At 40.2% G+C, this 288,358-nt stretch overlaps 3 protein-coding genes and 3 long non-coding RNA genes across 11 annotated transcripts; 4 read left to right on the plus strand and 2 right to left on the minus strand.

Moving 5' to 3' along the window:
* Positions 1 to 1,759: 1,759 nt before the first annotated feature.
* nherf1 (NHERF family PDZ scaffold protein 1) lies at positions 1,760 to 71,511 on the plus strand. Its single transcript, XM_062970590.1, has 6 exons — positions 1,760 to 2,474; positions 48,198 to 48,359; positions 52,515 to 52,668; positions 57,301 to 57,341; positions 61,233 to 61,331; positions 70,029 to 71,511. The coding sequence occupies exons 1-6, from the start codon at positions 1,944 to 1,946 to the stop codon at positions 70,194 to 70,196; spliced, it is 1,155 nt and encodes a 384-aa protein (XP_062826660.1). The 5' UTR covers positions 1,760 to 1,943; the 3' UTR covers positions 70,197 to 71,511.
* Positions 15,746 to 30,890, minus strand: LOC134296241 (uncharacterized). 3 transcript variants are annotated; one of them, XR_010002862.1, is made up of 4 exons: positions 30,776 to 30,890; positions 30,059 to 30,264; positions 23,170 to 23,207; positions 15,746 to 16,241 (listed from the first exon to the last, which is right to left on the minus strand). It is a non-coding gene; the product is annotated as an uncharacterized LOC134296241 (long non-coding RNA). The 3 variants fall into 3 exon arrangements; XR_010002863.1 differs by lacking the exon at positions 30,776 to 30,890 and having other exon boundaries at positions 30,059 to 30,750; XR_010002861.1 differs by lacking the exons at positions 30,059 to 30,264; positions 30,776 to 30,890 and adding an exon at positions 27,920 to 29,622.
* Positions 61,340 to 69,857, plus strand: LOC134296240 (uncharacterized). The gene is made up of 2 exons (XR_010002860.1): positions 61,340 to 62,703; positions 69,129 to 69,857. It is a non-coding gene; the product is annotated as an uncharacterized LOC134296240 (long non-coding RNA).
* A 56,497-nt stretch (positions 71,512 to 128,008) lies between the features above and the next one.
* nat9 (N-acetyltransferase 9 (putative)) lies at positions 128,009 to 136,178 on the minus strand. 2 transcript variants are annotated; one of them, XM_003217221.4, is made up of 7 exons: positions 136,042 to 136,178; positions 133,174 to 133,260; positions 131,378 to 131,487; positions 130,582 to 130,722; positions 129,433 to 129,492; positions 128,741 to 128,835; positions 128,009 to 128,638 (listed from the first exon to the last, which is right to left on the minus strand). In XM_003217221.4, the coding sequence occupies exons 1-7, from the start codon at positions 136,053 to 136,055 to the stop codon at positions 128,492 to 128,494; spliced, it is 654 nt and encodes a 217-aa protein (XP_003217269.1). In that variant the 5' UTR covers positions 136,056 to 136,178; the 3' UTR covers positions 128,009 to 128,491. The 2 variants fall into 2 exon arrangements, with proteins under 2 accessions (XP_003217269.1, XP_008102688.1); XM_008104481.3 differs by lacking the exon at positions 136,042 to 136,178 and adding an exon at positions 135,574 to 135,926.
* An 11-nt stretch (positions 136,179 to 136,189) lies between these two features.
* On the plus strand, positions 136,190 to 241,346 carry tmem104 (transmembrane protein 104). 3 transcript variants are annotated; one of them, XM_003217220.4, is made up of 10 exons: positions 136,190 to 136,321; positions 136,779 to 136,886; positions 141,268 to 141,389; positions 144,849 to 144,930; positions 145,490 to 145,592; positions 146,133 to 146,213; positions 154,501 to 154,600; positions 155,391 to 155,499; positions 203,065 to 203,158; positions 236,233 to 241,346. In XM_003217220.4, the coding sequence occupies exons 2-10, from the start codon at positions 136,842 to 136,844 to the stop codon at positions 236,991 to 236,993; spliced, it is 1,497 nt and encodes a 498-aa protein (XP_003217268.1). In that variant the 5' UTR covers positions 136,190 to 136,321; positions 136,779 to 136,841; the 3' UTR covers positions 236,994 to 241,346. The 3 variants fall into 3 exon arrangements, with proteins under 3 accessions (XP_003217268.1, XP_008102690.1, XP_008102689.1); XM_008104483.3 differs by having other exon boundaries at positions 155,394 to 155,499; XM_008104482.3 differs by lacking the exon at positions 136,190 to 136,321 and adding an exon at positions 136,332 to 136,497.
* On the plus strand, positions 203,167 to 225,406 carry LOC134296242 (uncharacterized). Its single transcript, XR_010002864.1, has 3 exons — positions 203,167 to 216,581; positions 221,807 to 221,856; positions 223,884 to 225,406. It is a non-coding gene; the product is annotated as an uncharacterized LOC134296242 (long non-coding RNA).
* Positions 241,347 to 288,358: the final 47,012 nt, after the last annotated feature.

Raw genomic sequence — 288,358 nt, forward strand, 5'->3', positions numbered from 1 at the left:
GTAAATTAGCCTAAAGCAGGGGTCCTTAAACTTTTTAAGCTGAGGGTGATTCACTTTCCCTCAGACTGTTGATAATAGATTGCCAGACTAGTTTGGAAGAAAAAAATGAACAAATTCCTATGCACACTACACATCTTATTTGTAGAACAACTTTAACCAGTGTTGCAATAGCAAGTAAGGGCCTGCTTTTGGCAGATGACAGAGTCAAGTTAATTAGGATTGCTGTTGTTGTGGGCCTTCAAATTGTTTCAGATTTAGGGTGACTCTCTCAGTAGACAGTTTAGGGTGAGGGCCAGGTAAATGGCCTTGGAGGGCGGCATCCAACCTGCAGGTCTTAGTTTGGGGACCACTGGCCTAGAGCTTCAGGCTTGGAAACATATTGATACACTACATGTAAACTGGACTTCTGAAAACTGTTTTTCTGGTTAGGAATATCTTTTATTTTTTTTAAATTTGAATGAAACCTCACACAGATATGTAACACTATGCAACAAAATTTGAAAAAAAATTCTCTTCCTGATTTGTGTTGTTTCCTGTTTAATTGTGTGGTACTTACTTTGAAAGGAGTTGCTATATTTCAGAAATGTGGTTTTTGTGGCTGCCACAAACTATGTTGAATTGACTGATACTCAATGAGCTATTCATTGAAAAACTAGAGCAAAATGTGCTGCAGGATGCCTCTCAGAAACAAAGCTTTTGCAGTTTAATAAACCTTTCCTGTGTTTTTAATGATAGAACCAATTAGGAAATGACATTTACAACCCAGGAACAAAAATCATATTAGTTGTTTTGGTGTCACCCGGTTAAATTGGAAACCCCTTAATGATACCATTGCAAATTGGGTCTATTCCCTTATGCCCAACTTGGAAGGAGGCATCGATTCTCACAGAAAGAAGTTTTAGCAATGTGTTTTTGAAGGCTTTCATGGCCGGAATCACTGGGTTGCTGTGAGTTTTCCAGCGCTATAGCCATGTTCCAGAAGCATTCTTTCCGGGATTTTCACCTGCATCTATGGCAGGCATCCTTAGACTCTGTGAGATCTGTTGGAAACTAGGCATCTGTGGAATGTTCAGGGTGGGAGAAACTCTTGTCTGTCAGTGGCAGGTGTGAATGTTTAATTGGCCACCTTGATTAGCATAGATTAGCTACTTGCTGGCCAGGGGAGGTGTTAGTTGGCCCTGATTGTTTCCTGTTTGGAATTCCTGTTTTGTTTTGTTTTTAATGTTCTGTATTCACTGTCCTGGCTGCAGTAAGCAGCCAGACCTTGAAGCTGCAAGTCTATTCAATGCTAATCAAGGTGGCCAATTGCAACATTCACACTTGCCTCAAACAGACAAGAGTTCTTTCTTCCACCATGAAAATTCCACAGATATATAAACCCCACTTGCCTAGTTTCCAACATACCTCAGGATGCCTGCCATCAATGCAGGCGAAACGTTGGGAAAGAATGCTTCTCGAACATGGGCATACAGCCCGGAAAACTCACAGCAACCCAATGACTCCGGCCATGAAAGTCTTCGACAACACAAGTTTTAGCAACTTGGGTGGGAACGAATGGAACTTTCCTTCCTCCTTTACCAAACAACCAATCAGGAAGGAGGGGCGGGCTTCTCTGTGTCCGCTATTTACATATTCCCTCCTCCCTTTCAGGGTCTTTGCCTCGAAGAGGGCGGGTCCGGAGGGCCTGACTCCTCCCTCTTGCGGAGCTCATTGGTCCAGCCAAGGGGCTTGACTCCGCCCCTTGAACAAAAATCTCCCCGCGACGCTCGGGAGTGCTCAGAGTGCGAGGGACGAGCCGCGATTGGTGGAGAGGCGGCAACTTTTTGCGCTTCTTTTACTTTCCGAGCGTGGTCCCGCCCCTCGCCGAGGAGCACCTGCTGCTTCTCTTTGCGAAGTCGCCTCGCAAGAAGGAAGGGCAGGCAGGCAGGCAGGCAGGCAGGAAGATGGACAACGGGGGAGGGAGCGAGCTCTTGCCCCGGCTCTGCTGCCCGGAGAAGGGAGCCAACGGCTACGGCTTCCACTTGCACGGGGAGAAGGGCAAAGTGGGCCAGTTCATCCGGCTGGTGGAGCCCGACTCGCCGGCCGAGAAGTCCGGCCTCCGCGCCGGCGACCGCCTGGTGGAGGTGAACGGCGAGAACGTGGAGCAGGAGAGCCACCAGCAAGTGGTCAACCGCATCCGGGGCTCGCCGGGCTCCGTGCGGCTCCTGGTGGTCGACGCCGCCACCGACGAGCGCCTCCAGAAACTGGGCCTCCGACCCCGCGAGGAGCTGCTCCGGGGGATGCCCGCCGAAGACGGGGAGCCCGAGGAGGGCCAGGGCGGGCCGAGAGGCACCGAAGCACCCCAGAAGGAGAAGGAGGAGGAGAAGGAGGAAGGCGAGAAGCAGCAAGAGGAGGAGGAGAAAGAAAAGGAGGAGGAGGAGGATCCGGGGAAAGCGGTAGAGGACGGCGAGGAAAGCAACCACGTCCCCCCGCGGGTGAATATCGGGGTCACTCCGGAGGAAGAGGGGGGAGAGCCAGGGCCGGGGGTGGGCGGGTTCATGGCAAGGGGTCCGGCCGGAGCAGCCTTTCCGCTCCATGCCCTGCCAGGATGCGGCCACGCCGGAGGAGGAATGCCGCCACTGCCCGCCCTCAAGGCATTGACCGGGGTCCTGGGGTTTGGAGTCCGGCAGGGAAGGCCTTGGGGAAACTAGAGAGAGCTGCATCTGCACCAGGCACGGGCAAACCTCGACCCTCCCTCCACGGGTTTTGGACTTCACCTCCCACCATTCCGCCTGTTAGGGATTGTGGAAGTTTGTTTATTTACTTAGGACCTCATCACACTAGAGCTTGGATCCACTTTAAGTCCACTTTAGGGAGGGCGCTTTAAACAGCTCAGCCAGACAGGTCCTGGGGCCTCACCAAACTGCAAACCCCTGAATTCTACAGGAGGCAGAAACCGGATTTAAAGTGGATTCATGCTCTAGTGTGATGAGGCACTTTACTATATTTCTACCCTGCTCTTCTCACCCCAAAGGGGACTCACCTCATCTTGTGGATTCGAACCGGCAACTTTCAGGTCAGCAACCCAACCTTCAGGTCAGCAGTTCAGCTGGCACAAAGGTTTAACCCACTTCAGTGCCACATTGCAAATACACAGTGGATAAATATAATAAATCAAAGCACATTTAACCTAAAATTCAAGACAAAAATCACACAAAGCATAATAACATCCAGAAATAAGATACAAATAAATATTAAGCTTGAAAAACATTTAGAACTAATGACAATTATTGTGGAGACAAGTCATTTAAATAGTACATTACACAAAGCTTAGTCATCAGTGATAAACATGAGCCAGCGAGAAATTTAAAAGAGGTCTCCACTAAATAAATAGATAAATACAAAGTCTCCAATAATGCCCAGGAGGAACAGAGTGGAAAGTTCCGAGTTGGTAGAGAAGTCAGCAGCCCCGAGCCAAGCCCCGTCTCAGTACTAGGCTGATGGTCAAAAGGGGGCTGAAGAATTGAAGTCCAAAACACCTGGAGGGCTGAAATTTGCTGTTGCCTGATCTACACTGTAAGGCTAATGCATTTGTGACACCCCTTTCATTTCCCTGGCTCAATGCTATGGCATCCTAGGAGCTGTAGTTTGCGGAGGCACCAGCACTTTTCAGCAGAGAAGTCCTTGGGAAAATTATATATAGGTGCATCTACTCCTTCAAATGAATGTGCATTGACACCCCATTTGACTGCCATGGCTCCAATCTATGGGATCCTGGGAGTTGTAGTTTTACAAAGTCTTTAGCCCTCTCTGCCCAAGAGTGCTGGTGTCTCAACAAACTGCAACGCTCATGATCCCCATAGTCTTCTTGACAGTGTGGCGGAGGAGCCAAGGTGGTGGCAATGTGCCATGCAGGGTGGCTGGTCCACGCGCCTTGCTCTCCTGGTTTTCCTGTGGATCAGGAGCCTTGAAGCGGGAGCGCAGAGCCCTTCTGATCTCGCTTGCCAGCCTCCTTTGCAAGGGATCCCGTGGTTTTCTCCCTCTGTTGCTTCAGTCCTCTGATTGTTTTCTTTGGGTGCTGGTGAATAATCCCTCTCGGCCTCCTCTCTCTTCTGGCTCTCTTTCTCTTTCATTATGAAATGTGACCTCCTTCTTGAAAGCCTGGGCCACTTCCGCTGACTGTGAGCTGAATGCAAGCCCAGCTGGCAGCACTGCCTTGTCACAAATTGCAAAAGGAAGTCTGAGTGGCTAAGAGAACACTTAGGGCACATCTATACAGTGGAACGAATGCAGTTTGACACCCCTTTAACTGCCCTGGCTCATTGCTGTGGAATCCTGGGAGCTGCATTTTTACGAAGTCTTCTGCCTTTTCTGCCAAAGAGGGCTGGCGCCTCACCAAACTTCATATCCCAGGATTCCATGGCAGCTAAAATGGTCACAAAATAGTATTTCTGCAGGGCAGGCATTATTCTACGAGACAAACGCACCTTTTAGGAAGAGTTCTCAAGCCTGTTGCTTGGTGCCCTGCTCTGAGTCAACAAGATTGCCATCTGTAGACAGATCAGTGCTTTCTTTAGGAAACAGGACAAGGCTTTAGGTGGATGTAAGGTTTCCCCTTTTCCTAGTATTAAAATCACTTGAGTGGAAAGAAAATCTCATAAATTGTGTACTTCACATTTTGCTCAGATCTATTTTCTGGGATATGCCTTAATTGGGACACAGGTTTGTAGCTCCTCTTTAGCCGTGCTGTGTAGCGGGTTACACTAGGATACTCCAGTCCTAGTGTAGTTATTAACATAATTTAAACTATATAAATAAATTAAATCCAGAGCTTTTCAATAGACCAACTTTGGATGAGGTTTTTGTATTATGCTTTCTTTAAAATCCCCCTTCCTTGTGTTCCACAGTGCAGTTTTGCACTTCCTTGTTGAGAAGTAAATCCCACTGAGCTTGGAGGTGCGTAAATGGGCATAGGATTATGGGCTTAATCTCATGATTTCCCCCTGCGGTTACATCCGCTACCCATTCAAAAGACTTTTAAAAGAACAGAACGGGGCTAAGAAATTGTAGTGGTGCCATGTACTGTAAATCAGAACCATGGTTCCCCACTAAATAGAAAGGCAGAAGAAGTAGTGAAGTGCATGAAACGTAGAGCTTGGTTACATGGTTCCAAACATTAAAAAAAGCAATTCAGATGTGTTATTGTGAACAACATTTGGAACCAGTTTTGGTGAGTGGCATGGGTATTTTAAAATAGTATCTAGCTTTGTACAGGTAGGAACGGTTCTTAACTGGATACGCTTAAGTTACACAGCTCTCAGAATTGGATACTTGCCCTACTGAAAGACTGGCAACCCTGGTCATGCCCATTGCCATATCATCCTTCTTCAGCCAAGGTTCTGGCCACTCCCATTCCTGATACAAATGCCTCCTGGCTTTCAGCAGTGTTAACTGGACAACCTATGTCTTGGTTAGGATAGTTTGCAACCTAGTGTGTAAAGATGGTACAGCAGGCTTCAAAGGGTTACATTGAAATTAGTTAATGTTAATATGTTGCTTGTAAAGCAAATAACCCTTAAATTCACATCTCTAGGGCATATTTTGTCAAGTGTTAGAGACTTGGTGTCAGGAGACACCTTCATCCATTTAGTACACTGTGATTCCTGAGATTTATAGTTGAGTCAGTGGCATTAGAGCTGCTCTCTGGCTGTGAATTTTAAGCATTTCTTCCTAAACTGCAAAGTGTAGGATTCCATAGGATATTACCATGGCAGTTAAAATGAAATCATAGCAGACTACTTTTGGAGTAGAGGCACTTCCTTGTTTGTTTGGAGTTGAAATAGTTTGGCACTACTTCTGAACACAATCACTCTGTTCAAAAATACTCGCAGAGCTGAGAATCTAGACTGGTAATTGATCTATCTTGTCCTGGACTTGGGATGTTTAAAACATCTCAATTGGCATCAATCTGCTTTATATGTCAGGCAGTCCTGGGGCAATTTTCATTTAGTCAAGTAATAGGAGTGTGACTAACTTCACAGGGGTTGAATTAATAGTGTACTTCTGCCATGTATTAGCCTTGAAATCCATCCATCTTAAGGTAAAGGTTTCCCCTGACGTTAAGTCCAGTCGTGATCGACTCTGGGGGTTGGTGCTCATCTCCATTTCTAAGCCGAAGAGCCGGTGTTGTCCATAGACATCTCCAGGTCATGTGGCCGGCATGACTGCATGGAGCGCTGTTACCTTCCTGTCGGAGTGGTACCTATTAATCTACTCACATTTGCATGTTTTCGAACTGCTAGGTTGGCAGGAGCTGGGGCTAACAGCGGGCGCTCAAGCTGCTCCCGGGATTTGAACTTGGGACCTTTTCAGCAGCTCAGCGCTTTAACACACTGTGTCACCAGGGGACCACTATCTTAGTAATGCTTTAAAGAGAGGACATTAATATTTTCTTGAATCTCTGCAAATTGGGTTTGTCCTCTGGGACAGAAACGTGTGGTGCCTGGCTATGTGTTGGGCAGAATGAGATGGCAAATTATATGAACAGGGAGTGGCAGGACAATGTGGGAGGTTGGCTGTGTGTGCCAAGTGACTTGCTTGTCATCCTCTATCTTAGATTGTTGCTTCCTGGTGTAGTGAAGGAGTCTCTCCTGTCACTGTGGTGAAGTAAAATTCAGTTGTCTGTCAAGCCATCTTGCCTGCTGCTTCAGGCAGAAAAACATCATGAGCATATCCATATTCACGAGCGGCCTGTGCTTGTGCAGACCTCTTTATATGATCTTTTAAAATAAAAAGACTTGCTAGTGTCCCCAAAGTACTATATTTTATTCAATCTGTATCATTTACTTTTCAGATATTTCTTTTGATTTGCATATGTACTTGTCTCATTAAGTAGCATGGGTAGCTGAGAAAGTGACACCTTTGCGTTCTAATGGTTTAGTGTACTCAAACTTTGTTTCATGCACAAAATCACTATACTTGTGTATAAAATTACCGTCGTGCTATGTATATAAGGGATATATGAAATATAAATGTTAGGCTTCTAGGATATCTTTTAAAGCACATGTATGCAAGTACATAACCCCCCAGTGGCGCAGTGGGTTAACCACTGAACTACTGAATTTGCTGACGGAATGGTTGGCGGTTCAAATTTGAGGAGCGGGGTGAGTTCCCGCTTTCAGCCCCAGCTTCTGCCAACCTAGCAGTCAGACACGACTAGACTTAATGTCAGGGGAAAACCTTTACCTTTATGCATGTACAGGTATTCCAAGATCAGAAATCCAAAGGACTTTTGCTCCCAAACATTTCAGATGTGAGACAGTCTATCTGTGTGCATACAAAATGCAAAACATAGAGTCCTTCTGTTAACATCCCATGAAAGGGCTGGGGAAAGAATCCTATCTTAATGGTGTTTGTTGCCATTTTTGAACAAGGACGCTTTGACAACGCACCTATAATCCATTACCTAAGATATATGTGTGTATGGGTGGATGAGTGTTTTAGTGTGTGTGTGGGGGGGGGGCACTTCCTGATTCTGGAGCTGGAGACATTGTGCTGTGCCTTTGAGATGTTAATCTGCTATCCTGCTTTGTTGTTAATGCTGTCATTGAGATCTCTAGGTGGTAACTGCCACCTGCTGCTAAACTTCTGAAGCAAAGAATTTGCTCAAAACATTTGTGCTAATTAATCAGTAGTGATAAGGAGAAAAGAAAACCCAGTCTGCTGATTATCTCACATTTCATGGACGACAGCCTTCTGGCACGAGATGGAAGAGAGATGGAAGATCTGTTTTGGTTCACGCTTTGTGTGTGCCTTTGTGGGGAGGGTGTGTTTGACTCTTAGTGGTATATGTGAGCTCCCCTCCCCATGATCAGGTACATTGGACCACCAAAAAATCACATGCTGTATCTGACCAGTCTCAGTCCATCACAAGTGTATTTAAATGATCAAATGCACATACACAAAATGAAGAGTGCTGTTATAGTTGACCCCTCCTATGATTATTTATTTGCTTTATTTTTAGCCTGTTTTTCTCCCGATATAGGGACTCAAGACGGTTAACAGCAAACATTAATAACAAGAATGTATGTAATCCAACCTATACACTTTACTTGGAAATTAGCTACGCAGAATACATGGGCTTCTAAATACATTAGAGCCCCGGTTATCCAAGATAAATGGGCGGGCCCGATCTCGGATAACCGACTGGCTAGGATAAAGTGAGCCCTCGCCAAGGGACATCTCCCCAGATCTCCCTCAGCCAGGCCCTTGCTGGAGGAAACAGTTTCCTTCAGCAATAGCCTGGCTGAGGGAGATCCGGGGAGGCGTCCCTCGGCGATGGCCCGCCCCTTGGGAAGCAGCGCTCATGGGCCATCGCCGAAGGACGCATCCCCGGATCTCTCTTGGGGAGGGCTCATCCCTTGGGACGTCTCTTGCCATTGCTTCTGTCTAGGGAGGAGTGATGGCGAAGGGCTTGCCTGGGCTGAAGTCTCGCCCAGGGACATCCCTGGGCAAGACCTCACCCCTTGGAAAGTGCCTTGCCATCGCTCCTAGGCAGCAGCTATCACCGGGTGCTTCCTCCTCCCTCTTCCTCTCCTCTCGAACTCGAGAGAAGGAGAGGGAGAGGGAGGGGCGCCTCTGGCGGTGCCTCGGATAACCTAGAGCCTCGGTTAACTGGAGCTCGGTTAACCGGAGATCTACTGAATGCATTTTGCTTTTAAGAGATTTCATATTTAAGGATGATCTTCTGATGAAGAATGGGAGGTACAATTTGCCCTGCCCCCGAGTATTCCCCAGTCCTCATTCTCTGTATTTTCAGCTTGGTAGATAGGAGCCGCGGATCTGAAGGTTGCCGGTTCGAATCCGCAAGATTGAGTGAGCTTCCATCTATCAGCTCTAGCTTGGGGGGAACATGAGAGAAGCCTCCTAATAACAACAACAATAATAACAACTTGTATCCTTCCCATCTCCCCGAAGGGACTCAGGGAAGCTCACATGGGGACCAAGCCCAGTAATACACAATAAAATACCATAACATAGATACATTTAAAACATGTAAACATATAATCATAAAGCATATAAAATACAATAAAAACATACTCAGAACCAATACCAATAGCCTGGGGCAGTGGGTGTATTCAAAATTAAGGTAAGGCAATAAAAAAATATATATGTGCAGTATCTTACAATTCTAATGAAATGGGCCAAAAAGGTGCTGTAGCTGGGTATAGGTGGAGGTAAAGGACCCCATCAAATTCATGCCAATTAGTCAAACACACATCCGATGTCCCCTGGGCAACATCTCTGTAGACGGCCAATTCCCTCACACCAGCAGCGACTTGCTAGTCACTCCTGACATGATAAAAAAGCTTGGTAGATAGAAGTGTTGTGGAATTTCCTTTTGAGGAGTATTTTGTGTACTGTCCTGTCTTCCAACATAATTTTCGTAGTTTTTGCTTTTAGAGAAGTGGATGAAGAATATGATAGGAGATCTTATAGGCACCTTTGCATTCATTCAATAACTTTTTTTTACACTTATGCATACATATATCGATTTGTTTTGCAACATTCATGTATTTTTATCATTGCTCTCATGGTAGGCAGATGGATTGGTGGTGGTTCTTATTTTAATGCAGTTCATTCTGTCTTTTCATTGTTTTGGTTAAAAATGCATTTGCAAGCAGATAGCATTAATACTAACCTCATTTTTGAGTGGCCTCCACAACTCCAGAACAGTTCTGGCATACCTGTATGTGTGTGTTTGCGAGTACCTGGATCAAAAGAATTCTTGCCAGTGAAACAAGCATGTACATTTTTCAGGGTTTCATGCCGATTCCCTGTTATGATAACCTTGCTTAGCTGTTCTTGTTTTTTGTTGTTTTTTTTTTCAGAGGGTGAAGAACATTGTGAATGAAAACACACTTAGCTTAATTGACAAATTCACAACAGTCCTAATAGGGCTTCTTTTCCATTAAGAATACATCCGTCTTAGGCAAGGTCTGCAATAGTAACCATTGTCAGGTGAGACTCTTATTGCTGACCTTCTTCTTAATACTATTAATAGTATTAATTACATTTACATACCATCCTTGCAGCAAGCCTATAAGAGTATGCTAAGCTGAGAGATGGGGATTGTCCCAGAGTCACCCAGTCAGCTTCATGGTTGAGTTGGGATCTTTTCTCAGAACATGCAGATACACCAACTGCCTTTGCCTCCTGCTTAGAAAACTCATGCCTTCTGGTCTAATCACTAGTTGGTTGCTTTAACTGTTCTGATATATGGTAACTAGGGGATCTTTAGTCAACCTTTTATCTTTTGTGATGATTTGAACTCTGTGTTCGCTTTCAAGGATGAACTGTCTTGCATGTTTACTGGGGAATAAGCCAAAAATAATTTAGTGGGGTGTACCTTTGTGTGGTCAAATGGTTTGAGCATTGGACTCCAACATTGGAGATTAAGGTTTGAATTCCCGTTCAGCCATGGAAGCCCATTGAATGATTTTAAGCAAGCACCCTCTGGGTTTCAGAGAAAGGCAAGATTTGTCCTCTGAACAAATCTGGCTGGGAACACCTTAGAGATGCCATAAATTGGAAATTACTTGAAATCACACAACTACTATTACCTTTTGCTAAGCATCTCTAGCATAATGGTGTAAGCAGAGCTGGGAATTTTGTAGCCTCCAGATATTGTTGATCAGTAACTCTCAATACTTCAGGGTTATACTTGCTGGAGCTGCTAGGACTTGTACACCAACAACTTTTGATTCTTAACCCTGGTGTAAATTATTAAAGAAACCTTGACATTTCTTAGTGTGTTCATAGGCTCAGATAAGCATGACCTGCGGATACCACAATTCCACAGGTCAGCTGTGGATAGAGTGCAAGTTGTGTTTTACTCTCTCTCCCAAGAATCCCAAGGTGGAAACATTTGTCTTTCCTATGAATGAGCTGCTAAATCATTTGGATAATTTGCACTGCTCAGGTTCAACAGTATTGGACTCTGACCTTATTAGTATCACCCCCTCCTTCCTTTTAGATAGTAAAAGCTATTATGCCATTGACTTTAGAATGCAGTGAGCTAGCACCTTAGGAGAAAGTGGCATGCTGGACTTCTGCCCCCAGATCCTGCACTGCTGGCGTCACCCAACTGTACTTTATGCTTGATGCAGCAGAATCCATTTCCTTCAGAGATAGTGTGCACTTGTATTGCCCTAGCCAATCCATCTTTGGAGCAGCTTCTGTAGACATCCCTAGGCTAGTAGAACTACCATGACCTACCATATGATCAAGTGTGGGGGGTGAGGGGGTGGGGCTCTCTATAAGTTATTGGTATGCCACTGTTTCTGCTTTTAATAGTGAGACCACCTAGAAGAGTCGCATTTACCATGGATGAATGAACCAAGTATAGAAGTATGAGCTATGTCATCCTATAGACTTCTGGACAAAGCACTGAATTTTTTGAGTGGCCTGTAAGTAGGAGTCAAGGGAATTCAGTATTGATGCTTTGTTCTAATACAGTGGTTCTCAACCTGTGGGTTCCCAGGTGTTTTGGCTTACAACTCCCAGAAATCCCAGGCAGTTTACTAGCTGTTAGGATTTCTGGGAGTTGAAGGCCAAAACATCTAGGGACCCACAGGTTAAGAACCACTGTTCTAATAACATGGCCCGGTGGTGTGAGTGCCGCCTGGGTACAAGAAGGAGGTGTTCCCTGGGACAATGAACTTTGTGTCCTTGCAGAGCCATCACTTTGCCCCTCCTCTGCTTGTGACTAAACTGTTATGTTAACTATTCCCCTTGTTGGACTTTAGTCCTAGAACACTGATGGCTTCTTCTCTTTAGTCGCTCAGTTGGGAGTGGCAGGCACAGGTTTTGCTGAAAATTTTCAGTTGTGAGGAAGGCTGGTCTTGGGGTTTTGGCTGGCAGGGTGAGAGAGAGGGCACTCGGCTTAAAGCCACCCTGATACGGTATGGGATAGTGTTTAACATTAGGACTCTAGAGATCAAGAGTCACCCCCACTATACCATAAAGCCCACTGGGTGACTTTGACAAAGTTCCTTCTTAGCTACCTCTCAATGTTTTGTTTGGGTCAGAGAAAACATTCCCAATCTGGTGCCATCCATGTATATTGGCCTACAATTTCCACCATGGTTTTGGTGGATGATGGGATTTTTTACTCAAGATATTTGGACAGCAGGTTGGCATATACTTTTGGGGAAAATGGCTTCCCAATGTAATATATAACCTATAAAAGTTAGATTGCTCTTAATATTGCTCCTAAAATCCCCCCCTGTTGTTCAACTGCAGTTTCCAGAAGTCCAAGGAGCATAGCCAAAGGGAACAAAAGTTGAAAACTGCTGTTCAACGACACCTTGAGGCCACATGATTGCCATGCCTGGTTTAAGCCGTTTCCCTGTGAGTTGAAACAATGGGTTGTATTCTCTTCGGAAATACAGAGCTCTTCGTTTTATTTGAAAACATAAATTCTGTTTTAGCTGGTTTTTTCTGTCTGGAGCTTGCTTAATTGGTGTTTCTACAGTGTGTTGCGGCAACAGCAGTGAGTAGCTCACTGAGGGCTGGAATGTTAGCAAATTCATTGTAGTCTCCTCAGTACAAACAGAACTTTTTTGTACAGGATAAACCTTTTAGAGCAGGGCTACTCTTAATATATCACAAGGACAGCTTATTAAGGGGGTGCATGGAAACACAGCTGGTAGCCTCCTATCCTTTGATTGCAATGCACATTATATTTTACTGTAATTTTGATTGTAGCATGTGGAGTTTTGCAAATATAAAATAATTCAAGGATGCTTGGTTATGGAGAAAAAGATAACATATAGATAGGAAGACGTAGGTCCAGTTCTGGGCTCAGACCTTGTAACCCTCCCATACCAATTGTAGGTTAAAATACTCTAATCTTGATTACCAGTTTGTTAGGAGGTAGTGTTGCCAGGTTTTCAAAACAATAAGATGTCACACAGATGTCAGGTCAAAACTGGCTGGGTTTTATGAGGCAAAAACCCCTCCGGTAAGATCTCTAGACGCCCATGAGACCTCAGATCTCACAAGGACCCCAAAACTCACACATTGACAGCCTAACCATTGTGAGATAACAGTTTTACTTTGCTGGCCACGCAACCATTGAAGAGAAAAGGGAAGCATGGTTTTAAGCAAACCAGTGAGTTGAATGGCTGCATACTAAATGGTTGAGAGTTAATCTAGTGGGAATATGGCTGGCTTCCACTTTCAAATGCAGAAAAGAGGACATTGTGTATTATTCAGCTTTGGGGATGGACTCAAAATTGGGGTATCTCATATAAAATAGAACAAATAGGAATCGTAGTAGGCGGCTGGGTACTAATTGGTGTTCTCCTGCCTATCTTTATCATGACCTCCAATTTCTATGTTGATTGTGTGTTCATCTTACGGGATTTAAGGGGAAGATCAGATTCCTGCTATTGTCTCCATCCTTGATCAAAGGGAAGAAGTTATTTAGACTTGTAATAACTTGTATAGCACTGGGTTTTTTTCCAGGTAGGGAGGCTGTAAAGCTGGTATTTCCACTTGAATAGTCATAGATGGAATTGATGTGTGCCTTGGCTACTTGGTGGGAAAATGGTCAAATTTGTAAGAATTGCATTTGATCTTATCCCTGAATCATTCTGTCCCTGGCCTTGCCCTATGCCCGTGACTCCACCCACTTCTGGAATGTCCTCCTGGACAATGCCTAAATTAGAATTTGGCTTCTGTGCCAAAAGAGGTTTGAATATCTGGAATTTACCCAATTAGTCTACAGTTCTAAACACATCCTGCATTTAGCTTATAATATTCAGCAGATGCCACTGGAAATGTGTTCCCTCCAGTCAGGGACAGTATACTCAGGATAGTGGTTGAACTGCAGTCAGAGTGACTATGTGACAATATGAGAATGGAAAATGTTGCCAGCTGCTATTCGATTAACTTCTGTTGTGTACATTTGTGTTTTATTGCACATGATCCCCTGGTGGCAAGCCCTTGGTCTTCCTGTAAGGAGTATTAGGGGAGATTATCTTAATACAAGGCAAGTGAAGTCCTTATCAGTAAGTACAGGTTATGAAATCCTTGTCCTTTGCTACAGTTTTGGTTAATGGTGAGTGGAGGAGTAGAACCACCCAGCTGTAATGTGGCAGTGGTGTAAATATCCTCCTTTGGAAGAAATGTGTGGAAAATACTCTGAATGAAGGCCCAAGTCTGTGTGACAATGGTTCTATATGGAAAAATTGAATGGCTGAATTTGCACAAAAATATGTTGCCAGATCAGTTGATGATTCTACTGTTAATAATTCCCGTAACAGTTGCTGAAGACTGACTTAGTTTTTTCCTCCTCATAGCTAGCTTGGGAGGGATATCTCCTTTGTTTTTCTTGTTGAAGAGTAAGAGAGGAAGGGTTTATTTTCTATGTTATGTATGTTGGTTTCATGAATCAAAGTCCCAGTGACAGATGTGCTTCACTTCTCGTATTACAGAGATCATAGATCAGATACATGTTTTTGCTTGTTCTAGAATCCTGTGGAGCAGAATCTTTTCTGCAAGAGTCAAGAGCAGGCCCAGAAGAAAAGAAAGACTTGAGGGAGCTGGCTAAGGCTGCAAACTCCTTATGTTTACTTACTTGAGACTAAGCTCCAATGAGCTCATTGAGACAGCTCTGGCTTGTAGTGCACAAAACTGAACTAGTCCCTGTCCACTCTTGTTTTAGATCAGGGTTAGGAATTGCGTAGTTCTCCAGTTGTTGTTGAACTACAGCTCCCATCTGCCGTAGACATAATAACCAGTGGTGAGGAATGCTGAAAACTACATCCCCACAACATCTGGAAGACTGCTCATTTCCCATACCTACCCTATAGTGTAAGGGCTACATCAGGGATAGAAAGCTTTTTGTTCTCCAGATCTGTAGCCTGCAATTCTTTACCATTAGCCATGCTAATGGGAACTGTAGGCCAAAACACCTGGAAGACCAATGTTTTAAAACTGCAGCCTGCATTGCTGGAAGCTTGGTTGTGGATCCGACCCTTACAGGAACCGAAGTTAATTAAAATGATGAAAGAATGGCTTAACATGGCAGATGTGCCTGTTTTTGATCCGGGCAATCACACTCTATTGAGGTGTCCTTATGGCCTCAGACTCTTCCATATAGCCCCTCTTTATGGGAAAAATAGCAGTTGTCACTCCTAGAAGTCTCCGTAAGAGGTGAATCTATTTGCAGCTCCTATTGCTTAACATGAAAAAATATATTCAGTTTTCAAAACTCGAAGTGCTCTGTCCCTCTATTTGACTGTTGATACAGCCCACAAAGGTTCTTGGAGCAGGAAAGTGACTCTCACCCACAAAAGTTGTCCACCCTCAGGTTTACAGCCTTTCAGAGCATGTGCTGGCAATAGGACTGCCAGAGTGAAAACTCCAGCAGGCTCTTTAACAGGTATGTAGAAGAAAGAATTTCGGCAGGTAGCACTTGTCACAGATCCTGGTCGCAGGCTACATCTCTAGGCAATCCCATCTTCTATACTAGGAAGTTTGCCAGATTGAACACTGGAAGATATGGGTGTCCTCTCCAGAGTTCAATTTGTCAACACTTTCTGGAAATCTTTTCTCACTTAGGATTATGTCTTAGCCAAAATATTCATTATAGTCTTCTATTCATGAAGGCCTTTTTAAAAAAAGAAGTAAGTTGTAACCTCAGTTCCGGATCTGAGATTATCATGAAGCATTATGTCAAGGACAGAACGCCACAAGGTTCAAGATAACAGAGTTTATTTAATTACAGAACTCAAAAATGCCCGTAAAACACAAGGGCCAGGCAATTTTAGCCTTTAGGAGCAAAAAAGGGACAAGGAAAAAACGTACAAAAGATAAACCGGATTAAACCGAAGTTTAATCCGGGTAAAAACAAACTGCTTGCTTCAGCCTGAGGGTAAACAAAACAAAAGCCGAGGAACAAAAGATACAAAAGAATGCAACTAATTGGCAGCAGATTCCTCTCTGCTGCCAACACTGTGCTTAGAGGAACTTGCGTCGCTCCCACACACACACAGCAGACAGGATTTCCAACACGAACAGATCAGCCAAGGATTGTAGCAGAAGAGTAGACCCAGTTCCTTTCCGTGGTTCAAAGCCAGAAGTAGACGTTTGTAGTTTCCAAGTCCAGAAGGGGGAAGACAAGCCGTGGTCAGTTCAATCCGAGTTTTCAAAGCAGGAGATGGCGTCCGTCAAGAAGACGACGGAAGGTCAAGCTAATAAGAGTAAGCACAGGTTTGCACAAACAAATGCCCACACAATTCCTCCCGCCGTCTGACCCTGAATTCCAAAACAACTTACGTCTCAGCACAGGAAAACACACCAGTCTTCAGGAAAGCGTCCCACACAGATCCCAAGCGTTCGTCCAGATTACCTTGCCCAACGCAATTTGCAATTGCTCCCAAGCCCCATTTTATGCCAGTTACAAATCCTCATCACTGTCAGCTGTCCTCCTTAACCCGGGCGTTTCCTCATCACTTTCCTCATCAGAGCTGGAACACCTCTGACTACGCCCCACAGCATCTCCAGCTGTGGATCCCGTCCCATCCCTCCAGCTAAGCCATGGGTCTAATCCTGAAGGTCCCCATTCATCTTCTATCCCATCATGACCAGTGGCACCCAATTCCTCCCTTACCCGAGTCCAATCCATCTCATCCTCCTCCGAGGTAACCAGCCCCTCTTCCATTCTCTCCGTAAACCCCTCAAAAGACTCTTCGTCAGACGGTGCTGCAAAAATGTCTCGCAGTCTTTTTCTTTCTCGCTCCTCGAGAGTATCTGACTCTCGAGGAGTCTTACGCCCACGTCTGTCAGTAACAGAGCCATGAGGCTCAATCATAACACATTAAATACACAGATTGTAGTATCACAGGGCATTGTTTCTTCAACCACAGAGATGGTTAAGGGTGTGTTTCCTTTCAGCTTGAATTGGAAATGCTAACAAGACCTGGTGCCCAGAAGCAACCTAGAAGTCACAATTGTCATTTTCTGTCCCCCCACAAGCTGCAAGGACAGCTCTTTTTCAGGTCTGCAAGGTGAGAGGGAAATCTTCATCTTGAATCATTTTCGAAGGAGATTTTCCTTCAGGGCCTATTTGAATTGAAAGAAATGCCACAACTCAAACTATAGCTCAGAGGTGAGAGTATGTGGTTCATTAGATGTTCTTGGACTATAGTTCCTATCAGCCCTATGTAGCATAGGCAGTGATGATGGATCATGGGAGCTGTTTAAAAAAAAACATCAGGAGTGCTACACACTTCTCCTACCTTCCATTGCTTCCAGCTCTGTTTATGTGACTTTGACACTGCAGTTTTCATGTAAGCCGTTGTGTTTGAGTGCCTTTGCTGAAGATGAACTTATGATCTCCATTTGGGAAGGTGTAGCCATTGGCATTGTTACACTTCAGTATTTCATTTGCTTGAGCCCAGAGCCATCCTGAAGTAATTTTCGGGAGTAGACAACCAGAAATTGCCCCCCCCCCCGAATTTTGATGCCCCCTACCCACCAAACAAATTGCTAAAAAATACATGCTGCGGCGGTGGCAGCAGCCCCCTGGAGAGCGCCACCCATCCACGTGGCCAATTGGAAGGTCTGCGCATGCTCACAGGCTCATTGACCATTTTGGGCGATGGGCCTGTGCACGTGCCCAGGCCTCCCAATCGACCGCGTGGACGGGTGGCGCTCTCCAGGGGGCTGCCAACTGCGTCCCCGGGAACAATGCGCCACAGGCGAACACCTCTGTTTGAGCCATTGGGCTGTGGGAGATGGTTAAGTTATGGGAGATACATGGGAAGTATTGACTGGCTGCCTGACTTTGTCTTTATAATTACACTGGAATAATTGCCATTTCTTAGTCATTTCTTCTCATTTGATTTAGCTCTCCTCCCCTCCCCCCCTTTCCAGCAGGATCATCCCTAAATTGGGATATGATTTCTCTGTTTCTGAATTGGAACTTCAAGTTGTAAAGTTCTGGATTGTTACCTAAAATGTGGATGCTAAAAAAGCTAGACTTCACAATATTCATTTTGAGACTGAGTTTTGTAAGTTTTTGATGCACTTCTTATTTTTCACTTTCTACTTCAGTTGCAATGGAGTTTAGGAGGGTGGGGAATTCAACCTTTACTTCACTCCTTCATGTGTTACATCGTAGCTCAGAAATTGCCCTTGCAATTTGGAAAACTTTCTGCAGCTGCAGATGATCAAACAAGATGTGCAGGATGCCCTGCACATCTTGTCTTCCTTTTGATCTGCCCCTTCATTTGCAGCACGTAGGGTCTATTTTTTTCAAGAAAGAATCTGATATTGGGAGAATAATTCATCATGCAAATTCATTTTGAAAAGAGCAGAGTTCATACTGTGTTGGTGACAAGTATTGATGAGTGCAGGGGAGATCTTTGAAGCTCCTCTCAGTGAGAACCCTTAGAAGTATGCAATACTGTCCCAGGACATTTACATTGGACATTAACAGAACATTAACAGAACAGATACAATGGACAAGATGGTGTCTTGCTTCTTGCTGCATTTTGTGCACCTGAGCCATACAGTGAGGTGAAACTACTACAAACAGATCTGCTGATCAATGCTGTTGTCAGGTGCTTATCTGGGGAGCAGGACTTTCTTCCCAGGCTTAAAGTTCACTTTGAGTTAATGATGAGTGTTCAGGTCCTGTTCACCAGCTGGGACATTTGCATGTTTCAGAGTCCTATTTACTTTATCGGGTTGTGCTGGCTTTTATTTGCTTAACAAGCTTGAAGCATTTATCTGCCAGTGTCGGGGTTTGGTAGTTTGGTCAATGGGGTGACTGGGGGCCTGGAGCCAGAAAATGATGAAGAGTTTTATACAGCTTTGGTGTGTTGTGGATGTCATTTTTTTTTCTTGTTCTCCAAAGACAGACATGCTGTTAACTAATTACTGTTTCCCAAGCTTCTAACAACAAGGAGTTATTTAAAATAGGGGAGATTCCAAAATCTTTTGGGGTGTAAGAACTGTCTATGCATCTTCAATTGTGTTAATTCATAATCTTTGCAATCATGCAGCAAATACATTGTGAGTGTGACTGCACATTTCAAAGATATAGGGTAATCGTAGAGGCTAAGAGGCCCCTGGTGGCACAGTGCATTAAAGAGCTGAGCTGCTGAACTTGCGGACCAAAAGGTGCCAGGTTCAAATCCCAGGAGCGGAATGAGCACCTGCTGTTAGCCCCAACTTCAGCCAACCTAGCAGTTTGAAAACATACCAGTGTGAGTAGATCAATAGGTACCGCTCCGGCAGGGAGGTAACGGCGCTCCATGCAATCATGCCGGCCACATGACCTTGGAGGTGTCTACGGACAATGCCGGCTCTTTGGCTTAGAAATGGAGATGAGCACCAACCCTCAGAGTCAGTCACGACTGGACTTAGTGTCAGGGGAAAACCTTTACCTTAAGGAGGAAGGAGGTACTACTGGGGTAGAGAATCATGCTCAAATAAGAGAGGTATCTGTGTGTACCTTTTAATTGTGTTTTTCTTAAAAGCAGTTGTGGCACACTGTCATTTTTTGTGTCATATTAGTGTGCCTGAACTTGATGTTTAGAGGCCATTTTTATATCTTTTTGTACTTGTGAAATGGCAGCTGAACTACATTTTCTTTATGGGGTGAAGTGGGCATGTGGAATTAACTTCTTGCAGTGCATTGAAAAGTACCTTTAAAAAGGAACTATATTTCCACTGTTGGTTATGCTTAGAGATTCTGTTTGCATTTTTGGTTCTTATCCCTCTGCTGAATCTTTTAGAATTGTTAAATCCTTCCTGCTGATGGAGGATAAACTTTTGTGTTCTGTTTAGCCAGGCCTAAATACACCCAATCCTGTCTGATCTTGTAAACTAGGCAAGGTTAGCCCTAGTTTATATAGTACTTAGATGGGAGACTGACAATGAATGCCAGGTTCTGTAAGCTATGTTTCAGAGGAGGAAACTGGCAAAACAAACTCTGTGTTCCTTGTTTAAGTAGACCCTATGAATTTCATGGGGGGTCACCATAAGTTGACAGGCAACCTGAAGGCACAGACACACAGTCATCTCATACTTAAATATGAGGGTTTACTAGAAGAAAACATAGGAGTGAAAAAGGATGGCATTGAGAAAAATGTTTTTAGATGTTCAGGAGAATGCATTTGTAGTAAACCAAAGACTGTTTATATCTCTGTTAAAATGTTGGCTAACTGAGTATCACTGGATGCCAGGTTAAATACACTGGAAGGCACTTTGTTGGTTTCGCTTACTGTTTTCTTCTGCATTGTGTTGAAATATTCAAAACTCAGGCTGGAGTGTGAGTAAAGGTATGATTGTAACCATTTAATAGATTTGTGAGCAATGTTCCAACAATGTTTATGAAATACATCTTATAAAAGAGCTTACTGTTGGATTTCTCAACTGAGCAGCTAATCTTAGAGGTTTCTGAGCATCCCAACTGAAGACCTGATGCAGGGAGAGGGGGTTGTAGGATCTATGACTGTTACATATGTGACTTGACAAGCTCTTTTACAGATGGACCAAGATTCTGGAAATGCGGTGGTCATAGAGTAAGTGAAACACTTCTTTTGGCCTTCGAGCCAAATTCAATTTTAGGTACCCTATATATGTGTGCATAAGTCTAGAAGGTTTAGTCCAAAAATCAACTCCAAAAACTTGGGTCAACTTATTCATGGATTTATGTGAGTACTATTCCTTAATTTTTTAAAAAGGAGTCACCCTTCTCTGATTATAGAATGGTGAAAGGCAAGAGCTTGTGCTGACCTGAGAGTACCTAAAAGGAGCTCCAACCCCCCTGCTGTCTCTGCCCCAATGCTGTTTGTGGCCTTTTTGATTGCCTGGGTGGGGAAATGGCAACGGTGATCACTCTCCTGAGATAGCATTTGTGCTTTCACCTCTCCAAGGAATGACCATCAACTTATCCATGGGTCATATCAAAATCCATAATTTTGGTCCCAAAACCTACCCTTGACTTATACAAGAAGTCAAATTATATATAAGTATATATGATAAAAACACAGAAGCCACATTCCAGTCGTAGACAAGATGATAACAAAATGGTGAGACCAAAATGTCAGCAGGTGTTTGAATAAAAACTCCTATTGTCGGCAATTGAGCCATATGAGATTCATTTCAGTTTTTAAAAATGGGGAAAATCCCCCACAAAAGCTGAGAAAGTAAAGTCTCAGGAATTCTCTACTCCGAGTATAATCTTGTGTTTGCATTTCTTATCATTAAACAGTGGTCAGGTATTTTATGGCTGTTTTCTCTTCCCAAAATAGCTGTAGCTTTTACTTTTGCAGCCTCTTTCTGTATTGTTGAGAGTGAGTGTGATCATATTGTGTTTAAATCTCTCCTTTCCTTGGATATAAATGAAAGTTTGACAGTTGCAATGTACCTATCATATGGTATTACGTGCATATATCTTCATGACAAAGGATATACAGCACAGTACAACCCAAATACTGCAGAAGCATTATTTGCAGTTTTACCTACCAGCTTCTATCTAGGAATTTTCTAGGTCCAGCAGAGTAACTCTGAGATAACATCCGATAGAAGCACTTAATTTCAATAGGGTTCACTATTGTCTGGTTTCTTGTTTCCATGGTAAGTTCAAGTATCCCTTGTGGATACAGGAATCATACTGTATTGCTAAAAAAATCCATATCGATCCTTGACCATGATTTGTGTACAGTGGCATAAAATGTAAAATCCTTGTCTTTCCCTTTATATATCACTTAGCATCCATTAATGCTAAATTGTCACGCAATATAAAGCACTGAGCTCCTGAACTTGCAGACCAAAAGGTCACAGGTTCAAATCCAGGAGTGGAGTGAGTGCCCGGAGTTAGCTCCAGCTTCTGCAAACCTAGCAGTTCAAAAACATGCCAATGTGAGTAGATCAATAGGTACCGCTCTGGCAGGAAGGTAACGGCGCTCCATGCAGTCATGCCGGCCACATGACCTTGGAGGTGTCTACAGCTTAGAAATGGAGATGAGCACCAACCCCCAGAGTCAGACATGATTGGACTTAATGTCAGGGGAAACCTTTACCTTTATCTCAGAGAATTTTGGTAGTTTCTCTTTAAACCCTTTATTCCTCGCAATTGATTGCATGTCCTTTTGTGGTTCCAAGACCCCAGTCCAATCGCCAAAGCAGATAAACTTTGTGTGATCATATTCTAATTTCTCCTTATTTGCCTGCCTGGGGTACAGATATACCTATTAACACAGTCTTTTCTTCCATTTTCTGTATTTCTGTGCCCAGATATTGTCCATTTTTATCATTAAATAGTTCCTTTGATTTCATTGCATTCTTTACATATATTTCCATACCTACTTTTTTCTTTCTCAATGTTGTTGCATATTCAACTCCTAATGTCTTATTTTTTAAAACCTTCTATTTCGTCTTTTGTATGAGTTTCCTAAAAACATGCAATATCTAAATTCAACTTTCTTACCACGTTAAAGATTTGATTTCTTGTGATTTTTCCTTTTTCCTCTTTTCCCCTTTTCCTTTCACTTGTTTATTTACTCTTTCCTCTTTTGTTCTATTTATTCAAGAATGCTGCTCCTCCTCTTACAATTATTTCTTTTTCCTTTTCTTCTAGTTCTTTGATCTCTTTTTCCTCTAAGTATTTTCTCTCTTTTGTGTCTTTTTTCCTCTGTTGATTTTTTTTCTTCTGTCTATTTTCCTTGTTTCTTTATTTTTGGCGGGGGGTATCCTCCTTTATTTTGTGTTTTTAATTCTCGTGTCTGTCTTCTCATCTTTTTTCTCATCTTTTAATAATAATAAAACTTTATTTTTACCCCACTCTATCTTCCCAAGAGGACTCAGGACGACTTACAGTAAAAAAACACAGAGGCAAACATTCAGTGCTGAAAACATGGAACAACATTTAGCAAATCAAAAACGAATCCAAAAGATTAATATGACAAAATAAATAAACCTTCATATTTGTCTTCTTCCACCTGTCATCCTTCTATCTCATTCAACTCAAATGAGTTCATATTTTTGTATGAAACCTTTGAGCTTTTACATTGAAGAAATATTAAACCTTCTTTGTTTGAAAGTAAATATAATAATAATAATAATAATAATAATAATAATAATAATAATAATAGTTTTATTTCTTACCCACATCTCCTGACGGCTCAAGGTGGGTTACAGCATTACTAAAACATAAACAAATACATAATCATTTTAAAACACACTGTAAAATGCATATATTAAAACATATTTCCATAGATTACATATTAAAATATGCAAAACAAAAATTAGGCATACAGTGGATTTTAAAATTCATCATTAAAACTGTCTGGGTAGACCTGCCAGAAGAGATAGATCTTCACTTGTTTCTTAAATTCTGACTGCTGATCCAACTGTTGGAGCACTACTGGCAGGTCATTCCGTAGTCATGAAAAAGTAATTTGAGTGGTGGTTGGCAGTCGAGTTTTGACTAATTGGAGTAACTGCCCCTCAGAGGACCTAAGTATGTGGGGCGAGTTGTACAGGAGATAGAATATTCCTTCTATCTTCCCACTTCTATAAGGAATTTTCATCCTTTCTAGATTTTTTGTTAGGGTTTGTTACTCTCTTCTTTTTTAAAAAAACTTCCTTAGGTAGGTCTTTGAAAATATATATCCATGTTCCTTAATTATTAATTTGTCTTTAAAGCTTAACTGAATTAGTTCTTCTTTCATTCTATATCTTCTTATGTACACAATCACATCTCTGAGCTCTCTGTATTTCCTTGCCACTGTTGAATTCACATGAAAGGCTTTGTCTATTTCTCTAAAGCTAAACCAGGGCACTATCTCTTAGCTAGCTTCTATTCTTAAATGAGTTCCCGGATGCCTTGGTGTCTCTTACTGTCCTTGTTTGCTCTCTATCTCAACAGTAAGTGAAATCTTCTGAACTAGTGGTACTGTGTATTAGCCTTTGACCTAGAAACATCTGAGAGTCTTAACCTAGAGAAGCTGAAAAGAGAACAAGAACTGCAATCCTTGCTTTTCTAAAAATGTCTTTAGTGAAAGGAGGTCAGCCTGATAACTCAAAAATTTGGGTTGCTCTGGGGGTATACACAGCAAATACTTGGAAAAGCATCCTTGAGCCTCAGACCTTCTGGTTTTGCTAGATTCCTGCTGGCCCATCCAGCATTGCCTATTTTGAGAGAAATAATGAGATTTATAGTCCAACACATGTGGAAGAGGTAAGCCTAAAAGAAATAGAAGGGGTTTTTTCTCCCCCCTCTGTCATCTGAATAGAGTAGCAACATCTCCATAGAAGAGGAGGTTCTTCCGAACATAAATCATGAAAGTGGACCTCCAGATGTTGTTGAACTTCAGCTTCCAACATTTGGCTCCCATTCTAGGGATGTTGTAGTATAAAAGTGATGCCCAAAGATTTTAGGGATGTTACCCATGGCTGTCTATATTAGTCTGTAGTGTTGGTCTTTGTTATATGCTGTGAAGTCAGCTTTGACTTACAGCAACCCTATGAACAAGAGACCTCCAAGAACCCTGTCATGGACAGCTCTGTCCAGGCCTTGTAAACTCACATAGTTTCCTTGATGGAGTCAACCTCCTGAAATCTTCTTTTCCTACTTCAAGTTGACAATTTATTATCATCTTTCCAATAAGTCTCATAATCTGCTCAAAGCAGAACAGCCTCAGTTTGGTCACTTAGTAAGACTTGGGTTTATTTGCTCTTGGATGCATTTATTTGTTCTTGGGGGGAGTTTATGGTATCCATATAACTTTTCTAGAAGCACATTTCAAATGAATTATTTTTTTCCCATCAGCTTTATTCACCACCCAGTTTTCCCACCTGTACATAGCTGTCTAAAATGCCATGGTGGAGGATCTTATGTAGTCCCTTCCAGGACTTAATTTCTTGACTACAGTGTCCACCTTGATTGATAAATATGGCAAAATGTAGATAGTATGTATTTCACCATTTCAATATCAACATCATAACATCAAAATTACAGAAATCTTCTGTGATCATTTTTTTTGTCAATTTTCAGTTGCACTTCTGATCCCCTCCCCTTTTTTTTTTTCATTGTTGCCAGTATTAACAGTATGGTGCTATCTGCATATCTGGAATTATTGAAGTTTTTGCCATGGGTTTTCACTTTAATCATATTTACTTCATCCAAATTTAATTTTACATTCTATACAATGTCTTTGTCTATAAATTAAATAGACAAGGTGCTAAAATGCACCTTTGCAGATTGGAAACTATACTAGGGCACTTTTTTACCTGAGGGAATCTGTCTAGTTTTCCAGAGTGAGTCTCTGGTGACATCTACCAGAAGTTAAGCACAGAATTTCCCTGAAGGAGCTAGACCTGTATAGAGAGAGCACATTGATAAAATCTGTGAATAATCTTATTCACAAAAGTTAAACCTGCAAATTTGGAGGGCCAACTATTTTGTGTTCTAATAGAAGCCTCTTGTGCACAGTGTAGGCCGAACAAAAGTTGTGGTACAGTCATTTCTTTTATTGTCATACCCAGTTTTCCATGATCTATGAAGTTGAAAACTTTCCATACTCATTTGCAGCCTGTTCTTCTACTGAATTTTATTTGTATGCTCTATTATCTAATGTATGTTTGCAATATGACAGTGTTTTTTTCCTTTTCTGAATCTTGCTTGGTCATCTGATATTTGTTCGACCATATGTGGTGACAGCGTTTGCTGTAAAATTTTAAGTATCCGTTTGTTTTCATGGGATGACAATGAAATCAGTGTTATGGTTGGAAGCAAGTGATGCTACCTCTATCCCTGAAAACATTCAAAACCTTCACTGGAACACAATGACCTGCAGCAGTTTTTAACAAGGTTCAGAACTTTGCACTTTACATCCATTGATGGTGTATATTGCAGTGAATTAAGCTGATGATTCAAACCATGTCCTTCATGTAAAATCACATTTTTCCTAAAATAGCATGTATACCAACTGGTTGCGATAACATTTAGAATGTACTCTATCAACTACTAGAACAAAAGACAAAGAACTGAAGAACACAAGCATTTTGCTTGGGAAACAGAACTGAATGAAATTCACAGTCTTTCCACATACAGATGTACTATGGCAATTCCAGCTTTCTTCACATCAGCAATATATTTGGGAAGGAAGTCACTGTTAATTAACTGGAAGTTAGAAATCATTCCCAGACTAAGAAATCATTCCCAGACTAAGAAATCATTCCCAGACTAGTGCAGATCATTTTGAAATCTACAAGCAGGTAGGATCAGCCATCTGCCTATATGAAGTTGTTTTGTGGATGGTGAAAGCAGAATTTGCTGGTTTTCAGCATTAAATGTTTCCTTTCACCATTATAACAAATAGATTTGAGCTTCAGCATTTGTGGGTATTAATCCACCTCTTCAGAGGCTTGGAGTAGAGTGTTTGAGATCTGTTGGTGGAAACTGAAATTAACGGATTTTTAGTTCCTTGTCTTGTTTACTCACAAATGACACACAACTCTACTACTCCTTTCCACTCCGAGGAAGCTTCCCGGATCCTAGACCAGTGCCTGGCAGATGTGATGGACTGGATGAGGGACAACAAGCTGAGGCTTAATCCAGACAAGACACAGGTCCTCCTAGTCAGTAGCAAGGCTGATCAGGGTATAGGGTGGCAACCTGTGCTCGACGTGGTTACACTCCCTCTGAGGACAACAGTTCTGCAATCCTCTTGGTTTCAATGCTGACACTTGAAGCTCAGGGGTCGGCTGTGGCTGGGAGGGTTAAAACTTGTTAAAACTTGTGCACCAGCTGTGACCGTACCTTGAAAAGCCTGGTGGTCCACACCTTATATTTTATTTACTTAATATATTTATGCCCCACCCTTCTCACCACAAAGGGGACTCAGAGTGCCTTAGTTAAATCTAGAATGGACTACCGCAATGCACGCTACGTGGGCTACCTTTGAAGCCGGCTCGGAAACTGCATTTAGTGCAAAGGTTGGTAGCCAGATTACTAACTGGGACTAGCTATAGGGAGCATACCATGCCCCTATTAAAGCAGCTCCACTAGCTGTCAACAAGTTTCCGGGCCCAATTCAAAGTGCAGGTTATTACTTACAAAGCCCTATACCAGAGGTCTTCAAACTTTTAAAACCGGGGGCCAGTTCACTGTCCCTCAGATCATTGGAAGGCCGGACTATAGTTAAAAAAAAACTATGAACAAATTCCTATGCACACTGCACATATCTTATGAGCCTGCTTTTGGCTAATGAGATGCTCAATGTCCGGTTCCATATTTGTTCCCCCAGACAGGAAACAGCCAGGTCTTGAAGCTGCAAGGCTTTTCAATACTAATCAAAGTGATTAATTGCAACATTCTCACTAGCCTCTAACAGAGAAGAGTTATTTCTCCCACCCTGGACCTTCCACACAGGCCTGTAGTGAGGGGGGGGGGAGCTTTAGGGGTTCAACCCCCCCCCCTCATGAATTTTAACTGGTTAACCAAATCCCCATGCTAAGTCTATGAGACGTAAAACATTAAGAGTCCCTCCAGGCACTATCTCAAGCAGATATTGACAGGTCTGAACCCGGGGGGGGGGGGGGGGTGAGGGGTTCAACACCCCCCCCCCCCTGAAATTTTCAAAACCCCTCCGGAAATTTTTTTCTGGCTACGGCCCTGCTTCCACAGATATATAAACCTCTCTTGCCTAGTTTCCAACAGACCTCACAGCCTCTGAGGATGCCTGCCATAGATGTGGATGAAATGTCAGGAGAGAATGCTTCTGGAACATAGCCATACAGCCCAGAAAACTCACAGCAACCCAGTGATTCCAGCCATGAAAGCCTTCAAAAACAATGTTTGTCTTGATGACTGAAGCAGCGGGCAGGGGAGGGACTTTAGGACCCCACTCACCCTTTTCCTGTCCTTTCGTCCTCTTCTACCAAAGCAGTGGGTGGGGGAGGGACTTTAGGAGTCCCTACGGGTGAGAAGAGTGGGGTAAAAGTGATGTAAATAAATAAATAAAAATAAATAGGTGCCCACGCACCATTTTCCTGTTTTTCCTCTCCTTCCTTCTCTTCCAAAGCGGCGACAGAGACAGCATGCGGCTGTAGACTGAGTGTCATCGTCTTCCTCTCCTTCCTCCTCATCCAAAGCAGTGGTGACAGCACTGCTTTGGAAGAAAAGAAAGGAAGGTGAGGAAGAGGATGACGCTCAGCCTGCAGCCATGCTGCCGCCGCTGCCACCACTTTGGAAGAGAAGGAAGGAGAGGAAGAGAAGGATGACAGGCAGGCTCCTAAAGTCCCTCCCCCGCCTGCCTGCTGCCAACAGCCTGCAGAAGCAGCAGCAGCCTTCCTCCTCTTGGCTGTCCCTCCCCCTGCCCAGAACGAGTAACCCTGATGGGGGGGGGGGGTGGATAAATGGCTTTGAGGGGCTGCCTGTGGCCCACGGGCCGTAGTTTGGGGACCCCTGCCCTGTACGCTTTGGGTCCAACCTATCTTTGAGACGACATCTCCTTCAGTGAACTGGCACAGGCACGAAGATCTGCCGGGAGGCCCTCCTCTGGGTGCCACCCCCGTTTCAAGCGTGGTTGATGGGGACGAGAGAGAGTGGTGGCTCCCTGGCTTTGGAATGCCCTCCCTAGAGAGATAAGGCAGCCCCCCACTCTCCAAGCTTTCTGGACATATCTGAAAACATGGCTTTTAAAGCAAGCTTTTGACCATGTCTAATACCTTAACCATTAAATTCGAAGACATAGCGATTGTTGTCACTTTGCATTTTATGGGACTGACATTGTATTCAGTTATTTATATCAGCAGCTTGTTGCATTTTACTGAAGAAGTTTTATCAGTAGGGTTTTTATAGCTTGTTTTATATAAACTTTGGGTGTAAAATTTTTATTGTTCTGTTTTATATGTTCATGTACTTACTGTATTCTATGTGTTTTCACACTATTGAGTGCTTTTGTGAGCACCCCGAGTCCCTTCGGGGAGATGGTAATGGGATACAAATAAAGTTTGTTATTATTACTTATTACACATACATACTAAGCAAAGTTCCTGTTGAGGATAAGACTTGTAGGCTGTAACTGTGTTTATATAAAATCCATTTTCCAGAATATATTAAAAGCAGAATTGGTAAATACTATTCAAAGGATTGTTTCTCCATCAAATGATGAAGTTTCTCCATCAGATGAGAAGAAGTAGGTTTGATGTAGACACTGGCAATAGATAGAAGAAACATGACCTTTAATCCTTGGCTTCTAATCAGATATGTATTCCTAGGTTTTTTCAATCTATTTACCCCAAACTACAGTCATCAGTTCTTCATGTTTGGTGGAAGGTGGGGGAGAAGATTAGAGGATCATAAATTTCTTGAGAGACGTGTTGGATGTAATACTTTTTTATATACCAAATTCTAGTTTTATTTTTATGCTTTTTTTTAAAAGTAGCATTGATTATTGCAACTGCCTATCGCATTGCAGACAAAAATTCTAATTTTAATTAGAAGTGCATTAAAAGCAATTGGTCTGTATCTGCCTTAATTGCCATGACAGTGTCCTATAGATGTCCTGTGATTGACATTGGAGATAATAGGGTTGTTGTATGTTTTCCGGGCTGTAAGGCCATGTTCTAGATGTATTCTCTCCTGACGTTTCGTCCACATCTATGGCAGGCATCCTCAGAGATTGCACAACCTCTGAGGATGCCTGCCATAGATGTGGGCGAAATGTCAGGAGAGAATACTTCTGGAACATGTCCATACAGCCCGGAAAACATACAACAACCCTGTGATCCCGGCCATGAAAGCCTTCGACAACACATTGGAGATAATGGCCTTTAGAATTTTCTGAATCCAGGATTCTACTAGTTGCTGCCATGGCATCTAAATTGGAATAATAGGGCTATAAATGTGTCATACAAAAGAGCCCCACAACTCCCTAATAGAGACTCTTGTTTTGCATGTACTTCATTTTTTTTAGCAATTTCAGAAAGAGTGCTGGGCACAACATGGCCTAGTTTCAGTATCACTGAAAAGATTTAATATACCTACCTGGACATACATACTTTTAAGCTGGGCTCTATATTTTTCCTGCCAAAGCCCAGGTGGTAACTTGGCATTCGAAAAGTTGCTCAGCAGGCTCAGTCTGTTCTGTTTCAACCGCTTGCCTTCAAAGCCCTTTGAGTGCTTCCCAGGTCCTGCTTGCTGAGTATGGTGTGGGTTTCACACCTTTGACGAATAGATCATAAAACCACCTGCTAAAAATCACAAGACAAGGAGCAAGTTTGGAAAGGGCATAAATAGAGCAAGCTGTTCCAGAGCCAGAGAGAACTTGCCTTTCTTCTCTTTTGTTTTTTCCCCTCCCTGAAAGAACAGATAACTTATTTCCCTAACAATGTTTAACTAGATTTCAGGTGACTCAGCAAAGTGGAGGGCTCAGCTGTTGTTCCATGAGAATGCTGGTGTTAGCGGGTTGTTAGGGCTGAATTTGACACCAATTCTAGCTACTCCTTTTTCATGCAAATAGCTTGAGAGATGTGAGAGCTTTTAGCTTTCGAAGGTTACTGGCTCTCTGGTTTCCTGTGCTTTCCGCAATAGCTCGCTCTGAGATTCTGTATGTTACTTTCTGGGCACTCAAACCACTCGGGAGGAATCCTGACTTGAAGCTTACTCACCTATCATTGTAGTCCCGTTCTACTGACCTTGTCACCTCTGCCAATCAGCCAACTTCCTGAGCCCCTTAATCTTTCCTCCTAGTATTTAAATTACCTCTTTGTCTGGTTTGCAGTTGATGAGTTTCCATTGTGGGCGGAATAGCTGGGGGCGGTTGGAAATGAGAATGTGCTTACTACTGGCTTCCGTTTGCCCTGGCCTTTGAAAACCAGAAACTGAGAGACAGGAGAGAGAGAGAGAGAGAGAGAGAGAGAGAGAGAGAGAGAGGAAGAGAGAGAACACAAGAGTGAATTGAGGAAAGTGATATTTGGAACTTTTAAGAACCCCTAACCTGCCCCACCTGGACACTGGAAAACAATGCCATGCAGACAGATTTGAATTGATATGCTAGAGTGGTGAATGAGGTGCTGGTGGTTGATACCATAATGTTGTTGTTAACTTCCATCAAATCAATTTCCACTTATAGTGGCTCTATGAAAGGAAAAAACTCAGATCACTGGTTTCCTTGATTGAGTTTATCTACTTGTAATGAGGTCTTTTCTTACTGCCTTCTGCTTTATCAAGCATTTGTGACTTTTCTAGTGAGTCATGCCCTCTCATGGTATTTGTCAAAGTACAACAATTTCAATTCAGTCATCTTGGCTTCTAGAGAGACTTCTGGCTTGATTTCCTCTAGGACCCATTTCTTGGTCGCCTCTCTTTCTCTCTCTCTCTCTCTCTCTCTCTCTCTCTCTCTCTCTCTCTCTGGCACTTTGTTCTCTCAGCAGAACTCTGACACCAGAGGATGTTTCTCACAAGCAGAGTTGAGTCCAATAGCTGGGTCCTGTCATTTGTATCTTGTCCAGAGATTGTAACATATGAGGTGCCGGGTTTTGCAGCCAGTTTTTCTTGTTCTAGTTATATCACTATGCTTGAAGTTTGTTGCCAAGACATAAATATTCCTGTATGAAAATAAAGTGAAAAAAATCTGGATGCATTTGTGTACAGTTACCGAAATGGCATGCTTTATGTTTGCATTGTTGTTTCCCCCCCAAATAATTATACCACGATGTATGTTGTAGCTTAAGGAAAAGCAGTTTATGCTGCTGATTCTTTTTGTAAAAAAAATAAATCCCTAAACTCTTTTCATAATCCTGACTTGGTGGGGTTGCAACTGGACACCTGACGTGTTTGGAAATGTTCAGAGTCCCAGCATGGGTTGTGCATGAAGCGTATCCCTTAGTTCCCTATTGTGCTGTGTGTAATGGATCCTTGGCAATACAAAGTGAAAGCAATACCACTACATAAGCATTCACTAGAGCCTGCTTACATGATAAGGAGACCCAGGGTCACAGTAAAGGCTGTTGAACTAACTGAGAATTACCTCTGGTCAACAGCTTCACTGACTTATTTGCAGAAAGGCCAGCTTTTTCAGACATTAGAAGTGATGTGGGATGACAGGCTATCTGTAACAATAATTGGGTGAGGTTCCAGAACTCCTCTCCCCTCCCCCCCCAAAGAAAGATGAATAATGATCAACAGGTCATTTTTTTAAAAAATAATTGTGTTAGGGTGTTAAACTTTCATGGAAGCTTTAACCATCCACAAATTTTGGTCTGCAAATCCCACCATTCTGTAGTCAAAACATTGGAAGTGGCAAGTGTTCCCCGGTCTTTAGCTTCCGGTGGTGTAAGTGAGCCAACCCATGTCACCTGCAAGTATTTCCTGGGCCTCAATGCTTTATTGAAGGGCACAGGGTTACCCATCTCCACATGCCAAGCTACTATTTTAAATCCTTCATACGGACCTAGAGCAACCCTTACCAGAAAGTAAATTAAAATGCATCTTAAAAATGTATTCAACTCTTTATGACTCACTAGAAAAACTCTAATGTTTGGAAAAGCAGAAGGCAGCAAGAAAAGACCTCATCACAGGTAGACAGATACAATCAAGGAAACCACAACTATGAATTTGCTAGAGTTGTTGAGAACAGAGTGATTTAAGTTTTTTCATAGAGTCACTGTAAGTGGAAATTTGAGTTGATGGCAGTTAACAACAATATGGTATCAACCACCACCACTTCATTCCCCACCTCTGCATCTCAATTCAAATCTGTATGCATGTGTTTCATTAAATAAATCTCTTTGTCTCTGCTACCAGTGAATGTTTGTGCATAGGATTGGATTTATGTTCTGAATCCTAGTGTTCTCTGTTTTTATCCTAGTTTTATAAATATAAAAACAAGGAGCGTCAGGTTACTTCCTGGACAGATGTTGCCTCCCTTTAGTTTTTCTGGTGGGACTTACTTAATTCGTCTTCACATCATTAAAAAAAAAGTTTTATCTCAATATAGTGTCTAAACCAGTCTTTCTCAAACTCTGCTCCTCCAAGTGTTTTGGACTTCAGCTCCCAGAAATCCCAGCCAGTTTACCAGCTGTTAGGATTTATGGGAGCTGGAGTCTAAAACATCTAGAAGAGCAGAGTTTGATGAAATACTGGCTAAGATTAAGGGAAGTAATGGTGCCTTTCTACTCTGCTTTGGTCAGACTTGACCTGGAATACTACATCCAACTCTGGGCACCACAGTTCAAGAGGGATATTGACAAGCTGGAATATGTCTAGAGGACAAAGATTTTAGAAAGCATGCCCTATGAGGAGTGTCTTAAAGGGCTAGTTATGTTTAGCCTGCAGAAGGTTGAGAGGAGACATGATAGTCATGTTTGAAAGGATGTCATATCAAGGATTAGCCGCAAACCTGATATCTGCTGCCCTGGAAACTAGGACTTGGAGCAATGGGTTGAAATTACAGGAAATGAGATTCCACCTGAATATAAGGAAGAACTTCCTGACTGTAAGAGCTATTCAGCAGTGAACTCTGACTCGGAGCATGTCGGAAGTTCCTTCCTTGGAAGCTTTTAAACAGAGGCTGGATGGCCATCTGCTGGGGGCTCCTTGTGCTTTTCCTGTATGTTTCTTCCAACCATGATTCTATGATACTGTCTGATTTTTCCCCTGAACTCAAGCCCTGCTGTCAGTGTGTGACCACAGAACATGTTAACCATTCTATTTTTATGACAAACTCTGGCCCCCTCTGGTTTGAAGTTTATAAAGACTGGCAAGTGTGTCAGTATGAATAAACAGCCAGACTTAGAGCAGGTTAGTTCTTAGACTTGTGTATTTGATCAGAAAGTATGTTTTACATTGTCTAATTGAGGATGTTCCATACAAATAACTAGACCTTGGTTTTGCTTACATGTGCTGCAGTACAGGCTCCAATAACCACACTCTCAGGGGAAGATAATTGGATTAGTGTGCAGTTAGCTCTGTACATCTTCTAGTTCAAATTAAGGCCTGAGAATTCAAGCTGCATCTTTGGGATTTCTGAGGCTGAAGAAACTACACAATATTAGGTCCCTCCTCCCATGGACTCAAATCTATTTGCCTCTCTTGTTTCCCGCTTAAGGAAACAGGTAGAGCTGGTTGCGCTCCCAGATAGGTGGTAGATGAGAATGCACCTTTGAGTACTGAAACGGGAGCAAAGCTCTGTTTAATATCATCTGTCCCTCCCACCAGACCTAGTCAAGCTAGAATTACAGCCTTTGGGTCTGAGCCTGGCAATTCTAATTGTAGGCATTCATTCTCTTATTGTTCCTGCCTCCATAGCGTAAATGTCAAAGATAAAAAGAATAGCACAACACATGTACATGCCAACAGTTAGGGACCGATATACTTCAGTTATTGCTAACTTTTGGTGAGCTTGAAAGTGGTTTCAGTTGTGGGTCCCAAATTATTTCAAATTTCAGCCCCAGAATTCAAAACCAACATGGCCTAGGATCAGGGATCAGGAGAGCTAAAATACATTAGTATCTGAAGACCCAAGGATGGAAACAAGTGGAAGGTGGAGAAAAACAAGTGTCATCTTAGCATAAGAATCCATGAGCTTTTTTCACTTGATGATGGAGGTGTGAGAAAATATGCAGCAGTCACTTGATGTATGAATACATTATAATATATTAAAATTAAATATATTATACTATATTTAAATAAATATATAAATATAATAAAATATTTATAGACCGCCCTCTCTCCCCGAGGGAACTCAGGGCAGCTTACACATACAGAAAAGGGTAAACATTCAATTCCCAGCGCAAATAGAAACATTTCCAAAATAATAAATAATAATAAATAGTGAGCATGGAGTTATGGCAAAAGAGACATTAACGGCAAAATAAAGAACAGAGAACAAATAGTCGAATAAGCATGATTATACTAATAACATAATTAACAGTTAAGACATAAACCTTAAGAAATTGATTAAAATATATTAAAATGGATATCATGGTGGTTCTTTCTCATGTACCATAGCAGCAGTGGAATACAAATAAATTAGCCAGCGTTCCAATAGAATTAAAGTGTCCTAGTCCTTCTCTTTTTAATCCCTCATTTTTGGGGTTGGGAAGTGGTAGGACCTATTTCAAAGCTCCAAGCAGACATCTTCAATCTGTCTTGAATTTCTGGTAAAGTTTAAGGGGAAGTTAGTTACAGAGGCAGCTGGAGTTCTTTAACATGGAGCCCTTTCCCCACTCTTACAAGTTATGGTAGTGACTGAAATAGACAAGAGAGCCTAAGTTGAACCAGAACACTTAGAATATGTTTGTAAACAATTGTGGGTGAGGTAGGGAAAACAGTTTTTGTGTTGTGTTGTAAAGGCCATTTTCCTTATTGTTTGACTTAGGCATGCTTGTTCTCTGTCTTGTGACAGAAAAGCTTGGAAAATGGAATATAGTATCCAGGCAGAATAAAATAGACTATGGATGAGAATTGCACTGTTGGATTGGAATTCCCAAGAGCCCAAGTCAGCATAGCTTATAAGTATTGGGAGATGCAGATCAACAACATGTAGACTTATTCCAACTGAAAAGACCTCAGAATGGATGTTTGAAGAGAGCTTTCATTGCAGCTCTCAAGACTTTCGCCTTACTGGGACTTGTAATCTAACAAATCCAATGACTACTTTTTCAGAGCTGCAATTTATTCATTTTTGCAAGCTGCAGTTTATTCATTTAACTCAGTATATCTTACTGAGTAGGGCCTGCCCTGTCAGCAAGCTTCTACTGAAGAGTACAATCTTGTTTAGTTTAATTTAGTGAGATAGCCATGTTGACCATACAAAGAAGTGCATCGTAATCTGTCTGCCAACTCTCTCTTTTTAATAAAACGGTGATTCTGGAATGGTAAACTAAATACAAACAGGACCAACAAATGTTACTGTCTATGACCTATTGTCATTCATCTTCAAAAGTTAATCTAGTGCTCTCAGGTACATTGGCCTACACTTCCTATCATCCTATTCTGACTGGGGACAATGGGACCAGTAGTCCAATGCCTGGAAAGTGCTGGTATAGGAATCACTGCATTCATGTGGTTTCTCCATCCTTTCTTATGTGAAATACATGTTGTCAGGCTTTTATCACTTTGTTGCAGTGTTTGGATGCTGGCTTGGTGGATGATTTTTGTGATAAATCAGAAGAAACTGAAAATTGATTGAAGTGTTGGCCATTATATGAAGAGGAGGATTGATGATGTGTTTTCCATGAGAGTGGAAAACTGACATTTCAGTTCACATGGACTCATTGTGTGATCTCAATCAGTTCATCTTAGTTTCCGGCATGATTTCCTTAAAAAAGAAGATACACTGTGACCCATTAGTTGAGATTGAAGTGGCTATAGTGAAGTACTTTACATAGTAGAGAAGGCATTTGTTTCACATGCAGAAAGACCCATATCCAAACCCCAAAACCTCTGCCTAAAATCCATATTGGAAAGCCAATATGAATCAGACTAGAGCAGTGACTTTTAACCAATGGCCCTTCAGTCTTTGGACTTCAGCATGGTCAATGGTAATTTTTGTCTGGTGGTGAAATCCAAATCAACTGGGGGGACAGAGGCTAAGAACCATGGGATTATGCAACTCAGAGCTAGGAAGAGTTTTTGGTCTGACTAGGAGCAAGGCAGTTTCCTGTGTTGTTTTGGTGCGTTCCTCTGTGGCTGCGTGCTGGCTTACCATCTGCTAAAGCTGTGCTGAGAGAAAAAGGGAATCTCATTGCTTGCGGGACCTCCTGTTTTCCCTCCTCTCCTTTATATTCATGAAACCAACAGAGGTGCTTTAGAAGTGCAGTTCAAGAACGAGTTTGCATTAAATACTTGCTAGTGTAAACTTGGCACCAGCTCGACTTGTACATTCCTTGGCACAAGGGAGGAGAGGAGCGCTGAGCGATTTCCTCCCCCACACCAAATCCTTAATTAGTTCCTTTCATAAGGCTTGATATGCTACCTCCCATGCCATGGAGGACTATTGTGAGGACTAAGTTAATAAGGGATCTGGCTATTCAGTGATTGCAACAGAATTGAGTGTCTTTTATTTATTAATGACTATACACAGGCCAGCCCTTTGTAGAGAGTTCATTCTATTACATTTTGAAGGCTATTTTAAAATTATTCATTTTAAAAATCTATACATTTATTCATTTTAAAAATCTATATCCTATCTCCCCAACATATGATGAGTTCAAGGAAATAAGCTTGACCCACTTTTCCAATTTTTATCATTACAATTTTGTGAGGTCTGTTTGATTGAGGAATTAAACCTGACCTGTGGTTGCTCAGTTGGAGTTGAACATGTATAAGTTACTCAGGAGTATATGCAGGAATGGGTTTTTGTACCCACAGCTTCGGGGCTTCATATGGACAAGTAGCTGGTGTCTGTGGACAGCATGTTGGACTGGAGCAGTGGTTTTCAACCTGGGGTCCCCAGATGTTTTTGGCCTTCAACTCCCAGAAATCCAAACATCTGGTAAACTGGCTGGGATTTCTGGGAGTTGTAGGCCAAAAACATCTGGGGAGCCCAGGTTGAGAACCACTGGACTAGAGGGAGCCATTTGGTCTGATTCATTCAAGGTTCTTCTCATGTTAAGTCTCCTCAAATTCAGATCAACGTAAGGATAGCGAAGATCCTGGAGGATAGGAAGAGAATTTGAAAAGGAGCTTGATAAATTTATTTGTTTGTTTGTTTGTTTACAACATTTTTCTCCCGCCTTTCTTACCCAAGGGGATTCAAGGCGACTTACATAAATTGGCAAAATTCAGTGCCCAAAAACAGTGCACTAAAAGAACAGCTTATACAAATGAAAATAACAATACAGAATAAAAACATAATATAATAGTAAATTTAAAAACATGTGTAGGTTTGAGTCCATTCATCCGAGATCCTCATGCATAAATCTTAATCCAGACCATGTCAGTCATTTTACTTATTCATTAAATGTTTGTGTGCATAACCATGTCTTTAGGGTTTTCCTAAAGCCCAGAAGAGTTGGGGCCTGTCGAATATTACTGGGGAGGGTGTTCCACAGCCGAGGAGCCACCACCGAGAAGGCCCTGTCCCTCGTTCCCACCAACCTCGCTTATGAGGCAGGTGGGACCGAGAGCAGGGCCTCTCCAGACGATCTTAGGGTTCTAGATGGCTCATAGGATGAGATACGTTTGGACAGGTAAGTTGGGCCAGAACCGTTTAAAAAAATGGGTGGGGATTGACATAATTAAATTTGACCGAGACAAATGCAAAATTTGGCCACAAAACCCTAATGTTAAATGTGTAGGATAGTGGATAAATGATTTGATAGGACTTGTTGATCATAAATCAAAAGGCAAATATTATTTTAGCCTGTCCCTATATTTAAAATATATAGTTTACAAGGTGTCCCACTATATTCTACACTGGCCAAGGCTCATCAGGAGTTATTCATTCAGTTCTAGGTGCCTCGTTTTAAGAATATAGAGAAGTTGGAGCAGGTTCTGGAGAAAACAAAGCGGATATGTTCAGCTTAGTGAAGAGTGACACATTTGCACTTCAGATACCTTAAGTCCTGTCAGAGAAAGGAGGTAACAGCCCTGTTCTCTGCTGTCTCAAGAGATAGGACCAGGTCTAATGGTTTGAAATTATAGGAGATTATGGTAGGTTTTGATTCCATGTTAGAAAGGACTTCTTGAGGACTTCTTGACAGCAAGAGTCACTTGACAGAGGAGTTAATTGATCAGAGAGGTGGTGGGGTAGTCTTTTCTGGACATCTTCAAGAAGAGGTTGAACCTGTAAGGGACACTTTAGCTGGTGATCCTGCATTGAGTTGGGTGTTGAACTCAATGGCCTTTTAGGCCCTCCTCTAATTCCATAATTCTGTGACTCCAATTCTTGACTAATTTATTGTTGCATGATACCGTTAGATTTCATATCTGGATGATTTTAGTTGCTTGATTTCAGGTGATTAGAATCAAAGATAAGAAGGGCGGAAAGAATGGAGCTGATTCTATCTGTAGTTCTTGTGTGTACATATATCCTTAAATACATGCATTACACATTAATTGGGGGAAGTATTATTGTGGACTACAGTGCTCCCTCACTAATTCGCAGTTCGGGTTCCTCGGATTCGCTGTTTCGTGGATTTTCCCATCCGGCCCGTCCTCCCCTCACAGGCACAAAAGGATTCAGTGTGAGGCACGTGACCTGGCCCGCGCTTCCTCCTCAGCCGCCTGCAGGCAGCACCAGTAGGCCCTGCTTGCACCTCATCGCCTCAGGAACAACAAGAAATACAGTGCAGTACATTAAAAGAGGGAGGGAGGGAGGGGGGCTATATTTATTTAAATAAAGTGCCGTTACTTCGCAGTTTTTCACTGTTCGTGGGCAGGCCTAGAACCTAACCCACGAAAAGTGAGGGCACACTGTACTTTGTTTTAAACACCCATACTAGATAATGACAATCTCCCTGCTTTTATCCGTCCATAACAATTGTAAGATCACCATCTGGAGATGAAAACTATCCTTCAGCTACTTCATTTCTGGATAGGATGGGGCTTTGTTTCGCGGATATAATGGGGCCTGTTTTATTGTTCATTGATTTACTACTCTGCATGCTTGTGCTAGCTGAAGATCTCTGAGTAAGCATCACAAAGGAAATTACCTGCCAATTTTATGAAAACTTCTGTTCATCTTCCTGATAGCCATGCGAAAAACTGCACTTGGTTACATAATTGTAAACACTTGGTTGTGAAAGCATAGAATAAGTGTGGCGCAAAACACATTACCCTTCAAAATACATTAAAATAAACAAATGAATTACAATCCTGAAAACAAATACATAATTTCTTTCTTCTGAAATCTCCTTTCCAGACCTTTCATAAAAAATATTCTGTAAAATGTTTTTCCTATTGGTTAGTTTTCTTTAATCTCTGAAATTGTGCAACAGTTTAGACAAAGATGAGGTAGCAGGAGGAAAGAAAACATGAATATGGTAGCCTGTTGTACTTGTGTGTGTTTGTGTTTTCAAGGTTTTTTTTTAAGCAAGTAATATTGGGAGGTGATTTTCCTAGATCCTTCCTCCAAAACATAACCTACATCACCTGGTTTTCAGTGGCAGTCTCCCATCCTAATACTAATCTGTGTTGATCCTGATTCACTTTCAAGATCAAACGGGATCTGATATTCCCTCTTTTATGCATCTAGAAAATAAATGAGAGCCCTCTCCAGTTTTAAGCTTGGTAACTATTGAATTAAAATGTGCTCCCCGGGCTCAAATAAAACTGACCATTTTAGATGTGGCTGTTTTCAGCAGAAAAAGCACTTTAGTTAGTTGAGCTGTTCATGACCTTTTGAGGCACACACTTAAACTAGGGTCCATGCCTGGGCCAAAAATATACTCCAAATCAATTGCTATATCCATTGAATCAGTGGATGAAAATGAGAGTGATAAGAAAACATCCCTTAGCTGTTTTTCTGTAAATGAATGCAGCCAATTTTCATTTGGCAGTGCAAAGGAAGCTAACATTTAGAGTAATGACTTTGTGTTGCTATAAGCTTGATGCTTTTGCCCATTTCTAGTTTTGTGTCAAAAATCTAAAAGGAAATTCAGCCAGGCAGTTATTTCTGGAAAACCTCTTAATTCTGACCTGTCATCAAAATAAGTTCTCGCTAGGCATTTATGTGTCTAACAGCATGATTTTATGGCCAGCTTATGCCAGAAGTTGATTATAACATTTCACTGGATGACCTAGACATGCCTGGAGAAGTGTTCCCAATTAATTTTCCCATCAATATCTCTTCTGTTAATCTGTCTTCAAGTGTGCATTTAGGGCTTGTCCTCTTGATAATTTGTTCTTCCATTGGAGTCCCCTGAATGTCTGTCTTCATGTATTCTTTGGATGTATTTTCTGTAATGTTTATTTCTATTGCAAGCATAGTTTACATGTAAGCTCGAGGAGGCTCCTCCTTATTGACAGAAGAATGAATAGGATCTTCCTTGCCATGGTTAGCCTTGCTTTCCTGAAACCACCCTTTGTAATCAAGAGTTCTTCCAAGTGATCATACTGACTGCCTTGTGCAGTGAGCCCATCAGGGCAACTTGCAAGGTGCGGGGGCGGGCCCACCAACAATTGCATGACAGTTATAACTCATTCTGTCTTCTCTTCTGGGATAAGCTCTTCTGACAAATGGAATGGTGCAAACTGCAGTGTTAGGTCACATTCAAAACTCCAGCATACATTAATTCAGGGGTAAGCGGTGTGTGAATGGAATATGTGGAGGCAAAGGGTGTTCCCACTAGGTTTGCCAGAGTGGAAATTGGAATATGGCTCCTATACTTTTATTGGTGATGTAGGAGACTGTTTCAGTAGTTGCTGCTTGTTATCTGAGTTCATGCACAGATATCTGCACAGATTTAGTTTTCAGTCTGACAACCCCATTCTCATCCATTTTTGGTTTCAGTCCTGCCCACGCTTGTTCCATTTAATCCTGGATGTGGCTCTCAAAGGAATATGGCCACTAACAGGAAAATTCTCTCCACCCCTGCATTGCAGTGTGTACTTTGTACTGTATAGCAATCTGTACTGTGTAGTGGAGGTTTACCTTTGTTAATAAAGCAGATGTATTTCCTTCTATAATGAAAACTTTGGGAGCAGTGGTAGAAATAACATGGAAAGAATAAAGATAGGTTCCTACACTACAAAAAAGAGCAGCTTAATAAGTTTCAGCAAACTTGTTATCTAAAACAATATGCACATGTGAACTATAACAACCATATCAAGTAAGCCTTATACAAATAAACAAAATCACTTTTAACCTTCTCTAGAGACTGCTTGACAGCTTTTTCCAAAATGCATCCAAGGACATTCTCTTCTTTTTGTTTTGACTTTTCTGCATTTCATTCATGGTCAGTAAGAGATTCTGGAGGGAGCTGATGTTTATGTTCTCTGTTGCAAGCAGATATCCAAAGGTACAGCAAGATTGGTTTCTCCAACCTGCCTTCACTATGTTCCCAGTGCCAATGCTGCTAAAAAAACCTTCCTATTTGACAGAGTTGAGGGAAAGGGATTGGGTGGCTTTGGAAAAAGAAGCAGGGGGGAGGGTTGTCAGAGGGTTTGTTAACTTGTTTATAATTAAAGCAATATCTCCTTGTGTACAGGTATATAAGCTATACACGAAGAGGTATCATTTTAGCAAGGCCCATGTTTCAAAGTAGTTACTCGTTCTCCCTTTTTATTTTTAAAGATAGTTTTTCTTTGTGTGACTGAGGAAAAGATGTTGCCAACAGCAAGACCGTCCACTTATATTTTGGAGCAGATGTTTAATTTAAAGTCTCCACATATGCTTGATAGCACATTTTATACACATGTGTTTCCCAACATCAAAAAAAGATGCCCCAAAATTCCCACCCACCCATTCCTATATTATTTAACAGAGGATTTTCACATCTTTGAGTCTGATGAGAAACATTGGCATCTGGTTTTATAAAATACAATGTGAAAGCTATTGAGCATTGATAGTTGTGTTTTAAGGGGAATAGTTTCTGCTTCCTCCAAAGTGTTTGGACTTTTCCTTTTATTCTTTTATTGGGAGATCATTGCTGTGAGGCATCTGTAAAGAGTTTCACAATTAGAGCGAAATATTTCTGGATAAAAAACTATAGTTCCTACCTTTGAAACAGTTGCTTTTGGGAGTATGACTCTTATAATCACCCAGGTTGGTGGTGAGATCACATGAACTATACTCCAAAAGCAACTCTTCCAACCTCGGTCTTTAGCAATAGGGTCTCCATAATGAGGTAAACAATTGACAACAACCTTCTTTCGAGAAGTAATCTGGGAGGCACCATATGAGTTTCAGAAATTGGTGTAGTTTAACCGCATAACATTAATGAAGATGATGCATCAGGATAGATTTGGACATAGTTTCAAAGTGATGGATCCTGTTTCGAAGCAGCATACTTCACAATGGCAAAATGCTCTAATTATACACAAAGTCACAAACAGTCTTAAGGGTTATCAAGTTACCATGTTTTACTAACCATTTTGACCCAGAAATCTTAAGAAATAACTCTTGAAATAGAGAATATCTCATTATGTCGTGGAGTTGGGCCTCCTTGTGTGCTGGGAGAGGCATCTAGTGGTAATCCTTTGAAATACTGTGCCCTCCCTTCTAAGGGCCCTTCCAAACAGGCCCTATATCCCAGGATCTGACCTCAGGTTTTCTGTTTATCCCAGATTATCTGGCAATGTGGATTCATATAATCCAGTTTAAAGCAAAAACCTGTGATCAGATTCTGGGATATAGGTCCTATCTGGAAGGGCCCTAAGTAGTAAAATCTTCATTAATTGAAGGTTTGTGATTGTAGAGATTTAGCAATTTCAAATAGGGTTCATCTTTTGAAACAGCCTGGAACTTTGCTCCCCTAAGTCATGTATAATCACAGGTTTGACTGCAGTATCTGCAGAGGACAGCAGCATTGCCAGGTGCATCTTCTTCCTCTTGGTGAGCAATCTTTCAAGGTGGTAATAGGTATTAATGACCCATTTTACTACCCAATAGTCTGTGAATTATAACACTATCATTTCACTTTAACTGCCTGGGAGATCCTAGAGTTTGAAATTTGATCTGAGACATTGAAAGAGCTTGGCTACGAATTCTGAATACCAATATAAGATTTCATAGGACAGGACCATGGTAACTATTTGAAATGGAATAATAGTACTTTAATTGTAGAGTGTGATTCCCAGTGTCAAAATCCTCTCAAAGCAGCTTAAAATATGCAGAAATCTTTAATTGGTATAACAAAATAATACAATTATAAGTATATAAAACACAGTTTCATACAATTTGCACATTCCTCTTGTTCCTTATTGTTCTGGATTACTCTGTTACTATCTTTAATCTAGTCTGGTTTTGTTTATCATGTGAAGAGCAAAGACATACACTCAGTGTCCCAATTCTAATTCCTCTTCTATAGGTTTTGAGATTTCAACAAGCTCTCAATGGAATCATGCACTAATTTTTCAGCTTGCATAGAACCATGGCATTCATTAATTGAATGCAAACTCCAGAGAGGAAGTGCTGCCGTTGAACTGACATACTTTGACCTCACTGACTTCATTCTTTACATAATCTGGGAGGCACCACAGGGATCGCAGAAACTGGTGCATTTCATCCTTGTTGTGTTAGTGAGTGAGATGGCTCACATTAGATTTGGACACAGTCCTGTACATCAAAGAGCAATGGTGCAATTATGGAAAGTTTCCTTTCTAATTAAACTTATGTACTCTGTTATTGGGTTGGCCATAGTATCTGGAGAGGATAACGCCTGTTAGTGTGCCAGGATTTCTCTATCTGAGAATCTTTTAGTACATTTGATGTCCACTAATGCCTGTCTTCTCATCCACCAGTTCTATTTCCTAGAAGAAATGCAAGGCAAGGTTGTATTTGAAAGTCAGAGAGGGATGATGGGATTTGCAATGTAGCAACAGCTGGTGGGCCACAAATTGCATATATCTGCAACAGAGGAGGAAATGAAAGATAAGGATGTTTATAATCTGTGCCAATTTTATCAAAACTTTAAATGCTGAAAGTGGATGTTAATCTTTGAAGGTCTTGTGGTTAACAAGTGGCGTGGAATGGCATACTTTTGGAGATATTAATACCAAAGAGAAGTATTGGAAATGGTAACTTTTTGTGCTTGCTTGCACTGACAGGTGTGTGGGAGATAGCATCTGTGAAATGTGAAACTCTGCTAACTCACTTTTTGTGTAAATTTTGCATAGATTATACAAAAGTTGTGCATGATGTCGACTGAGCAGAAGCATTCTATATTCAATGAATACCCAGTATATTTGATGCCAAGTTGAATTGGGTCACCTGGGCCATTTATTATATTTATAGAATCATAGAATTGTAGAGTTGGAAGAGACCTCACAGGCCATCCAGTCTAACCCCCTGCCAAGAAGCAGGAAAATCTCATTCAAAGCACCCCTGACAGATGGCCATCCAGCCTCTGCTTAAAAGCCTCCAAAGAAGGAGCCACCACCACAGAGAGTTCCACTGCCGAACAGCTCTCACTGTGAGGAAGTTCTTCCTGATGTTCAGGTGGAATCTCCTTTCCTGTAGTTTGAAGGCATTGTTCCGCGTCCTAGTCTCCAGAGCCACAGAAAACAAGCTTGCTCCCTCCTCCCTATGACTTCCCCTCACATATTTGTACATGGCTATCATGTCTCCTCTCAGTCTTCTCTTCTGCAGGCTAAACATACCCAGCTCTTTAAGCCGCTCCTCATAGGGTTTGTTCTCCAGACCCTTGATCATTTTAGTTGCCCTCCTCTGGAAGCTTTCCAGCTTGTCAACATCTCCAACTGTGGTGCCCAGAATTGGACACAGTATTCCAGGTGTGGTCTGACCAAGGCAGAATAGAGGGGTAGCATGACTTCCCTGGATCTAGATGCTATTTATGCAGGCCAGAATCCCGTTGGCTTTTTTCGCCGCCGCATCACATTGTAGGCTCATGTTTAACTTGTTGTCCACAAGGACTCCAAGATCTTTTTCACACTTACTGCTGTCGAGCCAGGCATCCCCCATTCTGTAGCTTTACATTTCATTTTTTTCTGCCGAAGTATCTTGCATTTGTCCCTGTTGAACTTCATTTTGTTAGTTTCGGACCATCTCTCTAGTTTGTCAAGATCGTTTTGAATTCTGCTCCTGTCTTCTGGAGTGTTAGCTATTCCTCCCAGTTTGGTGTCATCTGCAAACTTGATGATCGTGCCTTCTAACCCTTCGTCTAAGTTGTTAATAAAGATGTTAAACAGAACCGGGCCCAGGACGGAACCCTGCGGCACTCCACTTGTGGCTTCTTTCCAAGATGAAGACGACGCATTGGTGAGCACCCTTTGGGTTCGTTCGCTTAACCAATTACAGATCTACCTAACTGTAGTTTTGCCTAGCCCACATTTGACTAACTTGTTTGCCAGAAGGTCGTGAGGGACCTTGTTGAAGGCCTTACTGAAATCCAGGTACACTACATCCACGGCATTCCCTGCATCTACCCAGCTTGTAACTTTATCCAAAAAAAAGAGATCAGATTAGTCTGGCATGATTTGTTTTTGGTAAATCCTTGTTGTCTATTAGCAATGACCGCATTTGTTTCTAAATGTTTGCAGACCATTTCCTTAGTTATCTTTTCCAGAATTTTGCCTGGTATCGACGTGAGGCTAACCGGACGGTAATTGTTTGAGTCGTTCTTTTTTCCCTTCTTGAAGATTGGGACCACATTCGCCCTCCTCCAATCTGCTGGGACTTCTCCCGTTCTCCAAGAACTTTCAAAAATGATTGCTAGTGGTTCCGAAATAACCTCCGCTAGTTCCTTCAATACTGTTAGGTGTAGTTGATCTGGCCCTCGAGACTTAAATTCATTTAGAGCAGCCAGGTATTCCTGGATGACTTCTTTCCCGATTTGGGGTGGATTTCCCCCAATCCTTCATCCACTCCCATGTTGCTGAGGTTGAGGGTGGCTTTCTTTTTGTGAGAAGACTGAGGCAAAGAAGGCATTGAATAGTTCTGCCTTTTCCCTATCCCCTGTCAGAATTTCCCCATCTTTTCCTCGCAGAGGCCCTATCGCCTCCTTGTTCTTCCTTTTCCTACCGACGTAAGCAAAGAAGCCCTTTTTGTTGTTTTTAATGTCTCTGGCAAGCCTGAGCTCGTTTTGCGCTTTAGCCTTGCGAACTTTTTCCCTACAGGAGTTGGCTATTTGTTTGAATTCTTCTTTGGCGATTTCTCCCCTTTTCCACTTCTTGTGCATGTCTTTTTTGAATCTTAGACCAGTTAGAAGTTCTTTGGACATCCATTCTGGATTCTTTTCACTTGTCTTGTTTTTATAATTTATAATTTCTGAAGGGGCATGGATATCTTGAAGTGACTTACAAAAAGAAACAAAAAGTTCATGATGAGTTGGAACCAATGTTACAATTGGCAAATAACATCATTTAAAATGAATATGCAGATTTGTACAATTCCTTGTTCTGTAGAGTTCTGAACTGTTTTCCCCAATTAATCTGACTTTCCTAACTGTAAGCAGGGCAAAGACACCAGTTCCTCTACATAGATGCCAGTGAAATATTTCTGTGGAGGTTAGAGGTTTTAATAAGCAACAGCTCACACTCACCCGAGCTTGCCTGGACAGCCACAAGGGCTAGAATTTTTTAAAAGCTGAAATTCAAAGCTGATTTTTGTAATATTCTTAGATGAGGGATACCACTGCTCATGCGGAGTCATCGTGTATGTGAACTGCAAGGAAACCAGAAAAGGAAGTGCTACTTTTGGGAGCAAGCTAGAAGCATTCAACTCTGCCTAGGTGGTGGTGGTGGGGTATTTTGTTCTCTTTTCTCTGAGAATACACATGTGGTAGCAATAAGAGCTGCAGCATAAACTAGCAAGATGTTGCCCTATTGTACGACAGCAGTTTGCATCTTCCCTTCTATAGTAATCTTGGTGTTTTCTGCAGACTTGGATAGACAAGAGCTGCACCATTAGAACTTTCTCTGCTGCTAACTTTGTAACCAGTAATTTCCTATCCCAAATTGATATGTCTGTATCTCAGTTTGAGGAACAGTGCAAAATGCAGGAGGATTATTCAAAAATGTTGCAAAGTTTTGGAAGGGAGTCCAAATTTGGGGATTTGTAGATACTAAAGCTTCTGTATCTAACATGAGAGACATATAAGGTGTCAGTGTGGTGGTGTGGAAAAATTTTCAATTACACATTGGGAAATCCAATTGCTACAGAAATTCACTGTGGGTGCCCTTGGGCTGGTTACTCTCTCTCAGATTGACTCATTTCACAGTTCAGCTATGCACTGGGTAAGAATAAGGAAGAGGAGAGCTCTTTGTGGTATTTTGAGCTCAAGGAAGAAAGATGGGGTGTAAGTTTAACTAATGAATGATATTTTTGTGGCTATGTCCAAGACATAGGGACCTATTGCAGGAATGCACATGTAATGCTTTGCAGACCAGACCTGCACCAAGGAGTCTTTCCTTGAGGAGCAGCATTTATACTTAAGCAGGTGCTGTCTCACTCATCTTGTTTCTACAACTCAAAAAGAAATTGGTGCAGAAGATTGAAGAGATGATGACAGGACTATAAATCAGCTTTGTAACATTTCTTGTACTTCCTCTTCTTCAGAAAGAGTTACGGCCTCGTCTCTGCCAAATGAAGAAAGGCCCCAATGGATATGGGTTCAACCTCCACAGTGACAAAACCAAGCCAGGCCAATACATCCGGGCTGTGGATCCTGACTCACCTGCTGAAGCCACAGGACTGTTGCCTCAAGATCGCATTATTGAGGTATGAGCCGTGGGAATGGAGAGGCTGCATTAAGGGGCTGACAGTGTGTCTTAGTCAAAATATTATAGAAATGGGGCCATTACCCAAAAGTATAGATCTAGAGTGGTGTAGTGGTTTGAGTATTAGGCTGTGAGTCTGGAGCAGTGATTCTTAACCTGATGTTTTTGGCCTTCAACTCTCAGAAATCTTAACAGCTGGTAAACTGGCTTGCATTTTTGGGAGTTGTAGGCCAAAAACTTCTGGGGACCCCCGGTTGAGAACCACAGGTCAGGAGTCTAGGGTTCAAATCCCAGCTCAGCCATGGAAAACCACTGGGTGATATTGGGCAGGTCTCACTCTCTGAGCCTCAGAGGAAGCAGAGGCAAACACCCATTGGACCAAACCTGCCATGAAGGCCCCATGATAGGGTTACTTTTCAGTCACCATAAGTAGGAGGCAACATGAAGGCACACAAGAAGAACAGCAAATCAAAAGGTTTGTCCAGATCGAAATGTTTGGGGGTGGATTCTCACTTTTTTCTATAATGTTCCAGTCTATAAGCCTACCCTCTCTGGGTGAACCTGGATCAGTCACACTCTCTCTGTGGATTTCCTCATAAGACTGTGGAAATAAAGTGGTAGAAGAGGTTGACAACAGGAAAGAAGATAAGATATGTGTGTTCCTTGCTGAACATAAGCCTAGGGGCAAAGGCTCCTTCAGTCGCTCCCAGAATCTTGGCCCACCAACTAATAACTGAAGTGCTGTTCATGTAGATCAGTGGTTCTCAACCTGTGGGTCTCCAGGTGTTTTGGCCTATAAATCCCAGAAATCCCAGCCAGTTTACCAGCTGTTAGGATTTCTCTGAGTTGAAGGCCAAAATATCTGGGGACCCACAGGTTGAGAACCACTGATCTATACAGTGGTGAATTATGATCAAATAATGCATGATAAAGCCCTTTTAAGGGTAAGAAGAAAAGCATTGAGTCATGAGCCTTTTGACTGATAGCACCCTACTTGTAAAAAGTCTACTTGTTTCCTATTTACTGGTCCAACTCAGTTTCACTTAAGATACATTTTTTAAATTCTCCCAAGGATTTAAAGAACTGTTTTATTGCTTTTTAGATATCTGTATTCCTTTTTGTTTTTTTGCTAGTTTTATTTTAATTTCATATTTTCTTTTAAAAATTCTTTCCTATTGGTTTTATCTTTATCTTTTACAAGAGGTTGATAGTCTTTGGTTGTCCTGCATATTTTACTGCCTTGTTCATAGATTGCTCCAAGAACCTAGATTAATGGGCAGTATAGAGTTGGAAAAAGTAATGAAGTGAAAAGCTGTAAGTAAAATATGTTTTTCCTAGGCTTTGAGATTCCAGTACAGACCAAACCCTGTTATTGGCTCAGTTCACTAAAAGTCTTGAGAACTGCTGAACTGGGGGAAGACAAATGTATTAGTTGCCCTGGCACCAATTACAGCCAGATCTTTTATGCTGGAGCCATTCAGGGATTAGCAGAGAAGCCAGCAAAACCTCATTAAAATCAGATTTTCCTGAAGTGATTAGCACAGGATTGCACAAGCCAAGCTGCCAGGTGTGTGTGGCTGGAGATGCACATAGGCTGGATTTATAGGCCTGTGTTGGACACGTGATACTTGTGTACAAACTGACAGTGTGATTACCTTGGCTAGCTTGGACGCATGTGTAGGCCAAAGAGACCAGAAGTCATGTTTATAATGTTATGGTAATCATGCCTGTCTATTCTTCTTACTAACCCTTTCCTTGGGCGAAACTAGCAAGCAATAGCTTTACATGCCATGTGAGATGGCAGCCAGTATTTCACCAATGGGTGTTTACTTGGGGTGGAAAGATTCTCCCCATTTGCCCTCTTGTCTGCTTCTGCCCTGGTTTACAACTCAGTGGCAGTTAATGCAGGATCAGGTGGGGATATCCCTTCAATTGCTTACTGTGGGTGGGGGGGTCCTCGTTCTATAAGAATGCTTTACTGCATGGATATTTTAGCTGTGCAGCTTCTACAGTCACCTTTTTGGAGAAGACCTTTTAAAAAGTGGATGATAGAAGGCTAACTCATCTGCTGCCAACAGAAGGACCCAGGCTTATTATCTTGTGTCTCAGCCATATTTCTTTCTCTCTCTTCCCTCACACATTTGCCAGAAGGTTTTACTGTCAGAAGTGAAAAACTACATAGGATTTTCAATGTATGCAGAAATGCATAAGTGACTACCAGATTGTAGAGACTCCCATGTCTACAAAGGCATTTGAAACTGGCTTATTGTGAAGCCAACAGCTAATCTAACCAGGACTACCCCTGGGAAAGTGGTTTTCCAAAATCTTTTAAGTCAGCCCTTCCTGAGCTGCTGGCCAAATACTCAGGATGTGAGATGCCCAGGATTGACTATATGTTCACTTTGATCCAATAGGCCACAATCCTTTCCCTTATTGAGTAGCTTCTTCAGTCTCCTAATCACCTTGGACTAAACATCTCCTATTGCTTTAATGCTGATCAGGTATATGGAAGATAGATCAGGTAATTTGATGGAGAGCAGTGTTAGTATATCATTAAGCTCTACTATATAAGTCTGTTTGAGGTTCTGAAAACTGAAAGTCCACCAGGTGAAGCTAAAGCAAAATAGGAATCATATTGGACCATAATTCACATTGCCACCCACTATTAGCGGCAGAACTAGAGCTTTATGGGAGTTGCAGTTCAGCAAGTTTTGAAGGGCCACACATGACCCACGCTGGTTTTAAAAATATGCTCGTCTCATACCTAATGTATATCTCCTCTGCCTTCTCTTTGAATCAAAGTCTAATTTGTTGGCGCACTATGAGGGTGCATGCTTAGGCTGTTGGTAATATGAAAAATGCAATGAGACCATCAGTAAGATACCAAGTTAAAACTGAGATCAAGTTCTACTATTCATTATGCCAGGAGTAGAGAACCAGGTAACACAGCCTTGTTAGACTGAATCATCCCTTGCGTCAAGTGGTCAAGAATTTTGAAGGTTTTGTTCAACTTTTAGAGAACCACAGGTCTTGTCGCCCTGCATTAGGATCTGTTTTGGGACAGGTTTGCCTTCTTTCTGTTGTTGCACTCCAACCACATTCTCTCCCAAGCTGTCTGTTGCCTTGTGCCAGGAGATGAGCCCCAAAGATTGGCAACCAGGATGTGGCTTCATGCTCCTCATTAAAATTGTTTTGAGCTGGCTTTTCTGAGAAGCACGGAAACCTCAGACCTGGTGAATAGGAAAGATAATATAATCTCAAACCATTTCTGTGGCCACATTCCTTTTTCCTCGAAACTCTAGGTGGTGGAAGACTGGGATAATTGTTGCACATCAATGCAATCCATGGATCTGAAGTTTTAGCTGTGCCAAGAATTTCAAGTTTTGATCAGGATGACTCATTTAGGTTCTTGGAAAATTTCACAACATTGCAATGGCATCATCACTTCAGACAAATGTCTATAGTGATGGTTCTGAGAGACCCTGAAATTCCTTGGAAAGCTATTGGGAAATTTTCAGTGGGTAAACTCGTAATGGCAGATGGGTTTCCCTGAAAGGCAACTTCTCATCAGCAGTGCCCTTCCTTCATAGGAAGTACCTCAATGCTCAGTGTGCACTAAAACTACTTGCTTTCAGGTTCTTCAGCAACACTATTTTTGCAAAAAGGTTTCCGTGGGGTGCTATTTTGAAATGAATGACCTCAGTCTCGATAGGCAGAACTTAGAAATGGATCTCCTGATATTACTCCCAGTTGTTTGGCAATGATCAGCAAAGATTTCTAACTTTTAGCTGTTTAATAACACAAATAATGGAATATCTGCTCATCCCTTCAATCATACAAGAAAATAAACAGAAGTGCCTTTTTGCACAGAAGGACTATGAGCAGTGTATAATTCTTTAAGGAAGAGACAGGGTTTGGTAAGGACACTGCAGTGATCTCTACAGGATGAATGTGACCCAGGGACAAGAAGTTCCCCCAACACACACACACACACACACCACCACCACCGTTTGGGAGAGCGTATTATCTAGCAGAAGCTATCACTGCTGAATATTATGTGGGTCATCTTAGGAAATCTGTCCAAGGCAATAGCCTTGTTTGGTACCTATATCTGCTCCTTGGTCTGTACTTAAAACACTTTACTTCTTCCTGGCAGGTGAATGGGGTATGCATGGAAGGAAAGCAGCATGCAGATGTGGTTTCAGCCATAAGATCTGGTGGTGATGAAACCAAATTGTTGGTGGTGGATGTCTTGACAGATGAATTTTTCAAGAAGTGCAAAGTTATCCCTTCTGAAGCACATCTGAAAGGTGAGGTGGCATCTGTTTCTGACAGGGATTGTCCAGCATCCAAAGTTTTGTTTTCCATTCGTATTATTAAGTTTTGCCTCATTTTTGTGATAAATGCTGCCCTGTTCCACCTTCCCCTCCTCAGGAGGGATGTACTTTATTCCTGGAAATGCAAGAAGGAAACAGATAATCTACACAGCCTGTTCCACTTTATAACTGGGTGTTGGGACGAAATTGTGGCAAGAAGGTTCTCTTAGTATGTTGCTTCCCTAAGATAAGACAGTTTAGCATCTCCTAAATCCTAGTGGGAGAAATGAATCTTGATTTGGGTGGCTGCTTGTGTAGAAAATTAATGCCCCACCCTCACATTTAAATGAATTTTCTAGTGTGTATTACAGGTGTTCCTATAAACAATTAAGTATGACCTACTTTAAAAGGCAATTGCAACCATGCTGAAATAAGATCGATGTGGTTTCGGAGTGCACTATATTAAAAGAGATATGTAAATGAAAAGGAAGTTTCTGCCACTGGGGGAAAAAGGCAGGGCTGTCACCAAGGATATTTTCTCGGTTTCATAAATGGGATGGGCACTGTCTGTTTGGTCTACAGCTGTTTGAGGACTTGAACACTTGTGGAAAGCCTCAGACCTCACATTGAAATGAATAAACCTCTTAATTGTTTGGAAGGAAGGAAAAGGAAACTTCCCCCAGTTTTGAATTCTGGGATCCTTTTAAGTGGAGATGCTGGTGGTTAAACCTGGGCTCCCTTGTGCTGCATGAGCTCTGTGCCAGCCCCCTTGTAGGTGGTTCCTAACAGGCAAGTACTTACTCTAGAGTTACCATGTGACCTCCTTTTCCTGGACATGTTCTCTTTTTCAGAGCAAAAATTTCTTTTGGGTATATTTTTCAAATGTCTGCCCCTGCTTCTCCACATGCTCACCAATGCCACTTCCACATCATTGGTTCCATTGAGAGCTCTACTAGGAGAAGGGATGGGGGCTGGTTTAATTGGGTGCTCAGAGGAACATTTTGGACAGTGGTCAGGATCTATATGGAATTGCTGTCTAAAACAGCTGGAAGACCCCCAAATGCCTATCCCAGCTGTATTGTTATAAATAATGAGAACACGTCCTAATGTTCCCCATACTATTTTGATATCATTTGATTTTGGTTCCAGGATGTGTGGATGTGCTTTCACAGCTTCCTAAGACAGATACAGCATGTTTTTGCATATTCAGATATGATACGATATGGCATCTGCTGTATCTGTTCTTTCCACGTGCATGAATCTTGTAAATAACAATATGTAAATACCTACTGTTCTGTTTGTGTTAACATACTTGCTGTCAATGGCCCAGGAAAGCCCACTATACAGTTAGAAGATTTTTCTCTTCTGAAGCTGGGAGCCCTCTGATTCTGAGCCTGTGAGGTTCTGCAGAAAGCCCATACTCTTCACACTGTTTCAGTTTTCCACCTCTTGTATAGGTTTTTCTACTAAAGTGAAAGGATGAAACTCCTTTCCAAGCTACCTTCACATTTCCCGTCAAAATAGTCTGTGGGGGTGATGTAGTTAACTCTTTAGTGTGTATATTTGTTCAGTAACTGGCTGCTCTGGATGAAATAAAGATGCTGTAGTCTTGAAAAAGACCTTCACAGATTTGCAAGGTAGAGAGATGGGTTTTTTAAAGTGAGCATTCTCTCCGGTGTATAAATGGGTTTATTCTGCTTTTCGCACTCTTCAAACTTCAGTTCTCTGCATGGCCAGCAACTACAAAAGAAAAGTGTCCCATAGAAATCCTGTTTTGCATAAATAGTATATTCAGAGCTGTGTTAATCAACTGAGAAAATCCACAGAATCATTGTTTAAAGTTGTAATTTTGGGATTTCTGAAAGTGAAGTGAATTAAGTAGGTAAAAAAGAGTGAACAAGTTATTGCTTGCAAACCCACAGTGTATAGAGCAAGCTTGTAGACCACATAGTTGCCAAATTGTGTTTGAAGGTATGGAAAAAAGACAGAAGTTGAAATAGAGAAGAGTAGTGGAGGTGGTTGTTGTATATTATTATTATTATTATTATTATTATTATTATTATTATTATTATTATTATTTACCTGCCTCTCTATATGGAATCAGGTAAGGAGCAACAATTTAAATGACAGCAGATAACATCAGTTAAAAACATATAGCACTAGTTAAAAACATGTAACGTCATTGAAAAAAGGACCTTATAGAAAAACCTGTGGGATCTAGTGTAAAACACTTTCCCTGTATATAAGAAAGTTTTTCTACCCGGAAAACAGTTTTCCCAAAGAAATACATGTTTTTTGCACAAATTAATTTCTACACAGTGTTTCAAGACCATCAAATATAGGCAGAATACTATGAAGAAAGTTTCTTTTCTCCTGTACTAGGAAAAAAATACCATAATTATTCATCCTCACATGCAGATGCAAAATGAATGGGAATGTACACCCCTTGTCCAAGAAAGTTTGTGCTGTTGTAAATATGTTAGCCTTTAAAGGGCCCCCCAGGACTCCGTTGCTGATGGTATTAGCTTACGTTTGTTAATTTTTCTTGTGGGATGCTAAATATGGACTTTAAGGCCAGTCCTGCTCAGATATGATTTGTTAGACAGGGAACCAGGATAAATCACTAGGGATCTGAATAAACAGAGAAACATCCAGGATAGTCTAAAGTTCTGTCTCATGCAAAGCATAAGAGGGGCACGCTTTCTCTCTCCTTTTGTATAACAAAAATACATGGTCAGTGAGTGCCTCAGTTGCCTTTTCCTTTAGCTCTCCTGTATCTTTTATGACTTTTGCAACTATATCTCAACAAATAGTATGTGCCAAACCACACTTAAACAGAGGGCTGGCTCCTTCTTTTGAGTACTAGTAATGCAATATACAAAGAGGATTGTAGCAGGATGATCCAACCTGCTGCTTGGTTGTGTTTGCATTTCCTAATGCAGATCAGTGCTTTGCACTGAAACAAACAATGCCACAACAATGTCCATATTGAAGATATGACAGGTATTTTTAGAACAGAAGATTCATAGTCATATATGATAAATTCACCTCAATCCAATGCTTAAGCCTATTGGATTTAAACATGTCTTACAAGGCATTGGCTTTAGGTTGTATATGTACACTGTGCCCATAAGAGGGCCTAGAAGCTGATGAGGGCCTCATCACTGCATAATTTTTTTAAAGGGCCTAAAATTTGAATGGGATATCATTTTTGTCTGGGGAGAATGTGTGATCTCCTTGGGTGGGAAAATGTAAATCTTTGTGAAAACTATCAAAAAAAATAGCAAACCAGTCAACGCATAAATGGGATTAAAGCAAATGAAGGACAGCAGATTAAATATTAATAAAAATATTAACACTACCTGGAGTAGGTGGCGAGAAGGGACATTTCCCATAACTTTCATTAATTGTTAACGCACAAAGGCCTGTTGGTACGCAGGGTTGAGGGACAGAATTAAACAGGGTAGAAGGAAGGTAGGTTTTGCAGAAGCATTTCATTGCAAGGTTTGCAGCTGATTTAGAGATTACATGCAACAGTCCTAAGATTTATATATCACTGTGTGCATGCATATGTATACAAGGTGGGCTGGGGGAGCAGGGGCTAGGTTTCTCACACAGAAGTCCATGAACCAAACACAAATTACCTTGTCTGCCTTTTGGCTTTAGAAGTGTGTTTATTTTATGGATTCAGGGCCTGCAATACCTTTTGCTGTTTTATAACAGCATTGCCAGTTATGTCACTCAGTTTGATAGCTGTTGGTTGGCAACAACCTCCAGCTTTCTGGTCTTGGACAGCAGTCTTCTCTGGCTCATACTGACTCAGTGAACCCTAGACCTTTGGACTTGCAAATAATCGTCTTAAACTTTGGCTTGGCTACAGCTTTTGCCATCTAGCACGACCTTTTGCCAAGGCCAGGCAAGAAAAAAGTAAAGATTCTCTCTACAACTGCACTCCCGAAAAAGGACTGAACAGTGGTGTCACTTTCCTTTTAATATCAAATCTTTGCCACTCCTTTGCCCACCTGCAGCCGTAGTAGGTACCTTCCCCCTTTTCTCACATGATGCTGCCTCATAGAACTGCATCAGGAGTGGGAATGGTTTAGTGGCCAGAGTATTGTTAAAATAAGTAAAATCATGACTCAAATCTCCTAAATATGCACAATTCCATTCTCAATATTTTTCTCATTTTTAAATACCAGTCTACTACTCAGGGTTGTTGTGAGGCTATAATAGGGAAATGGGTGAAACAGTGTGGGCTACCCCAAGCTCATTGAAGAAGTGGTGGAATTTTAAAAAATGTTGTTAATAACTATATGGGCAGGAACAACCTTCCCATCTGATCTCTGCCATCTTAGGTGGTGGAAGGACAGCCCAAGGCTGGAGCTGCCTATATAATTTTAATATTCACACCCACTCATCCAGTAAACCAAATGGGACAGTGGCACAGAGAAAGCATTTCCATTTGTTGATGGATCCTTATTAAGTTGGGGCAAGAGTGGAACCCTGTTTCAAGCTGCTGGTATTTATACAAGGGATATGCTAACTAGCAGAAAGGTTGTCGAGAAATCCATTTAGATGAAATCCTTCCACTAACTGCATGCTTTTTGTTCTGGTTTTTCTCCTCAGGTCCCTTGCCAGAGCCAGTTGCCAATGGTGATGTGGAAAAGGTAAAACTGCTGCCAAATACACATTTATGGGCCTCTTACATTGTGAGAGGGCCACTTTCTCTCTCTATCCTGCCTTTGTGTAGGAAATCCACGAAGCAGTGCATGCAGATTCCTGGGTGACTCTTATGTACTCTCAGTGTTAGTTTGCTAGAGGGTTGTAATTGGCTTCTCAAACACATGTACCCAGTAAAGTTTGTGAGCCTCCCCATAGTAATGTTAAGAGCAGCCTGCCATAGCATTAGTGGGCAGCATTTGCATGGGTGCATACACAGGCACGCAACCTCCAAGCCAGCAAGAGAGATCCAGTGCCTTGCCCCCTTCCTGCTCATTGATTATTGTTATGATTAGTATTTGCTTCAGAGCAGAGCTGACCTCTTGGCTGAGCGGGGAGGATAAAACCCTTGAAGGCATGTCACTCACTTCAGGGCCTGCCTCTTGTCAACAGGAACAGAGTGGCCCATTCTTCACCCTGTGGGTGGAATCTTGCAGCCAGCCCTGCTTTCCCAAAAGGCCATGTTACTTCCAGTCTGCTTTGAAAAAACAAAACCTAATTAAACACAGAGCAGAAAAGAAGCCTCATTAGAACCTCAAAAGGAGGGCAGGGGGCCATGAATTTTAAAACACATTAGGGGGACAGAGGGAAGATGTTTCAGAGTAAAGCTGAACTAAATAGATACATGCATACCATAACATTTCTTTTTCTGCTCGAAAACGAAGTGGCTATTTCACATGAAGTGATAAACCTGACTTCCATTAGAAGTACCGGTAAAGCAGATTTACTTTCAAATTGTATACACATTTCTCTCAAAACAGAGATAAAAACCTGTTTAAATACATTAAAGCAACATCAATAAAATATTCTCAAATGTAAACTGTCTGGGATTCCAGTACTTGAGGCATTATTTCCTTCCTGCCCATTACCAGTGACCCTTATGCCTTTCTTTTTAAACTGTCATGTAAAGTTTTATCAGTATGCTAATTTGAGCATATCACCTTGCATAAGTTGGGCTGGTTAGGTTGTAATATTAAACATTCTTGTTTTTCTTCTTGGCACAACAATGTAAATTATTATTTGACCCTTTGTTTTTGGTTAACCACTACATCATACAATCCTGGGCAACTTCTAATAATTATTTGTAGCTACAGTTTATTGATGAGACTGATTTATTTTCATTAAACATAATTAGATTAGTACTAGGTAAATTAAATCGAGGTCAATCCAAAATTGAAATTGAGATTTTGGGGAGGAGAGGACCACGTAAACTCAAGGGACAATAAGGTCATTGTTGTATCAGTAAGCAATGTCTTAGCATTGCATTTGAAAACAGCCATTGAGTTAGGAATGTAAAGTAGCAGTTTTCCCTATAGGCTGTTTGGGGAGAATATTCATGGGGCTTTGCACAGTATGCAAGGGTGGGCTAATGATGGCTTCCTTAAGGCAATTCCCGGCCCTGCTTATTTGGTTTTGAGCTTCTATGTCTTTATAACATATATTTTATCTAGTAAGTTAACTATGCTTTCTACAAAAAATTTCTGGTGCAACTATGACACTATTTTCTTGTCATTTTACCTTTGAATTGCTGAAGCAAAGAAGTCCTGCTTTTCTATTGGTGCATTAAATGTCAATGAAACACTGCTAGTCAGTGGTCCCTGTTACATATCAGATGTGGAAGCATTCAACATCTTCAGATTTGAGTGGCTATAGATTCCCTACAGGCCATCACAGTGAGGGTGCCTGTCAGTTATTCAGCAAAAGGCATTCATCCTTTCTCAGTGTCAGAGTAGATTTCAGATGTCACTCCAACTTAAACTAGGTATTGAATTTTAATTGTATTTGAAACAGCTCTCCTGGCTTCCTGCTAAAAAGAAAAAGGATCAGAAAGGTGCAGTTGGTTGTGTCTAAATAGTTACTTAGTTCATTGATTCCTCATAGAACTACTTTTTGTGGAAAAAATTCACGGGTTTATGTGAGGTATGCGGTCCTTTTTGAAGAGAATTGTCACACACAAAACTAAAAGTGCAAAGCAAATATCTTAGAAAGATACTTGCTTTCACCTTAATTTTTCATGGTTTCTATTCAGTCTATAAATGTATGGTTCTTAAATGGCCAGGGTGTAGAAAATTTATTCTAGTCTTCTAATACTGCATGAATTTTGTCACAATATGAGAATAAGTATTTTTAAAAATTGCTCTTAAAAGCAGGAGCAAAGGTCAGTTAGCCATACCAGTCCCTCTGTCTGTGCTCGCCCTCCTTAGCTAAGTATGCAAATAGAGAGAAAAATGAAATCACCCATTTCCTCCCCTTCCTGCCAGGCCAGGAAGCTTGGAGCTGGCTGTTTACCATTTCTTTGGCCAGATCTTTGAATAAGTTTCTCCACAACCTCACAGTAAAAGAGGGAAATATCAGGCGGTGGCAGTCCAAGCCAAAAGCCAGGATAAACCTGGATGTAACTCCCCTAATCAGAAGAGTGTTCATATATATGGTCAGGGACCATCCCAACTATTCTTTTGAAAACTAAAATAGTTGGCCATATTCCAGCCAGGACTTGAAGCATAATTTGTTTCTCAAAGGCAACAGAAAATAGGAGTGTTTTCTTTGATGTAGTGTTTTTCTCTACTTCTTTTTGTTAGAGGGGAAGTGCAACTAGTACAATCTTTCTCAGGGATGTAGAGATTTAGTGGAGACCCAGATCATTGTTTATCAGCCAGAGGTCATCCAGCAGATGAAGCAGCTTAGAAGCAGGTTTTCCCAAGCCTCTGTCTGTCTGTTCTCTTAGGAAGAAGCAGACAAGTAGTCAGTTGATATGGTCTTTCCTCATATTTAGTGAGTATGTAAGAAGGAGGAAAAGTCATCTGATTCTTCCATTCAGATTTCCTTCATCTCAGTGGTTTACTATGAGTTCTTCCCTGGCTGCCTTTTGTGGCTGCTCCTCATAGTTGTGGCATTCTGGAGAATGCTGCCAGGCAGCCTGCCACTCTGGCATCTTTCCCAAATACCAGAACTGCATGAATTGCTGTCCTTAAAAAAAGCAAGTCATGTTGATGGATAATGGAGGGCAGGGAGATTCAACTGTGTCTCCATCCACTCACTCTACATTGTTTGTAGGTCTTCAGACATGTACCCTGCCCTTTCTCTGGGCCTTCCTGCTCCCTGAAGGTGTAAAGGGGTGGCTTCTGGAGCTTTTACAGGGTGGAAATACTTAAAATCTAATGAGAAGGCTAGATCATCGTTCCTCCTCCCATTGTTTAAAAAGAAGCATTGCACAGTGGCCAGCTATTTGCTTCTGTTTACTTAATATTAATGGATAATGTGGTTGTGATCTATTTGGGTACTCAGTACATATCAGAATGAAAGTATAACTGCGCTTGGACATCTGCTTTTTCCCCCAGTACTGTGTCTCTGGGATCCACAATGGATCTTTAAATAACATTATCCCATTGCCATTTTGGAAGGGATGTCTGAAACACAACCCAGTTGCCTTAGTTGAACATTAAAAGCAGGGTAGGGAAGAGAGATGGGAACACTCCCTTTGACAAATAATTAAACATTCTCCTACCTGAAAGTCTTCCTCAGTCTGAGTATCTGCACCTTTTGTGATCTTCAAAATGGTTGTTACCATTCCCTAGCCTTTTTCAAAACTTTCATATGTTTGGCTTCATATCCAAGGATCAATACTAGTTAGGGTTCAGCGTAACTCCAAGCCTGAGAGACTAAGCTGTGAAACAGCACTAAGAGGAGGAATGTTTTTCATAGAAAAATGTGAATTAGCTAGAATATAGAAACTGAATTTTGGAGTGGAAAAAATTGTTCTGTTGCCTTTAATTTCAAGTATGCTGCTAAGTACTTTTCTTCCCCATTCCTCTGATTTTTTTCCCTTTCTCTGCTTTTAGGAGAACAATAAAGATGATCAGCCAGAACCTGTTCCTGAAAGTCCTTCCAGCCCCGTGCCTGTGTCTGCTTCTCCAACTCTGAGTGAACCTCACAATGAGGTATAAAGACTGCCTTGAAGTGGGCACAGCAGGGAGCCAGCAAAGATGGGTGGGAGGGGTCCAACATGTGGCATGCATAAAACAGTACTGGGCAGCAGATGTTTTAAACTGCAATCCACCATTAGGTGTGCTATCTTGAGCTGCTAGTGTCTGTACAGAAAAGCATCCAAAGGACCACTAAGTATTGGAACACTATAAATCCTCTCCAAGCATCTGAAGAAATCAGTTCATTCTGCAAAAGCTTATGCTACAGTATCTTTTCTCAAAGATGCTACAAGATCCCTTTGCGTGCTGGTATTCCAGACTAACATGGCTATAGCCTCACTGGGTTCAAAACTGTCTTAGAAGTAGACTGAATTTTAACATAAACTAGTAGGTTCAAATTTGGCTAGCACAAAGACCAAGTGATTATTAGTCAAATTCTCTTGCTGGGCTGTGGGAAAGGCTCAAGGCAAAACTTCATGTTACATTATTCATGTTTTTTTAAAAGTGTACTTAATGCTGCTGCTCTTTCACCAGGAAGAAAAATAACAATTCATGGTTATTTTGCTGTGCTGTATCCTTTTCTTCATCTCCCTACCTGTTTCCAACCCAGATTTTGCAGGCAGTCTGTAAAGGCACAAGTATTCCAGGAGGAAGCAATTATACAAAATAAAGGGCATTGTTTATGTAACTTATTAACACTAGTCATGTGTTCTTGACATAATTTGGATGGTCTTATTGGGGCTTCACACCAAGTGTATTCAGGCCTGGTGACAAGTGTTCCAGCTGGCATCTTTGGTGGAACTGCCCTATGAGTCTCCACTTAGTAGATGGAAACAGAAGGGGAGTGTGGTGGAGGCTCCTTCTTTGGAGGCTTTTAAGCAGAGGCTGGATGGCCATCTGTTGGGGGTGCTTTGAACGAGATTTTCCTGCTTCTGGACTGGATGGCCCATGCGGTCTCTTCCTATTCTATGATTCTATGAATTTGGTATGACCTCAAATATACACTCTGCACATCTGTACAGGGTTTCCTGGGTTGCATTCCATGATACAGACAATAGTCAAGTGGCCAGTGAGTTTAGTTTTCGATGTGCATTTCTTATTTCTTTTTCACAGTGATGTGAAAGCCTTAGAAATTTGGAGTCGGGTCAAGAGTGGGTTTTTCTGGATTATGGATCCTTTGTTACCAGAAAATGTTCTTGAAAAGATTGGAGTATCCCACAAAATCAATATGCAGGAGGATCTTGTAGCACCTTAGAGACTAAGTGAATGAACAAAAGCATAAGCTTTCATAGATGGATCTTGCTTCCTCAGATGTATCTCAGACTATCCCAGACTAAAATTTTTGTCTTTGACAAAAAAAAAAATTGTGGTGCTCTTTGGCAGTCTGGTGCTGTGATGACCCATGGGCCTTGTAGTCCTGCTCAGGACATTGTAATTCCTGATGAAGATGAAAACTTGGGTTTTTTACCTTCCCAGTCTGAACTGGATTCCTCTCAGCCAGATCTTTCCCAGGCAGATCTGGGAACCTTGCACCTGCAAGAAAGTTGTCTCCCAGAAGTATGTCAAACAAGCCCAGAGCCTACTTCTCCCGTGTTCTTGCGCCGGGAGTTTTGTAAACAACAGAGAAGTTTGGAATCAGCTTCGCGCAGGAGTGCGAGGATTGCAGCTAAGAATGTAGCCAATTAAGACTGCTTCTCGTGAGAATCTTTAAGGAGTTTAACATCTGGTCTCAGAGTTTAGCTTTCGTTTCTGATTCCCAGAGAACTGCTTCGGTGGGAAAGTTAGACTCTATATAGGTGTTTTACCCGCGTAGTAACTTCGCGGAGTCAATTCGTCAGCCTACGGAGCGAGTTGTGTCTGGACAGCGCGCTCCGATTCAAGCCTCGCTCCTGCACAAGCCTTGCCTTGCTATCCAGCCTTCGCCTTGCTTCCCAGCCTTTGTTTATCTACGGACTTTGCCTTGTTTCCCAGGACCAATCCTTGCCTTGTTCCACGGATTTTACCAAGTTATTCCACGGACCTTGTTCTTGTTCCTAGTTACCTTGTTCCACGTTTTAAGCCTTGTTTCAAGTATCAAGTTATTTCCTAGCCTTGCTCAAGTTTATGGACTAAAGGACCTTGTCATCTCCCCTCACTTTGCCTGGCAAAGTGAGTGTTTCGGTTATTGGATTACAACTTTGGACCATAATATTTCTTATTGGACATTGCTTTTTTGGACTAATTTTGACCTTTCCTGAAAGGTCCGCTTCTGAACTAACTTTTACATTTGTTTTTATTAACCTTATATATTTCCTTAATAAAGATATTAGTTAGAATCTGGCCTCTGCGTATGGTTATTGGTGCTCTGTAGCCGGGGTCGTGACAGTTTGACTCCGCCACCCTAAGCACCAATTAACCTCGGCCAGAATGTCTACCGGAACCGTGCCCGGTGGGCAGCCACTGAGCTACACCATCAGCAAGGACGAAGTGGATCGCATCCGCGACAGACTCAACGCCCAGGATGGAGAAATAAAGGGCTTGCGGGAGCGCGGAATCCGCCTCCCGGCCATGGCGTTGCCTACCAAGTTTACTGGAGAAGCTTCTAAGGTTCATGTTTTCCGTCGCCAATGTCAAGCTTATCTAGAGGCCCGTGATGCCGAGTTTCCCCAAGAAGACATCAAAGTGGCGTGGGTTTACAGTCTTCTAGACGGGCCAGCGGCCAATTGGGCGACGGCACTGTTCGACCAAGCCTCTCCACACCTAAGATCAGCGCAACACTTCTTGGACCACCTCAAGGAGACTTGGGGAATCGAGGACAATTTGGAGGCAGCCGGTCACAAACTCCGTCGCCTTTTCCAAGGAGACAGACCTATGTCTCAGTATATAGCCGAGTTCCGAGTGCTGGCCCACAACACCGGCTGGAACGATGTAGCCCTCAGAGGACAATTCCGGGAGGGTCTCAACATTGAAATGCTGGAAGAAATCTCCAAGGTGGATCCTCCCCAGACCCTCGAGGCACTCATTGATCAATGTTTACGGGCTGAAGTCATGATTGCCAACAGGAAACAGTGGGTTCGAGGCCAGGGCAGTAGAGCCGGGGCAAAACCCCCCGCTCCCGCCAGCGTTCAGCCACGTCCAGTGTGGAGACCCCCACCGCCAACCCCATACCCCAGAGGAGGCGAGGAGGTGCCGATGCAGTTGGGCAATGTGCGTCCCAGACTAGATGCCGCCGAGAAGGCCCGTCGTCAACGCTTAAACCTCTGTTGGTACTGCGGGAACGGGGGCCACTTCGCCAGAGAGTGCCCAGCCAAAGGGAAGCCTGCCGCCCGTCTTGCGGCGGCGTCCTCCACGGAGACGAAGGCGTCTGAGCCGACTGGCACACAGCCGGCGGGGGAAGCCAACGACCGGGTGTAGAGAGGCTCGCCAACCCGGTCAAAAAATCCATTCAAGAGCCGCCAACCGGGGTCCTGTTCCTTCTCGTGGTCACATTATGGTCAGCAAAAAGGGGACCCGTCATGATCCACGCCATGATAGACTCTGGAGCTACCAACAATTTCATTGATAGAGAGTATGCCGACTCTCTGGGATTACAATATCATGATTTCAAGAATGCCCGTGTGGTGCAAGCCATAGACGGCCGCCCCCTCAAGACGGGCCCCGTAAGTCAGTGGTCGGAACCCACCAGGATGTGGATAAGGGAACATATGGAAGAGATTTCCTTCTTTGTTACCGAGGTTCCCCATTTCCCTGTGATTTTGGGAATTCCATGGCTGACTCTCCACGACCCTAACATCTCCTGGTCCAACAGAGAACTGCAGTTTGCTTCACCGTACTGCCAAAACCATTGCCTCGTAGCCAAGGTCTGCCATGCCACAGACACCGAGCCCATCATCACCTTGCCAAAGAAGTACTCCGAGTATTGGGATGTATTCAATGAGAAAGAAGCCGAAAAATTACCCCCACATAGACCTTATGACTGTGCCATTGACTTGGTGGAGGGGGCCCCGATCCCGCGAGGGCATCTCTACTCCCTGACTGAACCAGAGCAAGAAGCTCTCAGGGAATTCATAGAGACAAACCTTCGCAAGGGATTCATCAGACCCTCTCAATCCCCAGCCGCCTCCCCAGTGATGTTTGTGAAGAAGAAGTCAGGGGAACTACGCTTGGTGGTGGACTACAGAGCATTGAACAATATCACCAAGCGGAACAGCTATCCCCTGCCCTTAATCTCGGATCTACTGGATCGGCTTCGAGGAGCCAAGGTTTACACCAAGCTGGATCTTCGGGGGGCTTACAACTTAGTTCGCATCAGGGAAGGGGACGAGTGGAAGACCGCCTTCCAGACCAAATTCGGATTATTCGAGTCCCGAGTTATGAATTTCGGTTTATGCGGAGCTCCCGCAACGTTCCAGCATTTTGTCAATGACATTTTTCAGGACTATCTAGACAGGTTCTTGATAATCTACCTGGACGATTTTTTGGTGTTTTCTAGATCACAATCAGAACATGAGAACCACGTCAAAATGGTGTTACAACGATTGCGGGATCATGGACTTTATGCCAAGCTGGAAAAATGCGCCTTTGATCTACAAGAGGTAGATTTCCTTGGTTACCGCATCTCGCCTCTAGGGCTTTCCATGGATCCAGCCAAGGTTTCAGCAGTATTGGAATGGCGGGCGCCAACTAACAAGAAAGAGGTGCAGCGTTTCTTGGGGTTCGCGAACTATTACCGCAAGTTCATTCCAGATTTTGCCCGCTGGTCCGACCCCATCACTAGCTGCATCCGTGGAAAGCAGCCTTTCCGCTGGACTGATCAAGCAGAGAAAGGGTTCCAGCAACTAAAGAAACTATTCACCTCCCAGCCAATTCTACAGCACCCAAATCCTGGAACCCCTTTTGTTGTGCAAGCGGACGCCTCTGATGTGGCAATTGGGGCTGTACTCTTACAACCGGTGGGAGATCACCTCCATCCCTGTGCCTTTTACTCTCGTCAACTAACCACACCAGAGAGGAATTACACCATTTGGGAAAAAGAACTACTGGCCATAAAGGCAGCCTTTGAAACTTGGAGACATTGGCTAGAAGGGGCCAAATTTCCCATTGAAGTCCACACTGATCATCGTAATCTAGAACATCTAAGAACTGCCCGCAAACTAAATCAGAGGCAGCAACGTTGGGCTTTATTCTTCGAACGTTTCGACTTCCAGATTCATTATGTGACCCCAGCCCAGACCAAGCAAGCAGACGCCCTGTCACGTAAACCGGAATACGCTGCAGGACGCAAGGAGACCTTTGAATCCCAACTATTACAACCCGGGAACTTTGCCACGCTCACAGTGGGGAACACCAAATCCATTCCCATTGGTTCAACTTCCTCTACTCCAGGACCCCTCTGTGCTCAAGAAATCAGGGCTAGTCAGCAAGCAGATGCCTGGGCGCAGGACCAACTTCGCCAAGGTCTGCATTTTCCCTTTTCGCTTAAGGATGGGCTGCTTTGCTATAGAAATCATGTTTATATCCCACCCGGACCGGGCAGGGAAAAAGCGCTTCGTCTGTGTCATGATTGCAAACCAGCAGGACACTTCGGACTATTTAAAACCATGCATCTGATCCTAAGGGATTTTTGGTGGCCCAAGATCCGCAAGGATGTGGAAAAATATGTCAACACCTGCCCAGTATGCCAGCGCTCCAAGATAAGAAGGGAGAAGCCCTCAGGGCTTTTACACCCCCTTCCTACCCCATCTCGCCCATGGGAAATAATTTCTGCGGATTTCATCACTGACCTACCACCTTCCTGTGGATTCACCACGATCTTAGTGGTGGTGGACCTTTTCACCAAGTTAGCCCATTTCATTCCCTGCGAAGGCCTCCCCACGGCCAAAGAGACTGCGGATCTATTCCTTCAACATGTTTTCAGACTACATGGATTGCCCAAGAGTTTAGTCACAGACCGTGGATCTCAATTCACCTCTCGTTTTTGGAAGGCGCTACAAAAACTATTGGGCATAGACTCTCGCTTATCTTCAGCTCATCATCCCCAAACAGATGGGCAAACGGAGCGCACCAATGCCACTTTGGAGCAGTATCTTCGCTGTTATGTAAACTACCAACAGGACAATTGGGCTTCTCTGTTACCACTGTCTGAGTTTGCCTACAACAATGGAGTTCAAGCTTCTACAAAAGAAACGCCGTTCTTTGCAAACTACGGCTTCCATCCACGTTTCTTTCCCCCTGTCATTGAAACTTCAGAAGTTCCCGCAGCAGAGGATTGGCTGCAGGAACTCACAGCGGTGCAACAACTTTTGCTCCAGCAACTGGACCAAGCCAAGGAGGACTATAAACACCACGCTGACAAACACCGCCAGCCGGGCCCCGAAATCAAGGTAGGAGATCGGGTTTTTCTGTCCACTCGCTTTCTGCCCTCCCACCGCCCTTGCCGGAAGTTAGATGCCCGTTTCATTGGCCCCTATCCAGTGGTGGCGCAATTAAACCCCGTGACTTTCAAACTCCAACTTCCGCGTTCAATGCGCATTCACCCAGTGTTTCACCGTTCCCTGCTCCTTCCGGCGGATGGTGTGCGTCCTGATACAGACCAACCGGCCCCCCCTCCTGTTTTGATGAATGGGGAGGAGGAGTTCGAGGTTGAGGACATTTTGGATTCTCGCTTTCACCGCCGCCGCCTACAATATCTCATTGACTGGGTGGGTTTTGGCCCTGAGGAACGCTCTTGGGAAGACGCCTCCACAGTCCATGCTCCTGAGCTAACCCGTCGCTTTCATCAGACCTATCCCGCCAAGCCGCGACCTCGCGCCTCGGGGAGAGGGCCCCAGTTTGGGAGGGGCCTTGAGGAGGGGGATAGTGTGATGACCCATGGGCCTTGTAGTCCTGCTCAGGACATTGTAATTCCTGATGAAGATGAAAACTTGGGTTTTTTACCTTCCCAGTCTGAACTGGATTCCTCTCAGCCAGATCTTTCCCAGGCAGATCTGGGAACCTTGCACCTGCAAGAAAGTTGTCTCCCAGAAGTATGTCAAACAAGCCCAGAGCCTACTTCTCCCGTGTTCTTGCGCCGGGAGTTTTGTAAACAACAGAGAAGTTTGGAATCAGCTTCGCGCAGGAGTGCGAGGATTGCAGCTAAGAATGTAGCCAATTAAGACTGCTTCTCGTGAGAATCTTTAAGGAGTTTAACATCTGGTCTCAGAGTTTAGCTTTCGTTTCTGATTCCCAGAGAACTGCTTCGGTGGGAAAGTTAGACTCTATATAGGTGTTTTACCCGCGTAGTAACTTCGCGGAGTCAATTCGTCAGCCTACGGAGCGAGTTGTGTCTGGACAGCGCGCTCCGATTCAAGCCTCGCTCCTGCACAAGCCTTGCCTTGCTATCCAGCCTTCGCCTTGCTTCCCAGCCTTTGTTTATCTACGGACTTTGCCTTGTTTCCCAGGACCAATCCTTGCCTTGTTCCACGGATTTTACCAAGTTATTCCACGGACCTTGTTCTTGTTCCTAGTTACCTTGTTCCACGTTTTAAGCCTTGTTTCAAGTATCAAGTTATTTCCTAGCCTTGCTCAAGTTTATGGACTAAAGGACCTTGTCATCTCCCCTCACTTTGCCTGGCAAAGTGAGTGTTTCGGTTATTGGATTACAACTTTGGACCATAATATTTCTTATTGGACATTGCTTTTTTGGACTAATTTTGACCTTTCCTGAAAGGTCCGCTTCTGAACTAACTTTTACATTTGTTTTTATTAACCTTATATATTTCCTTAATAAAGATATTAGTTAGAATCTGGCCTCTGCGTATGGTTATTGGTGCTCTGTAGCCGGGGTCGTGACAGGTGCAGAATAAGTATGATACGGATGTGTGATTCTGTTTGGCAGCTGTATTTATTTGCCTCTTGTCTTTCCGTGCTTTCTCTCACTTGTGATTTTAAGATTATTACAATTTTCCTATTTTTTTTAGCAACATGGGAGAGAAAATTTGAAATGGGGGATAGAGAGTAATTTGGACTAGCAGAACAAATAAGGGATGGCCTCTATTTCATAATGTATCAATTTCATGTAGTGTCATTGTTGTTGCTGTGGTGGTTGTTATTCCATTTATACTTCATCTGTCTTCATTAGCATTCATAATTACTAATACTTACGTGTAAAACCACTGCCAACATTACAAATTGCAAGTACTGAAAACTAAATAATAAATTACATCTATCTCGTAATGTAGATAAAAACTATTCAAAAGGATAGCAATTACAAAATTAAAATTTAGGCTGTGATCCAATTTACCTGTGGTATCTTGCTAAGCTCTGATGGCATAGTTCCAAATAGGATCACCTATGCAGTGTGATGGGCATGCCAATCTCTACAATTGACTCATACGTGGGTGAAGCCTGTTGTATTGAACTGCTTCTTTAAAGTGGTGGTTATCACTTGCTTAGGGAGGTGTTGGATATGTTTGTTTGAGCATTTGTTTTCGCCACATTCATCTACAATCAAACAACGTAAATTTTGCACAGTCACTAGGCACAGGTCTCAATCATTCCCCTAAAGTGTTATATTTATTTATTTTTAAAAAAGGAAAAGAAAGAAAGCCCAGGCATTGCATGGGAAAGTAGCCTGTGTCTTAGCCTTGTGTTATGTAGGAAGGTATGTGAGCAAGCGGGACTTAAACAGGATAGCAGGGCTCCATATTGGCTGTGTGCTTTACATTGTCTGTTCTCTCCCTCCCACCCTTGCAGCTCAACTCTCAAGAGAAAGAAGAGAAAAGCAGTCCCATTGCTGATCCTGTTCTTGACCTGGACATCCCACTGGCAGTAGCAAAGGAGCGTGCCCACCAGAAACGCACCAGTAAAAGGGCACCGCAGATGGACTGGAGCAAGAAAAATGAACTCTTCAGCAACCTCTGAGGCACCCCCACCGTCAAGCAGGGAAAAGATGCAAGGGCAATAGCAGAAAAATCTGGCCAGATCTTCCTTGCCTTGCTTTTGTGTCTGCATTTTCCCTGCGGAGGTGCTTCTCACTTTCCCCTCTGGGGGATGGGGAGGCAAGATCTTTCTTGTGTCCTGTGAAAGAAAAGAAATGACCTGATGACTACTTCTGCACAGTTCTGGAGAAGTGATGATATTTTAACAGAGAACAACGAGACATTCTTTCCACACCATCTGCTAGTAGCTTAATAGGTTTTCTATGAGTTTGTGTTAAGGGTGAGGGGATTGGTTGATCTTCCAAGTCTGAAAATAGTGTGGTCATCTTGTCTTACAAGTCCCATGATGTTGGTGGTTGCTGCTGCTGCCCCAGTGAGTGTATCTCTTTTCCACCTCCTCCTTGTCCCTCCAAATTAAGTCATGTTTAGTGAAATCACACATCCAAGGGCATTGACTCTTAGAGTACCTGAACCCAGACACCATCAATTTGTGTGGGCTCTCAGCTGCCTCAACCGCAGAGAGGTTCTACTGGATGTTGACTGGGCTGTTGTGAAGTAACTCATTCAAAGCGTGTAACCTTAGGTTAAAAGGAAGTTCTCCAGAATTCTAATTTGACTACCAAATATCCTTTTGTGAACAAATGCCCTGCCTTTACTTCTCCATAGAGAGTCATTTCCCTCTAACTGGATATCTCTTTTCCTTACACTCCACTCCCCTGCCCCACCTTTTAAAGGTTTGTTTCCCTAGCTTACAAGTGATAGTGAAGTGTTCATGGGGAACAGTTGGACTCCTAGATTTTCTTGCACTGCCTTCTGTGTGCTTCGAGGCCTTTGGAGGATCTGAAGAAATTGTTCAGGTGCAAAGTCTGTGATATATGTTTGTTTGAGCCAGAAACAAGGTGGAGGGGGATTCAGACCTTACGACAGCAGCTGAAAGCAACCAAGAATAATATATGTTCAATTTACTTGTGGAGATGAATGGAGCCGATCAGGGTTTTCAGTAATAATGCTTAATTAACAGTTTATCTCTAAACTGTTCATCTTCAGAATTTCCCTGCCCATTATAGCTCTTCTCCTATGTCTGTGTATGTCATGGAAATAATCCCTTCTCCAAGAACCTTTTTTCCCTCCCTTGTTTAAATGTTTGTAATGTCGATTTCAAGAAAAGAAAATCTCTATACTGGAAGGAAAAAAAAGCTACCTTGCTTTTGTGTGTTGATTTGAAATTATTCACTTCTTGTACCAACCAATGTTTGTACAAAAACTCAGCTCAACATGTGACCAAGCAATCATTCCTAGTTGTATGGACAACAGTTCTTTATTATAGTCCAAGGATGCAGCAAGCTCATATTCACAACATAAAACAAAACATCAGATACATTAAGAGCACAAGAAACTATTGGTGAAATCATACAAGCAGAGGTTATTTCAGAAATTTTCCCCACTGCAGGTTAACTGTTCTCTAATCCTTACTGCCTCAGTCAAAAACCTCACAACAGCCAAAATTCACTCTCTGAATCCTATTTTCTAAGATGAATTTGACATAACATTGCGACAATGTTCCTCATCGATTCACCATTAATGGATGAATCACATGTCATCAATCCTGCTTATACTAGAATTCACAAAAGTATGTGCTTCAGAATTCAACTTCCTGGTGACACCAGGAGATCTACCTAGGAGTATTGCAAAGTGGAAAGCATTAAATCTGTCTTTTGTATAAAGTCTACAACAATTAATAACTGTTACATTATTTATACACACTGCTAGATAAAAAAGACATTACATATTCTTTACTAAGTGAGCTCAGTAAGCAGGATGAGTATGAATGAGCCCAAGGGTCACATACAGCAATATGCCACAGTCATTATTTTACTGGTTTGGGAGCAGAGTCATAGCCAAGAGGTAAAACGTGATGACAGAGCAATTTCCCAAAAATTAATTTTTAGATAATTTTGTCAACAATTTAAAAGCATCCTTAGTAGATAGTTTAGCCCAAGTCTAGAACTTGAATGGATAATTTAACCAGCAGCATAGAGTAGAATGGGACTTTTCCTGTCTCCCAAGACTGGGCAAATGAACATTGAGGTCCACTGAGGCATCAGAAAGGTTGCACAAAGTTGACACAATAATACAGTTCTTTCTGATTCCTCTGGACACAACTTTCTTCTGAAAGCTATCTCTGGATGTCACATCTGTTTGTATCCTTCTATTACTATATAGCATTAATGGGGGTGGAATAGTATTTTATTAATCAAATCATTATCAATTTCTCCCATAACTTCATTCTGGAGACCTGACTTTAGCCTATAAAAGCAACGAACAGCTTCCTTTGCAGAGAAATAGATGTTTTTAGCAAGGTGAAACAGGACCAAACGGGGATAAAAGATTGAGTAATGGAACTCACTGCCTCTGAATGTGGTGGAGGTTCTTCTTTGGAGGCTTTTGAACAAGGCTGGATGACTGTCTGTCAAGGGTACTTTGTACATTTCCTGCGTGGCAGGGGGTTTGGCTGCCTGTGCAGTCTCTTCCAACTCTTAAGATGCTAGGATTCCTCTCTGAATGCAGCTGTGTCTCAGTAAGAATGTGACTAGAATTCAAAAAGGAATCCTATTACACAGGAAATGAGTATATCACTTTCCCATTCTTGATAGCCAAACAATAGGTCTGTAATTCCCAGCATCAGTGGCTCTCCCTTTCTTACAGACTGGCACCACAGTTGCTTGTTCCAATTGGTAGAGATGTTGCTAGAATTATTAACCTTGGTAAAGAGAACAGCCAGTAGTGGTGGTTGGTTTTGATAAGTTCAAGGATTAGATTAGTATTTGGAGACTTTCCACTTCTAAGCTGTAGAACTCACAAATTTTCCCCCCAAATAATCCGGTTTTAAGCAGAAACAACCAAAAGTATAGCTTCATATCAATGACTGATTCAAAACAGTATCTGTAAAGATTAAAGTTATCCTCCCAGACCGGAGCTGTAATAACACACGTTGGGCTTGAGATACAATTCATAGTATAAAGCATATACAGTCCTATTGACTCATAAACAGTGATCGTATGGATTTAAATTCATGGTCACTGTTGCTGAATTCCTCACTTAATGATACAAAAGATGTCTGGCAGCTTAAATTAGGTCCATACTGTCATTGTTAATGAGCCAATAAAATCTTACATTTGTTTTTCAGTTGAAATAATTAAAAGGAAGGTGGTATGTCTAAATGTTCTATATGCCATATAGAAGCATATTACTGTCCCCCCCGTCCCCCCCCCCCCCAATGCCACTCCTTTCCAAACCAGATGATACCTGTGAGATCTGTAGGGTCTCCATCAAGGTGATAGGGATTTAGCTACATATGGTACATCTTTGTTAATAAGATGGATCAGATTTTCATATGCCTCAATGATAGTACAAGTTTTTTGGATGTTGTTAGAAAAACTGCTGAACTATTTAGATGGTATATTTTGCGGCTCATTAGATGATTTTGGGTTAACCCTATCTACCTGGAACAAGTATGGTAAGAGCTAAAGACTGCTGGTCACTATTTGGATACCGTATATACTCAAAGATAAGCCGAGTTTTTCAGCCCTTATTTATGAGCTGAAAAAGCCTCCCCCGGCTTATATTTGGGTCAAGGTCAAGCCAGCAGCGGAGCCTGGAGGCCACAGTATGTTTTCTTTTCCAAAACCTCCCTTCTTCGCTTCTCCTCTCAGGCTGGTTATCTTATTTTTTTGAGAGAGAGAGACGGAGACAAGTGAATGTTTCAAAAGCGAAAGGAGAATGTGAAACCCTTGCAAGCCAGATTGCATGGGTAGAAGGGGAAGGAAAAAATATATTCTTGCAAATTTGCACGATTCATTACTATTATTATTATTATTATTATTATTATTATTATTATTATTACTACTACTACTACTACTACTATTGTAAGAACATTTGAGTCCAAAGGGAGGGAAGGAGGGAAAAGAGCAACAGAAGGCGTATATTTCTTTTTACTCTTAAGGAAACAAAAATGAGGTGGGGTTTTTTGGGAGGCGGAGAGAAGTTTTAAAAAGCCCTTTCTGGCTACTTTTAGAGTTTGAAAAAGGGAGAAAGAAAAGAGGTGGGAAAGGGCAGGAGAAAAGAGGACAAAGTTGTTTTTAGGGGGGCTTTGCTTGCATTTCTTCCTTGGGTAAATGCATGCCCCAAAGCTTCTAAATATTTATATAGATGTTCCCCCTACAAATACATTAATATATGAATTTTCCCCTCATATGTTTACAGGTCTTTGCAAATCCTATGTAAATATAGATAGAGATTTCCATGTACCTGTATATCTGTTCCTATATGTATACATTAATTTTATATATGAATTTTACCCTCACATGTTTGCAAGTGCAGAGAGAAAATGCGCATGCGCGCGCACGCACACACACAGATGTCTAGATAGATATAAACATTGATAAATAGGGCTTACAAATATTGCAGGAGGAAAATGCACATAGACAGAAGATTTGCAAAGGTTTCAGGGGAAAATACACATGTGAAATTAGTATATATAATGATAGATCTATATCTAGCTCTGCATTGTTTATGTAGGCATTATATGTTTGCCTGTTACTATGTTGGAAGCTGGCCTGAGTCCCCAGAGGGAGATAGATAGGGCAGGGTACAAATGAAGCTGTTGATGATGATGATTATTATAAAGTTATAGTTGCTTTTCCACTTATAGAGTTAGTTTACTGTTTTTCTTTGAAATACAGTAAATATTCAAAATATTTAACCCACGGATGCCTCAATTAATGTAATTTTATTGGTATCTAATTTTATTTTTGAAATTTACCAGTAGCTGCTGCATTTCTCACCCTCGGCTTATACTCGAGTCAATACGTTTTCCCGGTTTTTTGTGGTAAAATTGGGTGCCTCGGCTTATATTCGGGTCGGCTTATACTCGAGTATATATGGTATGTATGCAAAAAAGAGTAAGTGGAAAGCATTTAGAAGATTAAACAATAGTCCACAGAAGGCACCAGAATAGAAATATACAAAGCCCAGAGGAAAGTCAAGTTCTCAAAATGCTTCTGTTGTGTCTTCTCAGTTTTTGCCTAACTATTTTATCAGTCTGCCCCAGGCAAAGCAATTATGAACTTTTCCAAAACATGCTAGACATTTTAATTAATAAACACTGGCACCTTGGGAATGTTGTTTTCTCTTGGCTTTGTGTGTTGAGAGAGCAGAATTGCCCCTTCTCTGTGATAGTTTTCACCTACAATTGAAACCTTGGAAATCTCGGAATCTAAACTCTCAGAAAACTACTTGTGGTGAGATGCAGTTCTTGTCCTTACTCCCATTTTTTTCTCTGTGTGTGTCTACGCTTGGAGTAGGGGAGAGGCTAGAGATGGGAATGTACAGAACATTTTTGTGTGGCTAGAAGAGAAAATTTCCATCCAGGACATCAGAGGTTGTCTTGTGTTTTGTGGATGAAAGTGGCCAAGGGAAAGCCCCTGTTCATTGTATTGCATTCCTGGGAAAGGAACTGAACATATAAAACAGGTTATTAGAAAAGATGGAGCATCTCATGCAGAATGGCTTGAATTATGGGAGGGAATCCCGTAGCCTTTCAGGGGCTGTGGAACCTCGACTTACCTAGAAAGCCTCCAGTTCCTAACCCCTAACCAGAAGAAGAAGAAATTACAGAGTCAAAATTGTGTGTGCACATGCAAACACATGCACACCTTCAAGTCACTTGTTTACTTAAGGTGACCCAATGAATTTCATAGAGTGTTTTTAGGAAAGGTATTCTCAGTAATGGTTTTGCAAATTCCTTTCTATGAACCTTATGTTCATTGGATGTCTCCTGCCGAAGTACTAGCAAGACCTGACCCAGTTCACCTTCCAAGATCAGATGTGATATGGAGTCATGAGTATTTAACCCCTCTGCAATTACAAAAACATCTATACATAATTATAATGAATATTAGGTAAAGGTTTTCCCCTGACATTAAGTCTAGTCGTGTCTGACTTTGGGGTTTGGTGCTCATCTCCATTTCTAAGCTGAAGAGCCGGCGTTGTCCATAGACACCTCCTAGGTCATGTGGCCAGCATGACTGCATGGAGTGCCGTTACCTTTCCACTGGAGCTGTACCTATTAATCGCACATTTGCATGTTTTTGAACAGCTAGGTTGGCAGAAGCTGGGGCTAATAGGAGCTCACCCCGCTCTCAGATTTAAACTGCTGACCTTTTGGTCAGCAAGTTCAGCAGCTCAGGGGCTCCATAATGAATATTATAATATTATAATGAATATTACGGTTGCCTGTATTTATACAAGTTTTATAATGTGTTGTTAAGATGTTGCTGTTACTATACTAACATTGACAATGCTAATATTAAGTCATGCTATCTTGCTAGCTTTCCTTAATTAACATTAACCATTTCTAAATCTTTTTTACATTTCCCCTCTCATTTTTAATCCAAATTTCAGTGTATAAAGGAAACAGTAGCCCACATGAAGTCTCATTCACCATTCTTTGAATGCAGGTTCAGGGGAAAATAAGTTATCGTCTATCTTCCATACCCCCAATCGTCACATTCTTTCAGGACTGAAAAATGAGAATTTCCTGTTCATGTGTGTGCTTTCCCTCTGATAAAGATCCCTAATCTTCTAGGTCTTTTGGTCCTATAGAAAGCCTCACTCAGAGTCTTCTCATGGACTGGAACCTCTCCTCTTCAACCCTGCAGGAAACTAGCCACACTCGGTATTCCTGTGTTCAAGGAAACAGAATGTCTTGGCAGGGCTTCTCACACACTCTCACATAGGTCTGCATCAATGCTATTACTCCACTTTCTACCACATGTTTGGTCAATGGTACTGGAGGATTGGCTGAGAATTTTAAATTTGCTACTGTTGAGTGCCATTAAGTCATTTTAGTTTAATGGCAAGTCTAATGTAAACCTATGAGTGGGTTCCCTGGGTCTTACAGAGTGCAACGTGCCCAAAGTCACTCAGTGGATTTCTATGGGCAAGTGGGGAATCAAAGCCTGGTCTCCAGAGTTGTAGTCCAACATTCAAACGACTACATCATGATACTACCAATCCAAGAACTGAACCATGGTTCTTAAAGTAGAATAATAGTGCCATATGACACCAAAGAACAAACAGTATTCCAGATAATGAAAGTGGTTTCTCATGAAGCTAGTTATAAATCCAGCCCTCTTATCTTTTGCTTCCCTGGGAAGGAAGATGACACACACACACACATATGTCAGGAAACTGACTTCCCCATAGTGAATTGGTTGTATTTCTCTATCCCTCAGCTGGAGGTGATGGCTGACATTTACTACATTCATTTATTTCTTTTTATAGTAATGCCATAATTTATTTGTCATTGTTCTGTGCTTCCTTTCAATTAAAAATTCCCAGGGGTCATAGAACATAATAAAGCACTGGTACACAATAAAATGGTTGACGGCAGTAAAAGATGGCACTAAAAACAATTGCACCAGAAATACAAACTGCCTTAGACAGTGAATGCCAGGGGAGGGGATACCTATACAAGAATTACATTAATTTAGGTGGCAAGTAAGACTCTCAGGGTGGGATAGGGAGTTTTTTGCAAGAGAGTAGCAGAACCAAAAGGTCACTCTCCTTGTCATTTGCAGAGGGTCTATCTGGAAGAAGACCTCTGTGTATGACTAGTGTGTTCATTTGGGGGAAAGGGGTGGTCTCCATAAGCTCCCCTTGTCCCAAGCTTTGCAGGGCTTTGGAGGTATGGGCCAGCACTCCCAATGTTACCCTAAAATGGACTGGAACCCCACAGATCTTTTGAGGTATATTTCCAGTATCCTGTTCCAATTACTAGCCTTATTTGGGTTCTGATTATTATTTCCAGGCCATTTTCAAAATCAGTCCTGTAAAAAAAATATTGCTGTAGTCTTGTCTGGAGGTTGCCAAGACATGGACAACTGCAGTTAAACTAAAGCTGTTTTGTTCCCTGTTGACCATGGCAGTGGAAATTTACGTTGATACTTCTACACTCTCCAGAACCATCCCATGGGGTTATATCCCTGCCCAATGACGAGGCTGGCCCAGGGATGTGTCAGAATTATATACAGCAGGATGATTTCTTTAATGTAGGGGATGGGTCTATGCCACTAAAAGGGGAAATTCTTGAGGCAAGTCTCTTTACTGTACTGGAAATACATGCAACATTATATGCACTATAGAGAGCAAACTATAAATAACCAGGTTATAATATACTGGTGTTTTTTTATCATGTCAGAAGTGACTTGAGAACATACTGCAAGTTGCTTCTGGTGTGAGAGAATTGGCTGTCTACAGGGATATTGCCCGGGTGTGTTACTATCCTGCTGGGAGGCTTCTCTCATGTCCCGGCAAGATAGAGCTGACGAGAGCTCACCCCATCTCATGAGTTCGAACCAGCAACCTTGGGTTGGGTCAGCAACCCAACCTTTAGGTCAGCAGTTCAGCCGGCCCAAAGGTGTAACCCATTGTGCCACCACAGCTCCATATATGTTAGATTATGACTCTAGAGACCATGAAAACCCAATGGGTGAGTTTGGCTGAGTGACAAACTCTCTGCCCTAGAAAACCCTCTGACAGGGTTGCCACAAGTTAGAAACAGCTTTAAGGCAGATACAGGCATGTAGCTCGGGGGGGGGGGGGGGGGTGGTTAAGGAGATTAAGCCCCCCCCCCCCAAAAAAAATCTCAGGGTGATCCGCGAGAAGGCCTTACATTTATTATTTAAACTGTTATGTTTATTCATATCATTATCTGATCACCATGCTCAATATATCCCATATGCATGGGGGTATTGGGATTACGATACAAAAGGTTTGCTAGGGTAGACTCTCTCCCGCTCAGACTCAGCCCCCACCCCCACCCCCCCACCCCGAACCAAAATCCCAGCCCCTCCCGAAACAAAATCCTGGCTACGGGCCTGGGCAGATAGTAACAAAAAAAGGGCTAATCCTTTCTTGCTAGTCAATGAAGGATGGAAAATGTTAAACAAGAATGGCTGAACCAAGGGAGTTGTACTGCCTCTTGTGATTTTGGAGGGTGAAGTTCCTTTGAGGATGAATGGCCCAGACATTTGGAGATCCTAATGACAGAATGATTCGCTTGTACCTCAGCAGGGGATGGGTGCGCTCTCGGGGCAGCCCTTCCATGGGTTAATCATGCCTTGGATGATTAGTACTGTAATCCTCATGTATAGGAAGACAGGAGGGGAGGCAGTTCTGCTCAATAATCCCTCCATGGCTGGAAAGACTCCTAACTGAACTTTTTATCCAATGCCTACCTACTTATTTTGTCTTTTATATCCATTTTTTATTTCCTTCTATTCTAGGGAACCTATATGAGTATCTCATCCATGCTCTGACCAGGCCATGACGCACTTTAGTTTTAACAAAATGACTGCATCTCCTGTCCTCAAACTGTTCTCTAGAATCTAGTGATCATTTTATTAACCTAATTAGGAGTATGAAGTCTGTCAGACATTTGCTTGCTTGTCCATTCTCCTTCAACACAAGAGGAGTGTACAATTTACAAAAGTGTTGGTACTGACGTATAAGGGAGAAATACCTGTTCTGGGAAACCCTTCTGAGACGGCATCATAGATAGGATGTGGTGCTGCAAAGAGGTTGATGTTGTTGTGTGCCTTTAATTTTTTCTGGATTATGGCAACTCTAAAGTGAACCTATCACAAGGTTCCTGGAGGCGAGAGTAGATAGCGTACCCAAGAACAAATAATTGAACCCTGGTCTCCAGAGTTGTAGTCCAATGTTTAAACCACACTCTCTCCCATTTTATTTTGAGTATGCATCTGATTGATGTATAAAATGTAATGATTCAGAGTGTGAAGGTGGGAGTAGGGAGGAGCCAAGTTCTGCTCTCCACAGAGTCATGAAACTCATTTAGGGATCTTGGGTCTGTCTCTTTCCTTCCTATCTTTTTCTTAGCCTGGCCTACATCAGGAATGCAATTACATATGCCACCTTGAACTAATTGGAGGAAAAGAAGGATATAGTAAATAATTATGATGTTTTATTACCAAGAAAGTCTGTTGTGGATAATTGCCATGTATCTGGTAACTCTGTGTGGTCTTAGCCACGATCTGTAGCCAAAGTGGTGTGGCGGTTTAAATGCTGGATTATAGTAGCAATAAAAGCTCACTGAATGATTGTTGACAAGCCACATTTTCTAAGCCTCAGATGTAGGCAGTAGCAAGCCCTCTCTGAAAAAAATACCTTGCCATAAGCAGAGCTGACACAAAGGCACTCAATACAAAGTCATGAGATTGAATCATGTAGTTTGAATTGGGATTGGAATGGCATACAAAGGATGCAGCCATTTGCTCTCCACCCTAGCATATTTGCTATTTTAATTTGCATGAAGTCCCTCAGCTTAATTTCATCAAGAGGAGTAATGAGGTTTGAATATTTTAATTTCTCAAAGCCCCAAAAGTGGGCTTTTATCAACAGAAGCTTATGCCAAAAATTATCTCGTAAGACACTGTTCTTGTCCTTGTGGCAGATTGAGGTGGCTGTCTCTCTAGGCTGTCTCTGTAGAAGTATTGTTGGACTGCAAGGTTCTGGGTCAGAGGTGTCACTCTTAGAAGAAGAACTCCCCCCCCCAAAAAAAAAACAGCAAAGGCTTTAAGCGTACTCTTACTTTCTGAGTAATAATTTCACAGAAATCAGTGGGGCTTATCACAAGAGTAACTAAACAGTAACTACATGTATAGAAACTTGCATCAGTTTTAAAATAATACATGCAATGAACATGTTTCTGATAAGGTTGGACATGCTATTGCTTATACAACCTGTTAAATTCAGAGGCGTGGTTGCTGATTTTAATCTGTTAAACTCTTCAGGCAATGAATAGGTTTACAGTTCAAAGTGGCAGTTTTCTTGATGCACCTATATAGCTGTTTTGATCAATGGTGTTTACAGTCTTATGTTACAGCTCTGGCTACACCATCAGATTTGACTGTCTTGATGTCTAGGTGGTGAGATGAGAAGTTAAACTGATAAACAGCAAGAAATATTTTGATCATTTGGTTCTCTCAGGTGATTGATACAGTGTGAGGGTATAAATGTGAGGAGAAAATAATAATAATAATAATAATAATAATCATCATCATCATCATCATCATCATCATCATCATCATCATCGCATTGATGAAAAACAACAGGAAAACTCAGCCCTATAATCATCATCATCATCATCATCATCATCATCATCATCATCCCAGGGGACAGTCGCATTGACAAAAAAACAACAAGAAAAACTCAGCTGCTATCAGGACCTCAAGACTGAACTTCAAAGACTCTGGCAGAAACCAATGCAGGTGGTCCCGGTGGTGATTGGCACATTGGGTGCCATGCCAAAAGATCTCAGCCAGCATTTGGAAACAATAGACATTGACAAAATTACAATCTGCCAACTGCAAAAGGCCACCCTTCTGGGATCGGCACACATCATCCGAAAATACATCACACAGTCCTAGACACTTGGGAAGTGTTTGACTTGTGATTTTGTGATACGAAATCCAGCATATCTATCTTGTTTGCTGTGTCATAAAATAAAATAATAATAATAGTAATAATAATAATAAATCTTTATTTGTATCCCGTTTTCTCCGTAAATAGGACCCAAAGCAGCTCGCAACATTATATAAAAAACAATACAAGACAACATATATATGTAAAACAATAACCTATAAAAACAAGTTTACAATAATCAATAAATAAACATATTAAAACATTCATCAAATACAGTTATTGCAGGAAACTCAACAAGACAGATGATAGATTGTTAAATAGGAGTTTAAATAAATGTGTTAGGAGCTTTATTGCAACTTCTTCAAGAATATTGTTGAATCTTAAATTGTACCTTTAAATATTATAAGGACTGCCCTTTGGAGCTGCTAGAGCAGCTTAAATTACAGACATAAGCATTATCACAGGCTAATCTGTAAGACATGCAAATCTTAGCCGGCTGCTTTTTTCCTGTTAAGCTAGTGTTAAAGGCACAGAAACAAGCCAAGCTGCTAGGCTCTGCAAGTGTTTTAAGTGCTGGTCAATAATTAATGTCAGCATGCTCTTACGGGCGCATCAACATGGACTTTATGTACCTGAATCAGATATCTTGCTAAAACTGAGCATATCACGGCCTATTCCAGGGGTCCCCAAACTTTTAAAACAGGGGGCCAGTTCACAGTCCCTCAGGCCATTGGAGGGCCGGATTATAGTTTTTTAAAAAATACATATGAACAAATTCCTATGCACACTGCACATATCTTATTTTGAAGTAAAAAACAAACAAAAAGGGAACAAATACAGCCTCAATGTTAATAATAATAATAATCATTATCATCATAAAAATAATAAAGAGGGTTGAAAAAACCCCTTGGGCCATCTACTCCAACCCCCTTCTGCTTTTGTGCACACTATAATCAAAGCACCTCTGACAGATAGCCATCCAATAATAATAATAATAATAATAATAATAATAATAATAATAATAATAATAATAATAATATCACCATAATAAACATGGTTGGAAGAGACTCCTTCGGCTATCTTGCCCAACCCCCTTCTGCCTTTGTGCACCAAAACATAAAGCACCCCTGACCAACAACAACAACATTAACAACAACAACAAACAACAACATTGTAATAATCACGGTTGGAAGAGATTGCTAGCTTTCAAGAAAAAAGATTCCACAACAGGGCTGCAGAGTATTCTTTCAGTCATTCACACTGGAATGACTGAGGAGGGAGAGAGGCACATGCGGACTCCCTGCCTGTGTCCTCCGCGACAGCGAGAAAGGTGTGTGCGTAGCGAGGAAAAGGCCTGCGCCTTTCTCTCCTCCCTCGGCTGGTACGCACCTTTCCTGCTGCCTTCCTCGGTGGCACTGGCGGGAAAGCTGCCTGTGGGGCGAGGGAGGAAAGGCACAGGCCTTTTCCTCGCCCCATGTGCATCTTCCTTGGTGGCAGCGGCGGCGGTGAGAAAGGTGCGTGCAGGGTTCACATGGTGCAAGGAAGGTGCGCATGGTGCAAGGAAAAGGCCTGCGCATTTCCTCCCTCGCCCTGTGGGCAGTTTTCCTACTCCCACCACTGAGGAAGGCAGCGGGAAAGCTGTCTGCGGGGCGAGGGAGGAGAGAAAGGCCCAGGCCTTTTCCTCGCACCATGCGCACTTTCTTCGGTGGCAGCAGTGGAAAAGCTGCGTGTGGGGCGAGGAAAAGGCCTGTGCCTTTCCTCCCTCACCCTGTGGGCAGGTTTCCCACCGCCACCATCGAGGAAGGCAGCGGGAAAGCTGCCTTTGAGGCGAGGGAGAGAAAGGCACAGGCCTTTTCCTCGCCCCACACGCACCTTTCCCGCTGCCACCGCCACCAAGGAAGATGCACATGGGACAAGGAAAAGGCCTGTGCCTTTCCTCCCTCGCCCCACAGGCAGCTTTCCCGCCGCCACTACCGAGGAAGGCAGCGGGAAGGGTGCATGCCGGGCGAGGGAGGAAATGCGCAGGCCTTTTCCTCGCACCATGCGCACCTTCCTCGGTGGCAGCAGTGGAAAAGCTGCGTGTGGGGCGAGGAAAAGGCCTGCGCCTTTCTCTCCTCCCTCGCCTGGCGCGCACCTTTCGCACCACCTTCCTTGGTGGCGGTAGTGGGAAAGCTGCCCACGGGGCGAGGGAAGAAAGGCGCACGCCTTTTTCTCACCCCATGTGCGCCTTCCTCGGCGGTGGCGGTGGAAAAGGTGCGTGCGGGGCAAGGGAGGAGAGAAGCGTGCACGCGCGGGCCGGATAAATGGCTCCGACGGGCCGGATGTGGCCCGCGGGCCGTAGTTTGGGGACCCCTGGCCTATTCTGTCCCACAGAGACCATGTTGGAAGACTGTGTATGCTACCACTAGACCGATTTTTTAAAAAAGCATTACTCCTGTGGCATTATCTGTGCAGCCTTCTGAGTATTTTTGGACTCCTTAAGCTATTGGCTGTTCCATCATAAGTCTCAGAAAATTGCAGTCCAACAATATCTGGCTATATGCTTATACCAAACCCGTGCTCTATGATCCTTATGTACCCAAAACACACAAAAAAGTTTAGTTTCCAGATCTGCGGGTCCGCTTTTTCCATTTTCAGAGCAAGAGAGTGCTTTCTCAGAGCAGAAGCATTTTATTGAAAATCATACACATCATCATTGTCACGGCTCGAGCTGGGGGACAACACAACCAAAACACATATACCAAATTACACAGTACAAAGATTAAAACATGATACAAAAAGAATACAATTTAAAATTCACAGTTCAAACTTGACAAGGTAGTAAAATATTGTCCTATGTATTTTTGGGGGGTGGGTGTCCACAGGCTGCTGTAGTCTGTTTTGTATTCAAAGCACAGCTTGGAAAACTATCTTGGGCTGAAATGTGACCATCCCCAACCTCATGTTCTTAAAAGCAACACTTGTGGTCATGTTAAAAGCAGAGATATTCTTGTTCTGTTCATAGCAAAGCTTGAAAAAGTTATTTTTAATTTGATAAATATTTTCTTATTTGTTAGATCTGATGTTCCTTATTTATGTTATATCCTCTGCATTTTTGTGAGGCCAAAAATAATGGGAAAGATTGGAGATGTAGACTGCGCTCTTACATGTGGGTTTACTGGAGGGAATATGTGGTCAGTTATGGCAATCTCACAATGCTGTGTGTGGTGTTAAGGGGGATACTGTAGACCAGGAAAATGCCTTGCAAAACATTTTTTTGTTTGGTGTAAACAATCACTATATTTCTATAAAATTAATGGGCTGTAATTTGGAATATAAATCAAATGTACTGGGTTGCCTAGGTTCAGCCCACATCCAAAGGGAACAGAGCTAGAGAGAAGACACTCCTATAGCTCCTCTCATTATTGCTTAGGTTCTCTTTGCATACACGTGCCCAGGCTCTTAACATTATGGACTCTTTTTTTTGCTCTTAGTCAAGCAAAATGTTTTGCTAACTTGATACCCCAAATAAGGAGAACACATTGATTGGCTACTCACTGATAACCAACCTACTATCTTGAGGGAAATGAGATTCAGGATAGAGGTATGAAGAAGGAGGACTTGAGATGTAAGGCCAGCAGGAGTATGGGGAGAGAAGAGTGGCTTTGAGTCCCCTTCAGGAGAGATAAAGCGGGGTATAAATTATTATTATTATTATTATTATTATTATTATTAATAATAATAATAATAATAGTAATATATAATTTATTATTATTATATAATTTATTATTATTTTATTATGACACAGCAAACGAGATAGATATGCTGGATTTCGTATCACAAAATCATAAGTCAAACACTTCCCAAGTGTCTAGGACTGTGTGATGTATTTTCGGATGATGCATGCAAATCCCAGTAGGGTGGCCTTTTACAGTTGGCAGATCGTAATTTTGTCAATGTCTATTGTTTCCAAATGCTGGCTGAGATCTTTTGGCATGGCACCCAATGTGCCCATCACCACCGGGACCACCTGCACTGGTTTCTGCCAGAGTCTTTTATTATTATTATTATTATTATTATTATTATTATTATTATTATTATTATTATTTCACCCAGTCTTTCCAAAGAGGATTGACCCTCCATTTCAAAATACTACTGTGCTAATAAAATATAGTTTGCAGAAGTCACTTATCTTATAAGCATCTTGTTCTTGGCAGGGGATGACTGACTATACTTCACTAGAATTTACAAGAGGTCAATAGGAGACACATTTTGTTCCAATGCTGCCACCTCGTGGTTTATTCTTGACCACAATGCAGCATTTTACAGACCAGAGAAATCTCAGCTTTAGCCATGCAGCTGAAGAGAAGCACTCAATCAAGTCCTTTCTATGATGACTTCTCAACCAGAAGGTGTGAGCAAGAACCACAAAAATCTAGCGAGAAAAAATGAGTTAGACTTGACTGATTTTTTGGGGGGGGCACAATGATTATGGCATAGCGGGAAAATGGAGTCTGGAAAATGTAGAGATGGTTTTCATAGCCATCACTGATATTTTGTAACTTATCTTTTACCAAAAGAGAACAAACATGAACATGAATTGAACATTAATATTGAGCAGGTTGCCAAAGAAGAAGAATACAGGATAAGAATTCCTTACTTCTGGACCAGAAGTAAGACCAGACATGGAAATTACTGAATGGGTCTTATTAGACTCATAGAGTTGGAAGACATCACAAGGGCCATCCAGTTCAAACCCCTCCTATCTTGTTCAACATAGGACAAAATGATGTATGCTTAATCTACTTGTCACTGAGTTTGGAATGGCCAGGCACTTACTCAATCGAAGAAAATGCATCAATTCAGTAATTATTTAATTCAGGCTTTGTGAACCAGCAATTATTGGATGTGTTGGATCATCACTCCCAACATTACCAACCAGGATGATAAACGGTCTGAGGAATACTGCTGACTGAACTATTGATTACTGTTGTTATTTCTTAGCTGCTTTAATGTGTTGGCAGCAGATATATCACTTATCTGGCAAAATACCCTGAAATCAACAGATCCTGTCTAATCTCAGAAGCAAAGCAAGGTCAGGCTTGATTAGCAGGTGGAAAAATTAGCAGGAGCCTCACAAAATAGCAAGCTGTAAGCTGTTACCAGAAGAAAGCAATAGCAAACATCTGGCAAGAAAACTCCAGAAGAATCATCATAGTCAGAGATTTCTTGAAGGCTTTTGTTGCTGTGTCCATTCAGGTTTTCTGACTTTTGTCTACCTTAAGATGAGCCAATCACAGGGTTTTCTGGATCTGCGAGTGTGTGACTTGACTGAAGTTACCCAGTTGGTTTCCAATGTTTCCATGGCGAAGGGGAAAATTAAACTCTGGTCTCCAGGGCCATGGTCCAAATCACTACACCATGCTGACACACTTAACTTTTTACCTTCTCCTAGTGCAAGAAGACACGGAAAAATAACTTTGAACTAAGTAAGCTATTAACACAAAACAACAAATTTAAAAATCAAATCATAAAAATTATTACCAAAACAGCTTAAAAGCAATAGAAACATTAAAAAAATCAGAGGAAAGTCCCCCAATGTTTATGAGAAACAATATTCTAAGTTCAACGTGTGTGTGTGTGTGTGTGTGTGTGTGTGTGTTATGGAAATTGCAAGTATGAGATACAATGAAAATCACTCATTACTTTACCTATGGATGGAAGCATGCCAATGTTGAGTACACTTATTTTGAAATTAAGTCCCATTGAAATCAGGGAGGCTTTATTTCAATATGCAGAAGACCAGATTGCTCAAAAGTCATTAAAAATGAATTCCCATTTGCAAAATTGGTGCAAATATGTTTATGTGTGTAGCACATAAACTAGACATTAGTCAAGAGTCCCACACCACAATTTTTTGCATGCGTAATCAAAAGTAAATCCTACAGAATTCAATGGTTCTTCCTCCCAGCAAGGAAATGGGCATGGGGATGGCAGGCAGAGGCTCACAGACATCACTGACATAATTTTCACCCAGGTCTTCATTCTATATTTCTAGGTTCCTTCTCTTCACTTTGCTTCTCTTTTGGAAAAAAAGTTGAAAGGTTGAGTCCAATTTGTCTGTTTGGTGTTCAAGGTGAAGGGCGCCTCTCTTGTCATTCTTCCTGGCCAGCAGTGGACAAAGCACAGAGGACTTTCTTAAAGCCAAGTGTTACTGTGCCCGTGTATGGGATATGTGGACAATAAGTAGCCAGCACTTGGCCTTAAAAGATTTCTTGTTGGGACACTACACTCAGCTCCAGCTCAAACAGAAAAGAATCAGTTCCTGGATGAATTATCAAATATGCTGAGGAATTACTAGGAATGCCAAAGCATCTCACAGGCTGGCTCTGCTAAGCAGAAGCCAAATCTAGGAAGAGGATGCCAGACAAGATGTTAATTCTTACAGGAAAGCTTTCTTTTCCCTTTCAACTTGGGTCTGCAAAGGCAAGGAACAGGTACAAATTACCATACCCAGTGGTCTGACATGGAAGACATTCACCAACACTGATGTAATGTGACTGAGAATGACAATAGGCAAAGAAAACATACAGCAATGAGGAAAACAAGGTTTTCTATCTGCAAAAGGGAGCTATCCACCTTTCCACATAGAAAATGTACCAAAAAAGAGAAATATAAATCAGTAATTTAGATGTGATGCACTCTGGTGTGGGGTCTGTTCATCTAAGCCCTTATGAGGATAGTATTTTAGATCATTAGATGGTGTGGGGCTGTGGTAGCGCAGCAGGTTCAACCACTAGCTGCAGGAATCTGCTGACTGGAGGGTTAGCAATTCGAAGTCATGAGTCGGGGTGAACTCCCACTAATCAGTCCTAGCTTCTGCTAACCTAACAGTTCAAAAACATGCAATGCATGTAGATCAATAGGTACCGCTTTGGCAGGAAGGTAAAAGGGAGCCCTATGCAAACATGCCAGCAACATGATTGGAAATGTCTACGGACAACTCCTCGAGATGGAAAAATGGAACAAGAGCACCTCCCTATGGCCGAAGTTGAGCATCTGCTCCAGACGCCAGAGATGAAAAGTGGAAGGCCTTTACCTTTGTCTGTGTATTGTATGCCGTTGTTGTTCACTGTGCATGTTGTTGACTGAATGTTTGCCTTATAGGTATATACTGTAATCTGCTCTGAGTCCCTCCAGGGAAATAAAGTGGAATATAAGTAAAGTGTATTGTTATTATCATTATCTCCCCCTTTATTCAAAGTAAGGGCAAATACAAAGAGAGGGAGAGATTGCATTGTCTTTAGTTTTTCACAGGGACAGAACAACATAAATATCTTGAGGGAAGTCAAACTCTTAATTTATTTGGCATGTTTATGGTTTGCGGTTTGCAGTCATACTCCTTTTTGGCTGTTCTTCTTCATTTGACCTGATTATTTCGTATTCCAGTTTAGCAAGGAATCCCATGAAATGACTTGCTTATAGCAACATGGCTTGTGCTCCCCATCTTTTGCAAAAAAGGCAGAGATTGGGACTTTTGAAATAAGTTAATGTTAAACAGAAATTGGTTGCTTTGCTAGACAACCATAAATGGTTCTAATACATAGTTCTAATTTGGCCTCAGTTCTTTTCCTTTGCCATTAACTCATGGCAACAGCAGCCAAGTAATGCCACGCAATTTTTCCCCTTTCCTTTCATCTTTCTCATCTGAATCAAATTGCCAACAAAGTGTGCTTCCACTCTCACAACCATAAATAGGTCTCATTTGGAGCTCTAAGACATTTGTCCTAGAAATCCTTACACTGTTCACTCAACAAAACAGTCTTATAGATCCACTGTTGGGGGGGGGGTGCTTTCCCTTTATCAAAAAAAGAAGAAGAAAGGAGGGGTGGTGTTTCTCAGTTTGCTGCAAGGCCTCCATCTCCCACAGGAAGCAGGTGACAACCATGCAAAGGAGGGAGTTGGTGCTGCCCAGTACCATCACATGGGAGGAAATATTGCAGGAATGCCTGATTCAAATTCACCAGACACTGGGAACAGACCCAACAATGCTTATTTCTTGACTGCAATATAGTGAGCCTCACCCCACCTCGTGATTCATTACAAAACACTCAGGGAAACACTCAAAGGTCATCAACCAGTTACCACCATTCTGTACAACATTTTTTAAGGGTTTGATCAAAGAACAAAGTGTTATGTAGACATAAAACACTAATAGATTTATTATTGCGTGAGGTTCTTGTGGATTACAGCAATCTGCTTCAACAGGTGTTTTTTGGTAGTGTCTGAAGCTCAGATAGCCTCATTCAGCCAAACAGTCATAAAAGGGCACTGGAATTGAAGTCAAGAGAAGACCCTCATTTCATCCCAGTGTACTGACTGTCAGCATTTTCTAAGGTGTTGTATGTTTAACAATTAGGATTTAATGTGTTGTCGAATTAGGATTTACCCCACAATTAATCCAAAATGGATATTTGAGTCAAAGTTTGAGATTTCAGTAATGCTAAGATTGCAGGGAAAAGGTGCCTACATTGTTTCAGTGGGTTCTAATTCCCCTTTTCCTCACATTCATAACACATTCCTGTTTTCAATGTGACACAGGAGCAGATATTCCCACACCTACTGCTATCATCTTTATGTTTGCAACGCATTTGGGGCTTATACAGTCAACAGGGAAAGATAGCGGCACCAACAAAAGTAGGAAGATTCTGATGGATTTTTGGAGAATTGCACATGAAAGCTACTTCATACTTGTTTATAATAATTACATATTTCATCCTGATGCAATCTACTGAATATCTTGAAATAGTATTCCTACTTTGAGATAGTTAACAGAGATTCTAAACATAGACTTGTAGAAGGTTACCTGATGAATCCACAAATGAACTAGGATATAGATCTGAAATTTCAAATACTTCATTATTTATTTATTTATTTATTATCATGCAATTTTCCAGAAGCTGTTGTATTGCAATTTCTAACATTCTTTGTTATTGGCTATGCTGGCAATGCCTTATAGGAACTGCAATCCAATACCATCTGGAAGGCTGCATGATTCTGACTCCCATTCTAGCTAAAGAATGCACTTACTTGCTAGGCCAGGATTCACTTTCCTTTATGAAACCACATGTCTCAGTCAAATATGCCAAATATTCTGTGAGCTGCAGCCTAGAAATCCTTTTCTTAGGAGGCATAAGGCAATTTTGCTATGGTTTTTGGTCCATATTTGCTGCAGGAACAGATTATTTTCCAACAAGTTGAAAAGGTCTAGGGAGCAAAATAAAATCATAGAGTTGGAAGAGACCTCATGGGCCATCCAGTCCAACCCCCTGCCAAAAAGCAGGAAATCGCATTCAAAGCACCCCCGACAGATGGCCATCGAGCCTCTGCTTAAAAGCCTCCAAAGAAGGAGCCTCCACCACAGTCTGGGGAGAGAGTTCCACTGCTGAACAGCCCTCACAGTGAGGAAGTTCTTCCTAATGTTCAGGTGGAATCTCCTTTCCTGTAGCTTGAAGCCATTGTTCCATGTCCTAGTCTGCAGGGCAGCAGAAAACAAGCTTGCTCCCTCCTCCCTATGACTTCCCTTCACGTATTTGTACATGGCTATCATGTCTCCTCTCTACCTTCTTTTCTGCAGGCTAAACATGCCTAGTTCTTTAAGCCGCTCCTCATAGGGCTAGTTCTTCAGACCCTTGATCATTTTAGTTGCCCTTCTCTGGACACTTTCCAGCTTGTCAACATCTCCCTTCAATTGCAGTGCCCAGAATTGGACACAGTATTCCAGGTGTGGTCTGACCAAGGCAGAGTAGAGGGGGAGCATGACTTCCCTGGATCTATATGTTATACCCCTATTTATGCAGGCCAAAATCCTGTTGGCTTTTTTAGCAGCCGCATCACATTGTTGGCTCATATTTAACTTGTTGCCCACGAGGACTCCAAAATCTTTTTCACATGTACTGCTCTCGAGCCAGGCCTTGTCCCCCATTCTGTATCTTTGATTTCCATTTTTTCTGCCGAAGTGAAGTATCTAGCATTTGTTGCTGTTGAACTTCATTTTGTTAGTTTTGGCCCATCTCTCTAATCTGCTAAGATTGTTTTGAATTCTGCTCCTGTCTTCTGGAGTGTTAGCTATCCCTCCCAGTTTGGTGTCATCTGCAAACTTGATGATCGTGCCTTCTAACCCTTTGTCTAAGTCGTTGATAAAGATGTTTAACAGAATGGGGGCAGAGACGGAACCCTGACTAAATATGGCTAAATTGTCACCCTAGTCTGCTAAAATAGCCGGGCTGCCAGTGTGTGTGTGTGTGTGTGTGCGGGGGGGGGGGGGGGGGGGGTTAGGCAAAGAAGTAACTGCACTTTTCCCACCCTAAAATTAAACAGTCCAATCGGAGCGTGAGATTCAGAAAATTATCCAGAACCATGAGTCGTTTGAACATAAATGACAGTAACAGCATAATCTCATGCCGTTTTCTTTGAAGTACATCCCATGGTACCCTGTGTGATTTCTCTCCATTTAAGCATTATAGCCTCTGTTTGAAAACGTTCTGAAGCTCTGGTGAGACATTACGTTGTGGAAATTAGATTTTGATCAGGGGGGACATACAAGTCAAATGTGACTCCCTGCAGGGCTGAACTTGGGACCAAATAGCTTGGATCCAATTTCACAGAATTACCAGGAGTTCCCTCTCCCAAAACAACAGAGCTGGTTTACCATGGCTTGAAGTTAGTGAAAGAATACATATGATTTTTAAAAAGAGGACTTGCATTAGGTTCAGGGCAAAACACAGGCCATAAGACAGTTAATTCTAAAATAGCTAAGTCTGCTACTAATTCTTTCTTTTGAAACGTTTCCCATGAACATTAATAAAGGAACACTTGGCTTCTTTCAACAGGAGTTAAATATTTTGCTTCTTAGTATGTGCAAAGGAATGTAGCCAGCTAATCCCTGGTAGGTCTCTTGGTCTGTTCCTACACACACATATTGTGTAACTGGCAACTCAGTATGTATATTCTACTATAGCACCTGCCTCAAGGGTTTAATGGTTCAACCTTTAGGGTGAGGAAATAGAGTACAGCAGTTCGTGTAAAGATCTCAGAAGCTGATTAAACGTGCAACATCTATCATTTAATTTTTTTGTTGCAGTTTTGCAATCGCTCTGTCACAATCATGTAGTTTAACAGAACAGAGGAGCAGCTTAAGATTTAACTTACTTCCATTTGTAATCTACCTGTGCTTTTTGACTGGTTCCATCCGAGCTTTGAGAGCTGTCAGCAAATTAAGATACCTTTCTCAAAGATTCAGACAACTGGCTTAACTGCATTTTCTTCACCAGAGTAGGTAGGCTGGGCCCGAACCATTTTGGACTTTATAGGCTAAAGCCATTACCTAGCCACAGCCTAAGTCGAGGCAAAACTCCTTGTCAAACTCCCTCCCCAGGGAGATTAGGCTAGCACCCTCCCTGACCACTTTCCGAAAAGAAGTAAAGACCTGGATGTTCCGGACTTCCGGGTGAGCGCAATGGCGACAGACACGACTCATCGGAGCTCCCGATGAGCCTCTTGTAGCTGCGTCTAGATTGAGCCCAGTGCTCGCCCCCTCACCGTGGATCGATACGGGAGGGGAGGCAAAGTCCAGAAGTCACCCGATGGCCCCAAAAACTGTCCGTCCCTCAAGGACGGAGGGTTGAGTGGGTCCGGGAGCTCGGACATAGCAAGACCCGGCACGAGAAAGCGTGGACCCATCCACTGCACAAGCTGTTTGCCGTGCTCATCACAAAGAAAGAAAGTTGAAGATATCAAGCTCCGGAGCTGGGGGCCCGGACCTGGGAAATGTGAGTTTCCAAAGGAATCTATTTTGGCTCTTCATCTCCCAATCTCTGAGAATGACAATAGGTAATTTAAAGAATTAGAAGAAGCAAGGAGATTTTTTCACCTGCTTCTTAAGCCACACAGGAATAGTACACAAAATATTTGTAATTGTAATTGGCAACCGGGGGTGCTTTTTATAGCCCATCATACAACTTATCACAGAAATTTAATTGGATAGCTTAAACACGGAGCCCATATAGTCTTGCGGAGAAGATAGGATAATGAAAGGAATGGGGTTTTGAAAAAAAAAAAAGGGGGAGTAGAAGGAGTAGGGGGTTAATGAGAAGGTGGAGTATACATTTAAACATTTAAACATAACCTCCCTTTATAGTGAAGCAAAGGAGCCTAGAACCGGTGAAGGTTTGAAGGCTTGAAAGTACACTTGCCATTAGGAGTGAACGCGTGGTGAGCAGAAGAATACAGTTGTCCTTGAAAGTTGGTTTGTTGTGTCTAGGACGAGCTCCTGATAAGAAGGCAAAAACCCGCGAGAACTGGGGAGTTGTCCGCAGTTTGAAGGGGTATCGCTATAAAAACCCGGAAGGAAGCCGGGGGGAGCGTAAAGAGCGACACACACCAACGAGCTCATGAGCTCATGAGCCCACGAGGCTAGAGAAAGAGCGCCACCTAGCGTCAAACAGCGCAATAAGAATATATCCCAGGTTTTGGCAGCAACTTACAGAAGAGTGGGAGGAAGACGGGAGTAACCCCCTGGCTACAAGAAACCTGCCAAGGAAAGAAACTTAAGAATAAAGACCGGAAAAGAAGTAAGAAATTAAGAAATAGAAGTTCCCAAATCCATTGTTGAGTGAACAGTAAGAAAGGACAGATTAGAAATAGCTCCTCGGGGTTAAAGATCCCTTTAAGATTGCTCAAAGACTGCTTTTATCTATCTATTTACTTATACTTGGGTTTTCTCCCCGGGGGATCCAAAGTAATCTTGCACAAGACTGCAAAGGGACAAAGCAAAATATCTAGGCCAGCTACCCTAAAATAAACCTTGAGAGAAATTAAATATACTAAAGATAAGTGGAACAAATTGGAATTGTTCCACCAACCAAACTAGCTGTATTAAGTATATCAATTGTATAGGTAATCTAGGGAATACACTCAAAACATAGATATTTTTGTCTTTTGGGTTTTTTTTGTATTTCTTTTGTTTGTTTTGTTTTTCTTTCCTTCCACTTTCCCTTTGTGGTATAAAGACATAATAAGCCAGAAATAGGGGTATAGTGTGGGAATATAATAAAGTCTATTATATAAATAGTGACAGTCTATGAACTAACTGTATCTCTGTCTGCGGATAACCTATAAAAAAGGTGTTTTATCTGAAAATTAAGCAATCAACATAATGGCAACACCAAAAGGAAGAATGGATAAGGACTGGAGAGACCCAAAAGCCACACCAAGGAGAAACTCTATCCCTGCGATGGAAGAAATAAGCCTGCGGGATCTTCTTAAAGAGATCCAGAATATTTCCGGGAAGCAAGATACGATCCAAAAAGAGGTACAAGCTATCGCTATAAAACAGGATATTCAACACAAACAATTGCAGGAGGAAATAACTGAATTTAAAAGAGAATTAAGAGAAGAGGTGGGATTCCTGAAAGGAGAAATCCAAAAAAATTCTAATGACATCCAAGAGTTGAGAACGGAGAATGCAAAGGCGGAGAAAATAAATAGCAAACTACAAAGGAAGGTGGAATCTATAGAAGCAAAAAATACAAAGTTAGAGAAAATGCAAGAAAGGTTGGAAGCAAACGAATCAGAATATCAATTAAGATTTCGTAATATCCAGGAAGAACCGAAAGAAAATATTAAACAGATTATCATACAGCTGACTGCAAAAATCATGAAATGCTCCGAGAAAGAGGCAGATACACAAATTGTTAAAGTATTTCGAATTCATACTAACTTTGCAAAAAAGAATAAAGTATCCAGAGATGTGATAGTACATTTTGTTAAAAGAAGCTACAGAAATGACGTCCTACAAAACAACAGAACAAAAACTCTAACTTATAAAGACAAGAAAGTAGTAATCCTTAAGGAGTTTCCACAAGCAATTCTGAACAGACGCTGGAAATACTTTTTCTGACGGATGAGCTAAAAAGACTGCAAATAAGGTTTCGATGGGAGAAGTATGAAGGCATTATGCTGACATACATGGAGGAGAAGACCTGGATTACAACAGAAGAAAAGGCAGACGAGTTTTACAGAAGATTAAAGAGAGACCTAGCTCAGAAACAAACATTGCCATCAACAGAGAAGGAGAAAAATCCTAAGAGTTCAAAAAAAAGAAGATATGATTCGCCTAAAGAAGGATTAGATCTTGCGATCCGGTCTCTTAAGGTAGATGACCAGGAGGAACCAGCGGACAATGAGGAGGAAGAAGAGGAAGAAACCCTAAATGAGTGATTTTAAACAATTAATAAAAATCTTTTCAAACAATATTAATGGACTGAATGTCCCTAATAAAAGAAAGAGAGTGTACAACTACTTGAGAAATAATAAATTTAACATCATTGCTTTGCAAGAAGTACATATAGCCCAAAGACATGCCAAATATCTAATAAATAAAAGGTTAGGTAAAGAATACTTCTCCCTTGATAAAAAAAAGAAAAAGGGGGTAGTCTTATATATCGATGACAAACTCGACTCTAAATTTGAATTTAAAGACCAGGAAGGAAGAATAATTGCGATAAAGATCAATATAGGAGGAGAAATAATTCTAATTTGTAACATCTATGTTCCGAATGGACCTAAAAGGAAATTTGTGAAATTTCTTAGACAATGTATTGACCAGAGCAATTTTGACCATATGATCTTAATGGGGGATTTTAATGGTATATTAGATAAAAATTTAGATAAATCAAATTTTTAAAAAAAGAAGGCAAGCAACTTACTCCCACAAAATTTTTTATCATTAAAAAAGGAATATGACCTACAGGATGTGTGGCGAACGAGAAATCCAAAACAAAAAGACTTCACTCATTATTCAAATAGGTATAAATCCTGGTCAAGGATCGACATGATCTGGGCATCTACAATATTGACCACAAAAACTAGTGAACTAAAGATCATGTCCAGGGATTTGTCAGATCATAGCCCATTAATTATGGAAATTAATTATAGAAAAACCATTCAAAAATGGAGATTAAACGATAATTTGATCAAAAAAGAACAGGATATTGGTAAACTTAAAGAAATGACTAAGGATTACTTTAAACTCAATGACTTACCAGAAACCACACCAGGAATTATTTGGGACGCATATAAAGCAGTCACCAGAGGCTTCTTTATTAAACAAAAAGCAATAATAAATAAAATTAAAAATCAAAAATTAAAAGAACTACAAATAGAAATAGATGGAAAAGAAAAAGAATTAAAAGCTAACCCAGAAAACAAGAAAATAATAAAACAACTAGAGATACTAAAAAACCAAAAGAGAAATTGGGAATTAGAAAAAATAGCCAACCAGCTAAAATGGACTAAACAGTATAGATATGAAAATGCCAATAAGCCAGGGAAATGGTTGTCAAGATTAATAAGGAAAAAAAGGGACGCACAACAAATAGCAAAAATTAGAACACAAGAGAGGGAAATTTATACAGATAATGAGATAAAAGAGGAATTTAAGAAATTCTACAAAAATCTCTATGAAAAAGATCAAATTAGTCAAGTGGAAATAGTGGAATACCTGTGTCAGCAAAAACTACAGAAGATCACAGATGAACAATGACTGAACTTAAATAAGGAGATAGAAATTGAAGAAATAAAAAAGGCAATAAAAGACCTAGATGCAAACAAAGCTCCAGGTCCTGATGGATTCATATCAGGTTTTTATAAAATTGAACAGGAAGAGGTATTACAGTTCTTAAAAAAAATAATGAATCTGGCTTTAACCGAGAGGATTATACCGGAATCCTGGAAAGAAGCAGAAATTATAATGATACATAAGGAGGGCAAAGACCCAAGTGATGTGAGAAATTATCGCCCAATTTCATTATTAAATACAGACTATAAAATTTTCACAAAGATTTTAGCTAACAGATTAACGGAATTCTTACAAATGTGGATTGGCGAAGACCAAGCTGGGTTCTTACCAAATCGAGGCACAAAAGAGAATGTTAGAATTATAGTGGACGCAATCGAATATTATGATCAGAATTGCCAAATAGAGGTGGGATTTCTCTCGCTGGACGCGGAGAAAGCCTTTGATAAACTTAATTGGGACTTCGTAAAATTATTGTTAAAAGAATTAGACTTTGGTACCCAATTTATAAATGGAATTCAAGCAATCTACGACCAACAAAAAGCAAAATTAAGGATTAATGGCCAAATAACAGAGGAATTTGAAATAAAAAAGGGCACGAGACAAGGTTGCCCCTTATTTTCATTTTAGCTTTAGAAATCTTACTAAGGTCAATTAGGAAGGACAAAAACTTGAAAGGCATTAAATTGGACAAGCAGGAGATTAAAATCCGAGCCTTTGCGGACGACATAATATGTATTGTAGAAAATCCCAAAAGTAAAATTAAAGATTGGCTATATAAAATCGAAGAATTTGGAAAACTAGCCGGAGTTCGAATTAATAAAGACAAAACGGTGATCCTAACAAAGAATATCTCACTAGAAGACCAAGTAACCCTAAAAAAGATCTCAGGGTTAGAAATAGTAAAAAAAATTAAATATCTAGGCATTTGGGTGGGAAAAAAAAATAACCAATTGTTGGAGCTAAATTACGGGGCCAAGTGGAAGGAAATAAAGAAAGATTTAGAAAATTGGGAAAGCCTAAATATGTCCTTATTGGGGAGAATAGCGACTGTTAAAATGAGCATCCTTCCCAAATTACTTTATTTATTTCGGAATATACCCATTATTAGGAATATGAAGATAATTAAAGGCTGGAACAAAGACATAAGTAAATTTATATGGAATAATAAAAAACCCAGAATTAAATTGGCAACAATGATCACTCCAAAATTAAAAGGTGGATTCGGCCTCCCAGATTTTAAATTATACCACAATGCATGTGCATTAGACTGGATTCGGGACTGGATAAAATTGGAGAAAGTCAAAATACTAACCCTAGAAGGGTTTGACCTGAGGAGAGGTTGGCATGGCTATTTGTGGTGTGACAAATTCAAAATTGAAAAAAACTTCGGAAACCATTTCATTAGATCATCCCTAATTAAAGTATGGTTAAAATATAAAAGATATTTTTATGAAAAAACCCCACTCTGGTTTTCACCATTAGAAGCGCATCAGAGAAGGCTTTTAGGTTGGAACAAATGGTCCACATATAGGGAGATTCTAAAGAAACCCTACACAATGGAAGGGACCTCTCAAATCAAGGAATTAAAGGAAATTCAAAAAGAATACAAGAATGTATCTTGGTTCCAGTATTTACAGATTAAAGAAAGCTATAAGAAGGATAAAGAAGTGGGTTTTAGTATAAATAATGGTTTTTGGGACAATCTACTTCAAAAAAAATAGGAAAATTATAACAATATTATATAATAAATTACTGGATTGGACAACAGAACAAGAAGTGGTTAAAGAGTCCATGCTAAAATGGTCAAGGGATGTAGGCAGACCGATTTTAATGTGTGAATGGGAAGAAATTTGGGGGAAAAAAATTAAATACTGTCTAGCAACTGACCTTAAGGAAAATTGGTTAAAAACAATCCATAGGTGGTACTTAACACCGAAAAAAATGGGCCTAATGTTTAAAAATGCAGACAACAAGTGTTGGAGATGTAGGGAACAGGTAGGTTCATACCACCATATGTGGTGGAGTTGCAAGAACATTAGAAAGTTTTGGAAAGTAATTAATATTGAATGTGGGAAAATCTTAAAAAATAAATTGGAATGCAAACCGGACATTTATCTATTAGGTTTATATCCCAAACAGGATAATGAAGGGAAAGGAAAAAAGGAGAACAGAGAGAACATGGAAAAAATCTTTACTTTCCTAATTACCGCAGCAAGATTAGTAATAGCAAGACAGTGGAAAGGAATAACCATCCCAACTAAAGAAATGTGGCTAGAAAAAGTAGTAGAGATAAAGAATATGGACAAATTGACTTTTATGATCAAAAAGAACACCGGACGCGCCATGAAAGAAACGGACTGGTCGAGCTTTGAAATGTATTTGCAAGAAGAACTAAGAAGATGAATTAAACAAATGGAAATAATAGGAAGATGGAAGAGTGGAAGTCTACACCCCCCCCCATCCCCTCCCCAGTTAGGTACTTTTTCCTCTCTCTTCCCCCTTTCCCCATTCCCCCCCCCCCCCTGTGTTCCCCAGATCCTCCCTTTGTATTTACTACTTTATAGTTGTAGATACAGCTAGAACCCCCCCTCCCCCTGATATCTAGAGAAAGTAGATACCTCCCCCACCTTATCCAAATTTTACCATACCCATCTATCCCACCACACTTACCTCGTTCTTTCCCTTAGATTCGAATTGTAACAAAACTCAATAAAAATTATATTTAAAAAAAAAAAAGACCTGGATGTTCCGTCCTGCCTTTGAATAAACAGTCTTTTAGATAGCCAGCCCCAAATGGGATCAATAATCTATCCTTGCTCTTTATTACTGCCCTTATTTGCTGGCATGTGATCATGCACTTTAGTTATCAACCTATCCTGTATTGCTGCACTTAGTCCACCCACTTATGAAGATAACAGAAACTATGTCTAGTTGCTGGTTGATGTTATTATTTATTGTTACAATATGGTTGTTTTATTCTGTTTTACACTGTGAATTGCATTTTTAAAATAAATTTTATTTATAATTTTTCAAAGAGTTACAATAAAAGTGGTAGAACAATGTAAATGAATAGAAAAGTAGGAATAAAAGAATAAGAGTAAAGACAATGCAGTACACACAAAGAAAAACGAGAAGAAGAAAAAAGAAAGAAAGAAAGAAAAGAAAGAATAATTGTCGAGTTGATTTTCATCCTTATCCATGTTATTACTTATAGAGGATAAGACTTTTCCCCTATATTAGTTATTATTTGTATATATATCTGCTTCCCTAAATTAATCAAGGATTTCCGAGATCACTTAATTGTTCAAATTCTCTTTATAATATTGTAATTTTCTTCTCTTTCCTGATGTAATCCAGGAAGGGTTTCCAGTCTGTATTTTTCTTTGGTACGCCTTGCTGTTTACTTATTAAATATGTAAGCCCATCTATATTTTTTATTTCCATTACTTTGATTAACCACTGGTCTACATCCAGTATCACCTCCTGCCTCCAGTTTTTTGCATAAACAATCTTTGCTGCAGTTGTCATATAGTCGAATAGCAATTCATCATTCTCTTTAAGTTTCAAGTCCGTAATACCTAAAAGGAAGTGTTCTGGTTTGATTTGACACTTAATGTTTAGAATTTTTTAATGCTCTCGTGAATATTTTTCCAAAACTTTTTCGCCTTATCACAGGTCCACCACATGTGGAAGAAGGATCCTTTCTGATTCTTACATTTCCAACATGTGGTCTGTATATGCTTATAATAATATCCTAATTTTTGGGGGGTTGTGTACCACCTGTGGAACATTTTAACCCAGTTCTCCCTCAAATCATACGAATACATCTGTCTCATTTTATGGTTCCAAGTATTTTCCTATTTGGTCCATTCGTATTGTTCTCCCTATGTTAGATGCCCACTTAGTCATGCAATCTTTAGCATATTCTTTTTCCATTGACCATTCCGAACTTATTTTGCCATACCAAAGGTATGCGTGTCAGCCTACTCATAGATCATGACCCTCAAGAGTTAAGATCTTTTCTCTTTTAAGTGTGGACCAGTCCTTCACCCATAGGAGAGCACATGCTTCATAATAGGATTTTAGATCCGGCATTCCCAGGCCTCCTCTTTTTGTCTCATAGATTAAATTTGTGTATTTTATTCTAGCTCTCTTTCCCTGCTAGACAAATTTTGTCAAGTCTTTTTCCCATTTTTTGATTGAATTCATATTCCTGATTATAGGTAAGTTTTGAAAAAGATATAACATTTTTGGGAGTATATTCATTTTAATCACAGAAATTCTTCTCAACAATGATAAATTTAGACTTTTCCAATTTTCCAATCATCTTTTTATCTCAATCCATTTTGCTTCATAATTATTTTTTAATAATTAGCAATTTTTCGATGTGATAGTGATTCCTAAATAACTGATTTTGTTTGTAGACCAAACATATCCTTTAGTCTTTCTTGATCTTTATTACCAATATTTTTGGTCAACACCATCGTTTTATTTTTATTTATTTTGAAACTCACCACCGATTCATATTCTTATATTTTTCCTATCCATTTTTGTATATCTTCGATTGGGTTCTCGATAAAGTCATCTGCAAATGCCCTTGTCTTATAATGCAAGTTTCTTATTCTTGTTCCTCTGAGATTGGGGTCCTCTCTTATTGCATTTAAAAGGATTTCCATTGCAAAAATGAATATAAGTGGGGACAAAGGGCATCTATATTGGGTGCCTTTCCTTATTTTTATTTCTTTTGTCTCTTGACCATTAATTAAAATTTTTGCTCTTTGTTCTTCGTATATAGCATTGATCGCATTTGAAAATTGGTACCCCATGTCTAATTCTTTCATTAATATTTTTTTAAAGTCCCAATTAATGTTGTCAAATGCCTTCTCAGTGTCAACCGTGAGTAAGGCCATTTCTTTTTGGTTGTTTGCCTTGTAGTACTCTATTATGTCACAGTTCTCACATTATCTCTTAGTTGTCTATTCGGGAGGAACCTCATTTGATCCTCTTTGATCCAATCTGTTAGGAAGTTTTTCATTCTATCTGCTAGTATATTGGTGAATATTTTATAATCAACATTTAAAAGTGAAATAGGTCTATAATTTTTGACATTTGTCGGGTCTATTTTCTCTTTGTGAATGATTGTTATGTTGGCTTCTTTCCATGTTTCTGGTACCTTCTCTTGGTTTAGTATACTATTCATTGATTTCTTAAGATACTGTATTAATTCTCCTTCAAATGTTTTATAATAAGCCTCAGTGAACCCATCCGGGCCTGGTGCTTTATTTGAGTCCATTTTCTTAATTGCTTTCTTAATTTCTTCTTCATTTATTGGTTTATTTAATTCCCCTCTTTGTTCCTCTGAATTTTTTTTGCAGATTTTTCTTACATATTGTACAATACCTTCCTTTTTATATATGGTCATTCTTATATAAGTTCTTATAAAAATTTCAATTGTTTCCCTATTTCTTTGTCTGTCTAATAATTTTTCCATTTGCATCGATTCTGGTTATATGTTGTCTCTGTTTTTTCCTCCCAATTTTCCTTGCTAGCCATTTTCCTGGCTTATTTGCATTTTGGAAGTAGTCTTGTTTAACATATTTTAGTCTCTTAGCTAATTGTTCTAGTTCTAGATTGGTTTTTTTGGAGTCTCAAGAACTCTAATTCCTTTTTAAATTTCTGGTTTTGGGGGGATTTTTTTTTTAAAAAAAATCCTTATATTTCTGTAATAAGATCTTGTATATTTTTAAGTTTCTGATTTCTTAATTTATTTCTTCATGCATTTTGTCTTTTAAATTGACTCCTCATAATGGCCTTATTGGCATCCCAAATTGTTTGTATATTTATTTCCAGAGTGTCGTTGATTTGAAAATACTCTTTTAGTAAATCCTCATTTTTCGTAATGTCTTATTCTGATTTTAAGAGTGTGTAATTTAATCTCCATTTCCTTAGTCTCTTTGATTCATTTATTGTGAATTGAATTGGGCAGTGATCTGAGTTTTGTCTAATAAGTATATAAATTTTAGATATTTTTGTAGTAAGACAATTTGAGGCCCAAATCATGTCTATTCTAGACCATTCTTGGTGTCTGTTTGAATAGAAAGTAAAATCATTGTCTTTAGGATGGTGGGATCTCCACACATCTTTAAGATTAAATTCTTTTTGCAAATTTGTAAAACATTTAGGGAGGTTTCCTGCCTTTTTCTTCTTATTTTTTCTCGCTTCCATAGTTTTATCTACTTCTGAATTCATTACTCCATTGAAGTCACCGAGAATGATTAGATTGTCAAATTCCTGTTCCCAAATTAGTTCCTTCAGTTTTTTCACAAATTCAGTTTGAGGGCCGTTCGGGGCATAGATGTTACAAATCAAAATCTTTGTGTTTTCTATATAAACAAAAATTCCTAGTATCCTCCCTTCGTTATCTTTGAATGCAATTTCAAGCTGGTATCTTTTCCTTCACATATATAACCACTCTCCTCTTCTTTTTCAATTGAAGAGGAATAAAATTCTTTAACCAAATGTTTTTGTGTTAAATGTGCTACGTGTTTTTGTGAAATGTGCATTTCTTGTAAAGCCACAATGTCATATCATCCTTTTTTGATGCTATTAAAGACCTTATTTCTCTTATTCAGTGAATTAAGTCCATTAATATTGTTTGAAAAAACATCTAATTGGTCTCTCCATCTTGAAATTTTACTGTACTTCCTCCTCCTCTACTCCTTCCTCATCGACATCATCCAAGTTTGGGGATTCCCTGCCGTCTAGGGGGTCCTCCATTTTTGGGGATTCTTCTCTAAGTGTCTTCTTGTCTTTCTTGCCCTTTTTACCTTTTGGAGCTATGCCTTCTGTGTCTCTTTTCAGTCTTTTATAAAAAATCTTTGGCTTTTTCTTCAGAAGTAAACCAAAATCTCTCATCTTTGTAGGCTACCATTATGCCTTCTGTACGTTCCCAACGAAATCTAATTTGTAGTAGTTTCAATTCTTCCATTAGAAACATACATTTTCTTCTTTTGATCAAGGTTGATGGTGGGAATTCTTTCAGAATAGCTATTTTCTTGTCTTTGTAATAGATGGATTGTCTGCTATTTTGTCTCAGGATGTCAACTCTGGTTCTCTTCTTTATAAAGTGGACAATTACATCTCTTGATACTTTATTTCATCTTGAGTAATTGGTGGGTATTCTGTAGGTTCTGTCTATCTCTGAGTCCATGTCTTCGTAGGCGGTCTGCATGAGTCTGGCTGTTAGTTGGACAATTATTTCTCTTATATTTTCTTTACTGTCTTCTTCTATATTTCTAAATCTGAGTTGGTATTTGTAATGAAGTATGGTTTTTTAAGTTATAAAAGTCATGTTTAACTATGTTTAAAATGGTAAATATTAGAGTCACCAGTGCATGGGGGATGGTAGCCAGCTCAGCATTCTGAGGCAGGTTGCCATAGTAACGAGGGCGGAGCCAACCGCCACTTGGAGGAAAAGGAGGGAATGTTTTAAAAACAGTTGAGTCTATGGTCAGAGAACCATAGGGAAAGTTAGTTTTTAGAGTCAGTGCCCTTATGAGGTACCGGGAGACTGATTCTGGTTGAGGGATCAGGGTGGCTCAAATGTTTGATTTTTGAGTCAAAGATTTTTTGAGTCAAACAATATAACTGGTGGCAACGGATATAAAATATATATAATAATTAATTAATAAAAACAACCTCCATCTCCACATCTCCCCAATTGGTGTCAGAGGTGGGATTAAAAAGTTTCCCCCCCTGCCTGAAAGGAACCTCAGTCGTTCATAGCTCTTTACAGTTTGGTGGCAGCGGTGGGATTAAAAGGTTTTCCCCCTTGCCTGAAAGAACCTCAGCTGGTCATAGATCTTTACAGTATTCTAAAAAAAATTTTTGTTCCATCAATTCTTGATTCATTTCTAATTTTTGATTCTTTAACTCCACATTTTCCATCTTAGTTTGAATTTTGGTTTGTATTTTCTCTTGTTTTTGTTTATCTTGTTTGATTTCTTGGATTTCCTGTTGTAAATTATTAATATTTTTTTTCATATCCCCCAATTCTTCAGTAATCTCATTCTTCATAGTTAACATCTGGTCCTGAAACATCTTTTGGTATGCATCTTGTTTTTCTGCCATTTTTTGAATTTCCTTCATAACATCCTTCATTTCCTTCATAATATCTTTAAGGCTAATATCATCTGAAAGTGAGAATCTTCTTTGCATCCCTTTGTGATCTTTAATTTCTTTATCCATCTTGAATCTAAATGTAGACATTATATTCCAATTTGCGCAATCCAATCTTATTGTTAGGTTTTCTCCCTATGATATGGTCTTTTTAACTTCTCTTGTTGCTTTTTTTGTCTGCCTTTTATCTTATTTTTGTTCTTGTTCTCTCATCGTCTGTCTAAACTCCCTTCTTATCCTTCAGGTTCTCCCCGTCCTGATCCTGGTCTTCTCGCCACCCGCCATAGTCCTAGTTCTCTTTCCGTCTTCCTCGATCAGGTTCTCTGGTTCTCCTGGTTCACTCTCCCTGCAGTCATCACTTTAATTCTTCAACTTGTCACGTTCCACCTCCTGGTTTTCTTTTTTGCCCGCCTCGTTCTGATCCTGGTCCTCCCGTCGCTTTCTCGTCCTATTTGTAACTCTCGTCCTCCTGATCTTCCCCCTGCCATGATCCTCTCTTTATTTCTTCTCTTTTCTGGCTACCTTTCCTGTTTTCTATATCTCCGTTTCTCTAGCTTCAAATTTATGTCGCTATATCGTCACGTCCTTCTCTTGTGTCGTCTCTTCCTGATTATAGCTCTACTTTCGCCATGCTCCATGTTCACTTCTCTTTGTTTTTTTTTTGTTTTTTTGCTTCTATAGTCCTTCCGTCACTTCCCTTTGCAGGTGCCTTCTCTATCCCACTCTTTCCGGCTTTTCTATGGTTTCAGTGGTACTCCGGAGGGAGGAGGTTTCTTCCAGCACTTGCTTCAGTGGGCGTTACTTCCTCTCGCCTGAGTAGATACCGCATGGCTGTATTTTGTTTGGAAGATCTCCCAAAGTAGACACAACAATATATCTCCCAAGGTCAGTCTTCCTTTAATGAGTCTGTTCAAATTTCTTTCCTTGTTTCCTTTGTTTCAAATCACCAATTTTTAAAATATATCAAAGCATGAAATACACACCCTCCTGTTTCCTTTCCATGATCTATTTTCCTCTTTCCTTTATAATTTGTATATAATACACAAAGTCCCGGATTTTTCAATTTTAAAAAAAAATTCTAGGGTAAGTCCACTTAATGCTCTAGGATAATGGATTTTCTTATCATACCTTTCTTCAAACCTCAGCTTCAGTTCTTTCTTGATGTTAAAATTTGGGTGAGTTTTGACAGTATTCCCAGATGCTTTGCAGTCTGGTTCACCTCGCCGCGACCCACACACCCTACGGGCCACCAGTCTGGGCCTTTTGTCCCCCACCCTTGAGGGGTAAAGGTCTTAAGACCTTCGGTTGGAAGCCCTATGAGTTTGGCAGTCTCCCTGGCCTTGATCCGTCAGGGAGAGGGAGCTCCGCACTCTCCCCAGTTGCTTTTGCTCAGCTGGCTCCTCGAGAGTCTCAAGGACATCTCGCCAAACTGGAAGTCACTGTGAATTGCATTTTTATGTAACTTTCATTTTAATTGTGATGTTGGGCTTTGCCCCATATGAGCCATCCCGGGTCCCCTTGGGGAGATGGTAGTGGGATATAAAAAATAAAGTTGTTATTATTATTATTATTATTATTATTGACACAAAGGCATAGTATGATGCAGAAAATGAGATATATATGCTGGATTTCATATCACAAAATCACAAGTCGAACACTTCCCAAGTGTTTAGGACTGTGATGTATTTTTGGATGATGCGTGCAGATCCCAATAAGGTGGCCTTTTGCAGTTGACAGATTGTAATTTTGTTAACGTTTATTGTTTCCAAATGCTTGCTGAGATCTTTTGGCACTGGGACCACCTATACTGGTTTATGCCAGAGCCTTTGCAATTCGATTTTGAAGTCCTGATAATAGCTGAGTTTTTCCTGTTGTTTTTCGTCAATTCAACTGTCACCTGCTATGGCGAAATCAATAATCCAAACTTTTTTCTTTTCCACAACCGTGATGTCTGGCAGTTGTGTTCTAAAACTTTGTCAGTCTGGATTCGAAAGTCCCACAGTATTTTTGCGTGTTCATTTTCCACTACCTTTGAAGGTTTGCGAACCCACCAGTTCTTTACTGCTGGGAGGTAGTACTTGTGGCATAAATTCCAATGAATCATTTGGGCCACATAATAATAATAATAATAATAATAATAATAATAATAATAATAATAATAATATAAATGATGAGGGTATAAGAATGCTGGTGCTTTTAACAATAATGAGATATGAGCAGCTGTGACTGACAACAACCTCCTAGCAGGTGTCATGGCTGATGTAATCTGATGGAAAGCAGCCAAAAGCCAACATCCAGTTTTACACAGTTTGTGTACATTATTTCCAAGTGGACCAGGATTGTCCAGGATTGTCTAAACAAGCATCTTTGTTTTGGATGGATAACATAAACAATGAATTGTCAGCACCTTTGTTTTGATTAGCCTAGATGAGATAGAGAGAGAATAAAATTTACCAAGGTATTGCTAGCACATTAGACTACTTTGCAGTCTGCACCAGTGAAGAATGCTATTCAGGACAGCAGTACTGTTCTTGATACTTGATACTTTCCAGACATTCTGGAGACAGACTGTGCTGATAAGAGAACAATAGGACAAGTAAGAAAAACACATAGGCTTATGCTAGAATAGATATAGATGTGACTCATGAATATTGTATTAGATTTCTTTTAAGACACTTTGAAATATAATAGATGCTCAAAGATATCAATTCCTTTGATGCGTGTGTGTTTATAGATGTATGTTTAGAGATGTGTAGTGTCTCAACAGATGAGATTGTTTTCCTTAACTGAAAGATTGTTATGGATATGATAGAAGGGACAGAATTCTGTACATGTGAAAACTAACAGCTATTATGGAAAAGAGAGAAATGATGCTGCTGATGCTGATGATAATGTAGGATATATAACTACTAAGAAGTATGTCAAGAGATTACTCCTGACATTTATCCTGTTCCTTGCAAAGCAACAAAATGAATAATACTAATACTACTACTACTGCTACTACTACTACTAATAATAATAAAACTATTACCTGCCTCTCTTTGCAGCTCAAGGTAGAGTATAACATTGTTCACTGTGGTTTTTATTTTTTATGTCTTTCTCACCCGAGTTTTAACTTAATGTTCATGTGGTCTGCCCTTGTTTTCATTGTCTCCTTGTTTTATTTTGTAATGGATATTATTTACTGTATTGCTTATTGTGCTGTGCGGTGCTGTTTTTTTATATGCTGTTTACATTGTATTGTTTTGGGCATGGCCCCATGTAAGCCGCCCCGAGTCCCCGTTGGGGAGATGGTGGCGGGATATAAATAAAGTATTATTATTATTATTATTATTATTATTATTATTATTATTATTATTAAAACAAAGAGATAAAAGACTAGTTAAATATAAGGTGCACATAGTTAAAATGTAGGTTAAAATTAACTGATAAATGCAGGTAAAATTCACAAGCTAGACTTGCCGGAAGAGATGGGTTTTCAGTTGCATCTTAAATTCTGACAGCTGATTTAGCTGTCTGAGTTCTTTCAGCAAGTCATTCCACAGTCTTGGGATGGCCAATAAAAATGTCCTCTGGGTGACAGTTGCCAGTCATGTTCTGGCTAGCTAGAGTAAGCATCTGCCAGAGTGTCTGGGGCAGATTGTACAGGAGAAGGAGATCCTGTAGGTAGTCAGGACCCAAACCATGTAGAGATATAAAGGCTATAATCAACACTTTTTACTTGGCCTGGAAATTAATTGGCAACCAGTGGAATGACTATAGTATAGGTGTGATGTGCTCACATCTATATGTTCCAATAAGTAATCTGGCTGCCATGTCTTGAACTGGAGATTTGAACTTGGAACAGAGGTAGTCCAATGGGAAACACATTGCAGAAGTTCAACATTGAGGTTACCAGCACATCTTTAGGTCCTCTGATTCTAAGAAGGGATGCAGCTGGCATATTAGTCAAAACTGCTAGTAAACACTTCTGACCATCGCATTCACCTGGATTGACATTTGGAGAGACAGATCCAGGAGCACTCCCAAATTATGGACACAGTCTTCGGGGGAATATAACCCCACCCAGAACTGGTTGACACACTTCCATCCCCAGATTAAGATCCTGTTTTGTCTGGAATCAGTATCAATTAGTTTTCCTCATCCAGCCCATTATCTCCTCCAAGCATTCATTCAGCGGAGACACACTATCCTTTCGCTGAGGCTGTTTTTGAAGGCATGGAGAAATATATTTGGGTGCCATCAGCATAGTGATAACACCCCACCCCATGTCTATGGATGATCTTTCCCAGAGGTTTCATGTAAATCTTTAAAAATATTGAGGATAGAATGATAACTTGTGGGATGCCATATAACAGCTCCTTTTTTGAGGATCAGCTATCCCCAAGCACCACCATCTGGAAAAGTGCCTGAGAGGTATGACAGGAACCACAGCAGCACAGTGCCTCCGATTCCCAAATTGTTCCAGAGGGATACCCTGGTTGATGGTACTGAAGGCCGCTGAGAGGTCTAGTAGCACCAACAGGGACATACTCCTCCTGTTGGTGTTAAGACAGAGATCATCCACTAAGGCGGCCATAGCATTCTCAACACTGTATCCTGCTCTGAAGCTGGTTTGAAATGGGTCAAGGAAGCGTGTGCCATCCAAGATTCCCTGGAGATGTAAGGTGACTTAAAGCCTAATGGAAAAAGCAGTGCACAGTCTTTCATGAGCAGTTTCTTTGTGACACATAATTTCAGATTTCTGGATGTGCCACAAAAATTGCTAGGCTTTCTTAACCTATTTGCTATTAATCTGTTGACATTTAAGTCTATGATGGAGGCAGTGTTTAGCACTTTACATGGCTGTTAAAACATTCAGTGCAGATTCACTGACTCACTAGCTTCCACTTGGGGCCATTTTTGTAGTCACCCGAAAAATAAGAACTGAAACTACAGGGAGAAGGTCTCTTAATCCTCTTTTTTATCCACTTAGTATGGAATATTTACTTTTAAATAGTTCTTCTCTGTATTCTTCTCTGTTTGAAAGGAATGATAGAAACAGAAAGCTAAGCACCAAAGAAACACCAACAAAGTTTACTGAAAAGTGTCTGGGAAGCCTGGAAATCACCCAGACCAGATCCTTCCAGTAATATTTGCCAGGGCTGAAAAGCTGGGTGGTGGTGGGTAGAAAGTGATTTGTATAGTACTTGGAACGATTTATGGAGTTTGTTGGCAGATCAAAGATTGTTTGGGGTTGATGCATTATTCCAGCTGCCTGCATAAAGGTCTCCTGTCTGTTGCTATGATAGTCCACTAATACACTGGACACTCAACTATTTTATAGCAGCAGTCTTTAATAATGCAGGATTGTAAATTTGACTTTTGTTAACTTTGTGAATTGTTATGGATGGGGGGGGGGGAGTGAAATTCAGGCTAAGTTGTTGCCAGGTCTGCTTTTTAACATTCCAAGCAGTGGGTTCCTAAGAGGCTTAGTGTGTTTTTGATTTGTTTTAATACTTCAAGGACAGGCAAAGCTGACTTGTTTTCCTTCGTGTATTAATGGTGACTTTACCCCACATATTGTCAGATACTGGTTTTCAAATGGAACATGCCCAAATGATGCCATCCATGAGTCCATTGAACTAAATACATGTCAGTCTCTTTTGCACTGTGGCAAGAGTCCTAGAAAAAAGCAGAATTGCATTCCAAAAAACCTCAGTCCATTGCACAACTATCTCCCTGCTCTCTGAGGAAGGACACCTTTATACCGGTATTCAACAGGGACAAATGCAAGATACTCCACTTAGAAAAAATTAAATGCAAAGATACAGAATGGGAGATGCCTGGTTCGACAGCAGTACGTGTGAAAAGATCCTCATGGACAACAAGTTAAATATGAGCTAACAATGCGATGCGGCAGCTAAAAAAGCCAACAGGATTTTGGCCTGCATCAATAGGGGTATAGTGTCTCGATCTAGGGAAGTCATACTACTCCTCTATTCTGCCTTGGTCAGACCATACCTGGAATACTGTGTCCAGTTCTAGGCACTGCAATTGAAGGGAGATGTTGACAAGCTGGAAAGTGTCCAGAGGAGGGTGACTAAAATGATCAATGGTCTGGAGAACAAGCCCTATGAGGAGCGGCTTAAAGAGCTGGGCATGTCTAGCCTGCAGAAGAGAAGGCTGAGAGGAGACATGATGACCATGTATAAATATGTGAGGGGAAGTCATAGGGAGGAGGGAGCAAGTTTGTTTTCTGCTGCCCTGCAGACGAGGACATGGAACAAATTACAGGAAATGAGATTCCACCTGAGCATCAGGAAGAACTTCCTCACTGTGAGGGCTGTTTGGCAGTGGAACTCTCTCCCACAGAGTGTTGTGGTGGCTTCTTCTTTGGAGGCTTTAAAGCAGAGGCTGGATGGCCATCTGTCGAGGGCACTTTGAATGCGATTTTCCTGTTTCTTGGCATGGAGTTGGACTGAATGGCCCATGAGGTCTCTTCCAACTCTATGATTCTATAATTATATTCAATCAAATTTTTACCCTTCGTGACAAAGAACAGTTTAATCAGGAATATTTTTTAAGCTTTAACATTTTATTTCTTTTACATTTCTTTATTTTACCTGCTGTCATTCAGAGCCTCCCTGCAAAATCATGGGAACGATCACTGTCTGTATGTCTCCAGCCCTTGTTGCTCTTTTGCCTTTGAAAACATCCATCAAGGCATCTTGCTGTTCTACAGCATTTTGACTCATCTTACATTACTACTCACTTCCAGCAGTGAAAACACTGTGTCCAGAAAATATCTTTGAGTAGTATAGAACCTTTCATTTGGCATGGTGATTTCCACTGTTATTTCCATTTTTGTTCTGTTCTTTGGGCTGTTCCACAGATCATGTTTTTTACCAGATGCATAGAAAATTGTTCACTGCAGAAGTGTCAACATATTACAGTCTTGGCCCAGTGTTTTTTGTCATGTATTGCAAGAGTCTTTTTTCCTAACTAGGTACACTTGAGACATATTGGACAACAGCCATCTCAAGCCAGCATTGCCTCCCTCTACAGCAATCAGTTATATGATATTAGGTTTCATACTTTTACCCAAAAGGCAATATATCTGAAAGCTATTACTGACTTTTATAAATCTATGATTGTTGGCAGCTTGTTCCCTACTTGCCTGCCCAGTGAAGAACTGGTCCTGCTTCAAGCTGTTGTGAGAGGGGCGATGAAAGAGATTACAATTTGCTAGAATTTTCTAGATAGTAGACCCCCTAATGTGTGTTCTGACTATTCAATAACCCTTTATAACTACTGACTGGAAAATATCAGTTGAATCTATCTTGTCTATGGGGCATGGAGCAATTGTTGAGTAGCTATCTGTGTAAATGACAAAAGCACCTCAATTAAGTCATTGATAGCAATGCCTTCCATAAATTTAGGGGAATCTCTTTATGGCCTCCAGGCCCAGTACCATTGGGATTTGGGCAATTGTGAAGATTTTGTGATTTCAACCAGCTTCGTGTGCTTGGAAGCTGGATTATATTTGGTAAAAAGTGACTGTAGGTGGCATGATAAGCCAATAAAATGTCTCAGTGACCACTATTTTTTGGGAATGTGTTCTTCCTATTTCTTTGTGACTGAGGTTAGCTGGGATACAACTGCCACATTTAAATGGGAATTTGGTTACATCTCAGCTCATCAAATTGTCTATATTTTTGAAAGAGGTGATTCCCCTCCCCATTTTTTTTCTGGTCATGCATGGTAAAATAGACAAAAGTCTATGTAAGGGTGACCCTCTGGAAGGGCCAAATTGGGTTTGGTCTGACTGGACAGACTTAATTCTCACTGCTTTAGTGGCTTGGGGACAATGAGAGAAAAAGTTTAGCTGAATCTAGTTCCTTGCAAAGCAGCAAGGTACCAGACTAGCTCTGGATTTAAGTAAGCATGTAAACGAGTCCTATGATTCCCAGAACCACTAGACAACATGGCCATTGGGTTATTTTCTGGGAACCGCAGTGTAGAAGACTAATACTTCCAAATTCTAGAGATGACACAGTAACACTGCTCATTTGGCAGTCTGATGGTTTGTCTTTAAGCATGATTAAAGCACCATTAAGAAGAGATGGCGAGAACAACTTTAAGACTCCTAGCATCACAAGAAGAAACTCAAAATGTCTAATGTCACCTCAAAATGTCTAATGTTGTTCCAATGGAGGATGTTAATTACTGCTGGTATAAATCTCTATGCTGGTACTGTGAAGCATGAGGAGAAAAAGTCATTCTTTGATTAGAAGAAATACATGTTGCTTACCTCTAACTGGAGTTCTTCAATTAAATTCATACAAATGAGGTTTGCATCTGAGCCTCTCATATAGCATGCCAAAAGTGAGCTATAAGGAGGAGGTTACTCTAAGGAAAAACTGTGAAGAAAACCAGAAAATGTAAGATCAGAAAGCAAAAAGCTAGTCTTCCCTATATTGTCTTGGTCATAAATAACTCTTGCTGTTTAGATATTGAACAATCTGAGAAACATATTTGGAACATAGATATTTGAAAACATTGGGAAAAGTACAGATTTGTTAGATTATGGTTGTTGTGGTTGCATGCCACCAAGTCATTTCTGACTTACGATGACCCTAAGGTGACTCTATCACAGGGTTTTCTTGGCAGAATAATAATAATCATAATCATAATCATAATAACACTTTATTTCTAGATCACCCTCTCTCCCCATAGGGACTCAGGGCAGTTAACAGATACATGTAAAACAGGCACAAAACTTATCACAAAACTTATCACAAAAATTAAAAATTAAACACAATAAGTACAAATACTTAAATAAAACATGCTTACACTAATATAACTGCACAAAACATATATCCTAAAGCAAAAACTACTAGAATTTAAAAAGTGCCTAACATCCATTGTAATATCAGTAGAAGCCATAGTAGCCATAAAGTGCTAACCATAGCAGCCATAAAGTGCTAATTTATTCAGAGGGTGCATTGGACCTTAATTCAAGGGAAAACTTCTACAAGATTGTGCACTGCTGGCATCTAAAATGCTTCCAATTCTCTTGAAGCTATGTTGGCACAGTAGAAACGTAAGTGGAAATTGTTGTTGTTGTTGTTGTTGTTGTTGTTGTTGTTAGGTACACAAAAAGATTAGTACACAGCAAACAAGATCACTATGCTAGCTGTTGTATTGGATCACACGATCCCAAGTGTCTAGAACTATTTGATGTATCAGCGAATAATGCGTGCAGATCTGAGTAGAGTGGCCTTTTGCAGCTGACATATGGTAATTTTGTCAGCGCCAATTGTTTTTAAGTGTTGGCCAAGATCTTTAGGCACTGCAACCAGTGTGCCGATCACCACTGGGACTGCCTTTACTTTCTTGTGCCAGAGTCTTTGCAGTTTGACCTTTAAATCCTCGTGTTGCGTAAGTTTTTCCAGTTGCTTCTCGTCAATTCTGCTGTCATCTGGGATTACAACATTGATGATCCATACTTTGTTTTTTAACATGATTGTGAGTTCAGATGTACTGTGCTCCAAAACTCTGTCAGTCTGAATTCTGTAGTTTCATGTGTTCATTTTCTGTAGCTTTTTCATGGTTGTGATCCCACCAGTTCTTTGTCACAGGCAGATGGTATTTGTGGCACATGTTCCAAAGGATCATCTGAGCAACGGTATTATGCCTCTGCTTAATACCTTCTTCTTCTTCTTCTTCTTCTTCTTATTATTATTATTATTATTATTGTTATTATTATTATTATTATTATTATTATTATTATTATTATTATTATTATATACCCCGCTTTATCTTTCCCAAGGAGGACTCAAAAGTGGCTTGACATAAAAGCATTAGCATACAATTTAAAATATACAAATATACAAACAGCATACGTTTGCATATGTTGCTGGTACTACAGTAAAACAATATTCGACCATTATTGAAACTATCATTAAGAGAATTATAGGCCTTGATTTGCAAGTGAATTCACTCACTATATTGTGAGACAGTATTTTAAATCAGATATGAAAAAGTGACAAGCAAGACCTGCTGAAATTTCCTCTTCTACACAACTATGATGGGGACAGGAATCCATATTTATTTCACCTGGAATCGTAATTGATATTGTACATATTCATTGCCACATGGATGCCATTAATTAAAGTATGTTGACTGGCATTCAATTAATGGGGGGACTACTAGGGAAGGGTATGACATTACGTATAATTACATATAATTACCGCTCTTAAACAAATGGCTAATCAAATTCTATTCAAACTTTTCAGTAGAGTTTTCAGTACAGTTGATGCTTCTTAATAACTAGAGGATGATTTACAAAACCATCTGTATACAAAACACATGTCCTCTGCTTCAGCCCTCTTTGTTGGTTTTTATATTTCTGTCTGAAAAGCTAAGGATTGGCTCTGCTAACGCTTCCAGGTCTTTGAGCTGTTATTGTATAGGCAATTGATTTTAAAAAGCACAGTCATTCTGGGGCAATGTTAAATGTATTACATGATGTCAGTCTTCACTCAAAGTTTGAGCATTGGACTAGTTCATTAGATGACCCTAGGTGAGGCACGCATTTTCAGCCCAAAAAGTCCTATGTCATCTTAGACTCACAGTAACTCAGAAACAGAGACACACAACAAGTCTTCAAACCTTTCAAACACAAGATGCACACATTGCTCAGATACAGCCCAAAAAACCCACAGCAACCCAGTGATTCCAGCCATGAAAGCCTTCAACAACACATTGCTCAGATATATAGGTAGGATGAAGTGTAAGACCCACTTTCCCCACTTTTATTATATATTTATATGATGGTAGTACTGCTGCAACTCACCATAGAGCAGACCAGGATTCTAATGTGCCCTGTCCCATGAATGGAAACAATTGAGTTACATTAGTGTCAAACTTTTGTCTGCCCACTAGGTGTCAGAACAGATTTAGATTTCTAACTGTGTAGACACAGACCCAGGCTTAGGCCAATAAACACCATTGTTAGTTTGATATTTCTCACTGTGGGCTTTAGTGCCTTGTCATTTCTGTTCATACAGGTTTGCTGGTATTTATAGCTCAATGGTGCTATTGGACAATAGGAAAAAACAGGATTTCTCTGTTTAATTAAGTCATAATAATAAACTGGCAATTTCCAGGACTTTTGCCTCTTTGTGTACAGCTATGATCTCTCTCATCATGTTAAATAAAATGTCATTTCCTGAATGGACATATCTGATTGGACCAAATCATTTTGGTTGATATTCTCTCTCTCCTGCATCCCCAAACCCCATTCCTTCTGGTCAGAACTTCATATACTGTTCCCAGTGGTTGTGCTCACTGTCAATTATCAATGATTCTGCCATGGCAATAGGATACACCTTCAGTGTGCTGTTTTCAAACAGGCCAACTTGATGACAAATGGCAAAGGACTGAACATCACTCCTGTAGCCAAGTAAACCCTCCTTGGACAGATGAGGCAGTCAGCCATCCTTAGAGTCACTTAAGAATTATAGCACAAGAAGGCACCATGCTGCCAGATAGTCTGATTTCCAAGGGCAAACAAGGTGTCCTCAAAAAAAGTCATAAGTAGACTTGGTATAAAAGATTGCCCATCTTGCTGGATTTTGCCGTCATTTGTCATTGTGAAATGCAAAGGGAAAGAATGTACATTCACACTGAAACAGATATTGTATGTGTGTGTGGCACAGCTGTAATGGGTACTATTTTTCTGACACACTTGAAGGCATGTTAACTTAAAGTGGCTTTTATTTTTAACAATAGCTAGACACAGACACCTGGAAGCTAAGAACAACCAATAAGCATCCATCACCTAAGAGTTCTAGAATACAGCTGGTGGGCATTTAGTTTAGTGTTTGAAAACAACCACAACAAATGGCTATTCAGCTCATGATTGAAGACCTCTGAAATGAAGATGGGGCACTCTTCTTACAGCTGTCACAGTGCTTGTTAATTCCATGCATGGTAAAAGCACATGAAAACAACAGTTTACCATTAGGACTTTACATTTACTTTTCACAAGGTAGTAAGATTTCCCCAAAATTAATCTAATCACCATTGCTAATTACTTTGATCTTCAAGACCTCAAAATTCTGAGACATTCACATCTATTGAGTGGAAAGACTGAAGAGTCTTGAAAGCGAACAAGTCTCAACAGATTTAGGAAGGGCACTTTGATGGGAAAGTGTGTTTTCATGAAAATATCCACAAACATTAGTTTTACACCACCCACCCACCCACCCCCACCCCCACCCCCCACACACACATACCTTAAAAAACAAGGGATTGGTCCAAATTAGTTAAAATCACACCAACCTCATCATATTGAGGCCAAGAAACCAGGGGATAGTGGGGGACAGCAAGTGAAACAGTGGAGCAGTGTAACACTGTGTTTTCTTACAGTTGTGGGTTGTGGGGTTCCTTTTCACAATGTTTCCCTGCTGTCCCCAGTTTCCTCCTGCTTCCTTTTCAGCTTCATCTTTGAGGAGTCAAATGTTTTCTGGGCTCCATTTCTCTGCACTGCTGGTACACTGCCCAATGGAGCTCTGCCGGAAGTAGCTCTGCGTCATCTGATGGGCTCTGAGGGACCCCGTTCTGGCAGCACCTAGAAGAGCAGAGAAGAGGCTTCTCAAACTTAATGTGATGAGGTCCTTACTTGCTCAGTGAGTGCAACTAAAATGGGGTATAATTGCTTCTCTCAAACATCTTTTTGTGGCAATGAAAAAAACCCCCAGAAAGCACAATGTATTAAAGCTAAATGTGCATAGTAACATTAATAATACAGAAATTTGAACTTCTTTAGGAAGATTATTGTTCAACCACAATTTTTCAGCAGATATTGTGGATAGCTTGGAAAATAAGGTTGAGGAGAAGCTGGTGGAAGGCTCAGCGGTTGAGCTGGAGCCCAGCAGTATGCAGCAGCACTCCCCCCCGCCCAGTCAAGCTTTTGAGCAGGACTCATGGAAGGAGCTACTACTTCCCAGTGAAGAGTTAACTATTCCAGCTTTCATGGACCTGTAAAAAGAGTGGTCTCAGCTACTCAGATAAGGAGCCTCCAGTGGCCTAGGGGATAAAAGCCTTGTGACTTGAAGGTTGAGTTGCTGACCTGAAGGCTGCCAGGTTCAAATCTCAGCCGGCGAGAGAGCAGATGAGCTCCCTCTATCAGCTCCAGCTCCATGCGGGGACATGAGAGAAGCCTCCCACAAGGATGGTAAAACATCAAAACATCCGGGCATCCCCTGGGCAACATCCTTGCAGATGGCCAATTCTCTCACTCCAGAAGCAACTCCGGTTGCTCCTGACACACACACAAAAAAAGCTACTCAGATCCTCAAGATTAGCTGAGAAGAGAATCACCAACAGGTAATACCTGTGAATTTAGAATTTTAGGAACCAAAGACTGGTATCTGGTTGCTGGCTGCAATGCCAGCTACAACCCTGGACTCTTGATATCTTGTGTTTTTTGAACCCTGGACTTTGGACTTCAGCTTACAGATTCTGATTCAACTTTGTACTCTGGACACTCTGGTAATTGACTTACGACCCTGGAACAGGCATTTGGCCTCTCTGTGTTATCCTGCTAACACTTGTATCTCTGTTGGACTATCAGCTTGACCTTAGATTGTTGATTAACACTCTGCTAGTATTTGGAGTCAAGGCTTCTGACAGCAGATCATAAATGTGCCAACAGTGTTTTTAAAATACCATATAATATTAAAAACATTCTTAATAACCAAAATAGTCTAAACCATCTGATTAATTATTTGTATTAGATTCAGCATGGGTATGAATTTTAGTTCCAACATGTGTCTTTAAAGATGTTCTTGCTTTTTAGTATTGAATGACTAGAAACAAAATAGTTTGGTGTATGAAGTCTAGCAGGTCCCTCAGTACAACGGGTTCTTGAATCTTGCCAGATTTTTTACTTCAGTTCCCAGAAGCTCCAGTCAGCATGACCAATGATAAAGGATTCTGAGAACTGAAACCCAAAATGTCTTGATTTCCAAAAACGAATTGTATTTGTCTTGCCTTAACATTCTCTGTTGCCTGATCTAGTTATCTGCTCTTTGAATAGGAGTTATGGCATGCTGTTCCACCTGTAATCATAATTTTTGCCATGGGTAACTTCATCTACTTTACAAGGGTGAACTAGATGTGATTCAAAGTAACAGAGGCTTTTATAACAAAAAGCAAGCAAACATTGCAGGAAAAAAAATAATTGAATAAGTGCCACATCTGATTTGGTCTTCATGCTTTCAGCCTGCTGCTTGCATTAGGTCTGCTGAAGGGGCCCAGCCATGATCCAAGGGTAGCATACCTGCCTTTCAGGCAGAAGGTCCCAGGTTCAATCCTCCTTATCTTCAGGTAGGACTGGAAAACAATTCTGCCTAAGACAGTGGAGAGCAGCTCTCAGGTCCTGTTGACAACACTGAACCAGATGGAGCAGTAGTAGAATCTTCATATGTGGATGACAGCATCATTCCTGGCTACCATAACTTTTCTGCAGTTACTTCTGTTTATCCGCTCCACTAGCTAAAAGATTGGGAAGGTTAGAAAACAAGGATTTATAACAACATTTTGCACAAAATGAGGGCATGTAGTGTGATACTTTACAGAGCCGGAAGTCTTAGAAAAATTTTTAAAAACACATTAGCATATATATTACCTAATTTCCAGAGGCAGGCATTCTTTCAAAAATTCATCTTTGTGAGAGTATGTGTTCATCTTGGTTCTGCGCCCCCCCCCCCCCCAGCAAGTGATCAATACACTCTTTCTCAGTTTCCTTGTACATGCCTAACTAAACGGTGGTGAGCAAATTTTCCTAAATTGTTTCTGTCAAGCTCTTCACTTTGAACTCAGTTTTAAGCAATTGAAGTAGACTCAAGAGAAAGAGTAAAAGCAGAAGAGGAGAGAGAAACTATGATGTTTCAAAGCAGCTGAAAAAATGGGACAACAGAGAATTCATTGGGATTGTTTCTGCCAAATTGGGACAGTTGAGGTAGGGCTACCAGATCTGAGGGCCTATGCCTGGGTCTCCATTTTTTTGTGTGACATCTCAGGTAGAAGATGAGAATGCAAATTATTCAAGCGAGGGGAGGTCTCACTTCTGGATAAGAGGTGTGTGCAAAATCCCAGAGTAATTAGTTGACCAGAAGCTTCATGGATTCGTAGATTAGTTGTTGATGCAGCTACCTACAACTTTTCTTTTCCAGTCATGGGACTCATGCACCACTCTGCAGCCATTATCTGGTGAATAAGATAGATAAAATCTTTCTTATCCCAAAGTAGGTAGGATGAATAACCCCCTTCCCTCTTTGAACTGGAAACAAACATTTCAGCTAAGACTCCTGTCTTCATTTCCAAATAGCCAGACAATAACTGTTCTGTGCTCATATCAGAGAGAGGACATTCTGTCCATAATTTCCATTTATTGTTCATGGAAGGGGAGGCCAGCAACCTCCTATGACATCTTTCCAAGGAATGCATTTTTAAAATACAGTTTGTGGAATTTGTGTGCTGTTCCTCTTTGAAGGAGCTGAGTATGCTATTTAAATAATTTTTATTCAAGCTTTTTCAAATCAACAATGACATAGACATGGACATATAATAAAATAAAATGCAAAATTGAGAGCAAGTTTGAAAATGTGGAAAAGAAAGAAAAGAGAGAGAAGAGAGAAAGAAAAGGGGGAAAGAAAAAAAGAGAGAAAAGAGAAACCAAAAGAAATAACACTAAAATCGACTTCCATCTATTGCATGAGCTGAGTATGCTATAGGTACTATATTACTCTTAATTTTGTCTTTACAAACTGGGAGGTAGATTGTATGAGAAAGAATGACTGGGAACGAGAAAGAATCTATGGCCAAGGTTTCCCAGTGAGAAAGAATGACTGGCCAGGGTTTTCCAGTGAACTTCATTACTGACCAAAGATTTGAGCATGGGCCATCTTTGTCTGCTTTATTAACCGTTAAGCTTGGGCCTCCAATCCATTGCTAAAATAATCTGCAGGTATCCTATATTGATTTAAAGCTTTCTTAAGAATCTCACAGAAGCCTTGTGTGCAATTAATTACGTTAAGTGCTTCTACTTGGAAGATCTTGGGAAAAAATACAAACACAAGCCAGTCACCATGTAATATGAAAGGGTACCCTCCTTGTGTATAATCATATTCCTCTTCAAACATGATGTAAAACTTTATCTTTAAATATATTGCATTTCACCACTGTCATTGATATTTCATCTAAAGCTAAAATGATACAATATTATACATAGTTACCTGTAATATGCTTCACTGAGTATAGTGGTTTTTATTTGTTAGTCAACATGTAGGGAATTGCACTGTTCATATTCAATTCTGCAAGATGAAGAGATGGAGGCCATTCACTTGGCTATTTCTCCCTCTGAAGATATATTTTCTTCCCTTTAATGGAGCCTTTTCACTACCAAAGCTGCCATTCACACCTCAGGAAAAAGTGGTAGAGTTGCTTCTGATTTCTATTGTTGCTACTTTGTGTTTTGCTTACATCTGTTTGGCAAAAGTGCAGCTGATTAGCAAAAGCACCAGCAGGCTTTTTCCAGTTTCTATATAATGGCAGTGCTGCTTCATACAGAAGGTATCTTTTTGTCCTATCGCCATGCCGAAGTGAAGAAAAAGCAGCAGAAGAGAATTTTACACAAGGTTATCTGATATCCTTGAGGTTGCTGTGCCTAAAATGATCTCCCTTTGTTTAAACCTCTTCCCATTATCTGCACACAGCAGACTAGTAACTTTTTTTACTAAGCTTATCTTGCCACTCAGTCTGAACCTTTCGCCATCCAAGTAAAAGGATTAATCATGTGGAGCACTCGTTTGTTTAATGAAGTCTTGCTTTCTCAGTAAAAAAAGGTTTCTCATCCATGTGGCTCCAACAAACAAATGTAGGATTTTAAAAATTCAACCCAACAACAAATATCTAGCAAGCCAAAGTCTTGCTAGAATAGGAAGTTCTTTTGTTTTGATGGGAATGTTTTTGGTATCACATAGGTTCCCAATAACTAAAAATAAAAAAAAATAAAAAAAATACAGAAGTTGGCTGGTGGTTCCTAGAATATTTCCTAACTGCACAAAACTTTGAATGTTGCTCATACAATATGGGTAGATCTACAATATGGAATTAAAGTACTTTCATACTACTTTAGCTACCCTATACTCGATAATGTTCATTCTTTTTTTTTTGCAGCATTCTTAAAAGTGATATGGGTTACAAATTTTAAAAGTGATATGGGTTACAAATTTTAAAAAGTGATATGGGTTACAAATTCTGCTATCATGATAGCAGAAATCTTTTATCTACTCCACCTATATCTTTATTTAATTTGCTTTGTTTTGTGGTTCGTCACTAGAAGATAAACATGGAATTAATATTCACATCTGATTGCTGAGGCACATGGCTCTGAAGAAATACCAGTGTGGGAAGGAAAATAAATAAATTCTAGGGAATACACATCCCCTCCACATCTAGTATGACTTTAAATGGACAACTATCTTACTCACACACATGAATTATCCTAACATTAGGCTGGGATAAAGGGATATAGTTCGATATTCATTTTACTGGTTGAACTCTATTTTGATATTTCACTCATTGCATTGGGAACTATAATCAACTTCAGCATCATAAGTAAATGTGAGGAAGTCATTATTATTTTTATTATTATGTTTATTTATAGCCCGCTTTATCTCTCCTGGAGGAGACTCAAAGTACAATTAAAAATCATCATGGGACAGCCTGGCACATGTTATGGATTTAGAAAAAAAATGCTACTATATTGAACTGATCCCAGAACAAAACAATGCCTAGGAATCTGGTACAAAGTGTTGTGCACTTAGCAACCATCCTTGTTGTGAATGAGCCTTCTGGGGTCAACGATACTACTGATAGTAGCAGGAAGAGAAGAAAGACTCCTCGGGAGCAAGACTCATTTGAGGAGTTACAGAGAAAGAGGCTTAGAGAGATATTTGAGGAATCAACAGATGAGGATTCATTTGAGGGTTTTGAAGGGGAGGATGGACTTGAAATGGACGTTGGGGATGTGGTACGGGCAGAAGAGGATGACATGGAATGGACACGCGCTCCAGAGAGTTGTGATAGGGAGACTGGGCTCACTGGTAATGGGGATGCTGAGGAAACATGGGGTCCTTCAGGATCAGACCCAAGGTGGTCTAGTTGGAGGAGTGGGGATAGTTCCACAGCTGCGGGTAGGTCTGGGCGTCGGCGGGACGGTTCCAGCTCAGATGAGGAATGGGAGCAACCTGTGGGAAGGACGGTGCCCAGCTCGAGTTCTGAAGACGAGTTGTAAATAAATTGAGGGCATTTGGCCATTGGGCCCTTGTGTGTGGTAAGGTGGTTGTTGGGCGCCATTGGGTTTCGTGTTCGTGTTCCTGAAGACTGGCTTGAGACTGTGCAACTACTCTTTGCTCCCAACTCCGGTTTGACTCCTGGTTCTGCAACTACCGTGTTTCCCCGAAAATAAGACAGTGTCTTATATTAATTTTTGCTCCCAAAGATGCACTAGGCCTTATTTTTAGGGGATGTCTTATTTTTCCATGAAGACGAATTCACATTTATTGTTGAACAAAAAATGAACATTTATTATATACTTTGCAGTAGTTGTCATCACAAACCAGCATAACCAGACAAACTGTGATTCCTATCAAGAATTTCTTATTACTACCATTATTTCCATGTATATGGTACGTACATTTATTGATCCTGCATGCTCTGGTGTTCTGTTTGGCGGGCATGCTTCCAAACAAAAACTTTGCTAGGTCTTACTTTCAGGGGAGGCCTTATATTTAGCAATTCAGCAAAACCTCTGCTAGGTCTTATTTTCTGGGGATGTCTTATTTTAGGGGAAACAGGGTACGCTCCATTACTGACCACTGGCTTGGTTTCTGATCCTGCAGTAACTCTTTGCTCTTCGTTACTTTGTTTCCGGCACCGGTTTATTTGCACTGCCTCCGGCGGCAAAGTTTGGCCCGGTTTGGGACATTGTTTGTTTTGAGCCTTAAAACTCTATTTGTAGCCCAGTTGGGATTCTGTTTATGTTGGACTCTTGGGAATTTGGCCCGTAGTTTGTTTTGCCTTCTTCAAGTTATCCGGCAATTTTGAGCTGAATCTAAGCAGTTTTGTTTTAATCCGGATTATATCTCTTTGGTTTTTTGGAGTTTTTTCAGTTCAAATGTCTTTTTCACACTGAAGTTTAAGTGTTGCAAGCTCCTGTGTTTGTTTTATGAGCTTTTTTGAATTGTTTATACAATAAACTGTATTTCCATCCATTGGCTGGCGTCTGACCTTGACAATCCTTTTAGGAATTTAGAGTGTGATTTAGAAATCCAGCACATTCTACAAGAAATATGTTTCATTCTACATTTTACCACAGTATTTTGCTTATGGGTTTTTAAATTGGACTTCGATTTCTGTGAATATGCCTCTGTAAAAAATGCTTATATAAAATTTAGTTGTGGAAATGGTGTTCCTTGTTCCTGTCTCTATACAATAAGAGCCCACAGCTCCCTGAAAATAATGCACATAACAATAGTGACCTTTTTGAATGGGGAGAGCAATGCTGTAGGTGGTGAGGGTGGTGGGGGGATTCCTGAATATTAGTCAGGAAAATCTTGCATGAGTGCAGCCCTTCAGTCAAAAGGCAAAACCTTGATCTTTTGTCTTATTAACACATATCATTTCCAGTCATTGTCTTGCATCAATTATCCTTGCTTGTCATTTTTGCCCTAGTAAAAAAAAGCTAAAATAGGACATTCCAAAAGATACCTCACTATTTGGATGCCAAATCTTGCTGCGTATATAATAGCTGTCTTTTAAAATGCAGCAAGTGTTACGGGAAGCAGTTATTGAGACACGAGTCTGCTGCTGTATGTATAACCAGTTCAAATTATGTTACAAAAGCTTTCTGTTTTAACAAACCATGCTGTAGTAAGTTGACATAATCAAATAAACTTGATAGATTTGTGACATTGAGAAAGTGATACTTTATCAGCCTCAGAGAAAGCCAAAGCCCTCTGAAGGCATATGTTTTGATATAATTGGCACCTGGAAGGAGACTAGATTATGCTCTTTATTGTTCTGTAACTTTGTTTTCTGACTCATGGAAACCCTAAGGAGGGTCTATTGTGGGGCTTTCTGAAGCTAAGATTTAGATGAAAATGTACCCTTGACAGCTTTAACCCCTAGCTGTGAACATATTTTTCACTTGATCATGAGTTTGATGCTTATGAAATTAGGCAAGATTGTTTGCCTCTCTTATTTCATTCACCATGTGACCTTTGTGAATGAAACAATCATAATTTTAAGTGCACAGTATAGTATTGTTTTGTGCCTTGTACACACATATATAAAATTATTCTGGATCTAGATAGTATTAGGGTAGAAAATTGTGCATTCATCAAAGTGTTCTCAAGTAAAAATTTCTTTCACTTTCATAGCTCCCAATGGTATCAATTCACGCATTTACATGAAAGGAAACTAGGAATGGACAGAAGTGGGAGGGGTAGTAACCAATTCATGGTGATTTAAGTTACAAGTTGAGTAATATCTTTTAGCTACCTTATTCTGGGTTCTTTATCTCATTAATACCAGAGTAGGAAAGAATGTGGAGTCGGCTTTTATACAGGATGGTTTCTTGGAAGAAAATTAACCACTCAATCACACTTTGGCTGGCAGCTTTGACTACAGTCTAAAAATGTAGACCTTGATGTTGTCGGATTTTAACTCTGCTCCTGAGTAATTATGTTCAAGACCAGAGCTTTCAAGTAAGCAAGGCTGATTAAGTGCTTATCCTTCTTTTTAACATGCTCTTCCAATCTTAAACAATACTGTCTGAACATTTTTGACCACAATACATTAACCTTCCATTATTTAAACAGGATTGTTTTTAAAAGTATGTTATTTGGGCTTATTTTAAAGGTTACCATTTGAATCTAGCAAAAGCTTGATTTTGGAAAGCCTCATGTTTGACCTGTTAACAACCATGAGGATATATAAACTGTCATTATCTTGTGTATTAAACGATGCTGTAATGTCCTTATAATTGTCACTGAAGCTGCAACTGAGGGATAATTTTGGTGACATTCTTTTCCATGTGCTGCTTAATTAATGTGCATAGGGAGACCCATCTGTTCCATTGAAGGTTGGATGTATTACAGCCTTGTTATTGCCTCTTATTTCCATAATGAACAATCAAGGAACAAACAAGCTGAGGAGACAGATAAAGGCTGCTCAGAATTCAACAGTGGAGTCAGCAGGGAACCAGTGAGTGGGTGGGTAGCTGAGACTGTGGTGCATAGGCAGCTTGAGAGAAATATGAAATGGAAAATATAATCAAAGAAATCAAGTTTCTTAGGTACTTCTAATATGAAAACTTCTGAGGCACAAACATTTTTAATCTGATTACAGCCAGGACAGCCAACATTATACTGTATTCCAAACTCACAACCAAGCTATATGGGATAAGACTGTTGTATTCACACTAAGAAGCTAAGATTGCTTTGATTTCAGCATTCCAGACCATTAGTGACTGAAAACTTTAGTTTTCACAAGTTACTTCGGCCACATAATGAGAAGATAGGAAAGCTTGAAGATGATCATGATGCTGGGGAAAATGGAAGGAAAAAGAAGAGGGGCTGACCAAGGGCAAGATGGATGGTATCCTTGAAGTGACTGGTTTGATCTTGAAGAAGTTGGGGTTGGCGACTGCCAACAGGGAACTCTGGCGTGGGCTGGTCCATGAGGTCACGAAGAGTCGGAAGTGACTTAATGAATAAACAACAAGCTTTATATTCCCTGTAGTGTTTGTTTTGCTGTCTGTGCCCCTATTCAGAAGATTTCACTTCACTTTCTGTTCCTGTGATTAGTGGCTTTTGAAGAAAATTGGCTTGTTATGGAATCAATGATTGGTGGTGTACATTTGAGACACATTTACCCCATTATAACTCTTTCAGAAGTGAATTTCCCTTCCTAGGGGTAGATTTCTCTCACTTCCTGTTGTATCACTCCAGTTCTTAACTATGAATCGTATGTAAATCCTATATTTGTAACTCAGGAACTGCTTGTACTACATTAATCTTCCACCTTTTCCCCCTCATCTCTGCTCAGTGTGAATGTTTATTCAGCTGTATAAATAGGCATGAGAGGTGGCATCATGCTCTTAAAAATGTAGTGGCTACTACATTCATGATAAAGAACACTGAAATAAAGAAGTGCTGTATGAGGTAGCCAAAATGGTTCTTTAGAAAACACTGTATGTAAAACGTTCTCAGATGTTGAATGAATTGTGTGGCAACTTGTAAAGCTTTCTGACTGGCCTATTTAACTCCTCAAGAGCTTACCCAATACTTATGTCGGGATGTCAAAGGTAAGAGCTGCTACAATATCCTCTTTAACCTGCTTCTAGTAGCACAACTGTGAACTAATGCTAGAAATTATTATTTCCTGTTGATGCCAAGTTTTTATTTCTTTTGAAGCAAGGTTTTATAAAACAATTTATTGTGGATGTTTTTAACATAGAGCGTTATCAGTTTATAATGTCAATTTTCTGTGGCTTCATCTGATGGATGTTCAAAATGTTTTTCTTAATTCATCTGACTCTTCATGCACTGAAGGCAGGGTAGGCTTCTGTCCAACATTATAGATATGCAACTCTGCAATAGTCTTGCATTTATGCTTGCCATTTTCTATTGATAAAATCAATATTAAACTGAGATGATGTAGTTCAGAGAAGTTATCTGATTCCATATTTTTACAGGATGCAAGAAGCATGCTGAGCAGCAGCAGGACAGTTTTAATTTCTGTCCACTATCTCATTCTTAACTCTTTCACAAGAACTATGGATGACCCCATGAGTCTGAGTTTGAATGAAAACTGCCCCATCCTTCAATGGTATGGATAAAGAAAGTTCAGTCTTCTCAGCTGTCAGAAATCGGATTCTGCAATTGCATGAGACTGTATTTTTTTTCATCCACATAGCTGGTTTGTTCAAGCAGCCACTGTCTCTCTTGTTCATCCACAATCATTCTCAGTGTCACTTCTTGAAAGATATTATTTACTCCCACCTGGAGAGTGCAGAAGATAACCAAAATCAATGTCATTTTCAGGAATAAAAGCATAATCAAATAAAGAGCTATTTATCATATGAAAGATATTTGTTACCACACCTCTTTAAAATTAATCTTTTTGAACATGCCAATACTGGCTTTATTTTCCAATCCAATTTTAGCCTCAAAGATGGTGAGTCCAAGATGTATCATTCCTACAGGACGAGAAAAGAGAAATAAGTGGTTCCTCATCTCTATAAATGTCACTTTTATTTGGGAATGGTTCATAGCTCTTCACCAGGCAGTACAGGCAATGTTGAGCTAAAAAGAACAATGTCTTATGTTTTTACTGTTTGGGGCAATTGACACCCCACTATTCCTAGTAAATACAAACGGGTCGATCTGTGAATAAGGTACCGTTCAATAAGGATTGAAAGAAGGCCCAAAAGCCTCACCCAGGCCTCATCTACACTGTCATATAAGCAGTTTAAAAACTGAATTATATGATTAGTGTAGACTCATACAATGCGGTTAAACTGCATTATAGGATTCTACACTGACCATATAATGCAGTTTCAAACTGCATTATATGGCAGTGTAGATGGAGCACCAGATGGGTGGTTCTTCTGTTCTCTGAATAATAAGCATTCTGCAACCTCACTAAACATTGTTGAGATTTTGAAAACATAGGCTATTCTGAACCTCCCACTCTACCAGTTTCGATTGTTCATATTCCTTAGTTTCTTTTTTCCAGACACATACAGCATCTTCATCAAGCCCCAACTTCACCCTGCTACATTTGCTGCTCTTACCATAAGACATCATGATTAGCGTAGCTTCTTTGCCAAACCCTCTGCCACGGCAGCTTGGCTCTGAAAGAGAATACATCCTGTCAAGTCTATTATATTTGTTCATCTAGATCAGTATTTCTCAAACTGTGTTCCTCCAGGTATTCTGGACTTCAGCTCCCAGAAATCCCAGCCAGCTTAACAGCTGTTAGGAATTGTGAGAGCTGAAGTCCAAAAGATCTGGAGGAGCAGTTGGAGAAACTCTGACCTAGATTATAACTCTCCCACCTTCGATTCAACCTTCTTGGTTCTATTTGCTTTTGCAGTCTAGGATAATGGGAAACACTTTCCTCTTTACCATAAGTAAACATTTTTTTTACAGTAGGACAAGATAGTCAAACACAGCAGATTTTAAAAACCAGGTAGTCAATAATTGGAGTCTAAAGACAAAAAGGCACCAAATCCTGTCTGGTTTTGGAAGCTAAGCAGGATCAGCGCTGGTTAGTACTTGGATGGGGGATTGCAAATGAATATCAGGTGCTATAGGCTGTATGTCAGAGGAAGAACCTGGAAAGCCTTGTTTAGGAGAACCATATGAAAGATTCATGGGGTAACCATAAGTCAATGGGCAACTTGAAGAGACATACATATACAGAGTAGTCAAAAAAGGAATCAGGCAGGATTTCAGAAGTGTTGGACTGCAACTGCCAGAATGTATCACAACTTGCAATGCTGAATATATAAAATAAGGAGTTGCATTTGGAGGGCTACATGATTCCCACTCTGAGAAATCATAGAGGGTGGACAAATTTATCAAGAGTTACACTTCACTTTTGAAATTTCAGGAGTCGCAAAATACAGCCACCACAATTGTTAGACCAGTGGTTCTCAACCTGGGGTCCCCAGATGTTTTTGGCCTTCAACTCCCAGAAATCCTAACAGCTGGCAAACTGGCTGGGATTTCTGGGAGTTGTAAGCCAAAACCATCTGGGACCCCAGGTTGAGAATCACTGTGTTAGACCAATGTGCCAAGAAGTAGCCAGGCTGGAATTGTAGGTCCAGAAACAATATACAAATTATGTCGGATCGTATACAACAGACAGATGTATAATTTGAACAATAAACTACAAAGGACATAATAGAAGATAAATGAGACAGTAATCAATAGGGTACCTGCAATCATGATTTCAATTTCTCCCACTTTCCGATTTTCAGGATCTGTGAGGAACAAATTTACATCTCCAACCATGCATTCCTCTTCTGTGGCTTTCTGCCTAGACCACTTATCAGTATCAAGTACTATAAATGTGCATTCTGGAGAAATGGGAATAAAACCATTTAAATCATTTGTAATTCATTGGAAGAAGAAACCAGGTTGAACAAGCATAGTTCCCACCTTTCCCTACCACTCCCCTTCTGAGTTCTCCTTCCATTACTGGAAATTTGGAGAGAAAGTTTTCACATGTTGCTGAATATGATAGATAATGCCCTTCTTATCTTCTTCCCCAAATCCAATGGAAAACAGAGGAAAAAAAGGAAAAGTTTGAAACTCATCTAATAGGGTTATTACTTTGACACCATATCAGATAAACATGTATTTATTAAACTTGCACTCACCAGTCCAGCTATGAAGGAGCTGAGATGTAGAGTTAACTTCATTACTAAAATGAAAACTCCACGAGCATAAAACCCCCCACTCCCTCCTCTTCTTTGCTATTTAAGCATGCTTTCCCCTGCTAGATTACTTTTGGTACTGGAGACATGCTTTGAGAACATATTTTAAAGCACGAGGATATCAGGTATGAAAAAAGACCTGTCTTCTTACTTAATACTACGATAGCCTCTCAACCTGTGTGGTGGTTTCATAAATGCACATGGCTGTTTTATGTCAGTTGAACTGCAAATAAAATATAAACATATAGGCTCACTACCCTATTCTCAAATCCCTTCAAATATTTAAAAGCCTCACTGTCGGTATCTTCCCGCCAACTGCGCTGCATCTCATATTCCTGTTGAAGGCTCAGTGGTTCAGATGCAGTTAGACGTTGTAGCTCTTCAGACTTCATCCACTCATGGTATCTGATGAGAAAATCCAGAAAGAGGCAACATATAATTCTTTTTCAAAACATCACACATATGTGGTCCTAACTCATTTCAGATGTCTAGGAAAACTGATACAGTCATGCTTATATCATAGGATTTATACTGTTAACAGTATGCCTGATATGTGATCATGACCACAGTACAGAATAGTACTATGCAAATAGTGTGAAATGGCCTTAGCTGAATTCTGGTCAGTTCAGTCCGCATTCCACTGGTACACTATTATTTAGCAGTCACTTTGATGAGAATTTTTTTTAAAAAGCCTGCACCTAGGGACAATGTGACAACGACATCGACATCATCATCCTTTATCTCCCACCTTTCTCCCCATGGGGACTCAAGGCGACTAAAAGAACAATACAAAAGTTGCAGTTTTGTATTGCTCTGGAAGGTAAAGTTGTAATAAAGAAGGCTGATCATTATTCAGAGATAAACTGTAGCCCTTCTCCATGTGAAGGGTGCACAAAGTGAGGCTCGCATACTCCAAGGTTGTTTGTGAAGTTCCAGCTCAGGGGCTGTTTAACTTTTTAAGCACAGGGTTGGTTCACGGTTCCTCAGAGTGTTGGGGCAGCAGACTATAGTTTGAAAAAAGCATGAACTAATTCCTATGCACACTGCACATTGATTTTAGTTGTAGCACAAAATACCTGTAAGAACTATACAAAATGAAGGACAATTTTAAGCAACATAAACAGCATTTCAATGGGAAGTGTGGATCTGCTTTTGGATGATGAGATAGCCAAATTAATTGGGATTGTTATTGTGTGCCTTCAAGTAGTTTCATACTTAGGGTGACTCTAAGTCTAAAGTTTAGGGTGGGGGCTAGATAAATGGCTTTGCTGCATTTGGCCTGTGGGCCTTAGTCTGGGGACCCCTGCCAAAGATTATTTTTTTTTCAAAAAGTCAATTTTTTACCCACAGCTTGGGCAGGGTGTGGTGGGGGTTACCATGTTTTTGTCCTCTTGGCCATTTTGGACCTGGGGAGGTCTTTTAAAAACATACGGTCACTTCTGATCACTTTTTGTTGTTAAAATTATTATCATTTATATAGTGCCATTCCTGTACATGGTGCTTTACAGTAAAAGAACAACAAAACCATTCACCTGCTTCTGACATGAAGGAAAACGCTTTGTGAGCCTAGAATGATTTTTAGGAAAATTAAAAATTGAGTGGCATGTGTTGGTGGAAGTATAGCCTTCTAAGGTGTCTTAGGAGCCTAATGTGCCTCCTTTGCTTGCTGTCCCCCCTCCATTTTTCTAACCCCCATTTTACATTAATGTCTATGTTGCAGTGACAAATATGTAACCAACTTGCTGATGGCCACTCAACAAGTGCTAGAAATGCAAAGGACTGCGTTTTTTATTCCCCAAGCGTTTTCTCAAATAAAAGAGGCATCCAAGAGTTCTTTTACTAGATGTTTCCTTTTTGCATGTGATCTAAATAAAAACCTAAAATAACTGTTAATTTTTCCTCAGATGATGAATGACTTTGTCCATGTGTACAGTTTTCATACCTGGATTTAGATCTGCATGTTAACACAGCATTTTGGTTGAAAGGGAAATTGACAAACTTCTAATCTTCACTAGATAATGAAAATAAAGAGCTCTCAAACTAATGTCCTTTCTTCAAAAATGGGGGTAAAGAGATTTATCTATTTCTTACCTTGGGACATGAGCAGAGGTGTATGGTACCAGGGTCACCCTTTTTCCTTGTAATACAGTATTCTGGTTAATCCTCATAGTCCAAAACCTGAAACAGGATAGATTAGTAAGTGATGGAATCTGATTAATATAATTAATCAGCACTAAAACACTTTATAAGATTTATAAGATTTCCCCCCTTTACTTCATTTCTGTTAAAAAAAAGAGTAAAGGTTTCCCCTGACGTTAAGTCCAGTCATGTCTGACTCGGGGTTGGTGCTCATCTCCATTTCTAAGCTGAAGAGCCGGCGTTGTCCATAGACATGACTGCATGGAGCACCGTTATCTTCCCGCCGGAGCGGTACCTATTGATCTACTCACATTTGCATGTTTTCGAACTGCTAGGTTGCCAGGAGCTAGAGCTAACAGCGGGTGCTCAAGCCGCTCCCAGGATTTGAACCTGGGACCTTTCGGTCTGCAAGTTCAGCAGCTCAGCTTCCAAATAAATAGCTCCTAGAGCCAATCAAGTCTGAAATCTCCCTGGAAGCCAAAGTGAGTAAACTGAGCCTGATATACTCACTAAAAAGGCAACAAAGGTAATAGGAAACTAGGAAGGCCATGTCAGTCTCAGGTCCCATCTACTCTTGATTACGTAACACAGTTTAAAACTGGTGCTGGGGGGAAAGTGCTTTCACTGTCCATATTATTACATGGGAAATATCTGAACCCTCATGTTTGAAGCCCTCATGGTGCTTGCACAAACCACAGAACACTGAGGCACATTAAAGGATTTCTTGCATGCACTTTTGTGGATGCAACAACTTCCTGTTGTTTCTGCTGCCTCTGTGGATAACACTGATACACGAGAAGATAAAATAAAGTAAGATAAGAAGGATGTTATTTTTTTAAAAAAATTTTTTTACTGAACTTTTCAAAACAGTTTTTACATAAAATAGAGGAGTTGGGGATAAGATTAGCGTTGTTAATAGGGGGAGATATGGGAAAAGGGAAGAAGAAAGAAAAGAAGGGGGAAGAAAGGAAACAAAACAGAGAAAAACAAAAAGAAGGGGGAAGGAGAGGACAGAAAAGGGGGGGGGGAGTTTTGTGTCTTCCATTCTTCTTCATTGCAGTTCCATATCATTTGTATCCTTAATCATTAACTATTTAGAAATAGTAGTCCATTGTCTTTTTCCCTTTTCTTCAAAATGCTTGTATACTCGTTCTTATTCTATCTTCTTTAATTCAAGCCTTTGTATATTCTTCAAAAAGTTTCCACTTGTAATTTTTCCCATAAAGAAAGTTAGTCTATCAATGTCCTTTATTTCTGTCATTTTTTCTATCCAATATGCCATAGATGGCATCTCCTCTAATTTCCAGTTTTTTTGCGTAGACCATCCTCACCGCCGTTGTTAGTTAGGTAAATAAAATGTCTTCGTTTGGGTCAAAATCAGCTTCTAAATCTGTCATTCCTAGGATAAAAGGATGTTGTTCTGTTAAAACCCAGGTTGTCCTGCCCTTCTATAATAAGCAGATAACCTCACAGATGCGAGACACTGTGGCATAATGGGTTAAACCCTTGTGCTGACTGAACTGCTGACCTGAAGACTGCCAGTTCAAATCCGCAAGATGGGGTGAGCTCCCATCTGTTAGCTCTAGCTTGCGGGGACATGAAAGAAACCTCCCAGCAAACACATCCAGGCATCCCCTGGGCAGCGTCTCTGTGGGCGGTCAATTCTCTCACACCAGAAGCAACTTGCAGTATGTTCTCAAGTCACCTCTGACACGATTTAAAAAAAAACTTCAGAGACACCTGATCTCCTGTCATTTGAAGTCAACATATCCTCAGCGATTTCACAAGTCATTTTCCTGCTAAAGTGCTTGCAGGTAGTGTAAGTTTAAGGGTGCATCTACACTGGTTAATAAATGCAGTTTGACACCACTTCAATGCTATGGAATATTGGGAGTTGTAGTTTTATAAGTCCTTTAGCCTTCCCTGCCAGTGAGCGCTGGTGCCTCACCAAATGACAAACCCAGGATCCCATATCATTGAGCCATGGCAGTTCAAGTGGTGTCAACCTGTGTACATTTTAGAGTATAGATTCACCCAAAGAGAGAAAGAACAAGGTTCAGCCCAAGTGTCGCGGGATTATGATGATGATGACAATGAGTGTACGACTAGGACATTTATTTATACCTGGCTTTCCCTTTGTGAAAGATTGAGATTTAAATTGCAATGCAATCAGAAACATTGAAAAAGCAAACTGAATATTTCCAAGAAACATTCAAATAGCAGCCAGACTGTGAAGCTGCAAGGCCATTTAATGCTAATCAAGGGGGGCAACTGCATCGTTCACACTTGGCTCAAGCAGACCTCTTTCTCCCACCCTGGCCATTGTTCCACAGATATATAAACCCCACTCACCTAGTTTCCAACAAACCTCACAACCTCTGAGGGTGCTTGCCATAGATGTGGGTGAAACGTCAGGAGAGAATGCTTCTGGAATATGGCCATACATCCCAGAGGAACCCATCATATTATATATTAATATATTAACTCAGATAATAAATACCCAACCGATTTCACATCCCCATCTTTAGGAGAGCTCCTTTTAGGCCAGTGGTTCTCAACCTGTGGATCCCTAGGTGTTTTGGCCTACAACTCCCAGCAATCCCAGCCAGTTTACCAGCTGTTAGGATTTCTAGTTGAGGTAAAAACATCTGGGGATCCACAAATTGAAAACCACTACTTTAGGCCTAGCATCCCTAGAGGAAGGTTGGCAGAAACTGCTGAGGCAAAGTACCCTTTCTGCTCCCTTTACGAGTCTTAGTCCCTAAAGGAAGCAACATCCACTCTGAAGACAACCCACCGTTCACAGGATACTGTATTTACCTAGATCTGAACATGCGCAATCACACCTTTACCCCAGCGCTACGGCAGCCGCGGAGCCCCAAACCGACCTCTCTGTCTTCCTGCCCATCATGTGATCTCAGAGCAGGCCCAATCGGCGTCTAGGCACCTCAAGCCTCACCACACCCGCCTGCGGTTTTCGGCCGGCGTAGACGTGCCCTTTCCTCTTCCGCGCATGCGCTTTGGTACCACCCTGCCCGAAATGTGTGAGGCCGGCTCACGGCTCACTGTGAGACCGGGCGGCGTCGGTCTACTCTTGAGGGTAAAAGGCGGCGCGAAGGGAGAAGTGCGGGAAGGCCCCGAGGAGGCCCAGGGTTTAGTGGAGCGAGGGAAAGAATGGGCAAGGAAGGTGGAGGGGGTTGAGGCGACGCGGCTGCTTTGGCGGCATTTAAGGTTTCTCATGGAACGCTTCCTGCCCAGCCGTGGGGGGAACCAAGGGTACATCTACATCAGGCCCGGCCAAACTTGGGCTCTCCCTCCAGGTGTTTCGGACTTCAACTCCCACCATTCCCAACAGCCTCAGGCCCTTTCCTTTCCCCCTCAGCCGCTTGAGGGGTTGAAATGCAAGCATTTGCTGGGATATGTTTATCTGTTAATTTTGAACGGAAGGCAAACAAATTTTACACAGCTGGACTTTCCCCAGTGCATGATGATGATCAATATCTAATATCTTGCATTAAAAGCTGCTGTTCTAAAAACAGTTCTCATATTTCTTTCAGGTTAGTGGTGGCAGGATCCAAAGGGAGTGATTTCTCTATGCCAGTTATTCCATCTCATTGAACATGGCTGGAGGAATCACTGATACAGGGGAGTTGTACTCTCCTTATGTGAGTATTAAGTATTTCTATTTTTGTGCTGCAGTTTTGTATTTGGCCAGATGTTTAAAAATTGTCCTCCTGTGTAACACATGTTTTGCTTGTTCCTGCTTGCCAAGATGAACATTTTATTGCTGAATGACTGGCTTGAACACTTCTGTGTTAAAATGTGTCAAGGGAGAAGTGTATTTGTTTGCTCTGTTCACCCACACATGCTCTAAAAATCTAAAGCCTTCTCAAGTTAATGCTTCTTGTTTCACTGAAAAAACAAACTCCTCTAACTTTTATATAATTTGCCATATTAACTTTGTGGGATAGTATATATATACAGTAGAGTCTCACTTATCCAAGCTAAACGGACCGGCAGAAGCTTGGATAAGCGAATATCTTGGATAATAAGGAGGGATTAAGGAAAAGCCTATTAAACATCAAATTAGGTTATGATTTTACAAATTAAGCACCAAAACATCATGTTATACAACAAATTTGACAGAAAAAGTTGTTCAATACGCAGTAATGTTATGTTGTAATTATTGTATTTACGAATTTAGCACCAAAATATCATATATTGAAAACATTGACTACAAAAATGGCTTGGATTATCCAGAGGCTTGGATAAGCGAGGCTTGGATAAGTGAGACTCTACTGTATATATATGCACACACACATACACACATACATTAGCCATAATATATAGAATTAAATATATGCCTTTATGTCACTAAAACAATGTCATTGGACAACGTGGCTTATGAGGGCAATAACATGACACACAATTATATGTGTAAGGAAAAAAGTTCAGAGATAAGAAGCAAAAGTAGGTAAGTAACTTGTGGGAGTAGGGTTACTAAATAGAAGTTAGGTTATATCTGGTAGTTGCCTCCTGAGACACAGAGAAGGGATTTTCATTTATTCCCCCCCCCCCCCCTTTGTCCCTTGTACTCTGCTCTAGAGGAGGCCACAGACCAAAGGGAGAATTTTGGAAGAACGAGGCTTCTGTGAATGAAAATATAGTGTTAAATATAACCTAAAATCTTAAAAGCATTTTTTGAACTGATTTGACTATGGCTTATGGGCAGCACCAGTGAAGCAGAGAGAATCTGACCATTTAAGCTTTCTAGATTAGAGACTTCCTGGGAATCGTATGTATATACTTCTGAACTATTCAGTAGAAGAGCAGAGTTTAAATGCAATGGAAAAGTCTACATTCTGTACATGTAATATTAGGAGGGTGGGTTTTTTGTTTTGTTTTGTGGTACTCCTTGGGAACAGGGTTTCCAGCTTGCGTATTTATGGAAGCATACATTTATGCTTCATACTGTAAAAATAAACTTTTGTTTGTTTCATAGGGTTTATACCACAGAAGTAAATGACAGTCATTATTTCTCACAATACAGGTTAACTAGCGCTTGTTTGAAATGCTTGGGACTGAAATGTTTTGATTTTTAAAAAAATGTTGGAATATTTGCATATACATAATGCGATCTTTTGGAGATGGGACCCACATCTAAACTGAGACTTTTTGAACTTTTCCCTCTCACAATTTTGCACAGTAAACAAAGTTTGTGTACACTGAACGACCATAAAGCAAATATGTTACCATCTCAGCCACCTATGTGGACCATATTTGATCATTTTGTGTTTCTGGTTACGGGATATTCAGCCTGTATCACAACATTACACCATAGTTTTACAGATTATATATTTCAAAATCGCACATGTGAGTTTGCAGGATATGTATTGTTAATTCATGGAGCAAGGATGTCAACCTTTCTTCTGTCATGTCTACTGTCATTTATTTGGAATTAATCTGTTGAGACTACATACTGGAAGTCTACAGAATTGGAATAAGTGGTAAATAGGGTCAGAGTGTCCCTCTGTTGCAGTCACCACAGAATGAAATACTATGAAGAAAGAGACTGAGAGATTTAATTTTTATCCATATTGGCCAAATATTGAAATTGAACATTTGCATAGAGCTTTTGAAGCTAGGAAGATGACAGTATATAGTTATAGTCACAGTTTAAGCATTCTTGAAATTGAGTATTTTCTTTAAAGTTCAAATGTAAAGGCACGGTTACTTGTAACCTATATTAGGTATTACCTAGCATCAGTTTGTTGTAGAATTCATTGAATAACTTTGCTCTAATAAATTTATTGTCCAAGAAGACAATGTTTTGTGCTGAACAGAATGTCTGCAAATGAATAAGTGTATAAAGAGAGAGTTTTCAATTATTTTAACAAGCTGGAATATTAGTTTTGGCAGATGCTAACATCTACAAGAATAGGTAAAATAATGTTACTTTAGTAACCTTTGTCTCCAGCTGTGATTTTCAGAGACCGTACTCTTTATATGCATGGCAGAAGCTAGATATATACTACTGTGAAAATGCTTCCAATGTGGAAGCTCGTAATTCTTGACATAAATTCAGTGTTAAAGCAGTCAGAACTGGCATTTAATATTCCGAATAAAATGAATATATAATAATAATAATAACTTAATTTTTGTACCCTGCCTCTATCTCCCTGAAGGAACTCGAGGCGGTTAACATGGGGCCAAGTCCAGGCAATTACAATAAAACAAAAAATATGTATACAAGACACGCGTCATAATCAAGTAAAATGCTTACAGAATAGCATACTAAAACAATAAAATAGTAACAATAAAATAATAAAACATTGTATAAAATAATAATTTTAAAAATAAAAACAGTACAAGAATTAAACGAGGGCGAACTGGGCCAAAGTGTGAGGAGTGGAAATTATAAAAACCCTGTGGGTTAGGGAGATAGCTAAAGTGCTGCATTTAGTGAGGAACTCGTGGTGAGGTGAACAATGAGGTTATTCTTGGCTGAGGAACAAAATAAAATGCATCAGAAAAACAGATTGACACTGAGACGGGGCCTGACATGGGGATTAATTATTAATTCTTCAAAAGCACCCAGGAAAAGCCAAGTTTTTAAACTTTTCCTGAAGGCTGACAGATTGGATGCTGCCTAATCTCCCTGGGGAATGAGTTTCAGAGCCAAAGGGCCACCATGGAGAAGGCCCTCTCTCTCGTCCCCACAAGCCACGCTTGTGACTGAGGCAGGAGCGAGAGGAGGGCCTTCCCCAAAGATCAAAGAGATCGAGCCGGTTCATAGGAGGAAATGCGATCACGAAGGTAAATGGGTCCTGAACTGTTCAGGGCTTTGTAGATGATCACTTGCACCTTGAATTGGGACTGGAAAATGGAGTTCCTTAAACAGACAGCCAATGGAGTTCCTTAAACAGAGGGGTTGACAGCTCCCTGTAATTCGCTCCAGACAGTATATGGCAAAAGAATGTAAATTTAAATCATTCTCCTACATGGGTTTCAGGCTTTTCCCAACCCTTGACACATAAGTCAATTGAAAATAAAGAAAGAAATAATGATGGAGCACTGCTCTCAAGAAAGTCTTCACAAGTAAAGTCCAAATAAAGTCCCAAGTAAAGTCTACAGGGGTTCCCGGGTATTTTTGTACCCTGTTTCGGGGAAAAAAATCCCCTTCTTCAGGAGTGGTATAATCAGCAACAATGAACTTAGTGCCTAATTGCTTACAAGAAATGACTCTGCTTGTGGTGTATCATTATTTTCTTCATTCTGTATACCGCAACATGACCAACTGTCTGTTTACTTCGTTTGGAAGATATTTTCATTGATTATGTATCCCTGAACCCCATATACATTGGAACCTATATCAAACTTAGATAACTTTTGTGTTAGAGCTGTTGCTCCTTTTCATTTTGTCTGGTACTACCAAATTGAGCTTTGTACGGGGAACTTTAATAATACTATATGCTGTCTGGACATTATATTTTCTTATATTTATAGACCATCTTGTGTTTGTGTAGAAGTATATGTGGAAACATAGGTTGCCTACCCTGATGGAGTCTGTGACTTTGTCCTAATGTAATGTGAGTTAATAGATATTTCTTTACCGATCTTCTGAAACTTCACAGTACCTCAGTTTAGATTGTTGATGTGAAGTTGTCGCCTTTTGCCCTTTTTGGATTGGCCACCTCATTCTGTCATGGGATTAAGCATCATGCTCTGAAGACTGGAGCGGCATTTTTCATTCTGACCCTCAGTAAGCTATACACCACTCCCTTTTTGTCAGAATTGGAAGTGATGTTGGAACTGGAAGTTATTTCTAATGGATTTTAGGGCAAGTTCTTCTTGCTGTTTGCCCTCAATAGTGCTAAATGTTTAATTTTACTAGTCCTGCTCCCCCATACTTCTCAGTTTTTTTAAACCCTACTCAGTAGATAGGATGGGGTCAATTGGACCCAGGAACTGAAAGGGCTGTGCAGTTTCCACACTGATCAAACACTTTAAATCCCTAGGTTTTTAATACAATGTTTGTAATTGCAGGTGGGCCTGGTTTACATGTTCAATCTAATAGTTGGGACAGGAGCTTTAACAATGCCAAAGGCCTTTGCTGCAGCTGGTTGGCTTGTCAGCCTCATCCTAATAATGTTCCTAGCATTTATGAGGTAAGATTGTGCTCTATATCTCTTCTATTAAAAAACAGCTAAGAACTTGCATTAGTCACAAGTAAAGCTAGTGTCAAAGTAATTCCGTTCTTGCAGGAACTTTCTTAATGTGATTTCATTAAGTAAGATGTTATAAGACATTTGCAGGTATTCTAGATGATATTCTTGTCTAATTCATTTATTGCATGAGAGATGGAGATAGATTAAATTGCACATATATTCCTACCCATTTGGCACACCATTCCTGAACACATAGCTGTAATGCACAAATAATGTGTTCACATGTGTGTCTACAATCTCATCACACACAGAGATTCCACTATAGGTAGGTCTATTGCCTATAGTCAGTATCCCAGACAAGTTATTAATATGGTTCTGTTCTTATTGCTGGTTATGTGTACACCATGTCTGTATGTTTATTTAATATATATCCTGTTCCTCTTTACAAAGAACATAGGGCAACTCACAAACAGATTCTTTGTAAGTTGCCTGATATTTAGCAGTACCAAAAACCAGGAATGGAAAGCATGCTCTTTGTGTAGGGTAGTATTCCAGATAAACATAGCATCCAATTGGGCCTAATGTCTGCCTAATGCAGAGATGGGGGAAATTGGCAGTCCAGAGTTTGTTGCAGTGCACCTTCTGTCAGACCAACCAACATAAGCAGGGATAGAGGACTAGAGATGCAGTATAGCAGGATTTCCTGGTTTGAAGGATAGCTGAAGTCAGTAGTTGACATGCCAATTTTAAATCACATGTATAACATGTTCTCCTCCATCAGTGTGTTGGCAAACTCCAGAAGTAAATAATTAAAGTGTGATTTCTCTGATAATAATGCAGATATGTATAGTTCTGATTCCCAATATGCTACCCTCAAAGTTAAAAGGAGAGACACAACCTTAGAGACTAATTTCTTCCCTGGGTTGTCTGTACCTTGCGGACATCTTGGATTGTGAAGGGGCTGGTTTACATCTCACATAGACTCACACATAAAATTTACAGGGCGGGTTGGATTCAAATGCAAATTCTTTTGAATAGTTTTCAGAAATAAAGGAAGCAAGAGTTTCTCCTTGTTACTGAGAACCTTTTTTTAAATAGCCCAAGAATGTAGGTGCAAGATGGAAAAGAAAAACACCAAGTGGAGAACTAAGTTAGCTTTTTCCTAATATTTAGTGTACCGCCTAAACCTTTGATGAAGTGTTAGCAACTGGAAATTAATACACTAAGTACTGTATTTCATTGTGTAATAGTGGCACCCCCCCCCTTTTGGGGGTCTTAGTTTTGGTCTTTAAAAATTCTTTGCATAATAGCCGTACCACTTGCCAGCACGCCTGCCCCGTGGAGCATCCTCCGTAGCTCTAAGGGGCAGATGTGCGGGTGGGTGAAGGAGCTAGAGCTAGGAGGCTTCACTTGGCCAGCCGAGAGAGGCCTCATAACTGCCAGGCGTGCAAATAGAGCTAGTAGGTCTCCTTTACCTGCGCAGCTCCATAGGCACCCCTTTTTTTCCCCATAACATAATAGTCACACCCCCTTTTTTGAAGGGGGAAGAAAGGGGAAAAGTATGACTATTATGCGATGAAATATAGTATAGTTATGGTAGTTCCACGGGAAAAGTATAGCTTTCAGTGATTGAGAGCAACATTTTCTGCTCATGCCTTTTCTTCCTGAGTTGAGAGTACTTAATCTTATAAATTAATTAGCATCTCCGGAAAGGACAGCATTACAGAAGTTTTGGTTCTTTTGGATGAAGGACATAACTCCTTACATTATCTGTGTCTAAATTTTTTTCTTTTGAGGTCTTATAAAAGACATTATTTCAGAAATGTGAAGTCTACATGTAACATTTCCTACCTGGTACTTTTATTTCTCTTCTTGTTCACTTCCTGATGCAGCAGGGATATTTTTTTTGTTTTTGTTTTTGTTTTTTTGCACTTCTGGCTTCCTAATAGCCTCCAGAGAATGATTGGCGCAGTAAAATAATGTGGAGAAAATCATTACCCAGGCTTCTGGAAGAACCTACTATGCTCTAATCCTAGCAAGACTAATTTCTTATTCAGACTTGATAAATGAGTTCAGCTTGATTTTCATTTTTGCTTGCAATGAGAGAAGGATCTTAAAAGGGCCATTTAACTGAGGTAGTGACAATTCAGTTTTAAGATCTACAAAGCAAACTGTAACGGTGAATGGGAATTACAGATGGATCACTGCTTTTAACCATTGCCCTGTTTTCAAACTTTTAAGAAAGTAATTGTGCCCAAGTGATTTGATTGTTAACACAGATGTAGCCCTTTCAATGTTGTGCATCAGTCATATCTCCCATCCAAGGATATAAATCAGGATTAGAGAATCTGATGCCCTCTCAATGTCATTGGACTGCAACTCCCATTATGACATGCTGCCAGAGCTTAATAGGAATTGGAGTTCAACTTCTGGAGGGCCACATGTTACACTGTATCATGACAAATTATAATCTCCCCATGATTGTGTATTATTATTATTATTATTGTTACTACTACTACTATGTAATTTCTGTGTTAGTAGATAACTATTACTACTACATGATGATTGTATTTATTTGTACCCTGCTTTTCTTTCTTTCTTTCTTGACACCGAAAGCAACTAAGATAACAAGATCAATGGTATAGTGAGGTATCTATGAAACATGCTTTATCTTAGGATTTCTGTTCAAATTAGGTTTAATTTTGTAGTTCTTTGAAGATTTGGGGGATAACATCTACTGAGATATCATGCAGTAGATATTCCATTCCAGCCAATAGAGGTGGCACAATTGTAATCTTATGATGTGGTTTTCTTCAGTTAATGTTTTCAGGAGACATTCTTGATGAGTTGTATTAATTTTTCTCCTTTTATTAATGATGCTGTTTGGGAGTTTTGCTCCAACTAACTCTGTTCAACTTTGCTATTAAGAGAGCAACTAGATATGATGGAGAGCAGGCAAATGTATGGCTCATGTGTCCCATGAATGACAGTGTCTGTAAGATTTGCATAAATAGGACCGTGCGAATGAGGAGAACTGAGCCTTCTTCACTTGCCCATCTTTCTGTATTCCATTGCTTCAGGTATTTTCCCCCATAGCCCATTTCATTTCCAGTATTGAAGTCATGAGGTTTCTATAGGCAGTCTGAAGGCATGCATACACACAAGCATAGGGGAGCTAAACTGGGAGGCAAAAATGAATTTTGAGGAAATACATCCTATGGGCTTGGGACCTCTATGGGTCTTTAGAGTGCCACTCCTGTATTTATCCATGAACAGGAAAGATAAGTGAAAAATGAAGTGGGCATATCCCAATGTGTCTAATGTAGTTTTTATCCTTAATACTTCTTATATTTTTCCCTTCAAAATATAATGATTTGTGGACTGAGTGGGTTGGGATGGCATATTGCAAATCATTTTTATTGTGCTTGTATAATTGGTATCTTAAATTTTTCTTGCTAGTTATATGACTACAACATTTGTAATTGAGGCCATGGCTTCAGCAAATGCTCATCTTCGCTGGAAAAGAATGGAAAAGCACAAGGTTTGTGTAGCATGTTCTAATTTGTTTTCTTATCTTGGTCTATTGCTAAGTTCCCGCTGTTTTATTCTGTTTTTCATTTTACATGTTTGGCTTTAAGAAATGGCAATAAATTCTTCACTGTCTCGGAAAACCTGTTTCATCACAAATTTACTCTTTTTTGCTATTGACATGGGAGCTGAGCCATATAATTAAAGATACAAAAACTACATAAGTATATTAGCTTGTAGAAGGAGAGATTTGGGACAAATCCAATTGTTAATCCCAACTACAGATGATTCAAAGAAATTATGGCACTTACATGCACCCCTATATTGAGAACAAGGTGGGATAAAAATAAAGTAAATACATGAAATAATAAAAACTTGAATGACTCATAACTTAGTAAAGGTTTCATTAGGTTTTTTTGTGCTGAAACTAGTACTATCAATAAGAAGTAGACCCTAGTCCCTTTTTCTAGCAAGTAACATCTGCTTTTTAGTGATTGACATCCTATTTCTTGTCTAATTTCTTCAATAATCCTAGATTTTGTATTGTTCACACTCATTTCTTGCTCTTTTAGGAAGATGACGAGGAAGAAGACTCTTCATCTGGAGTTTCTGATAGTGACATTCTTCTCCCAGATGGCTATGAACGGACAGAGACACGGCCTATCCTATCTATTCGTAAGTAACTAATTGATTCTTATTTCATTCTACTGTGTGAGAAATAGTGTGCAGTTTCCTAAAAGCTGGTATTTGATAAGGAGGGAAAACTTTAAAAGTTACTGCATGTTTTTCTTGCATCAGGCATAACAGATATACATGTCCACCCTGCAAGTATCGTTATTCTTAGAGGACTATAATTACAACTGTTTTTGTAACTCGAGGAAACACCAAACCACTGACATGCCCTATCTTCTTCATGGCCTCCTGTGGGGTCACAATTGTACAGCAATGCTCTATAGGGAACCTATGGGTTGTTGAGACTACATCATAAGTTATGATAATTATATTCCTGTTAATTAATGTACAAAACCTAATTGCACACATGCTCTTATTTGTTTTCCTTCATTGTACATGCATATATTAATATTGTCTGCTCTATTGTAATGAATTTATGCCACCTTCTCATACGCCTGGAAAAGGGGAAGGGAGAATGGGTCACAGCTTCACGACTCTCCCTTTGAGATAAGAGCTAAGAGTGTCTTTTCTTTTAATCTATAGAAAGACGAGAAGCACCTAATATTTTTGAAATCTCTGAAAGAGCAGAGATGGGTCAGATGGCTTCCCTATTCTTCAATAAAGGTAACTACCTCTAAGCCACAAGACATGGCTCCTGTTGGATATGTTGGTTTCCAATTGACTATGTGGTGTTAGTTTTCCTTCAGCCCAATCAGTTACATTTCCTTAACAGTGTTTAATGCTCTTCCTCAGAGCAACGACAGTTTCAAATGAATACATCATTTGTATGCAGCCTATTGTGCTACAGTATCAGTTTTAGAAACTAGAATATTACTGAAATGTTTCAAAGCGAAAAGTTGGCTTAAATCTAGCTGACCTGCTTCTGTGATAGGAAAGTATATACATTTTTTATCTGAAGGTCCTATATCTATTATCTTCTAATTTTGCCCAGAAAAAGAAAATTTAGAGTTAAAAGGAGTAATATCTAAGTTGCAGATCATGAACTTTGACTCTGGTTTCACATTAGACATAGGCGATACAATCAGCCCTCCACATTTGTGAGTTTGAGTTTTGTGGATTTGATTATTCACAGATTAAAATGTTCTCTTTAGGAATCTCTAGTTTTTTCAGTGTGGCTCTATGGTCAGCTTCAGATCAAAGGTGACCATAGAGTTGTGCAAGAGAACTAGAGATTTGTTCTGTGGGTAAAAAAGTGGGTTTTATGTGCTTTTTTTCCATTTCACAGAAGTCCTGTCTCCCTAACCCCAGTTAATGTGGAAGACTAACTATATATCTTTCACTAGTATTTATAAATGTAATGAAGAGTTTATACAATACATGTGATGATGTCAGGGTAGAATTCAAATGTAGATAGTGGATTTTTGATGAGGCTTGATTTATCTTAAAAGGACCATTTTAGAATTTAAAACCGACAGTAGACAGACTGTTGACAGCCAACTGACTGAGTGAATCTTCTGTAGTTAAATATCTTATTATTTTAAACAGTAGAAATTTTAATCATAAAATCATAGAATAGTAGAATTGGAAGAGATCTCATGGGCCATCCAGTCCAACCCCCTACCAAGAAGCAGGAAATCGCATTCAAAGCACCCCAACAGATGGCCATCCAGCTTCTGCTTAAAAGCCTCCAAAGAAGGAGCCTCCACCACAGTCCACTGCTGAATAGCTCTCACAGTGAGGAAGTTCTTCCTGATGTTCAGGTGGAAATTCCTTTCCTGTATTTTGAAGCCATTGTTCCGCGTCCTAGTCTGCAGGGCAGCAGAAAACAAGCTTGCTCCCTCCTCCCTATGACTTCCCTTCACATATTTGTACATGGCTATCATGTCTCCTCTCAGCCTTCTCTTCTGCAGGCTAAACATGCCCAGTTTTTTAAGCCGCTCCTCATAGGGTTGTTCTCCAGACCCTTGATCATTTTAGTCGCCCTCCTCTGGATGCTTTCCAGCTTGTCAACATCTCCCTTCAATTGCGGTGCCCAGAATGGGACACAGTATTCCAGGTGTGGTCTGACCAAGACAGAATAGAGGGGTAGCATGACTTCCCTGGATCTAGATGCTGTACCCCTATTTATGCCGGCCAGAATCCCGTTGGCCTTTTTAGCAGCTGCATCATTTTTTGGACTGATATATCCTTAATAAATAGTCTCTTTATAAGCTTCAGCACATAGGATGTGTTACATCCAGTTTTCTGAAGAAATAGCTTTGTTAGTCAGTTTCAGTATAAAAAGGAAACAAAGGAAAAGTCTTTTGGAGCATCTGAGGCTGACATTTATATTTTAGAAGGACCTCACTTCTTCCTCAGATGCATCCATTTGTAGTGGTGATGAAAATTAACTTCACCCAGTAGAGGGTGCTCAAATCATATATGTGAGTTCTGAACAAAAGCTGTTTCTTAAGAAACAAAACACAAAGCAAGATGCTAAATATTTTGTGATCTAGATAGGTACATCTCTATGTATGTTTTCCACCCTTTCCACTTACAAAGCAGTTTCACAGACTTGTGCCTGTCATAATGAAAACATGAGCACAAGTCAGTGAGAGGGAGAAGACTGAATCATAATTATAAGCTACGATGAAAGAAATGTTCCCTCAAAGCCAGGATTGTCCCTGACTCTGATTTCTACTGCTGAATTTGTAAAATGACACCTTGTCACTTCACAATTTTGAAAGGTTATGTTAGTTTCAGATGCACATTGTCAAACATGACATTTAATGAGAAGAGTATCAGAACATTTTTGAGAGAAGTGATTCAGTCTTACAAAGTTGTTAAATATTTATTTATTATTTATTAGGAAGTTTCTATATTGCCTTTCTCCGAGGACCCAAGGCGATTTACAACAACATCTGAACATGCAATATACATTTTAAACCATTAAAATAATCACTTATGTTTCCATTGAACATAACAGGTGTAGAACCATATAAAATTCCCAGGAAGATAAAATAATATTACTGTATACAGTTCCTAGGCACATGTAAGAGTTATGTAAATAAATCAGATTTGTCTGATCTATTATTGAGTTGTAATATGGATCTGAAAAAACTGGCTATGAATCTATCATATTTTTGATGTTTTTTCCTCCCCTTTGTCTCTCTGACATTTGATTTCTTGTCAAACTATCTAAATGATCAGCATAAACAAATTTGTATCATACAATCCAATATAAATGTGAGAATTTGGAATCCTTTTTGTGGATAAAGATATATTTGCCCTACCTTTAAGAGTTCATAGAAAAACTTGTCTATTGACTGCACATATCAGCAGACTACTTTAGTATAAGCACCGTATTATGCAGTGCTAGACTAGAGGTATTATTTGCACAGAGTCCTTTTCACCATATTCACTAGCAATATTTAGATCATTCTCTAGCTTACCAGGGATGTTCCTATTTGTTTTGTCTTGGTGGATGTTGTATGAGTACCAGAAATCAGACATCATAGTGTGTTCAGTTCTCTTATCTCATCTCTCACTGTAGAAAGCACCAGCCCTTGTGCATTTGAACTGTTTCAAAATTTCTGTTTGCTCAGTAAAGTGAAATTGGACCTTTCTTTTCTGCATATTGTGGCTTTATTTGAGCTTGAAACAAGGGTGTGAATCCTCAGTGTGTTAATATTCCATTTCAAAATAATACCTTTGTTGTTATGTTATGTTTGTTGTTATGGTGGAAAGATTTATGCCATGCTGTCAAAGAACCAGACTTTTAAAGTTTCGTGGGTTGTGGCTCTGTTGAATGGAAATGGATAGTGGCTCTGTTATTTATCCTTTTTAGAGTTATTGGCTTGTTAAAAGCAAAATCCTTGTTTTCTTAGCATTCTTTCCTCACTCCCTTGACTATCTTAACAATCTAACATTCTCTGGGTCTCGTTTTAGAAGTTAAGCTGTGGATAAATCTTTTACCTCTGACTTGACTGTTTTCTGTAGGGAATAGATTTGCAGCCATAACACTTTAGGCAGACAAGCTGGCAGGGGAGTATCAGGGAGTGCTCTGCATATCTCCAGTGAAGGGAAGCAGAGCTGGGTGCTGTTCCGTATGAAGGATCCAGGAGTCATTTATTGTAGTAATGGATTCCAGGCACATGCATCACGTACCATCCTTGTAGGAAGTCATTGATCTTCCTGTTTTGTGTCCAGTAATGAAAGTATTGATTGATGAAGGTCGGTGGCAGTTTATAAAACAGAGCTGAGGCTAATGTCCCTCTGTCGGTAGGAAAGGCGGGCATCGGCGGGGGTTGGAATCTCACCTGAAACCCTTTGTTTATTTTAAAGTTCAACCTTAGACTCCTGTTAGTCCTGAGCAAGTAGCAGGAAGAGCTGGAGATGTTGTAAGGAGTAATAGAAAAACTGGCTGGAAAGCTAAGGTTTCAAGTTAAGAGGGCTTAAAATAGCATGCTCTTCTTGGACTTTCTGTCTTTAATAAATACCTTGAGTTGCTATGATTAAGGCATTGACACTCGGTTTGGATCCTAGGAAATGAAAGAGGTTCATGTGAATAACAGCACATCCAACCTCATTATTTTCTGCTCAAGGACCTGGCTTATTGCCAACTTGACTGTAAATGCTTTTTTGGAAGCAAGTATTTCAAACACATATACTCCAGGCTGAAGTTAAGTGACCTAACTGTGCGGATCCTTTGCTCTAATGGCGAAATAGTAACAATAAATGATAGTGATTTTTCTACAGCCTTCTCAAATACCTCATCCTTTATTTTATCAATTTAAAGGACATAATTTGGACACTAATTAATGCCATTTTTGGGAAGTGGTGCTCTTGAGTAGCTGAGACTGTAGAAAAGCATTTGTGAAGAGTTTTTTTTTCTTTGCAAGTTGTAGTGAATACTTGCATTCTTTATAGTTATTTTCTTTGCTCTGGTCACAGACATATTGAGAACTGGTCTGCATTGTTCTTTTTGGTTCTTATTTTATACGTAGAATGTTAACACATGTCTTAGAAGAGCTGTGACACTGTAATACAGGCAGATTAGGGGCCATGAGATGCACTGCATAGGTAGTTTATATATTTCACCACAATCAAACATGTTTCAAACATCACAAATTAATTCAGAATCTACAAATGGCAAGCAAATAAATAAGTAAACAAATAAATCACAAAATGATGTTTTTCCATGAGTTGTAAAATCTAAATGACTATATAGACCAATTCTCAATATGCTATGAAACACAATTATGCGGGAGGGGGTATACTTCTGCTCTGCTTGCTAAGCTTAAAATGTTTTGCAGCACAATATGTTACCATAGTAGCTGAAGTCTGTTGAGAAGTAGAGTTGCTAGTGTCTAATTGGAAGACAAATGATAAAATGCTAGCTTGGTTATAAGATTGGTAATATTTTTGTGGAGCTTCATTATATTTTACTTTCACAGCACAATCAAATTTTCTCCTTTATATGAAACAGTTTATGTTTATTTCTATCTCTTTCTTTCCATTTAAAATGAAATCTTTTTGGTTTCATTTCTTTAGAGTCAGGCATCTCTTTATCTCTATTGATTTCTGCTCATGAGAGCAGAGTTTGTTTGCCTTCTAGTAATCCATTCTGTCAGTAAAATTGTGGATTCTCTTCCTCTGCCTTCTGCCACTTCATGTCTTCTGGAAAAAAGGCATGTTTTTTCTTATCATATCATGTTTCCCCGAATATAGGCCATCCCCTGAAAATAAGACCTAGTAGAGGTTTGGGGGAATTACCCCCTCTCCCCCACCAGTCTCCAGATCCAGCTTGCCAGCTTTGAACTGGATTATCTGGCAGTGTAGACTCATACCATCCAGGCCAAAGCAGATCATCTGGAGTCAGAAACCTGGATTCTGTGACAGTTTAGACCAGACCTGGGCCAACTTAAGCCCTCCAGGTGTTTTGGACTCCAACTCTCACAATTTCTAACAGCCAGTAGCCTGTTAGGAATTGTGGGAATTGAAGTCCAAAACACCTGGAGGGCCGAAATTGGCCCAGGCCTGGTTTAGACTCATCATCCAGCAGCTAATCTAGATCCAGAAACCTGGATTCTATGACAGTTTAGACTGATATCATATCATCCACTTCAAAGCAGATAATCTGGATTCAGAAACCTGGTTTCTATGACAGTTTAGACCAGGGGTCCCCAAACTAAGGCCCGGGGCCACATGCAGCCCATCGAAGCCATTTATCCGGCTCCAATGGCAGCGGCTCCCTCCTCCTCCGCCAAGGAAAGTGCATGTGGCATGAAGGAGGAGGGAAATGAGCATGCCTTTGCCACCTCCTCCCTCTCCTGGTGCGAGCCTTCCAAAGCTTGGCTTCTTTATAATGGTATTTTAATTATTATTTAATTAATTATTAATTATTAAGGGGTACTTTGCTAGTGCTTTTGGTGCACAAAGGCAGAAGGGGGTTGGACTAAATGGCCCAAGAGATCTCTTCCAACCCTCTTTATTATTATTATTATTATTATTATTATTATTATTATTATTATTGACAGAAGGACACAGTATAACACAGCAAACAAGATCTATATGCTGGATTTCATATCACAAACTCAGAAGTCAAACACTTCCCAAGCATTTAGGACTGTGATATATATATCACACACACACAGTAGAGTCTCACTTATCCAAGCTAAAGCTTGGATAAGCGAATATCTTGGATAATAAGGAGGGATTAAGGAAAAGCCTATTAAACATCAAATTAGGTTATGATTTTACAAATTAAGCACCAAAACATCATGTTATACAACAAATTTGACAGAAAAAGCAGTTCAATACGCAGTAATGCTATGTTGTAATTACTGTATTTACGAATTTAGCACCAAAATATCACGATATATGGAAAACATTAACTACAAAAATGACTTGGATAATCCAGAAACTTGGATAAGCGAGGCTTGGATAAGTGAGACTCTACTGTAGTTACAAGAAATTCTTCATAGGATTCACAGTTTCTCTGGTTATGCTGGTTTGTGATGACAACTCTGTACAGTATATAATAAATGTTCATTTTTGTTCAACAATAAATGTGAGTTCTTCTTCATAAAAAAAATAAGACATCCCCTGAAAATAAGACTTAGCACATCTTTGGGAGCAAAAATTAATATAAGACAATGTCTTATTTTTGGGGAAACAGGGTATGTAAATATGCAAATCTTATGGGACTGGAATTCCACCCAGTTTTGAAATGGAGTTACTGCTAAGTGATTTCATCTCCAGTAGATTGTGGGTTTGAAAACCTGGAATGCTAAGCAGCCAGAGGGCCGAAAGAAGCACAAATGGATATGAAGGCAAGAACAGAAGTCTTTAATTCTCAATATCCAGAAAGGATATCAGTAGAGCTAGCATTCAAAGTACTGATGTACCCCAACTGTGAACACATGGGTTATTTATAGTAGTACAGAACAGTTTGAAATTGCTATTCTGGTTTCCCATTGGTCTTAGAGGGTGCTGGCTAGGAACCACAGCTTCATTGGAGGAAGCATGAATCTGCTTCTGCCTCTGAACCAGCCAGAGGTGAGTGAGGCAGGAAATTTAATCGATTGTCATTGCTCATTTTGATGTTTGTATCTGTTGTGAGTCATAGAAACTGGGTGAATCTGGCTGGAATGCTATTTGATAAGTGTTTGATAGGTTCTGTGAATGCGATTTCCTGCTTCTTAGCAGGGGGTTGGACTGGATGGCCCATGTGGTCTCTTCCAACTCTACTATTCTATGATTCTATGATTCTGATGGGGCAATGCCATCTAGACAAAGGAGGTGCTGGCCAGTTGACAAAAGGCACAGTTAAATACAATGGAGGATTCCCAGAGGGTGGCTGGATAGGTGTTATAGATGAAGCAAGTTCCTAGGAAGAGGACAAACGAGGGCATTGGGCATCCTCTGTGACTACTGGTTTGCTTCATTATTAGGTGATTGTGATGATTTGGGGCTTTGTTCCATGGATTCCAAGATGTGGTGAAGCACATTACAATGAGATTCATGAAAGGTTACTTTGCAGGCAAAGAGAAAAAAAATCCAATGTGCTGGCTGTATTATCCATAGATAATAATTTTTAATATAAATTTTTATTTACATACATTAATAGCTTACAGTATAAACAGAACACACAGATAATAATTAATATATTGTATATAATTCATTTTATTGGGTGGGGGTTGATTTCTTGATACTACTACTAAAGGATCTATATACTTAATACAGATGCAGATCATAGCAGTCTACAGAACAGAAACTGGGTGATTTCGTAGCTTATGCTTGTTCATTGTTGTGCTATATTGTCAATGCATAATCATCCCTTCACATTCACTGGAGTTGCAGGATCCCCACGAAAATGAAAAACCACCAATAAAAAATGCTCCAGAAATCTTTAGGTCATCCAGCACAATTCCATGGCCAACTTCTGCCAGAGGTTGCACTGGAGGGCCCAGAAATTCCTAGAGAGAGAAAAAACCCTGCAAAATGTGGAAGGCCAACCATATTACTTGGCAATGCAGCCATATAACTAAATTGCCTTAGTACATTTGTGAAGCCAGATTACTCAGACCCAGAGGACCCACTGTTTACCCATAGAGCATCCTGATTTCTATATCTCATAAATTAAGACAGATCAGATGTATCTTTATAATGCAGGCTGAGTCTGCTTACCATGGTTTTTTGTTTACAGTTGTAGACTTGAGAAGATTTCATTGATCACAATAACTGAGCTATATAGGATAGCATGTAAGACTTTAAGATTCTTCATAAGTTACTATAATTTTGCCATATGTGGATAAACCTCTTCTGTGCAAGCTTTTTGGCCTTTTTGTTAAACTTCCAATTCTACCAGTTTTAATAAAGTAGGCTGTCATTTTTTGGTATAAAGTGCAAAAAGTTTCAGGAATATACTGATCTAGCCTAATGCATCTAATGTTTCCTTTCTTTGCAGTGGGAGTCAATTTGTTTTATTTCTGTATAATCATTTACCTCTATGGTGATCTGGCAATATATGCGGCTGCTGTTCCAGTTTCACTTATGCAGGTGACCTGGTGAGTGTACTTTTGATGACAACATTTTGTGAAACATCTTGCTGGAATGTTGGATAATGACTTCATTATTTCACATTCATAGCTCTCACTGAAGCCTGGTTCCTAGCCTGTATGTAAATAGTTTCCACTGTATTTTTCAAATGTATTTCCCAAAGCTAGTGTTCCAATCTAATTTAGCTTTGCTTAGTACAGTGTTAAATCAGTCTAAAGACTGATTTCAGCTTTGCCTCTTTGTAGCACAGCAATATTTACCCTGTTAATCATTTAGAGTACTTTATTAAAAGATATCCCTGATTAGCTAGTGAAAAAAGTGCTTATGCCACCTTGGAGAAGACACCACTGCTTTTTTGCACTGATATGTCTTCCTGTTCTAAGAGGGTAGTTTGATGCAACATATATGTACATCATCAAAAAACAAAGTAGGCTTTTGTTCAGAAATATTGTGTCTTCTAAAACAAACTAATACAGATTTAACCAATTGAAGCAATTTGATTAAATGACTAATATTGCTCCCATAAATTTAGCTTAGATGAATGATTATTTCCCCTCTAATGTTGCTGTTGAATATGTCTTTTAAATAGTTCCAGAAAAGTACAATTTTAGATTATATTATCATTTTTTTAAAAAAACAAACAAACCCTGCTATTTTCTAATACCCAAAACCATTTCTTTCTCACCAAGCCTTTTTTCTGAACCCAAAATGAGAATTTAGAAGTTTGAATGAAAAATCTTCTCATATTGTCAGAGGTATATTAATTGTAGTCTGGTATGTTTTTCTCCCCTTTTTCAGCAGCAGTAACGTCAATCATTCATGCAGTGTTGAAGATAGTACGAAGTACAATGATACAGACAAGTGCTGGGGACGAATTAGAAGGATTGATGCTTACAGAATTTATCTGGTGAGTATCTTCAACCAAGACAATTAAATTGATATTAATGCCTCCTTCTTTTAAAAAGACTACAATGAATAGAAAACTGTAACTTGGTAGTCAATTCAGCTAAAAGTAAATTATTGATATCAGTTATGGTATCACAGAATGTAAACTGCTCAGAGTGGGTTCACACTGCAGTTGTAGGCATCATGTGAACAGCTTTCAGTTGGCTGCTGTTGTACATTTCGCTTGTTTTATTGTTTTATGTTATAATAAGCAGTTCTTCAAAGCCAAAATGTTTGTATTGCCAGGGAAGTGATATAGGTCTTATAAAGGCTTTATTATATCTCATGAATGTATCTTCTTATATTGTAAAAATATGTGCATGGAAAAGGGTGGTTGGATGCTGTGTACAAGAATACATTACCATTTAAGAAGGACAACCTTTTTCTGTAGTTGGCTTTCTAACAAATGCCCTTTTATCAAGACAACATTGTCTCCATTGGTCACATTCTCTCTAATGCGTATAGATGGAAGACTACTATGTGAGGATTTTTCTCTTGACTCTGTTACTTATATGTGTGTGCTAATTTTTGGAATTCTTAAGATTTTTTTCTGTTATGGGAGTGTTGTAGTTGTGTCCTGACAGGGAGAGATATCATAAAATGCTTCTGTCTAGAATTTGCTACTTGGTAACATTTGTTACTTAATAGCACCCAAATATATACAGATTGATTCCAAGTAAGAAACAGGGGAAACAAATAATACTCAACTTTGTGAATTGTTAAATAAATATTGTTGCTGAGGGCTGATACAAGCACAAGCAGTAGTGGACTAGCTAGGGTGTCAGCTTGCCCAATGGCAAGTGGGCCCCTTACACATTAGAAAATATGTTTAAAGTAGTAATGACCTTTTAGTAGCTTGAAAATATAATAAAGGTTCTGTATTATTACTATGTGAAACTATAACTTGCATTGTATTACCATTTTAATGATTTTAATTATATCTTTTTCCACTCACCTGTTTTAAATTTGTATTTATTTCTTTAAAAATTGAGTGGTTGCCCTCCCACCCTATGGTCTGATTCATTCTGTATGGCCTATAATGTTAGAGATGAACATGGTCATACAATGGTACACTGGTGAACTCATGCCAGAATAGATACGTATGGAGGTGATTAGAGAAGATGTTGTGATCCGTGCAAAAGCTGAGGAACAGATTGTGACTAACTGAGTGACATAGTTGTAGGTGGACCCCCTTTTCAATAAAAATATTGACAACCAATATTTTTTTACACTGTCTATTACTGAGCCATGGGTAAATGATAAGGAGAAAATTACCTGGTGCATTGTACTCTGTTTTTACCTGAGGGCACACTTGTGTGTGTTTGTGTTAGTTCATTTCCCTGAGCAGCACATCCTTTCCCCCTTTCTAGCAATAATAATAATGCTGAAGCAGGAGCTGGGTCTTAGGAATATTAGCAAATGTCACAACCTGGTTAATTATTTAAAAGAAATATTATTGCTTTATTAAACTGCATCTAGGTCTGCTTCTTCAAAATTTCCTGCATGATTGAAGATTTTCTAACAGAATTTCCATAACTCTGAGCCACCAGAAGAAACATGACAGAAAAGGCATTCAGGCATTAATTACTGCCTGCACCCTCTAGATATTGTACCAATAATTCATGAAAATTATTATAAGGGGAGGAGACTGAAATAGGAGTAGATTTTTGCTCCGTGTAAGACAAGTTATGTGGTTTTATTTGCTTTGTCTTTGCTTTGTTTTGATGGGTATTTCATAGTTTTTCTGTCTTTTGCCTTTCTAAGCCAGTTTCACCATTATTACAGAGTCATGAGTAACTCTTATCTTCTAAATAGCTTCTATTGCATTGTTAAATGAACATGGAAGAGTTGATAAAATTGCACAGATCAGTAACAACACCTTACCCATCATTGTCTGCCATTACTTTGCCGCATAGCTTTGAGTTCTCAGAATTGCTAACCTCTAGCCAACCACTTTGATGTGTGATCAGATTGGGGGCAAAATATGGGCTTGCACTTTCCCTGGCTGCTTCATTTTTCACAGCAAATTGGAGTGAACCATAAAATCAAAGCAGTCCTGTGTTTCTTTGAAAGTTAGATTCCTTTTACCCCAAATACAACACTAAAGAAATGAAAATTCCCCCTTTTTTTACTGAGCGTTATACCAGGACCTTTTCTGTTAATTTTTCTCTCTCCTCACTCTCTGTTACTTGTTTCGTGTGTCATACCTAACATTTAGATTTTAAAAAGAGCAGGAACTCCCTTGCTCTTTAATTTTCTAAGCCACTTGAGATATCTTTTTGTCTAAAGGATGAGATATAAATGCTTTAAAGAAATTAGTAAACCTTTATCCAGAACCTATGGTAAGGAAAGGTCCCAGGTTCAAACCCCGGGAGCAGCCGCTGTTAGCTCCAGCTTCTGCCAACCTAACAGTTCGAAAACATGCTAATGTGAGTAGATCACAGGATCTCTGGTAGGAAGGTAACGGTGCTCCATGCAGTCATGCTGGCCACATGACCTTGGAGGTGTCTACGGACAACGCCGGCTCTTCGGCTTAGAAATGGAGATGAGCACCAACCTCCAGAGTCAGACATGACTGGACTTAATGTCAGGGGAAACCTTTACCTTATGGTAAGGAAAAATAGATGCTGCAAAGGGCAGGGAAGATGAGACTTTATTAGCGAAATGATTTGATAAAGAAGACTGAAGCGAGAAGTGGTGCAATGAATTGGATGATTAAAAGGGATTGATTCAATATGGGAGGTGAGATCCAGAGGGTCTATTGGTGGATCACTGTCCAGAGGTGGAAACAGGAGAGGACAGTTCTCTGCAACATAACCCCCTCCCTCAGGTGTGCTCTCATTCTTGCTGTAGAGGGCTAGAAAAACACATGCAGCAGGATTTTGAGCAGTATTGGAGGACAGCAGGAAAAGGGGGGAAAGACTCACTGTGCTAGTGTACATGTTATTGGGTTTAAGCCACTAATTTGAAAAACTGTTAGCTGAGTCATTCATTGTTGGTTTGTAGTAGTAGCAGCAGCAACACTTTTTTATTATAAGAAATTTATATTGAAGCTCGCAGAGATGTTGTCTGCAATCACAGAATTCCTTTTCGATAGTGTGAATGGACTGGATTTTTTTTGTTTCTAAAATATCAGCCAGGTTTCTAGGAAGGTCTGGCTGCAGTTGTTCGGAAATTATAAAGTGCCTTCACACCTTCCCTCCCTCCCCCCTCCTCCTCCTTTTCTGCCTTCCTTCCTTCCTTCCTTCCTTCCTGCCTGCCTGCCTGCCTGCCTGCCTGCCTGCCTGCTTTCCTTCTTTCCTTCCTTCCTTGATGAATTTGGTAGCCTCGGAATCAAGCATATTGAGTACTTTGACCAGAAATGGAGAGGATATGCTGAGGGACTTTGAGTTTAAAGCAGATCCTATAATTCATCTGTCATTTTATGTATGGATAGATTTGTTTTGAAAAGAACCATTCTGACTAGTTATTATGTATTCTGCACTATTGGGTTTTCCTTCAGAACATGGTGGTCTTATGATCTTATTGCTGTACTTGTTGCTTTTAATTTATGTTGTTTACCAATGTTTTGCTATTTTAATGTTAATGTTGATTTTCATGTGCACGGTTTTTGTTATTTGATGCTTTAGGTTTTTTATTGTATTGGTCTGGGCTTTTGCCCCATGTAAGCCGCCCCAAGTCCCTATGGGGAGATGGAGGCGGGGTATAAGAATAAAGATGATGATGATGATGATTATTATTATTAGTGCACATGAGCAATAGCCTCTCTAAGATGCTTATTTTATTTTATAATAGAAAAATAGTTTGGGATACTTCAGTGAAACGATGTCTCAGTGATGCCTCTTTTTGACTACCTGCCTATTCTTCAGATTTTTCCAGAACACTATAAACAGTTGCCACTACCCATTTTGAACAATGATTTCATAGTGCATACGCATTTCTCATCAGTTGGGCTTCTATAGCCAGGAAAACCAAAGCTCATAAGATGTTTGTCTCTCTGGAGATAGTTACAGTTCTGCTTTAAAGCTGACAGTAACCACAACTGCTGAATGAATTGGACACTTTTTCTCTTACAAGAGCTTTATTCTCTCCCTTACAAAAACTCTATTTTTCTTCATTCCTGTTCCTGCCCTTTTCATTGTAGTAATACATTTCAAGTGCTGCAGCTTTTGAGCTGGAAAAGAAAAGAGTGACTGGAAGAGCACATTGATGTATGCCTACTTCAGGAAACACACAAAGGATGGGATAGAACAAAATTGTTAAATCTAAATAGATGGGAACTACAATATGAATCCCAGGGGTCAAATAAGTCTAGAGGAGTGGCAATATTAATAAAGGATATACATAGATTTGAGTTAGAGAAAAAAATCGTAGATAAGGAAGGAAGATTCGTGATGATAAGGGGAAAGTTAAACAATAATGAAACCACTATAGTAAGTATTTATGCCCCTAATAAAAATCAGCTAGGATTTATACAAAAGTATTGTGCTAAAATTGAAAAACAAGCAAAAGGAGATATAATAATAGGGGGAGATCTTAACATGGAACTATATAAACAAACAAAAAAACAGGGTGGAACCCAGGTAAGCCTGAATGCAAAATCAATTTCAAAAAGTGGAACCTCATAGAAGTGCATAATAGATTGGGAGTGGAGGCAAATACCCCAACCTTTTATTCCCATAGGCATACAAAATTCACTGCAATAGACTACTTCATAGTTGGAATTAATAATTAAAGACAAATAAAGGAGATTAAAGTGGGGAACGACTGGCCAGGAGATCATGCCCCCCTCCTGTTAAAATTAGGAAACCCAGTAAGGAAGCCACCGAGGAAATGGATATTCAACCCCAAGGTAACATTCAATGAAAAGGATAAACAGGTCATTAAACAACAGATTCAAGAATTTTTTCGATTTAATAGACAACCACAAATAAAAGAAGAGACTTTATGGGATGCTTTTAAAGCAACCATAAGGGGCACTTGCATCTCATTGGAAATAGGGATCAATAGGAAAGAAAAGCATACATTTGACAAATTAAGATTAGAGACTGAGGACGCATTCCTACGATTCCAAAAAAATCCAACAGTAGATAATAAGACAAACTGGAAAGAAAAAAAAAGCAATTGGAGAATTTAGATAAAATAGAGACCACAAAAAATACTTATGGGTTAAAAATGACTATCAAATCAATTCAATTAATAATTCGAAGAGATTGGCCAGAGTCCTAAAATCAAAACAAGCTAGAAACAGAATACTTAAGTTGAAAGATGATAGAGGACATTTGAGATCTACAGAGGAGGAAATCAGGGAGATTATGGCTCATTACTATGAAAAACTTTACGAAGGTAAAGAGTCAATCAAACAAGTAGGCCTCTTGGAAAAAATAATAAATTCACAGGCAAAATCTAATCTAAATAGTACAATAACTAAAACAGAAATTGAACAAACAATAGAAAGTCTAAAAATAAATTCATCACCTGGGCCAGATGGCTTTACAACAAACTTCTATAAAATATTTAAAGACGATATTACCCCCAACCTTTTTACACTGTTTAATGAAATAATGGAGACTGCGGACTACAAAATATTTACTAAAATATTAGCAAAAAGACTGAGAGATATAATACCGGATATAATTAATGAAGATCAATACGGATTTGTAAAAAACAGGAAATTAGCGGACCCTATAAGGAATATTTTGAACATTTTGAACCATGCCACAGGAAAAAAATCTAAAGTACTTATATTAAAATTGGACTTTTGCAAAGCATTCGACTCAATAGATCACAAATATTTGAACAGACTCTGCGAGGAATGTAATATGGGGGGGAAAGTGTGCAAGGTAATAAAAGAACTATATAGTGAAAACAAAGCAACTATCTCAGTAAATGGGACACAAACCAGACAAATAAATATTAATAGAGGAACTAAACAAGGATGCCCCCTTTCCCCGGCCCTATTTTCATTAGCCATTGAACCTTTAGCAAACCTAGTAAGGAATAACCCGGTCATTAAAGGCTATAAGGTGGGCAAGGAAGACATTAAGATTAATTTATATGCTGATTACGTTATGATAATTTTAGGGGAGGTGGAGGAATCACTACAATCATTAGTCAAAACAGTTAAAAACTTTGGAAAAACTTCGGGCCTCACAATAAATTTAGGCAAATCAGAGATATTACATAAAAATTTAACATGGGAAGAGCTCAAGAAGGTTCAAAACATTATGGGAGTAAAATTGGGGAAAAAGAAGATGAAATACCTAGGAGTGGATATGCCAAAAAACATCAACAATATCATACAAATGAACTATAATCACCTATGGAAAAATATAAGCAAACAAATTATTACATGGGGAAAGAAATTCCAAGACATATCTACAAGGCTAAAAATCTATAAGATGAAGATCTTGCCCAAATTTTTATTCTTGTTCCAAACCCTCCCGGTGAATATTCCTACCAATTTGTTGAAGAAGTGGGATAACTCTATCAAACAATGGGTAGTGGGAGGAAACAAAAATAGAATTGCCAACTTTTTATACTATAGTAAACAAGAAATGGGTGGTTGGGGAGCTCCCTCGTTGGGAATATACTACGAGGCAAGCCAGTTAGCGAGGCTATTAGAATTCGAATTGGAAGGGTCAAAAAAATGGGTGCAAATAGAAAAGGAAGCAAATAATTGGCAAAGGGGAACATTATTGGGAGAGAGAATTGATAGAAAAGACTTAAAGAATTTAAAAGCGGGCCCTTGTTTTTCAATGTTGTTAATCTGGAAAAAATGGCAAAATAAATTACAAATAAATAAAATTGACCCTTTCCCACTAGAAACATTGGAAAATAAGGACAAGACATTCACAAATCTAATTAGGGCACTGAAGGAAAACGGTTTCAAAAGGATTGGGACATCATGAATCCCAAAGGAGAAATACTAAAGTGGAATAAAATAAAAGATAAATGTGGTCAAGGGAACTGGATAGCATGGTTAGGTCTGTCCAGTAAAGCCCAGGCCATGAAAAGAAGAGAAGTTGTTGAAACCCCACTGGATAGAATAATTAAAAGGAAAATAGAAATAGATAAAGGAATAACTGGGCTATTGTATGATGTACTAATCACATTAACTTACAATACAAAGATAACCATTATAGATAATTGGAAACAGGAAAAAAACTTCACGGAGAAATTAATTGGGACTTGGATTGACAATATTCCTAAAATTAAGCATATAAGGATTAAAGAAACACAAAGGAAAATAATATCTAAATGGTATAGAACCCCACTCCAAGTAGCACATATAACGGGAAATACTTCAAATAAGTGTTGGCATAACTGTGGGGAAATAGGTACATTTTCCCACATGTGGTGGGACTGTAGAAAAACTCAGAACTTCTATAGAAAAATAAGAAAAATAATGGAAGAAATAATAGGGAAAGAATTAATATGGCACAAAGCTAGATACATGTCTCTCACAGTAAAGGTAAGGGAAGATAATAACTGGACAGAGATTCTAAAATATATGACAGCCGCAATACAAGCCACGATAGCCCGAGGATGGAGGGATGATACAAAATGGGATGTAGAAACCTGGTGGAGTTATATATCAGAATATATAATTAACGATTTCATCATTCAAAATAAAAATATATATACAAATAGCCTAAAAGATCAAGACTGGTTAAGGAAATGGACTGTTCTAATCGACAAAATAGATGGAGACGAAAGATACCGCACCTTGAACCAGGCGTTCCACACGATTAAACTGATGTATTGACAATTTTGAATGGCTGTTCCAGGGGGGTGGGGGGTATGGGGGGAGGGTGGGGGTGGAGGGTGAAACATTTCTAAGAACTGTTTAAAATGTCATTTAAGAAATAGTTACGTTTGGAACAATGTATACTGAAATAAGTTATGTATGGCAAAAATAGTTAATTGTTATGATGTATCAAAAAGAAATTTTAAAAAAAAGTAAAACCAAAGCTCATAAGATGTTTGTCTCTCTGGAGATAGTTACAGTTCTGCTTTAAAGCTGACAGTAACCACAACTGCTGAATGAACTGGACACTTTTTCTCTTACAAGAGCTTTATTCTCTCCCTCACAAAAACTCTATTTTTCTTCATTCCTGTTCCTGCCCTTTCCATTGTAGTAATACATTTCAAGTGCTGCAGCTTTTGAGCTGGAAAAGAAAAGAGTGACTGACATAAAATCCCATTTCATGCTATGTGCCAAAAGTCCTGGAAATAGTATCTGTTTCTATACTTCAAGAATGGAAACGGAATGCCATGTACGTAATGAGAATATTTAGACAGATTAAGTTGTTCTCTGATGAGTTGCCTGCCTGCATTTTTAATGTTGCTTCTTAGACTCCAGCACACCTAAATGTGTCTGTACTGTCTGCGCACGATGTGCACGGCCTACATTAACCTTCGTCCTGCACAAATTTCAGTGTTATCTCTCTTGTAAATTACCTCTGGAAGTACAGCCTTGCAAAAATAAACAGGGAATAGAAAACGTTGAGATGCTTGAATTGATCACATTCCCCCACCCAAGACATATAATTTTAGGCTCTATTCTGCTTCCATTATTTTGAAAGAAAGAAATGGATTGTGAATTTGAATTGTTCAGTTAGGGCATATTATGGTATGATCTTTGAAATTCAGCTGGGGGATCAATTGGTGCGAATTGCTATTTTGCATTGTCTAGTGACTTTAGCAAGACAATTTTTTACAGTTAAAATAGTGTTGCCATGTTTTCTGATCACTAAGTCTTGTTCTTGAAAGCCAAAGTGATCTAACTCTCGGCTATCACATAACAAGAGAAACTGTAGATGTAGATGACATGTAGATAGCTCGCTTGCTCCCCCCTTCCGTTGATTTGCTTTCTCCATAGCATAAGTTATGATCTGATTCATGGTTAGAAGCTGTTTTGTTAATGTGGTCTTGAGAGAAAACACAAACTGTTTTTTGCCGGTTTTAATGCAATGAGAAGGCAATAGACTGCCTAATGCAAAGGGAGTAGCTAGCTGAATTGGATCAAAAGAAAGTTAGTGGGAATAAGGCTTTCAAGTCAAACTATGATTTGGTACTATGTTTGAACTGTCCTATTACTCGTGGTCTTAAATTTTATTTCTAGTTCTAAAGTTATATTGCCGTTGATTACAGATCAAGTTCTTCTGTTTTTGTGAGAGGACAAATTAGACTGAACGTTGCCCAGCTAGATGGTCTGATTCTGGATACAATATGATTACTGCAAATGTAACTTCAGTTCTGCACCAGAGTGGCTTTAATTTCTCTCTGTTATTCAGCTAGCTGAATAAGACTCAAGTTGAATTGGGTATACAGTAAATTGTGGAGGTTCTCAAGGTAAGGGGAGAGAATAGTGATTTAGAAGAAAGCATTCCATGCAGAAGATACTGTCTCCAGGTTGGCTTGTGCTGTTTGAGACATCGAGGTACATCTGTTTTGTCAGGTTTTGAGCTGAGGATTTTTAGCTAATAGGACAGGGACTGGAATCCATGTATACAGGTTCACAGATGCTGCAATTTTACAGGGAGCCCAGCGGGTGCAAGCTGAGCAAAGATGGGAGCACAGATGGTTTAATAGAGATTATCCCCGTTGGAAGCATGCTAACACAGTGAATAAAATGAGGGCTCATGAGCACTTACCGATTCTTTTTCGAAAGGGACAATGTCACCCCAGCTTTACACTGTATTGAGCAAGTAGAACCCTGTCTGTTTGAGGCAATCCTAGTTTTATTTATATAATCAGAAAGCAACAAATGTTGAAATGCATTATCCATTAGGGGTGCCTTTTTATTTTCTCTGGATTGTATTTCCTACCTGAGACTTGGGATGAGTTAAATGTATCCATATATTGCAGTCATTATCTTCACATTGGACAATTCACACTATAGAATGATAATGCCATGACTCCACTTCAGTTGCCATGGCTGCCTCCTATGGAAACTTTGAAATACTCTGATGCCTCTAACCAAACTACAAATCTCAGAATTCCATTGGAGGCAGGCATAACAGTTAAAGTAAAATCATGATATTATAATAATGTTGTTGTGTGAATGAGCCTCATGTCCAGCAAGCATTGTATGAGAATATTCCTTTTTAGCCTAATGGTCCTTGTCTATTTACTGACTCTCTTTCTCTCATTGGCAATATCTGTGAATTTTATGGACTGCCTATCTCACATCAAGTGCCATATACCAATTCAGTAGATGTTTGACTTTGAAAAGGAAAGCTGCCAGTACTCATGCCACTTCTAAGGCTGGGGGTCTTATAACAACTATTAAAGATTTTTTCACATTTTTTCACTGGTGGACATTACCTACGGTAATTGTTAGTACTGTTAAGAGGCCCTTTCTGAATTTATTTTGTTCCCTCATTTGGTTAGTGGTCAAAAGAGGTCGTTGTGGAGAGGTTTAAGCCTGTAAATTGCAAAATTTTAAAATCTGTATTTTGGGATGGAAGACCTTGTTCCCCCTTTTTCAAGTACCATACCTCAATCCCATTAACCACAGACCGGGGTTAGGACAGAAAAGATGGTATATCTTCATGTACGAATGTTAGATGGATGGCCACTGGTCAAGAGTGGTTTGTGTGTTCTTGCATGGTAGGATGAGATTGGACTGGATGGCCCTTGTGGTTTCTTCCAACTCTATGAATCTGTCTTCATACGGAGCAGAAGTTCCCAAACTTATTTGGCTTTCCTCCCCACTTTCAGGAAAAAAAACAACAACTCAGTACCCCCCTTCTTTAAGCAAACAAACATACGGATGCAGTGACACATTTGCATTATTTTATGTATATATTTTCCTACATCTTACAATATGGTAAAGATGTGGTTGTAAATAAGACACCTTGAAGCATGAAAGTATAAAATGATTCATTAATCATGGGTTTCCACTTTTCTGTAATTCCTTCACCTCTAAGACTTGCACATATGGAGGATCAACTGTATTTAGAAATGGCGGGGAGGAGGCTTATTTATTTCAAGTTATAGCAATGATTTCCCTAGTAGTTGGGGATATCTAAGTTCCGTTGCTTCTATTTGTATGAGTGGACCCTTTGAGAAAATATAAGTATTTGGAAAAGTTGGGGGGGTATTTATCTCAAGTTGTAGCGAGATCTCTCTAATAGTTGAGAGAGTCTGAATTCTGTTCTATTTGTTTAGGTTCTCCCTGTGTTTGCTTACATCTTTGGAGACTCCTTTTTTGTTTTGTTATTTGCTTTATGAAAGTGTAAGCCTCCAAAGGCAATCTGTCTTCTTTGCATGTTAACACTAATTGGCATGGCTATTATCACTATTTAACCCAAATGGCCCTTGTACAGGGGGCAAAGCTGACTGAATGAAGCTTTTCCAGAGAGTGTGGTTTTATAGCAGTTATTCCATCTGGCTCTGAGTGAAGCCTACTTTAACAAATCTACTTTGATCTGAAGAGAGGAAAGACTGACATAAATTCAAAGAGGCCTTCCTTCATGATATGCCAGAACTAAAATGCCACCTTCTCCAGCAAAGAAAATGCTACAAAACAGGCAAATTTGATCAGTGGTCTGATAGATATTATAAATATGTAGTAAATGTGCCAAGAAAGTTACAACTGGTTGAAGCTTCCAAACAATGATTCTGTATTTTTTAGCCCTGTAAATACTGTCTAAATATTACTGGAATTACTTGGTTGGCATGTAGTGGAAATGGTGCAATTCATTTTTTATTGTATCATACAAAACAGGTTTCAGATTTGAGCTATTGATATTTGTGCTGCCCTTTGCTGTAGCAACAAATGTAGTCCTTGTTCCTTTGACTGTTATCTTTCAGTGGAGAAATAATTTTCTAAACTAAGTATTGTTAACGAGCAATTTAGAGCAGCATTGGATAGTGAAATCCAAGCTGTGGGTTAAGCCTGGTGAGAAAAAGAAGCCAATAATTACCAGAATATAACTCACCAAGTCGAAGCAAAAGCCACCAAGGAATTTTATTTAATTTCAGCTGAAAATGATGTCAGCCTGCGATAGTTCGCCAAAAATAGACCGAGATACATAACATAGCAAAGCATGCACTTTTATAAAGTTTTCAGGTTCAAAATTCCCACCACCCCTGGCTGTGATTGGCAGGAGTTTGACATGCCTCGGCCAATGAGAGAGCGCCGCCTGCCTGTGACATCTCTCCCTGGCTGGCCAATGGGGGAGATGGAAGTGCAGCAGCAGGAAAAACAAAGGCAAACATGTGTTGATGACAGGATTGAGTGACCTTATGCCAGGTCCTTTGTCAAGCAGTCTGGCAAGAGCCCCAGGGCCCTGCAAACCGGACCTGGCTATTGATACCTTAATTGAAATAATAAGTCCCTTGGATGGGAATCTTGACACCTGGATGCCAGTCCTATTGTCAAAAGAGCAGAAGCATCGGGGATCTTGATGGGATTAAAATGATTCAGAGTCCAAGGAAGGAAGATGGCTTTGTTTTGATAGCTGCGGCTTACTCTTATCTCCCCGCGGAGGAGGTAAGCCATTTAGGTGAATGATTGAAATGTCCAAAGGTTTCTTCATTCTCAAATGGCCTGGCATCACCTCTGAGGTTTGAGAAGAAGTCCATTGTTTTATTTTCCAGAGGGTGCTCATGAATCCATACTGGTAGTACATAGCCTGAGGCATCCTGGTGATGCTCAGATCAGGATGGTGCGCTGGTCAAAAGTTCACATCAGGGTCACAGTGCTTCTTTTGTAAGGGGCAAGATATCAGAAAGTAGAATAATAAAAATAATAAAAATAAAATAAAATTGATAGGAGACACATGTGGGATTCACAATGGGGGAGAAACATGAGATCCAGCATCCCCATGTGTTGGGAGACAGACACAGGTAGTCCCATGAGCCATTCAAAGGGCTTCGATCTCCTGTGTGTTTCCAATGGGTGGGGGGAAGAGATGAATCCCAGAGGTTCTCCAGCAGCCCAGCAGGCAAAAGGGCTTTTTGGGGTTCCCCTAGAACTGGGAGACGGTGCAAGGAATACAAAGGGGTTCATGCAGGAGGGGGGAAATGAATGGCAAGGTAAAGATTATATAAAACATAATGTTTGCTTGGCTGACCTTTAAATGTTAACCTGTAAATGTTTCTCAGCTCAAAAGGGAGTTCCTTTTGTTTGTGAGTTGTTGACTGAGATGGGAAACCATGAGAAGAGTCGTTAATTTTCTAACCCAGGTGTGGCTCAGATGGAAAAAGTCAAATAACTTTTGTGGCATGGTTTTCAGTAATAAATTTGTTACCTCCTTCTATAAATATATGAAATATAGGATATAAAGCCTTGATTAAATGTACACACTATCTAACATTGGAAAGGTCTTTGTTGCTGTTAGTGCCTTTGCAAATTGATCAAGACTTAACCCTTACTATCTAGCCTGATGTCCTTGTCCTCAGCAAAACTATAAGTTACTTTTATTTGGGGGAGGGTCACCTTTGACTTCAGTAGGTCTGCTAATATTATCAGGAACTTGGCTTACCATCGTCAGGATGTGGTCATTTGTGTTCTCCTGCTTTGCTTCACAGACTATGCTTATCATATGTGAACATCCCTAGATATTTATTATAGCAAATCTTGTACTTCAGAGATTTGAGAATCAGCACATGGGAAGTAAAGGTTAATACAGATAAGGTAGGGATCATTGTGTGGGCTGCATATATCAGCCCAAATATCATGTTAGGATCCTGCTTTTCCCTAAGTTATAGAAGATGTTTTGAGGGAGCAAGATTAGGCTGTACTGTATAAGTAGTCTTCTGGTTATATAGAAGCAGGAATTTTAGATGCTATTGTAGAGTTGTCTTTCAAGCAACACCTGTCAAAATTCTTTCTTCCATTTATTAAAGTGTAGAAACTTTTCTTTTGAATCTGGCTTCCCTAAGTGAAATTACGTATGGAAACGATTGTGCCTTACTGTGGCATAAGTTGGTTCAGCAAAAGCTTGCAGAAACTGACACATGCATAACATATTTCAAAAGACTATACAGGTTTTTTTAATCATGGACACATTTCTAAATGTAAATTATTCTCTTCCCTTTTTAAAATAGAAGCCACAGAAGTGAAACTCCATAAGCAAGTGAAAGGAAAAAAATGATACTACATATTGCCTTGAAAAGGAAGAATACCTATTTGGACCCAAATCCAAGGCAATATTAAGTAGAAGTCATCCTTTGACTGATTTAAAAAAATGATCCAATCATGATCCAGTAACTTGAATATGCCCATTTTATTAGAGCAAAATCTTGTCGCAACCAATTTTGATATTATAGTAATTAAAAAAACAATGTAATACATGTAGAATTGGCAGAGAAATTGAGATATGTAAGCCATATACCCTGTAGAGCTGAAGTGGAAGACTTGTTGAATTTTTTTATTAATCTAAGAGTTAAGCAATGAGCTAAAACTCCATGAGGAATTTCAGTATCTTTGTCTTCACCATAATTTTGCCAGTATGGTTTTTGTGATTGTCTATTCTTTCAGCTTTGAGAAAATTATACATCAGTCAGTCTGCTCCAGATGCTAGGGTCTCTGTCCGTTTAATCACATCGTTTCAGTTTTTTAAAATGTGGTTTAGTTACTTTTCATGTGAAATCTAGCAGGCATTGCTAATACAACTTGGATTTCATCATCTACCTTTCAAGAATGTTTTCCTTTAATTTAACAAATGCATTCTACCGGTTGTCTGTTCTTCAGATACCCATGAGAGACAAAACATGCTATTTTACTTGACTTTTTTTCTTCACCCAAATCATCTCCCATCCAAAGTCAGAGTTCTAAACAAATAAATGACCTATTCTCAATTAACTTCACATGGTCAAAATAATGCCATATTATTTCCCCCTTCTCTGTCCCTGTGTTGCAAGCTAAATATAATCCTTTAGTGCCAGCTCCTGGGATTGATTTTGCTTGCTTCCTTCTTGATTATTGTGTTGAGTTGGAACAACAAAAACATCAGAAGGGAATTAGCGTGCGGGGCCATATTTTAGTGCTATAGCTCCATGATGGAGACTGATTCTGTTCTACACGGTGAAGGGAGACTACAAGAAAAGGGACACCGCTGGCTTTAAAGGATTAGTTTGTTTCTCTTTACAGAGATCGATAAAACAGGGGACTAGAATAAGTTATTTGCACAGTGCTGTCTTTGCACTTTAGGATTTTTAAAAATTGAAGCCTGGATGATACTGTCACTCATTCTGATTCTGTCTGCTATTAAGGGGGATTCTTATCATTTCCCTTTCCCAATACTCCATCTGCAAGACCTTAGCAGTGGGCAAATAGTTGTACTTGCATGGCTGTGCCAGGTTATACAGTGTGGGGGGGGGGGGGGAGTATTTACACTATCACATTGTCTGATTTTTCACGAATTTATTTGCAAATTATGGTGGAAAATAAATATTTGGTCACCTACAAACAAGTAGGATTTCTGGGTCTCACAGACCTGTAACTTCTTGAAGAGGCTCCTCTGTCCTCCACTCATTACCTGTAGTAATGGCACCTATTTGAACTTGTTCTCAGTATAAAATACACCTGTCCACAACCTCAAGCAGTCACACTCCAAACTTCACTATGGTGAAGACCAAAGAGCTGTCGAAGGACACCAGAAACAATACTGTAGCCCTGCACCAGACTGGGAAGACTGAATCTGCAATAGGCAAGCAGCTTGGTGTGAAGAAATCAACTGTGGGAGCAATAATTAGAAAATGGAAGGGATACAAGACCACTGAAAATCTCCCTCGATCTGGGGCTCCATGCAAGATCTCACCCTGTGGGGTCAAAATGACCACAAGAACGGTGAGCAAAAATCCCAGAACCACATGGGGGAACCTAGTGAATGATCTGCAGAGAGCTGGGACCAACATAACAAAGGCTACCGTCAGTAACACACTACACCGCCGGGGACTCAGATTCTGCAGGGCCAGGTGTGTCCCCCTGCTTAAGCCAGTACATGTCCGGGGCCGACTGAAATTTGCTAGAGAGCATTTGGATGATCCAGAAGAGTATTGGGCGAATCAGGGCTGTTATATGTCTTCCGGGCTGTATGGCCATGTTCCAGAAGTATTCTCTCCTTTCGCCCACATCTATGGCAGGCATCCTCAGAGGATAAACTAAGCAGGGAAGGTTTACATATATACAGATTACTTGTTCAGAAGCTACAAACCCGGGGGGGGGGGGGGTTCATTCCAGTTATTATAAGCCAGAATGTATACTGATAGTTTAGCCAAGGTAAACCACACTGTGGCAGTCTTTCAACAGGCTCAGAGATTTAATGTCCTTAGAATTTGATAGCTTCAGAGTGTTAGGACTTGTCAAAAGTAGTAATGGTTTCAAGAGCAACAAGGCTTAAGCAGTAGGTGCTTTAGATGAATTTTGCAGTCTTGATTAAAGTGTGTGGATTCATGACTGACATCAGGGTCCTAGCTCTCATGGCAATACTAAAAAGTAAACAAGGAAACAAAACATGTCTCCTGAACCTTCAGACCAGTAAGCACTTTTTGTCCTTTAGAGAGGCAAAAGAAGACAATCTTGAATGCAACCTTGTCCTTCAGAGTTGACAAGCTACATTCACTGCCATTTCTACTTCCCAAAAGCTGTCAAGTTACAAGAGCCCTCATCTGGTTATCCATTCAGGTTACTTCCTGTTTGCTCTTAATTTCTGAACTGTATAACTTCTATTTCCTTCTTTTTTGTGCTCTATTTTCATAATTCTAAATAAAACATAGCAAACTATCTTCTGTTTTTTTCTTGTCATCATGGTAAATTTACCCATGTTTAAATACATCGAACCTGAGATCACCTTAATGCTATTTTTCAGGTTCTTCCCTCAAGTGAGAAATGCCAGATGATTCTCTGGAGAGAACTTTTGCAGTGGTGGGACTTTATTGTGGATGATTCCCCTCGGTGCAGAAGTGGGCGAGACCACATCAATAGTGCTTTCAGTCTTGCATTTCATAATGAAATCAAGGCTTTGACCAAATTGGCACCCCTGTCAGTTGGAAGTCCCACCTCCACCTGCCCTCAAGTACATTTAGGAATGCTTCGATACTGTCGATCCCCAGGGATGGGTCATCATATACTTCTGTTGTATAGTGGAATCTCAACTTAAGAACGGCCCAACTTAATAACATTTTGAGTTAAGAGCCATTGCTTGGTCTGGGTTTCACTTTAACATACGAGTAGCATTTTTAGTTAAGAGTTAGTGCCAGAGGGAGTGCTAGCACGAGAGTACAAGGCTTTAGAGCTTCAAGGGAGCAGCCTCCATGCCTTATGCCTCCGTGCCTCATGTTCTTGGCCATTTTGGGAGATTGCTGTCTGCTGTCTGCTATCTGAATTTTAATGTTTTACATTGTAATATGTATATGTGTGATTGTAACCCTATGGTTTTGTCATTTTAGATTTATGTATTGTCTATATGCGACACTTTGCTGTATTTTGTTAGCAGCCCCGAGTCCCTTTGGGGTGATGGTGGCGGGGTAGAAATAAAATTTATTTTTTTTATTATTATTTGCTCTTGTCTGCTTTCAGAGATTGCGGTCCACTTAGCTCTAGTTTGATTTGGGGAACTTTGGAGTAGTTGATTTTCTGTGGTTTTATTCCTGGTATGTTTGGCTTCGTTAAGAGAGAGAAGGAGAAAGAGCAAGAGAGGGAAGGAGGCTGGAATGTGTACAGTATGAAGAAAATGATGCTTCTGCCCGTTCACTTTGTGCTTTGTGCTTCTGTACTACAACTTTGTACTTCTACCATTGTGCCATTACTTTATGTCTCAGAAAAGTTGATATTTCTTTTTTATTGTTCCATGTGAATGTGCCGGTTTTGCCTTGCTGTTACACTGGCCAACACATATTTTGTTGCCTCAAATGTGCATCCTTGCCACAACTTTCTGCCTCTACCATTGTAAAGTTAATCTTTCTTTTTTATTGTTCCATGTGAATGTACATTTGTACATTATTTGTTATTTATAAAGTACATTTTCTTATTTAAAAGCACATAATAAAATGGGGCTAGAGGCTGGAATGGATTATTAGCATTTCAGTGGGAAATTTGCTTTGAGATTAAAGTGATTTGAGTTAAGAGCTCAGTCAAAGAACTAATTAAACCCTTAACTCAAGGCATCACTGTAAAGTAATAAACCCCCTTGCAGAGACAGGAGGCTTATACATAGGTATACTGTTTTTGCTTTTAGTGTATACATTGGGGGGGGGGGGGGCAGAATACAGTAGAGTCTCACTTATCCAACATAAACTGGCCAGCAGAACGTTGGATAAGTGAATATGTTGGATAATAAGGAGGGATTAAGGAAAAGCGTATTAAACCTCAAATTAGGTTATGATTTTACAAATGAAGCACCAAAACATCATGTTATACAACAAATCTGACAGAAAAAGTAGTTCAATACACAGTAATGCTATGTAGTAATTACTGTATTTACGAATTTAGCACCAAAATATCATGATATATTGAAAACACTGACTACAAAAATGTGTTGGATAATCCAGAACGTTGGATAAGTGAGACTCTACTGTAGTTACATTTTGAGGTGGGTTTATTTGAAATCAATGAATCTAAATATTGTACTTTATAGGGAGTTGAAATTAATTGAACTATAACCATGGGTTCCATTGTTCTCAGATCTTTCAGAAAGCTAATACAGTAGAGTCTCACTTATCCAACATAAACGGGCCGGCAGAATGTTGGATAAGTGAATATGTTGGATAATAAGGAGGCATTAAGGAAAAGCCTATTAAACATCAAATTAGGTTATGATTTTACAAATTAATCACCAAAACATCATGTTATACAACAAATTTGACAGAAAAAATAGTTCAATACACAGTAATGCTATGTAGTAATTACTGTATTTACAAATTTAACACCAAAATATCATGATGTTTTGAAAACATTGACTACAAAAATGCGTTGGATAATCCAGAACGTTGGATAAGCGAGTGTTGGATAAGTGAGACTCTACTGTACCTTTAAATGCCATTAATGCTTAGCAGTAGCCTAATCCTTCTATCAAGCTTCTTAGAATGAGGCCGATATGTCATCTCCCCTTTCAGCTCTTTACAACATCCAATAGTATTGGAATTAATTCCTTAGTATATTTTTTAACAAAAACAGCAGAATCTTGTAATATCTGAAAGGCTAATAGACTTACACTATAAGCTTTAGTTGAGACTAGTATACTTCCATCAAATCCATGAGACAATATCTCAACCTGGCAGATGTATGTTGACAAAGTTGTGGAAGGGGGACAATGTAATCAAGTGAGTCCACAGACAGGCTTGAATATAATTAGTCTCTTCTGCTGACCCTATTTTCCACAGAATAGATAGCAGTTCTTTCTCCTTTTCCTCCTTGCATTCCTGTGTGCACCATCAAATTTCTCCACAGAGAATTCAGAGACCTTCTAGGACTGCACAGAAGAGGATAAAATCCTGTTGCACAAGAAGAGATCAGGTTGTGCCATCTTGGATTTATCCCATAATATGTAAAGCTCATTTTTGATCTCTGTAAATATGTTATGAAAGTTCACAATCCCAAATGGTGGGATTCATTTTCATTGGTAGCTGCATTCATGTCTATTTCAGGATATTACTAAAACTTTGTCACACCTGAGTTTAAAATTCTAGACAGTAGAGTGTTTGGGAGATTTTCTGTGTATGACTAGGCATGAAAGGACATGAATATTGTGTTAGTCATGATTCCACAAACATGTGCTGACTATAGTTTTGTCTCATGTGCTATGTGTTTGGTGTGCCCCCCTGAATTAAGCACTGTTAAAGTCAGGGATCCCCAAACTTTTTAAACAGCGGGCCGTTGGAGGGCTGGACTATAGTTTTTTTTTTTAAAAAAAAAACTATGAACAAATTCCCATGCACACTGCACATGCCTTATTTTGAAATAAAAACAAAACAAAACGGGAACAAATACAGCCTCAATGTTAGTAGTAGTAGTAATAATACAAATAATAAAGAGGGTTGGAAGAGACCCCTTGGGCCATTTAGTCCAACCCCCTTCTGACTTTGTGCACCAAAAACACAAACAAAGCACCCCTGACAGATGGCCACCCAGCCTCAATGTTGTTAACAACAACAACAACAACAACAACAACAACAACAAGCCAGTCAAGGTAGTCCCAGTGGTGATTGGCCTGCACTTAAACACAATCGGCGCTGACAAAATCCCCACCTGCCAGCTGCAGAAGGCCACCTTACTGGGATCTGCACATATTATTTGCCGATACATCACACAGTCCTAGACACTTGGGAGGTGTCCGGCATGTGATCCAGTACAACAGCCAGCAGAGTGTCTGCTGTGGAGTCATCTTGTCGTGTTTCAAATAATAATAATAATAATAATAATAATAATAATAATAATAATAATAATAAACAAGAAAACTCATGACCATTCATCATTCACTGCACCCTCATATTGATGTTGACCAGCTATATCTGCCTAGAAGATCAGGTGGCGGAGGACTCTTACAAGTAAAACAAGCAGTCAGAGAAGAAGAACATGCCCTGACAGAATATGTAAAGCAAAGTGAAAAACCTGCTTTGATTGAAGTCAAAAATCAAACTCCTCAAAGCACAGTAGACAAAAAACCAGTACAAGAAAACTGCACTACAAACTAGAGCTGACAGCTGGCACAACAAAACATTGCATGGAAAGTTCCTTGACAAAATTGAAGGAAAAGCTGATAAGGAGAAAACCTGGCTATGGCTCACGAATGGGACACTGAAGAAGGAGACAGAAGGCCTGATCCTTGCAGCCCAGGAGCAAGCCATCAGGACAAATGCAATTAAGGCCAAGATCGAAAAATCAGCTGATGATCCAAAATGCAGACTGTGCAAGGAAACCGATGAAACCATTGATCATATCCTCAGCTGCTGTAAGAAAATTGCACAGACAGACTACAAACAGAGGCACAACTATGTGGCCCAAATGATTCATTGGAACTTACGCCTCAAGTACCACCTGCCAGCAGCAAAGAACTGGTGGGATCACAAACCTGCAAAAGTATTGGAAAATGAGCAAGCAAAGATACTGTGGGACTTCCGAATCCAGACTGACAAAGTTCTGGAACACAACACACCAGACATCACAGTTGTGGAAAAGAACAAGGTTTGGATCATTGATGTTGCCATCCCAGGTGACAGTCGCATTGACGAAAAACAACAGGAAAAACTCAGCCGCTATCAGGACCTCAAGATTGAACTGCAAAGACTCTGGCAGAAACCAGTGCAGGTGGTCCCGGTGGTGATGGGCACACTGGGTGCCGTGCCGAAAGATCTCAGCCGGCATTTGGAAACAATAGGCATTGACAAAATTACGATCTGCCAACTGCAAAAAGCCACCCTGCTGGGATCTGCACGCATCATCCGAAAATACATCACACAGTCCTAGACACTTGGGAAGTGTTCGACTTGTGATTTTGTGAAACGAAACCCAGCATATCTATCTTGTTTGCTGTGTCATACAACGTCGTTGTGTCAATAATAATAATAATAATAATAATAATAATAATAATACATCACACAGTCCTAAACACTTGGGAAATGTTTGACTTGTGACTTTGTGATACGAAATCCAGCATATATATCTCATTTGCTGTGTTATACTGTGTCTTTGTGTCAATAATAATAATAATAATAATAATAATAATAATAATAATAATAATAATAATAATAATAATAGGGTTGGAAGAGACCCCTTGGGCCATTTAGTCCAACCCCCTTCTGCCTTTGTGCATCAAAAGCACTAGCAAAGCACCCATTAATTAAATAATAATTTAAAATACCATTATAAAAAAGCAAAACTTTGGAAGGCACGCAGCAGGCGAGGGCGGAGGTGGGAAAGGCACGCGCTTTCAACGGTGGAGGGAGCCGCCGCCGTGGGGGCCGGATAAATGGCTTCGATGGGTCGCATGTCACCCCCGGGCCTTAGTTTGGGGACCCCTGGTTAAAGTGATTGAAACTATTAAGGCATCACTCATGTAATGCGTGCTGTGTAACCACAATCATCTTGGTTATTGATAGTTATAACTTTGTATGAAGAGTCAGTTAGGAACCAGCTTGTATCCAATAATTTTGGTGATTATAATTTACATCTTGCTATTTCCTCAAGACATCAACCACTTTTGTTAGTTGTCACATACAGGAAGTCCCGAAGTTATGAACAAGATAGGTTCTGTAGGTTTTTTCTTAAGTTGAATTTGTTTGGATGTCAAAACTGGCACAATTTCAAAGTGTAACATACACACACACACACACACACATACTAGCTTGGGTACCCGGTGATACCTGCATTATTTGAAAAAGCACTGTTTGTTTTGGGGTGTTACGCAATATCATTTAGTTAATTAGTAACACTATTCATTAGAAAAATGCCAGTTTTTAATTTCATTTTCTATGAATGCTCCCATTAGAAAATACATAATGATATGGGTGAATTACAGTTCTGAGAATCGAATGATCAGTCCTGCCCAAACCAGACCTGTATGCACAGCTGGCCATGTTGGCTCTGTGTGCCAAGTGTGGTCCAGATCCGACATTGGCTAGGTGCAGTGCTCTCTGGATGAGGGTGAACTACAACTCCCAAAATTAAGATTACTTCCCACAAACCCCTGCAGTATGTTCAGTTGGTCATGGGGCTTCTATGTGCCAAGTTTGGTCCAAGTCCATTGTCGGTGGGGGTCACAGTTTCTCTGGGTGCGGGTGAACTACAACTCCCAGATTCCGGGGGCAGTCACCCCCAGACACTACCTGTATTCACAGTTGGGCATGTTGGGTCTGTGTGCCAAGTTTGGTCCAGACTCATTATTGAGGGGGTTCAGAGTGCTCTGAATGCAGGGTGAACTAGAACTCCCACACAGGTGGTTTAGTCCTCCCCCAAACCTTTCCAGTATGTTCACTTGGTCACCAGGGTTATGTGTGCCATGTTTGGTCCAGATCTATCTTTGGTGGGGTTCAGAGTATTGGATATGGTAATTCTAAAAGGTGTAAAGGGCTCAGGCCAACTGTTCAGAGAAGTTTAGCCTTCCTTTTCAGCATAACACTGGCAGAGTAAAACACAACAGATGGCTGAGGTATAGGATAACTTGCTTTTAAAAGATACAGGCATAGTTTAAAAGCTTACTTAATGATTGATCACAGCATCCCCTTTTAAAACATGCAAAGGAATATACATTCAGTATGCCAGAGAAACAAAAGACTCCACATCAACTGGTTGATGTATAGTAATTAAAACAGTTTACTCACGAAAACTTATGTAAAAGGAATCACACAGGTGAAGGGGCAAGGATGTAAAAGATGTAAAAAATACTCCTCTTAATGCAAAGTCAAAAGCAGGAGGCCCCTTTTCTGTGGAGAGGGCGAGGAAAAACACCACAAAAGTTGGATCTTCAAACTGCAAAAGAACTATTTATTGCATGGCCATAGCAATGTGACAAATACATGCATACATGCAATCAAAGGATTTGTCCGAATTTCCAAAATGGTTACAAGGGTTTTATCACCTCCACAGAAATTAGCAAGCATATCCTTATTGGCTTACAAAGATCATTTACCCCATTTGTCTAATGTTGTCTACGTCACAAGCATCTTAACCATCATGCAATCCCATTGGTTTTCTATGCTGTAACAACATATAATTCTTTAGACAATGGTGCTTTCATGTTACTGACCCTGACTTGTTGCAAGTATACACTCGAAATCGTATTGGAACCGGTTCTGACTTGATGTATTGTTATTTATTTTAAAGTAACTTCTTTTCTCTGGAACAACGCTTTTCCCAAACATCAGCATTTTCTCTCAAGCACAGACCTTTTCTCAAACACAGGCCTCTTGCAACATATGGGACTTATAGTCATTACAAGTATCTTTGAAAATTCTTTTTAAACCCACGTCCCTCTCACAGGTACAGCTTAACTTCATTGAAGATTATCAAAAAGGTATAATCCAAAGATAGATAGAAAAAGTAAATTTAGCTTGAAACATAGGCCTAACAACTGTTCAAGCAGCTCCACTGCTACTGGTAAGTTTCTGGGCCCAATTCAAAGTACAGGTTATTACCTATAAAGCCTTAAACAGTTCAGGACCTACCTATCTCCGCGATTACCTCCTCCCCTAAGATCTTCCGGGGAGGCCCTTCTCTCGCTCCCACCTCTGTCCCAAGCACAACAGAGTTTCTCGGTGGTGGTCCCCTGGCTCTGGAATTCTCTCCCCAGGGAGATTAGGTTGGCTCCTTCATTGTCCATCTTCTGCCGGGAATTGAAAACGTGGATGTTCCAGTGCGTGTTTATTGTTATATTGTTTTAAATTACTGTTTTAATTACTGTTGTATGTAATGCTATGTTGTTGTTTTTGGGCTAGTCCCAGTGTAAACTGCCCCGAGTCCCTTCGGGGAGATGGAGGGGGATACAAGAATAAAGTTGTTATTATTATTATTATTATAACAAAAGATCAGGGCACGTGACATGCAGGTTATATCACTGAAATTCTTGACTTCTGGAACTACAATATAACCACAAGAAGAATTGCAACAACAACTGGGGAACAAGGGGAGATCCCCTCTTTTTATAACCTTTAATTTCAAAGAGAAATGGTCTACATGATTGGCAACTTTACCACTAGCCTACGTGACTGGCTACACAACCAATTTTCTAGAGGATGCTCCAAGACCCTTTCAGTGTTAATTGGTAGTGTCATAAAACTGACAGGAAAGAGAGGTAAAGACAGAAAACATGGAAACAAGACACTTTGAATGCAAATGCATAGATTCTTAGTTTCCCAACAGAGAGTGCTCTGGGTGCAGGGTGAACTAGAACTCCCACACAGGTGGGTCGGTCCCCCCACAAACACTTCCAGTATGTTCTGTTGGTTGCCAGGGTTGTGTATTCGAAGTTTGGTCCAGATCAGTCATTGGTGGGGTTCAGAGTGCTCTGAGTTCAGGGTGAACTACAACTTCCACGTGGGTGGGTCAGTTCCCCAAACCCGTCCAGTATGTTCTGCTGGTCATGAGGGTTTTGTGTCACAAATTTGGTCCAGGTCCATCATTCATGGAGGTACATTGTAAACAGACACACCTGCCACATACACACACACATGCACATTTTCACTTTTATTGTGTGTTTGTGTGTGTGTGTGTACACACCGTATGTATGTATGTATATATGTACGTACGTATTTATATCTCCATGATAACTCTTTCAGGGGTAAATTTCCCTTTCAAGGGGTAGATTTCTCTCACTTCCTGTTGTCTCGCCTTCGTTCTTAAGTATGAGTTGTTTGTAAATTGGATGTTTAACTCGGGGACTGCCTGTATAAGCATCTTACTAGCTATTACAATTTTTGAGTTTCTACCAAGTGATTTTTCCAATGGCATTCAAGTTTTCTGCCCAGATGCCTGGAATCTTTTCTTTGTTTCTTATTGTAAATTGTAATTGGTGGGGGTGGGCAGTCCAGTGTTTTTGTTGATGACTAGAATTCCAATGGGAGAGAAAAGGGCACCCAGTGTCACATTGTAAAAACCAGATCAATTACAAGCAAAGTTCAGAAAAAGAAAACTCTAGCTTCTTTAATGCTTTTAACAGTTGTTGATTAGATGTATGTAGCAGCAGTACAAATATGCCTGTTGTCCTATTATGAGGACATGAATGTTGTGGATGCTACAGTTTTTTTGCAGGTGATTAGTGCTTTTGCTAATGCGATCAGTAGTGGTCCATATTCTGAATTTTGAAGCAGAAAACAGAATAATTGTATTTCAGATAATTTTCAAATGACTGAGGGAAGTTATGTTTTGAAAGATACCTAAACCTGTAGGCTTTGGATTAACCTGCTGCTCTTGTCAGTAACATGATAGACTTTGTGATGTCACATACTTATTCATCTATACAAGATGGTGAGCCCCTCATTAGATATAAGTTTTATGAAGTATTTGTTTAGGTTGTTGTTAAAGAGTTTGGGTTGTGTACATTGTTATGTTCTTCAGATGCATTTCTCTAGGGAGGGTTCTTACTGCCCCATTAATTGAGTGTATGAAGTAATAGTATTTTTTTAATGTCAGATATGTTCTATGTTAAATTGTGAAATGTTATGCCACTCTCCTATGGGGAAAGGACTATTTAATACTGCTTTTGTAAAAATGCATACAAGGTGTAACCCTTTAAAAGGTTTGTGTCAAGACTTCTAATATTATTGAGTTGTATTGTGTCAAGACTTCTAATATTATTGAGTTGTATTGTCTTTGCCTTTCTAGCAGATTGACCCAGCCTGGCATTTGAGTGTGGAAATTTAAATGTTAGCTAAAAGATGGTGAGGTGCTACTAATATTTGAATTCCTAATATTTCTATATATGAGAGGCATAAAAATGCTTTAAAACTTTAAGGCCCTTACAGAAGAGTAAATCATGCTGTTTTTCAGTCCCATACCAGCTTACAGGAATATAGTGCTGAGAAACAAGCTGTGTCTTCTTTCTCCTGTGCCACCAAATTTCTAATTTTCTTCAGACCAGAAGCATAGTTTTGAGTAAAAGCCAGGAAATCAGTGTCTTCTCATTATATGCTGGGGTAGTCTAGTTTAATTTCCATTGTATTTTGAAGAGAAACTGGTTTATATTAATTCAGAGCTCTTTGATGGTTTCTTAACAGCCTTGTGTTCGTCTTTTTAGAGAAATGAAGGCGTAAATGGATATTAGAAAAATCTCCTCATAGATTACAACTGTTTTGCTTGATCTTGGTTTAAAATACCCTTCTTGCTATCAAAATGCAATGTAATTGATAAAACTCCTGGTTAAAAAGCTGATATTATTTTTGTCTTGTTGGGCTTTATATGAACGAACATGTTTTCTGAAATAGTTGTTGATGTACTAAATTACAGTAGAGTTTCGGTTATTCGACATAAATGGCCAAACGTCGAATAACCGAAACTGACGGAAAATAGGGAGGCCCTATTATCCCTCCCGGCAAGCCGATTTAGGGAAGCGCCCCATGCACGCTGGTGCCTAGGCAGCAATGCGCACGGGGCGCCTCCCAAGGGGCGAGTGTTCACTGGAGAGACGGGGCTCGTCCCTGCGGCTAGCACTCTGCTTAAGGAAGCGCCCCGTGCACGTTGCTACCTAGCAACGTGCACAGGGGGCCTCCCAAGGTGCAAGTGCTCGCCGAAGAGACAGGGCTCGTCCCTGCGGTAAGCACTCTGCTTAAGGAAGTGCCCTGTGCGCGCTACTGCCTAGCAACGCGCACGGGGCGCCTCCCAAGGGGCAAGTGTTCGTCGGAGGGACAGAGCTCATCCCTGCGGTGAGCACTCTGCTTAAGCAAGCACCCTGTGCGCGCTGCTGCCTAGCAATGTGCACGGGGCGCCTCTCAAGGGGCGAGTGTTCACCGGAGAGACGGGGCTCGTCCCTGCGGCAAGCACCCGGCTTAGGGAAGCGCCCCGTGCATGCTCCTACCTAGCAACGTGCACAGGGCGCTTCCCAAGGGGCGAGTGTTTGCCGGAGAGACGGGGCTCATCCCTGCGGTGAGCACTCAGCTTAGGGAGATGCCCTGTGCATGCTGCTGCCTAGCAATGCACACGGGGTGTCTCCAAAGGGCCTGGCACTTCGGATAATATGGACGATCGGATAACCGGAAGTCGGTTAACCAGAACTCTACTGTATAGGCTTGTATGTTTGTATAGAATCACTATCTGTTCCTGTTTGTTTCATTTCATTTCAGTTCCCCACTTTCATTTCTGAGTACCTCTCCCAAAAACAAGCTCCTTTCTGAATGAGCTTTTCCACCCAGGATCCAAAAAACCCGAAGATTTTTGGTCCATTGGCGGCAAAGTGACAGGGCCTGTAGGCTGTGCCAGAGCCCATATCCGAGCGCGCTGCACACCTGGCACTTGGTGCCCAGCACTCGGTGCTCCCTTTTTCGGGAGAGGTGTTCGAAAACTAAAACGGGGCCTTACAAATGAAACAAACAAGAATGGATAGTGATTCTATACAAATGCACAAGATGATGATTTACTACATCAACAACTGTTTCAGAAAATGTGTTCATATAAAGCCAACCAGGGCCTACATCCGAGCACACTGAGCACCTGGCTGCAGGGCCTACGAGTGCTGAGTAAGAGACACTCGCCATACTGAAAATCAGCTGACCAAATGGCTACCATTCCCACTTTATTTTTGTTTCACTGATATTTCTGTTCTGGGGGGGAGGGGTGTACTGTTTCATGCATTCCAAATGAACAAAATGATAGAAAAATACAAAATAAACACATGAGACGGTAACCAGGCCCATAACATAAATCACCAGGGTAAAATTATGTGCTGGATATTTGTCTGTTAGCTCTGCTTTGAAGTAATTTGCTGACGTTTTTAAGAGGCAAGGTGATGTCTTAGATATTTTTAAAATAGATGTTTGTGGTGCAAACTGCCAAACTTCTAAAGTAACTAAAAAACTATAAAGTTAGATGATAAGGATAGGGGTCGCGGTGGCATGATGGGTTAAGGTGCCGACTGAACTGTTGACCTGAAGTTTGATGGTTCGAATCCATGGGACTGGGTGAGCTCTCATCTGTCAGTTCTAGCTTCCCATGAGGGGACATGAGAGAAGCCTCCCATGCGTAAAAACAGATTGCGAGGAATAGCCAACTTGGGCCAGCTGATGTAGCTTCAGTCAAAGTCTTATCAGATCAGGGGTTCTTGGGAAAGGAACTGAGTTCTTACCCTCAAATTTTTAACTGTGAAATTGACTTCCTTTGAACTAGAGGCGTGATTTTCTTTTGCAACACTGTCAGCACAGATGGAAAACCAAACTCAGAACCTTTCCTTTTTAGGGACATTTACTCATCAAGGAGGGAGAGGAAATTTTGGGAAGGCTGATTTAGCACTAAACATTTGGAAGTCTTCAATTCAGTTGTTAAAGTCTTCTGAGATCTCTCTGTTTAGCAACAATACATACATCGTTCAGTGTTCATGAGTAAAATGCTGGGTTATCTAGATTAATGTTCTTCAAACTTTTCAAACTTGGGCTTATTTTTAAGTGCAACATGGGTCTTGTTTTAAATTCTAATAATACCTATTCATTTCACGTCTTCCGTATTTGTACAAAAGATGCTTGTCATACAAAGATGAGAGTACCAATTCATGCTGCAGTTGCCTCTCCTTTGTAGTTTCTAAAAATACAAGAAGCATGTGCTGGCAGTCCCCAAGTTACGAACAAGATAGGTTCTGTAGGTTTGTTATTAAGTTGAATTTGTATGTAAGTCGGAACAGATACATTAAGTGTTAACTCCAGCCTATCCATCCATCCATCCATCCATCCATCCATCCATCCATCATCCATCAATCAGCTTTGGAAAGCACAGAGAAGGGTTAACACCCTGTGGTGTTTGTTTTGCTGTCTGTATCCCTGTTCAGAAGTTTTCACCTCACTTTCTATCCCTGTGATAATTGGATTTTGAAATGTTTGGCTTGTTGTGGAAACAAGAATTTGTGATAACGCTTCCACTTCCACCACTTCCCCATGATAACTCTTTTAGGAATGAATTTCTCTTCCTAGGAGTAGATTTCTCTCACTTCCTGTTGTCTCACCCCCGTTCTTAACTATGAGTCATTTGTAAGTTAGAGGCTGTAACTCAGGGACTGACTGTACTTGTTTATTTCTGGTTATACATATCCTGGTTTGGGAATTGAAAGCCATGACATAGATCAGTACCTCCTAACCTGCCATCCATCCATGGGCTTTAACAGAGCTATGAACAGATTGCAGAAATAAGTGTTTTTTCTTCAGTTTCTTATTCTTATTTTTTAAATTGTGAATTTTATGCAAGTAAAATCGTATCTTTAGTTCCAGACTTATCTGTGCATAAGAAATCAGCTTTCTGTGCATTGAAAAAACCTTCCTACAGATTTTTGTGTGTACGTTTATGCTTTTTAAGGGAGTAATTCATCAAGTTCTCAAATGAATCACTGATATAGTTGAACTACTTTGATCAGTATTTCCCTTGCTGTCCTAACACAAAAGTTTTGTATGCTTTCTAATTCTTTTATTATAGACTGAAGAATTGTGCTTTTAAAAAATGAAAAAAAATGTGTTTCTGAGTTGGAATTATTATTATTGCAAAAACTAACCATTTTCACTTTATGAAATGGTTTGATTAGTTGCTGCTCAATTATTATTAAATCTGATGAATTATGACAGTTTTACTTTGAAATTGTAGTGTCAGTGTGGGTTTTGTTTTAGGTTTTTTATTGTTGTTTGCTGTTAAATGGTGGACATAAATCCATTATGCCCATTAAAGGCAGTTGGCTGTATGATTCCCTTATGAATAAAATGTTCTCACATTTCTCAGATAAAGTGCACTCTAACTCCTTTCTCCGAACTAGTATTTTATATGAAGCTTACTAGTAGAGGCTGGGAAGCTAAAGCTGGGTATTTTTCGTGTGTTTTTGACTGTATGAACACTCCATTCCTTCAGCCTTTGGCTCAATTTGAAAATCTTATTAAGACAGAAGATATTTTTTCTTCATAAAGAGAACTGAGACAAATCCATAATTCAGGCACAGTAGTTTGTGTCTGTTCCCTCTGGTAATGAGTTGAGTGACAGATTCTTGAAGGAGAGACAATGTGTGAAGATATCCTCCAAAGCTATTCAGAAGGAGATGATAGTGACAATTACTTGAGAATTTATAACCACACAAAAGCCAGATTGGAAAACCATCTGAACATGGTTTACTTTAAAAACCTTTCTGACACTTCGCCCCATAGCAAGAGATCTGGCAGAAATCAGGCAACTTTTTGTCTTGAGTTCGCTGACAGAAAAGTGTCTCTAGGCTAGGGTTGTCAGAAAGGCCTTTGCACCTTTAGGCTGTAATTGATCTGAGGCAATTACAGGTTTCGAATCCTGTCACCTTGTCACTTGGGGATTCTCTGTCCTTTGCCTAGCTGGACCACAGAGCTGTTTTTGCCAGTTGGTTCTAGTACATTCTAATTTGAAAGAACACCTGTTCCTTAATTAGTCACATCCCTCATCTGTCTCTTTCTTTCAGCTCTTTTTGATGTATGAGCTAATCATCTTTTTTTAAAGGGACTCTGTATCAAAACACTAACTTTGTTCTTAAGAAAGGAGAACAAAGAAGTGAATTTTAATTTCGTAGTTAGAAGATGGCCGCTGTACTCTTGGTATTGATCCAAGCATTCTGTATAGCTATCCCAATCATGTGTCCTGTTCTTAGGAACATTCACAGTGATGCTGCTACCTCTTCTTTGCAGTTTAGGGCTGAGGCTACATAGAAAGCTTTCATAGATAATGAAAGGTGAAGTAATGAGGCATTTTACAATCTTGTAACCCCACCACATGTCAATATATTGTGGCTCCAAGCTTACCTCTCACTTAGGCAAGTGTGGGAGATGCCTTATCAGGCAGATATTTACTGTAATGTGTGGAGAAACATCTTCCTCCTCTAGAAAATCTGATGGAACTGTGCCATAATGGGTTTTGTCTAGATGAGGAGGGGAAGCCAAGACTCACTAAGATTTAAGTGAACCAAAACCAATGCAACAAACTTCAATTGGCTGTAGCCGCAGGGACGTGCTCCATGGAGAGGAATGTTTTCATATCTACTCTGCTTGGTGGAGATTCAGTATGATGGAATACACAAAGTGACCATTATTTTCTCCAGAAGAATGGACGATAGAGGGTTTTATTTACCTATTTTGGATGGGCTAAAGTTCAGCAAAAGAATTTGTTTTGACTCCTGGACTGGACCATACAGGAAGGATGTGTTTTTCTAAGGAGGGAGTCTCCGGACTCATGGGGCAGCCATTGGAGTCATACAGGGCAAGAGGAGATGTGGAAGGGGGAGACAGTCTCGGTACCAACAAAATAGGGAGAGAAATAGTGCTTATTGCCCTCAAATTGTCTCCTATATCTAATCGCCTGGATAACCAGGGTGAGAGCCCCTCTAGGCTGAAAGTGCTGCTGTTTTATGCCAGGTCAGTAAATAGAAAAACAACTGCTGTCCAGGAGGTGATTCTGGATGAGCATGCTGACCTGGTTTGTATCTCAGAGACCTGGCTGAATGAGACTGGGGGGAATTAATCTCGCTCAGCTCTGCCTACCAGGACTAACTTGTGTGCCAACTGCGCCCATTCCTTGAGAAGCCAGATCTGGTCATGGTGGTAATAATAATATAATTTATTTTTAACCTATTCTTTCTCCCCGAAGGGACTCAGGGCAGCTTCCAATCATAAAACATAAAATTGGCAAACATTCAATGTCATGAAAACATTAATACATGTATACATATAATTAAAACAAAATAAAAGACATTGGCTTATAAAATGGTGGTACATGCCTTAGTTACATCCCATCTCAGTTTCTATGACACACTCTACATGGGACTGCCTTTGAAGAATGCTCAGAAACTTCAGCTGGTCCAAAGAGCCGCAACCAGGTTGCTAACTGGGCGACCCCCCTGTTTCAGCAGCTCCACTGGCTGCCAGTCTGCTTCTGGGCACAATTCAAAGTGCTGGTTATGCCCTTTAAAGCCCTAGATTGTTCAGGTCCAGGCTGTTTGGCCAACCACATTCCCTTGTACGAACCTGCCCAGACCCTGAGATCTTCAGAAGAGGCCCTTCTCTCAGTCCCATCTACATCTCAAGCACGGTTAGTGGGAATGAAAGACTAGGCCTTCTCGGTAACAACCCCTCGACTCTGGAACACACTGCCCTGGGAAGCCAGAATAGCCCCCTCTCTGCTGTCCTTCTGGCAGCAAGCTAAGACCATTTTATTCAAATAGGCTTTTTAAAAAAGAAGATTTTAAAGATCATGTCAGGGTTGCTGGGATTTTATGTGTTTTTATGGATTTAATCTGAATTGTTTTTAATATTAATGATCTTTAATACTGTTTTTATATTTATATATTTTAAATTGCATTGTAATGCTTTTAATGTTAGCTGCTTTGAGTCTCCTTATGGAGAGAAAAAGCAGGGTATATATAAACATAATAATGATGATGATAATAATAATAATAATAATGATTATGATTATGATTATGATTATGTTGACTGGCTATATCTGCCTAGAAGATCAGGAGGCAGAGGACTCTTACAAGTAAAACAAGCAGTCAAAGAAGAAGAACATGCCCTGGCAGAATATGTAAAGCAAAGTGAAGAACCTGCTTTGATTGAAGTCAAAAATCAGAAACTCCTCAAAGCACAGCAGACAAAAAACCAGTACAAGAAAACCACACTACAAACTAGAGCTGACAGCTGGCACAACAAAACATTGTATGGAAAGTTCCTTGACAAAATTGAAGGAAAAGCTGATAAGGAGAAGACCTGGCTATGGCTCTTGAATGGGACACTGAAGAAGGAAACAGAAGGCCTGATCCTTGCAGCCCAGGAGCAAGCCATCAGAACAAATGCAATTAAGGCCAAGATGGAAAAATCAGCTGATGTTTCAAAATGCAGACTGTGCAAGGAAACCGACGAAACCATTGATCATCTTCTCAGCTGCTGTAAGAAAATCGCACAGACAGACTACAAACAGAGGCACAATTATGTGGCCCAAATGATTCATTGGAACTTATGCCTCCAGTACCACCTCCCAGCAGCAAAGAACTGGTGGGATCACAAACCTGCAAAGGTAGTGAAAAATGAGCACGCAAAGATACTGTGGGACTTTCGAATCCAGACTGACAAAGTTCTGGAACACAACACACCAGACAACACAGTTATGGAAAAGAACAAGGTTTGGATCATTGATGTTGCCATCTCAGGTGACAGTCGCATTGATGAAAAACAACAGGAAAAACTCAGCTGCTATAAGGACCTCAAGATTGAACTGCAAAGACTCTGGCAGAAACCAGTGCAGGTGGTCCTGGTGGTGATGGGCACACTGGGTGCCGTGCCAAAAGATCTCAGCCGACATTTGGAAACAATAGACATTGACAAAATTACTATCTGCTAACTGCAAAAGGCCACCCTGCTGAGATCTGCGCGCATCATCCGAAAATACATCACACAGTCCTAGACACTTGGGAAGTGTTCGACTTGTGATTTTGTGATATGAAATCCAGCATATCTATCTTGTTTGCTGTGTCATAATAAAATAATAATAATAATAATAATAATAATAATAATAATAATAATAATAATATAAGTCGATTTTCTTTGGGTCTGCCTTGGTTGTAGGAGCCCAATCTCTTCTGTTACTATCACTGCTGCACTGTAGGCATACTGGTTTGTTTGTTCAATTGATGTTATTTGGACAGTGGAGAGTACTGTATTCACATCTTTCATGAGAGGCGCCAGGTGTCTCTTGGGCACTGTTTTTAGAGTTGGGAGCCACTTTCTTATGGCATTTGCTGCAGCATGAGCCATGATCTTATCCTTGAGCTCTTGTTGTCTTGCTGTCAAGGTTCCTGGTGGTTCAGCAGATGTTTCAAGTGCTGGTTCTTCAAATTCTTGCAAAAGCTCCACCCTTTCTTCTGGTTCAATCTGTTCCACCATTCCAAGTGTTGCTGGAGTCTCTGCTGCTGTCTGTGCTGTGGTCTGATGGTAATTTACTTTGCAAATTTTCTGGATTTCTTCAAGTTCAACTTCACTGAACACTTTGTTTCTGATTATGAATCTTCGTTGGTCAGCCAGTCGGGGTTCTGTTATCTGTGAGTCAGGGTACTCTTGTTTCCACAGTTGATGCATCCTTTTTTGGTAGCCACGCCTTTGAGGTTCAGATTTGTAGTAGCATTTCATAATTGTGCGGTTTTCTGGCATTGTATATTTCTGCCGCTTCTGTGACTGTTCATTTGGGTTTTGATGATTCCGTAGCCCACTTGTCGATGGATGTCCAGAATCAGCAGCATCCACCGCGGTCCTTTTTATCCTGGGCGACGACCGAGCCAGTATAGACTTCGTTTGGGTTTGATTCTCCATAATGCTAATGGGTTAGGTGCTCTTGGTTCTGCTCCTCAGCTGAGGCCTCTCTGGCTTGGTTGGACCTGCCGGTAGTTACACTACCGCCAGCACAGCCCTCAGTCATCATTGGAGCAGTTAAGCCCCCCCACCACGTCAAGGTGGCACCTGCGGGGGGTGAATGGCTAACAACTGGAAGAACATACCTGATACAAAAGGATCCAGCAAAAAGAGCAGCACCAGGAAACTACAGGCCAATAACATGTCTTCCCACTATGTTTAAACTACTGACTGGCATCATAGCTGACAGAATTCAAGACTATCTTGAAGAAAAAAACATCTTGCCAGATGAACAGAAAGGCAACAAACGGAAAAGCAGGGGCACAAAAGACCAGTTATTGATTGACAAAATGATTCTGGAGAACTGTAAGAGCCGAAAAGCTAATCTTCACATGACGTGGATTGACTACAAAAAGGCCTTTGACTCACTCCCACACAGCTGGATCATCAAGTGCCTGGACGCCATCAGGATTAGTAAAAACGTTGGCACCTTCATTGAAAACATGATGGAGCACTGGAAAACTGAACTGTTTGTTGGAAATGAAAGCTATGGACTTGTCAACATCAGAAGAGGAATTTTCCAGCGAGATTCATTGTCCCTTCTGCTTTTCATTATTGCCATGATCCCTCTGTCAACAATCTTACAAAAAACAAATCTCGGCTATCAAACATCTAAGAATTCTCACAAAATTTCGCATCTGATGTACATCAATGTAGCAGTGGGCAGTTACACTGAAACCAGGGGCCAATTTATCGCCCTTACCACCACCACCCCATAACTGCTTCCCAGCATACCAAAATACTTGATTTCTCTCTGTAGAGACATCTTGTAGCACTTTAGAGGTGGAGAGAACAAAGTTGGTGGCATACACTTTCATAAACTCAGGCTATTTTTTCAGTTGCATGGAGTGATTGCATCTCCATACATCTGAAAACGTTGCTGAGGCTACAGCTATATGGACACTTTTCCTTGGGGCCTATTTGGAATGTGGCACTCCAAAGCGGCCCTTGGATAATCCATACAGCCAGCCCCCAGGCCAGGGTTGTCAGGTGTCAAAGCTGAAAATAAGGGACACAATAGCTGCTCCTTCCTCTTGCAAGGACAGGTACCTAGACTCCCCCCCCCCCCCCCGGGCGTGGACCTTCCCCGATTTTGTCCATCGTCTTGTATTTCTGCATTGCTTTACTGCTGCTGTCCCACAACCCTCTCCTGCCCCTTCGTTATCTCCTCTCCTCGTCCTGAGGATCAAGTCTCTGGAGAGAACAAGAAGCTCTTTCATTTTTTAAGAGTGCGGCTTTCAGGGAACTGGTAGGGGAGTATCAGGGTTGCAAAGTGTGGTCCATATGCTACAATTTCGTCACAATGGTAGCTATAGAATAATAAAAAAATACTGATTTGTTTAGCTGATTATTCTGATAGAAGTAACCAATGATTATTCTAGCTTATTAATAGTTATTTAGTTGCTCTTTGATAAAATACAGTAGAGTCTCACTTATCCAAGCCTCACTTATCCAAGCTTCTGGATTATCCAAGCCATTTTTGTAGTCAATGTTTTCAATATATCGTGATATTTTGGTGCTAAATTTGTAAATACAGTAATTACAACATAACATTACTGCGTACTGAACTAAACTTTTTCTGTCAAATTTGTTGTATAACATGATGTTTTGGTGCTTAATTTGTAAAATCATAACCTAATTTGATGTTTAATGGGCTTTTCCTTAATCCCTCCTTATTATCCAAGATATTTGCTTATCCAATCTTCTGCCGGCCCGTTTAGCTTGGATAAGTGAGACACTACTGTATAAATAAAATTAATCATCATTCATACACATACTTGTATCTCAATCTCCCCCCGTCCCCACTGTATTTTGATAATGCAAGTATGGTATTAGAGGCTTTCACATATACTGTATTTATTTTAATTAGAACTTTATTTTGGGGAACAGGAAACTAAATATGCACCAAAGAATCAACATGAGCCTTTACTCACAATCTTTTCCCCACTCCCTTGCGTTGGCAATAAAATTAATCCCCATAGGATTCCTTCACTTCATTCAGTCAATTCACAGTCATAGACATTTGAAATTCTTTTTGACATTCTTGGAGTGCTCTTTAGAGCCCTCTTCTCATTATTCCCTTGCTTAGTTAATTAGAGACTTCTAGTTGAATAGTACTTTATTCCCCAGTGATGACAGATCTCTACAAGAGGCCACAGTGCCTATGCACACTCTGCCTTTTCTCTGAAAACTAATGTAGTCCTGCGCAATGAGAGACCCTTGCACAAATACTATGTCTGAGTGCTCATCCATCATCTCTGTCAAGTTACTCTGAATCAGCAGGGTATTTTCAAAAGACAATTGCAAGGGTGTCTATTTGATCCTTCTCACACAGCTTTTAGATGAGTAGTTTCAACTGCTGAGACACCGTCTGCCTCTTCCACCTGCAGATAGGAAATTGGCCTGGAGAAAAAACCATTTTTGCAGGCAATACATGCAGAATTCTCATTTCATCAGTAAGGTCAAATGTGTTTCAGTCTCTTCAAGGTAGGCTCCTTCAAAACTCAGTGCACATCACAAAAGTTTGTTCATGCATAGCCCTTTTAAAACAAAAGATATTTTGCTTCTTAAATGAAAATAATTGGGTGTCTTGCAGGAAACATAGAATTTTTTTCTGTTTGGCTACAAACATAGAGATATTCCTTGAAAAAGATTTAGAAAATTTTCTGTATGTCACAAAATGGGAAACTTTAAACTGGTATGCCTTTCCTACACTGTACGTTCAGTATTCAATAAGTTAGATCTAGAAAAACATTTTAGCATCACAGTGATTATCAACAAGAGGAGCTGCAGCAGTTTCATAATACTGATTAATTGTGCAGTTTTTACTGCCATCTTTAATTTAACAATTCATGGGTCTGTCGAAAATTGAGGTAATTTCTGGTTGTCATAGAATGCTAACAAACTCCTAGCAGATGGGACATTTTCTGGCCACGCAATCACATTTGCTGCCTAACAACATTTTGTGTACACACAAATACTTGAAATTAATCAGTAGACTCTATCAGCTACTCGGACCAAATGTTCTCTCTCATAGTATGCTTCCTGGCTCTCGAAGTTTGGGCATTGTAGCATACCAGAGTGAAGAAAGAGGGGGCCAGGAAGACATCATACCAACCTGTCTCCTGTGTCATCGGTTGGGAGCCCCTCCCACCATCGAGTAACTGCCACTCTGGGGCCAGAGTGAAGAACCGGGGGGGGGGGGCAGGAAGACATCATACCAACCTGAGAGCCAGGAAAATAGTTCTATCTTGTCTCCTGTGCCATAGCAACATGCTATGTTAATTTTATATACATATATATATATATATATATATATATATATATATATATATATAATTTATAAATATATAATATATTGTATATACATATAATATTGATAATATTATAATGGAATACAATATTATACTAGTAATAATACAATATAATCTTGTGGGGGTTCCATCGAGGCTGTGTGGGGGAGGGGGAGGCGTGGTCACCGGATTACCAGGGAGAAGCACAATAGGGTTCTTGCAACCCTGGAGAAGGATAGGTGTGGTAGCCTCCTTGGCAGCCCCTCCGAGCTGAAGGTCCTGCTGCTGAACGCCAGATCCGTCAACGGTAAATCATCAATCATCCAGGATTTAATACTGGATGAGCGGGCGGATCTGGCATGCATCACTGAGACCTGGTTGAATGAGCTGGGTGGGGTAAGTCTTACCCACCTTTGTCCTCCGGGTTTCGGGGTGCATCAACAGGCCAGGCCTGGAGTGCGGGGAGGTAGGGTTGCTGTGGTCTTTCGGCAGTCCATCGCCCTGGTCAGATGCGCCATCCCGCAATCTACTGGGTTTGAGTGTGTCCACTTGAAGGTGGGAACCCGGGACAGTTTAGAGATTCTGCTGGTGTACCGTCCACCTCGCGACACAGCAGTCTCCCTGTCTGAGCTAGCAGAGGTGGTCTCTAGCGTGGTGTTGGGTTCCCAGCGACTGATAGTGCTGGGTGATTTCAACATTCATGCTGAGGCCACCTTAACAGGTGCAGCTCAAGACTTCCTGGCCGCCATGACGACCATGGGACTGTCCCAAGTAATATCGGGTCCCACTCATCAAGCTGGACATACACTCGATCTAGCTTTTGTTGTGAGTGATGGTTTGGTCGGAGTGGAAGAGCAAATTATTCTTCCATTGTCATGGTCTGACCATTATCTGATCAGTTTAAGACTCACTGTGACCACCTGTGCCCTTGATCCTTGCCCATCCTGGCTTTTAAAACAGGCCAGTGGTGGGTTAGTAGATTGGTTTGTGAGGATAATTAATGCCTCTTTGGAGCAGGGTAAATTCCCATCTTGCCTAAAACAAGCCATAGTGAGGCCAGCCTTAAAGAAGGCCTCTTTGGATTCCACCAATTTAAGTAACTTCAGACCAATCTCTAACCTCCCTTTCTTAGTCAAGGTCTTGGAGCGGGTGGTTGCCTCTCAGCTCCAGGGATTCTTGGAAGATACTGATTTTCTGGACCAATCGCAGTCTGGCTTCAGACCTGGGTACAGCACCGAGATGGCTTTGGGCGTCTTGGTGGATGACCTCCGCAGAGAACTGGACAGGGGGAGCTGGTTCTCAGCCGCTGGACATCTCAGCAGCTTTCGATACCATCGACCATGATATCCTTCTGGGACGGCTCTCCGGGATGGGCCTTAGGGGTACTGCTTTGCAGTGGCTCCAGTCCTTCCTGGAGGGTCGCTCTCAGTTGGTGAAGCTGGGGGATACCTGCTCGGACCCCTGGCCATTGACCTGTGGGGTCCCGCAAGGTTCTATTCTCTCCCCCATGCTTTTTAATATCTACATGAAACCGCTGGGCGAAGTCATCAGGAGTTTTGGAGTTCGGTGCCATCTCTACGCAGATGACACCCAACTCTACTATTCTTTTCCACCTAAATCCAAGGAAGCCCCTCGGATACTGGACCATTGTCTGGCCGCTGTGTTGGTCTGGATGAGGGCGAACAAGCTGAGACTTAATCCTGACAAGACAGAGGTCCTCCAGGTCAGTTGTACATCTGATCGGGGCATAGGATGGCAACCTGTGCTAGACGGGGTCACACTCCCCCTGAAGGCACAGCTCCGCAGCTTGGGGGTTCTCCTGGACTCAGCCCTGACACTTTACGCTCAGTTGTCGGATGTGGCTGGGAGGGCCTTTGCACAATTAAAACTTGTGCGCCAACTGCGACCGTACCTCGAGAAGTCAGATCTGGCCATGGTGGTCCATGCCTTTGTTACCTCTAAACTGGATTTTTGCAATGCGCTCTACGTGGGGCTGCCTTTGAAGATGGCCTGGAAACTGCAACTAGTACAACGCTCGGCAGCCAGGCTTCTAACTGGAGCGAATTACAGGGCGCACTCAACTCCCCTGTTTAAGGAGCTCCATTGGCTGCCATTTATTTTCCGAGCCCAATTCAAGGTGCAGGTTATCACCTACAAAGCCCTAAATGGTTTGGGACCCACCTACCTTTGTGACCGCATTTCCCCCTATGAACCTGCACTGTCTCTTCGCCCATCAGGGGAGGCCCTCCTCTCGCTCCCACCACCCTTGCAGTCGCAGTTGGTGGGGACGAGGGAGAGGGCCTTCTCCGTCATGGCCCCCCCCCCCCCCCCCCGGCTCTGGAACTCTCTCCCCAGGGAGATCAGGCAGGTCCCTACCCTCCTTACTTTTCGGAAGAGCCTGAAAACTTGGCTCTTCCAACAGGCCTTTGGCGAGTAATCTCCATAGTAAAGGATCGACCTGTTGCCTATTTTATCTTTATTGCACTCCCAATTTTTTAGCCAGCAATAGTCCCTTGTGTACGCCTTCCCCAGCACTTTAATGGGAACAATTAGCTCTGGTATCTACCTCTCCCTGATGGTACTGACACTACTTGCACTTTTGGCCCAGTTCTTTTTGGAACCAACCCAGGATTTTATCAGTATATTTATTGTATGTGACCTCATTTGTTTTATGATTTGTTTTATTGTTGATTGGCTTGTTTTATTGCTATGTTTTTATATTGTCTGATGTCTGGGCTTGGCCCCATGTAAGCCACCCCAAATCCCTTTGGGGAGATGGGGTGGGGTATAATAATAATAATAATTATTATTATTATTATTATTTTTTATATATATATATATATATTACTAATAATATTACCATATAATGATATAGTACAATATAGTAATTTAATGCTTATATTGTGCTATGCTAATCATATATTTTATGGTCATTTGATTTGTAAGCCGCTCTGAGTCCCCTTCGGGGTGAGAAGAGCAGGATATAAATGTAGTAAATAAAATAAATAAATAAATACCTACTCCTGGAAACATTCCTATGAGTCTGAGGCATTTTTTTTTGTTCCAATTAAAAATGCATTGTGTTCTCACAAGGTGAGAAAATACTCCTGAAGTCACACAATGCATTTTTTTAAAATCCACATAGAATTAATATTGTAAATGACTACTTCTCCAAAAAAAGGACTTTCTGGATTGATCAAACTTCATCATAGATTCATAGAATCATAGAGTTGAAAGAAGCCGCATGGACCATCTAGTCCAACCCCATTCTGCCATGAAGGAAAAGCACCATCAAAGCACCCAAATTATTATTATTATATTGATTTATACCCCGCTTTATCTCCCCAAAGGGGACTGAAGTGATGGTCATCCAGCTTCTCTTTAAAAGCCTCCAAAGAACGAGCCTCCACCACACTCCGAGGCAGAAAGTTCCACTGTTGGACAATTCTTACGGTCAGAAAGTCTTTTCAAATGTTCAGGTAGAATCTATTGCTCTGAGTTCTAGTCTCCAGGGCAGCAGAACATAAGCCGGCTCCCCCTTATGACATCCTTTCAAATATTTAAATATGGTGATCGTGTCTCCTCTCAACCTTCTCTTCTGCAGCTCTTTAAGCCGCTTCTCATAGGGCATGCTTTCCAGACCTTGCCCCGTGACTGAAATAATAAAACTTAGCACACTTGAACCTATACAAACAGTTGCTTATTTTGTTAGAATATGGTTCAAACCTATATGACTCAGTTTACTAGTACTAGCCATTTGATGAATTAGTGACTTAAAAGAATAAAAGTAAATGCTAGATAATTTACACAATACTGTGCCACCAGTTAAAAACCCATTTTCATGTTAATCGGATTAACGCTTTTAATAATAAAATTAAAATAGGCATATTATTTGAGAGACATTTCAGAAATTTGGATGTGAGATTGCTAGTTGATATAAAATAAGTCTTCATTAATTATTCTTAATGTTATTTTAATTGTGCAAAATTGCATAGAATTAAAATTACTAACATGATCTTTAAAAATGAAAGCTGAGTTGATGAATTCTTGATTACTGTGTTGAGGAGTAAAATGATTCAGGATAAGTGCTATATAGACAGAAGCAGTCACTAAGTATGATGTGGTGAGATCTGTGTTATCTCCTGTTATTTCTAAAAAGTTTAATAGGAAGTGAGGGGAGGCCCTAAAAGGTTATGAGTGAGCTATCTTTTCAGATGGAAGTGATGCACACATATTTCGTCCATCCACTGGACGAGGCAATACATACATTCATACATACATACATACATAACTTTATTATGGTCCATGGACCCGCAGCTGTCAAGTGAACAACATACAAGAGTTTACAGAACAGTCAAACTGGGAAGACTGCTTAACAAACACAAAACTACGCAATGTCAGGTCCTTCCAATGACAAAACAGCAAAACTGTAAACAAACGATCAATGGCAAAGGACATCTTATTGAAAACTGGAATTTGGTCCTTGACCCAAAAAAGCTGGTGTTTATCAAAGTCCCCAAACCAGGAAAGCTGGTCAGTTTGGAAGATCGCAAAACCCATGTGCAAAACCCATGTATTTAGATAATGATCAAACGCATGTTGATGTTATAGTTTCCCTTGTTGACCCTAACATAGCTAAATTTGTTGTAAGAACCAGAGACCTTTTTCTAAAACAAGGCATGGTTATTACAATATTTTTTAAGCAGGTTCTTACCCAAAAGGTCCCTGATGACATAATGTCAGCAGAGGAACAGAAATCAGATATGAAGGAGGACAATGAACAGAGGTTCTACTCCCATAAGGCCCAAGCAGTCCGATCCATAAATGGAGGGGACGGCACTCATGGTCACGGTTCTCTGTTTAGTGCTGAGGAACAGTCCCTGATTGCATCCTTTGCAGATATGCCAGGGAAGGAGCAAAGCCAAATCATAGAAAGGCTGGAGGCACTAAGTTGCCTTTTGAGGAAAATTCATACAAAATGCCAGTACTCAGATGACAAAGAACTTAAGGAAACAATTGAGCAATACAAGGTATCTCACAATGTAAGCCTGCTCTGTAGGTGATTTTTATTTTTATTTTTGTTCTTTTTTAAAAAAAAAAAATAACATAATACCTGTTTGCACAGTTGTCTCTTCTGGTGGGCTAGCTAGATGGTTCCACCTGAAGAAGAATTGTGTAATTGATTTCGCCCAAATGGAAATTATAAATCCGTCTACAATCAGTCATCCCATTCCAAAAAGATTTCTCTACTCTCTAAACTTCTTCTAGACTCTTGATTCAAAAATATGCATACATGGACTAGAAACATGCTTTTGTGTGTTCATTTAATTGAGAATAGTTTTATTGATTGTTTTAATATTCTGTTTTGTAATGGATATTGCTAGCTTGTTTAATTGTTATAAAAACAATAGCTATATTTACTGATTTTGCATATTTTAATCAATATAGCTTTAATAATTGATAAGCTGTCTGGAGACCCAGTATTTGATGATGATGATGATGATGATGATGATGATGATGATGATGATGATGATGATGATAGTAGTAGTAGTAGAAGTAGTAGTAATGGAGATATGGGAAACAGATGTTAAAGGCTGTCAAACTTAACAAATAGGTTTCGAGTTAGAAATGAAGGAAAAATATATATATAGGTAAAGGTTTTCCCCTGACTTTAAGTCCAGTCATGTCTGACTCTGGGGGTTGGTGCTCATCTCCATTTCTAAGCCGAAGAGCCGGCGTTGTCCGTAGACACCTCCAAGGTCATGTGGCCGGCATGACTGCATGGAGCGCCGTTATCTTCCCGCCGGAGTGGTACCTATTGGCATGTTTTCAAACTGCTAAGTTGGCGCGCATATATATAAATAAATTGGGGGATTGACTAATTGTGTGAGTTATGAACTTATGAGCAAGTAACATGCCATTATATTCAATCTTACTTATTATGACTAGTTTTATTTCTGGTGATTTAAATAGTTTAACTTATTATGTATTTTATTATTATTTATGTTATTGTTTTGTTGTAAGCTGCTCAGAGTCTCTTTGGAAGAGGGGTGGGATATGAATAAAGCTTCATTCATTCATTAATTGAATGATTGAGATTGAGGCCCGGATTGAGATTCCATCTCCTCCTCCCCATCCTGCCACACCAATTTTTGCTCGGTCTAGGAGACTCATGGAACCTGCTAGGTTCTTGAATGCCCTTAAGGGCCTGAGAACTGTGTGCATCACTCTCAATGAGCTAGTCAACACCTGGAACGTCAGTTTGTTGGCTGCCTTGGATGAGATTGCCCCCAGACGCCTCCTTCGCCCTCACCGGAATCGCTCCCCCGGTACACTAATGAGCTACGGACGATGAAGCAAGCACGAAAGCGGCTGGAACATCGGTGGCGACGGAAACCCGACGAGGTGTCACTGTCCGCTTTCAAGGCTTTTTGCAGGTCCTACGAATCAGCCATCAAGGATGCTAAAAAATCTTACAATTCCTCCTTAATAGCCTCTGCTAGATCGTGCCCAGCTCAAGTATCGTTCGTGCTTTGACCAGTCCGGCTCCCTTAGTCCAAAAACCCAGCAACCACGGCTCTTACAGCAGAGGCATTCCAGAAGTTTTTCACTGATAAAATTACCGTGCTTCGGCAGGAACTGCCCCCTACAGTTGATACCTTAAGTGAGCTTGAGACTTTGTGGCCGCTTAGTGGGCCTATCTTTGACCGATTTACTCCGCATGACAAGGAAGATGTCGCTAGAACCTAGCTGTTGCAAAACCAACCACCTGTTCCCTTGATCCATGTCCCTCCTGGCTGGTAAAGAGCTGCCTGAAAGGTCTACTCGATCCGTTGAGTAATATAATCAATGGCTCTCTTGAACAGGGGGTCTTCCCAGACAACCTAAAAGAGGCAAGGGTTCGTCCCTTGCTAAAGAAGCCGAGCTTGGATCCCATGACCCTTGCCAACTATCGTCCTGTCTCCAACCTCCCATTCTTGGGTAAGATGATAGAGTGGGCTGTACTGGGACAATTGCAACAATTTCTGGTTGATACAGCTGGCCTGGACCCTTTCCAGTCAGGCTTCCGCCCTGGCCATGGGACGGAGGCAGTCCTGGTTGCCATTACAGATAAACTTCATTGCCAGTCTGATAGCTGCGGATCAGTGCTACTGGTACTTCTCGACCTTACCGCAGCTTTTGACACCGTTGACTACGATCTAATGATTCACCATCTCGCCATGTCCGGAGTTCACGGTCAGGCCCTCAATTGGTTCAACTCATTTATGCGAAACCGGAGCCAATGCGTGGAGTATATGGATCAAGTCTCTGACAGATCTCCCCTCCTATGTGGGGTACCCCAAGGTGCAATTCTCTCCCCTCTTCTCTTCAACATCTACGTTAGACCCCTTGCTAGTTTGGCTCGGAGTTTCGGCCTAGACTGCTATCAATATGCGGACGACACCCAACTCCTTCTGCGCTTGGAGCCTGGAGCAACGTCAATACCAGACAATTTCACCTTATGTCTGGAGGCTATGTCGAACTGGCTGCGTGCTAGTAGACTGAAGGTGAACCCGGCGAAGACTGAGATTCTCTGGCATGGCCACTAGACTGGTCTGACCCACTTGCTACCCACCTTCGATGGTGCTGCCCTATCTCCTTCGCCTACCGTTAAGAGCCTGGGTGTCGTTTTAGATTCGCAGCTGACAATGGAAGCTCAAGTCGCTGCTGCCAGCAAACAGGCCTTTTTCCACCTACGACAAGCGAGGCAACTGGCACCCTATCTATCTGATGAGGCTCTGGCAACAGTCATCCATGCCACAGTCACGTCCAGGCTGGACTATTGCAACGCCCTGTATGTTGGCCTTCCGATGTCCACGACCCGAAAGCTCCGTATTGTTCAGAATGCGGCAGCCAGGCTACTCACAAGAACACCCATGAAATGCCATATAACGCCAGTGCTGCAGCATCTGCATTGGCTTCCAACTGATTACCGTGGTCTATATAAGATGCTAGTTCTGACCTTTAAAACTCTTTACGGCCAGGGCCCATCGTACCTTAGGGACTGTCTCTCCTTCTCCCATCATCGGAGGTCGCAACGACCATCCCAACGAGACTTACTTTATGTACCGGGTCCTAGAGAAGTGCACTTGGAAAGAACCAGACACAGAGCTTTTTCTATTTCTGCCCCTGCCTTATGGAATGCCTTGCCGCCCTATATGAGAGCCATGTGTGAGTTAGGGCCTTTTACCCTAGCACTCAAGACCTGGCTCTTTACTAGAGCTTTTAATCTATGTTAATTTTATCAATATTTGTATGTATGTATTTTTATCCTTTACAATTTTATCTTGTAAATCACCTAGAGCATCGTGGATAGAGGGCGATTAATAAGTAATTAAATGATGATGATGATTAAAGGTAGAAGTGTGATTATATACTATCTCATAAAGGGAGTAGACTAGTCAAAATTAAAAAATCATCCTTCAGAGAGTGAGAGGTCTGCAGATTACTTATATTAGTAGAATAGTTTTTATGTTTGTTCATTAGTTTTTGTTTTATGTATTGGTTTGACTTAGCAGTTTTATCAGCTTTTGTAGGCTAGTGTTTTATATTAAGAAAATATGCTTGCTTTTTGTGTTTCATGAATTTGTTTTGTTGCACGTGGCTTTGTTTGTATGATGCTATGCTTGTCTTACTGAATAAGAATGAATATAAAAAAGAAATGAAGGAAAAAATGGCTGCTTTAGAAATAGTCTTCTAAAGTGGAAAATCCTTTAATGATTTTCAAACAAAGTTGATTGATCCTTTTTTGCCTCTCCATAAATGTGTTCCATTTGTTTATTATATGCTGGCTGCTATTTTTTGTTCATGATTTAGTGTAGATACTTAAAATATTAAAGTTATATTGCATCATTTTAAATCTTAAACACTTCACTGTGAAAACATCAGATTGTGAATCATACTGGGACAGTTTGCAACAAGCGTCAATTTTAAACTGATCACAGAAATTAATTCTTTAAGAAGAAAGTGTAATGTTTATAACATTAGGTAGCTGCCTCCATCAGAACTCACGTGAATTGTTTGAATAATGGAAATATAATCTGTGATAATAGGGGCAATTTATGTGCATTGTGCAAAGTTGTCCAGGAAAACTTTACTTTTTGAACAATGTCCATGATTGTTCTAAGTCTGTACTCTTTCTATCATTCTTTCAGGCAGCATTTACCCTTCTCTTGGGTCCATTCACATTTTTTAATGTGCAAAAGACTAAGTATCTGCAGATCATGACATCGTTGATGCGATGGATAGGTAAGTCAATAAATCTCTGCTACTTTGTGTTAGTGTTGTGCTTTTGTTTGGATTGCTGTTCGTTTTGTGTAGTTTCATTCATTTGGTCTAATTTTTGTATTTGTTCCCGCTAACGAAAATGGGGTACCTGTACGAATAGAATTTTCGCCTGGCTTACCAAAAATACGAAAATTTTCAGACCATTGGCTGCAAAGGGAGGGCTTCCTGTTTTGTGTAGATGATTGGTTGAAATGAAATGATACCATGAAAGAAACGAAGGAAATTTTTTCTCACACATCTCTACTTTGTGTACATAAATAGACATCAGTAGTGTTTTTAGGGCTCTTCCACATAGCCATATAACCCAGAATATTAAGGCAGATAATACACAATATCTGCTTTGAACTGGGTTATCTGAGTCCACACTGCCATATAATCCAGTTCAATGTGGATTTTTACATGGCTGTGTGTAAGTGGCCGGTGATGTTGTAGTCTTCACATGACTAGCTTAGAACAATCTCAAACTTAACTCCCTATTTTTATGACAGTTTTAACATCCTGTAAAGACTAATTTATTTATTTCCCTTTCACAAGAAAAGGGAGAACATCAAATGAATTTTGTACCAGTGAGGAATTTTCTTTATTTTAAATAAATGAGTTAACATCCAACTTGTCTGTCTTCCTCCTTCCGTCCTTCCTTCCTTCCTTCCTTCCTTCCTTCCTTCCTTCCTTCCTTCCTTCCTTCCTTCCTTCCTTTTTTTGCTTTGAAGACATCAGGTATTTCTCATGTTTTGGTTTGGAATTGATGGGAAAAGGTGTCTCTGTCCACGTAGCCAATGAGCAAATAACTCCCTAGTAAAATTTAGAATGGTAGTGGCTATTCCTTCTTCGCAGGAAGAGTGGGCATTACATTGGTCTTCCCTACAGAAGTATTGAATCTAGTGGGTTCTTGAACATTCATAGGGCATTTCCAGTTTGTGAGATGCTTCCTTTGAAGTCCTGTCTTCTCTGTCGAACATTGAGATGGAATGGGCAGTTGACACAGTCACTTCCAAGTCACTGTTTTAACCATTTAGTGACCAATTAGCTTCCTGGTTTCCTTTGAGTTGAGAAAGGTAATAAAACAGACAATGATATGACTGGAATGCATGTGTTGCAAATTGCACAGTGAGTATAATGTGTGAAGCTCATTGTCAAGTCTAATTTGTAGCAATGATTATTTCAAAGAAAATTTACTTTTCCACCACCCTTCTGTCCTCTGTGCTTCTTCATGGGAACTGGTGATCTCTTTAAGTGGCATTAAAAACAAAACAAAAAAGTAATCACTTCTTAGCTTTTCTTTCTAGTTTTGATTGTCCAGGCCTGTTTCTGTTAGCTTGTGAAGCAGACTGCAGTATGTCCTTTGTCAGCCTGACAACCTTCTACATTGTATGATGATTAAATCTTGATATATACACCAAGCTTTGCCTGTAAGAAACTAAAAGTGAAAGCGATTGCGCATAATGCCAAAAGGGAACTTGTTCTTAGTTTGATTCAGGGTCAATGAAATATAGCCTACTCACAGATAACACTGACTGGCTAGGTTAGTGACTTGCGTGACTATTCAGTTCAGTCACATTACTGGGTGTTCCCTTTATTTTCACAAGCAGAAGCCATTCTAAAGAATGCCTGAGTCTATTTATATTCTTACTGATCCCTAGTGGCTCCTTTTTAGTATCAGGGCAAATGCAGACTTTGCCAATTCCACACTCTTTGACGAAAGTAGTGATCTTATTAAGTAAAGATACGTGTGAAAACTGTACCACTTTCTCAGTTTGAGTATGACCTGCTTTGTCGTTGACAACTCTCCCTCAGGTCTTAAGGAGGGAGACAAAAGCAAATGACTTTTGGGCTACAGGTCTTCAGCAGAGAAGAGCACTTTCAGACTCATTATAAGACTGATGCCAAAGGTGTTTCTGGAATTCATCTTGAGCTTTCATGCCAGACTCTGTGTCAGGCAGGCTGATCCGAATGACTGCTTTGTACTGTTAACAGGCATGCTTATGTTACTGATTCTGAGAGGATTGAAGTATCTCCTCTCACTTTTTTGTGGGATTTATTTTATTTGAAACCCGCTGAACTGAACAAACTGGCTGTAATCTCTTTAAAGTAGAGCAAGAAACTTTGGGAAGCTGATCCATCTGAGGAAATGCTAATTTAAATCTCATGACCTAGTGTGTCTGCCATAGAAATTCCATTACTGTCGCACTTTCATTCAGTATGGCGGATAACTTGTTTGCACTGCTTCAGGGTTTGTTACATTAAGATAACCAAGGCTGAGAGCATTATTCTTTACAACGGTAGGAGTGTTGTGTGTGAAGAGTATCTTTGAGATCTACATTTTTCAGTAAGTGCAGCCACTTTATTTTGAAGGCAGCCATCCACTTAAACATCAGGACAACAGTATAGTATAAGAAATTCTTGAAATCATTAAGCTTCAGAATGCACATTTGATAAAGTTGGTGGCTCTGACAGCTTGGGTGGAATCTGTTAGCTGGGCCTTTGGGGCATGATCTGGAAACAACGGCTGGCATGGTGAAATAAATTCTCTGTCATAACAAATAAGAGGAAGAAGGGCATTGGGACACATCATCTGAAGTAAGGCAAACTCCAGATAAAAAAGTATTTCAGAACACAGGGATTGGGATCCATATGGTTTTCTCTAGAGATCTTTCTGTGTGGCTCAAATCAATAATAGGAAATCTCAAATGTTTTGATTTTGCATTAAATCTGTTTTATCCTCAGTAATTTTCTGGCACATGCTTTAATGCAATTGTTGAAAATAAAATATGACTAGCCAGGGCAATATTAGAGCTATTTAAGTAGTCTTTAACAAGACCTTCAGTGTAAGCATGCTTTAGATGGATTGAGTGAAAATAAAGTTAATAACCGCAAACTGCAGTGTTGTTTGGGTTTAAACTTCTAATGAGCCTTAAGCATAAATGGTGAGCATTCTTCATGCCAAGTGTAGGTTGTTGATAAACTTAGGATGTTTCTGTATTTCTTTAGTGCAGATCACTGTGGTGAGTACTCTGTGAATCATTTGCTACTAAGGGTAATGGAAGAATTCATCACCAAGCAAAGTCCTGTTTCATGAATGTTTCAGCATTTTTTCTTCTCTTAAAAAAGAAAGATCATTACACATAAAATCTACGGTGGTGTGTGGAAAAATATGCAACCAATAACTAGTGCAAACTTAAATCCAGGTAGGAGAGCTGAATTTGATTGCTAGCAGAGTCAGTGCCCTGCATTGCTCCGTGACCACCACCCACAGAACTGTTAACTAGAACCAGATAAACCACTGCTGCATTTTATACATTTTAAATTTTAATTTTTATCATTTGATGTTGTCCGTTGTTTTGTAGTCAGTCAATTTTGTGTATTGTTTTTATGCTACATAATTCTACTAGCTTGGGGACCCGGCGATGCCCGGGTCATTTGAGAATGGTATTATTTGTGTTTAATGTTATGTATTCTGTTTGGAGTGGGTGAACTACAATTCCCAGAATCGTGGCTGAATCCTCCCCAAACCCTGCCAGTATTATAAGTTGGGCATTTTGGGCATGTGTACCAGGTGTGCTGCAGTACTCTCTAGATGGGGGTCAACTACTACAACTTCCAGATTCCCGGGGCAATTGGCCCGAAATATCTATCAGTATCCACAGCAGGCAATATTCAGTCTGTGTGGCAAGATTCGTTATTGGCTGGGTTCAGTGGTCTTTGGATGGAGGTGAACTACAGCTCCCAAAATCAAGGCCCCTTCCCACAAATACCTGCAGTATGTTCAGTGGGTCATGAGGCTTCTCTGTGTGAAGTGTGGTCCTGGTCCATTGTCGGTGGGGGGTCAGTGTTTATCTGGCTGTAGGTGAACTATAACTCCCTTTTTCCCAAACTTGTCCAATATGTTGTATTGGTTATGGGGGCTCTGTGTGCCAAGTGTGATACTCATTCATTGCAGGTGAACTATAAATCCCAGTACCTACTACTCCCAAATCTCCAGGCCAATTCCCTTCCAAACCCACCAGTAGTCAAATCTGGGCATATCGGGTCTGCATGGCAAGTTTGGCCGAGAACCATCATTGTTTGGGTTCATAATGTTCTGGTTCAACTCCTCTACATTCCCCAGTAGGAGTCACAGTGCTCTGACTTGATGCAGGGTGAACTACAACTTCCACCAGGTGGAGTCAATCCCTAAACTCCTCCAGTAAGTTTAGTTGCAGCTCAGTTCTGCTGTGTTTGTTATGCAGAGAGATTGGAAAGGGAAGGGCAGTGGGCGGGGCCATGCAAATTCCACAGCAATGGAGAACCCTGGGATGTCTGCCTGTGGTGGAAGAAAAAGCAAAATCTAGGATGAAATGGTCCCCAAATGAAAGCATTCCTTGGGTGGTGGGCCGTAGTGTTTGGGAAGGACATTGGCAGGGGCTGGGCTGCATGTTCATGGCGCTCGCTGTAACCGCAATGTCAGTGGAAAAGAGTGACTTGCTAGATTCTTAACCCTGGGAACTGTAGCCTATTTGTGGAGGCTGGAGGCTGTCTGTGTGAGCAGACATCCATGCGACATACACACATACGGGTTTTCGCTTTTATTATGGATTTAGATGTGTGGCACCTTGGAGTGCTTTTGTGAGCTGGTGGCTGGGTATAAATAAAGATGATGATGATGATTATTATTATTATGAATTCAGTTTGCTTAAATTTGCAAAAATCAAATAAAGTGTAAAGCAGCTATCCTTAGTGCAGAACCTTAGTGTAATGAACTGAAGGACATCCAGCTAGCATTTTAAAAAATAGCCATGGAACCAGATCAGCCATTATCAAAACGTTTTTACCGAATTGTGTTGTATGGGACAAAGAAAATAGTATTTTTTCTAACTGAAACTCTTAACTAATCACATAAAAGCTGACACAGTTTACTTAAGAAATGATAAAGTAGAGAAACACATCATAATAGTTGAATAATCATAAATATGACAAAGGAAGTCATCACTGATATATTTTAACTTGTAATAGTGCAGATTGAGTGTCTCTTATCCAAAATGCTTGGGACCAAATGTGTTTTGGATTTCTTTTTTTTAGATTTTAGAAAACTTGTACAGTTTTTGCATATATACCTATAATGAAATGTCTTGGAGGTTTTACCCAAGTCTCAACATGAAATTTATTTATGTGTCATACATATCTTAAACACATAGCCTGATGGTAATTTTATAACATTTTAAATGTGTTAGTTCATGCAACAAAGTTTGTGTTCATTAAACAATCAGAAAGCAAATGTGTCACTATCTCAGCCAATTATGTGAACAGTTTCAAATTTTGTAATACTTCAAATTTCAGAATTCTGGATAAGAGATACCAACTTGTATTAAATAAAATGAATATTTTTTGAATTTTAATTATGACTAAGCTGACATCCAGGTCACTATTTCTTATCTGGTACCCTCCCTCTTCTTCCCAAACCCATCTTAAGGGAAGGAAGGTTATTCTGAATAGGGACCAGCACTTGTGAGTTTGTGATTGTGCTTATCTGGGATCCAATAAATCACCTTAGGGAGTCTTAGAGAGTGGAAATATAAAATGCCAACAGTTTTGTTTTCATGACTTGTATTTGAAATGCAAGTAATAGTACCTTGACATTCTTTGCATATAATGGTTGCATGTTTCCAAAAATTTTCCTAAGCTACCAAGCTCCTTTCTCCTATGCAACTCTCCAGATGACCAGAACTCAATTCCCTATTATCCTTATTTCCCCCAACTGGTTTGACCCATAACTGAAACGACTCAATATATTTTCATACTTTCCCTAACTGACAGAAACCTTTCTTTCCCCAGATCACTATATGTCCTTCATACTGTCAGCTGGATCATAATCTTAGCTATTACCACTCACATCTGAGCTGGCTGTCTCATGTGTTCTACGTGCCAAAAACGTGTTCCTGCTTCTCTCCCTTCTATTAACTACCCGATTGTCTCCGTTGGACTGTGTCACTGGCACTGAGGTTAGGGATAGCTTGGTTTGGTTTGAGGACACAGTTTGCACAGTCCTGACACACGTAAAAAAAAAAATGCTTAAATCACTAGACAATATTCTCAAAGGATAGATGTTTCAGGTTTGAACCTATACACACACTCAGAAACTCACACAGCCATAAACTGACTGTACTGCGTTTTTCCTTATTGTGCAGATACACGTACATGGCAAGCAAAGCCATGTGAGCTACAGTAAATAGCACTGACATAGCATTTTCATCTGATCTTAGGAATACCAGTGAATGCATTAACAGTATCAGTTGTGTCTTTTTTCTGTTGTCACTTGCCATTTGAAGCAAGTAGGTTCTTATTAAATGTAAATAAAATTGTGCCTAAGACCAATACTATACAAAGGCTATGGTGATCCATTTTGAGTTAAATCCAAAATGTCTATGCGGAGTGTTACTTTTTGTGCCTATGATTCTATTTCATTTCTGAGCAGTAAGAAGGTAATTATGCCATATCAAATACTATTTCTTTTCCCCAGGTAATAGCACTGTTCTTGTTTTCTTATGAAGGTAGTTTTTTTTCCTGGCAGATCATTTTCCTGGGTATTAATGCATTTATGTCTGTCTTAAGGACGACAACAGCGATAGACGATAGACTATTCCCATTGTCAAAAAAGGAAGATCTGAAAATTGTGTGTGTGAAAAACATTGCTTCCCAAATGTTAGATAGAAATGTTGCTGAATTGGTTCCTGCACAAGAATTTTGAGAGAATGATTGGATAACCACTTTTTTTTTACTATGACTGAGAATATCATGAATCTTTTTCCAGTAGAAAGATAACTTTTTGATTACAAGTTTTCCCATCTTAAAAAGAACATAATTCTATGCCTAAGACTTCATGTTAATTTTGTGATGGGGTGACAGATTGAAAACTTGCCTCTGGCAATGACTTGGTTTAGTTCTTTTTAGCTAAATATTACTCTTTCCTTTCAGAATCATTTGAAAGTAGTAGAGTGTGTCTGCTTCTGAAGTGATCAATTGTCCATCTGTGATTGACATTTGTGTCCTGAATCTATCATTAGTTTTGCATAGCAGCTTTCTAAATGCATTTTTCTAAACCACACGCTTCAGAATGGCAGTGTAGCACTAACCACAGTCTTCCTACATCTCAGCATAGTACCTAGCTTGTGGGATGATAGCAGAACATAGAGCATACATTTTATATCTCCATAGCAATCAAGGTGTGGGATCTATTTAGGCTAGAACCAGGCGTGCAGTGCTTCTAATTTCCCACTTAGTACTGTGCAGTGTTTCTGTGATTAATCATTATTCAGCACTGCAATAAAATAAATGTGTAGAAACATACAGGAAAACCACAGATCATGAGAAACTATGCATGATATGCGTGAGTCAAACTGCAGTGTGTTAATGAAAAGGCATTTAATTCTGGCTTGTTCTAGACTGGGGTTTATGGCAGAGATTAGTACTGGCTGCAGAGATTATAGCCAACGTAGCTGGCAAATATTCCCAGATAGCTCTCAGTTGGGGGCAACTTTTGTACAATCTGTCCCAGATGCTACATTTGTTACTTGGGACATTATTTCCTTTTTATAACAATGCCTGGTGCAGATTCTCCTGACTTGGAAAATTTAAAATAAATGTAAACCAATACAAATATTCAATCTGAATGGCAGTTAAATTATTTGAAGATAAAAGTCGCAGACTGTAAGATGTAAGCTATTTTAAAGGCCTGATGTCACTGCAGTAAACCTCCCTGGAAAGTAATCCCATCTGTCCTTCTGCTTCCTGTCTTAATGGTTCTTTAGATTCTCTCAGCAAAAAGTCTTCTACACCTTTAGTTGGTAGGGAAGGGATAAACTCATGTGGCTTTTCAAATGTTGTTGCACAATGTGTCCCAGCAGCTATATCCAGCATAGTCAATAGTGGGAATAACATAAGGAGAGCCACATGATTTCTACCTCTGTACTAAGGAAACATAGGAAATGCAGGCAACAGTCCTGCAGACCCAGGCATGCACTATAGGTTCCCTAGAAGCACTATAGGGAACCTTCTATAGGTTCCCTAGAAGCCTTGGTGACAGTGCTGGACAATGAGACCCTTTATTTACTGGCTGCCATTTATTTTCCGAGCCCAATTCAAGGTGCAGGTTATCACCTACAAATCCCTTAACGGTTTGGGACCCACCTACCTTCGAGACCGCATTTCCCCCTATGAACCCACACGACCTCTTCGCTCGTTGGAGGAGGCCCTCCTCTCGCTTCCACCAACTTCGCAGTTGCGGTTGGTGGGGACGAGGGAGAGGGCCTTCCCCGCCGTGGCCCCCCGGCTGTGGAACTCGCTCCCCAGGGAGATTAGGCAGGCCCCTACCCTACTTTCTTTCAGGAAGAGCCTGAAAACTTGGCTATTCCAGAAGGCCTTCGTTGACTGATCCTTGTGGGATCATGTTATTTACCTATTAAGCAGTAGACCCTCTGGATTGTTTTTTAGGATTCATTCAGCACTTTAAGTATTACACCTGCTGTATAATTGTCCCTCCCTGATAACTTGATATTGCTTTGCACCTTGGCCTGGATCTTTTGACCCAAATCGGGATTTTAATATTATTGTGTATATTGACTTTTATGACTGTTTTTAATCATGTTGAAGTTTTACTGCTCAGTTTAATGTTTTATCTGATTTGTGCTGTCGTGTCTGGGCATGGCCCCATGTAAGCCGCCCCGAGTCCCTCCGGGGAGATGGGGCGGGATATAAGAATAAAATTATTATTATTATTATTATTATTATTATTATTATTATTATTATTATTATTACTTTACTTTGTATGTGCTCCCCTTCATTTCACCAACATACATGATTTCATGGATAGGAAATTCATTTTGTCCAGCTAGGAAAGGCCAGGTGGTGACTCGTCGAGCAGTGACTGAAGTCAGGTGTAAGTGTGATCAGTTTGGCCAGTTTCCTCAACCAAGCATTACAAGTACAGGTTACATCTATTTATGTGTGTACAGGGAAGCCTATGATTCAAACAGTCAGTGAAAGAGGAAAATATGCCATCTAAAGGAGAGTTGGTCAATAGCTCAAAATGAGTCAATACAAGGGCTGTAATAATTCTGGTGTTTACTTGAAACGAATAAACTGAAATCAATATAAGAATATTGTAAATGCAATGGTAAAGTACTGATACATTATATTGCAGTATTATAATGCTTATTTCAATCCTGAAAAATAAATACAGGCATGACAGTTATTTTAGAATAATGCAAGAGCTGATCTGTTTTTAATTTCAAACCTGATTATATATTCACCTTTTGCCTTCTGTATTTATCTTCTATCTTGATTCTGAGTTAGGAGTTTATTGGTTTTATCTACTGATTAAAAAGAACTAGCTGCAGGTGTTCCTAGGTCTTCATCCCAACATCCTGCAAGCCATAAATGAAGCACAAAAAAAGTGAAATAAGAAACCACTTTCAGCATGAAAGCTTTGTTTAAATATTTCAATTTTTAATATTAATATTTACATTTTTAATTCCTCTGTTTGGGAAGAATGACAGTGGTTCGCTGCAGTATGCTGAACAAAGGCTGCACAGAGAGATCCCAGCTCTCATCTCTCCTGGTGAGAGTGCAGGTTATCCTATAGGGCTGGAGGGAGACATAGTGGATGAAGAAGTGTATGGGCAGGATGGAAAATCTTAATGGGCCTGTTCAAGTGCTGGTTGTTGTCAAGACCTGAAACGCCTCAGTTGGTTTTTTTTTTTTATTGAACACAATATATTTGCAGTAGGGATGCCATGAACCATTTTGTTCTGGGCCTGTTGTTGTTGTTGTTGTTGTTGTTGTTGTTGTTGTTGTTGTTTATACCCCGCTTTATCTCCCCAAAGGGGATTTTTTCCCTCTGTTTAATCTTTGTGGCCAATTCTTAAGCAGCCAGGATGACACTATCAACATACAAAGAAGATGTACGTAATTTTTCTGTTGGCAAGATACAGAAAAGTCAGTGCTATAAACCATCTTGTATTTGCTTTAAACATTTTTAGCTGATGTCGTTTTCTCACAAAGCTATTATATGTACTTTTTCTTGGTCTCTTTTAGCAAGGGTAAGAGGAGCTGTTATATCCTTGTAGATGAATAATGCAGTTTAAAGAGGAGAAAATAAATATATCCACAAAGACAAAATAGGCATATTATGCTTTTCCATATTTTTGTCTCTTTTTGAAAAATACTGTATACTGAGGAACCTTTTCTCAGCATTGTCTGCATGGTGGGTGGAGTGAGATTGGTGCCAGTTTGATTTAACTTCCTGCTCGTTTCCAATAAAAAATCCAGACTGTCAAGTGCTGGATTTGGCTGTTTAGGGTAAGTGAGTCTTTAAAAAGAGCGTGTTGCTTCTACACAGAAAGCTAAAGTTGTGTCATTTAGTATGCATGGGTCCCTGCTTCCCTTTTCAACTACAACATTCAGAACATCTGGTCTTGTTTTATTAGCCTTACTTTCAGAGAAGGAAGGAGAAGTTAATTCCAATTTAACTAACTATATTCCCTAACATCTGTAATAACAGGTTTTCTTAGCCAGCTATTCTTGGAATTGATCATACTCCATTGGATTGTGGGCATCCCCCCCTCCTTCGGCCAAATGTTTACAATTATATATAATTTTCATTATGCAAATATACACCTGAACCTGAAATTTTCTCACAAGACAGAAGTTTTTTCCACCACCATGTGCTTACCTGAACAAAAATGCAGCCAAGAATGCTGTCTTGGAAATGTCATCTATTCAACAAATCTGATATTTTGGAACTCTTGATCTTTTATTGATGTAGTATCTTGAAAGGTGATGATAATGATAACACTTTAGATCCCATATTGGGAGAAAGGTAGCATGTAAATAAAATTAAATAACTGCATTTTGACTATAGTAGACTTCTGTCCAGTCTATTTCCCATTTCTCACCATCTGCTCTTAAGATTTCTTTGAAAAAGCCTACACATGTTGAATCCATCTTCAAAGCCTTAAAGAATAGAAGCTAGCTATTAAATATCTTCTTAATCAAAGCAGAGATCCTTATAATGCCATATTCTGAGTCTCTTATTAGTTTTGATGTATGCATTATTGATTTTTAACACATATATTTCACCTTTTCTTCGGAACTGGGATATAACCAGATAATAACCTTAACTAAATTAGTGCAACCATTTCGACCTGTTGTAGACTATCTTTTGTGTTTTATCAATAAATTGCCATGGAAAGAGCATAAAAAGAGCTATAAATCTGAGCCAACTATTTTCAGTACCCGAAAATGCTTCTTGTTTAGCAACAGAATCTACAAGCAAAATTGAATGTCACACAAGCAGACTTATGCTGAGATGGACTGGCTCCCCTTCTAATCATCCTCTGATCCTTTAGAACAGACTTTGGAGACAGGCAGAGGTTGCTGTAGGTTGAGAGTTTGAATTGGTTTCACCAATAATATCCATTCCAGTATCAGATGTCACTAGCATTAACCCATTAAATGTATATGTAAGATTTTCCAGCAACTGATGGGAAATCTTCTACAATCTTCACATTTACTTTTAAATAGTAAGGATGAAGTTTGCAACATCAGCCAGTAAGGTAAGCAGTTCATCCCAACTAAGTATTGTTTCTTTCTTTCTCCCTCTAGAACAGTGGTTCTCAACCTGTGGGTCCCCGGGTTTTTTGGCCTACAACTCCCAGAAATCCCAGCCAGTTTACCAGCTGTTAGGATTTCTGGGAGTTGAAGGCCAAAACAGCTAGGGACCCACAGGTTTAGAACCACTGTTCTCGAACTAGCATAGCTCCCCCTCTAGTTTTCTTTCTCTTTTCCACCTGCTTATCACCAAATGGCAATCTGAAAGGTCCCAACAAAGCTCATTTGGACCACTCCTCAGGTGAGAATCATAGAGTTGGAAGAGGCCTCATGGGCCATCCAGTCCAACCCCCTGCCAAGAAGCAGGAAAATCACATACAAAGCACCCCTGACAGATGGCTATCCAGCCTCTGCTTAAAACCTCCATGTTGCTGTTTCTAGTTTAGTTTCTGAATGTAAGGAAAGGGAGCTATCATAGGATGATGCCTGAACTCTGTGCTTCACTTGTTTTAGACCAAGGAACTTGTGCAAGGCTGTAAAGATTCAAACTCCACATTCATCAGCAGTCTCCCAGTTTGGGACCCAGACTTGGTCTCCAACAAGAGTATTTCCTTTCCTTAACCAGGGCCCCTTTTTCTAATGTATGTTTTCCTTTAGGAATCTAGTAAAAAAGAATAGTCTTAAACCTCTTACAGTCAACATTTTACTTAAATCCAATGTCCTAGCCCATGCCTCTTTTGGACAATATTCCCATCTCAATCCTGATATATTCATGCTGTACACAAAAAGATAGCAAGAACACGCCAAAGGTTTCTAAGGAGAGAAGAAGGGTGATGTCAACTCTTAAGAGATCCTGTGAGACTTTCTGACTGGCAATTAGAGGCGCTTTTGCCATTTCTATATTTTTCAAATCTGCCCTTTTATGGACCAGGGGATTTATTGGTAAGTTTTCCCAGGGCAATCTTAAATTAATGTAATCACCAGAGAATTAATGAAGTCTTGAAGGTGGCTGCTTTCTCTGTTGATTCCAACTTTAGTGTTACTCAGTTTAGTATAAGTTTTCAGGTGGGAGCTATCAATGTACATTACCAAGATTGGCTTAAAAATAAATATGATGATGTCTGCACGAAGTAAAACCTCACTTTCTTTCCCTTTGGAGGGCAGTAAGTAATTTGGGGAGACACCTGATATATCAAGGGCAAGAAAATAGCTCATTTCAGAAAAAGGTTGACAAGAGAACTTTCCATTCAAGACAGTATTCCTTTGGCTCCTACATAAGCTATTGTGAATCCTTTCATTCCAGAGACAATGATCTAAGCATAGATTCCAATACATGCAGCAGCCTATCCAGTAGGGGCAACACAGACCTTATAGCAACAGCAATTCCATCACCTCAGGCAACAAACATACACACAAGTCTCTTGTGTTCTAAGTTTCCATACAGATTTGTGAGTGGAAGATTCCAGTTGATCACCTATATCTGATCAGTGTGTTCTTAAGAGCATTAGCCGGAGAGTATCGTCTTCCTCATGATTTCGTCATCCCCTCTCTGAGGTCAAAGAATGAAGAAACACATTTCCTGGTTTAGGAGGTTATCTCATATTCAGCACCTGAGTCAACATTATTTCATCTTAGCCAATTAGAATAGAAGCTCATCGTATCACACTGTTATATAGCAACTGCACTGTTAGTCCCATCTCTACTTGGAGCTTATCACACAACATCTGGTGCTGTGTTGTGTCGCTGTTGGGTTGTTTGGAATAATTTTTTGACCTCGTATCTCAGTATAATTAGTAACTACTTGGTATGTAAAAATGTTGTTCTGTTCTGTTACAATATTGGGGACACAGTGGGTTTGGAGAAGGTGTTTCATTGCGGTTTTCCTGAGGAATTCCCAGGAAAACCAGCAGGGAAACCTTAAAACTACATCTGGTTGGGCTGGAAATACATCAGGATTCCTAAGGGTTCTCACTAGAACTGTTTTGCCTTTGTTCTCTGTTCTGCACATTTTAAAAAATATATTGTTTTTATTTTATTTTTAAGGACTCATTCCAGTGTAATTCTACTACAGGGAAACCATAGAGTTAATTAAATGTTAAAGACTAAATAAGAGTAAACATACAAAGCTTTGACGAGTAATATACAAACGCAAAATCAGTCAAATGTTAGTTCACATGAGAAGCATAGGAAAATGCTTTTGGAGATAGTGTGCTGTGAATTCATCTTTACAATCTGGATGGTTCCATAATAGCATTACTATTTAATTGTGCAATTGCACTGTTACAAATTCCTAGTTTTTATTTAAAGTACCAATTTAAAGTACCCATGTAAGCCACCCCGAGTCCCTTCGGGGAGATGGGGCGGGGTGTAAGAATAAAATTATTATTATTATTATTATTATTATTATTATTATTATTATTATTATTATTATAATGGGGCAGGATATAGAGCAGACAGAGTGACAGTACTGACATACTTCAAGTGCAGTGAAGCAAATACAAGAACTAAGGCAACTGAAGCATAAATGCAGTGATGGTGTGAAAAAGGTGCATTGCCATTCCTTTTTTTCGAATAGGACAACCTGAACAAACTGGTTTGTGTGACAAAAGCAGTAGTCCTCATTGTCATAGGATGGTATAAGCAAATTTGGTAGTGTGTGTGTGTGTGTGTGTGTGTGTGTGTGTGTAATGTGTGATTAAAATGAACACAGCAGGCATGTGGCTACATTACAGCAAGATAACTGAGCGGGAGAAGCACCTTTCCCATTTACTAACTGTATCCGATTTGTCATATATATTCCGCCTAGTTGTCTCTATCACTTAATGGCTTCCAGAGAAAGGTGTGCTCTAGCTGACCTTGTTATTTCCAGAGCCTGCTGCTTCTAACATTGCAGGCTCTCCCAGAACTACAGTAACATCTCTGTTATTTCTGAGAGTGGTCTATTCTGTGCTTGTTTCAGTCACTGCAATACTTGTTAGTCTAGAGTTCTTGCCAGTTCTTTCTTTTGTGACAGCTTATATATACGGAAGCCTGTGACTCTAATATCCTATGAAGGAGGATATTAGAGGGGGAGTTGGTGAATACCTTAAAATTAGTTTATACAGGGCTGAAAATAGTCTAGTGTTTTCTTGAAACGGATAAACCAAAATCAGTACAGTAGAATCTCACTAATCCAAGCCTCGCTTATCCAAGCCTCTGGATAATCCAAGCCATTTTTGTAGTCAATGTTTTCAATATATCGTGATATTTTGGTGCTAAATTCATAAATACAGTAATTACAACATAACATTACTGCGTATTGAACTACTTTTTCTGTCAAATTTGTTGTATAACATGAAGTTTTGGTGCTTAATTTGTAAAATCATAACCTAATTTGATGTTTAATAGGCTTTTCCTTAATCAGTCCTTATAATCCAAGATATTCGCTTATCCAAGCTTCTGCCGGCCCGTTTAGCTTGGATTAGTGAGACTCTACTGTATATCTTTGTAAAAGAAATGTAACTTTTAAAATATTGATATATTAGACCAGTGTTTCTACTTTAAAATCACCTTCCACTTCTGTAACTTCCCATTTAACTTGTAGCCCAGAACTAGAAATCCAGTACAACTGAGTACACAAACAAAAGCTTGTGATTTTTCAGGATTTTTATTCTGTATTAATGTTGCTTTTTTTAAAGAGAGACTTGATAAAGATTTTTAATTACTTTTATTCCAGTCCTGTGTATATTTTCATCTAAGAAAACTACTTTAAATGCAAAACAGAGGTTTCAAAGTAACAAAAACAAATCTGTTTTTGATTTCAAACTTGTCTGTTTTCATCTTTTACCATCTATATTCCTCTTTCCTCTTGATTCTGAGCTAGGTGTGCTCAAGTTTTATCTGCTGTTTAGAAACCTCTGGCTGTTCAGGTCCTTAGGGCATCATCCTATCATTCTGGAAAGTTTTGCTTACCTGAGAAGGGTAATAATAATAATAATAATAATAATAATAATAATAATAATAATAATAATAATAATAATAATAAACTTTATTTATACCCGCCACCATCTCCCCATGGGGACTCGGGGCGGCTTACATGGGGCAGAGGCCCAAACAACATAAGGACAAAATATAAGCAACATAATACAATCACAATATAAAACAGATAAAACAGTAATACAATATATCAATTAAAACAACAATACAGGATAAAAAATTACATTAAAACACATAAATGGTAAGACCGTAGTAAATACAGGATAGATTATTAAAAACCCTCTGGGGCTGATTAATTAATGACTGTATCTCCGGAGGCCTGCTGAAACATCCAAGTCTTCAGTTGTTCCCTGAAGGAAGATAAAGAGGGAGCCAACCTAATCTCCCTGGGGAGGGAGTTCCAGAGTCGGGGAGCCACGGCCGAGAAGGCCCTCTCTCTTGTAGACCAAAAGCTGAGTCTGTGTATATAACATAATGAGAAAAGTAGCCAGTTCATGAAGCATTTGTTCTGGGAATGGGGGTGCAATATTCTCCTTTCCTCCTTTCATTTCCAGGTGCTTCATCCCAGGTGCGACCATCTTGGTATTTTTCTCAAGAAGAGCAATGCAAGCCATATATTGAGAAAGGGTGATTTATTATCATTACACTCTGGCATATTGATTCTCCACTTTGGAAGGAAAGTTCTGTCATGCCAGTCAGCAAGTGGTGATGGATAGCTGTGCCAGCAATGTGTCAAAACTCTGAAAATAGTGCTTGCTTAAACAAATGGTTCTAGATATGTTCAAGAGAGCAGTGTGTCAAGGACTCTTCCCTCGCTGTCAAGATGGTGGGATCTGCTTTAGATGATTTGGTCAGATAGAATGAGATATGTTCTATGCATACCAGTAATATTTGTTTCACGTGAGTCAAGATATGAGGCATTTGTGGCACTGAAGAAGCCTTCCTGTGCTTCTGCTTGTTTCTGGGCACAGCTGCTGGAAGAAGAGAGACCATCATTTTCATCTAATATTCTGTGCATCCCTGTTGGTAATTGTACCTAAAGAGCAAGTTTCTCTGAGAATGTATTGGGATCTGAAATTGATAGTGGCTGTTTAGTCAGGAAAAAAATTATCAGGGCCCTGAGTTTTAGTTCAGTTCAGTAAGGAGGATAGATCTACTTTTATGAAAATGGTACATAAGTGCAATATTTGATGGTATTCAGGCATTGTTCTAGATGACCTTCAATATCAGTCCTATAAACAAATGAGGAACACAAAAACAGAGTGAATGGTGATTTTGGCCAGCTCTGGATTCTTCATTAAAGGCATACAGTGTTCAAATCCTTCTGATCATGTTGATGCCTTCCTGTGCTGCTTGCTCCTGGGCACAAGTGCTTATGTAGGGTAACAGCATTCATTCAGGAATACTCCATCACACTCTTAAACAATACCTGATGAGCTTGGAAAGACCGAATTACACTTTTCCATGTTCCCTGTGGAGCTTTATGTCTTATCTCCCTGCCACAAATGTATTTTTCAAATATCCCCAGGCTTCAAGGCTTTCCCTAAGTACTAGCAGCTCATACATATTCATTCCACATCTGGTTACAAGAACTGTTCCCTGTAGCAGAGTTGTCCATTTCTCTAAGATCACTATCTTCTGGGTCAAGTTGAGCATGCAGAAATTGCTTTCCTTAAAGCAGGTTTTACAAAAGTCTCATTCTGAGATGTTGGAAAAGGCGCTGGTGCACAACTAATGGAATGGGTCAGGTCTAGAAAATTATTGTGCTTTGTTTCCTCTGAATGAAACCATTGTCTGCCTGCTCCCAGAATCCTCAGGAACAAACTCTGGCTGTCCAGGAACAGCAGCCTCATCCAACTCTGTCTGCATGGGAATCCTAAGCCCCAACCCAGATTCATCTGACAGGTCAGGTGCAGGTACAATCACAGACTGAACAGGCCCAACCTCAGGCTCACCTGACAGCTCAGGTGCAGGCTGGGATACAACAGGTCTACTTGACTGTTGGCCTACTTTGATCAGGGACCATGTGATCAGGGACCACTCTCCAACATTAGTACCAAAAGAGTTAAGAATCGGTTTTTGATCATCTTTAGATCGGTTTGGTTATTTGGGGTGCTGATTCAGAAAATTGCATTGGATAGACCACATCAGCTCTAGTTTCTGATACAGAACATATGCCATCCAGTAGTTGTCATCTGCTCGCCTGCAGAAAACCATATTTAATCATCTACAGCTGATGTGGTCTATCCAATGCAATGGTCAGCTCTGTGGAAAGGAGCGGAAATAAAATTGATAAACTAAATAAATAAAGAGGAAGGAGGTTCATGGACCAGATTTTCATTCTCGCAGCCCACTGCTGGGCCGTGGTCCACAGGTTGAGAACCACTGTTCTAAAGACTTTATAGTATGGTTGCCCTGATCACCTTGGAGAATCAGCTGTTCTCAGATTGGAATTGAAGGCTGCCCTTGCTTTCTGAAGACACTAGAGGAGGTAGAGTATAGAAAACTGGCTGTTAGACATCTTAGTATAACAACATTTACACATTTTAGCACCATGTAGTGTGGTATAGAAAAACCTGGACCTCTGAAAATTTAGTAATGTTCCAAGAAAGTGTAAATCTGTTAGATTCACGTAATTTACTTTTGGGGGGTGGATATTTGGAAAAGAGTATGTGTGCTTATTTCTCATAGTGATACTATGTTAGAACTGCCAAGGATAATTGTAAGAAGGCTATGGGTTATAAGAACATCTGAACAATAAATTCAGCACAGCCAGACAATGTGGCAGTCACTTTTCCAAATATTGTAAGCAAACATTTCGTATAATAAAATAAGCCTGAATAGATTTTTGATAGATCATTTGTGTTTTGAGGCAATGCATCATGTCATAACTAGAGTAGTACTGGTGCATATACTGTGAGTTTATGTAGTTTTTAGGAAGACAATGGTGGCCAAAACTGGTAAAACCATGTTAGACCATATTAGCTATGGTGAACTTGTATTTGAGCAAAAACAGCTGGGAATACTAATACTGGAATAACATATATCTTTCAGAACATTTGAGATGTGTGTTCAGCCTTATTACCTCAGAAACCTGAAGACAGGTGAGCAGAGGGTTTCACACAGGTCCAGAAAACCCATCTTGTTTTCTTGTCTGTCAAAAGCTATCTATTACAGCCTATCACTCTCTCTTCATTTTGATTTATCACTGGACATAACTGGTTTCGGAGCTTTGTCTTCATCTTGTTGCCGCAGAGGGACAGGGAGATAAATCTTGCATATGAATGTTTAACTTTACCACTCCAGCAGCACAAGAAATGTCCTCTTACATCCCCTGGCTAGACAAACAAATTTGTTAGCATGTCCTTTTTTAGTACCAAGCCTCACTAGATTTTAGTGCTTTGGAAAATTTGATGCACATCAAGTGAAAAGCTGCATTTAAAGGGTAAAATGTGGGGAGGGGTAGATCATATCACTGCTAGAAAAAGAAAATGATTCTTATGAAGCTCATGGAGAAATGAACAAATATTCTGAAATAATCCGTTTTCATTTTCAATCCAAATCACTGTGATTTAGTTCATTGAATAGTCATGTTTTCCTAGAAGAACATTGTGTGTGTTTAAAAGAAAGATAGGCAGGAATTAAGTGATATGATAGCTTATAACAGGGGTCCCCAAACCTAGGCCCGGGGGCCGGATGCGGCCCTCCAAGGTCATTTACCTGGCCCCCACCCTCAGTTTTATAATACAATATTTTTATATCAGTTTTAATAATATAATATATTGTATATACATATAATATTGATAATAATCTTATGTTATACAATATAATACTAATAGTAATGCCATATAATAATATTAATTATATGGTATATATTACATATTATATAATAGTATACTGGTATAGTTCAATATAGTAATATATAATGCTAATATTGTGTTATGCTAATAATATAATATATTGTATGTGCATACAGCTGCTCTGAGTCCCCTTTGGGGTGAGAAGGGTGGGATATAAATATAGTAAATAAATGCAGTAAATAAATAATTAATTTGAGACTTAGGCTCGGCCAAAGTCTGACATGACTTGAAGGCACACAATAACAACAACAACAACAACCACAACCCTAATTAACTTGACTATCTCATTGGCCAGTAGCAGGCCCACTTTCCATTGAAATCCTAATAGGTTTATGATGGTTAAAATTGTTTTCATTTTTAAATATTGTATTCTTTCATTGTTATTGTTTCACTACAAATAAGGCATGTGCAGTATGCATAGGAATTTGTTTGTATTTTTTTCAAATGATAATTCGGCCCCTCAACAGTCTGAAGGATTGTGGACCGGCCCTCTGCTTAAAAAGTTTGGGGACCCCTGGCTTATAACATTCTCATCAAACAATTCAAAATATAAAATACATGACTATCCAAAAAAGCGAGAGAAGTTGCAACTCAACAATCTTCCACAATGGAGAAAATTGCTCACATTTTTTCTGGCACAAAAATTATCGAGTGAAACCACATAGTGTCTAAAGGAGGGGCTAGAAGAAATGGTCAGCTCACTGAATTTGATTGTCTGTGGACTAGAATTACATCAAAAATATTTTTTATCCTTCTCACAGCTGTTCATACAGAATGTCCAAACTAACTAGACCTTACCAGCATGTGGACAAATTGCTCAAATGATAGGATTAACTTCACTAAAACGGTTTTCAAGAAGCTGGTGGTGACTCAGCACTTGAAATAGATTTTTAACAACTTATGGCAGAAGGTTCTATAAGGAAAGCAACCACAAAGCAAGAGTAGAATGGTTTAATGTATGTAAAATAGAGACAAAATTACAAATGGGAATCTGGTTAGAAGTTTGGGGATTACATTGTCTTTATTAAAAAGTACCAAGTCAGATGGATAGAAATCAAATAGTTATACTCTGTGCATCAAGTATTGTTCTTATGGAAGCAGATATTCAATTCTTAATACGTGAGACTTCAAATAAGGTTTCTCCTCTTCAGACAGGCTGTGTTTTATCTGCTTAGGGTGAATAGATGAATAGCGAACTTCTTGTGTATCTACTGTATTTGTTTATTATCGGCCTGATTATGGAGCCATTCACTTTTCTTATTTGCCAACAGACTACTAATTTGTAAAGAAAATGACTGAATCAGAAGACAAGTTTCACTTCATGAAGATTAAACTGAAAACATGTTTCAGCAATGTGGACTTGCCTAAAAACAGTTACCAATTCAGGAAAAATAGTGGTAGCATAGCTCTTTTCTCTCTTGGCGTGAGTTTTGTGAATGTTCTGGTTATCAGCCTGGAAACCCATGCTATCTGTGGAGGCCTGGGTGACATATTGAGTTGACTCCACAAGCACTGCTATGCAACAGGAAATATGCCCTTGCTTAGTTCCCCTGACCAGACAGCTGTTATGTCTCTGAATCAGTGAAGTGTGTTAGATAAAAAGCATACTGTGCTCTACCCCCAGAGATCCACCAAATGAAATAACACATTTAGCCCAAAAGCCTAGAAAATGTGTTTGCAGGTGATTGCTACTGATACTGGGATTCATTTAAGGTGCATGCTGCTGCTTTTGTGGTAGACAGTGGGTTAAATTAATAGCCTGTACCTGATAAGGGATCTTTGCAAGAAAATAGGTTAGATCTTCACCCTTGAATGAGTAAGAAAAAAAGATTACTGCTTCTTTCTCAAGCAGGGAAAGATACAGAGTTTTTGCAGTTTAATATAGTTATGCTACAACATAGATACAAGACTGGACAACCCAAGTTAAATTCTTCTCCCCAAAGACAGTGAGGGAAGTAGACATCTTTGTGTTGACATTTTCAGAGAAGAATGATCTTCCATGCTTATTTCTTCTTCAGACTGTCACTTCAGTATCAATCCTGGTCTCCTGATCCTGTCAACCCAACCAAGCCTGCAACTTTCTAGTCCTAATGAGAACATTCAGGCTCCTTGGGTTGGTTCTAGGTGGCTTGGTAGGTCTTGACGGGATAATCCAGAGCTTTTGTGTGTTAACATTTCAAAGCACGTGAGTAGTAAAAGCTGGTTTATAGTGTTTTTTGTTCCTTAAAATTGATAATGCAAGGAAATTCTCTAAAATGACAGAGCTGGCAAATAATATTTCACTCAGTTCAGTATATTCCACATCATTTCATAATGGTATGCTCTGAAAGCTTTTGTGGTCTGGAGGATAGGGAATAGGATTTATAACTAGAAAAAATAGTTTTTCAGAGTCCTATAAATGCAACTTTTTTGTATCTTTATGGATAAATAATTGGGTGTCAATTTGTTTCTTCCTTTTATAATTTCCAGGAATGTTTGATAATAGAATTAGAACATCTTTGGGTATAGGGAAACCATTTTAATGGAGTATGTTACAATTATGTTTTAGAAGCATAATATGCTTGAATGAACATGCACTGGAATATAGCATTGGAATAATTGGAGAAATAGCTACAAATCAAAACTATTATTTCCAGTAATGTGCATTTTTAAAAGAATAGGAAGATGGTCAAGGGATGTATTACATTGTAATTGGAGAAGAGGATGAAGCAATGGACAAAGAAAAGCTCTTGGAAAGATAATGGCAGCAACAACCGGATTATTTGCAATGAAATAAATGAATGGGAGGACTAAACATAGCCTGGTCTGATTAATTTTCAATGTCCAGCTGACTCTTATGTTCCTCATGACAAACTAAACCAGAAAATAGGCAAGAGCAAGTATATACTGTTTTGTTTACCAAGATCTCTCTTACAAGAGATCAGTGAGACCCCTTTTTACAGGAGGAGAAGTTGTAAAAATGGGTGTGCCTTAAATGTAGACATGTATTATTTGCAGTATAAAACTTTATCCCGTTCTCACTTACAGTACTGAGACAGGTGCCGCACAACCTTAATATCAGGTTCTACATCTTTAGAAAGAAAGAGTTGTACAAATATTGTTGGGCAGCTTTAAAATCGATTCCTGGGAGGCTAGAGGATGGAGGTCTAAACCTCTACCACCTATTAGAGATCATAATTTCAAGACATGAGGGAGATGTTGCAGGGGTGTGCTGGAGTAGATCCAAGAAGGTGTTGAACCTGCCATTCTGTAGAATGTAGAAGGGAAATAGGCCAGCCCTGGAACTGGCTTTCTTGTTTTTGCTCTCTCCCCACTCGACCCCTACATTCTTCTGCTGCATTGGCTTGAGGCTTGATTTGATTTTAGATCTGGCAGTTTCTCCAGTAAAATTTACAGTTCTTTGCTTGTTCTGAATTGTTGTATACATTCATAATTGGAGCACATCATTACTTCTTGACTGAGCTTTCCTTTTATATAGTATACATCTTTTGATAAATCTAATCCTCCTCTTGCTATGTCTTCCTCAGTGCCTTCAGACAGCCAAAAGTAAAGTTGGGATTGAATATTCAGTGAGGGCATATCTCTTCCTTTAACTGGTGGTATACGCTTGGGGCGAGAGAGTGTCTTGAGGGTATGGATAGGAGTTGGGGATCTTTAACTACTGAGTTGTTATGAGTTTTCCGGGCTGTATGGCCATGTTCCAGAAGCATTCTCTCAAGACGTTTTGCCCACATTTATGGCAGGCATCCTCAGAGGTTGTGAGGTATATATACAGCGAGAGAGTGTCTTGAGGGTATGGATAGGAGTTGGGGATCTTTAACTACTGAGTTGTTATGAGTTTTCCGGGCTGTATGGCCATGTTCCAGAAGCATTCTCTCAAGACGTTTTGCCCACATTTATGGCAGGCATCCTCAGAGGTTGTGAGGTATATATACAGCCCGGAAAACTTACAACAACCCTGTGATTCTGGCCATGAAAGCCTTCGACAACACATTAACTACTGATCTCACCAATTGAGGATGACTTCAATAGATTGAATCTGTTCTTTTTCTTTTCCAATATACTTGCTATGACTTTATTCAAAGTAACATCTTCACGCTTTCCCCCTATACTTTAAGCATTCTTCTGTTTTCAAAGCAAAAAGTTCATAGAAAATCTCTTTTGACCTCTTAAATTGGGTTGATGAATAAGCAGCCATAGGCTCTGTGTGGTATGAGATTCCTTCTCTTCCATCCAGACTGGCTTGCAAGATGCACATGCATGCACCAGGTAGGAAATCAGCTCAGCTCAGAGATCTCAACAGTATAAGCCTTTGCTTGAATTTCTCATTACTCAGGTCAAAAGTGTGTGAGAAAAGACATTATGTGCAGACAAACACATCCTCCCTTTCAGGAAACAAGGGCACCTCAATGCCTGCTAGGGCTTTTCCCTGTGAACCCAATTAAACAATTTGACTGGCACTCTTCAGCCTGGAAAAATCCATTCATGTGGATAAATATATTAATTGGCCTATTTCTGACTAATACAGATTTAAACCTCCCCTTCCCCCCCACCCATCACAGTATCTTGAACACATTGAACAGTTGCAGAGTTCGTAAAGCACAGGTGAGCTGTCTCTTTGGGTTAGAGTCCAGTTTCCATCCTCAGGACCAAGAGGAGGAAACAGGAGGTGACTGAACATGTGGTTCTGACAAGGGAGTGCTTGCAAAGTGACCCCTCCTGGAGGTTTTAACATTTGAAAATTTTCACAGGCAAATAGTGTGCACCTGGCAAAAAAGTGGTGGTAAGGAAACAACTGGATGTAAGTTATTATAACATAGAACATGCAGTGATAATTCATCCAGTGGTCTTCTGTAAAGCAGGAACTGGCAAAATGTGGCCCTTCAGATGTTGAACTGTAGCTCCCAGCATTCCTCATCATTAGCATTGATAGGAATGGTAATCCATTAACATCTGAAGAGTTAGATGTAATTTGTGTTTTATGTAACGTGTGGATTTATTGTTTATATGTTGGGTAGGTGGGTTGATGAGTTTTTTGTATTATGTAGTTGTCTTTTTTATTTTTGTACACCACTTTGAGTCCCATTCATGAGAGAAAAGTGGGAATAAAAGCAAATAAATAAATAAATAAATAATCCCTGATGTAAGTTATTTATTTCTGTATTTTGGACATTGAGATTTTTAATATTTGTATTGTGTAGGTTTTTAATGTATATATTTGTGAACTGCTTTGGGCCTTGTTTTGGAAAGAAAAGCAGGGTACAAATTCTTCTTGTTGTTCAGATGCCTTGTAAAATCGCAGTGAAAATGGCATGTTAATCTTATGTCACAAAAATGTTTTATTTATGGGAAATGTAGTACATTTCTAGAGTGATAATGTGGTTATCAAGCCAATATGTGAAATGGTGGTAGGTTTAATTTTCCTGAGTGCACACTTGAAGATTTTAAAAAGCTGTAGACAAAAAAATAACTAAATAGTAGTAATTCTATATAAATTCCAAGTTTATATTGTTTGAAATATAAGAAATGGAGGTAAAATATTCTCTTTTGCTCTGTTTCAGTTATTGTGAACATGTCTGTTATTCATCAATAAATTGGATAACTAATTACATTTTGGCATGTTAGGAGTATTAACTAGGACAGCTGACAGTGTTTACTTAGTTACAGTTGTTCTTGACAGTATATATAGCCATGTTGCAAATATGTGATAATATAGTTCTAAATAAATGACTGCAAAGAACTCAGATAATGTGGTAAAATGCACTTGAACATACAGTAGAGTCTCACTTATCCAAGCTAAACGGGCCGGCAGAAGCTTGGATAAGCGAATAACTTGGATAATAAGGAGGGATTAAGGAAAAGCCTATTAAACATCAAATTAGGTTATGATTTTACAAATTAAGCACCAAAACTTCATGTTATACAACAAATTTGACAGAAAAAGTAGTTCAATACGCAGTAATGTTATGTTGTAATTACTGTATTTACGAATTTAGCACCAAAATATCACGATATATTGAAAACATTGACTACAAAAATGGCTTGGATTATCCAGAGGCTTGGATAAGCGAGGCTTGGATAAGTGAGACTCTACTGTACTATTTTCTGCTAGATTCAGTCCACCATAGCGATAGACAATTGGCCAATTTCTATTTAATCTGCAAAGACTTTCTCTGTTCTTTAGCAACAGCCCAAAACCAAATGATTCCTCTCCTTCCACATTTCTAAAATAGGTTACTGGAACAATGGAAGCTTGTTAGAATAGGAAACAAGGAACAGATTTTTGTGTATACAAAACCGGTGTCCTGAACCAGTGTCTGGCCGCTGTGTCGGACTGGATGAGGGCCAACAAATTGAAATTGAATCCAGACAAGGCAGAGGTCCTCCTGGTCAGTCGTAAGGCTGAACAGGGTATAGGGTTACAGCCTGTGTTGCACGGGATCGCACTCCCCCTGAAGACACAGGTTCGCAGTCTGGGTGTGATCCTGGACTCATCGCTGAGTCTGGAACCCCAGGTCTCGGCGGTGACCAGGGGAGCCTTCGCACAACTCAGACTTGTGCACCAGCTGCGCCCGTACCTTGGGAAGTCTGACTTGGCCACAGTGGTCCATGCTCTGGTCACATCCCGGTTGGATTACTGCAATGCGCTCTACGTGGGGCTGCCTTTGAAGACGGCCCGGAAGCTCCATTTAGTACAACGGGCAGCATCCAGATTGTTAACTGGGGCGGCATACAGGGAGCGTACTACTCCCTTGTTAAGCCAGCTCCACTGGTTGCCAATATGCTACCGAGCCCAATTCAAAGTGCTGGTCTTGGCCTACAAAGCCCTAAACGGTTCTGGTCCAATTTACCTGTCCGAACGTATCTTCCCCTATGAGCCCACAAGAACCTTAAGATCATCTGGAGAGGCCGTTGCTCTCGGTCCCACCCACCTCACAGGCACGGCTGGTAGGGACGAGAGACAGGGCCTTCTTGGTGGTGGCTCCCCGCCTGTGGAACTCCCTCCCCAGTGAAATTCAGCAGGCCCCATCCCTTCTGGGGTTCAGAAAAAAACTGAAGACCTGGCTATGTATGCAGGCATTTGAAGAATAAGCATGTGTTGGCTTCGACGCGGTGTGAATTACGGCTCTTGTATAAGGTCTGGTGGATGAATGGCATAAGCACTTTGCTTTGTTTTAAACTTTGTATATTGTATTTTATGACTGTTTTAACTGTTTTAACGTTTTAGTTCATTGTATAACAGTGTAACGGCATCAATTGCCACTTGTAAGCTGCCCTGAGTCCCCTCGGGGGGGGAAGGGCAGGGTATAAATATTTGAAATAAAAAGACTACTAGCTCATTTGTGGGACTGAAAATGGATTCATGGTCTACTCTAAATCATGTATGGTTCCTTAACTGTACTGTCTGCCTACTTTAGTACTTTATATACTGGTTGTGTGGTTAAAAATAAGTAAATCATGACCTGGGATCCTTCAGATCTTTCAGGTTACAAATCCATTGTTCCTGACAGCATGGTTATTGTCCATTTCTGTCCAGCACACATAAATGAAGTCTAGGCTGTGAAAGATCCTGGAATTCTGAAGTCTGCCGACCCTTATCTTGGGTGGTATTTCACAATATCTGTATTAGCAAATACAGGACTGGTTATCCTTTGTGAAAGCTTTGAAGTTGATATAGATCTGCTAAAAATTAGAACTTGTGGATTGTAAAGACACTAGTAATATTTCTCTTATAAGTATCACTTTAAATCTCCAGACTTTCAATGATGCCACAGTATTCTGAGGGGTGTTGCCTTTTCCAATAAGCAACTGATTCTGAATTCTAGCTGGTGCCTGTGCTCTCCAATTTTGTCTTGTCTAATTATTTGAAATATTCTCTGCTATAGGTATGTACATTAACCTTTATGTGTAGATGTATCTCATTAATCAATTTGAGGGTTCAGTTTCTTACCCTCAAAATTGATTAATGAGGGAAAAACAATACAAATGCCATTTTTATTCCATATAAATAGGTACTTTCCCTGCTTAATGCATGAGATGTTGATGAGCAGTTTCTGCTTCCAATGAAAAAAAGACTAGTGACCAGGGGACCTAGATCTGTTTTCAGTGGTCTTTATATGTTCTAATCATGAAAACTTACAAGTATAATTGTAAACTGATCTATGGAACCTGAACCCTACTCATTTTTAGATGGACCCAGGCTCAATCAATTCAATTCAATAATTTACTACAGTGATAGACCAACATTTTTAAATAGTTTTTTATCATAAGATCCATAAAACAGAATAACATGAAATTAACCACATAGCATTCACATTTAATAATATAAGGAAGTAAATTGAAACATTCTACCTCAGCCCAAAGTTTATACATATACTATCTGCTATGTATAAGTCAACCTCATATATATGTTGAGGGCAGATTTTGGGGCCAAAGTTGTGGATTTTGATATGGTCGGTGGATAAGTTCAAAATTAGTCCACAGAGAGGAAAAAGTGCTAGTATTTCCGGCCTCAATCGCTGCTACCATTTTCCCAGCCAGACATTCAAAAAGAAGCACTATGGTGGTGAAGAAAGAAGAGGAGTTCAGGGCTTATTTTAGGTTATCCCAGGATGAACTAAGCTCTTGCCTTTGGCCACTCTTTTTTATCTAAAAGAGTTGAGGTATACTAATTACACACTGATCTGTGAATAAGTTGACCCAGAATTTTGGGGTCAAATTTTACTTTAAAAAAAATCTATTTGTACATAAATATATACAGTAATCCCACCAGCCCCAGCTTATGGATTGTCATGATCTCTAATCCTTGACATCTCCAGTCGGCTGACAGATGCCAGCCATAAAACGGGCCAGCCATAAAACTTCAATTACCCTCTGGTATGTGAGAGCCCCTATATAAGGGGCTAAAGAGAAGGTTCTGATATTCTGTACAATAAAACCTGTTGGAATCTACCAGCGTTGTCTTGGTGCTTTCTCTGGTGGAAGACTTACCCACAGCACAACTGGGAGAAGAGAAACCAACATGGATACTTGAGCACTTTATTGTCATATGCTAGCTGTAGACAACTGATTTCTCATGTGTCTACAGGGCACAACAGCAGTTGCACAAAATCTAGCAACCGTATTCATAACCTGTGCGTTCTGGTCAGAGAGCATCTGGGCAAGGTAGCATTCTGCCATCCTGCTGGGCATGATATAATAGGTATGGTTAAAGCATGTCTCCCTTAGTAAAAAAAAAAAAAAAAAGGGGGGGGGGCAATGTAAAAGGTTATAGCTGTGAGTTTCTACTGCTTTGTTTGCACAGTGACAAATACTTTTATGATACAGGACCCTCTTTTCCTTCCAATAAAGCAAAAGGTAAACATTAAATCCTGTTAAAATGTATGTTTTCCTATACTTTGGGATTGTTAAATTTATCAAATAATGAGGGCAGCCAAAAGGTTTCTTAATAACCCCCCCCCCCTCTAAAAGAGAGTATTTGGTGATTTTGTCACTCTCTTTCTCTTATATGTTGCTTGTTGACAGAAATAGTGTTATTGTAGCCAAGTGACAGGAGCGAATCCAGATGATTAAAGTTTCTTATTCAGTTAACTGTTTCCATGTGGACTGAAAACCCTCAGTTTGTGTTAGAGCAGGAGTGGGGAAAGACTGGCCATTATATGGTCTCCCACACACTAACTATGATGTGGTGCCTTTAACAATCTTTCCATAAACTCAATCTCAATAAAGATTAAGAAAATTACAGTACACAGAAAAGACCTCAAGAGTTGATGATATGAACATTGGATATTATTATTATATAATATCTAATGTTCAAAGCAAAATAATTTGTACCCAAGGCCATGCCGACATGACTGTATGTGAGAGAGCACCTTTAATAATCTACCTCGATAGAGATCAGGTTTAAACTGTCTGGTGTGTCACATGAGGAGGGTGGGCTCAAGGTTTTTATAAGCCTGGCTACCCTCCTCTGGCCCTCTTTCTTTTCTTTTCTTTTTTAGGCTGAATCCACAGGAATACTGTATCACTCCAAAGGATTCCTGGCCAGGATTTGTGTGGGGTTGGCATGGAGATGAAGGTGGACTGCTAAATAGGAAGCACTGCAAGAAGTGGAAAGCAAATTGATATTTTTTTAACTAGGCCTTTCCCTCCTTGCTCCCCCTTCTTCCCTGTCGCAGTGGGTAATAGGGTTCAAATTACTATGCCTTTGTCTCTCAGGTATTTACCGTACAATTTGGGGAGTTTCTGCCTATGGCAATTTTGGCATGAATTTCCCAGCAGGGCATCATTCAGTGGTGGGGCCGTATAATGCAGCGAAGTCATTTGGTCTGGCCCAACATAGGGAAGGATGCCTGCCCCAGCCCACCCACTTAACCTTGCCCCTGTTGCTTCTCTGAGCTGCCACACTGACTCTTCTGTGGGCCAGGTGCTTACTATTCAGACCCAAGCTGCTTCCAAGTTCTTTTCCTCACGTAGATGCATTTGCTTCTTTTGTTTGTGGTTTTGCCAGCTGAGCTGAAGCTGGTAAGCGGATGTGTGCCACACATCCCTTGGAACTTTAATTTGATTTTTAATATATAATTTTTGTAATTTATAATATGTGTGTGATATATATCTATATCTATACCTATACCTATATACCTATACCTATATCCATAATAAAAGTGAAAACCCGTATGTGTGTATGTGGCACGGGTGTCTGTTCACACAGACAGCCTCCAACCTCCACAAACAGGCTACAGTTCCCAGTGCTGATGAGCCAGCAAGTCACTCTTTTCCACTGACACTGCGGTTACAGCAAGCTCCATGAACATGTAGCCCAAACCCTGCCAATGTCCTTCCCAAACACTACAGCCCACCACCCAAGGAATGCTTTCATTTGGGGACCATTTCATCCTAGATTTTGTATTTTCCTCCACCACATGCAGGCATCCCAGGGTTCTCCAGTGGTGTGGAATTTTCATGACCCCGCCTACTGCCCTTCCCTTTCAAATCTGTCTGCATAACATGCACAGCAGAATTGAGCAGCAAATAAACTTACTGGAGGAGTTTGGGGGATTGACTCCACATGGTGGAAGTTGTAGTTCACCCGATATGCCCAGATTTGAATATTGGTGGGTTTGGAGGGGAATTGGCCTGGACATTTGGGAGTAGTAGGGACTGGGATTTATAGTTCACCTGCAATGAATGAGCACTCCGAACCCCACCGATGATGGACCAGGACCAAACTTGGCATACAGAGCCCCCATAACAGATAGAACATATTGGACAAGTTTGGGGAAAAGGGAGTTACAGTTCACTTTCATCCAGAGAAATAGTGATCCTCACCGACAATGGACCGGGACCAAACTTCACACAGAGAAGCCTCATGACTAACTGAACATACTGCAGGGGTTTTTGGGAGTGGGCTTTGAATCTGGGAGTTGTAGTTCACCCGCATCCAAAGAGCACTGAACCCAGCCAACGACGGACCTGGACCACACTTGTTACATAGAACCAAAATGGCCAACTTTGAATACTGGCAGGTTTGAGGAGGATTGACCCACAATTCTGGGAATTGTAGTTCACCCACTCCAAACTGATAATACCTAACATTCAAAGACAAACAGTGCCTTTCTCAAATGACCGGGTCCCCAAGCTTGTGTGTGTGTGTGTGTGTATTTAAATAAAGATATGGTCTTCAAATGATTTTATACATATCCAAATGGCAGAAAAAAGGTTCCCAGTTGTGTGTGTGTGTGTGTGGGGGGGTTAGCCAGTAATTGATTGGAAGAGCCAGGCATGAGCCTTGACAGAGATCAGGCCTATGTAAAAATTGAAGAATTGTTAGATACACAGCATGAGACAGCAAGCACACTTTTGTGAAATTAATCTACAGCACAAAAAAAGCTGTAATTATTTTAAGCACATAGTTGTGGATCATACAGCTGGGATACAGCCTTGACTGTGAATACTTGAATAAGGGAAATAATACAATGCCCCCCTTCAGTGACATACTCAGTCTCATTTATTTGCCTTTTATGAATGACCTTTTTAGTAAAAACTCATCTTTATTTTATTGTAATTAAACCACATCCTTCACTTTTTAAGAGTTCTGGTCCAGAGTATTAATGTAGGACATATTAGCAACAATGTACCTGAACTAAAGCTGCATAAATGGGATCTGTGGGAGAAATCTCATGAGTCATGTATGGGAAAATGGGTTTGAGGAACCTCTAAATTGATTTTCAAAATGATTTTCCTTTCATTATTATGCTGCTATGGTTCATGATAGCAGAATGGAATTCTAGCTGGGGCTTGTTCTTATGGGTCAGGCCTAGAAAACTGCATAATTAGTTCTGTTGTAGCATGTTCATTCTTTACTGAAAGTCATATATTATACATTGTTTTTGCATTTTGAAAAGTGGTTTGCTGTGACTTGGAAGCCAATTGTTTACATTTTGTCAGAGTCCTGCTTTGCTTTTTATATAGCAAACTTGGCTCTCAACTCTCAGCTAGGGTTTTTTAAGGTATACATATTTGCAGCTGCCTGATTGTGAGGAAATTCCTCATTTCCTCCACTTCAGTCATTAGAATTTGGGAAAACATAATAGAGCTTGTAGTGATCAGGAACTAAATAATCAAAGGTTGAAAATTTCTGTCCCCTTTATTATTATGCTTAGTTTATTGCTCATGCCTATTTGTGCATTTTTTCTTCCAGTTCAGTGAAACTGTACTATTCTTGTTATTTTTGTTTAAAGTTTAATATTGGGCCCACTCCCTCCTTGGCATTTCTACAGCAAATCTTCTGACAAGCAAATAAAAAGTGTGGGTTTTTATTAACATAGTAAATACTAGGTACTTTTAACATAGGCATTTGGAGATGTGTTTTCAGTCCTTTGTCTTTTGCCTTGCTAGACTTTGTCCCAGCTGAGATTAGCCAGAGGCAGCTTTCTTCTGCACAATGATGTCACTGTGTTCTTTATACATACCCTAAATGTTATGGAAGCCAGTTGGAAGCATTTCTGTCAGTCTCATTTATGTAAAATACAGTCCACTCTCATCTAACAAATGTTGTCAAAAACCAAAGGGCATGAGTGTTGTCTTTTGTGTGTTCTGTGCTGCCCAGAAGCAATCTTTCAAACGCCCTTTCAGTTAAAGCAGTACATGCTTATGCTGGGAATGTTGCTCAGTGCACTTTTTACTAACATCAATGAAACAAGAGGGCCTTTGAGTAAAGAGAAGGTGTTAAGTTCAAAGTCAATATCTCCTCCATCTATAAAACTCAAGTAGTGTTGGCCCGCTGTGATGGGTCAAGTCCATTTTTTAAGAGGCAGGCGCCCCTGAGAAAAAATGTGCTGGTTAGATAAAATTATTTTAAATAATGCCATTTTTAATATTATATGAAATTTTCCTTTCCCCTTCAAACCTAGTACACAGTCCCATACCGAATGTACATATTGAAAACTCTTCACACATCTCTCTTTTATATTCAGTGCTGTATTCTCCAGAGAAGTGCCTTTTCCTTATCTCTTGAGCTACAGACTTGTAGAGATCTAGCACACAGATGAGAGGAAAAATACAGATTTGTGAGTCAAGGCACTGTTCTGACTTAATCATATTCCTTTTCTCTCTTTTCAGCATTTGTCATCATGATAATTTTAGCACTTCTCCGCATCAGCAAGGGTCACGGGAAAGGTCATCCTCCACTGGCACAGCTCTCAGGAATCGGCAATCTCTTTGGGGTATGCATTTATTCCTTCATGTGCCAGCATTCCCTGCCGTCCCTGATTACGCCTATCTCCAAAAAGAAACACGTTAACAAGTTGGTACTTCTGGATTATGTCTTAATACTGGGTTTCTACAGTCTCCTGTCCTTTACTGCTATCTATTGCTTCCAGAATGGGACGCTCATGGACATGTATACACTCAACTTTACTAACTGTGATATTGTTAATAATGTTGTCATTCGCTACTTCCTGGGCCTCTTCCCAGTCTTCACCATTAGCACCAATTTCCCTATAATTGCTGTAACTTTGAGAAACAATTGGAAGACCCTCTTCCATCGAGAAGGGGAAACCTACCCATGGATAGTAGATCGGCTTGTTTTCCCAGTCATCACACTGATTCCTCCAATTCTTGTGGCTTTCTGTACCCATGATTTGGAAAAGCTGGTGGGCATCACTGGGGCCTATGCTGGAAATGGGATCCAGTACATCATCCCTGCTTGCTTAGCATACTGTAGCCGTAAAGACTCTCGACTGGTTTTCGGGAGTGGCACGCTGAATAAACATTTGTCCCCTTTCCGGCACACATTCTGGATTGGGTTTGTGCTACTCTGGGGTCTTTTTTGCTTTCTGTTTGTGACTGCAAATATTGTCTTGAATGAAACCAAGCTCTGATGATGGAACAACACTACTCGTTACAGAAGAACCTGGAGACAGACAGTAAGAACTGTCAATCAACTTGCTTGAGCAGGATGCTAACAATTCTGGGTGGAATGCTGCCCTTTTTAATTCAGATTTTCCAGTCAATGAATAAAGTTGGGGACTTGAGTACTCTGTCATGTGGCTGCAGTTGCCTGGTACCTGACCAACTGACTTGACCACAATACAGGCCATCTTCTTCTCTTCTGCTGTGATATATCTGAGGCTGTCAGATATACATCTCTTCCTCAAGACTGATGCAGAAGACCAGAGTTGCTTTCTCAGTCAGGAAAGCAGGCAGTGGATCAAGCAAGCAATGAACTGTTATCATGTTTATCATCGCCCTAAAGTGACCTTCTCTTCTCCTAACAGGAAACAAAATAAAACAGGAGCAGGGTGGACACAATAGTCTCCATAGCCATTATCATGTTGTGTGGTGTGCAGGGCACCCCAAGCTGTAGAACGTGGGAAGAGAATGTCTCAGTAGTGATTTTTCTCCCACTTCAATACTTATTCTCCCCTCTCCCCCATGTTTAGTGTATTTTTCATTTCTGTTAAAGCCTTTCCAACACACATCCATATAATATGATTAGACTCAAAAGTGCTATGACAATTTAAATGCATAATTTCATTTGTTTATTTTTTAAAAAGACACTTTGTTTTGTTTTGTTTTTGTTCTTCATTTGTAGTCTGTGATGTTCCTTCCTCAATTCTTTGTATGCACTGTGTGGGCGAGAAGGGTGTCTTATTAAAAACTACAAGCTGGGTGACACAGAGAGCCTGCCTGATGAAAAATAAAAGAGAAATCCTGCTTCCACGGTTGCTGAATGCTGCTAAGTAGTTTGTATACTGTCATGGTCCTGTTTCACAGCTCATCTACAGCCCTTGCCATTTGTTTGTATCTAAAGGTGCTAATTATTCCCAGTATGGATAATGTGTAAAAGAAGCCCAGGCTTATCTCTGGTGGCTTAGGCTGGATTCTTTCCAGATGTAAAGGGAAGACCAAACCGTACCTTGATATAAAATTGTATTAATCTAGTATATCAAAAAATGTAATATAAACAAAGAGAAGACAAGAATCGCTTTCTGACTGAAGGTAAAAATAACTATTATCTTCTAATGCTTACTATGTTTTAAAAAAATGATTTTGTTTTCTCTGCAAAAAAAGATGACCTTCCTCCCCCCATGTTCAAGGATGGGATGGGATGCTCATGGTAAGAGCAAAAGAGGCATGCTTGCAATAAAAGGTCTGTTTAGACCTCTTCTGCAGGACTGCAGGAGTACTGCTGTATTCTCCCCCTCCATAGTTTTTTTTTCTCTTAAAACTAGAACTCCGTCCCAACTCCATATTATATCCTAGAATTGGCAAAATTTGAATTTAAGTCCATATTGTCTTTGTGGAAAAAGAAAATTTCTCAAGCTGCTCTTGGCCAATTTTTTTGTGGTGAAGCCAACAGTGTCATTTAGAAAACCTTGGAAGGGGTCATGGGTTACAAATATTTTTAATTCAGGCAGTTCCCAAGTTACAAACAAGATAGGTTCTGTAGGTTTGTTCTTAAATTAAATTTGTATATAAGTTGGAACATCTACATTTTTAAGTGCAACTCCAGCCATATATATATGGCCATGTTTCAACATCCAAAGCATATGCCTGTTTTGGATAGCATAGGGAAGGGTAACCCCCCTCCCCCCCTCCGTGGTGTTTGTCTTTGCCCCTGTTCAGAAAATTTCACCTCACTTTCTGTCCCTATAATAATTGGATTTTGAAAAATTTGGCTTGCTGTGAAAACAAGGATTGTCAAAAAAGCTTCAATTGAGATATTTTTCCCCATGATACCTCTTCCAGGAGGGAATTTCTCTTCTCTCACTTCCTGTTGTCTCACCACTATTTGTAATTATGAGACGTGTGTAAGCCATATGTTTATAAGTCGGGGACTGCTTGTATAAGGATAGTTTTGATTTGACTTTCTTAGGCTATAAATATATTGAAGCTGCTTTTTCTTTTGTTTTCTTTTATTAAATTTCAATCTTCCAAACCCCTGGATTATGTTTGCCCTCATCTAGTCTGGTGTTGCTGTGATATTAAATTTGACTTTGAATCAAAAGGAGCTGATAAATTCAGTAGTGTTGCTTTTTTTAATCAAAATTATTATCAAATACAATCATCTAAACCAAATTGCTTTTGCTATAAAAACAAATTAGCCAGGACTGGATTTGTTTTTTAAAAAACACACAGAAACCTTTCTTCTTAACTGAGAGCAGTGCAACTTTTCTCAGGTGATATAATTTTGCATAATGCTGAAGTTTTCTGGCTATAGAGAGTTTGCTCCAGAACAAGAAAACCTGATGGCATCCACCCTCTTCTTCATCTCAAGCTTTATTTGGTTGCCCTTGGTGAAACATTGGATTCATATCTACAGCTCTGAGATCTGGCTGATATCTGATGCTGCTTCTTTGACAACAAGTTACCAAGCGCTCCCTGTGAGTGAATGCCTGATCTCCATCCTCAATATCTGGTCTGAGGATTTGAAACAGAATCAAGGTTGTTGCATTGGTTTAGCAACTGCCTCTCTCTTTTTCTTTGTCATTCTTTCCCACAAGTATTATAAGATTCTGTCTGACTGGGGCTGGAATAGAGCACAGATGGCCGTGACAGGGCTGTCACATATTGGCTGACTCCATCCTCATGCAATATGAAACAGACAAGGATTGGATCAGTGTTGACATTTTAGCAGCAGTCTCCCCCCCCCCTCCCCCCTAAACATACGCTGTAACAAGTCAAAAATTGCATTGTGGCAATCTGTTTTTCTCTGACCATAGAAGTCCTGAAGAGTACATGACTGATTGAATTTCTCCCTTTTTTCAGATTCATCATTCCATATACATGCTATCATAAAACATTCCTATACTTCATTCTTAACCCTGTATATACAACCTTTTAAAGTTTTTCTTCACACCTTTTGGTTTCCTTCCCTTTGGAAGGTTTGGAAGACCTTTCCCCATAAGTAGAATTCATTATATCTTAATTTATATTGCACTCAGTGTAGGCCAGAGAAATTATATAATTTGCTATGCTGTAGCAGCACTTCTATAGACTCATGTTGCCTAGGTTTAACAAGTCCCCTCCCCCCAGTTACTTTTCTCAGACTGGGATTTCTCCTATTCCTTGGAAGTCCCATTTTTTATCTTGAAAAGATCTGAGTATGCATCAAACCCCAACTGTTTTCATGAACTTCCTTCTACTACTTGTCACTGGCAGCTTTCTTATTTCCACTATTTAAAATTTACTGTGTTCTTGGAGATTTTCCCAGAACTACTTTTCTCCAAATCCTGTGTTGCCTTATATGCCTTTTTGGCTTAAACTGTTTTGATTCTTCTTTATTGTAGCACCAAAGATTATAAAATGAGAAATTACTACAGCTGTTCTCTGATTTCAGGACACACAGGGATGGCTTTCTTTCTGCATGAGAAAGCTTTTAAAATGGCTCAGCGGTAGTGCCTTCCATGGCTTCCTTGCCTTGTAGAGCTCCCTTTTGATTGGTTTGCATCGAAGTAACTTCCAAAGTGCCTGCAATATGTGAGCAATGGAGGAATCTACCTCAGTGAATGTGTGCACTAGATGGAAAAGATTAATATTCATTTCATAAAAATGCCTTAAAACATGGAATAGACATGAGTGAATCGGGTGTGTGCAAGTGTGCGCTTCATTAGCTTTGTTGCCATAAACCACAGGGATGGAATCCAGGGCTGAACCCAGCTGACTATGATGCAGTAGCTGGTATCTTCCCACATCTGCTTTGACATGAGATGATATTTTTCATTGGCTATTATAATAGGGCTCTTCTTCCCTATGACTCTTGGCTGTACTATGTCCTCGACTTGTCCCGGTGTGTAATTATTTTTCTGGAAGGCATAAAGAAATAAATGCAGATTATGCATCTGTTGTGGGTTGGCCTTTTCCTTCATGCAGTAAGGGAGGGAATGTGGAATTGTTTTCTGTTGATGGATCAGTTGGCAAGAGCAAACCATAGGGTGTGGGTGACAGCCGTTTGTGGAGCAACTCCACATCCTCCTGTCCCTCTGCATTAGCCTCCTGTTTCTCAGAGCGCTAGGTGTTCTCTGAAAACTCAATTAAAACAGCTGTACCTTACCCATCTCAATTACATTTCCTTACGCTCAAAAACTAAACAAATTGAATCATTTCACCACCTCAGGCAGCAAATGAAGTTTCTTCTGGCAAATTTATTATCATCATAAAACACAGCATGATTTATGTTAAAGTATTAAAAGTCATATTCACAATTGGAAATAAACAGTTTCTACTCTCTCCTTCTGTGGCTCACTCTTTCTTTCCCTCTGAGGAATTAAAGTGCAGTGCGGGATTTATTAGGGAGCTGGACTGTAAATCTGATACCAAAGCAGCACTTGAGCTGAAATCCAAAGACATTCCACTCCTCAAAGACAAAAAGGGGAAAAGAGCTGCCTTTAAAGCATGCTAGTTGGAGGAAGGGTAGCAGGTTGGAAGAAAAGACTTTGAGATAATGGCCTGGGGGAGAAGCAGCTAAATTTCATCTGCCTTGTTGCTCTTGTTTCACTGGAGCTTGAGGAAGTAGCAAGTGTCAGATGTCAAGATGGTACACTGGTCCTGTCCCTAGCGAGTTTTTCAAAACCTCTGGGTAGTTCTGCACAGGCTTCTATTTCTATCTTGAATAGATAGTTTTAAAATACATTTATAAGAATGGTTTCAACTGTCATGCACAGGGATAAAAAAGAAACCTACAATATCAATTCTAGATCACAAAAATCCCATGTCAAAAGGCCCCATGTTCAAAGGAGAATGGGTGTGAACAAAATCAAACATGTCCCAGCACCTAGATCCAGGAAACAAGGTAATGTGAAGTGAACGAATTACATTTGTTTGCAGGTTATTTATTCATGCCCAAAGAATTCCAGTCTCCCTCCCACCACCCCTGAAAATTATTTAATTTTCTCTGAAATGGGTCTACAGTTCAAACATTTGCTTGTATAAACATGGCTTGCCAAAAATGATATAAAGCATTTAAGGTCAGGGTGGGAGAAATAACCCTATCGCGAAAAAAATAACAACCAATCAATAAGTTGATGTGTGTGTGTGTGAATTTCCTTTTTTCTGAGCTTGCTTGTTTGTTTGACAGGGAACTACATTTGTACAAATAATGTACAAGTAATGTAATAGAGAGAATACAGCCCGAAAGACATACAACAACCCAATGTAATAGAATGTTTGCTCTGGTTCTGTATGGATTTTGTAACTCCCTTAATGCATGAGGGCTGTCTTCATGCAGGTTTATTTTTTAAACCTTTCACAGTCGGGAGCAGTCTTGAGTGTTTTCAAGGAACTTTTGCATCTATGAAAAGTCCTCAAAGATGTAGCCACCAACTGTAGCCTGAAGTTGTGCAGTCCACTGTGCCCCATCATTAGAAAATAAGAATGGGTTTCAAATAATTGCTTGCAGATCAGCATCATTCAATAATTGGAGGACAAAACAAAATAAATAGATGCGTGTACTCTTCGTAAATGGTACTCATAGTCCTCTCATTCGAGCTTCCTCCTTTGAAGAATAAGAAACAACTCTGCTTCTCTTGGGAGCCTGAGAATTTGAATACAACAAAGTTTCTGGGTTGCTGTGAGTTTTCTGGACTGTATGGCCATATTCCAGAAGCATTCTCTCCTGATGTTTTGCCCACATCTACTGCAGGCTGAGGTTGTGAGGTGTATTGGAAACTAGGCAAGGAAGGTTTATATATTTGTGGAAAGTCCAGGGTGGGCAAAAAAAACTCTTTGTCTGTTGGAGGCAAGTGTGAATGTTGTAATTGTATTCCAGGCAGGAAGAAGCCAGGCCTTGAAACAGCAAAGCCATTAAATGCTAATCAAGGTGATTAATTACAACATTCACACTTGCCTCCAACAGACAAGAATTCTTTCACCCACGACAGAAATATAAACCTCCCTTGCCTAGTTTCCAATATTATAACTCACAAACTCAGGATGCCTGCCATAGATGTGGGTGAAACATCAGAAGAGAATGCTTCTGGAACATAACCATACAGCCAGGAAAATTCACAGCAACCCAGTGATTCCGGCCATGAAAGCCTTCGACAACACATTGAACAAAGTTTCTTTTTGCAGTGAGCAGGAAAATCAATTTCCTTTGGTGTACTGTTAGATCCTTCATGTGCACTGAAGCAGTTTCTGGCACAATAGCAAGATGTGCTGGTACCAAGCTGCCTAGAAGTAGAAAAATGTGCCCTACTTGCCTAATCCAGAAGTGTTCCTTAAGGTATGTCACTTCCAATGCATCACACTTTCTGGCTATTCCAACTGTTTTTAGAGGGAGTCTGACTGATCAAACAATCAATCACTGTATTTATGCATATTTCACTTTTCCCCCAAGAACAAGATAGCTTACAGAATAAAAAATGGCACACATAGAGCCAAATACAGTTAAAAACAATCACAGAGTTGTGATGAAAATAATATTAAATTCTCTATAGAACAAAAGCCATAAACTAGTGATTTACAAGCATATATTAAAAACAGTGCAGCATAAATCAAGAAACCGATAAAACAATTGTGTTTCCAATCATCTGCCTGAACTGCCTCAGTTAGAATGCCTCAATTCTAACAGAAAAAGGATGACAAGGAAGGGGCCGGAGAGGCCTTCCAAGGAAGTGAGTTCCAGAGTGACAGGGCAGCCATGGAGAAACTCTCCCATGTTCCCACCAAATGTGCTGGAGGGGGGTATCAATATGTGTTTCCAAGATATGGAGGGGCCCAGAATATCGGCCACCTGGAGCAATTCTTTAGACATGGTCCAAATATGAAGATACTGTTTGGGCAGGCTCATGTGGCAAGATATGGTCCTTCAGATGGTCTACTCCTGATCTACATACAACTTTACAAGACAAATCCAACATTCTGAATTGTGCCTGGAAACAGGCTGGCAACCCAGTGGAGCTTCTGAAAGAAGGGAGTAGTGTATTCCTTGTAATAATGCTGTCCCTCTCCTGATAGTGTCTTGGGGCAAAATCCATCCTGGATGCCAAGCAACAGAAAATGGCAGCCATACCTCCCTGTGTGGCTAGTGATCTTCCAGATGCATGAGAGGGATGGGGAGCTTTTGGAAACAGGGCAAGGACTTGCCTGATCCTGCAAAGCATTCTTTTCATCCACTCTGCATCACCCCAAAGGACCCTGTTGTTTCTGATCTTAAACCCAAGGACCTTATCTATAACAAATAGAAATAATTATCTGCTGCTGCATGTTCCTTGGAAAAATCTTTTTATCATATGAAGGGGGTCTAGGAGTCTTAGTAGACCACAAGATGAATATGAGCAAACTGTGATATGGCAGCTGAAAAGCCCTTGCAGTTATAGGCTGCATCAATAGGAGTATAATGTCGAGATCGAGGGAAGTCATTGTCCCAATCTATTCTGCTTTAGTCAGACCTCATATGGAATAAGACCATGTCCAGTCCTGGGTACCACAATTCAAGAAGGATATTGACAGGCTGGAACGTGTCCAGAGAAGAGCAATGAAAATGGTGAAAGGTCAGGGAGCCAAGCCCGATGAGGAATGGCTGAGAAAGCTGTGTATGTGTAGATTGCAGAAAAGATGCTGAGAGGAGACCTGATGGCCGTATTTAAATATTTGAAAGGATGTCACATTGAGGAGGAAGAAAGTTTCTTTTCTGCTTCTCTGGAGACTAGGACATGGAACTATGGATTGAAATTGCAGGAAAAGACATTCACGTGAACATTAGGAAGAACTTCCGGATGCTAAGAGCTGTTCGAATATGCTGTCTCGGAACATTGAGGGTTATCTTTTCTGGAGATTTTTAAGCAGAGGCTTATTCAAAAGAGCTAGCTGCAAAGAGGAGGCAAATTGGCTTTGTGCTCATGCCTCCTTCTTCCTTCCCCATTACTACCGAGGATACCAGCTGTGAGGTTTTGGAATGTGGATGTTCCAGTAAGAATCTGAATGGCATCTCAAAGTCATTTAACACAGCCGACTGACTAGACTCCAGATGGCCACAACTTTGACACTTCTATTCAGCAGGCAATTTGCAAATTCACACTCTTATTCTCAATTAGTTAATCTGAGGGAAAACATTTTCTTTTTCCCATTTCTCATGGCTAATAGAGTTGGGAATTCTCAATGTATAATTTACAGTGTACTCTCATGATAACTTAATATGGGTTAGTTACAAATTAGCTTAACCTTTAGATGTGATTTGGTGAAATGCCATTTTCCCCCTCTCAAAGCTTCTTGTTATAATTCAGTGACATAAAAATATAATTAGGATCATATTCTGTACTTACATACAGTGTCATATGCTTATGACTCCTTATTTCTTTTTTCGTGGATTTTATCAGGAAAATAAATATGTTCATGATTTAGCAATGGAACAGCTAACAACAAAAAGTCGGTAAGTGTGTAGCCATGTATTAAAGGAGCTAGGTTTCCTATTCAGATCCATGAAATGAGCTTGGAATTATTTGAAAGTGGATTGTGGAGATTGCCACTAATTACCTAAGTCTCTGCTGAGTTCCTCCTAGCAGCCTTGTCTACACTTATAGACATTTAGAATTGAAAGCTCCCAGCAAAGCATTAGAAGTGCTGTATTGTTTTAAATTGCATTGTTTAACTTCAAATATTTTTAGATTGTAAAGCACCTATCTATTTATATCTATCTTCTATCTATATAAATGAATGTATGTATGTATGCGGGTGATGATGTATGTCTGTTGCTGATTTCCTATTGGCTCCTATTTCCAAAGACTATTGTGATCCCCACCAATGACGGACCTGGACCAAACGTAGCACACAGACACCTCCCTTCCCCCCCCCCCCCAATGGCAAACAGAAAATCCTGGAGGCGTTGGGGAGACTGGCCCACAGTGGTAGGAGTTGTAGTTCACCCTGAGTCCCAGCAATGACCGATCTGGAGCATGTTTGGCACACAGAACCCCTATGATCAATAGAAGGTACTGGACAGGTTTGAGGGGGATTAATCTGGCATGTGAGTTGTAGTCAACCCGCATCTTTATACATTTTCTTAATGGGACCATTCATAAAATCCCAAAACAAGGACTTTTTCTAATTACAAATTACCAAAAATTCAACGCAGGCATCGCTAGATACCTAAACTAATATGTAATAAAAGTTAATGTATGTATGATGTGGGTGGTGGTGTATGTATGTTTGTGGCCTATTTCCCATTGGCTCCCACTTCCAAAGAGTCCTGTGACCCCACCAGTGATGGATCCCTTCCATGACTAACAGATAATAATTGGAGGGGTTTGGGGGATTGATCCTTGATTGCAGGAGTTATAGTTTATTTACATCCAAAAAGCACTGTGAATCCAACCGATCGATAGATCTTGAATCTGGGGATTTATAGTTCACTCCCATCCAAAAGCTACCATATACCCAAACAACCATGGACCTTGACCAAACTTGGCATGCATGCCCAACATGGCCAACTTTGAATACTGGCAGAGTTTGGGGGGAAATGATCGAATATGCTGGGAGTTGCAGGTTTTGCACAATCAAGGGGCACTATGATCCAGCCAATGATAGATATGGACCACACTTGGCACACATACTCAACTTAGCCAACTTTGAATACTGTCAGGCTTTGGAGGAAATTGCTCTTCCATTTTGAGAATTATAGTTCACCAACATCCAGAGAACACTGTGAACCGAACCAACTATGAATCTGGACCAAACCTGGTACGCGTACCAAACATGGCCAACTTTGAATTCTGGTGGGTTTTGGGGGAAAATGACCATGAATTTAGGAATTTACATCCACAGAGTACTGTGCACCCAACTGACTATAGATCTTCACCAAACTTGGCACACATACCCAACATCACCAAATTTGAATACTAGTGGGGTTTTGGGGGACTAATAGAATATGATGGGAGTTGTAGTTCACCCAGCATCCAGAGAGACCTGTGACCCCCACCGATGACGGATCTGGTCCACGCTTGGCACACAGACCCAATATGACCAACAGAAAATAATGGAGGTGTTAGGGGTGGGGTGGGGGATTTCCTCAGCATGATGTGAGATGTAGTTCTCTCTGCTTCTAGAGAGCACTGTGAACCCCACCAACGATCTGTACCAAACTTGACCAATAGAACATACTGGAGAAGGTTGGGGGTGACTGACCCAGCATGATGGAAGTTGTAGTTCATCATGCAGCAGAAAGCATTCAACACCACCAATGATGACTCTGGAGTAAACTTAGTATACAGCTCCATCATGACCAATAGAACATACTGGTGGGATTGCGGGGGAGGGGGAGGGGTTAGACCTTTAATTTGAGAGTTAATAGTTCACCCATATCCAGAAAGTATTGTGAACCCAACTAATGATGGATCTGGACAAAATCATGACCATCTTTAAATAGTGGCAGGGTTTGGAGGGAAATGACAGAAGATGATGGGACTTGCAGGCTGCCCATATCTTTATGCATTTTCTAATGGAACCATTCTTAAAATCCAAAACCCAACAATTACTTTTTCTAATGTTTATCCTTTCCAAAAGACCTAATCCAGGCATTGTTGGGTACCTCAGCTAGTGAGTATGTAAGTAGGTAGGTAGATACCACAAACCCTTCATGACTTGATGAATCTGGACCAGACTTAACTCACATGCCCTTCATTATCCAACTTAAAAGAATTGAGGGTTTTGAACTAAAAAATTATCCCTTTTGGGCTGGGTCCTAAGGGAAAGGAAGGTGGGGAAGCAGATTGGCTATTGCTAGGTGAAGTTGCCCTCTGTCATGTGACTAGGAAAGAAACAAAGCAAAGCAGGTTGGCTGCTGCTAGGTGACATGTGTATAAGGGAATAGAAGGAGAGGCAAAAAGAAGGAAAGGGGAGGAAGAAAAGGGGAAGGAAGAAAAAGAAAATGGGAAAAGGTATGAGGGGAGCAAGGAAAAAGAAAAAGAAGGAAGGCCGAGAACAGAAAGAAGAGATGTGTGAGGAAAAGCAAAAGAAGATCAAAAAGACAAAAGAGAGGGACATGGTGTATGAGGAAAAGGGAAAGAAAAAAAAGGCACAAAGAAACAGCAAACCTGCAATGGATATGTGTGTGTGTGTTAGTGTTTTTAATATAATTCATTGCTTAATCTGATTATAACATCAACTTTTTCTGTTTCCCAGTCTTGGGGGGAAAAGGGAGTAAAGATTACAATGGGAGTAATCTTTGGGACAAGGAGTCCTGGTGGCGAAGTGTGTTAAAGCACTGAGCTGCTGAACTTGCAGACCGAAAGGTCCCAGGTTCAAACCCCGGGAGCGGCGGGAGCGGCCGCTGTTAGCTCCAGCTTCTGCCAACCTAGCAGTTCGAAAACATGCCAATGTGAGTAGATCAATAGGTACCGCTCCGGCGGGAAGGTAACGACACTCCATGCAGTCATGCCAGCCACATGACCTTGGAGGTTTCTACGGACAATGCTGGCTCTTCGGTTTAGAAATGGAGATGAGCACCAACCCCCAGAGTCGGACACGACTGGACTTAACGTCAGGGGAAACCTTTACCTTTACCTAATCTTTGGGACATGTTTTTGCTAGAAAAATACCCCTCCCTTTTATTTTAAGAAAAGCATGTCACCATTTATGGTTAAATGTATTATCGTATCAATTCAGGAACCATATTATTTTCCAACTATTGCCCTTTGGTGGAAATGGCAAAAAATATTCAGCTCTCATTTTGTTCCTAGCTTCATTTTCCATGCCTTTATGAAACCATAGCAGTTTCATTTTCTAAATGAAAAGAGAGGGGGTGAAAATTATACAGTGCAAGTTGAAAAAGAAGACGGATGGCCATCTTGCAGAATGTACTGCCAAGTGGAAAGGGGTTGGCCTGGCGTGATGCCACCTTTTACCTTACAACACCTGCTTCTGGGGTTGGGGAGCAAATCAGTGTAGTAGAGAGGGGAGGGAATCATGATGACCTAAAAACTAAATCAAGGTCAAAAACATTTAAAACTTGCAAACTAATATGACTACAGAGGAAATTTACAACTCTAAGCTACCTGCATTTCTGGCCATTCAAGTGCTCTTGTCTGAATTTGAATGTCACCCCTGTTATTATGATCATCACCATCATTGATAGGATAATAATAGAAAACTTTTATTATTCCCATCTCATTTGGCCAAGAAAGTACCAGTTAATCAAAGCTACAGTTCCAAAGCTGCATACATCCAGTTAAACATTTCATATCTCTTCAGTTTGTGGGTGAGATTTTTCTATTATCATCTGATAACACTTGATCCAGTTAAATATGCTTCCAGAAATATTCTGGCTAAATGTCTTTGCAGTGGTGGCAATGTAAGTAATATAAAAGATGTATATTTCCCTGCATGGTATTCTATCCAATTCTTGAGTCTTAGACGGAAGAATGAATGGCATAGCAGGTAGGACCTACGAGATGCTAGAAGGACAATTGCCCTTTGTTTTTTCAGAGAACCCATTGTATACAAAGAGAAAAAAGGGGGAAAGAATTTAGCAGCACCTTTTGTGTCTGTTAGTTCATTTCTTCAGATGCAATACAGAATGATATTAAAGCCTTTGATTGTTAAGTATTTTTATACTTTTTTATACTTTTGTACATCTCACAAGTGGGATAAAATGTAACAGGATCCAGAAAGATAAAAACTCTTACTCTATATACTAGGTAACACAAATACTTGCAGACATACATCATCCCTCCTCTGAGGATGTATGGAGACAGCTAGTTGGAGGCTGTGGGCTGCTTTCCTCAGCATCAAAAGAGCTACGTGTGTGTGTAAGAACATTAAAGATGAAGATGTCACTTTCCCAAAGACCTTTGCCCTTTCCTAAAGACTGGGAGTCAAATTTACAAATTAAAATGATAATATCATTAAAAAATATACAACAGTCCAGCATTAAAATAGAACTGAGCTATCTATAACATTAAAACAATAATAATAATAATAATAATAATAATAATAATAATAATAATAATAATAATCTTTATTTATACCCCGCCACCATCTCCCCATGGGGACTCGGGGCGGCTCACAGGGGGCAAGGCCCAACTAGCACAATTTACAAAAACAACAGCATAAATACATTAAACAGTATACAAAAAATAGTAAAACACTGTAAGACAATAAAACAAGAATTAATACAGCAGATCACCAAGTACCCTTCAAACATACTTCAAAACATACCATCCACTTAAAAGTACAGTAGAGTTTCACTTATCCAACATAAACGGGCCGGCAGAACGTTGGATAAGCGAATATGTTGGATAATAAGGAGGGATTAAGGAAAAGCCTATTAAACATCAAATTAGGTTATGATTTTACAAATTAAGCACCAAAACATCATGTTATACAACAAATTTTACAGAAAAAAAGTAGTTCAATATTCAGTAATGCTATGTAGTAATTACTGTATTTACGAATTTAGCACCAAAATATCACGATATATTGAAAACATTGACTCCAAAAATGCGTTGGATAATCCAGAACGTTGGATAAGCGAGTGTTGGATAAGTGAGACTCTACTGTATTTTTAAAAATCAGTTTAAAATAGCACAGTTTAAAACAACCTCTTAAAATCCCTTTTGAAATATGCTTCAAATTGCAGTCAAATATCTCTGATAGTTTGGATAGGAAATATATGTGGATCCTTGAAGACCCATATAGGTTTTGTATTTGTCAAGGAGCCTCATTCAGAGGGATATGTATCTCATCACTGAGGTAACTGGCCCCAGTCAGTTAAACCAAGATGAGTGGGTCTTCAGGTTTGGAAGTTTTGACTTTTGCAATCTCTTTTTGCTATTTTTTACAACTCCTACAAGTTCCTCCTGAGAGATCTGGGTTCCCAGTGGGGAATTACAGGACTGTTCTCATGTTTGAAGCAATGGTGGCTGGGGGCTTCCATGTCCACGGGGCAATTAATCCTAATATGGACAGGCTTCAGCCCATGCCAAAGGTAGGAATGCCTGGAAAAATGAGTGCCTGGACAAAATAATGGGTAGGATGAGGAAAAACAAACAGAAATCAGATAAGTGGGATGTAGTTTCTGCCAACTGTTGGAGTCAATCAGTCCTAGATGGGATTACATCCCTGTGAAAGATTGTTTTGACAGCCTGTGGCACTTCTGAATCCATCATTGCAAATGACAGCCCAGAAAGATGTCATGGCTAGAGTACTTATTGTTATTACCTGCCTTGATCCATAGGAAGAGGTGGATAAGAAAAAATATTATTAGTGTTATTATTTCCCTCTCTCCCAAAAATGTCAGTGTCTTAAACAGATCATTTAAGGTTACTTAATACACAATACAGAACAGATTTGCTGCACCACTTCTGTGAGAATCATCAGTCACCATGTTTCTGGGATAGACACTGAAGGGACCCATACATTTATTTCTGTCAACTCTCATGAACTCAGAGCATAAGCAAGATGCAAGTGTTTGGAAAAAAATAAACGTCAAATATTTTCACATTCTTAACTTTGCCAGCTGACTGAGACTCTTAGAGCAGCACCAGCATTTACTGGGTTTGTGGAGTTTGCCAGCGCTACCTTTGGTTTTTCTTTAATGTAACCTAAGGCCAATCTGTTCCTAAAATCCTACCTCTTTTATTTTATTTATGCTTTACTCTTGCTTTCCTTCGCATGTTTACTCAATTTAATCTGTGTTTTAATTGGAGAATTCACTTCCTTTCTTACACAACTACACAGAGTTTCAATCACAATTACATTTGATTTTTACTTCATTGTGACCTATCCATCTGTCAGGCTGTGTGTATGATGAATTGTAATGTGTGCCAAGTTGTTGTGTGCCTTCAGGTCCTTTTCAGTTTATGGTGACTGCCTATCACAGTTTTCTTGGCAGGATTTGTTCAGGGAGCCTTTGCCCTCCGCTGAGGCCAAGAGAGTATGACTTGCCCAAGGTCACCCAGTAGGTTTGCATGACTGAGAAGGATTGGAACCTAGTCTCCAGACTTTACTTACTTAGGCGATCCCTTGTAGTTCGAGGACGATTGTCTTCCATCTCTGGTGTCTTAGGGGTGTGTGTGTAGGTGGCTGAAGAGACCTATTCTTGATCTGCATGTTCTCCCGCAGTGAGGACATCGGTTTCTAGGTGGAAGGCGGTCCCGGTCAGGGTTGGCTTGACGCTCCCTCCTCTTGGCAGGTTTCTCCCTTGAGCCCTCCATTTGTGCCTCTTCGAACTCCGCAGCACTGCTGGTCACAGCTGACCTCCAATTAGAGCGCTCAAGGGCCAGGGCTTCCCAGTTCTCAGTGTCTATGCCACAGTTTTTAGGGTTGGATTTAAGCCCATCTTTAAATCTCTTTTCCTGCCCACCAACATTACGTTTCCCGTTCTTGAGTTCGGAGTAGAGTAGCTGCTTTGGGAGACGGTGATCGGGCATTCGGACAACGTGGCCAGTCCAGCGAAGTTGATGGCGTAGGAGCATCGCTTCAATGCTGGTGGTCTTTGCTTCCTCAAGCACGCTGACATTTGTCTGCCTGTCTTCCCAAGAGATTTGCAGGATTTTTCTGAGGCAACGCTGATGGAAACACTCCAGGAGTTTGGTGTGATGTCTGTAGACCATCCATGTTTCACAGGCGTAGAGCAGGGTTGGGAGGACAATGGCTTTGTAAACAAGCACCTTGGTATCTCTACAGATGTCCTGGTCATCAAACACTCTCTACTTCATACGGAAATATTATTATTATTCTCCAGAATAATAGACCAACATGGAAACCACTACATGATGCTGCTTCTCTAAATTCTCTCTGAGCTCTACCTAATTCTACAGTTGGCTACATTTTAAGAAAGTGTCATTCAAACTTTAAACAGGAGTGCAGCAAAGTTTATCTTGCACCCCAGGGCAAGATAAGAGAAAGAGGCTGCTGTTTCCAGATTACATCTTTGCTCTCCCAAATACCTTTTTGTATAGAACTCCATAACCTTTGCCTCCTTCCTTTCAAATGTGATATGTGTTACCCATTTGGAAGAGGCTACAGTATCTATAAACATCATCATATTTCCTACAAAATAAAAAAAAATTGGATTTTGAGTCAAAGGATGATGACAATTTCAAAGCATTCATGTGGTCAGGCTATATTTGGTAGCAAAAACGAAGGAAGTATATCTTCAATCTACAACCTAAAATGATTCTAAAATGGGCAAATTTGTAAACCCTAGATAATATTCTGAAGTGTTGGCAGCCAAATTCTGTTTCCTCGAGACACAGATATATATTTTGTCTGATAAACTTTCAAATAACATGATTGCGATCTAGTAGCAAGTGTTTAGGTGTAGCATCTAATAATATACAAGTGCAGTATGTATATTTTCATATTATATACTATACAAAAGAGTTAAAATTGACAACATTACTCTGAGTTAATGTTTGTAACTTGATTTTTTTCTGTTCACTTATAGCAGCATTGAAATCTTGTGGCATTCCAGATGTTGTTGAGCTGCAGCTCCTTGCATTCCTCACCATTGGCTGTAGTGGCAAAGGCTACTGGGAATTATAGTCTCAACAGCCCCTTCAGACTCACACTCCTGTATGCTATCTGAGACTGCCATAGATAGCCTATATTGCACCAGCCTATCCTGTAGGCTGCTAGTTGGCCATCAAAGGAATATACAGGCAGTCCCCGAGTTACAAACATCCGACTTAACAATGACCCATAGTGAAGAACCGGGTGAGACAACAGGAAGTGAGAGAAATCTAACCCTCAGAAGGGAAATTCATTCCTGAAAGAGTTATCATGGAGAAAATATGTCTCCGCTGAAGCTTTATCATCAATCCTTATTTCCACAACAAGTGTAATTTTTCAAAATCCAGGTGTCACAGGAACAGAAAGTGAGACAAAATCTTCTGAACAGGGGCATAGACAACACAGCAAACACCACAAGGACACTTTTCCTTCCTCGTGCTATCCAAAACTCTCTCTCTCACACACACACACACACACACTCAATCTCAATCTGTGTGTGTGTGTGTTGGTTTATTTATTTTTAACCTTCCCTCTCTCCCTGAAGGGACTCAGGGCAGCTTCCAACCATAAAACAAAATTGGCAAACATTAAATGCCATCAAAAACATTAATACATATATACATATCATTAAAACAAGATAAAAGACATTGGCTAAAAGAATGAGTCAAACAGTCAAGCATCAAGGAACAGAGAGTCAGACAACTGAAACTGTATAAGATGTGAAAATATAGCTCTTCGATAAATTACAATAAAACAATCAGTGTCAGCTTAATCCATAAAACAGTTAATTATGTTAATTGTCCTCCTCTCTGTAAGCAAGCAAGCAGAGGTGGGTTTGTAGTTCTTTCTTGAAGGGAGGGGTGTGGGGGCTGTTCTGACTTCTTTTGGGAGAGAGTTCCAGAGGGAAGGGGCAACCCCAGAGAAGGCCCCCTCTCTCATTCCCACCAGCCCCCCTTGAGACATTGGTGAGACAGAGAGTCTCATATATATCTGTATCTATATCTATATCTGGAGTTACACTTTAGAAATGTAGCTGTTCCGACTTATATACAAATTGAAGTTAAGAACAAACTACAGAACCGATCTTGTTCATAACTTGGAGACTGTCTCCCTCTCCCGCATCCATACCACAACTTCTGTAACTTCTATAGATACATAGTTACTGTATAAAAACAGACCTGGGTACAATGCCTGCAAGAAGGGCAGAGTCCAGAAATTTCTTCAGCACTGTCTAATAATAGTCACTCCGATCCCTTTTCAAATGTTGACCCAGAGACCTCTAGTCCTCTGTGTTCAAGAAAGCATTTCCAAGCCAACCAGGTATCTATATTCATGGTTAGGGAGTCTTGGTTTTTTCCCCCCAAGAAGTGCCTTAATTAGTTCTTTGCATATTCAAATAGGCCCTTGGTTCACCTAAGCCGAATGCTTGATAGAAATTTCCATTTTTGAACAAGGTCAGCTGGTGCCTTCCAATTGTCCAGTGACTTCGATTAAAATGCAAACATTCATCTGCCCCCCCCCCCCACGCATCATATTCATCCAATTAAAATTAGCTTTAGGCAATTGTTCTAAGTAGACTCCAAGGTGCTGAAGGAAACTGACAGCGAGTTATTGAAATAATGTTTGATTGACTGAAATATTTTTGCAGAATGATTGTTCTCTTTAAAAAGTTTTCACTTAAAATTCTGATCCTATAGCAGGCATCTTGTTTTGTTTGGCCACCCCATTCTACCATATATACATGTTAGGTCTGTTTCTATGTGCCTTTGAATAGTTTCTGGCTAAGGCTGAGCTAAAACAAACTTATCTCTCAGGTCTCTTGCCAATATTTGTCCAGAGGGAGTTGGGAGTTCACATGGCCTTCCTCTGAGGCTGAGAGTATGACACTTGCCGAAGGTCACCCATTAGGTCGCCCACTAGTGGGATTGAAACTCTGATCTTCCAGAATCCTAGTTCAACACTCAAACCACTACACCATGTAGGCTCTCTAAGTTTAGGTCCACACTAGAGCAATACCTCAACTACAAGGTGGTCTTATACAAATGTCACTGTTATATAGGCTCCCCTGTCCAATGAACCATGAGAGCTACACTTTGAAGTTTGCTCTCTCTCCTAATTTCATTTTTCTGGAGCGAGAAATATAAAGAGAAAAGGAAGAAGACAGCAATGATTGTTTACTGCTTAGAGATCATTTAAATGTATTAAAATGGCCTACATATTTCAAAACAAAACATTCCCTGATCACTATACATTCTAACAAGCAGAATACAAAATGAAAACTCATTGGAAAAGAAATGCGAAGCAAGTGGATTGGAATTCCTGAAGTAACAGAGTCTCATCAATATGATCTGATTGGAATAAATGTCCACCTATGTGTTAACAAGTACATGTGTCTAACTCTTGCTCTTGCTCCTCTGACTGCTGGGAAAGGCTAGCACATTGTTCTTTTGTGCTTGGTCAGCCAGGACATCTGGAAATTGGAGCCCAATTATAGGGAGAGGCGAGCACCAGGCAGCTGCTCCTTTTCTGACCAATGGAAGGGGACAGACTTCCCTTCTCCAATAGTGGGCAGGGAGTGTTGTCTATCTTACTATCTCACATCACTCTGTACATCCTGGTCTTCAACACTAGACTCCAAGCCACAGTACTATCTCACAAATGTGGAAGCATAGAAAATCATTCTGCTAAAATGTGAGGTTATTCTCAGGTTTCCCCATTCTCTTCATTTAGTGCAATGTGATGTGATGCCCTTGAACAATGATGACATTAGAAGTATTACATATTCAGAGTCAGGAACCAGCTGCCTCCCTTCCACTCTCACTAATGCTACTTTCATAAGAGTTTTTGGTCCTCAACTGCTTCTGAATGTACACTGTGGTGTCATCTTGTAATTAAATGGCACAGAGCCATTTGTTTGTCTCTGAATAAGAGATAAGGAATTCGGCTCTACCTTAAAGAGAAAAAAAAAACAGCATAGAGTTTTGTAGCAACTAAAGGGTTTAACAGATTTTATTGTGGCATAAGGTTTTGTGTACTGTCATCCCTTCCACTGGATTCATGATGCACAATAAAACAGTATACAAGTGTATATGAATGTATGAGTGGGGCAAGGTCAACACAGGTGAATAATGTTTTCAGAGAGAAACAAAATGCAAAAAGGATAATAATTATTATGCAAAAGGCAACCATTGCAGTGACAATTAGCAAGGCTGTGGATTTAGATCTACAAAGGCTCATGTGCAAAAATAGAAGACATAAGAGTCATAAAATTGGAAGAGACCACAAGAGCCATGCAGCAGTGCACAAAGTACTCACAAGTGGTGGCCATCCAGCCTCTGTTTAAAAACCTCCAGAGAAAGAGACTCTATCACATTTCAAGGCAGTAGCAGTAGCATATTTCACTGTTACCATCAGGAAGTTCTTCCGAATGCTTAGGTAGAGTCTCTTTTCCTGTAGTTTGAATCTATTGCTCCATGTCCTGGTCTCTACAGCAGCTGAAAATAATATTTGCCCCTTCCTCAATGGGACATCTTTCAAATATTCAAAAAGGTCTATCATGTTCCCTCTCAACCTTTTCTTCTCCAAGCTAAACACATCCAGCCTCCTAGGCTTTTCATCATAGGGCTTGTCTTCTAGACCTTTGATCATTTGGGTCGCCCTTCTCTGGATGCGTAAAAGTTTGTCAAAAACTTGCCTTTTCCAAAATTATCACAGTCCTTTCTGCATTTGTTTATCTGATCACACTCTGGGTTGACCTTGCCCCCAGTCATGTGTTCATGTACAATTGTAGATTTTTTGATTGTGCATCAGTATCTTTCTTGAATTCTGGTGTCTGTAATTCTGGTGTCTGTAATTGGCCTCAGTGTTCCAAAGCAGAATAGAGTGGTGTGATTGCTTCCCCTGATTTATACTCCTATTGATGCATTGGTTTTTTAACACCTGCATCACACTGTTGACCTATGTTCAGATACTGGTTTACTAAGATTCCTAGATTCCTTTTGTGTGTGCTATTATCAAGCCAGGTGTTGCCCAGAATGATTTGTTATTTTTGAGAAGCCCAAAGTCAACTTTTAGTGACCATGGCATTTCTTAAATGTCTATTTTACTATCTGCTCTATAATCTTTTCTGGTATTGATGTCATACTGACTGGGCAGTAATTGAGCTCTCTATCTCTGAATCCTTTTTGGCAATGATAACATTTGCCTTTCTGTAGAGACTTCTCCCTGATTTTCTCCTTATGAGTGCTGGCTATTGGTTTGAATTCCTTTTTTGCTCCCCCCCCCCCCCACTTTCCATTTCTTGTACATGTACCTTTTAAATCTGCGCTCAATTGAAAGTTAGACTTTCATTTTGGTTTATTTAGAAACCTCTCATTTTTCTTCCTCAGAGTATTTGAAACTGTGCCTTCATTAGCTCATTTTAAAAAAACTTCAATTAATTATGAACTCTTTTCTCTTTTGATATTCTAGACTATGGGAGCACATCCAGTATTTTCCCAAGTTTACTGAGATCAACTTTCTTAAAATATGGAATATGTGCCTGACTCCTTGGTTTCCCCTTTTTTACCTTATTAAAAAATTCCAGGAAAACATGGCCACACCCATCTAAGGATCCTGCCAATTCTACCCCATTGTCCCTAATGGTAATCACGGTTGGTTTTTGAAGACACAGATGTAAACATTCTTAACATATAATGCTCTCCTCCTCCTCTACATGATCTATTTCTCTGAAAGGTATTCCTCTTTACATTCCAGTCATGAGACACCTCCCACCAGGTTTCAGTGATGCTGATTATAACATATTTGCTTTGCTGTTCATCTTGTTTTTTTCATATGTTCCGTGCATTCTTGTAAACAGCTAAGACCATGGGTCATTCCCCCTAGCTGCTTATTTAAGGTTACTTCACACCCACTATTGGATTCTTATATTATTTTCTCAGTTTTCACTATAACAGTTATGTGATTATGTCCAGCATTTGATGAACTCCTGTGCTCAAGAATATTGTCTTCCTCCCTCTTATGACTCAGTTTAAAGCTCTCTTGATCAAATTTAGCAAAAAATATTCCTGCAAACTGCTGTAAAGTGCAATTCATCATTTACCAGAAGTCCATCTTCACGGGACAGCATAAAGTCCATCTTCATGGAACTCCAAGAAGCCAAGTTGTTGCCATTGGCACCATCTGCAAAGCCAGTTGTTCACTTCCGCTATTCTTCTTACTCTTCCTGGGCCATGTCTTTGTTGTGTATGAAGATCCCTCAGTTTGCAAACTTGATAGTCCCTTGTGGTATCCTGAAGGCTGTGCCTTGCAATGTCCACATGGATCAAAAGGAAGAGGCAACAGTCAGTGATCTTGAAGAATCTTGTCACCCTCCCTGTTATCTCACATATTTCTTGCCCCAGGTAGAAAACATACCTCTGGAAACCTCATGTGAGGCCCAAATACCACTGCTTCTATTCCTGTCAGCAGGAGGTCCCCTATTACCACTACACATCTCCTCCAAGGATCGGCAGGGGCCATTCCATGTGCTGAATCTCCCAAGGTCACCTTTCCATTCTCTAAGGAATGATTGTTTTTGTTGCTGTTCCTTGTCATCACTGATAAGGGAGAGAACTACAAATCAATTCTGTAGCTTCAAACTCTCAGAATGATCCTATTTTCTTCTACTTCTGTGCGTCACATTCCTCAAAATGTCTGGGACCTTACTTCCTCCTCCCCCATGTCTTCATCATCTACTACAGTCTGCTGCTCTCTTTCCAAGAATACTTCATACTCCCTAATATGCTGAAGAGCAGATACATGGGCCTCAAGCTGCTCAACCTTCTCTTCCAAGAGGGCTACCAATTTGCTCTGGTTGCAGAAGTAAGCTACCCACAGCAAAAACACAAACATACCACAGCTGTCACAGGGAGTTAAGGAATTTGACTCACTTTGGATAGTTTTAAAATGCTGCCACATTTATATATTTTTTCCTTTTCCTTCTTTCATTGTTGTTATGCTGAAAGATATTAACATAGCTACTTCTTTGAAAGCCTGACAATGGTAAAAACATATTGGAATGAGAGGAGTTCAGGTTACAAAACAGAACAGTTTCATGAATAGCTTGTTTTCCAGGCTGGAAACTTCCTTTGACAATTCTTTGCTTGGTGATGTTTATATCATCAGGTCAGTTATATCATTATGCCATTTGCTGAAAAATTATTTTAATAGTTTTTGGGTTTCCTCATGCCAGATATGAGATTCACATCCATTTATTCTTTTGGAGAGAGACTGGTCTTTGTTTATCCTATGCAGAAGACCACTATGGATTGTAACAGGTAGCACTCTGTAGTCTCTTTGTTGGGTGATTTGAGCTCCGCAAGAATGGCAAGTTTGCGGCCCTGTTTATCAAGCTCTCAAAGGTCTAAATAAGACACAGACGGGATAAACGCAAAGAACAGAGGTATTTATTCGCCTTCACCAAAGTGGATGTCAGCAGAGTCTGCATTCCAAAAACTGACATAACTCAATATAAACATACAGAAATATTTATAGCAGTCTGACAGTAGTTTGAAACAAGGGTCTTTGCTGCCCAGGTTGCAGCTCCGATCTGCAGGCTGCTTGATTGGGATGCATTGCCTGCTGTTGTTTCTGGTTTGCCTTTGGGTTGGGAGGGAATTTCAATAAATTGTCATTGCTCAAGTTTTGTGGCTCTTGCTTGTTCCACTTCTCATGGGATATGTGAAGAGAAAGAATGTGAGTAGGCTTGGGGAAATGGGTGCTAATGATGGTAGTTTCCCCAGACTGGGTGAGGACAGTGGTCCATGCTGGTGAAACAATGGGTACAAATGGATGCGTGTTAGCCAGCCTCAGTGAGTTCCCAGGAAAAGGACAGATCCAAGGTGTTAGACAACCATTGTAACCACTAGTTTGGCTCCATAGTTAGGTGTGGGAAGGGACTGTAAGGGGATTATTCCTACTGCTTGAAGCAGCAGTGGAGTTTTCTTATGTTCCCTCCTGGTAAGTTCTTGTGAAATTTTTATGTCCACGCTAAAAGTCATATGTGGAGGTTAGCTCAAATTAACTTTCCAAGTGAAAGGTTGTTTTGGACTTGGCTATTGAGACCATTCAATGAACATGGGTTTTGAGGTCCTCCTTGGGGTCCCGGGTTTCAATAACATCTTTTTTTCCAAATAATTTTTATTAAACATTTACTAGTAGAGTAGGGGATGGGGGACAAGGGAAGGAAAAAATTGAAGATGATAGATTAATTATTAGCTAGTTGCATCTTTACAAATATCTGGTATGTCGCGAGGAGAAAACAAAGAGGGTGAAGGTTGTTGAGGAATGAGTTCTTTTACAATACTATAATTGTTACAATAAGTCTTCATCTCTATTTCTTTAACACATATTACATAATATTGTGAAGGTTTCAATAACATCTTGATGCAGTACATTTTGCGTCTTATTTGAAAGGATGTACTTTTTCTTGTGTCCCAATAGATCAGAGAGTGAATGAACTTGTTATGCCATTAGATACATAGACATTACTGGCATCTGGGTTTATTGCAAAGACTTGCCATGTTCTTGTATTCTTGTTTCATGCCTTATTGCTTGTGAGTTGACTGTCCTCTTTGCAGGACCACATAACTCTGAGTGTCCACAGTCTTATCAGATTAGAAACATATAAATTGATTTTATTTTTTGCTTGGAAATAAATTTTATTCCTAAATAGTTCAAACCTATTCCTAGCTTACAGATCTTTAGCATATCATTTAACAAGTAAATGCAAACAATATAGCCTAAAGACACCAGATTCCAAGTGACCTTGGAAGCAGGGTCTACCCTTTTCAGTACTTGGATGGGAAAACAGTGACCTATGTAAGGCATTTTGGGCTTCATTTCAGAAGGAAGATCAGGCAAAACCACCTTTGCATATCCCTTACCTAAGAAAACCCTGTGAAATGCAAAGGGTTGCTGTAAGTCAACATGGAACTTGAGGGTGCATCAACACACATATACACACACACAGAGAGAAAATTTTAGAAGCTTCACAGAAGTCAGTTAAAATTCTGCATACCGTTTTTGCATCTATTTAGTTTGCATCCTTTGAGATTTCTCAACTCAGTGGAAATGTTGATTAAAGCTTTGCTCTAGTGCCTACCTTCTGTCCATTTGAAGTCAGTTCGAATTTAGCATTGGGAATTCCTGAATTCCTCATTTTTAAAATTGCAAATTATCATTTAATTGAAATGCAGAAAACCCATGTAACTTTCTTTGGACACTATCAGCAGCCCCCTAAAATGCAAATAAGAGCTTGATTAGTCTTACAGAACACTAATATTTCATTTTTCAAGTGGAAGGTTGTCTAAACCTTAGGCTTAGTTGAAAACACTTGTTTGCAAAGTATAAATCATGTGCAAGCCAATAATATTTTTAAAACAATATACTTGCATATGAAATGAAATTTCCTTGTCTGCAACTTTAGTCCTTTGCATAACCTATTTCTATCTCAGCTCCTCTTTGATTGCATGCCGATTCTTATCAACCCTCTTATCCTTCTCTTGCTGCCTTTCAACCAATGTGCTGGGAATTTGCCATCTCTTAACCACTTGAATACCTCTGGGTAGCTTAAGATTGCTAATTAAGACAAACAGGAGTCAAGCTGATATAAAATCTTCTGTACCCCTTTCTTATTTAATACAAAGATTATAGCTTTCTAGTTTAACTTTCCTAAACAGAACTGACCTATGACCTCATAATACTTGCGGCAGCAGTGCTTCTCTTTGCTGCGGAGCATGGGGAATCCAGCAACCCACACCTTGCCTTGCCTGGCCTTGCCTTGCCCGTCGGGAGAAGCGTGAAGTGTGTGTGGTGTGTGCATCTCCCCCCCATAGAATGGACAACACAGGAAGCCTCCCATGTTGCCTGGGAGGTGGCGGCACACCGGTTCCGCCCCCCTGCACCCATGGAGCTGGCATGACATTGTGTGAACTGAGTTAGCCAGCTCCATGGGTGACCGGGACTAGATCGGCATTTGCTTCAAAAACTAGTATTTATTTATTTATCCTATCAGAAGCGAACCGAGGGTATAGCTGTAATGTATTGGAAAACACAAATGAAGTTAAAACTTGGCGTTATACTAAATATCCTTTGTCCAGTAGTTGGCCACTTGGAGTGCCTCTGATGTTGCTATAAGAAGACCAGCCATTGTGCATGTGGCAGGGCTCAGACTGCATTGTAATAAATGGTCTGTGGTTTGCTCTTCTCCACACTCGCATGTCGTGGACTCCACTTTGCATCCCCATTTTTTAATATTGGCTCTGCATCTCATGGTGTTCAGTACCTTCTTAGTCGCCCAGTTTTTTTGTGCTCAGGAGGGAGTCTCTCATTTGAAATCAGCCATGGGTTGAGCTTCCAGGTTTTAGCCTGCCACTTTTGGACTCTCTCTTGCTGAGGTGTTCCTGCTAGTATCTCTGTAGATCTTAGTAAACTATTTATTGATTTAAGGCATTGGCGTGCTGGCTGATATCTGAACAGGAGATGGGCCGGAGATGTCAATGCCTTCGTCCTTTCATTGCTGGCTGCTACTTCTCGGCGGATTTCAGGTGGTGCAATGCCAGCCAAACAGTATAATTTCTCCAGTGGTGTGGGGCATAATACGGCACATCCACTGTTTTAACATGGTGAGATGCATTCAATTCTGGGCATGCATATTCATGCATGCCCCATAAGATGAGGTTCTTATACCAGGGTGTTTCTCAACCTGTGGGTCCCCAGATGTTTTGGCCTTCAACTCCCAGAAAGCCTAACAGCTAGTAAACTGGCTAGGATTTCTGAGATTTGTATGCCAAAACACTTGGGGACCCAGAGGTTGAGAACCACTGTTATACAGTAAGAAGCAGTTTGAGACAAATGGTGGCCTAACCAACACCCTTAAATAATAGAGGGAAACATAAAGATGTTCTTAAATAAGAGAAAATTAGCCATTTCTATAAAAGACAGTACCTACTGAAATGTTAAAAAAAAATAAAGAGACGTATCATCTGTGTAACAATGCACGGATTTAAGCAATGATCCTATTTGTGCTTATCTGAGTGTAACCTATTTTCGAGATTGCATCTCCTACTATGAACCCGTGTCGGCATTGAGATCTGCTGGGGAGGCCCTTCTCCCGGTCCCGTCACCATCTCAAATATGGTTGGTGAGGACACGAGAAAGGGTCTTCTCAGTGGTGGTGCCCCAGCTCTGGAATGCCCTCCGCTGAGAGATCAGGCTAACCCCTTTGCCCCAAGCCTTCCGTTTCAGCTTGAAAACATGGCTTTTTAAGCAAGCCTTTGATCTTACGTAGGTTTTTAAGGATTAGTCCAAGGACTTACTGTGGGCATCACGTTGGCACTGAGTTGTGTCAATCGAAACAACTTGTTTTTTTATCTGGAGCTATGAATGCATTTTATGAATTTTCATGTTTTAGATTGTAATTATGTATTTGTGTGATTGTAATTCTATGGCTTTATCAGTTTATATTTATGCATTGTCTATATGCGTCCCTTGCTGTATTTTGTTAGCTGTTCCAAGTCCCTTTGGGGAGGTGGTGGCGGGGTAGAAATAAAGTTTAATAATTGTCATTACATTAAGTAGGTCATCTGAGACAATACATAGGTTTGTGTTGTCATGTTTAGAAATTTGGATTGCCAAAAAAGTGGAAAACAACCTTCCATCCATGACTGGCAATTGAAATTAAGAGAAGCAATGGAAATGGACAAATTATTTAGGATAATGAAAGGGAGCTCTCTAAACAAGATGTGGAAAAAGTGGGAGAAAAGGGGAGAAATATTTTAAGGAGTATGTCTTACAACATGACCGAAAATTTCTACCAATAAATAAGACATTTAGAGGATTAAGACATTTAAATAAATAAGACATTTAGAGAAGTAAATAAAGAAGTGTCTCTCTGAACAAAAATAAACATTAAGTATTTAAGTATTCTTTTCACCAAGTGGAACGCAAGAAGATTGAGGAAGAACGTCTACCTCAAAGGGAAGGAAGGAAGTCTACACAAGACACTGAAGTAGTGTCTTTATTTTTATTACTTAATAGGAGTATGTTATGTTTGTTTGGTTTAAATGTGTCATTTTCTTTGTCCTTTTTGATGTTGTATGTATTTTGTTGAAACTTAATAAAAATACTTTTTTTAAAAATCTGAAATACCAGAACTACAAGTAATGTGTGTTCATACAACCATCCACATTCACTGGGGTAATGGGCACAAGATCCTTGTGGAAATGAAAAACTGCAAATAAAGAAACTATTTTTTAGCTGAGAGAATACCCTTCTAGGAATTTCTAAGTCTTCCAGCACAATTCTGTGATCAACTTCCACTAGAAGCTGACCATAGATTCGCATTGGAGGGTCTAGAGAGATTTTTCTCTCTAGAAATCTCTAGGTTATCCAGCATGAGTGGAAAAAGAGACCAAAGGACCTAGATATTCCCAAGTAGAACATTTTAATCAAATTAGTTAATAATCAATAATGTTTTTGTTTTTTTTTAAAAAAAAAACAAACACATTATTGCTTTGACACTTGTCAGGCCCGACCAAGTAAAATGATATTGGGGCTAATTTGTTTGTATTGTTTTAACATGAGGTCCACCAAGGCACTATCAAATCGTAAAGTTTAGATGGAACAGACATGGTTCTGTTGCTTTCTTACAGTACCATGGTGCCCAAATATGGATCCAAGGTATATAACTTCATGATAGTTTTAGCAAGGGATTGCTCCAAACTATCATTAAATCAAAGACTGCTTCTATATCAATCCGAATGTTTAACAATTGGGTAAAAAAAAAAAAATCTGGGTGTCCCTCAAAAAATATTGAAATCTATTCCTTCATTCTCTGTCATGATAGAGCTAGTTTGTTAAGTACCAGATATATTACTTATACTGTGTAGCTACCAATGTAAGCTCTAATCCAGGGATGAGAATCGAAAGATTCCACAAATGATTGGACCACCACTCCCCATGTTCCTTAACATTGGCAATATAGGCTAGTACTGCTGGCAGTCTTACCAACATAGCCAATATTTCCTATTCCTGCTGTAAACTGGTGGCGATGTCCTTATTTAAAATGTCAGCTCAATAATCTTTTTCTTAAAAAAATGATCTGACTGGTAGTTCACGCAGTACCATCCATTTTGTTGGCAGCACCCACTACACTTGTTCAAAATCTAGTGTGTCCGTGGGCCATAGTGTCGAAGCCCCTGCAGTATGGAGAGACATATTTTTCTCACTCACAGAGATACATAATTGTACCAATTGGTATGATCCAGGTGTTTCAGTTTATAGCTCTCATCATCCTTTCAAACAGCAATTGTCGTGCTAGTTGGGGATGATGGGTGTTATAGTCTGGACAACACTTGTCAAAGGCTGCCTTATGCCAACAGTTACTAGGGCACATGAGTTTGGATAACCTGCTTCCCCCCTTTTGACACTGTTTTCAACTATTACATGACTAATCCTGATGAACGCAGACAGGAAGTCCCCCTGTCTCATGGGATGGGCTCCATCACTTTCATTCAAAAATGGGGGGGGGGGGATGTCTCGTGGGATAAGGTCCAATGAAAATCAGTACAGTGCTTCATTATCTAACAGATAGTCTGGATTTTCTGTTTTCTACAGAGTATATTTTTTAAAGATTTTTTTTCTATTTCTTAACTGTTAATTAGCTTTTCCGAAGTGGGGGGAAAGGAGCTGATTTTCTTAGGTGCTGGAGTCTCAATCAAATGAATTTGGTAATAGGTTTTATAAATTGCCTCCAGGGTCAAGCCAAGTGACTACAAATTATGGGTTTTAGACATATGGCAACCGATATTTTAAAAAGGAAATAGTTTCCAGCAACCAAACAGCTCCAAGTATTAGTGCCTCCCCCTGCTTTTAACACTTTGCACAGATAGAACCAAGCAATTTGTTCTTAATGTACCAAAGTTACTGCAATATTTCTATCCCAAATGATTCTTTCTCTGAACGGTGAAACAATTGTGTAGTTATATCATAGTATACATTTAACATGATGGAGTAGAGGCTATCAGTTTAGACGGTTTTAAAAGAGGATTAGACATGCTGATCTAACAAAGCTGTCATTGGATACCATTGCGGGGATGGTACTATGGGGGGGACGGGGCAAATGAGGACATTATTCTTCCAAATGATAATTCTGCCCTTCAATGAAAATTCCCTTCAGACCCCCAAATTTCTAACATAACAAAGACTGAGACACAGAAAATCATCACAGCTACAATTCTTCTATTTGCTGTGTTCACTATTTGTTTGGGAACTTTGCCTGCTTTTTTTCTTAGGGTGCCTTGCCTTAACTTTTGTTTCTAAATGCTTCTCTGATGTTAAATTTAGTACTAGAAAGGTGAATGAAAGAAAGCAAAATTCTTGTTTGGAGAGCAATACCCTCATTCTTACACACACACACACACACACACACACACACACACACCATAACTGCCTGTTGAGTATGTTCATGACCTTCTGCATCCTGCTGCCTCCAGTATTTAAAGGTAGCATGTCTCAGACAGTTTCTGAGAACAATAACAGGATATGTGTTGTCGAAGGCTTTCATGGCCAGGATCACAGGGTTGTTGTATGTCTTTCGGGCTGTGTGGCCATGTTCCAGAAGTATTCTCTCCTAACGTTTCGCCCACATCTATAGCAGGCATCCTCTGAGGATGCCTGCCATAGATGTGGGCGGAACGTCAGGAGAGAATACTTCTGGAACATGGCCACAATAACAGGATAGATCTCTTGTTTTCATAATTGTGTTTTTGTGCTTCCTGAAGGCATGTGTCTGGCCCATGTGCAAGAAAAATGCTGGACTAGATGAGCCTTTGGCCTGATCCAGCCTGGGCTCTTCTAGTTAAGTGACTAAAGTCACAGAACCACTGGGCTGGAAGGTGCCTTGTGGACCATCAAGTCCAGCCCTTTCTCAATGCAGGATGTCCAGCTAAAGCATCAGAGAAGGTAGGTTCCCAGCCTCGTTTTGAAGAGAAGGAGATCCCAGCAGTAGGGACAATTGGCCCCACTGCTGAACCACTCTTACTGTCAAGAAATTCCTCCCAAAATTCATTCAAATCTACTCTCTTGTAACTTCTAATCATGAGTCACAGTCCTATCCTTTGGGGCAGCAGAGAACACACTTCCTCCTCCACCACCCTTGAGATATTTTAAAAGTGTAATGATTTCACCCTCCAATCTTCTCTTCACTGAAATATATGGTCATAAATAGTCACCAAGGACCCTCAGTTCAATCTTTGGTACTAAGAGAAGGTATTAAGATTTCATATATTCAGTTTATATCCTGATTATACGATGTGCTAAGAGGAAAAAGGAATCTGGACTACAATGACAGTACAGTTCTGCAGCCAAAATAATTGGTTTTTTTTTAAAAAAACCCCGATATGAGGCAAATCCAGAGGGCTTTCTTTAGCATGTTCAAATGTTATAATAGGAGTATGGGGAAATCCAGACTGGCCAAGAAATCTAATGAGGAGAAATAACTCCAAACAGGTCTGACTCTTAACAGCGTGAGGCAACATGAAGCAACCACCTTGGATAGCAAATGATGAGTGGAATAGAAGGGTCGAAGGATTTCTTACAGATTTTTCATATGGTAGGGGAAATATGCCATTTTGAAGACTATTGTGGGTTGACTTTGGATCCAAATACAGATATGAGCATGGTCTCTTTATCTGTTCTCATTAAAAGAGATTTAGGAAAGTGATGATCCTTAAGCGTGCAGACATTCCCCCCCCCCAAAAAAAACTTCCAGCCCCCTCCTTTTAAAAATAAATTAAGCGTCTATAGGTGAGGGTTGCCCCAAAATTGCCAAACAACCAAAGCCACCTTCAAACTTGGTGGTGTGGTTCCTCCACTACCCCAAAAGCTTTCCTGTTTAGGTGCACTGTGGCTAAAATGGCTAACAAAGATGATACAATGCTATGCTTGGCACACCAAGGCACTTGTGTAGCTGATTATAGGAAGTAGGTCAAAAATAGGTCCCCACCCTGACAAAGTTACCCAGCCTTGCTTAAGTAGTCACCTTCTCTGCATTCTTGTTGTCAAGTAACAAGATCTTCACCTTTCCTAGGGAGCAACAAAGACTATTTATTTTATTTATTTACAGTATTTATATTCCGCCCTTCTCATCCCGAAGGGGACTCAGGGTGGATCACATTATATATATATATAGGGCAAACATTCAATGCCCATATACACATCGAACCGAGACTAACCTGGGTATACAAGTTTCTCCAAAGAGTGCAGTGTGGGAAAGGATGATTCACTGCTTATACAGAACTATCTTGTGCATTTCAGTCCCCAGGGAAGGCAATACAAGGCAACAAAGCCAATTGAAAATATTTAGGCTTTCTTTGACACAGTAAGTGATAGGCCCCTGTGTTTACCATTCTAAAACATTTTGCTTCCTTGACCAAGCAAAGTAGCTGAGAGATTTGTCAAGGTAAAGTTTACTTCTGCCTTAACAATTTCTTCAAACTAAATTCTTTGCTCTAGTTCTATTCTCCATTAGCCTGCCCAGAAGTTGTTGTATCCCCCTCCACCCCCTCATCTTTCTTCTTCATAAATGACACCATTAGCACACATTGATGTTTTTGTCTTTTGCTCTTGATAATGTGATTGAAAGTTGGATGGGCTCTACTCATAAATTGAAGTGCTTTGTGTTTTCTTCATTACACAAGATGGATATGGTGCTGCCAAGCGCCTGGGTGATAATGCCTCCTTCTTGCCTTGGCATATACTCTAGCTTCTTTGGGCTCTTTGCTTCTGCCTCGGTAATACCTTCATAGGTGGTACATTTTAAAAATCAGTTGTTATAAAGGCAGTATAAATCTCCCTAGTGCACTTTCCAATAAAAACAAAAGAAGAAATCTGAGCTACCAGGCTGCTTGGAAAAGGATGAGTACAGCAAGGTATTCTGTTCTCCTTAGTGACTGGGCAACTCTGAGGCAAAGACGGTTTTCAGCCTGGTTTTGCATTCTAATGGGACTTCTGCTGGTTAGTTCTGGAGATGTCTGCATCATCCCCACTGGAGCCCTGATTCACTCCAATCTCTGAATAAGCATCTCTAATGCAACCCCAGTGGGTTCTATGTGAAGCATCCCATAGAGGTCCATCTTATAATAAGGTTTATGGTTTATGTTATTAGAATGTCAGAAATGGGGTTTAGTCATTCCTCGTTTGTACTAGATTGCCAGACATAATTTCTGTCTCCACGTTAAGGCTCTCTAAGATACCATAGCTCCATGGTCACAACACCTAGTGTGGTTTTTGGATTTTTCTGCCCTCCCACTGCTGCTGCTGTTGTTTGTTTTGGAAGTATTTGGTTTTGTTTTTTTTGTGTCAGGAGGGTCTTGAGAAACTGCAAGTCGCTTCTGGTGTTTTGACATTTTACCATCCTTGTGAGAGGCTTCTCTCATGTCCCCACATGGGGAGCTGGAGCTGACAGAGGGAGCTCATCCACACTCTCCCCGGACCTGGTGTAGGTACAAGACATGGGAGTAAAATGACATTGCCTTTCCAAATAAACAGTCTGTTCTCTGATGTAATTTTCCTTCATATATCAAATTTCTATCATTCATTTGTTCCCACTATTCCTTGCTTTTTGTACCTCTAGTTCATGAATTATCAAGAATCAAAAGGCATTGATTCATCTTAAAAATGTTATTCAACTGAGGATTTGAGATTTTTCCTCCTGGATGTATGTCTTTTCCAAATTGTCTCTTAGAGTTTGTCTTCTCCTAGTAGTATTGAATTTTGGTAAAGTTTTTTTTTTAATGAACCTTTCCAGCAATTTCTAATTTAGTAAGACAGGCTGTAGAGAGGGTTCTTCCATGCAGGCTGGTGGAGCTGCAATATTTATCAATTTCACTGGGTCCCTGTTTTTTGTTCTTGCTTTCTACATCTGCCTTGCTGTTTGACTTTGGGAAAGTCACTTGCCCTCTTCGTGCCATCTGTGAGGTGTCGGAGGAGAATGCCTCCCATGCAGCAGTGCTGAGAGGCTTAATTAATGTTTGCAAAGCATGGCGCGAGCATCTTTTAAAGCAGCATTATGGAAGGGCGACAAATGATTGTCAGTAAAGGGATAGCATATGTCATGGGGCCTAAAATCCCCTTGTTTAAGAATTGCATGCTGGAATATGTGGCAGAAGACTGGAAACCTTAAGTGCTCTTACCTGCCGTGCTTTGGCTTTGCTGCTTGATAGCTCCAATTAGATCTGATTTAATCTAAACAGCATAATGATAGAAAAGGAAAGACTGTCCTTTCAGATCCCACAGTGCAGCACTTTGCTTCCATCTGAATTGCCATCCTATGAGATACTGGGATTTTTATGAGATACTGGTGGTGGCTCCTCGGCTGTGGAACACCCTCCACAGCAACATACAGCAGATACCAACTCTCCTAGGCTTCAGGAAAGCCTTAAAGATATGGTTGTGCACACAAGCTTTTAATGAATGAGAACATGGACTTTACATGACCTGTACCAAGACTTATGTTGAGGATTCTGGATGAATGGATTTTAATCTTGGTTATGTTTAAAATTTTATATAATGTGGTTTTATTTTGTAATGGTATCTGTTTTTATATGAATTGTTGTTTTGTACACTGTTTTTAGGCATTGAATTTTCCCTATTTATTGTAAGCCGCCTTCAGTCCCCCCAGGGATAAAGGCGGGGTAAAAATTATGTAAATAAATACATTAATAAATTTGGAATTCCATAGGAGACGGCCATGGAATTTAAATTGGAATCACAGCACTATAGTCAAATATAACACATTGGTCTGTTGTGGTAGAGTAATTCTAATTCTACAATATATTTTAGAATTTGTTATCATGTTTGTAATATCCCCAGGATCCAATGAATATGAAATACAGAGGCATTACAATTATCACCAACTTATGGTCAATCTTTCCTCTCCATGGCATTTAATTTTCATATCCATGATATGATAAATTCAGAAATCCATATTATATCCATTCTTTGGTATCACAGATCAAGACAGGAGAAGAGGTCTATTGCAGGTGGCCACATTACTCTTTGAATGCATCACTAGACGCATTTGAACTGTGGTATTGGAGGAAAATTCTGAAAGTTCCTTGGACTGCAAGAAGATCAAACTAGTCCAGGAAATAAAGCCCAGCTGCTCAATGGAGGGAAGGATATTGGAGGCAAAGATGAAGTACTTTGGCCACATAATGAGAAGACAGGAAAGCTTGGAGAAGACAATGATGCTGGGGAAAATGGAAGGAAAAAGAAAGAGGGGCCGACCAAGATGGATGGATGATATCCTTGAAGGGACTGGCTTGACCTTGAAGGAGCTGGGGATGGCGTAGCCAACGAGGAGCTCTGGCGTGAGCTGGTCCATGAGGTCATGAAGAGTTGGAAGCGACTGAATGAATAAACAACAACACATTACTCTCTGGGTTTGAGTTAGGGGGTCAAATGATGTATCTGCCATATTTACTTCTTAAGAATGACTCTGGATCTATGCGAGGTTCAGATGGATTCATGGGAAATGGCATGTGGAAGCCCTTCTTCTTCCTTGAAGAGAAAGCTGCTACTAGGCAGAAGTGCACAGGGTGTTTTTAAAAAAATGGACCTAATTTGAAATTGCTGTATCTATGCAGCCCATGAATGAAACTCTTACCACTTGAAAGCATGGAGCATAAAGTTTTAAATGATTGCTGCTAGATACCTCTCCCAACACACAAAAAAGCCCCTCGCCTCAATCATTCACAAGATGGCAAACTCACAACATAAGGCATTTTGTGTTCAACTGTGGTCTTGATGTTGTTCATGCAGCAAGTTGAAGGCACATAAAGCATTTATAAAATTATTAGTAAAATGTGGTAATTTGATAATAAATATTAAACCATTTATAACTTTTTGTGTAATTGTATGTTGTCATCATGAAATATTTAATATACTACTTTGATGTTCGGTCCTGTTAAACGGGGGGAAAGAATAACTTGCTTGAAGTTACATTGTCATATGTGAGTAGAATGCTGCCAACCTCAGAAATATGGCATTGCAATTTGATTCCAAAGAAATACAAAATTTCCAGTTCCTGAAGAAACAGATGTATTCATCCATAGCAAGAAAAACTTTCCAAACACCATCATGTAGTGGTGTGCTGGAAGATTTAAAAAACAAAACAAAAACACAGACACACACAATTTTTGTGGCATCATAAAAATTAATAGACTTTTAAGGACATAAAGTTTTCCCCTTCATCAGATACATGAAATTGTAACGGCTCCAAGATGGCTTCTAAGTTGGCAGGATCTTTGGGATTCTAGTGCATGAAAGTTTATAACTGAGAAGTCTGTTAATCTTTAAGGAGTCACAAAATATGTTGTAAAAACAAAAATTTCCAGCGTGAGATGCAATAGTAGCAGTTTTGTTTTCATCTTTGTTTAGTGCTTTTTGCTAACTTGCACCGTGTCTTGCCTCAAATTTCACTTTCTTTTTGGTAACTTCCCATTTGTCCATAGAGAAAATAAAACTGGAATGAATAATAATAATAATAATAATAATAATAATAATAATAATGGAGTTTGGTTTGGACAAATGTTCGACAGTGGCATTGAAGAAGGGAAAATCATTGAAAGTGAGGGCATAAATATGCCTAATGGCCAAACAATAAAGTGTCACCAGCCAGAGGCCTATAAATATCTGGGCATATTACAGCTGGACAACATCAAGCATGAACATGTGAGAATTGTGGTCAGCAAAGAATACACACAAAGGGTCAGAAAAATTCTCAAAAGCAAGCTCAATGGAGGCAACACCATCAAGGCCATAAACACCTGGGCCATACCTGTCATAAGATATACTGCTGGCATTATAAATTGGACACAGGCGGAACTGGACAATTTGGACAGAAAAACAAAAAAACTCATGACCATTCATCATTCACTGCACCCTCGCAATGATGTTGACCGGCTATATCTGCCTAGAAGATCAGGGGGCAGAGGACTCTTACAAGTAAAACAAGCAGTCAAAGAAGAAGAACATGCCCTGGCAGAATATGTAAAGCAAAGTGAAGAACCTGCTTTGATTGAAGTCAAAAATCAGAAACTCCTCAAAGCACAGCAGACAAAAAACCAGTACAAGAAAACTGCACTACAAACTAGAGCTGACAGCTGGCACAACAAAACATTGCATGGAAAGTTCCTTGACAAAATTGAAGGAAAAGCTGATAAGGAGAAGTCCTGGCTATGGCTCACGAATGGGACCCTGAAGAAGGAGACAGAAGGCCTGATCCTTGCAGCCCAGGAGCAAGCCATCAGAACAAATGCAATTAAGGCCAAGATCGAAAAATCAGCTGATGACCCAAAATGCAGATTGTGCAAGGAAGCTGACGAAACCATTGATCATATCCTCAGCTGCTGTAAGAAAATTGCACAGACAGACTACAAACAGAGGCACAACTATATGGCCCAAATCACTGGAACTTATGCCTCAAGTACCACCTCCCTGCAGTAAAGAACTAGTGGGATCACAAACATGCAAAGATAATGGAAAATGAACACACAAAGTTACTGTGGGACTTCCCAATCCAGACTGACAAAGTTCTGGAACACAACACACCAGACATCACAGTTGTGGAAAGGAAAAATGTTTGGATCATTAATGTTGCCATCCCAGGTGACAGTCGCATTGACGAAAAACAACAGGAAAAACTCAGCCAGTATCAGGACCTCAAGATTGAACTTCAAAGACTCTGGCAGAAACCAGTACAGGTGGTCCCGGTGGTGATCGGCACATTGGGTGCCATGCCAAAAGATCTCAGCCAGCATTTGGAAACAAAAGACATTGACAAAATTACTATCAACTGCAAAAGGCCACCCTACTGGGATCTGCGTGCATCATCTGAAAATACATCACACAGTCCTAGACACTTAGGAAGTGTTCGACTTGTGATTTTGTGATACAAAATCCAGCATATCTATCTTGTTTGCTGTGTCATACAATAATAATAATAATAATAATAATAATAATAATAATAATAATAATAATAATAATAATCAAACAGAGGCACAACTATGTGGCCCAAATGATTCATTGGAACTTATGCCTGAAGAACCACCTCCCAGCAGCAAAGAACTGGTGGGATCACAAATCTGCAAAAGTATTGGAAAAAGAGCACACTTGGGAAGTGTTTGACTTGTGATTTTGTGATACGAAATCCAGCATATCTATCTTGTTTGCTGTGTCATAATAAAATAATAATAATAATAATAATAATAATAATAATACAGCATATCTATCTTGTTTGCTGTGTAATAATAATAATAATAATAATAATAATAATAATAATAATAATAATAATAAATCACACAGTCCTAAACGCTTGGGAAGTGTTCAACTTGTGATTTTGTGATATGAAATCCAGCATATGTATCTTGTTTGCTGTGTCATAATAAAATAGTAATAACTTTATTCTTATATCCACTCCATCTCCCTGAAGGGACTCAGAGTAGCTTACATGGGGACCAAGCCCAGTGATACAACAAAAGATACATTAAAACTTATAAAAATAACTCCATGATTTTCTTAGCTGGGAAAGAAAATTGCCTGCTTCTTTTTGATGTTAAGGTCACTTGCCCTCAATCTTTCAGTATTCTGCATCTGACCAATCACAGACCCTCAGTGGGAAGGTCAAAATGATGCAATGGAGTGTTATTAAGCAAAGGACTCCTCAAAGTTGCATTGCAGGGCGTATGCAGGCCATTCATACTGAACAAAATAGTGCTGTGTCTGTTCTGCATGAGCAAGGAACTGTGGGTTTGTGCATTTGCTAACCTCAATTCTGCTTGAGTACTCTTAGGATTGGCTGATTAATTGAGAATTCAGTAGTGGAAAACAGAAACATTGTCTGAGTTTGCCATTTTGGGATTCCATTGACTTGGTTTGGATGCTATTGTGGAAAGCCAGGGCTCTGCTCATATACTTCTGCAAAGCTGCCCAGTCATCTAAAGCCCTGATATTTATTTTCAGAACCCAAGTGTGAGTCTGACACAGCAAAGATTAAATTCAAGAAAATACAGCAGATGCTAAATGTACAGCATGACCCACAATCCACAAAGGATGCATTCCTGGACTTACCAGGGAAATGTGAGACCCCAGATAACAGTGAATACTACTGAAATGAGCGACTTCCAGCACAACCATGCCATAGAAGAGGCATGGGCAAACTTTGGCCCTCCAGGTGTTTTAGACTCCAACTCCCACAATTTCTAATAGCCTACCGGGGCAAACCAAGAATGGGCAACTTGAAAGTCTCTGAACAGATTCAAAAGTGAAGAGGGCAGATCAAAAGATAACCTGGCAAAATGGCACTACCTAGAAGAATCCTCCACCATGTGCGCCTGTGGAACAGAACAAACAACTCTGCATCTGAATGTCCACAAAGTCCTGCCTCATGCACAGAGGAAGAATTGTATAAAGCTACAGATAACGTGGTTGTTGTTGCCCATTTTTGGTCTAAAATTATTTAGTCGCTTGTGCTCCCTCTGTTTTATCAGTTTTATACTTATTTATGCAATGCTTTTGACATGACATAAATAACCATTTGGAAATACACATAAAGTATTTCGTAATTTTTACCTTCCCTGCTCTCTTAAGATGTGATTAGACTAGAACAAATAACAGCCAAGATAGTGTGTAATGACTAGATACATATGGCAGATAATAACAAATAACATATAAATAGCGAACAACTGTGAAGTTGTGAATCCAAGCAGCTTATTACAAAGGAACGCCCATAGCATGCCTCTCTCTCCTTTCCCCAACTCACACTGCCCCAGTGCATTTGTAATAACAGGAGCAGAGCTAGAAAAGAGTGTTAGGTTTTCTTATCTGCATTTTGTCAGCAAAAACCTGAGATGATGACAGTAGAGGAGGTGGCAAAGGTATACTGAAAAAGAACTGCAGGAGGGTTAAGGGAAGGTGAAAATTGGGATTGGGGAAGGGGAACTGGGGATACAGGAGAGGACAAAGTCGCCTGAAGGAAGAGGAGGTAAGTGTGAGAGTTCAGTCGCATGGCAGACTGGAATGATGACTGAAAGTGCCTTCCAGTGATGGGGAGGTGGGAAATGATTCATTACTCCAATATGGAAGATATGGAGGAAGTAGATAGGAATAACATATCCTGAAGCATTTTTTGTATAGGCTGACATCTGGTAAATGTGAGTAATGCCAAGCTGCTGTGCTCTGCTAGTGACCTTGCTGGTGTGTCTCTCCTGGGAGGCCTCTTGATTCAATCCCAACTTGCAGTTAGTCACATACCATTTTGTGTTTTGCCGCCTATTTAATTGTGCAAAAACCTCTGTACATTTCTTTACTTCCTCTCTTTGTAAGCATTCACATCCCAGAACTTTCATTGTCAACGCACTCTGCCATCAACACCAAAAGGGGTGAGTGCTTGAAGTTGGGGGACATTTGGTGCATCGACTGATAGTCTCAAGCAACTCACCTCCACAAAGGGATCAGAGAATTTCAGAGACACAGCTGTTCTACACTGACCACAAACTTAGCAAAAGTTGAAATCTTTCAGAATTGTATATACTATTAGGGCAATCTAACAATTTACTGTGGAATACGGACATGTGTGAAAACACCCTTTGATAAAAAACAGCCTGATGAAATTGAATAAAAAGTAAAGGGATATCTACAGATACATCAACTGATATCAAGTCGTCTGGTTGCAGTATTGGGATTTCTATTATCAGAACTTTAGATGTGCACAATTGAGGACAACAAATATTTTCCTTAGAGTACAGGTTCAGCATTCCTTATTTGGAAATGCAAAATATTCTATATATGGGTCCCATTTCCAACACATCTCACTATGTATATTTGTGCAAATACAGGTGTTCCAAATTCTGAAAACCGAAACATGTTTAGTCCCAAGCATTTCAGGTAAGAGATACTCAGTCTGTATGTGATATAGAAAAGCAGAAAGATATGTGTTTACCCGCGATTCCCTATGGGTAATAAATGTTTGGTGAGGCATAGAGAACTTGGTATTTTCCACTTTTTGCTAGATTGCAGCTCCCATCCCTCCTGACCATTCTAGTTGGTGCTGATGGATGTTGGACAGATTCCTTGAACATAGCAATATGTTCAAAAAGCATATTCTTGAAAAGCCAGAAGTTAATCATGTGGCTAAAGGTGGAGATGCAGTTATGGGTGGCTTCTGGGTTACAGCTTTCTTTACGCTAGGAATTTGTCTCCTTGCTTTGCTCTGATTTGCATTTCTGAATTTTCTGTCCAAAGCAACCAAAGCCTGCACTTGTCTTGTGGAAAGCAGTTTGCTCCGAGCCTCACATTTCTTTAATTTGATTGTGATGAATGCCTCTGGCCTGATTTCATTTTTCAAATATGCCTTTCTCCCCATTTCTATTCTTTGTGACAGGCCAGTTCATAATAATTGAGGTTATGAGACATTCTCTTGCCACCTTTTCCCAATGGCAGGCTGCAGAGACTGGCAGGCTGAGTGCTCCAAATTTCCCTGCTTTTGGCTGAGTTGGAGAGTCGCCTCTGTGCTCTGCTCTTCTGCCACCAACACCCTCCAAAACCTGTTTCACATAAACATTCAAAGAAAAGTTTGCCTTCATTTGTTTTTCTGCTGGGATTATAATGAGAGCAGCCATATTGCTTCTGGGCTCTTTAGAGGGATTCACTAACAAGACTGAACTGAGTAAAAAGTCAAAGTAGAAGAATGAAGTCTGGTTTGACAGGGAAAATTTAGATTAGCAAAAGCAGGCTAGCACATTTATAAACTGCTGCAGCCAGAGGGTGGAAGCAAGAAGAAGGCAGAGAGGCTTTTGTGTCAACAGGGCAGAGAAACTCATTCAGAAGCTATCCAGAATACTGAAATCCTCTTCCCAATGTAGGCTCAGCACTATGGGTAGCGCCTTTAAAGTTCAGACTAAAAACCTAAGCAGATTAGATGTCCCACTGACATGGAAACCAGCAACTGGCACTGTTGATGGAACAAGTCCTACCAAAGACATGCATAGATAAACTGACTCTGAATCTTGTCTGCTGATTATCCCCTCCTGGAGGGATGCTCTGTGAGGAAACCCTGGGGAATTCTGTACCAATAAAAACACCCACATTTTGCAGCAAGGAAAACTGGGTTCCATGCAGTGGAATGTATCATCTAAAGTGGAAGGATGCGCCCTCTCATTCTGTCATTCTGATTTCTTCTTAAAATATAGTTGTTGAGATGTGGGTTGACTTGAGCAGATCCCTCACTGATGAGATATGAAAAATAACCCACCTCATTGCCAACTGTGATAGCTTTATGAAAATTAGACATAAAATACTTTGAATATATTTCTCCAGAGCAGTCCACTCAAATTTGATTAGATGTGAATTCTGCTGGTTGTTGTAGGTCTTCAGGTTGTTTCTGACTTATGTTGACCCTCAAGTGAATCTATCATGGGATTTTCAAAGCAAGATGTGTTTGGGGGTGGTGGTGGTGGCCTTTGCCTTCCTTAGAGAGAGTGTGACTTGCTCAAGGCCACCCAGTGGGTTTGCATGGCAGAGCTGGATTTCAAACCATGGTCTCCCAGAGTCCCACTCCAACAATCAAACCACTACTCCATGCTGGCTACAAGAGTTTTGCCTAATAATTACACTGCCACTGCAGAGAGCTGGTGGCAAACACCAGAAGGGTTACACCATGTTAGATTTGTGCTATCCTGCTACTCAGGAGATGAAGGTTGGTAGCAGTACCATTTTTATTTCAGCTGACCACCAAGAGATGCCCAGAGAAACTCTGGGCATAGGCTTCCTTGACTTTGCATTGTGTTGGGAAGAAAATTCAGCAGAGAGTCTAGCTGGCTTTTGTCCATGGAGTATGTGCTTTGAGGTAAATGGCCAGGATTCCATTTTGCTCTTTGCCTTTTGGCAATAACACCTTGTGTACATAGAATCATAGAATCATAGAATAGTAGAGTTGGAAGAGACCTCATGGGCCATCCAGTCCAACCCCCTGCTAAGAAGCAGGAAATCGCATTCAAAGCACCCCCGACAGATGGCCATCCAGCCTCTGCTTAAAAGCCTCCAAAGAAGGAGCCTCCACCACAGCCCGGGGGAGAGAGTTCCACTGCCGAACAGCTCTCACAGTGAGGAAGTTCTTCCTGATGTTCAGGTAGAATCTCCTTTCCTGTAGTTTGAAGCCATTGTTCCGCGTCCTGGTCTGCAGGGCAGCAGAAAACAAGCTTGCTCCCTCCTCCCTATGACTTCCCTTCACGTATTTGTACATGGCTATCATGTCTCCTCTCAGCCTTCTCTTCTGCAGGCTAAACATGCCCGGCTCTTTAAGCCGCTCCTCATAGGGCTTGTTCTCCAGACCCCTAATCATTTTAGTTGCCCATCTAAATCATCTCATCTGTACAGAAGCAGGAGATGTTCCTGGTGTGGAAGAGTCTCCTGAAACAGTTCAATTTCCATATCAGAGCTTGTTGGCTCTAGGTGGCATTCTGTCTTAGTCTTCAGAAAGTGGGCTCGATTTGGCCATAAGGTGCCAGGGAAGGAACTGAAGTAAACTCAAAGGGACACGGATTTTTAATTGCTCCCCTATGCCTAATAGCTGAATACAATCGTGATCACATATAGGCAAGAGAAAGAGGAATGGGAAATGAGTTTCTATTCTTGCTTTAATTAGCATATAAACAAGATATGCAAATGAGTTGAGAACCAGTGTTTTGTTTCTTCTCTTTGGCTGCCAGGGTAGGCCAGCTTTTTTTCCTCAGGACCCATGGGGTAGTGGGTAAGTCAAGACAGAATAGCAGCGTAGCTCACTTTGGGGAAGGGCTTTGCCATGAAGCAGGCAATTTTTCTTGCCAGAAGGGGCCACCATGGGGCTGCAGGTTGTGGTAGCAGCATATTGCTATCGAATGCATCCAGGACATCTATCAGCTACTCTAAGGGGTATCCAAGAATTAGATCTCTTTTACAGTTTCACTGCTAATTGGAAGCAGCACCACAATAATTACTGAAGATGATTACTCCTTCTGAATCATAACAGCAGAGTCAAAAGTAATGTTGAGCCCATAGCATTTGAGCTCAAAGCAGAATATATATATATATATATATATATATATATATATATATATATATATATGATATTATTTCAAAATTTTAAAAATAATCAGAACTATTAAAAACTAATGGGAAGTGTTTAAAGAATAATTGAATGTTTTTTCTTGCTTTAAGGACAATTACTTTGTATTTTATTCTACTTTGTCCCTTGGATTGTCATGTTCAAGGGTATATTTTGTTTCTTTCTCAGCTTCTTTTTGCCAGGACTTGTAGATGAAAAGTCCAAAAGCAAATGTGTTTTGGAAAGAAAAAAACACAGCCCTGCAAAATACTACTTTGTTGACTGAAATAAATAACATTATGAGATGCCTGACTCTGACCATGAATTAGCCTACTATTTAATCCTTTTCATGCCCACGGCATGTGGTCATCTTATCAATTGATATGGTTGGTTGGGTGAGAAGTTTGTAAAAGCCAGGATACTTGCTCGGAGGTTGTTGAATAGACTTATGTGTGTATTTTTCACATATTTCTCTGATTTTGACTTCTTTGTAGCAGGTTATCAGCAGTGCAAAAGGCTTCCAGGCAAGTGGCAGGTGGGAAAGGATGCATCCGGGCTCATAGTGTGGGAAACATAGAAGGAGATTCTGAATTATCAGCTCAGCCAATCCACCCCCTGCTAGGTCAGGGCAGAATCTGTGATGGAAGATACATTAGGAAGCACTTCAGCCAAGCAAGTACTTAACTATAAGCACATGATTGGGACTCTTGTCATCTAGAGGATTTAAGCATCAGTTTAAGTGCTTTGCAGCATCAGAGCAGGGGGAGTCTCATGCCTGCAGCATACATTTGAGAGCTAATACTGGATCAAGGACACCACACTTGCGTCCAATGCTGTCTTCTTACATCTCTGCCATGAGGACTGTCTCGTCACTTGCCATGTCAATGGATTTAGCTGCCCTGGAAAGCACTGGCCCTCTGTGCCTCTTAAAACCAGGAAGATGACATTATTTATCATTTGCCTCATTTATTTATAAAGCCTCATCTGCTCCACCCTTTCCACAGAGGCACTGGAAGGTGGCGTATGAGCAATTAAAACAAAATGGTGCTGGTAAATAAATAACAATTAAGCCATCAGTCTGTGAAGCAAAATGTCACTGTGATGGTGGAAGTGCCCTTTGAGGCAAGGAGGGAGGGAGGAGGCGCTGGGAGACAGCACCTTGGATGTCTAGAGACAAAGTCCCGGCTTGAGCTGTGAGTGAAAGGACAAGGCTGCTCATGTTTTCCAAGGCTGGGATTCTCAGAAATAGCAGGTTGCCATGTACAGGCCGCAAGACTTCGAACAGGCTTATCACCTTTCATAATTTCATAAAAAGGGAAAAGTCCTGCCAAGTTATATAGTCTACACTGGAGTACCACAGTGATGCTTTAAGTCTCCAAGGTCAAATGGACTACAGTCAGCTACAGTCTACATTTCTGGGTTTGACTTTTGCAGATCTGATTATTCATGGATTTGATTTAAAAATTTCTCTAAGATCTCTAGGTCCTCTAAGGTAACTTTATGGTCAATTTTGCTAGAAATTGACCACAGCGTCATGGTGGAGAATGTAGAGATTCCTAAATACTGGTAGGTGTTCTCTCAGGTTAAAACAGTATTCCTCACTTTTGCAGGGGTATAACATCTCTAATCTCAGTGAATGTGGACAGCTGACTATATATCCTGGGTACTCAAGGAATTTGCATTTGTCTTTGCCTGTAATCTTTGGGCCTTGCTGGAGCACATGGGCAGATAGACTGGAGGTAGGCAAATCGTGTCCCCACTTTGTAAAGGGAAAGAAAAGAGTGCCAGGAAAATTATCATTCCAGTCAGTTTAACACTTATAATACAGAAGTTTCTAGTAGAGATTGTGGGTCCTTGAGAATTTCGGAAGAAATGCTATGATTACTAAGAGTCAGCATAAGTCTCTCCAAAATTATGCTAGTTTAATCTTATCAGGTTTCCCTCTTTTTTCGTGTTGAGAGTTCCAAGCTTGGTAGATTGAAGGAATGGAATAGATCAGTGCTACTCAAAGCAGTGGTCCCTCGACAGATAACAATGCCTTCGCCATGGGCTGCCAATCGCTAGTGAGTTTCAAGGAAAGAAAACAACAATTGTAGCCAATGACATGATAACGCTTGTCTCTTGCACTCTGGAAAAAATAATTGCTCGTCTCCCAGATCAGATAGCATGAGAAACACTGCTCTAAATGATATGTGTTATGATTGTAATACGACTTTCAATAAAGTCTCCTATAATATTCTTGTTTATAAGCTGATAAAAACTGTTACATAAAATTTAAAGAGTGCTCACCAATAGTTTCTTGATATTCTGAAGAAATGTTACAGGGAACGGAGGCTGCAGGGCTCTTTTCTGCTCCCAATATTCATCGTCTTTGTTAATGGCTTGAATGAAGGAATAAGGAGTATGCTCATCAAATCTGCAGATGGCACCACATTGAGTGGGTTAACTATTAGTCTAGAAGACAGAATCAAAATTGACCTCAGCAAGTTAGGGAGCTGGCCCAGAATTAACAAAATGAATGTCATCAGGGATAAATGTAGGGAAAAATCACATGCAGAAATATAGGATGAGTGATATCAGGCTTGACAGCACAATGTGTCAAAACAATCTAGGGCTTTTAAGAGACCACACATTAATAGATGGGGCGATTTTGAAGACTTTCCTTGTCTCTTAAATCTTTATATAAAACTCAACAGATGCTACTTCTATTTTTAAAGTTTGTATGTTTATATTGTGTACACAGGAGCTCCCGGTGGCACAGCTTCTGCCAACCTAGCAGCTTAACCCCAGCTTCTGCCAACCTAGCAGTTCAAAAACAGAATAGATCAATAGGTAGCACTACAGCAGAAAGTTAATGGCGCCCCATGCTGTCATGCCGGCCACATGACCTTGGAGATGTCTACGGACAACACTGGCTCTTCAGCTTAGAAATGGAGATGAGCACTCATATCAGAGTCAGACATAACTAGACCTAATTTCACCTTTACCTTTTATTGTGCACACTTGCATGTTTTGAAGTTTTGACTCTATATAATATCTGTAAATGTACCTTCAAGGTGTCTGTTAACTTATGACAACTTCATGAATTTTGTAGGATTTTCTTAGGCAAGAGGTGGTTTTGCCAGTTCCCTTCTCTGAAATATAGCCCACAGCACCTGCTATTTATTGGCAGTGTCCCATCCAGGTACTGAGCTATACTACCAAATACAGGATCGCCGTATCCCATACAATCCTCCCTGAACACTTAGGTCCTCTGGGGGGCGGCTACTCTAAACAACCAGAACCTGACTAGCAACCACCACCCGGAGGACCTTTTCATCAGCTGCCCCATGACTGTGGAATGACCTGCCGGAAGAGCTTCGACATTTAAAACAGAATTGAGATCAATCTCTTCTTGTGAATGTTAATCTGCATTTTATTAGTGGATTTTAATTTGTGTATGTTTTTAATAGTGTTTTATCACTTGTGTTAATGATGTTGTATCCACTCAGTGCACTTTGCCCAGCTCAGTTTATGTTTTTATTGCTGTGTTTTTCATGTGTTTTATAATGATTGTGATTTTTTAATGCCTTTTAAATTTATTTGTGTGTTTTTGTATTTGATATTACTGTATGCTGGTTTTATATCTGTAAGCCGCCCCGAGTCCCTCTGGGGAGATGGTGACGGGGTACAAAAATAAAATAATAATAATAATAATAATAATAATAATTATTATTATTATTATTATTATTATTATTATTATTATTATTATTATTATTATTATTATTATCCTGTCTCAAGCTACAGCTCAATATATTAGAGAAGAGCCACAACTACTTTTGTGCTAACTGCTGCTGTCCCAGCAAAACCCCTTGTGGCTTTGTGCCTTTTTTCTTCGGGAACCAGAAACTCCTTCCAACTCAAATATACTCAGGGTGGCCTCTGTCCAAGGACTGTCAGACAATGGTCCTGTGATTGAAGCCATTCTCTATTTGAAAGGCTGTTCTGATCAAGACTAGTTTTAAGTTCAAAACCGCAAGAAACAAAGGGAAATGCAGCAGGTCATAGTGCAAATCTGGCTATCTAGGCTCCCAATCCATCTCTTTGGGGTTTCTGTACACCTCCTTCAAAATGCCACTTATTTTTGTGCTTCTCAAATTTTCTATTCCCCATTCTGGAAGCTTGAAATACCAACCTCTTGTAAGACTTGGTATTTATTTATTTATTGTGTCAGAAGCGAGACAGAGGGAACAGTTGTGATGTATTTAAAAACACAAACACAATTAAAAACTTGCCATTATATTAAATGTCCTTTGACCAGTAGCTGGCTACTTGGAGTGCCTCTGGTGTTGCTGTAAGAAGATCCTCCATTGTGCATGTGGCAGGACTCTGACTACATTGCAGTAGATGATCTGTGCTTTGATCTTCTCCACACCCACCTTTCTTAAGATTGGCTCTGCATCTCCTGGTCCCAGAGCACAGTCAGGCTTGGTTATTGAAGATTAAAATCTTTAAACTAAAAACTAAAGTAGTAGTTGTTTTCTACCCCTTTGGTCTTGCCTAGTGCTGGAATGAATCCAAGGATTCTACATCCATGGATTAAATTATCCATGTCTGGAAATATTTTTAAAAACCTACCCCATTCAAAAAAGCAAACCTTGATTTTGCCACTTTATAGAAGTGTTACAATTTTACTATGCTATTCACATAATGGAACTTGAGCATCCATGAATTTGGTATCCATGGCAGATCCTGGAACTAAATCCCAGAAGCTACAGTGAGCTCACTTTATCTACTTAAACATAGCAAACATTTCTGCCTCTCTGTATCTCAATTGACAGGTGCAAATATTAGACAGACCTATGCCTTCCCTTTTAGTCAGAGAGAAGCGGGCCCTTAGCTATGGAACCAACCATGGTGAAAATCGCTGTGCAGACAAGCTCCCAATGTACTGCTCTTGCAGTACTGAAAGACTGGAGCTTGTCCAAAGAGGTCTTTCCCATTACTGGCTCTCCTCTGGCATTCCTGGAAAGCTCCCCAACAAGCATCAGAGCAGCAAGCCATGACTCATTGCCATTTGGGACTTTATCCTACCCTAAGCTGTGTGTTGCATTCCAAATCCTGCAGCCTTTCCAGAACTTTTCCGGCCTCTTCATGGCCTGTGTGCTTTCTGTTTAGTTGTCAGGAGAGTTGAGCACTCTTCTTTAATTTGGTCTGGACCATAGAGCATGGGTAATGCCAAGAGCCATGGTAATGGTTTCTCTTTCTGTGACAGGATGATGAATTGAAGCACAAAGAAACGAATAGAGTGGCTATTTCAATGTGCTTTCTCTTGCAGATTGGAATTTATTTTCAATTTTCCAGCATGATACTATTGTAGAACACACATCAAAATTGTAAGAACAGTAGTGTTGTAGTACCGTGAAGATGGAAAATTATTATTCCTCAACAACATAAAATAATTTATTTATTTTGCTGTGCAAGTGGCTGTGATCAGGTGCCTGCTTTCCATTTACAGTGGGTGGATTGCCAGTGTTCAGTTCAGAGTTCCCTGGGAAAACTTTGGCAGCAAAATGCGACATTTCCTAATGTGATTCTGACTCTTGCTTGAACCCATTCCCATCGGCTTTTAGAAAGCTTGTAAAACTTGGCTTTTTAAAAACAAGTTGTTAACAACAATCAATAGATAGGGGTTTTTTTTTCACCTATCACATCTTGGCGAAATTCTTCACAGTTGATAAACCTATCTTGGGGCTTGGCCACTATGAGTCCTCCAAAACCAACCCCTAGTCCCTGCACATAAAGTACTATTAACATGGAGAGAAAGTATACTAAACCTTTCACTCTGATGCCTAGATTTCTGCATTTAGAATTTGAACTGATAGAATCCAGACACTGATTTGCAACCTCAGTTGAAACTACTTTCTTAAGTTTATCATATTGGTTAGTGAATCATTGGTTCAATATAAATAGCTTACATAATCTTTGGTCTGAATGTTTTGACTGTACATGAGCCAGAAACATAGTACAGAACAGCACTGGAGGACCTAGAGAGGCCCATAAACATTTCCAGGTGGAATTTTTTTTTTTTTGGAGCATGATGAGTAAATGATACCATGGATATTGAGTCTGTGGACAAGGGGATTTAAAGGAAGACTGAAAAAAAACCCAAGTTGATAAATGCATTACTTTCTCTGTGTGTATGCATGTACATGAATTCTGTCCAACGATCAACAAACATACACATTATATAATACTTTATTCTAAAAGCAACATGCCTTATCAGATATGCTTAAAATTAGAGCTCCACTCATATCCACTGTATGAATTCTGTCCAATGCACATTGTCCAATGCACATTAGAGACTGGGGCAAATCCCAGCCTCTGGTAAGCCAGTGACAGCTTATCCGTCTAGCCTACTTCATTAGGTTGTTTTTAGAATAAAACGGGGCAGGTGGGGAAAGTAATGGGTATTACTTTTAGCTCAAGGAGATAAATGGAAGCAATTACTTAAGAGGAATATAGTTGGGAATAAAATGATTTTTATGAAGAAATACTTGCACTCCAGTGGCCATTTAGAATGTCTTAGGATGCAAACTCATACAATTTTACCTTAACTCAGTGAGACTTATGATACTTCTGAGCAGATCTGTGTGAGACTGCATTATTAATGTATATGAAATATTGTTCTGCAAGAAAAGAAATTCAAAGTGAGTAAAATTTCTCCCAGTATTTGACCTGTGAAGCCCTGGTGGCCACATAGTTTATTATTCATAAATCCAAAATGAAGATGATGGAGAGGAGAAAACCAATAAAACTAAGGCTTAAAATATAAGGCTTGTGCAAGTCTCAGAAAAAAATCAGGACTGAAGAGAGGAGAAAAATCAAACAGGATGGTTTCTCTTCAATATTGAAGATACTTTAGAGCAATGGTTCTCAACCTGTGGGTCTCTAGATGTTTTGGTCTTCGATTCACAGAAATCCTAACAGGTGCTAAACTGTCTGAGATTTCTGGGAGTTGTAGGCCAAAAACATCTGATTGAGAACCACTGCTTTAGAGAAATTAGGGGTATGACATCTATGTGAGAAAGAAAAATTGAGAGGACCATCTGCTTTAGAATTTCAGGGCTGCTTTAAATCAAATGGGCTCCCCTCAAGGAAAGCCCTTTAGTTGGCAGTGCTCTCCTTTTTCAGAGATATGTTTATTCCTTTTGCTTACCTAAAGAAGAAAATGTGGCATCACAAAGCACAGCATGTTCTGTTCCAAAGCTAGAAGGGACTACAGCGCTTTGCTGTTGTGTGAACCTTCTGGGAAGGTCATTACTTCCCCACCCTTTTCTCCTTTCTCTCCTGATCAAGCAATGTAAACTATTTTTGCCCTTTGAACCCAATTTGCAACAATTGAAATAAGACAAAAATAAAGGGGAAAGTGGGAAGAGGAGAAGCTGAAAAAGTGGGATTAAATGGGATAGTTGGAATAGACAGGAACAATTTCAATAAATCTGCTGTCCTGTACTTGTATTAGATATAATTTTACTCACTTTCATTTCTACTGATAGCTTAATGATATTTTATGTCTTAATTAATGAGAGCTTTTGTCCCTGACTTAATTTTGTACGCATCTTGAGTTCA

Source organism: Anolis carolinensis, chromosome 2 (assembly GCF_035594765.1).
Source record: "Anolis carolinensis isolate JA03-04 chromosome 2, rAnoCar3.1.pri, whole genome shotgun sequence".
Lineage (NCBI taxonomy): Eukaryota > Metazoa > Chordata > Lepidosauria > Squamata > Dactyloidae > Anolis > Anolis carolinensis.

Excerpts from the sequence above, each read along its gene's own strand:
- nherf1 (XM_062970590.1), top strand. The coding sequence starts at position 1,944 with ATGGACAACGGGGGAGGGAGCGAGCTCTTGCCCCGGCTCTGCTGCCCG. Across the intron at positions 2,475-48,197 it reads GCAACCACGTCCCCCCGCGG|AAAGAGTTACGGCCTCGTCT; the intron begins GTGAATATCGGG and ends CCTCTTCTTCAG. Across the intron at positions 61,332-70,028 it reads TGAGTGAACCTCACAATGAG|CTCAACTCTCAAGAGAAAGA; the intron begins GTATAAAGACTG and ends CCACCCTTGCAG.
- nat9 (XM_003217221.4), bottom strand. Across the intron at positions 131,488-133,173 it reads ACCTCTGCTCATGTCCCAAG|ATACCATGAGTGGATGAAGT; the intron begins GTAAGAAATAGA and ends TTTTCTCATCAG. Across the intron at positions 128,639-128,740 it reads AAAAGATTAATTTTAAAGAG|GTGGGAGTAAATAATATCTT; the intron begins GTGTGGTAACAA and ends TGCACTCTCCAG.
- tmem104 (XM_003217220.4), top strand. The coding sequence starts at position 136,842 with ATGGCTGGAGGAATCACTGATACAGGGGAGTTGTACTCTCCTTAT. Across the intron at positions 141,390-144,848 it reads ATGTTCCTAGCATTTATGAG|TTATATGACTACAACATTTG; the intron begins GTAAGATTGTGC and ends TTTTCTTGCTAG. Across the intron at positions 154,601-155,390 it reads TCACTTATGCAGGTGACCTG|CAGCAGTAACGTCAATCATT; the intron begins GTGAGTGTACTT and ends CCCCTTTTTCAG.